General features: G+C 46.1%; 1 protein-coding gene and 2 long non-coding RNA genes across 8 annotated transcripts; 2 read left to right on the forward strand and 1 right to left on the reverse strand.

Annotated features, from left to right (window-relative positions):
• Positions 1 to 10,994: 10,994 nt before the first annotated feature.
• Positions 10,995 to 241,079, reverse strand: SLC35F3 (solute carrier family 35 member F3). Of its 5 annotated transcripts, none has more exons than XM_072970946.1 (8): positions 240,958 to 241,079; positions 240,399 to 240,628; positions 78,559 to 78,883; positions 24,807 to 25,026; positions 18,475 to 18,600; positions 16,289 to 16,481; positions 15,371 to 15,460; positions 10,995 to 12,478 (listed from the first exon to the last, which is right to left on the reverse strand). In XM_072970946.1, the coding sequence occupies exons 1-8, from the start codon at positions 241,008 to 241,010 to the stop codon at positions 12,243 to 12,245; spliced, it is 1,473 nt and encodes a 490-aa protein (XP_072827047.1). In that variant the 5' UTR covers positions 241,011 to 241,079; the 3' UTR covers positions 10,995 to 12,242. The 5 variants fall into 5 exon arrangements, 4 of the variants coding, with proteins under 4 accessions (XP_072827047.1, XP_072827046.1, XP_072827049.1 ...); XM_072970945.1 differs by lacking the exon at positions 24,807 to 25,026 and adding an exon at positions 77,759 to 78,095; XR_012077239.1 differs by lacking the exon at positions 10,995 to 12,478 and adding an exon at positions 77,759 to 78,095.
• LOC140699227 (uncharacterized) lies at positions 95,525 to 97,543 on the forward strand. The gene is made up of 3 exons (XR_012077242.1): positions 95,525 to 95,630; positions 95,726 to 95,797; positions 97,480 to 97,543. It is a non-coding gene; the product is annotated as an uncharacterized lncRNA (long non-coding RNA).
• On the forward strand, positions 181,420 to 194,201 carry LOC140699226 (uncharacterized). Of its 2 annotated transcripts, none has more exons than XR_012077241.1 (2): positions 181,420 to 181,621; positions 193,757 to 194,201. It is a non-coding gene; the product is annotated as an uncharacterized lncRNA (long non-coding RNA). The 2 variants fall into 2 exon arrangements; XR_012077240.1 differs by having other exon boundaries at positions 181,420 to 181,618.
• Positions 241,080 to 288,358: the final 47,279 nt, after the last annotated feature.

Consider the following 288,358-nt stretch of genomic DNA (forward strand, 5'->3'; position numbering starts at 1 on the left):
TCACATTAGGACTTGGCCTGTATCCTGGCTTAATCTCCTGCCACTCCCCGTACAGATGCCCATCTAATCGTCTGAGCTGTTTGCTGTTCCCAGATCTTGCCCCTAACATTCTGCCTGTCTTCCTGCTTTTCCATTCATCTGAACTGCCTTGTAATCCACCTGTTTCTGAAAATCTGATTCATCCTATTAGGTCCAAAACTCACAAAGTTTTTTCCTTCATGACGCAGTTTCCAATCCCTCCAGGTCAAAACAGCACAAAGTCTGCCCCTGAGAGGCAGGTATCTCACACTGCGTTGTATTAGAGGTCTCGGTGACCTTGACCAGTCCTATTATTAATTTCTAAGTTTCTCAAAGCCGGGAGCTGGTTCAGTTATATAGATTCCATTTTTTAAGTATTTATGGAGCAAACAAATGAATGATGTGTGAAATCCTGTTTGTGTCCAAAACAAAACAATTTCAGGAGAATAGGATGGAATGAACACCTAAATCTTGAAGTCTGGTTGATGTTAAGTAAAGTGAGTACAAATACTGTAGGCACTAAAAGCTAACATAAACATAGTAGGCTACCCTATACCGATGAGAGAACTATTGTGTTACCAGATGTGAGGCAATTACCATCCTCTGTGGGCTCTGATTATTGAATGCTTAAAAGAACTGCTACAAAGTGTGCTTATGGTGGGAGGGGGCTTCACCTGCAGGATGGTGAATTATCACTTACCTTGCCAACAACAGCATACTCCTCACCCTGGAACTTGATTATATCTCTCCACATCTCAGACCTCCAGGGACTAATAAGCTTGAAGTCTCTGCTTATGACTGGAAGAGGGACACACTGGCCAAAAAAAGGAATGAGTTCATCTTATGGTGGGAAATAAAAATGTTGGCGACCCTAAGGGACAGGCTGAGAACCATGAATTAGGATGGGAGGGTAAGAAGGGTGACTACTGTGGGAGTTAGGCTGAAAAGCTGGGGTCAAGCCAAGAGGGAGGTGACCCCTGGAGGATGGGGAAGAGCAACCTGAAGCCTGCAGAAAGCAGCAGCCCCATCACTGAAGGACCAGGGAGGCAACTGGGAGAGTCATCTATGTCTGGAAAAATCAGTGTTTCTGTAATCATTTCTGCTTTGCTTCACCTCATTATTTCTTAACTTTTTTTTTAAGTAAGGAAAGCCCTTCTGGTTTCCAGTTTTACACATAAGGACCTTAGAATTTGCCACTCCATCCTAACAAGTAGAAAGCTGAACAGACTGAAACATCAACTCTTCTAGGATTTGTAAGAGAGCTAAGGACACAGGGTAGACCACTGCCCTCAAGACGGGAGAGACAGACAAATATACAGGAAACTTAACCAGAGCAGTGGCAAACACGGGCACTAGTGCCGCCACGGGAAAGCCAGAACTACAGTTCACAAGTGCTGGAGGCTTGGTGTGAACAACTCTGAGAGTTAAAAACTCGGGGGGAACCCATTCACAGGGGGCCTCCACAATATTGTGAGTTTTACCTCCAGGAGCTCAACCAGTTCCCACGGGAGACATCGGAGAAAAATCTTCTGTGCTCCCAGCAGTGGAAGGGGAAAAGGAACCCTTTTGAAAAATACCAGATCTCTCTGTTCTTCTTAATGAAGCTGCCCTCCGGAGAAACTAGTTAATCCGAGCATAACCTGCTGGGGCGTTATCAGAACCTAACTGACCTGGGGAAGGGGAAACCCAGCTCCAGTCAGTGATAGCCTTTCATGTGGAAAAAGGCAATAGTCAACACTAGCCCACTGCAGCCATCCTCTCCCACCTAAGAGAGGAGGGAAAAAAATAGACGCATCTGAGAATTCAGTCTAGAGCTCAGACTCGCTCAAAGACAAAGACCTAATCATAGGACTATGGAGTGGTTCCCCTTCCCTCATAACTCATTACTAAAGTCCTACTTACATTGGTTCCTTTTACCTGGCACATTATATCTGGCTATCAAGAAAAAAATGTACAAGGCATATCAAAAGACAACATAATTTGGAGAGACAGAGCAAGCATCAGAACCAGATACGGCAGGGATGTTGTAATTTTGAGACCAGGAATTTACTGCAATGATGATGAATATGCCAAGAGCTCTAATTGATAAAGTAGACAGCAGGCAGGAACAGATGACAATGTAAGCAGAGGTGGAAATCCTTGAGAAAGAACCAAAAAGAAATGCTAGAGATAAAAAACACTGTAATAGAAATGAAGAATGCCTTTAATGGGCTTCTTAGTAGACTGGATATAGTTGAGGAAAGAATCTCTGAGCTGGAAGATATATCAAAAGAAACCTCCAAAACTGAAGAGTAAAGGGAACAAAGACTGAAAAAACGGAACAGAATATGCAAGGACTGTGGGACAACTACAAAAGGTGCAACACACCAGAGGAGAAGAAAGAAAAGAACAGAAGAAGTCTTTGAAACAATAATGGCTGATAATTTCCACCAAACCAATGCCAGACATCAAACCACAGCTCCAGGATGCTCAGAGAACACGAAGCAGGATACACGCAAAACCAAAATGAATTGATCTAATGGATAACAGTTTACTAAAATAATAATAGCAACAAGGTACTCGATTATGTATGCATATGTACCTTATATTTATATTTGTGTATATATATGCTTATGTATGTTTGTGTGTGAATAAAATGAATGACAGAAATGGCAACAAGTTATGGAGGAAATTAGGATTATTTTGTTATTATAAGGTACTTACACTACACACGACATGGTACAATGTTATTTGAAAGTGGTTGGATTAGTTGTAAATGTATATTGCAAACTCTAGGGCAATCACTAACAATAGTAAAAAAAAAAAAGTAAGTATAACTGACATGCTAAGAAAGGAGACCAAATGGAATCATATAAAATGCTCAATACTGAAACCACAAAAGGCAGAAAAAGAGTGGAAGAGAAAAAATAAGAACAAAGTGCAAGAGCAACTATACAGTGAAAGAGACCCGAGCATCCCCTATAGCTGAGCCCCGTGCCAGCCTGGCGCCCTGCCCAGATAGACCCTCACCTGCTCAGCTGAGCTGGACCTGACAGCCACAGTGCTGTCACCTACACGCCCATGAGCCTGGGCACACACCTGCTTGTTTAAGCCACTGAGAGCAAGGTGGACTTTTAATGCTGCGATGTCGTGGCGATATCTGACTCAGAAAAAAGTGCCTCGCAGCCCTGTGCCCTATTCTCTCAGGGGCATATTGGGTGACTTTTTACTGGCCAGTCACTGAAGCACAATCTGATTAAGTAAATTAATAGGATCCATGAGCTGAGTGGGTGGCTCTTTCCAGATTCTGACTTTGAATTTCAAAAAGGCCTTTCTGGAGATGATGTGCTTTGCCTCATAAGAGTGACTTCAGTGTTTTCCAGTGACCAAGGTAGTGAGCTGATAGCTGTAGGCATGGACCTAAAGCAGATCTAAAGAATCTTTTCTGCTCTCCCACTCAAGGGGGTGCTCAGAGGCTTGGTGTAGACTGGACTGAAGCTGCAAGCCGTTGAATATAGCGACTGCTGCTTATTCTTGTCTCTGTAAAGCTAGAACTGTATCGAATATTGAATTTAATTAATAGAACCTCAAAAGTAGTGCATTATAGCAAAACATAGATGATGAAACAATCACTTTAGTGTCTAATTTTAGTATCAAATCCTTAGAACAACTCCCAGATTCATATATGAGAGTGACAGAGTGAATATGCTCTTTCACATACACGTAATGTTTAGAATTGATTTCTCAGTCATAAATGGAGTATAAAATGAACTGGCACAGCCTAGAAGAGCCTTAGGATTCCCTATGGTTGAGTTGTTTGGAAATATGTAGTGTTTCCTGCAAACATCTATTATTAATTCTGATGTTAATAAAATCAACCATGTAGTATACAGTTCTGAGTTCACATAAAAGTTAAAAGAGTTTCTATTTTTAGCTGACTTTTCTGCTTGCTGACTTTTCATCAGAAATCCACACGAAACCCTCTCTGCCAGACCTTGGCTGGGGAACTGAAGTGCCCTCCTTATTGATTCTTTGCTGTTTGTATTGTTGCATGATTGATCTGGTCACATCTCTGTGCTGAAAGCAGCCACTCTCAATTCCATTAGCTCATTTTATGAGCATGGCGCCCAAGGACAGTCCCAGGTGGGATTCTGGGACCAGCCTGCTTCCAGCTGATCTGACTGTGAGCAGTCGCCCCTGGCTCTGCCCTTTATAAATACTTAGACAGATGTCTGCTGCCTGCTCCCTCCTAGAGTTCCATCCTGGTGCCTTGTGAAGAAGGGATACATCCCCACTGGTATTTTTGGCATTATTTCTTTTTAGTCACAGTCAGTTTATGTATCAGTCAGGAAAAGGTGGATATTTGAAAGAATATTCATGATTTGTGTCCTACGTATCTCTCTAGCACTGTCTTCTGCCATAAGTATTGCTCTTTCCTCTGTTTTTAGTACTTCTCTTCCACTTTGTTTAACTTAAAAAATGCCCACTTGAGGAGTATCTCCTCATAAAGTCTTCCTGGGCTCTTTCTGTTCTAGGCCATCAGTCAGTTTTAGTCCCACCCCCTTCATCCTTGTATGTATGACTGTTTTAGTACTTATCATATCCTACTTTAATTTTTCTGTATGGTATAAGGTAGGGTTTGAACGTCATTCTTTTGCATATGAAGATGTATTTTCCCCAGCACGATTTATTAAAGAGACTAATCTTTCCTACAGCATCCTTGTCAAAAAGCAATTCACCATAGACACGTGGGTTTATTTATGGATCTCATTTCTATTCCATTGGTCTATATGTCAGTCCTCATGCCAGTGCCACACTGTTTTAATTACTATAGCTTTGAAATAAGTTATGAAATCAGGAGATGTGAGCCCTCTGTCTTTGTTCTTTTCCAAGATTGTTTTGGCTATTTGGGTCTATTGAGATTCCATAAGAATTTGAAGATCAGTTTTTCCAGTTCCACAGAAAAAGTTTGTTGGAATTTTGATAAGGATTGGGTTGAATCTATAGATAAATCGCTTTGAATAGTACTGATATCTTAAACAATGTTAAGTCTTCCAATCCATGAACATAGGATGTCTTTCCATTTATTTAGATCACTTTAATTTTTTGGGCAGGGGGCAATGTTTGTAGTTTTCAGTTTCACCTCCTTGGTTAAATTTATCCCTAGGTATTGTATTCTTTTTGGTGTTATTTTAAATGAAATTGCTGTCTAAATTTCTCTTTTGGATTTTTTGTTGCAGATATACAGAACACAATTGATTTTTGTGTGTTGATCTTGTACCCTGAAAATTTGTTGAATTAGTTTACTGGCTCTAGTAACTTTTCTGTGAACTCTTTAGAATTTTCTGTATATAGGATCATGTCATCTGAAAACAGAGGTAGTTTAAATTTTTCCTTTCCAATTTGGATGACTTTTCTTTTTCTTGTCTGATTGCTTTGGCTTGAGATGCCATTACAGTGCTGAAGAACAGCGGTAAATGCAGGTATCCCCGTCTTATTCCTAACCTTAGGAAGAAAGCTTTCAGTCTTTCACCATTGGGTATGATGTTAGCCATGAGTTTTTCATAAGTGCCCTTTACTATGTTCAGGAAGTGCCCTTCTATTCCTAGTTTTCTTATTGCTTTTTCATGAAAAGGTGTTTGATTTTGTGAAATTCTCTTTCTGCATCAATTGGGATGATCACATGGGTTTTTCTCCTTTGTTCTATTAATGTAGTATATTACATTGATTGTTTTTCATATGCTGACATACCATTGTATTCCAGGGATCAATCCCACTTGGTCATGGTGTGCAGTCCTTTTAGTATGTTGTTGGATTTGCCTCACTAGCATTTTGTGAGGATTTTTGTTCATAGGGGATATTCTGTAATTTTCGGTTTTTGTGATATCTTTATCTGGCTTAGGTATCAAATTAATGCTGGCTTCATAGAAAAAGTTAAGACATGTTCTTATCTTGTCTATTTTTAGGAAGAGTTTGAGAAGGATTGGCATTCTTCAAATGTTTGGTGGAATTCAACAGTGCAGCCATCTGGTCCTGGACTTTTCTTTGTTGGGAGGTTTTTGATTACTGATTCAATCTCTTTACTTCTTATAAATCATTGAAATTTTGTTTCTTTTTGAGTCAGTGTAGGTAATTGCATGTTTCTAGGAATTTGTCTTTTCTTCTAAGAGCGTTAAGGTTTTTCTCTTATATAGGTTTCTAATCCATTTTGAGCTAATATTTGTATGTGGTGTAAGGTAGGGTTTGAACTTCATTCTTTTGCTTGTGGTTGGGTATCTAAATTTATTAGTGCACAACTGTTCATAGTGTTTTCTTATAATGCTTTTTATTTCTGTAAGATCAGTAGTAATGTTCCCCCTGTCATTTCTGATTTTAGTTATTTGGGTATTCTCTTTCTTTCTCTTTTTTTCTTTGTCAGTCTAGCTAAAGATTTGTCAATATTATTAATCTTTTAAAAAAAACAACTTTTTGTTCTGTTGATTCTATTCTCTGTTTTATTTATTTCCACTCTAATCTTTATTATTCCTTCTGTTAGCTTTGGATTTAGTTTGCTTTCTTTCTGTTGTTCCCCAGGTGTAAAGTTGGGTTATTGATTTGAGATCTTTTCTTTTTCAAGTACGCATGAAAAGCTATAAATTTCCCTCGGAGCATTGCCTTTGCTGCTTCCCATAAGTTTTGGTATGGTATGTTTTGTTTTAATTTGTCTGTAAGTATTTGCTAATTTCCTTTGTGATTTCTTCTTTGACTTGCTGGTTGTTTGAAAATGTGGTATTCCACAAATTTGTGAGTTTCTGTTTCCTTCTGTTACTGATTTCTAGTTTCATTCCACTGTGGTTGGAAAGGATAATCTGTATAATTTCAATCTTTTAAATTTATGGAGGCTTGTTTTGTGGCCTAGCATATGGCCTATGCTAGAGAATGGCCCATGTGCATTGGAGAAGAACTTCTATTCTTCTGTTGTTAAGTAGAGTGACTGTATTTGGAGATAGGATAAAAAACCTACCAGTGACTTCAATTAGAAAGCAATACCAGAAAGGAACTTACGGGCAAAATGGTATTTGTAGAAAACTGCCAGCCTACAGAGCTTTCATGCTAATTGAGATCTTTCAAAATCCCAGGAGACCTTTCTTCCAGAAGGGTCCTAACAAAATCACGCAGCAGAGAAGCTTGTCCTAAGAGCCTTTCCCTTTGTGCAGTCTCACCACAAACAGGGCCCGGGGGAAGGGGCCGACTTCTCGGCCTCTCCCAGCCACATGGCCTTGGGCAAATCCCTTGGTAATTACTTAATAGAGCCACAGAACATTCTGCAGATTGTAAGTTGCTTTCACAGACATATCCTTGACAACCCTGGGGACCAGGTTTCATTACATTTTCTGTATTTTGAATGGTTTTAGCAGTTGACATTTAAGAAGCACATGTCCCTCTTTTTGTCTCTGGCCTCAAAGTCTTTTCATTCATTTTGTGCTCAGAAGTCTTGATCAGATGTTTTTTAAGTGACCTCTTGGCATCTGAAATTCTAATAGCATTTGCCCTGCATGGGAAAAGATGGCAGAACCTGGGTTATTTTCTTAATTTCCTAGAAACACTAAGCAAAATACTCTGCAACAGATAAAACCTAGAATTTACCAGAATTTCATCTTACTAATGGTCATTAGTAAGAGGGAGCAAAAGATCTGAGAATTTAGAAAGGTAGTTGAGATCACTAAATAATAACTTGACACCTCTCTGATAAAAAAAATAGACAGGAAATTAAATGCTGTCAGAAAATACAAGAAAATATAGACAAAGTAACATATAAAAGCTTTTGATGCAATAATGCAGCTAAATGTCCAAACATGCTTTGGTCTTTAAATTGGTACTAATGATAAGATTTGACTTTTTAAAAAATTAAGCTTTGGAGAAAAACATCAGGGCCACCCTAAATGGTGATTGGATACAATAAGGGGTTAAAGAAAGTCAACAGGTGGTAGTTGAGTAAGTATATGTCTAACTCTAAATGGTATCATTAAAAAAGTTAGTGATTATTATGCAGTGATTAGTTTGCATGAATTATTTACTTAAACAAAATTTAAAAAAATAGAAATAACCTAATTGGTTGGAAAGATGTGCTCATCAAAAGCCTAGAGTAAATGTGGCAAAGGCATGCGCGTGCGTGCACGCACACACACGCGGGTCCTTGAGGAAATCCAGCATCTGGTGCAGCACTGTTTAGCAGGGCTACCCACTAAGTACAGATACTTACAAAATCCTGGAAAAGTGCTAGGCTACCAGCATCCCCACAAGGCTGCCTGCTCTACACACTCCAGATTATAAAGGCAGGTGTGTCATAAAATGCAGTTTCTCACTGTGGGGGTGAAACCAGGTAACAGGGAGAGTGAGGGAACACTGGGTGAATAAGCGCATCTACTTGGTGTAATTGAACTTACAGTTTCCGCAAATGGAGGTGCCACGAGAGGGTGGTCAGGGGCATAAAGAAACTCAGACTCTAATCCCTGATACACAGGTGTACGTTGAAAAAGAACACCATAATGATATGCCAATAGCTTTTATTTATACCCCAACTTCCCCTTTCTTGGTGTATAGACACTGGCCTGGAGGTTCATCAAATAGATCCATTTCCTGAGCTGTGAGCAGAAGGGCGGTGAGCTACCCCTAAAACAACAAAGACACATAGAACAAATGTCCTTTCTGCTTGTGAGATTTTGGTGAAGGAATTTTAAATCATTTTATGAGGCAGCAATTTATTTATCCATCAAACCACCTGATTGAGATATACTTCACATACCATAAAATTCACCCATTTGAAGTGTACAACTGATCAGATTTTAGCATATTTGGAGAATTGTGCAACCACCGCTACATTCTAATTTTAGAACAAATCATTTATTTTCAACATTGAAGGTAAAGAGCTCCATGTTACACATCCTTGGCTAGATTTGGAAACACCCTTGCTCTACAGGGAGGTAGGTCTAGACTCTGTCTATCCTTGACAGCCCAAGTGAGGAAGAGCTCAGGGTCTGCACAGCGGGGGGGGGGGGTTGGGTTCCTAAAGACGGCTCTGACTCATCGTGGTAAGGGGCCGGCTGACCACTTTGAACCTTCTGGCCCCAGAAGTCCACATTCTGAAGGGGCGGCCTGGAGCAGAAGGGCCCCATATTCTCTTTGTATCCCTCTTAGTTTTACTTTTACTCCTTAAAGGAGCAAAAGTAGAAAGATCATTCCATTGCGTTCCAGACAGGCCTCTAGAGGGAGCCTGTTTCCCAAAGCCACCCCAGGGTTCCGTCAGGAGGAACCCCTGTCTGAGATTTTCTAAACTCACGGATCCCTTCCTGGTTTGGCACAGCTCACCCCAGTTCTTGAAATCTGCATGGCGGGGGTGGAGGGGCTGGGGGGACTTGTGGTTTGTATTCTTTCGGACAGAAATCTCTCAAATCCCCCTACCCTCAGTCCAACTCATGTTTATAATGCCCTGAAGGGAGCATTAACCTCTCCTGAAAGTTTCATCCTTTTTATTTCACATGTCTTACCCTTCATAGTCTTTTTGGAAACATTGGAGTAAAATATACAGAAGACAAAACTTACCGTTTGGACCATTTCTAAGCTCAGTGGTATTAAGTACAGTCTCATTACTGTGCAGCCATCACCGCCATCAACCGCCAGAACTTTTTTATCTTACAAAACTGAAACTCTGTACCCACTGAACAGTAACTCCTCATTCCCAGCCCCCAGTAGCCACCATTCTACTCTCTGTCTCTGTGAATTTGAATCCTCTAGGGACAGCATACAAGTGGAATCAAATAATATTTATCCTCTGTGACCAGCTTATTTCACACAGGATAATGTCTTCAAGGTTCCTCTATGTTGTAGCCTGTGTCAGAATTTCATTCCTTTTTCAGGTTGAGTAATACCCCATTGCATGTATGTACCACATGTTGTTTATCCACTCATCCTCTGAAGGACACCTGGGTTGCTTCCCGCCTTGGCTGCTGTAAATAATTCTATGATCATAGGTATACATGTATTTCTTTGAATCCCTACTCTCAATTCTTGTGGGTCTTCACAGTCTTTTATGGCCATGGAGAATAAGGCAAATCTGCTCTAGTGTAGGGTTTCCCAAGTTTTCATGTTAGCATTACAAAGGAAATATTTGTTTGGCTCCTGGGGAAACTGGAAGAGTTGGGAGCCCAGACGGAGTCATGGAGGTGCCTGGCTCCGGCTCCACTGTGGGGCTGAGGGGTCCCCCCTTCACAGCACGCACCAGGATGTGCGCAGGGAGCTCTGTGATCTGGACAGCTGCTCGTGTCCTCCAGAATCTGACCCCCTGGAGCAAGTGGTGCCTGGTGTGTAGACGTTCTACATGTGGGTGGCAGGACGAGGTGTCCTGAGAGGCTGTCGTCTGCTCCCTGTTCACGTGCCCTCTTAGAGAACATGACCCTTTGTGGACATAGGATGAGACATCGGACCTCACAGTCCCTGGCTGCAGCTGCCTGGAACAGTGGTGAACATGTTCAATCAAATTCTCTCTAGAGCCAGAACAAGTTAGGGCACCCAAAGCAGAAGTCAGGGGTGGGAGCTGAGCTGGAAGACGTCACTTTAGGGACTAAGGCTGCCACTTTGAGGCACCAGCATAAGGGAGCTGAGGAGCCAGTCTGCACCGGAAAGGGAGCCAGAAGCATCACCAGAGCTGCACTGAGGGCAGGCACTGGGGAGATAGGGAGAGAATGGGGAGACGACCGGGAGAGGAGAGCGGGAGGGAAACGCTGCCTCAACACGTCTTTCCTTTGAGGCCGGCTCTTTGTCCTGCGTTTGGCTTTTGTGAAAGTCAACTCTGCCTGCAATAAGAATTTTCTTCCCTTGAGGTAGTTGCGTGGCTCTGTGTGCCTTGAAGGAGCAGGAGGGTGGGGCTTGCTGGGAGAACTGTGTAAGGTGAGGAAGCCAGAGTCTGGACCAACATAGCAGGAAAGTAACAAAGTCGCCGCCAAGACAGCACTAAATGCTTCTTTTTTAAATAGTTTATTAATCTGTTTGGCCAAACAGGTAATGGAAACTGAGAATAATAATTTGCTAAAAAGTTCAGGTCGTGAATGCCCCTTTCCCCTATGAAACTGAAAGATTCCATGGGTACAGAGTGCACCATTGGGTTATGACAACATTTCAAAATAAGGTTTCCGTTTCGTATGTAACAATGTAAACTTCAAAAATAGTAAACTCTACCCCCTTGTCCCTCCTTACAGATCTATCACAGATAGAATTTTCTGGCCGACCTAAATTATGGAAGTAAACAGCCTGGTGCTTAAAAGTTTCATAAAAAGGTTTGCAGATTCGGTAAATAATTTTTCGGTCTTAGTCAGGAAGTAAAAGCAACCAGCAATTCATCTTCTGCAGAGTCTACCTCAGATGCACACCATGCCCCGTGTTCCACTATACGAGGCATCAGCTTTGCCATTTTTGTACACACACACACACATATATAGTGTTTTATTTGTTTCTAAAGATTTATACATCTAAATGATAAGACGGCGCCAGTGACTTACAATGTCACCTCGCTTCACATAGTTAAAGACGGAAATTCTGTAGAAGGCACTGTAATTTCTCCTCCATGATTTTACATAGACACGTGAGGGCAAGCCAGGTGGGGCTTGGACTTCACTTTCCCTTTCTGCTCCCTGGCTCCTCCTCCAATTGCCAGCCCCAGAAATTAGCCAGAGTTGATGGTTTTTGATGTCCAATATCCTTTTCTGCTCCACCTCTTCACACCCCATCTACCCATCCATCCAGCTATCTATTTATCCAAAATTAGAATTATCTTTTGGTTCATTGAAATCCCTTATAATTAAGAGGACAGCTGTGGTATAAAAGAAAATATGACCTACCATAGCTGAAAAGTAATCACAGTGTGCAATGTAATTTTCAGTTGCTAAGATTCAAAACACTTGCCCTGCCTTGTCAGGAACATCTGCCATTCAGAACAGCCTAGGCAAGGGTAGTCTGAACCTGCTTTACATTCACTTAAAAAGAGCGGAGAGGTTCTTCTTTTCTCTTTCACACTGAATCGGTACCCTTAAGTGAGAGGTCTGATGTGAAAAAAGTGCAAGCAAGTCGGACATGCCAATAAATACCATATAATTTACCGCAGATTACCAAGACTGTACAGGTATGTACACCTGACCAACCCGAGGTCCCCCGTCAGGAGCAGGCGTCCGAGCCGGCAGCCTGAGGGTCCCCGCAGAGATCGGAGCGGGCCGTCAGCGGGCGAAGGAGGGGCGGGCGCGTCTGCTCTTGCTCTGCGGTCCCAAGCCCAGGTCTGCGCCGCCCTCCGCCGCCTCCTCCTTCCTCCTCACTCTGAGGCGAGTGAGCAGCTTGATCAACCAGACGTCCCACTCCTCGGGCAGGAGCAGGAGCAGGAAGCCCAGGCCGATGATGATGATGGCGATGACCCGGACCTCGTTGAAGACGATCTTACTGGTGTAGTGATCGACCACTGCAGGGGACGAGAGGAGAACTGGGTCACTGGGGGAGGCAGGCCGGCAGGCACGGCAGAGATCCTGTGCGCCCCTTCCTGGGGGCAGCTGTCCTCTCTTGGCCAGGCCGGCAGGGGCTGCCTCCAGTAAATCTCCCTGAACTTTGTAACTCTTGTCTGGTGTGAGCTTTGCTGTACTTCACTTTCCCCAACTGACCTGGCACCTTAGTTTCCACGTAGATTTGGGTGAGAGACAAAATGAGACATGAGGGACGGCTGGAGATGTGTGTGTACGTGTCCAAGTTCACTGTGGCCCCCTCTGGAGCGGCAAAATCCATCATGGAGACAGTAAAGGACAACAACAACAACAAAAAAGGTGGCAAATTAAAAAGCAAGAGCAAAGGCAATTTTTCCATGATGAAAAAATATGCTGTTGCTTTCTCTATATTCTTGGTACTGTTCATATTTTATACAGTGACATGTTTTATTTTTATAATTTAAAAGCATCATTTTATTTGTATATAAACATAAATAAATACACACACACATATATATATATTGGAGTCTTTTTAAATATTGAAATATAGTTGATTTACAGAGTTGTGTTAGTTTCAGGTGTACAGCAGAGTGATTCAGTTACACACACACACACACACACACACACACACACACGTAAAACCTATCAGGGAAAAGAATCTGAAAATGAATGGAGATATATGTATGTTTTGAAAATCAAACCTGACCTGGTTCTTTGAAGATGATCAATACAAATTTTTGTTCCATCCCGGTTTATTATTAGTGTGAGGCTCTGAAGCCATCCACATCATCACCGACTGGTTAAGTTTATTAAAGGCCCAAGGGCTCATCCCTGACTCCCATCAGGTGAGGGAACAGAATGAGAACAGGATTCGTGTCAGTTAGTAAAAATCCAGATCATCATTCTCTTCAAGCTAAAGACCAAAAGCATTTCAAATGTTGGTTTTCTTTTCTTTTCTTTTTCGCTGTCTTTCTTTCTTTTCTTAACTAGACTAGACAAAGCAAATTTGGAGCCTGCTTCCCCGCAGGAGAGAACCCGATTGCTTTTGTTTTATGTCATTTTGTGAAAGAGGGTCTTCTGACTCAAGTGTGCAGCTTTTGAAAGCTGACGTGCTGGACAGCTCCCCCAGCTCCCCGAGTTGGGGAGGGGGCTGCTCCTCCACCCAGTCTGTAGCTTGGCCCTGTCACCCCGCCTCCTGTTCCTCCACTTCCTCCTGCCCCTCTTCTTCCCTCCCAGCCTGCCTCTCACCTCGGTCTTCAGGGTGGCCAGAGAGGGACAAGTTAGACCTGAAATAAAAGCACTTTGTTTTGGTAGCCTTTTTGTGGAATTAAAGTGCCTCTTTTATCTCACCGTAATTCAGAAATACTTTAATTTTTAATATTGGCAGGACAGTCTGTTAATTCACAGATGGGACAGTCAATTAGCAAATCACGTGAACTCCACTAGGGACGGGCGTCAGGGAAAGTCAGAGAGGGAGCAACGGCTCTGTTCTGACAGGTCCGGTCACAGCCGACCCCCCAGCTTCTCTCCTGTGCAGAACTGAATGCAGTTCCTTCCTTTGCTGCATTAGCGAATCTCTTACATGGCAGAGAAGTAGGAAGAAGGGACGCTGAGTAATCTCTCACACACTGTCACACCATAGGGTCAGAGTGGCTTCTGCACAGGGGCCCCCGGAGTAGGCCTCCCTGAAGCAAGAACCCTGTGCGGCGTAAAGACGCACTGAGACGTCGTTGGGGCAAGTGGGTGAGTTATTTTCAGAAGCGGGTGGTGTGTGGACCACTTTTTACGAGCTGTCCTGGAGCGAGGGGCTCTGTGTGTTTTGAAGTGCTGCCTCGGATCATTTCACATCAACCAAGGTGATGACACACGGATGCTCTCATGCTCTCACTTCCGGGGGACAGGGAAGGCCCAGAGAAGCCCTGAGTGGGGACCGCCGTCCTCCAGCGGGCAGAGCTGGTGCTGGACCCCAAGCGTCTGGGCCAAGGTGAGGCATATATACAGAACGTGTGGGATGAAACAGAGAAGCCAAGTCCCAGGAAGGGGTTTAGGAAGTTGAGAGCTGCTTAGCCAACGCTTCTGGGCATAATAACAGCAGACTGAACAGGATGAGGGCCTGCCGTTCCCTGGGGTGAGCTAGGCCTCTGGTGGCCCGGAGGTGGGTGGGTTGGGAGGCGGCTTTGGAGGGAGCTGTGCCAGGGCCACGGAGAGGTGCGTTCTGGGGAGAACTGATTTACACACAGATTCCACAGGGAGGTCAGGGGTGGGGTGGGGGGCGATTCTGGGAAGAAAATCCAAAACTCACATCCGAGGGAGCCAGGAAAGGGGCAGGTGAGAGACGGAGGTGACGACCAGCTTTGGAAGAGCTGCCCACCGCATGTGTTGGAGAGTCGCCAGGGAAAAACAAAGCACAGCCTCGCGCAGCTGAGAAAGGGCTCTCTTCTGGGAGGCGGGGGACACGCCTGCGCTTCTGCAGCTTGTGGACACGCCTCTGTGTCATGTCCACCGCACTTGCTCATCTGGAAAGTCACTCACGAAAAGTGCAGTTTTTCTTCTGCTACATATTTGTCCATACTTACCAATAATATGAATGACACTTATCTCTGACCCTCACACCAGATCAGATCAAGATGGCTTTAGACTTTCTGTATCTTGGTGTGGGAAGTGAAAACCAGTCCACTCTGGAGAAAACACTGCAGGTGTAACAGACATCAGTATTTTGCCTAAGTGCTTTCTTTCTATACGGAAGGTTAGACATGCACAGCGAGAACACAGGCATGTGTACACATGTGCGTGTCTGTGAGTGTGGGTTTGTGTGTGTATGTGTGCCTGTCTGTGTGTGTGTTTACAAGCAGATACAGAAAGCCACGTAGGCTTACCTGCATTCACAGGTACACTGAGGACGATTCCAAGAGACATCAGAGTGGGATATGTAACAGCAATTCCAAAATTTAATACAATATTGAATGCTGAAATAAAGAATAAAGAAGTAGGAGTTACTCACGACTGGCGCCGGACTTCCCATCCTACCTGGTCTGTCTGACCCCAGCTTCCCTGACAAGGCTGGAGTCATAAGCATCTTGCCCTTCGCTCTCAATCAGTGAACTTGGGGTTCCTGGAAGGGCTCTGGGACTGGGCGATTAGGGACAAATGTCCTGACTACTCAGATCTCCTCTCTTCCCTGAGCTTGAACAAGGGAAGAGAAATCTGACAAAGGTAGCCAGTGAGAAGGCACCGGGAAAGAGGACTGGCGCGTCCTACTACCTGTGCCCTTCCCTGTTGCTGGCAGCAATTCTGAGATGACTACGAACAGGAGCTTTGGGATACGCATTTTTAAACGGAAATGGGGTGAGGCACTTCCTTGGTTGCTCTTCTGGTGATGATGGTGACAATGACCAAGTAATGATGATAACAGTGACAACTGATAATATTTGCTGAACATCGGCATTTATCAGGCAATGTTCTAAGAGCACTGCCTGTATTAGTTCGCCAGCTTCTTACCAGCCCTATAAGGAATGTACTATTGTCAGCAGAAAACACACAGCTCACTGGGCTACGGGGCAGCAATGACCACGGCTCCTGCTGCAGTGACTGTGGTCCTGGAATTAAACCCAATGTCGTCATCACCAAGGCTTGCCTTTGCAGGACCAGTGACCTTGAAAACCACCAGGAACTGAAGGATAACGTGGACTGTTTTTCCTCCTTCAGGGCACGGGTTTCCAAAGACTCTCCTGAGCTGCACAGATCCTGCTCCATCATCACTTTCTGGGAATCCCAACAGGGTGCTCACCACTTACTCAATAAGAGGACTGAAAATCCGCAAAGGTTTCCCCATGGAATGGCGTCGAAAGAGCTCCAGTATTCCACTTTGGTAAAGTAGAGGATGACAGGAATACAGGTGATGAAGAGGACGTTAAATACCCCCAGCACAGACAGAAATAAGGCGGCTTCTCCAAACTTGGCACTGCCCAGGAGGAGCTTGAACAGGACCTGCGGGGGAGAGCGGAGGACGAGGTGTCATGCCTCCAGCTTGCCTCCTGGAGCGAGCGCCCTGAAGGCTGCAGCTGGACCACAGGACAGACAACCACGTGACAGGTAAACTCTACTTTGCGTGGCTTTCCGTGAAGGGCGGTGGGATTTAACCTAATCTCAGTAACATCATGCTGGAGGGTTACTCTGAGTACAGAAAGCATCTTCAGGAATCCTGGGTTTTCACACTAGATGTGATTCTCTGTGCTGTATTTATGACACTGTATCCCAGCTTCAGAGCACCGAAGATGAGGAAGCCACATAAATTAGAAGTAACTGCCATGATCACACACTCCTCTCAGGGACCCCTACAAGTGACTTCTGACCTTGAACAACACAGTTTGAAAACCAGTGCCCCCAAGAGAAAGGGCTTTGGCTGCAAAGACGTTGCCTCAAAGGAGGCAGGATTATAGCACTCAGCTCATCCCCGCTCCATCCCCCCACCCCCATTCCAGAAGGGACACGGGTTTGGAGGGAACACACCCAACTTGGATTTCTCACCCCTGTTCTTGTTTATACATATTTCAGATGTATGAGAAGTGGGAGAGGGACATGTGTGCCTGGAGTGGCTGGGAAGCTGACTTCGCAGAGGCAGAGGCCCCAGCCCAGCCCACGTGTTTACTGAACTGGTCACGGTTAGGGAACTGAGGATCCAACCTGCGTCTCTGCAATGTGGTCCCTCCTACTCTCCTCCTTCTTCCTTTTCCAGCCTCTCACATCTCTCTCGGGTATTTCCGGGCATATGTGCAGGAAGCATGGAAAGGGAAATACGGTAAATTGCTTTCAGTCTTCCGGCCTCTCTGGATAAAGGTCAGGCAGGGGAGGAGATGGAAATGGGGGTCTAAGTCGGATATTTGTGTTCATCAGGACTGCGTTTCTACACTCTCCGCTTCCTGTGAGCACGCAGTTAACCGAGGACAGCAGAGTGCAGCTTTTTAATATTCTCTGTATTTGGACAGTGGCTTTGAAGTCCCAGAATGGTGCTAGACTCTCACATCCTCAGGGAGATGTGTTCCAGAGAAGGAAGATGATCTATGTGTCTCGGTGGGGGGGTGGTCAGTGAGGGCCAGGAGCTGACACAGGGGAAGAAGGCACAGATATGTCACTTTCCAGAAGCATCCAGTGTGTCCTCACAGTGCTGGAAAAAATTCCTTTTCTTAGAACTTCCTACAGTCTTTGATTTTCTCTGTCCTACTGTTTGGATCCACAAAGAGCCAATATGTCTCAAAGCTAAAATCTCATTTCTCATTGAATCCTTCAGCTCAATTTCCCAACCTGGAGACCAGAAAATATTTGCATTCTTTACTATGGATCCAATGAGGTGGGGAATGAGGGGAGAGGGGCCAGGAAGCAGGATGGGGCTGGGAAGACAGTGAGGGATAGGGGTCAGATAAACATGGTTTCATCTAGACCTACCATTGGCACATGCCTTCCAACAGTCTCCAACATTTTGTCAAAGATATTTTATAATTTCCACATTATAACAGTTATGCTTTTATTTATCCAGCCTATGGGCAAGGCTTGAAATGCATATAGATTCATGCTGGGTCCTGGTGGCTGCAAATACCACGTGATAAAAGATTTCAGTGACAGAGCTGTAGCAGGTTTTCAAATTTTCAGGTGGGAAATTATCTGACCAGACACTGAGCCTGCCAGTTAGGGCCCCTGATCCTTCTCCAGTCTTTGCTGAACCACGGAGTCACCAATCCGACTCGGCCGATCCACTGTTCACCTGTTTTATCTCAAATGCCGCAAATGTGCGGCCACCAATGGAAAGATCCAAAGGGCAAGAGCCCAGAGCTGCTGCGTGTCTCAGCACCGCGGCTCGGTGTGCCCAGCACACCTTGAAAACGACTGCTTGTCTTAACGCACAGGCACCATCAGAGACCCCTGGGGCAACGGGCTGGCCGTGCCGAGGCCTGCGGCCACCCCCCCGGAGGGCCTGGGGGCCTACCTTGTACAGGGCAGACATGGATGCGGAGCCCACCACCAGGGCTATGCCGATGACGGAGTGGCTGTGGAAGCCGTCCGCGTAGGTCATCATCACGATGCCAGCGATGGCAAGGATGGCGGCCACGATCTGGAGGAAGGAAGACATGGTGGTCAGGGCAGCGGCGGGAATCGGAGGGACCCTGAGGGCTGACGAGAGGGCCCTAATGGGAGCAGGCGGAGGTGCTCCTTTTCAGCCCTTCTTTGGAGACCAAGCAAAGGCTGCTCTCCCATCTAACATCTGCTTGAAGGGGGCCCTCAGCACAGCCCGGAATGGCCAAAGACCCTGAAACGGCTGGCAGCAAGGGTGTGCCCAGCCAGCCACCGTGAGTCCTGGGAGCTTGAGAGGCGATGCTCAGAATCCCAACGACAGGCGATTTGGTCGTGACAGGGCCTCATGGTCAATACCTGGAAACCACCTCTTAGTTCCTTCCCAGCCTTCCGAATGCTCACGTGGCCTCCTTCTATGTACTTCACATCTCAACAGAGAGGGCGTGGTGACGACCACCGATCTTGGCCTCCGTTTTACAGTAGAAGATGCGGCAGGAGCATCTTCTGGGAGAGCGTGTGTCACCCCAGCCGGGGCTCCAGTGTCCCAACCCTGGATGGAGGGGCAGATCCTTTTCTTGGCCGCCGCCAGGCCCAACCCCCACGGCCCCCCTTAATCCTGTTCCCGTCCACATGCAGACTTCTCAGGCGGCACGGACACTCCGGAGAGATGCACACCTTCCCCTGCATAAAGTCAACTGTCGGAGTGCACGAGGGATAAACTAACTTCGGATAACATTTCCCAAAGGAGAAATGCATCAGTAGCAAGAATAAGCCCCAGTTCTAACCTGAGCTGGTCGTGGTGCTACGTGAACGTCGCTGGGTGGGCGAGAGCAGAGGCTGCCGCAGCCAGAACACGGGGAGGAAGGAACAAACATGTGCGACACAAGTTTCGGCCACTGGATTTACTGGGAGTTTTAGTCCTCTCAGTGGATTATTCAGAATTGACCTCCACCATCTCTAACAATATCAAGTAGCTGGCGTTTACTGAGCGGTCATGGGATAAGGGTTTGCTGTGTATTTTCTCATTTAATCATCAAAACAGGTAGATAGATAGCATCATTCATTTCATTTTATAGACATGCAAACAGGATCAGAGAGGCCCAAACTCACAGAGCCGGGGTGTGGCAGAGCAGGGACACACATTTCAGGTCTGTCCACTTGCAAAGTCCATGTTCATGTACACAAATGGGAAAGTACAATTCACAAAGTAAGCCACCTGCAACCTACTCTGAGATCTGAGTTCCCTGCCCAGTCAAGACACACCACGTTTAGGTTAGTGAAGGTGATTCGGTTGCATCTCGGCAGTTCGAGTTGCAGTGTCCGCATATAACGACCTGTCTCCCTACCCCAGAGGCCCCGAGAGAGCAGGTGACCACCACTCCCCAGAGAAGCGCCAGGCCCAGCTCCGTCCAGCTGCCTCATTCTGCATCACACAAAGCACATACTTCATACCCGCAGCTACGTACACTGCGTACCACTCATTAAGAGAAAGAAACGGAGGTAGCAAGGCAGGAAGCAACTTTCGCCTCCGGGAGAGCAAAAGGCAGGTGAAAAGGCAGGCGGAAAGGGGTGTGGTTTCTGCTCCAGAGGACGCACCATGCAAAGATGCCGCGTGGAACAGTTCTGCCCGGCTTGGCAGCCCGGTAAAGAGGACTGATGAGAAAAAGAAGGGAGGGGAGGGAGAGGGGAAGAAACAGCTACGAATCGGACGACGTGTCGCATCTCCAAAGATACGTGAGTCTTTCCAACCTGGAAGATGATGTTTGGGGAAGTGAAGGAGAACAGGGTGGTTATTTTTTCCTGAAGGTTTTATAAGGCAGATTTCTGACCTCTTCTCCTCTCTTCTCTATTGATTAAATAATAAAACAGCTAAAAGCTTCCACCTGAGCGGTGCTGTGCAGGAGAGCTGAGGGAAAGGGCGAGAAACAGAGTGTGTGGGTGGTCGCCGGCCTTCCGGCCAACATTTGAGAAGCCCAGGCAAGTGGGTTCATTCTGACAGGTGGCACTGGGGGACAGTGACACCCACCCCCGTTCATGCGTCCAGGTCTTGTCCTCTTGGGGCTCCCAGCCACAGGTCACAGGATTGAGAGCCCGGGCTATGGGGCACACTCTCCGGGCATCAGTGGCCCAGCTGGGACCCCCAGCCCTGAGCCTGGGGCCTGACCAGCATGCTGGAGAGGAAGCTGGTGGCTCACCCCATTTCTGACACCCCTACCAGCAATCAGGGTGGAAACATTCCCTACAGGTCTAGGGAGCAGAGCTCAGAGCCCTTCCCCGAGCCTGAAATGCCTTTGAAGATGCCAGTCCTCTCTTTAAAAAGCAGGTGCGCATTTCCATTTTACAGCGTGCCGTGTCTGGCTTTCTTGGTTTACATTTGGAAATGTCTCCCTGCCTGTTTCCTGCACTAAGATGAACCGTCCAAGAAGACAGACCGGAGCTGCGGCCTCCCGTGGCCCTCATCTCCATCTGGGCTTCCCCCGGGAAGAACGCCGCGTCCCAGATGGAATCAGGACAAGTGACCGTCCCTACCTCCCCGCGGCCCTCCCTCCTTTCTCACACATTCCTGTCTATGCACCACCCCCCAAGCTTATCCCACTGAACGAGGACTTGAGCACCCAGTCACAGGGGCCTGAGACCAAGAGGGATGAGAGCCGCCTCTCTACTCTGGCTGGGGAAAATCAGCCGAAGAGAGAGGAACAAGAGCATGGGCGCTGGGGCACCAAGGCACACTGCTCCCATCAGACGTCAGGCCGGGAGGGAAGGGGCACCAGGGAAGGAGGCAGGCGGACGCAGCCCTCAGTGACGTCTGACCAGCACCGTCCTGCTCCTGCTCCAGTGTGTGACGGCTGCCCGTCCTCTGCTCAGCAGAGCCCCACTTGCGAGGCAGTTGAGATTTGTGCAATTTGGGGCAGTTTAAGAAAGGGAAAGAACAGGCTAACGTTTTGACATCCTTCTCCCAACACGTTCCCTCTCGACTCCTGGACGGCTCTCTTCAACACTAAGAGTCTGGAGGTATTTTGAGATCTTCTTGTTCATCCCTCTGATTTCCGAGGCTGGAAAGGGGGCTGGGCTGTGAGCGCCCTTGCCCTCCCGCACCCCACCCCATGCTCTGTGCCCGCCCCAGGGGCAAGGGGACGGCCTCCCGAACAGAAGTTGGAGTCACGGTTCAATGGTCAGGTGACCACCACTCCCTAGAGAAGCGCCAGGCCCTGCTTGGGCCTGGTCAGGGATGGCCCCCTCTGAAAGGCTGCAAGCGTGCAGTGACTGAAAACGCCAGCTGGAATCCAGCTGAGGTGGGCACTGCTCTCAGAAAAAGTTCGGGCTCCCCAGGCACATGCTGCTGGGGTTTGAGGACAACTAGGATGCTCTCCCAGCTCTGCCTTCTCGCTCCCTCGCCCGTCCCTCTAGGTTGGAGCGTCCTAGTTGTAGCGGGTGGTTCTGACCAGCTGAGAAGCCTGTCCTCCGTCTTGTCTCCTCTGGGACGTGGGCTGGGGGTGGCGTGGCCAGCCAGTCCTTTCTTTATCCACTGCTGACCCCAACTGGGCGGGCTTTGGCTTAGGAAGGGCCATCCCTCCCCCACCTCAAATTTGGCTTGCTCTCAGTCTACTGCTGCTTCTGCTGCACAGAACGGCCTCCCTAAACATCTGTCAGCTGCTGACACTGTCAACAGATTTGGGCTGATCCACCAAACCCCTCGAATTGAGAAAGAATATGAAATTAATGACACCAAGAAAAGAGAACATTTATGGGGTTTTATGTGCCAGGCAGGCATCACCTTATTTTATTCTCACAACTGTTCAATAAGATGAATACCAACATTCTGTTTTAAAATGAGATAATTAAGGCTCAGAGATGTTAAGGAACTTGCTCAAGGGCCAACAGCTTATGAGAGTGGATCCAAATCTTTGTCACTTGACTCTAGGCTAGAGCACCTCCCTGTTGCTTTATAATCCCTGAGCCCGGAGATCCAGGAAACATATAAAAAGCACATCTAAGCTCGGCGTCAAAGGGTGACACGGGGGCCAGCCTGAGCGCCTCTCAAACAGCTGCCTCTGATGCCCTAAGTGGCCGTGATCTCTCCGGCACATTCGAAGGTAAACATTTGCTTCTTTCTGGTCTGTCCACATGACGTGGACCCATTGGTGTTTCCCAGGAACCACAGTCCTTGTGATTGGAGTCACTGCCTTAATGACATGGGGGCCTCAGTGTCATCTGTTTCACAAACGTAGTGCTGAGCCTCCATCACGTTCTCTGTGTCTGTGTGACTCGCAGGCTGGTCTGCTCAGCCCTCCGGGATGCAGAACAGTTGTCAAGCCCTTTCAGTTTCCGGAAACTACCCTGTGGAAGGTGCTCGCTAACCCAGGAGTCTGAGAGATGCCTGAGAGAACCCGTGTGCTAGTTAGATCTTATCTTGGGCTCAAATCTCCATCTGTTTACCAAGGGGGACCTTTCAGTCACTCTGGCCAGATGCTGGCGCCTTACAGGCATTGCTAGCTCTGTGAACTCTTGCAGATGAGAAGCAGGTGCTCCTCCTTGACTTGGAGTGGGACCGTCTTAGATGACAGGTCACTTACTTCTAAGAGAAGCGATGATTATCAGAAGGACCCACAGCTGCGCGAGGCTTACACGTTACGAAATTCCACCACCAACACCGGCTCCTTGGACCTTCGTTTCCATGCTGGTCTAGCGCTGAAGGCTTCAACAAGACACTCGGTTCAGTCTAGAATGGTTAGCGCAGACCACGCTGGTCAGGTAGCCAGGATGGCTAGACTGAATCACGGCTCAGGGATGTTAGGAGGAGACCCTCTTACCCACGAATAGCGACAAGGAAAAGCTCTGGGAGAGCTGCGCTGTTCTCTGTGAGTCTGAGAGGCCTCAGTATTGTCACACCTTTTCTTATCCTCAACAACTTCATTTGCTTCTGCTTAGATGCAGAATTAACCTCGAAGCGTCTCTTCCCATTTGGAAGACAGGGTGTGATTAGGAATTTGCTTTGGACATCAGAATCATGCCCCCAAAGCACCATGAATTCTCCTGGCTCTCTGCATCAAAATGAAGCCACCAGGGGCCCCGGAACATGCAAGTCTTCAGCGTCCAGGCAGGCAGGCTGCTGGGCAGATAGCTGCTGGACGCAGCTCATTTCTTGCGGGGATATATTAGACGGGTTATTTGCTCAAAGCTTTTCTGGGTGGTAGGACAGTGAGCTGAGATCTTATTCCAAAATTAACACTAAGCTTCAAAACAAATTTTCCCCCTACTGCAAGCTAAAAATACGCTTCGGCGGTTGACTCATGTCCCCACTGCTGTTTGAGTAACCAGGTGGGTGCGAAGCCACCATTAAGGGGATGGCATTGTTCCCAGGCCAGTGAGCAAAGGACACAGTAGAGGGCCTGGAGTCTGCACCTTGCTGGATGCCAGCACGGTTCCCTCTAATGAGGCTGCCCATCAGAGGGACTCAGCTTCGCGGCCGGCCTCCGTGGTCTGAGGGTGCAGCGATGGGGCAGTAGCAGCTCCTGGCCACCAGAGGGCGACAAGCAGGAGCCGCCAGGACCCTCAAGGCTGAACGTCACCTGTTCCTTTCACTCAGGGTGAAATCTGACAGTGCATTTATCGTGTTTCATACAACTGTTATGAAACTTGACTAGCTAAATTTGACTTGGTTTTCATGGAACTGACCCGGACTCCGATGGAATAACCAGAGGGATTTCAAGGGATATCACTTCATTCTCCCTTCGTCTGGGGTGTGAAGGGGGTGAAACGGTCCCTCCAGTTTGAACTCAGCCCGAGTGGGTCTGGCCCGCCTTGGCATTGTACACACGGTCCAGACAAAGGTCCCCCCAGGGCTGCACGTTCGTGTGGATGCGGAACGACCTTTGGCTTTCAGATACAGCCTACGCGGAGAGCTCAGGCGGCAGGGCTCCGCTCGCTGCCTGGAGAGACGGGGTGAGCCCGTCACTCCTGTCACATGGGTCCCCGACCGGCACACGCTTTAGAGAATGCTTGCTGAAAATGCTTGAAATGAAAGGCGCTTTAATGAAGGCTTGTCTAGGATGGTTTGCAAGCAAGAAGGTTGCAAGGCACACGGAGCACCCGGCCCTCCAACTGGCTCCTTTCCTGCTGCGAATCGGAAGGAAAGTGGCCAGCAGCTTAGGCTTACGGTCCAGCACATGGAGCTAAGCAAGCCGATGGGCAGGTTTTGGGTGGCACGACCGAGTGAGGGAGGAAGACAGAGAAGAAGGAACTTACCCTCACGCCCATGAACCTGTCCCTGAGAACAATCCATGAGAGCAAGAACACAAAAGCTCTGTTGCAGCAGAACAACACGGAGGCGTCCGTGGTGTTTATTGTCTTTATTGCATGTAAGTACAGGTAGTTGGTGAGTGTCCAAAGAACACCAAAGGGTGCTGCCTTGGTAACAAACACCTTCAAAGTCAAGCCATTGTCTCCAAACAATCGACAGCATTCCCTAAAACAAGGAAAGAGAGGCAGTGTTATTATATTCTCGGGCTGAGACAGACCATGTATATTTTTCCCCCTATACCCAGTTTATTTATTTACTTTTTAGCAGATAGAGGGAGGGGTGGAGAGCCTTTTTATTTCTTCTTATTTTTAATAAACATCTTTCTATTCAAGCTTCTCAATCGACTGCTTTAGTCCATTGAACCAAGGGTTGCCCAAGGATCTGCTGCCACGGGTTCTTCCTTCTGTTCTGTTGGGGCTGGAATTGATGGTTCTAGTGGGACTGTCTGACGGAAGGAGGCCCAGTCCCATGACTAAGGGTTAGAAAGAGAAGGGACTCATCAGACCTTTTCTTCTCAGGAGACTGAATACTTGAAGAGGAATCACTGAAATATGTTTTTTTTAAAATTTGCCCCCAAGTGGAATTGTCTGTGTGGTCAGACAGCGCCAGTCATTTCCTGGCTACATGGAATACGTTTGGGCTATGATGTACGTGGTGTTAGCGATCTACACATTTCCTCCATGAGGCCACTTTAGAGTTGGCCATTTCACCGTGTGGCAGGTCCTGCCTCCAGGCTGTCTGAGGCGCCAGCACAGGAGGAGTGAGCAGATCCAAGAGCTTAGCATCTTAAGAGAGAAGGCGATGAGGAGACACCTGCAGAAGAACGTTTCCCAACGCCTCTGTTCTAGATTCTAGGGGAAGGAGCATTGCTATTTGACAGACTACTTAAGAAAAATAAAGGCAGGTTTCCCCAGGCAGAAGAAGATGGGAGAGGAGGCTGTGGGACAGAGAAGGCAGAGAGAGCATGGAGAGGGGTTGGCTCCACACACAGCTGCAGCGGCCCCAGGGAGCGGTGAGCAGAGAGCATCGTTCTGCTGCGCCCCAAGAGCCAGGCCAAGGAGCTGGACTGGTGAGCACACGCTGCCCCCACAGCCATCACCGTGCAGCCTCACGGCAGGGCCTGGTGTGGCCAATGTACCAGCGTGTGAGGACGGAGTCAGAGAGAAAAAAATGGAACTAGACTGAGCCAAACACACTAGCGTGGGGAGCAGCTGCAGCCTATGCCTCATAGCATTAAAATGCAGCAGCAAAGGGGAAAATGGAGAACAGGAGTCAAAGGGGATTTGACATGATTTGATTTTACTTTATTGGGGGTAATTAGGTTTATTTATGCATTTACTTTTGTATTTGTTTATTTATTTAATGGCGGTACTGGGGATTGAACCCAGGACCTCATGCACACGCTCTACCACTAAGCTCTACCCACTCCCCAACGATGTGATTTTAAATTTAATTTTGTTTGTTCTTTCCATCAATTTAAAATGAACTCTGCCTTTGTTCATTACCCAACTGTGGGTTACCCATAGAAGAACACTCATCGCCTTTCACTGAACTCAGTGTCTTAATGTTGCTTCTAAACTAGCAACAGGTGAAGCATTCAAATCACTAACTTTACCATGACACCAATTCAACTGGATTGATTCCATTTTGACTTTACATGCACGGAGCTTTCTTCTGACTGCAGGTTGATATTTCTGTTTGCAATGCAATTTTCACACAGTACTTCGGCTGCGTTTTCCATGGGGTTTTCTCAAGCCCCGATTCAGAGAACAGTCTTCTTTCCCTTGGGGACGGTGGCCAGGGGCGTCTTCATTCATGGCTGTGACTGTGGTGCCTACAAAGTGATGCCAGTTGCCTGAGTACGATCAACAGGAAATATAAACATTCTTTCCTGTCGTTAATGTCAATCTATTTTAACTAAACTTAGAGGTTATCCTTTTTATGGAAACGTAACACAGGGAGGACTTCCAAGTTCCCTCTATTATAAAAAAATGATTCATGTTGTGACAGGGGCCACACAAAGTCAGCTGGACCCCTCACTTCCTCTTTGAGAATCTATATTTGATTCATCCAAAGTGTGCTGGTTGTTGAAGTGGTGGGGAACAGGAGGTGTGCAGATGTGGCTGTGTGGTGACGGCCCAAACTGCTGACTTAAGTGGGAGGTGAGTGGGGATCCATCTCTGGGACCCTTTGAGGACCTAGGGTCAGAGAATTACAGACCAGGTGGGTAGATTTTGGATCTAATGAGACCAAGATGATTGGCCCCAGTGCCAGTGAGCCTAGTGTGGTTTTAAGACCAAAGACTGTGTGCTAATCCACATCAGCTGGCTTGGGTACCTGGCCTGCGCATGCCCTTGATGACAAGGGCACGTGAGAGGCATGATGAGCACAAATCCATTTCTGCCAAAGACTTCTTCTTGGTACACCAGGAACAGAGCATGGTAGATATCTCTTGACTGAATTCCACTTGGCTGACTTGACAGTCCAGTGCCCTTCACTCCTGGCGGAGTAAAGGTCTGAGGCCGGCAGGTTGCTGTTCAACACGCCCCCGCCCTACTGACTGAATCACGTGTTGGCCAAGATTTCAATGTGTCTGCTTCCAATCCTGCTTATGTCAATTGCTCTTGGTTGTTTTAAGAGTGTAATTCAATTAAATATTTCCTAAACCAATGAAATATAAGTGAGAAAAGAAAGTTGCGCTTTGCCTATGAAATCTAAGTTGAGAGTTTCAAGGAAGACTTAATGAAAGCAAGTCACTGAACTACTGCTGCTGAATTAGGTGCAAATGAAACACTGTGCAAGGGAGGGAGAACTATCAAACCTTCCAAGTTCTACACTCATATTATTTATCAAATACCTATGATTTTGATGCCTTTAAATAAACTGACTGGGGTGAGCCTGGCTTGGTGGGATTAGGATGGCTTGTCATTTATTTAAAATCAACAAGAACCTACTTACCACTTGTTACAGTCACAATTCTAGACAAGGCACTGGAGCAGATACAGACCAAGTAAACAGTCCCTCCTCTTGAAGAGATTATGGTACAGCTGGGGAGACAGGATGATTCCTCACTAGGAAGCAATGCAGGTTTCAATGAAGTTACCTATTAGATGGTGTGGAATGTAATAATGCTATGGAATTCTAATCTAGTGGAGAGAGCCAGACCGATTGGAGAAGGTCTCATAATAGGATTTTGAGTTGGACCTTGAAGGCTAGGTAGGGTTCACCCAGTTGGGGTTGTGGGAGAGATAACAGCCTTAGAGAGAAAAGAGAAGAAATTGCATCCACGACACAAGGATGAATGGCTATAAAGATGGAAATAATCTTGCAAATTAAATAGAGAATAGCCAAATTAAAAGAATTAATAGAAGAATTAGAAGATAAAGTCAAGACAATCTCGAGGTGGAAAGAGTGAGAGCAAGAGAGAGAGAGAAGGAAAGAAAAGATAAAATGAGGTCAAGCCAGAAGGTCCAATATATATTTTTAATATAAAGAGAGAGTTCTTTATTTTTTCACTCTTCCTTTTTTATTGAAGAACACGTAAGGTCCAATATTAACCTAAAAGAAACAACAGAAAGAGAACGCTGGGAAACATGAAGTGGAGTATATTCTAAAATAAATGATTCAAGAGAGTTTTTAGAATTACGGAATTTAGAATCACAGGATGAGTCTTCACAACGCAAGGGCCCATCAAGTACCAAGGAAAATGAAATAAAGAACCACGAGTAAAAGGATAAAGATAGGACTTACAGGCTCCAGAGAGAAACGAAACAGAATTGGTCAAAGGACAGGGCATCACAGTAGCATCAGCGCTCTCAACAACAAAAATGGAAGCCAGACAATAACGGCTTCTACTAAAGTTTGCAAGGAAAAATTTTTTCAAGCCAGAATTCTAAAACCAGCCAACCATCAATGGGATATGAGGGCAAAATAAAGATACCCTCAGTCAGGCAGAACTGGAGACATTGTCTCCAAGCCCCTGGAGGATCGGCTGCACAGAAACCAGGGCGGAAACCGAGGAAGAGGAAACCACAACAGCAGGGCACAGGGCTCCACCACAGGCGAGGATGCAGAGCATCCCGGGATGGGACAGTGACCAGGGAGCCACGGAGGGCTGGGGGAGGAGTCTCGTGACTGAGCAAGCACAGGGAAAGTGCTGACAGGTTTTTGAGACGGTGGAACATTTCAGGAAAAGCTGCAATCACGAATGGAAATCAAGGTAAATGAGACAAAAGAGGCGAATGCTGCTGGCAGGGGAAACGCAGGCTGTCCTCAACAGGGGAGAGCAAGTAAGTGGTGACATCTGCATGCTTATAATAAACACGATCAACCAGAAACGGGTGGCTTTAGGTTGGAGGGAACAGAGTCAAGCCAAGTGAGGATGGGTGGAGCAGAAACCAATGTATGTTTACATTTATGAAACACGGTGATGAGAGGTTAATTTAGGTAAATGGGCAGAAACACCAAAGGAAATAAATACCCACAAGAACTGGGAGTGGTCGAGAGTGAGCAGGTGTAGAGCAGGAGTTACTGTTTTTTTAAATGCTAATTCTTTTACTACCATGTGGCTTTTCCAAGGTATGTACATGCATTAAATGGCGAAAATAAAAATTGTTTAAAAACAATTGTTTAAAAAAAAAACACATGGGAGGTCAAGTTGCTGTGGTTGAAGCTGAAACATGAGTGCGCTGAGACAGCTTCAAGGGGTGCAGTTTGAAAACCACAGACACAGAGAAACCCTACCACTTACAGGTAAGGATGCTGTAGTCCAGATTAGGCGGCGCACTCAAGTTCAAGTTCAACCAGACAGTGGTGGAGCCAGACCCGCAGCCTGTGCTCACTCCTCAGTGAACACTCCCAATGACCACCCCACCCCTTTCTTCTGGGTTCTTTCCATCACCATTTAAATACGTCTAAGCCTCACCAACCTTAAAATACCTCCCAAAGCAAGAGCAAGCATGTCGGCAGCCCCTTTTCCTCTCTCTTTCAGAGCCAAGCTTTTAGAACAGTCATCTGCATTCATGCCCCTCCCCCATGACCACCTTTCTCTCTCTTCAGCTCACTCTAATCCAACGTCTCCTCCCATTACTCACCCAAACCCCTAGATCAATTGCCCATGATCTTCCAGTTGCTGAATCTAATAGGCACTTTCTGGTCTTCATCTTACTCTTGGGAGCCTCGGGCATGGTTGACTATTCCTCCACGGTTGACACCCTTCTTGGCTTCCAACTCAGCACACTCCAGCTGGTTTCCTCCCATCTCTCCACACCCTTTCAAGGCTTCCTCCACCAGGCTTCACTGGCATTTTCCCAGAGATCTCTTCTGATGGCTCCTCTTTTCACCCTGCAAACAGTCACTGAGCAATCTCATCTACTGTTATGGTTTCAAAGCCCACCGGTGACTTTCTAGTCCAGACACATCTCCTACCTGGTACCATCTGCCTCCTGGACACCCCAGACACCACAAATTCAGCCTTCCCTAGTGCAGGCAACATCTCCCAGCTCAGTCCTCAGTCAGGACAGGTACCACTATGCACATTTCTACTGGCCAGGTCCTTGGGAATCATTCTTAGCATCTCTCTTTTCTTCTTCCCATCTGATTCATCACCAAGGTCTGTAGAGTATTTCTTCTAAATATCCTACTGCAGTGACCGCTACCTGCCCCCTGCCTCTGTCCCCTCCCACTTGGACCATGGACAGAGGAACCTGAACTTCCCTCCACGGTCCAACTCAACCCGTCCCATGATGCGTGCTACAGTCAGAGAGGGCCTCCTCTTCCCTCACTTTCCCTTCGGAGGACGGCCAGGCTCCCCATAGGCTTAGCAGGTCCCTCCTGACCTGGCCCTCGCCCGTGCAGTAGTTTCATCCATCGCCATTTCTCCACCCCGACTCTGAATTTACGCCACCTTGAACTCATTTCCGTCACTTGAATCCAGTGCTCTTTCCTGCTCTGCTCTGGGCCTCAATGGATTCTCTGCTACGCAGAAACACTCTTCCTCCTTTAATTGGTTTCTTTCCATCCATTGAGAATCATTTCATAGACCCGCTTCAGTGAAGTGCCCTGGCATGTCCCCAAATGCCCTGTATGCCCTGTCATATGTGTAGGACCCTTTATTGTAACTGAATAGTTTTTTTGATTGTGGTATAGTCAGTCACAACGTGTTAGTTTCTGGTGAACAGCACAATGTCCCAGTCATGCATATATATATATATACATATATACATATATTTGTTTTCATATTCTTTTTCATTAAAGGCTATTACAAGATACTGAATAAAGTTCCCTGTGCTATATAGAAGAAATTTGTTTTTTCATCTATTTATATACATAGTGGTTAACCTTTGCAAATCTCAAACTCCCAAATTTATCCCTTCCTACCCCCTTTCCCCTGGTAACCATAAAATTGTTTAGTGTGTCTGCAAGTCTGTTTCTGTTTTGTAGATGAGTTCATTAGTGTCCTCTTTTTTCTTTTTCTTTTCTTTCTTTTTTTTAGATTCCACATATGAATGATATCGTATGGTATTTTCCCTTCTCTTTCTGGCTTCCTTCACTTAGAATGATGATCTCCAGGTGCATCCAGGAACTGCTTATTTAATCATCTGAACTCTTCACTAGAACGTAAGCTCCCACATGGTCACTATATTTTTATTTTATCTTATATCCCCAGAACTTAGCCCATAATATGTGTTAATTAATTTTTTTTACAGAATGAATGTGCTTATTCCTTTATGAAGGACCACTGGTTTTTAAACAATGATGCATAGACCACCAGTCTTAGAAATTCCAGGGGGCTTTTAAAAATACGAATTGCTCGGATTCAACTCTAGACACAGCCAATCATACAGTCCTGTGAAGGGCCTAGGATTCTGTACAGAATGGTGCAGTTTATATGAGGGTCACATTTTTGGCAACATTCCATAATTCAAAATTTACAAATCTTGATTTGTTTTCCCACAGCAACACTGTATTTCTGTTTGTCAGCTAATGTTAACACTGCCACCTGGCTTTATCGTTCTCTTGGCCTCCCAGAGTTGACACTGTGATTCTTGTTTAACTTTTAAAATCTCAAGGGAGTCACATTATTTGAAACTTTGTGCATAAATGGAACATTAGTCATAATATTTTGTGACTACAAATTTGCATTAAAATGTGACTGTGCTGTATTTAAATTTTTTTTTCCAAATGATTCTCAGGTGCAACTAAGTTTGGATCCAAAAGTTCATGCTCTCTCTTCTCACTTTATTTTTTCTAAAGAAATTCTTAAAATGTGGCAAAATCCATACAACATGTCTCCATGATGTTAGTGGTGATGACCTTTTTGGAAAGAGGGCCGAGAGACATGAAGGCATCCACAGCTCACAAAGAATCTTGTTCCCTGAGACTCCCCCCCAGGAATGGTCAAGTCCTAACCACGTCTTGGTGAGGGACCACTTAAGAAGCACAGATTGCACACGTGTCCCACTAACTAGGAATTTCACAGCCTCCTCCAGAGGAACGTGGTCCTTGTTTGGGGCTCAGCTGGTTTTGCAGGCACAACCAAACAGCAAAATTGTCTGCAAAAAGCAGCGGGAGTGCTTGCTCCTGGCTAACCTGATGGTTACAGTCAACCAGTTCTGTGTTCCATCCAGTGGTAAAGACTGAAGCAGCAAAGACAGAAAGGACCAAGAGCTTCTATTACGTATGGAGACTAGAATGCCAGCTGAAGCAGTTTGGCCGCTTAGGAAAGAGGGGGCCCCAGAATCGCTGTGCAGTTCCTCCCAATCTGAAACAACCTCTCAATGTCAGAAACCACTCCACTTGCGCTAGGGAGTTCATTCAAATATCTGCCACACAGAATAAAGCTGCTCGGAGAATCTTTGCTTACAGTAATGCACTTAACCCAGTGAGACTGGACACAAAGGTTTCCGTAGCAGGAAGACACCACAGGACCATCTGTTGCGAGATGGGAGTCCTCTCCTGTGCAGGGAGGAGGCAGACAGGCTGAAGACGGGCTCTAATGAGAACCGTCCGTGCTGAGATGGGACCAGTGGTTCAGGAAGAGACCACCTCTTGCTGCAATGAGGCACATCCCGCTGTGAAGCAGAGGGACACCGCACCCAGCACTCGGTCAACAGGTCCCAGAAAACAACAACGCTGGGCTTTTTCTATTTTGCTGCCTTTTTTGCTACTTCCACTTCAGTAAGGACTCATTCTGAGCTTCACTAAGCTGTCCAGAGTTGAACCAGGAATACATTTTTTTTTTAATGGAGGGACTGGGGATTGAACCCAGGGCCTTGTGCATGCTAAGCATGTGCTCTACCGCTGAGGTAGCTCCTCTCCCGACCAGGAATACATTTTTACAACACACGAGCCAACAGCATTTGTTTCACAGTAGAGAAAGCATGGATGATCTGGGGACCTTCTAAAAGAAGTTGAAGCTCAGACTCTGTAAGAATGGTGGGGTGATGTGGGACCCAGTGGTGCCCACCGGAGTCCTAGAACTGAGCCCCACAGCTGCATGCACCTGCTGGCCGGACGCACTTACTTCCCAGTGGGTGGTTATTTGCCTGGGGCTTTGGCGTGGGAGAAAGAGACACATTTAGCTCACATTGCCAATAACTGTTCAACAAGAGAAGAGCCTTGTTCAACAGTTGAGCCCACTTTTGCTCTCCCACCTGTGATTCTATCCATGCAGGAGAGACGACGGGCAGACATTCCAAAAATCTGACCGAATTTCCTGAAGACCTTGGGTGAGCAGCCCTCCTCTCTGTCCCGGCCCGTCTCCCAACTTTGCAATAGTAAGTCCAGGGCTCGAGACTGAGGCCTGGGACCATGACCAGGGTGGTCCCTGCTTCTGTCACAGTGAAAGGCAGAGGCATTTGGTCATTGGGCAGAATGGCAATGTTCAAAGCCCAAGCTTTGAAGGGAGTAATGCAGTGTACAGTGAGCTGTTTCATACAGCGGCCTCACAGATCCCTCCACAGACACACAACAACAGTATATGGGATAGTTGAGTTACACAATGGGGATTCCAAATGTCCTTTAGTCTAACTTTAGTCCCTTTGTCACTTATGTTAGATCTGCTGTCCAGGGCCTTTCTCAGAGGAGTGAGAGCAATAGTTTGTCCTAATGCTCTGTCTTCTAAAGTTGGCTGCAGGAATTCAGAGCTCCCATCACGGGGTCCAGCTAGGACAGTGGAGCACAGAGGCGAGGTCCCGCCTCATTAGGGATCAAGGCATTTCTCTGCACTGGGCTGAACTTGGTTCTCCTGGGCTTCAGAAGTTCAGAGACACCCCTCCACTGCTGGCCCCTTCACAGGACCACCGGCATCTCCTCCTCCAGGGCTTCCCCTTCGACCTCCAGCTCTGCAACCTGCAAACCTGTCCCCACAGTGCTCTGTGTCCAGCTCCCTCACGTCTCCCCGGAGTTTCGTAGCAGCCGTCTGCATCAGTGTCTCTTCCTGGAAGAAGCAGCCTGTGCCCCAGTCACATTTGTGCCCGTCAGGACCTAGGACAGCGCCTGACCCCAAAGTTTCTGGGGAATAGACGAGCACAACTCAGCTCCTGACATTCAGGCATGTTTGGCAGCATCAGCATGTTTATACTGCTAGGAAGTTTAGCAGGTGGATATCGTAAAACCGGACTACCCACGCTGGCGGGGATGTTAGAGACCCTTGTTCAGACGTGGGGAAGCTCGAGCCCAGAGGTGACTGAGTTCTGCCCAGGGTTGTGGAGTGAGTTAGGAGCAGGACTGGGTCTAGAGTTAGGTGCTTCCAATTCACTCCCCTACTCTCTGCACTTATGTTAGTGAATGCTTCGTGGTGGCTGATGTGCCAGGTAAAGTGGATTACCTTTACCACGGAGAGAGCAGGTACTCAGCCATGCGGCCAGCTGGACAGAGCGAGGAAACCACGCGGACCCTGCTGCGATGGTTCCTTGGCCACTTCCTGCTCAGTGATTGTGGAAGGAGCCTGTGTGGGGTGCTGAGCATAAGGGACCTGTTTCCCTGGATTTTGCAGGACTGTGTATGCGGATTTAGGGTATATTCCCTGCAACTAATTATGCAGAAGTGTGGGCAATGCTCTCTGCTGTATTCAGGAGCTGTGCCCGAACTATTTAAAACCACGGGCATAATTTGTCTTCAGAAAGAAAAATTCAGGGAAGTTATCCTAAAAGCTTCCCCTCTGGCTTTATCAATGGGTTTTTACTTTAAAAAAAACCAGCTTCCTTCAAACTGAAGAGATGTAAAGATTCGTGTAATTGAACGTCAGATGAACAGGCTACGTTTTCCTGATCTTGAACGCGGAGAAAAAGAAATGCCACAAACTCAGCAGGGGCTGAAAAATCAGGGTTTTACTAAGGAGAACAATTTTGCAAAAGTTGAAATGAAAGTTTGTTGTGTCTCAAAGACAGAAATGTTTATGGATACAGTCAATTCCATAGTGCGCCGTTTCGGAAGGAACTGATTTATATTAATGATGAAGTTTTCCAAGGTTGGCATCAGAAGACTGGTGTGTGGATGTGTGTCTGCTGATTTTTGAAGGCGGTTTTCCTTTCTGTGCCTCTCTCTCTCCCTCACACAAACAGCCAGAACTGCCTCCATCCAAATGAACATCATCAAATTCTTCAGAGTTGGACGGATTTCGTTGGCATACACCAACAGCTCTTCTAAAGATAAATTAGACTGGCCCCTAGGAACAGTCTAGATTCATACTGCTTGGCCCTGACTATTGACTGGAGACACGCACTGGGTACCCTGGAAGAAGACTCTGGTGGTTCTCTGAGATTCAAGGGTGTTCCTAGCTTAGCAAAAGCTGCAGGGGGCACCTGAGTTCCTGCTCTCATTCCCTCCCATCCTATACCCAGGCCTGCACCCCAGGAGCTGTGTTCTCAGGCACTTCCTGATGGGCCTTCCTGCTCTACCAAATTCTGGGCTGTATTCAATCATCTCAATTTCCTAACACTGCGAGTTTCACCATGCTCCTTGAGGTCGCAGGTGCGGTGCTCTGTCCTCGAACATCTGGGTAACAAAAGACTTGCCCTACACCGACGTCAGCACGGAGGCAACTGTCTTACAACCCAAAGTCAATGCAAAGGAAGGAACTGGAATTTAAGCTGGAAGTAAAAGTAAAATGATCCTCCTCAGATACTAAGCTCTCACATCCTTGGGCAGAAGTCCTGACTACACTCCAGCAGCCTTTCACTAATGCTGGGAATGCAGAGAAGCAGCAAAAAAATGTGGGCTCTTGGGCCAGACTGCCCGAATGCAAGCACTGGGTAGGAGAGTTCCCTGGGCCAGTTACCCAGCCTGTCTGTGCCTTGACTTTCATATGGAAAATGGGTATAATGGCTGTGAAATGAACTGCTTTGTGTAAGATGCTGAGATGAGTGCCTGTACAAAGTAAGCAGTCAATAAACACTAGCTCTTATTACTGTCATTTTTATATTACTACTAGCGATCTGAGGTGCAGAGAGCCCTCCTTAAGAAGGCTCCCTAGGCAACATGCCCGAGGAGAGCATGGATTTGGGTACTGGGCAGACCTGGAGCTGAAACTTCATTCTTCTGCCATTCACTGTGTGCCTTGTGTATGTGACTGAACCTCTGCGAACCTGTCTCCTCATATAAAACATGGGTGGAAGGCATAACTTTCAGGATTATTGTGCAGGTTAAGTAAGAGCACGTGAGAAACTGCAGTGTCTGGTTGGTGCTTCAGAAATATTAGTCGTCTTTCTATTAATGCAAAACTCCCTATTTTTGTGGAAGTCTAGAGCTCTTTGGAGAGCTCTGAGCGAAAACTCTTTTTATCCTGATTTATGACCTAGATTCACATACACATACATCGATGGTGGTCCTAATTCTCCTTCTTAAAACCAATTTCACACCTTTTCTATTTAGATAGACAGTCAAATATCTGGAGGTCCCTTTTCTCCAGACTAACAAGGTAACAATCTAACAAGTTTCTATCACGTCTTAGGGAACTTGATTTGGGGTCTTCTTGCAGCCATGGCTGCCACTCATCCTTGCGTCTCTTAAAACACGGCCCCACAAGACATCACCAGTAGAATCTGATCACTGCAGGAAAGGACAAAGCTGTCAACTTCTAAATTCAAATTATTGTATGCTATTACATAACTTGGATTAAATACAAATTTTCGATAGCTTCATCGTGCAAATTACCCATGCCACAATTATCACCGGTGGAAGTCCTTTTCACACACGTGGCTGGCAGGCTGCACCATCCCCTCCATCCAGCCTGCTCCTGTAATTTGCGAGTCCACGTGGGCATGTTACACTTATTCCTGTTACATTTCTTGCTGTATCTCACCCTGCTTTCTAGCCAGACAGATCTTTTTGGACCCTGGTTTTACCACACAAAACATCATTATCCCGCCTAGAGTTTGGGTCATTTACAATTTTGGCAAATGTAAACTTCCATGATTTTATCAAAGTCACTGATAAAGCTATCCAGCAGACCGAGCCCAGCGAGAGGGCCTGAGAAATCTCCCTTGGGGGTTGTCAGAGCTATTCGACATACATCTTTGGGGGCTGTTATTCTAACCCTTACGTGTCTTGCTCTCAATCCTTGTTTCTCCACTCAAGCTTCTTATAAGACGAGGTCGGGTGAAGTCCGGCTATACAGTGTCTACTCTATACTCCTGAGCTACGACTGAGGAATTCTCACCCAAAAAAGGAAAGTGGTGCTAGGTGACTCGACACATCCTTGGAGAACGTGAGCTCCTCCTAGCGGTCACCTCTGGGGTTCATGTAAAGGCGCACAAGCCACCCCTATGGTCGTCAGCCTAGCACTTGGCCTGCGGTCCGATCTTGCCCGCAAGCTGGAATCTGCGGAGTCTTTCCTTCTTGCTCGTCTCTGTCTTCTGCCCTCCTTCCTCCCAGAGCTCCTCAAAGACCACCAGCCGTAAGCCAGTGTTCTCACCTGCTACTTCTGTGGATGAGAATGTCACCACTTGGAATCAGTGATCTGGACACTTTGAGGAGCCAGGCCCACTCTCCCCCATCCTCCTCACTCTGGACCTTCACTGTCCTCTACTTTTTCCTCCTATGCTTCTGAATTCCTTAACACAGGAGACAGAAAGACAGTGAAAGACTTTCTGCCTTCCCCTCTACATTTTCCCACACTCCTCGAGCCACTCGAACAGAGCCAGGCACGCAGAAGGCACTTGAGTAACATTTGTTAAGTGTATGAATTCTATTTGAAAACTGAACCAGGGTTCCAGTTACAACTCACAGGGGTGGGGTGGTGAGGAATATTTATGTGGAACACAGAAGGGAGCAGCGGGAGGAGTGGACAGGTGTCCTGTGCAAGAACTTAGAAGTCAGACACACTGGATATGAATTCTGCCCTGATCACTTCCTAGCTGTGTGATCTTGGGAAAGTTCACTTCCCTCTCTGAGCCTCAAATCTGCCATCCATAAAAAGGGGGGTAATAATATCTATCTAAAAAAGCTACGATCAATATTTTATTAGATATTGTGTCTAAAGCTTCCTGACATGGAGTAAAATGCTCCAAAAGCTGTATCTGCTGCTGCTACTGCTCTTGATTATAATGGCCACCATCATAAGAGTGACGAGCGTGTTCTTCATAGTTCCCGGTTCTGAGGGTGACTGTTCTGTTGCTGCAGTGCCGGGGCACCACGCTTTCTGCCACCCACCAGCGTCTCTGCCGCAGAATGCCCGCACATCCTTGCTGGGGAAGAGACGTGAGGATTGAGCCTCCAGGCCCCAATTCCCTGGTAGGCTGGATTCTCCTTCCTTCAGAGATTTCTGCCCTGTCCAGCACTGCAGAATTTGGCCGTCTTCCGGTGGTGAGCCACACGATGGAATCCATTCACTCTCACGTTGTTAGGATCTGCCTCAGGAACACGTGACCCAACCAGTTTTCTCGGGCCCGCAGTGCTGTTCTGCACTCCCCTCCAGGGACGCTTCAAGTAGACCTAAGCTCACGGCTACTAATTAGCTGTGAATTGTGCAGTTGTTTGCTATTTGTGGAGAAAACAACAGCAATTAGCAGAAAATATCTGTCCTCTGAGTTTTAAGAATATTCGTTGGATAAAGCATAAGGAAAGGAGATAGTTTGTTAGAAATATTTCCTGCAAAATCAAGGCCTGGCTTCTGGTCATGTGCACTCTGGCGCGGGGCCAGCCTCCTCAATGGGAGATGGCCACGGAGTTCAGCCTCCGACAGGAGGGCCCCTGGGGAGGCTCCGTTCTAGACCGTGGGGAAGGGCTCTCCTCCAAAGTCAGATCCAGATCAAGAGCAAGGGTGGGAGAAACCAAACCTTAGGGACTGCGAATCATTGGGGTGGGTCGCCTGAACGTTTCTTTCCTCCAGAACCGAACGCAGTAGAAACTGGTGAAGGAGTCAGGGCTGTTTCTTTCCTCCGAGAGTGACGGGGAGGGGCCTTATTCTGCCCGGCCCCTCACCGCACAGGGCTGTGAGGCCAGGATCCCCTTCTGCACCCTGCACCAGGGCGAGGCATGCTTTGCGAAAGGCCAGGGAGCTTCAGCTCAGCGCAGCCGGCAGCCCCAGCCTGCCTCTCGCTCCCCGCTCCCCGGCAAGGCTGCAGTTCTGACAGTAATTTGACCCGATGCGCAACAGATGAGCGAGTGCCTGGCTGGGCCCGCACCATGCCCTGTAATCCCGAGGCCAGGTACACAGAAGTCTTCACGCCGGCTGGATGCGACTGATTCCCCGGGGCCGCCAACACAGGGCCTCGCCTCCCAAGTGCAAAGCTGAGCCATTTTGAAGGTCACCTTGGGGATGGGGGGCGGTTTGACTGCTCATCAAGGACCTGTTTCCAGTTCAAGATAAAAACCGAGCTGCCGACTTTGTTTACATACGCTTATTCTATGATGTGTGTCTAAAGATTTGATTTTAAACCACCGGTTATTTTTTTGGTGGTTGTTCTGAGGCTTTGAAAAAGTCTGCTTTAGCACCTCGTGAATTCCCTGTTTTTCCAGTGGAGGATCACAGTTGATGGCGGCTGACTTTATGTGCGTTCTCCTCTGCCAACCAGCGACAACGAGGAAGCAGAAGCCTCAGACCACGTGTACTAGCCTGCGAGGGCTGCCGTAACAAAGCCAGCTACGCGGCTGAGCCAGCAGACGCCTGTGTCCTCGCCGCTGCGGGGGCTGGAGGTCGCAGATCAAGGTGTCGGCAGGGCTGCGTCCTTCTGGGCCGGCAGACGGCCGTCTTCTCTCCTGGTCTTCACACGGTCCCCGCTTTGTGTGCGTCCGGGTCCTAATCTCCTCTCCTTATAAGACTGGATTAGGGCCCAGCCTCACGACTCAGTCACCTCTTCTAAAGGCCATGTCTCCAGAAAAACAGTCCGGTTCTGAGCTCCTGGAGGTTGGATTTCAGCACAGGAATTTCGGGGGCACACAACCCCCGTCGCACAAGTGTCCGAGAAGGCTGGCCCTTGCTTGCGGAGGTTGTGCAGATACTGGACAGAGTGGAGTCTAATTTCTTGAGTTCAAATCCTGCTCCGTTACTTCATAGACTTGGTTCCTGTAAACGTCGGCTGTGACGGTGAACATTACGTTGTTGCCACACGGGGCTCAGGAAGGGGAGAATGTCTCGGTCCTGGCGCTGTGTGATGGGGGATTGCCCTTCTCCCAGTTCCTGGAGGCACCTCTGAGCTTCTGGAACTCCAGCCATTGCTGCTGGAGGCGAAAGAGGGCAGGATGTGAGGCAGGTCACTCAGAGGACCTCTAGGAGGTGACTTAAGGCTAGAAGGATCTGAGAGCAGAGAGTAGCCATGGGTGGGGGCCTACCCCAGGGGACCTCTCCGAGGCTGGGAGCGGGTACCAGCAGAGAAGAGTCTGTGTGGAGAGGAGCAGAAACAGAGGAGCCACTCAGGGGTGCTGGCAAGGACGTCGGTGCCTCCAACAGAACTTCCAGGACTTTGTTGGGCAGATCTACAGACTGCACTAAGTCAAGGTCAGAAAGCTGTGCCTGAGTCATTTGGACTTGTAGTCCCAGGACTGAGGACCCAAAGAGAAAGCTGCCTGCTTTCCTGAGGACCCAGGGATTGAACAGGATGCCTCCTATGTGGTAGCACTTTTTAAAAAACAGTAAAAATGTGCCCCTCCTTGTGCATGACATGTCAAAAATGCTGAAGAGATAACCTTCTCCAGGCCCTTTCTCTTCAAGTTAAGCATTTTAAATTCTTCCTAAAGCTAGACTGTACAATATGGTGGGCTAGCCATATGTGGCTTTTAAAATATAAATTAATTTAAATGAAAGGAAATCAAACATTCAGTTTCTCAGTGGAACCAGCCATTTTTCAAGTGGGCAATTGTAACGGGTGCCAAGTGGGGGCCTTACTGGACGGCGTGGCTGGAACATCTCCATGGCAGGGAGATCTACCGGATCGTGCTGCTGTGAGGACCCCCAAGGGCCATATGTGAGTTGTTTGTTTATTTATTATTTATTTATTGAAGTGTAGTTGATTTACAATGTTGTGTTAGTTTCTGGTGTACAGCACAGTGATTCAGTTATACACATATATATATATATATATGTTCTTTCCCATTATAGGTTATTACAAGAAACTGAATATAGTTCCCTGTGCTGTACAGTAGGACCTTGTTGTTTATCTATTTTATATACAGTAGTGTGTATCTGCTAATCCCGAACTCCCAATTTATCCCTTCCCCCTCTTCCCCTTTGGTAACTTTAAGTTTGTTTTCTATGTCTGTGAGTCTGTGTCAGTTTTATAGTTAACTTATTATCACTTTTTACATTCTACATATAAGTGATGTCATTTTTTTTATCTTTCTCTTTCTGGCTTACATCACTTAGAATGACAATCTCCAGGTCCATCCATCTTGCTGCAAATGGCATTATTTCATTCTTTTTTATGGCCGAGTAATATTCCATTGCATATATATACCACATCTTTATCCAGTCATCTGTGGATGGACACTTAGCTTGCTTCCCTGACTTGGCTATTGCATACAGTGCTGCTGGTCCATATTCCAGATGCATCACCATCACGCTCATCCTCCTCTGTACATAATTTCAGGGGGTGGTGAGCGGACCTCTGGCCACACACAGATCTTGTCCCCCTAGTGCAGAATTCCAAGCAACTTGTTCTGGCTCTTGTTGTGAACACACTAGTGTCTGCCACACACATGCTGTGGCCACTCCCTGTGATTCACAGTGTAAGCCTCCTAGGGCCATGCCAGAGAGAATGAGCACGCCCTTCTAGGTCTGGGGCTTTTACTGGGGATCATATAATTTGGATCTGAAGACTGAACTGAGTTCCAGGGTGTAACACCTTAGACTGGGACTGGGGTGGCTGGGGGTGAACTATGACTCATTGCCAAATCCTGTCTGACACCTGGTTTGTAAATAAAGTTTGACACACAGCCATGCTCATTCGCTTCTGTATTCTCCAAGGCTGCACACGGCCTCCTCGGTGATAGAATTCAGTAATTGCCAAAGAAACCCAAAGTATTCACTACCTGATCCCTTTCAGAAGAACGTTTGCCAGCCCTGCCTTAGGTCCAAGAGCTCCGACTGCCTCGTTAGACTAATACACTATTACAGAGGGAATAGGGGGTGCACACAGCACACAGGAACTGAGGGTCCACTTCTGCCAAAGAAGCATGTCTGCCACTGTTAGGGCCTCTCCGGCGTTCTCACTCTTACCTGTATTCTCACAATCCAGTACCTTTTGGGTAACAATTTCTAATACGTTTAGTTGGGTTAATTATGGTGACTCAGTCAGACTGGGACATTCAATCGCTGAAGCCAAGGAGCCTACTTTGGAAATGGGTTGGTCAGGGAACATTTGCAAAGCGAGTGGGCCCCAAGAGCCTGATTTTAGCAAGCCTCTGTGGGCCCTGGGTTCTGCATCTTCACAGGCTCCCAAGTGGTTTGTTGCAGGTGGACCACTCATCAGATTTTGAGAAGCCCGTTTCCTTAACCAACCAGCTCCCCCAAGGTGTCCCCTTGGACAGCAGAGGTTCCCTTGGACTTTCCAGGAACATCTGTGCCCAAAGGGGCCTTTCTCTTGCAAATGAAAGCGGGGTTGTCACTTTCTCAGTTCCTTCTTTTTACCCGGGTCACCCCTGGAGCCCAGTGAGTTTGTCAGCCCTCCAGATCCTGTTGGGGAGGGATTCCTGGACCCATGTCCTTGGGAGGTGGGGAGGAAGATGTGACGGCTGCCGGCGGGAAAGGCAACGCCGTAGAACTCTCTGCAGCTTAACGCCCGCTTGGGGAGCCCGTCTGTGCTGTGATGCCCCAGTTCACCCCGTGGACGACGGACTGGTCCACGCTGGGTGAACAGCTCTGGGCAGCCGCAGAGTGGGCTCCAGAGCTGGGGAAGCTGGTGGCCGTAGGAATGGAGGGAACCGAGCCGGGCCGCTGGCTGAGGCGCATGGGGTCGGGGGTGGGAAGAACCAGCCAGTCGCTGCAGGACCAGAGGAGTCTGAATGGAAAGAGCCCCCCCGGGTGGGGAGTTTGGAGACTAGGTCCCAATTCTGGCTTGGGTGATCCCTTAAGCGACTTGGATTTTATTTCCTCATCATTAAAATCAGGGAACAGGATCGGATCTACGCCCTCTAAGCCACATCCAGTGGCAGTCTGGTAAGCGCAGACAGAGCTCTGCGAGTCCCCTCCCCAGTCTCCCGGCGGCGCCCCACGGCAGCTGGAATAAAACCGGAGCTTCTTCCCACAGCGTCCCCCACTCCCTGCGCTCCATCACTCGGCACTGCTCTGTCCTTCTAACTTTCAAGCTTCCTATCACCCCAGATTCTTTTTTAATAATTTTCTTCCAGTGGATCCACATCATGTGAGATGGCAGGAATGCGTCTACCATGTACGCACGCACACATCTTTATATACGTCATCTGTGTGTGCACGTACCTGAGTGTGTGTGCCCATGCACAAGTACGAATGTGTGCGCGTGTGTGTTTGGATGTGGCGCGTGTGCACGTGTGTGTTCAGTGCTGCCTCCACAAGGACACAAGCCCCACGAGAACAGTGGTCTTGGCTATGCTTTTACCAGCAACTGGAACAGGGCTTGGTACGTCTTAAATACGCAACACGTGTCTGTTGGAAGAACAGGTAAGTTATGTGTCAATTATATCTCAATAAAACTGTGGGCGAAAGGACGCATAAGTGGTTAAATACATCAGTGAATACAAAATATAGCAGAAAAGGTACACGGGAGCTGTAAAGAGCCTCTTCCCATTTTGCAGATGAGGCAGCTGGATGGAAGAAGGACAAAGTGATTTGCTCAAGATCCCATAAAAGCCAGCAACCACCAGGGCAAAGAAAAACCCCAACCCAGGGTGGTCCGCTGTTCCTTCCGCTCCAACCGTGCCGGGCGGGTGCTTTGACCAAGCTCGCGGTCCCAGGGGTGGTGCAAGGCGCACTGTGTGGAATACGTTCCTGCACTGAACGGGGCGTTTTTTTTTTTTTTTGCTGATAATGAATTTATTCAATATTTAAAACATGCATTCTCACAGAGAAAGAAATGTGACAATGAATGTATGTATGTTCATGTATAACTGAAAAATGGTGCTCTACACTGGAATTTGACACAACATTGTAAAATGATTATAACTCAAAAAAAGTTAAAAAAATGCATTCAATATGCATACAATATTGGCCACAGTGGAAAAATCTGGGAGTCATGGTTTGTTTTATGGATGTAGACCTTAAAACTGCCTGAAGGGGGCATTTTATGAAGAGGGGTCACTTCAGATTCATGCTCAGTTACCTCCTCGTCCCAGAGCAGATACTGATGGGGTCCCCAACATCCATGCATGCCGCAGTTACGCCCCCTTACGTGGACCCTCCTAGCCACAGTCCTGGCAGCTGGATTTACTGGACTGTGTTTGGTGATGGATTTTGTAAAGATCTCCCTCACTCCTCCCAGACAGGCTCCGCCTACTCCTGGTGATGTCAGAGACGGTGGCCGCGTCCCTCTAAGTAAGGTTCTGGTCTTTCTCCTTTTCCTCTTAAGCAACTGCTATTTTAAGTCACCGATGTTCAGAGCCCGGTATGGGGGAGGACAGGTGGGAAAGTTCTGCGTGGGCCCCTTTCCCACCTGCCTTCACCGTTGATGTTGGTGGCAGGTGGTCAGATGTTGGCCTCTGTGGGCACCAACTGCCATTCATTACAGGCCCCTCGCTGGAGTCCACTAACATCCAAAGCAAGATTTGACCTCATTTTTCATGTAAGTCGAGTAGAATTCCTACCTATTACTCTGCGCGAAGCTTTTCTCTTCTCCGTGGCCTTCCTCCAGGCCTGCAAGCCGATATAAAACAAAGACACGGAAACTGACCCGCCTCAGGAATGAATCTTCTAAAAGGAGAGCTGTCAAGATGTGTCTGGGGGCAAGTCCTGCTTGGGCCTCCGTGTCCACCCCGGCCTGTTCGTATTTAATGATCTCCTGTCTCAGATGCTCATGGTATATATATATATACAGACCAATCAATGGGAAAGGGGTCCTGTCTTCATGGAGCTGACCACTGAGTTGGTTAGAAAGAACATTTGATAAACTGTAATGTCAGGCTCTTTGCATAACGTGCCTCAGGCAAAGTGGAGACAAAGGCCCACAGAGACGCTGGGAGGGCTCCCGGCCGCCCCCAGGGCACCACGGTGGGCTGTCTCCTCCACCTGGGGTCTCTGCTCTGAGCCCCTGCACATTCTGATGGGCACGTCTCACTGCGGACCAGGAAGGCCAGACAGGCCTGGAGGGCTTAGCTCTGGTCCACGGCCAGGTCGGGCCTGAGGACCGGGAATATGCGCTGTGTTTCAGTGTTTCTGGAATAGAAGAGACTTAGACCATTTGTATGACACCTGTTCCTGGCTTCTGCTGTATAGAAGTGCTCCCCTTAATCGACTGTAAAGACAGAGCAACAAAATGCCAAATCAGGGACTACGACCGGTCTCACGGAGCCACCTGCCGCAGGAGTTTTGAACACTCGTCTGTCTCTGCAATACTGAAAAAAGAATCTGTGCCCCCTTAACTGGGAGGGACATAACATGAGAAATTTCGGGACATGAAATTGGAATCTTACTGAACTAATGAGATGTGAAGTGCAGAATTCTCCGTCTTCCGTCTGCAGCATTGAAGGTTAACGTTGGCGAGGAGAAGACAGACGCCGACTAGAGGCAAAGCCGCCAGCCAGGGGGTTCTTCCTCCTCTGTGGACGCTGCCTGCACACCTGCTGGGCTCTGCCGGCCCCTCCCTTTGGGTCTGGAGATGGGCCGGGTCACCGACAGTCACACCTGCCTGGGCTCGTTCACGCACTTGCTCCCTCTCCTGAAATGACTGCATGTTTATCTCACTTGGAGACTGATTACGTGCTGTGTGTCTCCTGTGAAGTTTCTCGGGGTTCTTTTTCTGTATCTATATGTATTTGTTTTATGTTATCTATATGTAGTTGTTTTCCTAAATGGAGCCAGATTTCCCCGGGAACACCAGATCACATCTTTTTTGCGTCTACTCCCATTTTTCCTGATTCCTACACTAGTGCCTCTATGTGTCACGGTTCATATTAAGCCTTTATTAAGACTTCTAACAGCCCAGAGACTCCAACAGGACACCTTTAATTAGAGACAATATTTCCCCTAGAACTCTCAAAATTTTACTGCCAACAAGTCTAGGAGCTGAGCTATATCATAAGTTACTTGTTTCATCTCTGCTTTTTCTTTTTTTTTAATGGGCTTCAATGTATACGGATACACCTTATTTATTCATTTTGCTTTTTTAGGGGGGAGAGGGAGGTAACTAGGTTTATTAATTTATTTTTAGAGGAGGTACTGGGGATCGAACCCAGAACTTCCTGCATGCTAAGCGTGCGCTCTGCCACTTGAGCTATACCCTCTCCCACTGAATACATTTTAAATCAAAATGCTATGTCCTAGAGTATGGCTTATTTTGTACACAAATGTTTCTAAACGCAATGAGAGAGGCTCAAGATCTCTCTACGGGTCAGTCTGACCTCCTCCTGGACTTGGACGCCTCCTGGAGCCGTTTCCTGGCACCCCAGGGGTACGAGGCTTCCCAGTACTTCCTCCCACATCTCCAGCTGCTCTGGATGTCATTTCATGAATTTGCCATCCTTCACCAAGGCCCTGTGTGTGCCTTCAAATATCTCCCGACCCATTCCTACCTGATTCCAGACCCTCACCACTTTGTGCATGAATTGCCGCAGCAACCCTTCTGAAAGCGCTCCCAGCCCCTCCAGCCTTCACTGTGCCCTGTCCCGAAGCCCTGTACCATTTATAATCTGTGTCACAGCTGACGACTCACTCACACCTGTGTTGGCATCACTGATAAAGGGTGAGTCGAACAAATCTATCGCCAACACTCTGAAGTCTCATAGGCAACCGCCCACACGAAGGGAAGGAAAAATAAGTAAAGACACAGGGGAAGTCAGATGTCTGGCTTTGGGAATGAGTCAAATAAAAATCAATGCATTGAAGGAGGGAGGTTCATCTACAGAAAAACAGGCAAGGACAGCCAGCGGGAGCCGATACTGGTAAATGCCTAGGATGCAGGAGGTATCAGGCGAGAACGTAAGGGTCACATGATGAAACAGTGGGCCGAGGAACAGGAGGAGGCTGCGGGGAAAGCCAGAGAGGCCCTGGGACGTGCTGACCCCGCAGGCATCTCTAGACTCAGCCCCTTCTTGTTAACGAATCCCAGGGTGGCGCGCATCCTATGAGGACTTTAAAGTCCTTCTGATACTTCTGGGGCTGTGCTGACTCCCGTGGCTCACCAGGGGCAGCGTCCCTGTTGCCCATGCCGGCAGAGAGAGGCAGCCACCAGGCCAGAGAAACCACAAACGGGCAGGCACTCAGGTCCCACCACGACAGCACACGGAACCAGGCAACGTTTCATTTTGGAAAGCAAATACACCCAGGAGCGATCACCGCTGTAACAGGGGAGGAGGGTGGGAAAACACATGGGGTTTAAGAAAGATCCGACACTGCCTTCATACGTCTTCAGAAAGAGCGGTAAGGCTCCGATGAAGTCTCAGGACACAGACTCTTGGGTGGAGGAGACCCTAAGGGCGCCAAGGCCAGCCCCACACGCGTCTCCTGACCGCCTTCGCAGTCCATCTGATGGTGGCTGGAGGTGCCAACGCTCGCACCCCACCCTCACCCTACCCTCCAGCCCACTCTGTCTCAGGAAAGCTTCCAGGGCCGGGGAGGACCACAAATAGAGAGGTCGCAGGTGGAACAGTGCTCCGACAACTATGTGTGCAAAAGCAGTGCTGGCGGCATCCTTGATGTGCTGCTCCTTAACCTTTCTGATCTGGCAGACTGCGGCTGGGGTGAGCTGCTCTGCCTCTGGAATCCCTTTATGTTCTATTTTCCATCTTTGAAAAGTTTCGTTGACAGTGATCCACCGCTCTCTCATCATCCTCCTTCCCACACTCTGGCAAGCACACACAGTTTTAGAATATTCCAATTGGGATGGGGGAGGGTAGAGCTCAGTGGTAGAGTGCGTGCCTAGCATGCCCCAAGGTCCCCCCAGTCCCTCCATTAAATAAATAATAAATAAATAAATAAACCCAGTTGTCTCCCCCTACAAATAGTGTTAAAAATTAAAAAAAAGAGAATATTCCAATTGGATGGCCAGCCAACGATCCACAGATACAATGGCTTTACCACTCTCTGCTTGAGGTCCTCACTCATTGACTGAGTAGAGCTCAACCACTGAATTAGTCAATGGCCAAGGTATTACCAGTAGTCACTGGGACATTGACATCGGATTGATTCATTGGTGACTTTTAAGTTTTCTTTGCAAGCAAAGTCTAATAATGCTATGATGGAGCTTGAGACTCGAATCTCTGATGAATGAGATTTTTGCTTCAGGCCTGATTTTTATTTTAAATAACACCCTGTACATTTTATAGCATTTTTTATGGGTCTCAAAGGACCTCACAAGCACCTGTAAAATAAAAGAGTAAAGAAGGAGGCATTATTTCTGTTTTGCAAAAGGAAGGAGCTCTGAACCAGAGAAGGTGAGACATTTACTAATAACCCCAGGGACGAGTGCCTTAATCAGTAACACCAGACGCTAGACATTTCAGTTTCACAAGATTTCAGTGCCCAGTATTTCAATAACTTTTTTTTTACTATCAGGTAAGAATAATGAGTAACTCATCACCCTGTTGGTGCTCTGTACATGGTACTACATAGCCGCTCCTCTTCTCAGCCCTGTGTCTGTCCGGGACCCCTTCCCAACAGCAGAGAGAAACCTGGACAGAAAATCCATCTCAGCGGTAAGTGCAGGAGTCACTCGGTGGGCGGCGCCCACTCATGTTTCCCCACGTCTTCAAATTTACAGCTCTTCTCCTAATATTCCAGGAAGCCTATGATCTGAATTTCGCAATGGAATTCCAGTGGTATAAAGAATCCAGGAAGGACACGCACAGGCTACTGCTTACAGCAAACTGTCCTGCTGTCCGAGCTGTGCTGCTGGAGAGAAGGTCGCTTCTTCCCTAAAAAGGGGACACATTTCCCCATTTCACAACCTGCGTGGAGCTGGCATAGCTAAACGCTAACCCTCCCATAAGCAGGATGATAGCATTTCTGAGCGATTTATCCAGACCCCCTCCCCTGGACTGCCATGACACCTGCCTCCCACGGTCACATGACCCTGAACCAGGCAGGCCTCATCCCCATTTGGCCTTGATAGTTGTTACACAGAACATCCTTCAAGAGTGAGACCAAAACCAGACTTTTCACTCCCAGGGAGCCTCTCTTCTGGCCGCAGCCTGGGGGGACCTTCTGTCATGATTACGAACGCCGGGCCAGCACGCACCTCCAGAATACACGGCCGCTGTGCAAAAGAGAAGGATGGTTCCTCTAAAAATTAAAAGTAGAATCATCATATGATCCAGCAATCCCACTTCTGGGTATATATACTCAAAAGACTCGAAATCAGGGTCTCAAAGGAGTATGTGAACAACCATATTCATAGCAGCATTATTCCCAATAGCCAAGAGGCGGAAGCAACCCAAGTGCCCATTGATGGACGAGTGGGTACACAAAACGTGATACGTACACACAGCGGAATATTATTCAGTCTTAGAAAAGGAAGGCAGTTCTGACATACGACACAACATGATGAACCTTGAGGACTAACGTTGATCCTGCACAGTGCTGCGTGGCGTCACAAGTCACACAAGAGGCATGATGCTAAGTGAAACAAGTCAGTCACAGAAAGACAGGTGCTGTATGAAGCATCTGGAATAATCAGACACAGAGAAGCAGACAGCAGAATGGTGCTTTCCAGGGGCTTGTGGGAGGTGTGGGGTGGGATGCTGTTGCTTTAATGGGGCAAGAGTTCCGGTTGGGGAGGATGAAAAAGTCCTGGAGGCAGACGGTGGTGATGGTTACACAACAGTGTGAAGTACTTAAATGCCTTCGAACTGTACAGCGAGAAATGGTTAAGAGGTCAACTTGACATCACACGTACTTTACTACTGTTGAAAAAAAAAATCAAGTGTCTATTCTCTGCCAGGCAGCATTCTAGGTTCTGGGATGTGGCAGTGAGCACAGCGAAGGCCCCTCCGTCACACATCCCAGAAGAGAGAGCACACACCATAACTCAAGGCTGTACCAGATGCTCCCAAGTTCTTTAGGCATGAATAGATATGCTGGCTGCTGGGGTTCATTTCAGAATAACACAGGAACAAGTAGGGGTAGGGAAACAGGAGACATGACTGGCCATGAGTTCATAATTGTTGAAGTTGGATAAAGGAGTCCACGGAGAGGTCCCTGGACTATTCTGCAGTCTTTGTAAATGTTTGAAGTGGTTCAGAATAAAGTGTTTAAAAATTTCCTCTGAACAAAAATACCTGGCCTTTGGCCACAGGCATCAGGAAGGAGTGAATCTGTATGTAAATAATTGGTGTAAATAACTGGAAGTTCGGAGCTACATGAAAGGAGCTTGGGTGCTGAGAGCTACGGTATGAGCAGGGCTCCTGGCGATGATGGAGCAGGTGGGGGCATCTACCCTCAGGACCCCTTAACAGCAGCGGGAGCCGGATTGGCCAAATGCAGCTCCATTACTGGGCTCTTTCCACACATTGTGAAAGAAACTGGCTTTCAAACCATTATGATATCTTATTTAGAAACTGTATACCAACATCCTGCAGGCATTCAAACGATTACTATGAAGACTGTAGCACCACCAAAAAAAAAAAAATACTGTTCAAAGAAAAAAATCAGGATGCAAAATTTGACCTCTCATCTCTGCTATATTAACATATGCAAATGAAGACATGTCAGGAAACCCATCAAAGTGATAGTAATGGCTGTGCTTGAATTACATTTGATTTTTTTTCTTTTATTCCAGTCTGTTATTATTTTGGAATGAAACAGGCTTTTATAATTCAAAACACACATCTATTATTTTTTTTTAACACAAAGCCAGGTCTTACGGAGTCTGCCCAAGAGAGCCTGGTTCTCTGTGTGGAGTGAATTTTTTGACCTGGTTCCCCATAAACGGCTGGGAGTCTGGCTGTGCCCTCCAGCAACACCTGCCTAAGGCTTGGTGACATCCATCCCCTATATTCGGGGTTGAAATTTCTAACTTTATCTGGAGACTTTGTTTTCCCTGACACTAGATCAGGACACAAGGAAATCACCTGGAGGGCTGCCCGGTCCTCCCCACAAAGCTCCTGGTTTAATTGGTGCGGGGTGGACTCATCAAAGCCCCTGTGGTGATTCTGAGGCCAGCCGGGGTGCAGCATCGCCGTCCCTGCCCGCTGAGTGGTACCGGGGCATTACAGGTGTTGGTGATCGCTACGTGCTGCCTCCGTCAGACACCAGCGCTTCTCAAACTTTACTCTGCATCACGACCAACCAGACAGTGTGGGAAAACATCCACTGCTGGGCCCCAAACCCGGAGGTTCAGATTCAGGAGGTCTGGGGTGGGGCCTGAGCATGTGCATTTCTACAAAGCTCCCCAGTGGTGCAGACGCCGCTGCTTCGGGGACCACGCAACCCTACACTATGGCTCAGAACACTGCCGGCTCCCCTCCCCGCGACGGAGTCCGGAACACGGAGGGAGCGGGACACATTCTGCTTAAGGGAGGTCGGAGAGATGGGCTTACTTTGCACACCGAACACTGTTGTTATAAGAATCCAAATTCTCATTAGAAATGTCTGTTTTCCTTTAAAATCCTCCCAAGCTCTCTTGAACCTTCTTCTTTTAAAATTCTTCTCTCGTCTAAGCACTCCTGCTTCTGGCTCCCCAAACCACCAAATCTTCCCTGCCTCCTCGTCCCCAGCTCCCAGATCCTCCCTCTGTGCCTCTCTATGTGTATCCCTTTCTTGCACAGAGCTTCCCTGGTCTCGCCCGACACCCCTCTGTGAGGTGAGCAGGTGTAACAGGTTCCTTCGTTTGAGTTCCTGTACATAGCAGCTCTCTGCTTTTATCAGCAATCGTGTGTGTGTGTGTGTGTGTGTGTGTGTGTGTGTGTGTGCGCGCGCACGCGCGGGCGCGCGTTTGATTCCACTGGCAAGGTAACCAAACACAGAGCCCCGTGACCAGGGCCACACCTGCTCCAAATACGAACCCTAACCCAGAACTGTGACAACCTGGACACGCACGCAGGCTGCTCCTGTCCCAAGGTCACATAGCTGTCAGGCCAACAAAAACTCAGCTCCCTCTGGCTAACCGAATGTGAGAACACAAACAGTCCTGTTTCCCTAAAGCAGACCGAGTTCCAGCAACCCCCACCCGGGGTGCAAGGGGAGACAGCGGGGACCGGAGCCCTGTGCCTCGGCACCTGCCCTGAGGCCAAAACCAGAACCCCATTCCGGGCCCAGCTGTGTGTCATTCTGAAGCCGTCACGTGTCACGGTTTACCCACAGGGAATGCCTGTGGGATGGGCACGAGAGAGGCTCCAATCTGGCACGTCCAGTCCTGATTCTGCCACAATCAGATGCCAGGGGACTCCCCAGGACCAGGAAGCGGGGCAATGAGGCTAGCTCTCCTGAAAGGAAGGGGGGCTGTTTCCTTCTCCTGAAGAAGAGCCAGACCTGAAAGCTGCCACCACGGTCCCACCACCATTTCTCAAGTGCCAAGCCCACGCCAGGCGCTGGGCTAGGGTGTTCACGTGCACTTGTTAGAGCACTGATTCTCAAATTATTTCGTATAGTCATGGCAAACCACCCTGTCAGGTCAGTCTTATCAACCCCATCTCCCAGGTGAGAAAACTAAGGCTCAGAAGAGTAAATGCCTTGCCCAGATATCCCCCCAGTCAGTGCCACAGCAGGTCCGCCCCTTTGCCAGCCACTAGAGGGTGCCTGGAGAGTTCAGGTTATGTCTTAGTCATCATTGTACCTTCTGGCTCTCAACACCGAGCTTGGCACATAGCAAGTTCTAAGTAAATACCTGTTGAACACCAAGAGCCTCCTCTTTACCTAGCCAGTGATAGTCCTGGGGGAGAATGTAGAGGGCGGAGATGTCAATCTCATGAGGACATAAAGGCATAGGATTTCTTGCCCACACACCCAGATTTGAGTCTTTGACCTGCTGGCCCTCTGACACCAGTTAAATCCTTTCATTTTTCTCAGTTTCCTTATCCATGTATCTCCTTCAGGGGAGGTACAACGGTGTCCCCAAACAATACCATCTCATTCCCAGCAGGAGGGTGACCTCCAGGATTCTAGGTCGGCCACAGCCTCCTCCTGCCCAGAAGAGGGTGTGGGAGGCAGCCTGGCCCATCTGCCAGCAGCAAGCCCTTGTCGCCACTGTGTTTGCCCAAACTTTACTTAATAAAATTATTTTCATTTTTAAGAGAAAAACAATTTCAGTCCATAAAGCTTTGTTTTTCTGGTTTGGTCTCATGTGGAAAAAAAAAAGAAAAAAGAAAAAAGAAAAGGTGTCTCTATTGATATTTTGATTTGTAACTTCATCCCTCTAATGGGCCCCTTGTTGTGTGTACCTGGGGCTAAAACGAGGGAGCAGGGAGGTCCAGCCAAGCACCTTCCTGCTGCTCCTGGATAATGCCGGTGGGGGGAGTGGAGGAGGGGGGAGGGACTGACGTTGTTTGCTGGCTTCTCCCGTGAGCTACATGCTCACCCGCGGAATGACTCATCTTGGCTAATCCTCATGTTAGCCTCACTGTGTTACGATGATGTGTTTTCCCATCTCAGTAGGTGAAAAAGGGACTCCAGAGGTTCTTCCAGTGACCCCTGGTACTCAGACATTTGAATTCCGTATCCCAAGCCCCGACGCCAGAGTTTCATTCCAAATAGCTAGCCTAGCCTAGACAGGCTTCATTCACCACTCTCAACCCAAAAAGAAGGATGCTGGAATCCAACAGCGAAGCCTCCCTCCAGGGGGCTGTCGGGGACCCCGAGCAGACTGACAGAGCGCTCGCCTCAGACTCCCCGAGTGACTTTGACCTTAATTGCAGATGGTTATCACTGCATTCATTTCTGAATTACAGAGCAAAATCTCACTCCGTTGGTCTCAAGTGGTAGATTTGTTTTTTTTCCTCTTTAAGTGAGAATATATTGAAGCAGATCAGAGGGGCATGTTTTCACTTCTGAATCCACACAGCATCCTCTCAGAAACTGTGGACTCACCTGGGGCGCGTCTTATAAATTACGAGCCCCGGATCCACTCCTGGTTGAGAGAATAAGACCAAGAAGACAAGAAGCCTCAGAATCAGCATTTTAACCAGCTCCCTGGGTGACTGTCCAACACTGAACTCTGAGAATTGCTGAGCAACAGTAACCGGTATTAAAGAGCATGATGTTGCTGTAGTTTAATTAACACAGACGAGAATGATGTTAGCTCCTTGTAGAGCTGTCTAATCCTACTGGCTTGCCTGATCTGGACAAGACCTAAAACTAAGACTTGTTCTGTAAGCACCAGTGCGACAAGCCACTGGTAAATCTACGCTCAACGTTTGAAATTAGCCTCTTAACTTAAATGGGAAACGTGTGTTAAACCTCCCCTTGCTGGTTTAGGCTGATCCTTCCCATTTTGTCAATATCTTTCCAAATCCTGATAGAGCAATTCACTGTTTTACCCATTCATTCAGCTTGGTTTCATCTACATTATTTGATTTTAAAAAATGCATCCAGTTTCTCCAAGGCATTCTCATACCTTTATTATTGCAGTCTGCGGTTACAAAGTCATAAAGGAAAGCAAAAAATCATCTTAATGTGAAAGTCTTCCCTAGCGAACCAAGTCTAACGCAATGTAAAAGTACTTCCTACTCAAACATCTTTCCTCAGTCAACACTACCATCTATGCTTATCCTTTGATTGAACATCCTTGTCCATCTTCTTTGGCCGAGTTGCAAAGCGTACAGCAAATTTTGTGCCAAAAAACCCCCAAAGCAAAACAAACCAGTAGTCCACGACACTGATTTTGGACAACAGATCAAGTCACACACAGAACCATGGACCAAGGGAGGGCAGCAGATTTAGAAGACTTAGCAACTAAAGAAGAGACATTTAACAAGGATGATGACTTCAAAAAGGGTTTAAAAGAGAATGGTCTAAATATTAAAGTGTTTAAAGGAGACTTGGAAAAAAAACTGACGAAGCTCTTGTGAAAATAATTCTCTTTAGAATCATGCAGTAAAAGTCAAGTACAAAGTGAAGGATCATGTTTTGTGATTTCACACAATTTTGGCATAAAAATGACATCCCCAGGTCACTCACCTCACTTAGAAAAAATTCTTCATTAAGGTATAATTTACATACAATACAATGGATGAATTTTAAGGCATAAAAATCCATGAGTTTTGATTCATTTATACAACCGTGGTACTATTACTTACTCTCAAGACATAGAACATTACATCACCCGAAAAAGTTACTTGATGCACTTTTTATTCTTTCTAAGAATTCACAGTTGTATTTATAAACTAAAATTTGGTAATTAGGTTTATTTATTTAGTTCTTTTTATAATGGAGGTGCTGGGGATTGAACCCAGAACCTCATGCATGCGAAGCATGCACTCTACCTCTTGCGCTACGCTCTCCCCCTATAAACTAAATTTTAAAAGGGCCTATTTTCTTAATTCTCAGTTTTATTTTCAGAAAAGCTCCCAGTCAAATACTTTTTCTACTTTTAATTTTGACATTTATAAAATAAACTGACCTTATTTTTTTTTTAGAGCAGTTTTAGGTTTACAGAGAAATTGAGCAGAAAGTCCGGAGAGCGCCCATACATTCTACTCCCTCTTGCATTGGAAGTATACCTGTTACAGCTGGTGAACAAGTACTGATACATTATTATTACCTAAAGTCTATAGTTTAAGCTAGGGTTCACTCTTTGTGTTGTGCAGATCTTTCTGTTTTTGTTTCTGGTTGCTACAAATGCATAATGTCATGTATCCATCATCACAGCATCACACAAAACAGTTTCGCTGCTCTAACTGCCCCTCCCCCGGACTTGTCCGTCCCCCCCCATCGCTGATCTGGTTTTTACTGTATCTACAGTTTTGCCTTTTCTAGAATGTCCTATAGTTGGAATCATGGTATACAGCCTTTCAGATGGGCTTCTTTCACTTAGCAGTGTGCATTCAAGGTTCCTTCCTGCCTTTCCAAGACATCTCGGTTGCTTCCACATTTTGGCGATTGTGAATGAAACTGTTATAAACATCTCTGTGGAGGCTGTTGTGTGGACGTGAGTTTTCATCTTATGAGTAAACACCAAAGAGTGCAACTGCTGAATCATACTGTGGGCGTATGTTTGGTTTCATAAGAAACCACCAAACTGCCTTCCAAAGTGGCTGTACTATTTTGCATTTTCACCCACAGTGAATGAGAGTTCCTGTACCTCCACGTCCTCATCAGCATTTGGCGATGTCGGTGTTTTGAATCTTAGCCACTCTAATAGGTGTGAAGTGGTATCTTACTGTTGTTTTAATTTGCAATTCCACGATGATATGATGTGGAGCACTTTTTCATATACTTATCTGACATATGTGTATCTTCTTTAGTGAGATGTCTGTTTGTGTATTTTGCCCATTTTTAAATTGTGTTTTCTCATTGTTTTTTCCTGCTTCTTCAAGTTGTTTTTTATTGTGGTAATAAAATATCCATGGCATAAAATTTGACATCTTAACTGTTTTTAAGTGAACAGTTCAGCCATTCATCTTTATAGCTCTTTCATCTTGTAAAACTAAAATTCTGTATCCATGAAATAGTTAACTCCTCATTTCCCCTTTCCCCTAACCAACATTCTACCCTCTGTCTCCATGATTTTGACTACTCAAAGCACCTAATATAAGTGGAATCACACTGTCTTTGTCATTTGTGATTGGCTTATTTCACTTAGAATAATGTCCTCAAAGTTCATCCATGTTGTAAAATATGTCAGAATTTCTTTCCTTTTAAGGCTGAATAACATTCCATTGTATATATAAACCACATTTTCCTTATCCATTCATTCATCAAGAGACATGTGAAATGCTTCCACCTCTTGGCTACTGTGAATAACACTGCGTGAAAATGAGTATTCATATTTCTTTGAGATCTTGTTTTTAATTCTTTTGGGTATATGCCCAAAAGGAGAATTGATGGGTGATACAGTAATTTTATTTTTAGGGTACCATCATACCATTTTCCATAGTGACTGTACCATTTACACTCCCACTAACAGCGAACAAGGGTTCCATTTGCTCACATCCTTGTCAACACTTGTTATTTTCTGGGTTTTTGAGAGCAGTCGTCCTAATAGGTGTGAGGTGGTCCTATAGCTGAGTTGTAGAAGTTTTACATTTTGGATACCAGTTCTTTGTCAGATGTTTGGCAGATATTTCCTCCCAGTCTGTGGCTTAGTCTTTTCATTCTCTTACCAGTGTCTTTCACAAAGTAGAAGTTTTAATTAGTTATGATTTTTTAAAATGCATTATGTGAAACAGCATAATAATGGGATAACATAGCCCTTGACTACCTCTGCACATCTTAGTTACTGACAAAAGTGTTGACTAGGACAGTTCAAAGGTGTTGAACATTGACTATCTCCCTCCAGGTTGAAAATGGTCAACTGAAACAAGCCGACAAAGATTTCACAGCTAATCTGGCGTATTTTTAACAAATCATCCTGGCTTCTAGTTACGCATTTCTTTATTCAGTGCTCACACCCTGTTTAATAACTCATTCACAAGGTTTACTGGGAGTCCATGTTGTGCCTACTTGGTGGAGCATATATTTTCCCACCATTTGAAAAACGGAGAAACTATTCTCCACAATCCTTGCTTTTCTTTCACAGTCGTGTTTGCAAGCATTTCTGTTCCCCTGGGATAGAATTAATCTGGACTTGAAGACTTGACACTATTCAGTGGCCAAGTGTACTTCTTCAACCTCGTCTCCTTTCATAGATGTTAACTGCTTCTTGGTAAAGTTTGTCTTTTATTTTCCTTACTCTATTTGAAGATTATCATTCTTGGACTGGAGAAGATAGTGACGCATGTCTCCAACGGTTTGGTACCCAAAGAGTGAAGCCCACATCCGCACTGCTAGTGCCAAGGCCTGGTGGGAGCATTCTTGGCTGATTTAGCAGGTCTAGTGCAGCCGGCTGCAGGCTACAGTGAGTTCCAGAATGAGTTCTGAGACTAGAGGGGAGTGTAAACGCTACTTAAGGACACTCAGAGTTAGAGCACATTCTGAAGGAGCCAAGAGCAGGCGTAAAGGGGACAGCCAGGAACATGGTCTAGCCAAGCATGGTCTACCCAGGTCATAACCAAAAAAAAAAAAAAAAAAAAAAAAAGCACAAAGCAAAAAACTCCAAAATAACCCCCAAACAACCAGGGCCAACTTTGTCAGAAGACAAGGAACCCAGAAGCAAATAACCTGAGTGCCTAGTGAACTCGGCAGGATTGCAACAAGTCATAACAGACTTTCCCTGGTTTGGAAATGAGGCAAGCTCAGAGGGTCAAAGGGTCATAACCAGGGAGCAACTCTATTTGCTGTCTGTTGCCAAGGAGCAGTCTGCCATCTTCTCCTGAGAGGGGTGGCGCTAGCCTTTCTTGTTACTTTTTCACTGCAAACAACCAAAAATGTCCTTGCTCCGGGCATCTTTCACATGGCCAGCTCATCCTGGGGGTTATTCCTGCCTTTACTAGGCATCCAGCCTTGGTTACGTGCCTCTCTTATTATCTGTATGTACTTTTTTTTTTAAGAGAAGTTTTTATTTGTCTTTTTTTTTTAAATTGAAATATAGTCAGTTACAATGTGTCAATCTCTGGTGCGCAGCACAATGTCCCAGTCATGCATATACATACATATATTTGTCTTCATATTCTTTTTCATTAAAGGTTTTTACAAGATATTGAATATAGTTCCCTATGCTGTACAGAAGAAACTTTTAAAAAATCTATTTTTATACATAGAAGCTAATGTTTGCAAATCTCAAATAAAACCCCCTGAGCTCATCAGAGAAGAACCTGGGTAGTCATACTGAAGTTCTGGGTGCCCCTCACTTTTTGAACTTGTTTAATTAAAAAAATTCTGTATTTCTTTTTGATTACATCATGCAGTCAACCATTTTCTCTGTTCCAATCCCACTGTTAGGTAACTAGTTTTTAGTTTATTGCTCATCCTTCCAGAGATTTCTAAACGCATTTTAATGAAGTACAAATAACTATTCTTTTGTCTTTCTTCTTTTTATTATTTTTTAAAATACAAATAGTAGTACACTTTTCTTTTTCATTGAACAATATTTCTTGGAGATCTTCCTTTGTCATTGCATATGCTACTGCTGTTCATTTATTCACTTGCTAAAGCTTTGAGTTTATTTATATCGATGAAGTTTCACACGGAATTGTATGCAAAATGTCAAAAGCACATCTTTCTGGTGATGAAGTACAAGACATAAAAATTTCAGGTAAAATATAGGACAATCAAGTGCTATTTGAAAAGCATTGGAAGATTCTTGTAACTTAAATTTCTTCATATTATTCTATTATAACAAATAACACACAAGAAACTAATAGCCAACTTCAACCATAGTAATGATATTTCTTGGTGCAATAGAAATGTATGACACAGAGTCTTGATAATGGGGCTTTAAAAAGTCATTCCCTGAGCCTGGGATGGTGGGAACATACATCTATATTAACCACAAACTGCTTTTCCCTCTTTGTATTGGATAGCTATTGCTGCATAACAAATCACACCCCCCCAAACTTGGCAGCTTAAACAAAAATGCATTTATCATTTTACAATTTCTGAGAGTCAGGAATTTGTGTTTCAGTGGGTGTTTCTGGTTCAGAGTCTCTCACGTAGTAGCTGTTAAGATGTCAGCAGGGGCTGGCAGGAGGCCTCAAACCCTCACTAGGAGTTTTCTCTACAGACTACCTGACTGTTCCCACCAAAGGGCAGCAGAACTCCCCCGGAGCACACACTCCAAGAGAAAGCAAGGAAGATGCCACAGTGTCTCCGATGACCTAGTCACCCACCATCACCCCCACCATATACTATTCATCAGAAGAGTCACTACGTCCAACCTATACTGAAGGGGAGAAAATCAAGGTCCATGTCTTGAGGGAAGACCATCAAAGAATTTGAGGGTATATTTTAAAACAACCATATACTACATGCTTTCCTGTCTCTACTAGCCTTTTGCTTTTTAGCTCAGATAATTTTACTTTAGTAAATTTCCAGATAATTTTACTTTATTTATTTATTTTTTTTTTTTACTTTAGTAAATTTCTCATGAGGGATCTCCTGGCTGTCACCACGAGAGGGGTTTAACACTCTGGGCATTCTCTTGTCACCACTGGGAAACTAATGTTCTAGACTAAACGCATCAGGACCTGTCTTCTGACTGCCATCCAATATTGACCCAAAAGTCCGGAGCCAAGCTATAAACCAACTGGTGAGCATCCTTATACACACAGATGTCCACAGGTGTCCTAGAAGTGGAATGGGTGGATTCATGGGCATTTAAAACTTTAATAGGCATTGTCAAATGGACCTCCGAAGTGTCATGTTCATTCAGCATCTGCGATGGCATTTTACTGGTGTTTACGAGTAGAGGGTGGGAAGTGAGGTCAGAAAGGTGGGAGATGGGTCAAAATGAGATGGGAAACAGTTTTAGCTGACACTGGCTGAATGCACCTAATCTTTATTTACGGCTAAATAGCATTCGCTGAAAGCCTGGACCATACTCTCATTAGGAAGTCTCCCACTGATGAATATTTGGGGCTGTTTCTAATCTTCAGCTAACGGCAGACAACGCTGCAGTGCTCCCTGGTTTATACTCCATGATCTGTGCTTTCTTGTAGATCCTGTGATGTAGATTTCTAGACGTCAAGTCCTAGGCCAAAGTGGATACTTTGATTTGTGGTTTTGCTCAGTACTATTATACCAATTGCCCTATACATGGTTTACTAATTTACACCTTACCAGCAATGCACTAAAGCACTTGCTTCTCAAAGTTTGCCAACACAGCATATTATCAAAACTTCATTTTGTTTATTTTTTGTTACTATCACGGGGTAAAAAAAAATTACAAGTTTTAATTTGTATCTCTCTCATTAATGGGTGAGATTAAGCATTTTTTCCTGTTTATTTATAAGCTATTTTCATTTCCTTTCCTGTGAACCACTTGTCACATCCTTTGCACATTTTTCTATTGAGTTGTTGGTCATTTTTATATTGATTTGTAGGAGCTCTTTATTTATTAGAGAGCTTAGCTCTTTGTCTGTTATATGAATTGGAAATATTTTTCCCAGTTTGTCAGTTTTTTTTTCACTTAGCTTATTATGGTGATCATTATTTTTTTGACAAGTGGTAGTCTTTAAATTTTTTTAAAATGTAGTTTAATTAATAATTTATTAATCTTTTTTGATGATTTCTAGACTTTGAATACAGTGAGAAAGGTAATGAAAGAAAAGCAATAAGCGGATTATCTCATTTTATCTAACACTCATAAAATTTTAGGTCTTACAATTAAATTCCATTTGGAATTTATCTAGACTTATAGTAGCCAAATTTATTTTTTCCTAGATTGCTTACCAGTTGCCCCCAAATCACTTACTAAACAGTTCATCTTTCCTTCGCTTATGTGAGACATCACATTTATCAAAAACTAAAGTTCTTTATGTATTTAGGTCGACCTGTGGACGTTCTGTTATGTCTGATCCATCTTCCGTCTAAATGTGTGCCACATCATTTTCATTCCTGAGGCCTCCCACCACATTTCCCCTCTAGAACAGCTAGTTCCCCTCACTGCTCTTGTTTTTTCAGGGTTTTCTTGTCCAATTCGGTATTTTAATTGGGATGCCATTATCCTCATAAATGAATGTAGGGAGGATGGACATTTTTACGTTGTTGCGTCTCAAGTGTTTTGAAGTTTTCTCCATAGAGGTCCCATAAAATCTTGTTCTGTTTATTACTAGGGATTTAAAGTTGTCTTGGGTGCGCCCGTAATGGGCTCTTTTCATCCTTACACTTTCTATCTGGTTGTTTGTCCCATTACTCATCTACAGGGCCAAAGGGCCAAACTCAAATGATCTCTTAATTGATCGTCTCTCCACGCCCACAGATGTGTGCTTCTCTGACACAAGCCTTAGGATGACGTGGTCACTTTCTCTTGTGTCCCTGTAACCTTCACCACTAAGCTGTTTCTCCTTATTGGTCCAATAACCTCAGTCCTCACTATTTCCTTCACCTCTTCGGCAATGAAACTGCTCTAAAGAAGGTCAAAGATTTCACAGGGGACCGAAGTTTAGCTTCAAGAGGCAGCCAGCGGTAGTCAAGAATATCCCATGGCTCTTGTGTGTTCCCTCTGGCGTTTGCTGGCACTGTCATCTCTACAAAGCAGGATTCATCTCTGGCCTCGCTCTGCTGGGAACCCAGCTACCCTCCTCCCCGCCTCTGCTTCAGCCTCAACCTAATGCTCTTTTTTCTACCCGCCAGGCTCACCAACTGCCACATATTACATCTCTTTTCACATTGGGGTTCCATCCACTTCTTCTTCTTCTATTTGGAACAATTACTTAAATATCACCTCCAAAAGCATGCTTCTTCAGATGCTAGAATGTGTTACATTCAGCAGGAAAAGGGCCCGATAATCAGCTATGCTGGGAGACAGCCCATGTTATGTGCCACTTGTAAGGTCCCAGTGTGTGCTAGCACTTTCAAGACTGAGAAGTTCTGGAGTAAAGCATGATGCAATTCACCAATGGATCTGACCACAGAAGCCCATTTAACACCCCGCACTACTCGCATTCTGTGGATCACATTTTGCGGGAAGCAGGCTCAAGACAATAAGCACCCAAGCCTGCCTGAGCCACTCTGCTGGGGACCCCTGTGTTAACAGTTAGCTACCTGTGCCTTTAGCCTTTATGTCAAGTATGGACTATGACCTGGGAGAGAGCGTTTAAATTAAAACTTGCTTATTTACCCTGAGGACAACCTCATAATTTGCAGGGCCTAGTTTCATTCCCAGTGAAAAAAAAAGAAAAAAAAAAAAGAGACCCTGCCTTGGGGCAGGGCAGTCAGTCCCTCTTTCCCAAAGGCGTGCTGCCCCAACCCACAGCAGACAGGTGACTCCAAGGGGTTGCAACCTCCATGCCACAGTGCACACCCAGCTGGTACCTGGATAAGGGTGAGCAAGGGGCCCCCAGTGGAGACACCCACCAAATGTGCCACCAGAGGTGAGAACCAGAGGGATCTGCTCAGACACACAAGGCAAGGGGGAGGCACTGCTCCCTCCTGCAGGGTCCCCAGTGATCTGAGGTGCACATGCCGGCTGGCCTCCCTGCTGGGGAGAAGGAAAAGGACAGGAGAGGTTCCTCTTCCTCATTAGAGGGATGGAAGCTTCTATGTGGGAAAGAGGAAAAAGCTAGGAAAGAAGCTAGAACTACATAAGGAGGCAGAGGGTACCAACTGGAGAAATGCGAGCCTTCCTGCCCGGAGCTGTGACAGGCATGGGGCTGTCCCTGCAAGTGAAGGTGAACCTGTTCGGAGGAGCAGCCACCAGAGCCGGCAGACAGAGGACCCCGCAGCCCTAGTGTGTGCGTGCGACAGGATGCCCCCCACCCCCGCGCCGGCTCCGCCTCGGCCACGCCCACGAGGATCGCACCCAGGAGGACACAGCGCACCCTGGCGGTCAGCGGCTCCCCGCGGGTAACGCGGGACTTGTGACTTAACCCACCAGCTTGCTTCCCGGGACAAGTTCCCTAAGCCTCACCCAAAGAACTAGCAACTCTCCCCTCCTCCTGATATAAGTGCAAACAAGAGACCCCATCAGAAGAGACCTGGAACACACCTCCCGTGTATGCGGAAGTCCCCACTGTGGCTGCACAGGGGAGGTTTGCCCTTGCACCTGACCTTCACTCTGAGTGGGGGGTCCCTGCCTCCGGAAGGGCAGCGGGTGGGGGAAGACATCGTGTTCACCTAAGCTGCAGCAAAGAACAGAGTTTGGTTTCTGGGCTGTGATGTGATGCTTCTGGCGGGAACAGACCAGCATGGCAGGCCTCAGCATCTGATCAGGAACAGAAGCACGTGGGACAACCATCAGTGTCTTCTGAAGACAGAGTTCCTCGTGAATCTCGTTTTCTGTGTGGCACTTCCCCTGTGGTTTTTTGTTTTAACTAGAAGAAAGTATTTCTCTGCTAAACACCCCCAAACCAAAAACTAACCAGCCAACCAACCAACCAACTAACCAACCAACCAATAGACAAAGCAACTCATCAGACAGCCAAGGTTAAAACTCTTGCTATATTTCTCTCCCTCTCCGTCCGTCTCTTTCTCTTTTTTGTTTCCAGCAGGTCGCACCCACTATGCCAGCACACTCAGCCTTGGATCTGCTTAGTGCCTGCACTCCACCCATATGGTTCCACACCTTGGTTTCCAGCCCCATGGACTCTGCCAAGTCTTGGACTTAGATGTGGTTTTCCATCCTTCGAGGCCGTCACATCCTGCCATGGTCTGTCACTTCTCCTGTGCCTCTCCACCCCCAGCTCCTCAGACAGTGCACCATCTCCCTTGCCCCTCACCTCTACCACCTGCCTTGACCACACCTGGCACCCAACAAAGGCTCCCGGTCCCCAGAGCCACCAAAACATTCTGTCCTGCTGTCCTTGCCGCTTCTGAGTGATTTCCTATTCACACTGTAACCCATCCTATTGGCTGTTTTTGTCCTATGTGTGGTTTTTGTTAATGCTGGGTCTCCCGGCAGCTCAGTGCATAAAAGGACCTGAGTTGAGTTATAAATGACTGCGCTGTCAGCGGCCCGTAACACCACAGTCCTGGAATATTATTTGCATAAAAGGAATTCATGTACTTAGAAGGGGAAAAGTCAGTACGGACCAAGGTACCAGGGAGATACCTGGGTGGGAAATACATTCCGCATCTGCTCTTGGAGTCTGGCAGCTCCAGGCAGTTTTCCACTTTCTGAATCAGTCACTGTTGCCTTCATTAGCCTTCTCTATCTGGGCTGATATGATTTTTCTCCTGTAGTGAGAAAAGTCCTGATTCTCAAAGGAGGGAGATGGTGGAGGCAGCGGTGGAAGTCTGGGGAGGGGCTGGAGCGGACGCTGACCGAGACCCCGCAGGTGTCCTGGTGGGCTGGAAGGCTGGTCAGGCGCACGTCCTTCAGGAGAAAGTCAGGGTTCTGACACCTCCCCAGGCCAGGACAGACAGAGGCTCCTTGAGGACCTGCTGCTTCTCTGGTAGAATCCCCTTCCAGGAGCCAGTCCTCCTCTGCCTCCTAACCCCAAGCCTCCTGCCTGCCTTTTGCAGCCCAGAAACCCCTCCTTCTGACAGAGGTGAGCTTGCCGCCCCCCCCACTCCCACACCACATTTGCTCTGGATGTTGTGTATTTTCCGAAGGTGGTGACAACAAAACCTCCCATCCCACGAGCTCTTCCCCCAACTGAGAGATGGGGTCCCTGTTCTCCCTGAAACTGGGCAGGCTGGTGACTGTCTTGATGGAAGAAGTCCAGCGAAAATGTCACTGGAGGCTTCAGAGGTGAGGTCCTGAAAGGAACGAGGCCTCTCTCCATGGGGACACTCGCCACTGGGGCACTGAGCCGTCAGGAAAGCAGTCTGCCTCCCTCGGGCCACCGTGCTGTGAGGACGCCTCACCACCCGAGGAGGCCACAGCAGGTGACAGCCAGCGTCAACCACCAGACACGGTAGGGAGACCCCCCAATATGACTGTAGCCCCAGCTGTCGAGTTACCCCACCCAGCATATCTTCCCAGCGGAGGCTCCGGGCGTGGCAGAGCAGGGAGAGCGCATCCCTGATGCCCCGTCGGAATCCCCACCCCCCACCCAGAGTCCCAGAGGACAACGACGTGGGTGTTGACGCCGTTAGGTGTGGGGGTGGCCTGTTAAATGGTAACGTATCGGGAACAGACGTAAAATCTCAAACCCCACAGCAGGTTAAAATGTCCACAAGTCAGTTAAGACCCTAAATGCACGAGTCCTCTAAACGCCTTTCTTCTGGGGTGCAGTGAGCAGGTAGTTTTAAAATAATGCAAAATTCTACCAATGAAAAGGCCGAACTGGCCTTTCATGAGGATGGGCTTTTACTCTGGCTTCAACCAGACGCGCAAAGGGGCCTCCGTGGAACTGGAGTCAGCTCATTTCAGAACTAACGGCCAAAAAAAAGTCTGGAAGTCCAACACTTATTTTTTTTCTAAAACTTTTCATAATGTAAGAGGTCTTTGTGAATTGAGTCTGTTTATCCTTCCGGCTGGGAGGGGAACCGCCTGCTGTGAGGATGGACTGTCTTTCCCAGGGCCGGCCCCTTGAAGGACGCCTTCTGCAGGCTGGTCTCAGCATCCCGCTCGGGCAGTGAGCGCGAGGATGGCAATACCAACGCCGCCCCCGTGATAGCTTCTCCCCAGCCCGCCTGCCCGCCTCCTACCAGCACCGTCCTGCGCCAGGCCCTGGGCTGGCTGCTGGGGATGTGCAGGTGAGACCCCGTCCGTGTGTTTAGAAGTTGGCATTATCTGTCCAGGCTCACTGTCACAATTCTCCTTCTGTTCAGAATTAAAAGCAAAAAAGCCACATGGGAGCTTTTGGGTAGTGGGATGCCCAAGCGCTCGTGGTGGAGAGCGTAGGTTTTCAGAGGGGCTCCCGCCCTGTGGGTTGGGGTGGGGATGGGGTCTGCACTAAGTGGCGTATTAGCTGAGCGTCAGAGTCCTGATTCAGATGCTCAGCACAACAGAAGTTCAGTCTGATTCGCGTTGTTGGAAGACACGTAGTGGTCACCCACTTGGCGACTCTCCTTCTGTTTGTGGTTCCGCTACTTTGGGAACCTGGGGGCCCTGTGTGGGCAGTCGGGGGAGCAGGAAAGAGGAGGGTGGGGAGTGCCCGTCTGGTCCTTATCTGCCTTGGCCGACACATACCACTTAGAGGGGGAAGTCACCTGGCCCAACTTAGACGCCAAGGACGGCTGGGAGATGTAGTCGGTGACTGGACTGTCTGTCCCGGCAGCAGCCCCGCACTGCGGTAGGAGGAGCGGGGACCTCTGTCCTGGATCTCCCCATCTCTGCTGCAGGAGGTTCCCAAGTCCTCCATGGTGCCAGCCTGCCATGGGATGCCAGGGTCTGGGCCCCCCACCCCCACCCAAGAGCTGGAGGTTTGGCCAAGAAGCTCACACAGCTCCACCCCTCCTCTCCAGGGAAGATCCATGAAGCCTCACAAGTGGCCCCAGAAAGGATCCTGTAAAATGCATGTCTCTCAGTCCAGGCTGTCAGTTCCCTCTGCTCCTGACATGGGAGGAAACATCTTCAGCAAGAAACAAGGGCTCCCTCCTAGCTGGGCTTAAACACACCGACCTCATCTACCTTTCATAAAACCGAACACTTGAAAAATAACCAAGAGCATTTAAAAGACCCAATCCTCCCAACTCTCATCATAATAAAATATTCACAAGCTGTCTGTGCTCTGTCGGTGGAGCACACGACGTCTATTACTGAAAACACTGACTTCCATTTCCTCCTCCTCCAGAGAAACACACAGCAAAATACTCCATATAATGGTTCTAACGAGATGTTCCTGTAATGAAGGTACTTTAGTTTCCAGGGCTTTTAATTTATTTTAAGTTATAAATTAATAACGCAGGTACGATCGTGAGTAACTCATTCAATGTAAGTGTCAGAAAGTCGGGCACTTCGACAAGAGAAGAGTGTCAGGACCGTGATGTGCTCCTAGAAGTTCCATTAAGTGCGTAAACCCCTTTGCTTTCTCCCTTCTTAAAGGAGAAAACAGCTGAAGAGGTAAATGTAATAACTCTAATTTTATTTTTTTCACTTTAAAAAAATTGAAGTATAGTCAGTTTACAATGTGTCCATTTCTGGTGCACAAACACAGTGTTTCAGTTGTCCACAGACATACATATATTTGTCTTCATATTCTTTTTCTTTTAAAAACTTTTTTTTTCATGGAGGGGAGGTCATTTTAGGCTTATTTACTTGTTTATTTCCTTCATGTTCTTTTTCATTATAGGCCGTTATAAGGCATTGAACACAGTTCCCTGTGCTGTACAGTAGGTCCTTGTCGTTCATCTCTTTTATATACAGTAGTGTGTATCTGCTAATCTTCCTCTAATTCTTTTCTGAAAGTCCAGGAAGCATGAGAAGAGGATTTGTACAAACATCCAAAAAGGCAATCAGACTTGTCATCTTTTGTGATGAACTCAACAAGCTGATGTGGGATGTGGCCATCAAACCAATGTGTACTTGCGGTGACTGAGAGCCGGCCAGGACCAGGCACACTGGCTTTACGGCCTGGGGAGCCCACTACTGCCGGGGTCTCTCTTAGAATGTGATGGCCCAGTCTGGGAAACGCATCTGTAGTTTCCCAGGGCCCCTCAGCTGGAGACCTCCCCACGCCTCTCAGGCCCAGCCCTGGGTGGTGGGCAGAGGGGATGGGTGATGGGGGGAGGGGATGGGTGGTGGGCAGAGGGGATGGGTGATGGGGGAGGGGAGGGTTGGCCTGAGGGGCCTGGTCAGCTCTGGCTTCTGCTTAAAGTAGATAAAATGTGTTTCAGTGAAAGGAGGACTGACTCTCTGAAACGCTCAGCATAGACACCGGCTATATAAGAGAATTTGGTTTGGTTTTGCTTTAAAGCAGGTATAATGACTGCTTTCCCCACAGGCTCCCGGTCCCTCAGCTGAGGAAGGCCCATGTGCAACGTGATACAATGAAATAACGTAGCAGAGAATCTAAGTGCCAAAAGGTGCCTTACTCTGTGGCTCAGCTAGAAGTGAAGTAGCTCAGAGAAATACGGTACGTGCGGCAAGGCTGTATTCAGGCAGAGACTGTAAATGAACAGCTTCCACCACAGGAATCACTGTTCCAGCAGCAGGGGGAGCGGTGACCACTGTTAACGCAGCAGGGACTAATGGCCAAGTTCAGACAAGCACCCCAAACCCTGCAGCCTGTCTGCGGAAACAGGCACTATCGGCCCTATTAAATATGAGATCACCGAAGCGAAAGGAGTGCTTGCTTATAAATAACTTGCCCAAAGTCACACACAGATGGTAAGTGGTTGATCTAGAACCTGAAGCAGCCTGACTCCAATGCCTGGGGTCCCTTCCCTCCGCCACGTGGCCTCGCTCCTCTCTGCATCCTGGGTGCCTGGTGCAGGCAGGACCCTGGCACGTGGGCAGATGCTGCAGGGACAGGAGGTGTGGTCAGGGCTGTGGAATCCAGGATAATGGCCGCTCCCGTGGACGGGGTGGCCACTCCAGCTCAGCTACGAGTCGTACGCAATCTATGGTGGTGCCAGCGGAAGAAAAATAACTCAACAAGGTGCGTCTGCCTCAGTGTTCTGCATGGCACTAGCATTTCCACCCCCATTCTCTTTTCTAGCCTTCAAAAACCCAAAACGAACATCAAGAGCCTGATGGGACATTGCTTTCTAGGCAAGTGGATCACCCTGCATCTCTGCCTCGCTCTCAGAATGACATGACAGTGGCACATACCACATGAGTTGTCTGCCCTTTTCCTGTCAAACTTGTCTCAAAGCTCACCTCTGCGAAGAAATGCTCCCTTCCCAACAGCCCAAAATAATGACAAGGTGTGAAGCTGCCCTCTTTGCTGTGGGCTCCACATCAGCTACCTAACTTACCCGAAGCTTCATGAGGAGAAAGACTCAGTCATGTGTGGTTGCAATGTTCTCCATCACTATCACCACCATCATCACCATCACCATCAGTACAATTCTCATCACTATCATCACCATAATCACCACCACCACAATGACCACCACCATCATCATCACCATCATCTTACCCTCTTCACCATAACTATCGTCACCACCACCATCGGTACCATCCTCATCACTATCACCACCATCACCATCATTATCATCACCATTCTCATCACTTTCACCATCATCACCATCCTTATCACCATCACCACCACCATCATCATTGCCATCATCACCATGACCATCAGATTCATCACCACCTTCATCTTATGATTTGCAGAGAGCAGGAACCAGGGTTTGCATCAGTTTTGGGATTCATGTTTGGAGTTAACCAAAGATAGGAAATCTCTGGGCCAAGGGGCTTTGTATACACTGTCACATTTAATTCTGTTCTGTTCAAACACAAGATCTCTGCAGGGACTGAGAGGGCCTGGAAGAAGGGAAATGTCAATTGCAACCGTCAGAGGTAGGTATTAGGGTCCCTATTTTATAGATAAGGAGTGAGGCTTAGAGCTTTTGGTGACTAACCTATGGCAATATAGCCAAGTAAGGGTAAGCCTGCGTTCTTATCATTTCACCACAGTGCCCCAAGCATGGGCTAGTCGCGTTCCCCTAAGTCCACCCCACCTGGGCACTGCCTCCGTGCTCCTCCTTGTGAGGAAAGAGTGTTGATCATTTCTTCCCGCCTAGCGCTTCTGGAGAGGTCTGGGACTGAAGTGAACAAAGGTCTCCTGCCTCTTTTCTGCGGCCTCTATGATAGTGTGGTTGATTTGGATTAGAGAAATGTTGATTTTTTTTCCATTTTTGAGATTTCTAGGCATCTTGATTTCTATTCATCCTGCTAGTCTTGATTCTCTGATTAGGAAGCACACAGAGAGTAAGAACTGGCTGGACACTAGCTGGTGGGAGGGCTGGGGTCTGGGCCTCCTGGTCACATCAGCAGTGTGCGCTCTTCCTACACCTGCCTCTCTGCGCCTTCCTGCACACGGAGCACAGGAGCCCTGCTTCCCCGCCTGACCTGTGCGATGTGCACTGCCCCTCAAGACCCACCGGCCGAAGCATCCCCCTCTGGGATCTGGGGACCTTCTATGCCACTGTGACCCCGATCTTGCAAATGTTCACAGGGATCCTGCTGCTTCGTGCTAAAACAGTTACTAAATCTCTTGTTAATAAGCCCAGCCTAGGGTTCCTTGACCCTCAAAGAGCCATAATCACACTGACATGGCAATTAGTTAAACAGCTGGCATTCTCAAAGACCAAAATCATGAGCATTGGAATGGACGTTTGGCAAAATTTCAGTGAAACTGCCCGGGGAAACAATTTTGCTGCAGCTGAATTAGACATGCTCTGAAATGATAAAGGTAAGTAGCATAGCTTCCTTAAACTGCCGGACTTCAAAGATACCTGTTCAAGGGTTAACAGAGACCTCAGATACTGGGGGATGAACGGTGGCTGAAGCACATGAGAAACAGAAGAGGTCGGCAGCTAATACAACATGTCCTATTTGCCTGTGTGAAAGCTGAAAAATCACTTGTGGAATGTTCTGGACTCGTCTCTGCGGGTGCCTGGCTGCCACTGAATTTCCCTGGGATGAGGTGCCCCGCAGTTGTTTACCTGGGACGTGGGGGTGCGGTGGCGGTGATATCCGAGGGGAACAAATGAGCCAAACTACGAACGCCATGACGACAGGACAGAGCAGTGGGGATCTGGCGTGCGTGTGTGAGGTGCGTGTGTCTGGGGCATGGGGGTGATGTGTTGCGGGAGACTGAGGTATCCTTGAGTATTTCAAATGCTGTCTTTAAACAGGCAGAGACCATCTAAACCTCTGTCAGCCACCCCCCTCTCACTTCTCCCTTTGCTGATTCTGGGACTCGTTGTGTCTTCCTCCTTGGATTCAGAGCACTGACTACGTGCTATCCTGTGGCTGTACCATCTGTTCTGCTGCTCAGACGGCTATGTGCGTGTGTGTGTGTGTGTGTGTGTGCGCGTGTGTGCGTACAGGGGAAAGTACTTTGTCTCAGCAGCAGGCCTGACCAAAATCTCCTCGTGTAAAGATGTTCATACGTCACTGCTGTTATTTACCCCCAGGCAGGAGACATGGGCCCAATTAGAAACTGCAGTTTCCAAATATTTTGCCCATTTCACCTAAACCAGCTACAAAAAACAACAACAACAACACCTTCAAGTGCAAGGGCTCCAGATGTTGCTTTTTGAGGTTGATGAGTCTCAGAATTAAGACTGGAAACAAGATGGCTACACATTAGGAGGCAGGGGGAGGGCAAAGGGACTGCTGAGTGCGGGACATTCTGCCCCTTCCTCCGCCGCTGGGCCTCGAGCTCGCGGCCAGGCAGGGCTCTTGGGCCCCACAGAGCCATGCTGGTCAGACTGCCCGGCTGCTGGACTCCTGTGTCCTAGACTGCAAGGGTGGCTGAACCCCGGGGTGCTGGATATCCCAAGGGCAGGAATGTGCTCAGAACCTCCCCTCCCCAGCACCCAGCCATGCGTGGTCAGAGCAGACAGTCACGAGTGAACATCGCTGTAGGAATGGGTAAGAAAGGAGTGAGCCAGTGAGCAACCTGGGCCAACCAGCCGTTTGAGGCCGCACAGGTCCCTCCAGACAGTCAGGGCCCCTGCTGGACATCAGTGCCTCCCGCCCAGCATGCCACCCTGCAGCCTTGTGCCATCTTGCTCCACAGCCCCCAGCACCATCTGACGTGGTGTATTTTACTTCTTTGTTTCCCCACTGAAAGCTAAGCTCCTTGAAGACAGGGATTTTTCCTTGTTTTGGTCACTGCTGTGTCCCCAGCACCTAGAACAGCGCCCGACACACAGAGAACCGTTGGCAGACTTTGTGGAATGAGTGAAGGGCTGTCTCTATCTCTCTAGGATGGAGGCCCCCTGTGGCCTTGCTTCCTGAGCGCCCTCACCCTCCGAAGCACTGCTGATGGCAGCAACGGGCCAGAGCACGTGCAGGGCTCAGGGATGAAAGGGAAAGCTTGCATCAGGTAGGAGGCCTGACAGCGCCAGGATGGCAGGGATGTGCCAGGGCATCCTTAATTAGGGCGACCTTGGCGATGCCCCTGCATTTACACTGGGCCTGAAAAACATGTACCAGCCTTTCCCGGAATGGAGACTCCCCCTTACTTCCCAAATGCCTGAGTTTGGTGTTAAAATGACCAATGAAATGCTCTTCACCAGCACGAGTCTGCTTTCAGCTGAAGAAGAAGCTGACGATTCCAGTCAAGAGACCCGGCCTTGTAACACTTCAAGGTTTACACTCAAACCAAAGAAACAAACAGAAAATCAAAATGCTGAGTCATTCTACCTCCAGTGTGAAGCAGGCCCGTGTTCTGTAACCTGTTATGTAATTCACACTCTGACTCCTCGTTTTGAAAGCAGCTCTGCTCACATCAGTCCTCGGTTCAACAAGTTTTAGAGTTTACTCCCCTGGCCTGGGGAATAAAGCTCCGGCCCCTTGACCCAGCATGCAGAGGCCTTTCCATCCCGGCCTCTGAATACTGAGTCCTGATACCTACTTGGCCCTGACCTTGCACCCCAGCTGCAGCCCAGCCCGTCTGCCCCTCTCTCCTGCTGCCTCCCCACACCCCACTCTGGTTTTCATAATGGTCTCTCTCCCACTTGGATGCTGGGGACAACATCAGTGTCACCACACCGGCCCACATGCCGGACACCTAGACATCGAGCTTGTTCGACTGGCCTGGCCTCCACTGGCGCTCCATCCTGTCCTCGACCAAGAGCCATAGTGGTATTTCTAAAGATCCAGTCTGATGGCTTCTCTGCCCTCCCACAACAGTCACACAAGAACCCACACCTCTCAGCACGGTGTGGGAGGGCCACAGGGTCCATTTCTGCCCACCACCAGGAGGACCAGCAGTTTGTCTTCAAAGAGGCTGCTCCTTGGTCATTTCCTCCAAGAACCTTTCCACCTGCCCCAGGACCTGCACACCTGGGCTTCTCCCCAGGCCCCCTGCACACACACTCCCCCCACTGGACTATCTGACTCCCTTGCTGGGATGCAGGCTCCTTAAGGATGGGGACCATTTATGACTGTATCCCTGTGGAGATGTGCAATAACCATTTCCAGAAAGAACAACCCTCCAGAGTGTGACTGCTCTGCTCCTCGGTTAGACCTTGAATGTTACAGGTGCAGGACCCCGTCCAGAGCCTGCCTGTCTGGGCCTTGTAGGACGGCAGACGGAAGGCACCAAAGCCGCCCTTTCCCCTGTCTCGGCTCAGAACGTCTGTTGGCGTTTCTGAGGCAGAATCAACGGGCTAGCTTCCAGGAGCCAGGGACTACAATAGGCAGAGGAAAACATCCGTCACCACTGCCTCGTTCGCTTTTTTGGCAGCCGCGTGAGAGCAGAAGGTCCCAGTGTTTGCTCACGAAAAGAGGTCACTACTAACAGGAATTCCTGACAGAACTTCCGACAAGGCGGCAAGTGCCCCAGATCCACTCTGGCTGCTTGTGCTGGTCCGGGCAGGCCCCTGGGATCCGAAGAGCCGTCCTCCTCCTGAGACCAGAGGCGCTGGGAGGCTGTGTGCCGTCCCTCCAGGGCCACGGACCCGATACGGCCTCCTCTGTGCGCCTCCTCCAGGTGCCCGGCTTGGCAGGAGGCTCCTGGGAGCTGAACCCCCTTTCAGGTCACACCTGCGGCTTCCACAGCCCCCACACGCACCTCCGTGGCCAGAGCCCTCCCCGAGTCCTGCGTGCGGCTGCCTCCCCAGGGGCATCCCTGCGGCCAGCTGTCTGCGAGAAACAGGGAAGGTCAGGGTGGGGTGTCGACTGTCTGGGGAGAGAGGGGTGCTCACTTTATTTCCAGACATTTGGGGTTGCTCACGAGGGACTGAGGCTGAAACCCAGGACAGCTGGGCTGGCAGGTTTTCACATCCACACTCTGGTTCCTGACAACAGTACCCGATCCCAGGAAGCCCTGATCACTCCAGGATGCCTCGTACAGCCGGCACGCCTGCGGGGTGATTTCTCCCGCACAGAACACCTGCGCGGCACTGCGGGGGGCTGGCACTCCCTGCAAGACCCGCTCCTGCAGTTTAAACAGGCCACCAGCAGGTGGCCGATGAACTAAGCACGGGCTACCTCATAGCCCACAGAGGAGATCACGCTCCGGGGGTGGTTCCTGGCATTCCTCTGGCATCTCACAGCTTTTAGGACACCTGCACGTACGGTATTTCATCTGATTACACAACCATCTTTTGTGCAAGCCAGGGCGTGTGTCATCACCTTCCGTTTACAAACAAGCACGTGAGGCTCTCAGAGGTGAAAAGACTTGCCCACAGAGCCTCCCCTCCCCCGCAGGTGGCAGAGGACCAGGGCTCCAACATCCTTGGGGCCCAAAGTGAGTCAGTCCCTCGTCAGCTGCACATGGGAGGATGGGTCCCGGTTTCTCCATTGGGTCAGATCAGCAACATTTTAAGATGTGGAGCTGAGACTCGGCAACTCCAGGGCAGGTACAGTCCAAGAGCAGCCCGTGGGCCAGCAGTGCCAGCATCTCCTGGAAGCTCATTAGGAAAGCAGAATCTCAGGTCAACTCAGACCTACGGAGTCAGTGTCAGCCCTTTGACAAGATCCTGGAGACTCGGAGAGTTTGAGAAGCCCTGTGTCCCCGCCTCTGCGGTGGCTGACTTTTCCAGCTCCAAGTGGAGGAAGCAGCCTCAGTGGGGAGGGCTCAGAGAAAAGAACCTTCCACCCGATTGCTTCCTGATAACCGCAGGAAATGTGGGCTTATCTGTCCAGCTTCCTTCTCTGAAAACGGCCCCAACCCCTCTCCCTTCATCCCCAGCTCCCTGCGGAAACACTCTTAACCTAGAGACACACCTTCTCAGTTGACTAAAGGTCTTTTCCTCTCCGGCATTCACTTCAATAAAAGCACAAACATGGAAGATGTGATTTTAGTTTGCCTCGATGTCTGGGCATCCTAAAGTCTGTTTTACAGGACTCCCAATTCGGTAGGGGATTAAGAGGTACCAACTATTAGGTATGAAAAAAGCTACAAGATACAACATGGGGAATAGCGCCAATGCTTTACAATAACTATAAATGGAGCATAAACCCTTTAAAAGTTGTGGACCACTATACCGCACACCTGTAACTTACATAATATTGTACAACAACAACTATATTTCAATTAAAAAAAAAGCCTCTTCCAAAAAAAGAAAAAAGAATTCCCAATTTGAGTTGTGACAAGGAGTTGTAACTTCCTACATAAAGTCTGTGATGTGAACACTGGCCTCTCCCTTTTTTGAGAAAGCAAGTCCCTTCAACCCTCCAATGGTGTGCAGGGCTGAAACGACACACCCAGTTACGGCTCTGTGTAGCCACAGGGAGCACACAGTTTACAATCGGATTTCTTTAGGGAGTAAGCTAAGCTTTATTATAGAAATTGGGCGAGGTTTTAACTGGCTTCTCTAATCAAGCCGTGCTGATCCCCACTACGCCCCACCGTTCTCCATCTGATGCAGCCGTCACCAGATTCCTCTCATGATTCTTCCCAGAGACTTCTCACAGGAAGACAATGAGCTGGAATCAAGGTGTGATGTCTTTCGTGTTTAATCTGCTTCCTTGACTTTGCATTTTTTTCCTCCCTTGACCTTTTAACTACCACCGAGCTCGGCTCCTCTGGTGGTGTTCTCGGCACGCTTGGTTAACGGTGCCGGGCCTGCCCTAAGTGGCCAGCGGGGCCTGTCTGGCCCCAGGGTGGGCGTCGTCATGCTGAGGACACACGTTCAGGGCAGCAGCCCGGGAGGCCCTCTCTCAGGCTGCACGGTTGGCAGATGCAAGGATAGAACATTTCGTCTTCCCTCCAGTAAATCTCCCATTGAGAAAGGGCGCTCACTTCTGTTAGCCCCTTTTTAGAGGCAGAGGCATAATATTCTACTCAGTTCAAAGAAAGGCAAACTCGTAATTACAAAATGAATACACTCAGGGCTACTTTACTGTTAAATACATCATTACTGAATACTTGCTTTTCCGTATGACTAAAAGCAGGCCATTATTCCTCTCTTGCTTTGGGACAACCCACGGCCCTCTCAAAGTTTCTAAACTTATTTGTTTGCGTTGCGACAGAGTCATAACTCAGTCTGCTTTCAGGTGCTGTTCAGAAGAGGCACGGTAAGTGGTTTCTAGTGATTTCCGGCTGGTCCACGAAGCCATGGGTTTAAGGCAACACTGAGAACTGCCCAGGCCTGGGTTCCAGGTCTGGGCTCCAGGCTCCCACATGCTGTGCTTCCAGAATCTGCTCTGAGTCCTTTCCGCTGAGACATGTGACGCTGACCTTGTGACTCAACCCAAGCTGCATCAGTGCCCCTTCCTCTAGAACCAGTCCCCCAAGTTACAACCTCGTCCTTTAAAGGAGCCAGTCCAAATTCCCTCTGAACATCAGACCAGTTTGGACCCTCACACCTCCAACGGTAACTTCACAGCAACGTAATGGCAGAATCTCAGAAAATTCTGATCGGACTGTAAAACTCCATTCCCAAACCTCCTTGCCCCTTGGACCTGATGGTGTCAGTTATCCTGCAACTTCTAAGGGCAACTCCAGAACAGGACTGAGGTTTGAAGGAGACAGTAAATGGGACATAGTCACTGTATGAGGAGGGTGCATGTCTGGTGGGGTTGGGGTGAGGTGGGGAACAGGGCAGTGGAGATGGAGTAAATAGCCCTAGACTTTAACATTTTTTCCACCTCTGGGACTGGTAAGAGATAAATTCCCAGGGCCCTACCTGGTCACCTTGGCCAGCATTCTTCACTGAGTTTTTTTCTGGATAGATCTGATTTGGGCCAGCAGCAGCAGGTCTGTACACAGTTACGGAGAGCCTCGGCTCTGGGTGACCATGAGACCCAAGGATTGACACAGATGAGGTCCCAGGGCCAACATGGACCATCTGGCTCCTAAGGGGGCCGGGGGACCCCTGCTGTACATTGTGGTAGATGGCTGAGATCAGGGTTTCCGGCTTCTTTTTGAAAGGGAGGTCATGCCAATGAGAAGATACAGTCCACAAAGCTGACACAGTGCCTTGATTTTGATGGCCACGCTGCCGGATATTCAGACCCAAGCAACTATAAAACCAAAGGAGGGAAGGTCTTGGATTGGAGAGGGAATGAGTAATCAAGTCTTTGCAATGAACATCGCCCTGCGGGGGGAGGTAAGCTACAGAAAGCAACCAGTTACCCAGCTACATGGACCTGTCCTCAGCCCTGACTCGGGAGGGATAATGGACCTACAGAGTTTTCCCACTTCCACCCTTTCTGGGGACTTAGCACAGGCCATCTCTGGAAGGCGCTGCCCTCTCTCATCTCATATAAAGGAGTTCCTGCGGCTGCCGGGTGAGAGGCGGAGGATAGGTGTTCACCACTCCGAGGGGAGAGAGTTCCGCTCCCGGCCCCACCAAGACAGTGGGTGACCCTGGGGCTTCTCGGCACTGTGTCCCTGGCCCGGCCCAGCGCCCGCCACCGGGGCGGCCCAGCGCCGGCAGCTCCGGAGAGCAGCCCCAGGGCCGGCCGGCATCCCGGAGGCGCCTACCTGTATCTCTGCTTCACCGACTGCTTCTCCGCCGACTTGCAGACGTGGCCCGCGTAGTAGAGCGGGAAGAATAAACAGTTCCAGTTGGTGGCAAACCACGTGAGCGTGAAGGGGGCATCGAACTTGCCGAAGGTCAGCTTGGCGAGCTGCGTGGCGCCCGCCCAGGAGGAGCACACGCACAGCACCACCGCCACGCCCCAGAAGGTCTTCCGCAGCCGCGCGCGGGAGCATCGCCAGCAGCGGCGGCCCGCTCTCCCGCCGGCCTCCGCCCCCGCCGGCGCCGGGGCCTCCGCCGGGCCCGGGGGGTCCCGGGGGCGCTCCTCCCCTGGGGGAAGAGAAGGGGCGGTTAACGGGGGCCTCCACACCTTCCCGGAGGGCGGCCAGGACCCAGGGGTGAGCAGGAGCGGGAGGGCAGCCACCCCACTGCCATTGTCATAGCCGGCCACCCTGGGGAGGGGAGGGGAGGGGGCGGTGGGGGATGGGGGGCGCGGAGGCAGCTTCCCCAAACAGAACTTCAAAAACATTGGAAAAAAATACAAAGGAGCTTATTTACAAAACAGAAATAGACTCACAGACAAAGAAAACAAACTTATGGTTATAGGGGGTGGTGAGTGGGAAGCGATAAACTGGGAGTCTGGGATTTGCAGATGCTAATTAATATATATAAAATAGATAAACAAGTTTCTACTGTACAGCACAGGGAATCATATTCAATATCTTGTAGTAACTTCTGGCGAAGAATATGAGAACGAATGTTATGTATGTTCCCATGTGACTGAAGTATTGGGCTGTACACCAGAAACTGACACAACATTGTAAACTGTACTTCAATAAAAACATGCTTTAAAAAAAAGATGCTAAGAAAGTAATCTTAAAAATTCTCATCACAGGAAAAACAATTTTGTAACTATGTATGGTGACAGATGTTGACTAGACCACCATGCATACACATATTGAATCAGTATGTTGTACACCTGAAACTAACATAATGTTATCTGTTGATTATACCTCAATATAAATCAGCTTGAACAAAGAAAAAAAGACGTTTTCTGTGGTTTTCTTCTCCTCTAGAATTGATCTTCCAAACATGGATCATGGTAACCTTAGTTTGTTTTCTATGTCTGTGAATGTTTCTGTTTTGTAAATAAGTTCATGTGTATTATTATTGTTTAGATTCAAAGGGAAGGGGGGAGGGATAAATTAGGAGTACAGGATTAAGGGAGACCCACTACTGTATATAAAACAGATAAACAACAAGCATTTACTGCACAGCACAGGGAACTGTATTCACTATCTTCAATATCTTGAAATAACTTATAATGAAAAAGAATCTGATATATATCTGCATCGCCTTGCTGCACACCTGAAACTAACACAATATTGCAAATCAACTATACTTCAATTAAAACGAAAAAGTATGGTTCATGGGCTGGCGACATCAGTGCCACCCCCAGCTTGCTGGAAATGCAGAATCCCCAGGTCCCTAGAATCAGACTCTGTAGTTCAACAGGTGATCTCTGTGCACATCTGGAGACTTGAGGAAGACTTCTCCAGAACACACAGGGTGGCTGAAATATTTCCCACGTGTCAGCTCACCCGGACTGATGTGCTCCTGGGTGCTGGGCACTGCTGGGGGCGGGGGTTCCCACCTGACGAGGTCATGGATCTTAACCTTTAAAAGCTCCCCAGACATTGACAGACGTTCCTCCCTGCCTGTTTCTTAGGGGCGTGGATGCCGAGAGTTTCATCTTATTTTGCACTTCGTGTCCCTCTTATTTATTTGCTCTTACTGACTTCCTGCTGATGGCTGTCAGTCTCGCTTTGAAGTGCTACTTAAAAACCACAGCCGCTGGCAGCCGGTGCTATGAAAGGCCTCAGACACTCCATTCTAGAACCGTGTGACTTCTGGAAACGCTGGAAAACGTTGTTCCCAGAGACCATGAGAAGGTGGAAAAGGCCTTCTCTTCCACTGTTTGGTTTTCATTCATGATTGTGTGCATGCCAGTCAGCTGGAAGTTTAAGCAGCGCTGCGGCTTGCGTAAGGTGTGGCTATGGATGGATGCAGGTTTCCAGGAGACAGAGCCTACTTGCCTTTTATAAGTTCAGCCAGGCACTCAGCTGAATGGGGACACTTGCCACTAAAGGGGTACAGAGGATGGGTACAAAAGGTATTGGGGGGCAAACATACTCTGTGTATTTTGTTTAAACTTAATAGTAATTTAAATAGCTCTAGTACAATTAGACCAAGCTTTGTATATCATACTTCCTGAAATATAATAATTCTATGAGGCGAAATCCTGATTCAAGGTAGCCGATTACACAGGTGTTAGCCAACCCAGTCATTCATCGCCAGCCCTGGTGGTATCTCTCAGCCAAAGGTCATCCTAGGCCTTTGTGGCTAGTCAAGGAGCAACCATGTCCTTTACTGGCCAGAATCCTTCTTGACGCCATCTGACTGTGCTTCCTTTACCTGCTCTGTGAGTACTTCACCTCCCTCCTTCTCCTTCTTTTCACGTGTGTATATATCCTAGTCAGAAGCCCCTGGGGACCCAAATGCTCTGAGCTTCTAACAAGCTGTCTGTTTCTGGCAGGGGCTGCAGGGCCGGGAGAAGTGGAGGGGGCAGAGGAAGGCACATTCCTCTCTTTTTACTCAATGCCCTCCCACCAGGATGTCCTGACTATGCTCTCAGGGAATCCCCACAACTTCTGGCCAGTGCAGTTTCAGACAGAAGCACACACGTTTCAGTCGACACACTGATTACCCAGCATTTGGGGTGAGCCCTGAAACCTCTCATCAGGGGGATAATTTTCAAGCAGTGTTGGGGGCTGGGAGGTTTCTGAACGACCAGCATCTACTGTCAAAAACTCATACTGAAAAGATAATTACAGAGGTGAAAGAAAGGTCCACAAAGAAATGAACTGTGGTCTCACGGTACTCACTTGCTATCTAAGAATGGACGCTGGATTCGTGGGTATATGCCCAGGCGTGGGGCTGCTGGGCCACATGGTGGTTCTGTTTTGGGGTTTTTGAGAAACCTCCATACTAATTTCCACAGTATCTGCACCAATCTACATTCCTACCAACAGTGCACAAGGGTTCCCTTTTCCCCACATCCTTGCCAACACTGGTTATTTGTGTTCTTTTTGATGATGGCCATTCTGACAGGTGTGAGGTGGTGTCTCACCGTGATTTTGATCTGCATTTCCCTGATATTGGTGATGTTGATAAACTTCTCATGTTTCTGTGGGCCACCTGCTTTTTTCTCTTTTGGAAAAACGTCTGTTCACCTCTTCTACCCATATTTTAAATGGATTGTTTGTTTGTTTGCTTTTTAATTGAAGTATGGTTTATTTAAAATGTTGTATTAAAAAAAAAAGAATGGACACTGGAAGAGGTTGAACAAATTCAGGCTCACGGCATGTTTTTTTCACCTAGTTTTTCATTATGGAAAACGAACAGTGAGAAGATGGTGAGATCTGAAACCCATCACCGCCTTACCCTACTGTGACACCCAATAAAGATGCCCCATCTTGCTTTGGTCAGAGTCACAGTGGAAGAAACGGCCAGGTTGGCGGAAGGGACTGCCACAAATACGGATATTTACCCTCCTTTCTTTAGGAGGTAAATATACACTACCCATGCCCCAGCGTCCATGACAAACAGAGCAAATGAGTTAAAGAATAAATGTAGAGTGGCATGATGAACTTGGTCAGCAGATACATTTATTCTCCGCAAATACATCCTGTAGCAAATACACATGGTTCCCTGGGTCATTGTCAACGAGCCGTCCAGTGTATGCTCAGAGGGAAGGAATTACACTGAGGGGAGCAGTATCCTGTCTCAAAAGCCTCTTAACGCTTCCAGCGCAGGAAGCGTCTGTTGATTTTCCCTCCCGTCCTAAATTGTAAGTCAAGCCATTCCTTTGTGTTTGGTTTCACCCCGGTATCACAGCCCAAAGAGGCAGTGCCAAATGCCACCAAGAAATCGGCGCTGAATTAGCCTCACACCGTCTCCTGTCCCAGCTCCTCTGACCATTATTAACACAACTAGAAATAGTACTTATGTCATCCTCGCTCTCCGACACCCCCTCCCCACTAACATTCCCCAAACTTATGATCTTGAAACTTCCATCCTAACCTCGCACTTTAGCCAAGAGTTCTGGGAGCAACGCGAGGCAGATGGCAGACCCTGGCCCAGTGGCTGTGCCGACAGACGCTGTGATTGTGGACCACGCATCTCCCTTTGACTGGGTTGCCTCTAAACGCTCTGTTTATGTCACTTAACTCACTCAGAAGCCCGAGGAGACAGGCGGGCTCTTCCTAGTTCTGTTACTGGAGTTGCTTTCATTGAGCATTTTGGAGAAAGCTGCAGTGTGTGCGTGTGCGTAGGGGGAGTGCCCTCTTGTACACACGGCATGCTGAGATACAACCACACTGTCCGTGAACTTCCATCCTGAGCTCTGTCTCCGAGCCGGGCAGTTTACTGAAACTACGCATCAGCCATGCCTCCTGCAAAGTCACACTAGATGCCCGTCTCCTAGCAGGGATTTATCAGACATTCACACTCTTATGGTCGAGAAGAAGCAGTTCCTAGAGGAAATGTCTGCCCAGCAGAAGGAAACTCTAGGTCATAAGGGGTGAGTTGAAGGTCTGGTTTAGCTGCTAATGCATCCTGGGACAAGGCAAGTCCTCTTCTCATGAGCTGCCCACAGCTTTCCCCTGAGGAAATGATGAATTGCGTGCTTTTATGTTTATTTAGTAAAAGTCATTTCTACAATAAGAAAGCAAGAAACATTGGAAAATAACTCTCTCAACTTAAAGTTCTCATAAAATGGCTCATCCAAACTTCCAAGAGGACAAAAATTTTTTTTCTGAGTTCCCCTGAGAATAAGTGGGCCCTTATTGACTTTATGAAAAAGTGTCCAGGAAGTTTTGCACTGAGAAGGTGCCAGAGTCATGTCTTAGGGATGACAGACCCTGGGCTGGGATCAGAGACCACCTATGGGCTGGCGGGGTCCCCGCCTCTGGAAAGCAGAGGAGATGTCACATGAACAGAAGAGAAGGTGCCTCTCAGTGACATCTCCATCAAGAAGATCCGTACAGTTAATTTCTTAAAGCTTTTTCGAGGCATAATTTTCATAAGCATAAAATTCACTTATTTCAGGAGGACAATTCACGATTCTCAAGACATTCACAGAGTTGTGAAATTGTCACCACCATGCAATCTGAGGACATTTCCCCGCCTCGGTGAGTCCACACACCCATCTGTAGTCACTCCCCACACCCACCCCCAACCCCAGGCAACCACAAATCTGCTTTCTGTATCTACGGATTTGCCTACTCTGGGTATTGCCTATAAATCTATAAACTTTTGGATCTGACTCCTTTCACTTAGCAGAATGTATTTGGGGTTCCTCCATGTTCTAAGACGTGTCTGTAGTTCATTCTCTCAGTGGCTGGGTCACATTCCATGGGGGTCTTCCATATTATGTTTATCCATTCATGAGCTGATGGACGTGTGTGTAATTTCCAGCTTTTTGGCTACAGTAATAATTCTATCCTGAACACTCCCATGAGTCTTTCTGTGGATGTTTCTGTTTCTCTTGGGTGGACTAGTTAACATTTTTAAGCCACTCATCCAGCAAACACTTATCGACACCTACTGTGGGGCGTAAAGCAGACACACTCTCCCCTAGTAGAACTTGCTTAGTCCAAGTGGCAGTGCTTAGAGTGACCATGTCATGGAGGGTTCAGTGTCTCCAACTCTGACCAAATAGGACACAGCTAAGAGCTGCTCTGGGAACAGAGCCCCCTCCCTTTTCTGTTTCTGGAGTGCCCAGGAGGAGAGAGCCTGATGAATAAGTTCCCATTTATTGATCACTGATGCATATACAAGTTCAGGGCCTGGCCACCCAAACTAAATAGCTTTTATAAAACGAGGAGCTTGGAAGAAAGCTTCTATTTCCGGCCATTTGCAAGTGTAAGTCACTTCCCAAAAATGCAGTTGGGGTGTTGCTTATCTCATCTACTCATTAAATACTTGCTCAGTGAATTTATGTGTGATTTTTTTTTTTAAAGCAGTGCTTCGGAGGAAAGGAAGACACAAGTATCAGGCCACCAGAGGCCCCAGGTGTCCCCAAAGCAATCTTCATGTCACATTTTCTGACCACGATGCCCACCTGCACTTGCCAGACCACCTGTTTGGGTTCCTGGACTTTGGGTCAGAAAAATTGCCACTGTTCCTACACACGAAGGCCTCAGCCACGCTCCTGAGTGGTACTGGTCCCTGGGAAAAAATGGAACCCACAGATAATTATAGCTGACCCCCAGTAAGGGAGAAGAAGGCACAGGGAAGTAAAGGGAACAGCGACAGTTAAACACCCAGTTTACATGTCCTGCTCTTGCCGGGAGATAACATACCTTTTTTAACCTGTTTTAATGTTGGTGGAGGGTGACTAGTCTTTTTTTTTTAATTTTTGAAATTTTATTTATTTTTATTTAATTTTATTTACTTTTTAAATTTTGTTGGGGGGAGGTAGTTAGGTTTATTTATTTATTTTTTAATGGAGGCGCTGGGGATTGAACCCAGGACCTTGTGCATGCTAAGCACGTGCTCTACCACTGAGCCACCCGCTCCCTCGGAGGGTGACTATTCTCGCTTTGCCAGTGGAGCAGCTGAGGGTCGACAGTTGCTCTCCCACGATCACAGGGTAGTGACGGGCAGAGGTGCGGTACAAGCACCTGTCTGACTCCAGAGCATTGACAGGGATGGAGAGCACCCTCATTCACCCCTGGGAAGGTGATTCGGGCCACGGTGCTGACCACCCCAGTCAGAACTGCCCATCACTAAGGCGGGCCCTCAAGTGCCCAACAAGACAGCCTCCACTGTTAAATTTGGAACAGCCTGAGTCTGTATGGAACTCTGGGCTGGGACCCGCCACTACAGAATGAGGGCTCTTGTGGACTGTTTGTGTGCTCCGCAATTTATATGTTAAAATTGTAACCTCTGGGATGGCTGTGCTTGCAGATGGAGACTCTAGGGATGTAATTAAGGTTAAATGAAGTCATAAGGGTGAGGCCCTGGTCCGATAGGGTTGGTGGCCTTGTAAGGAGGGATGAGGGAACCCTCATTCCCTCACTCTGCTCTCTCTGTGAGCACGCAGAGGGAAGGCCATGTGAGGACACAGCCAGGAGGTGGCCGTCTACAAGCCGGGAAGAGTCCCCACCAGAAACTCAACTTACTAACAGCTGGTTCTTGGACTCCTGGCCTGTAGAACTAGGAGAAAGCAAAGATCTGTTAAGTTATCCAGGCTGCGGTACTTTGCTATGGCAGCAAGCCACTGACCCGAGGGCGTGACACAGGAGAGCGCTGTGCACATGAGGGTGTGAGGCACAGGCCCGGAGCTGCCACCGCACAGAATCGGATGCAGTGACAAGCGGTGGCTGAGTATTTATTTTTATATCTCTTAGGAGAAGAAATAACTGCCCTGGATTCCTAGCTGGGAACCATCAGATGCTGCCCCTTACTTATTTGCCGCGCGCCCCACTCCAGCAAAGTCGTCTTTAAAAACCAAAGTTCTTTCCCTGGTGCGGATACAGAACTGGGAGGTGAGTGAGGGCTGCTTTTGCAGGGGTGGAGTGGGGCGGCAGGAGGTTCTTCCCAGATTCCCCTGAATTCTACCGGACAGTCGGGCCCAGATCTGCTCACCCTCTGGCCGTCACCACCACCTCAGTAAACAGACGCCTGTACTGGCCTTCTGTCCCCACTCCTCACCTCCTTAGAGGTCCCCGAATAACACCAGTGTCTGAATCACATGTCTCCTGCAGAGCATTTCAGACAATCCTGGAATTTACACAGCCCGAGGCCAGCGTGACTTAACTAGAAGAGGGGTAAGCTTTGATGATGCCCCTGGCGCCTGGGGGAAGGAAGGGCCATGCGGCCCTGGGAGGGGAGCAAGGGCCCTGTTTTGAGATGTGGTCTGAAGGCACCTGGGCTGGAGGGGATCTGTTTTAATCTGCCTGCCTGCTAGTCATGATCTGTGCGCCTCCCAGAATCTCACCGTTTTCACCGCTGGGCACATCACACCTCCCTGTACACAGCAGGCGCTCACACAAGCACTGCCTTAGAAGCACTGTCTTCTAAGACACACCACTAGTTCTTAGCAGAGTCTTGTATCCTACGTACATCTCTAAGGCAAGACTGAACGTGCTCAGTTAAGGACCCAGGTGGGGTAGGCCTTAAGGTACCCATGAGTCCTCCTTGGCTTTATCTCCTCCCTGAAGGCGAGCCTCCTGTACCGGGTGATGTGGCTGAGCTCATCCCAGGCAGAGAGGTTTTGCTGTGGAAACACCCGGGCTAGCCACCAGCAAAATTAGGAAGTCACACCGCTCCCCTTTGGGGTCTTTCTAGACCTCTTTGGTACCACCCATCATGGGGGCCTATCTGGAGTCTGGTGCCTTCCTGCTGCTGAAGATTCCTGGGGCAAGTTGTGCTCACATAGCTGGTTTTTCCTTCCCTGCTCAAATGCCAGGTCCCACCCTGGAAAGTGTGTGCATTTGCATGAACACACAACACACACACACACGCACGCACGCACACACAAACAGGCCAAATTTCTTGCATGTTCTGGGCCTCATCCCCCTAGAGCTCTGCTCTCCGACTCGAGCTAGAGAAGGATTTTAATCAACTAAACCAATCTGCTACTTAATAGACTCGTGGAACGTTACTGCTAAAAGGGCCAATGGAAAATCTAGTCTTTTTTTTCCTGGAAGATCTATTCTAAACCCCTTTCTTTTCAGAAGAGAGGCCCAGGCCCCAGGTGGTGAGGAGACAGGTTGGAGACATTCATGAGCCAGTGGAGGAGCAGGACCCCGCGGACGGTCAGCATCCTGCCCCTCACACTGGTCATTCCCTGAATACGCTTTCCCTGAGTCACATGATGTCTTAACCAGTGAGAACAATAACTAGCCAAGAAGGCTTTTAAGAATTACATCTCCTCTTGGCTCTCCAATATGGCTCCTCTGAACCCTCCCCCACCTCGGCCAGCCTTCAGTCCTCACCCATCATTTCCAGCAGAGGCTGCTGCTTCCTACACTAGGAAGAGATCAAAGACACCTGCTCAGGTCCCTGGCCTCCCTGCCCCGCAGCCGCCTGTCCTTCCATGTGTCTTTGCCCTCATCTCTTCCCTTCCCCTTGGCCGGGCGACCCGGCCCTCCTCTGGGAGGGGGGCTCTCCTCCCATGCTCTCTGCCTCCCCAGGACACCGCTGCCTCAATCACATCCTCCTGGGGCAACTCAGAACGTACTGGAATGGGCCTCCTTCCTCGGTTTACCCACACCGGGCTCTCCGAATCTCTCCCCTTCCTCCTAAAGGGAGCGTGCCTTCCTCACTATCTCACTGCCCAGCGCCTTCACCAAATCCCCTGCCCTGCCTCTCTGCTCCCTCCTCCCTCCCCAAGCTCCCAGCCTGCAATCTGATCTGCCAGCAGACCAGCACCTGCTTCAGACTGTTTCTGTAGAGCGGAGGCCTTTGGCTGTGCCTGATACCACCACACCTCCTCTTTCCTGGTCTTCTTCCTGTGGTTTCTGTGATGCCGTATGACCTCAGTTCGGACGTCCCCTCTGCCTCCCCATCTGCCAAACATCTGTGGCCAGCAGGCTTCTGTGCCGGCCCGTCCATCCGCACAGAGCCACCTCTCTCACCTGACCTGTCCCTCAGCCGTCACCACCTCTCCTCGCAGGCCCTTGCCTGCTCCGCTGCACACCTGCACGTGAAGTTCCTGCCCGGCCTCAGACTCCACTGTCTCGGCTGGACACCCCACGTCTCCCCGCAGACCTGCCTCCTCTCCCCTCTTGCTGTCACTGTCAATGGCCTCTTCATCTTCGGCGCCCTCTTGGATGACTCCCTGGCTGCCTTCCTACTTAAACTTGGTGTGGGGGACACTTCGGTATATTTTTTATTCTGTTCTTAATTCCCTTAGTTAAAAATATTTATTGTGATCGATGAAATCACCTTCCTGGCTCATTCTGAACATTGCAGCCGGGCATCTCAGATCCAGACGGTGTCTTCCTCCTCTTCCAGGCCCTTCCTTCTTGTGTGGGTCCCCTCTCCTGAGCCCAGCATTCAGGAGGCCTCCAAGTTTGCCCGTGGTCAGCCTGGCCCCTGGCCCCTTCCTCCCCTCACTTCTTTTGATAACCACCCACAGGTCTCTGCCAAGTGCCATCCTTTCCTGACTCTGCGTCTTGGTCTGTGGAGCTGCCTCTGCCAGGAACACTGTGTTCTGACCTCTTACCGATGACAGCAGAGGACAGAGGGACAGCCTCTACCAGGGCGCCCCGCTCATGCTCCCAAAAGACCAATCGCAATGACGATGTAGTCATCACCTGGAGTCTGGCGATAAGGCTTCTGAGGCCACATCCAGGCTCGGCAGGAAAGAGCTTCCTGTTAGATTAAGTCATTCTGGCAAAGCAGCGGGAAAAGGTGACGAGCCCACTGCGTGGTGGCCACCTGCGTCCCAGCCAGCAGTGAGCTCGCCCTCTGCTGAAACTCACCATTTCTTTCACGGTCCTTTCATGGAATGAAAAAAAATTAATCTCCACATGCAATCATTATTTGCATGCGTTTGGGACAGCTCTCCCTTGCTGAGGTCAAGGTTTATACCTGGCTCCTCTTAGCATCCCCAGGAACTTCCGGTTCATTCTCTTACATATTTTAGGTAACATATTTGATCCATATGTGGATGGTTTCCTGTCACTGAGGTTTCAGGCCCTGCAGAATCCAACCTGGGAAACACTTTGGGCGTGGGAACCCTCTGGCAGGATACTTCTCAAGATGAGACATCTCTCAGGTTGGCCCCCAGCGCTGTGTTCCCAGCATATGTAACAACTGAGCATCCCAGGATGACAGTCCTATCCCTTTAATAGAAACAAAGGAGCCAGACCTTGGGGGCAGCTGAGACAGGCTGACTGCCCTGCACGGGGCACTAAGAACGTCAGCAGCCGGGGGAAAAATAAAAAGAAAAGATGGGTATGAATAGCTGTGGGCCCTCTGGACCCCAGCAGTCCCCAGACCTCCAAGTCACACTGCGGAGGGAGTTTCAGGAGCCAATGTTTGCTGAGCACTTACAAAGCACCTGGCAGACACGGATGTGAAACCTGGCCCCCTCGCTCTCTAATTGCATACCCCTGTGTGAATGATTTCTCTGAGCCTCAGTTTCCGCGTCTGTAAATGGTAGTAACAGTGCTTACCCTTCCTTTGGGAGGCGGAGAGACAATATAACCATCTCTCCTAGCACAGTGCCTGTGACAGTTGTAGGCTCATTAGCAAAAGCTGTTATTCTCATGATTAAGAGGCAGACGTTGTCATCATCATTTCCATGTGAAAGAACTCATCCCCAGAGAGCTTTCATCATTCTGCCGAAGTTCACCGGTTCAGCATGAGAGGCGGGCCCTAACCCAGTCCTTCTAACTCCAAAGCCCTCATTCTTTCCACCAGACTGCATGCTGCCTGCCTCTTGGGGGAATTTACGGCACTGTTCTCAGCCATTAATCCTCCCGAATGTAATTTTACTGAACATGAATTAGCGGGTTGTGAATAGAGGTGATCCAAGTAAGTATCACTCTACTAAAGGAGTGTTACTGATCAATATTCAGTGTCTGAGTCCGGTGGAAAAGCCAGGGAAAAATGGGAAGCCAAGATACACTGTCAGATAAAACAGACGCCAGCAACCTGCCTGGAAGACGCTTTTCGAGCCTCAGCTCCTGTCTGAGGCCCAGCTGCTTGCTCCCTCCTTCTCGTGCGTTCTGGCCAGGCCTGTGCGCACACCATCCCTCTGCCTGAAGCAGCCTCCCCTCCCCGGTGTGCTTGAAAAGTTACCTCAACTCAGGTGCGATGCCTCTCCCCACGATGCCCTCCTCTGAAAGTTCTTCTCAGATTACCCAGTTCTAAGTGTCCCTGCCATACTCTGTTCTCAGCTCTGGACCAGAACTTACTATGTTGACCTGGATGGCTTATTCATCTCTGGGTCCTGAAACCCCTTAAAAGAACGAAGCTAGGATTGCCAATTTCTGCATATCCAGAGTTTTGCTAAGTAAACCCAGGACACAGTGCAAGGTCGGATGAGGTGTCTGTTGAGCCAATGAAGTCAGCCTGTCCACCTCCTGTGTCTGAGTTCACCCGAGCATCGTATTTTCTATTTTGGTTTTATATGCACCACATGCTGGTGCCTTCTTGCCTCCCCTTAGAAGACACACTGCACGAGCTAATAAATATTCCTCACTGGCTGCGTTCCGCCACTGTGGCTGGGTCTGCCACCCACACAGAAACAGCCACAGTATGGGGACCACCTTATCTTGTGCATCCAAGGCAAAACAGAATGATTCAACACTTCTAAAACAAGCACCCAAGATGCAAATGGTTTCAAAAAATAGACCGAAAGCCAAACTGAACACAAATACCAAGGGAAAAAAAACCAGGCCGAGAGAAAGAGCCACAAGGAGGGCCAGGCATGCCAAGGGCAGGTTCCACCAGGCCCTGCCCTGCAGACGTGCTGACGTACACAGAGGGAGCCTGTACAGAAAGGGGACTGGAAGCCTTCTTGCGTCACTGCAACTCTGCAGATGCTTCCAGACGCTGTCCCCACACATGCCCTCTTTGAGAGCAGCGAGAAGGTTCGCTGAAGGTGTGAGACAGTCTGGGACGGGAGGATTTCCAGACATTTATTAAGTGTCTACTGTGCACCAGGCGCGTGCTGGGGACCGTCACTCAGCTACCTTGCTGCACTCCCCCCAAGTCTGCTGAGCTCGATTCTTCTGTTCTAGAGCCCAGGAAACGGGGGCTCAGCGTTTATGATTATACACATCAAACTGCACAGCAGGGAGAGCGCGGTCCTGATCCCCCATCTGTCTGATTCTCAGTTTAACACACTTTCCATTATCCACAGACATTTACCTGCAAAGGATGGTTAAGAAGCCAAGCCCACGGTTTGCTATGGCTGTCCATGTGAACAAGAGGTGCGCAGCTCACCTGGCAGTGGCCCTGAGGGAAGTGGCAGAGGGGTTCCTCATCTTCACACCCTGAAGGCAAAGCCCAGGCCTGGCTGGAGAGGGGCATCCGCGCTGAGCACGTCACCCCCTACCTCCTGCGGCACATCCAAGGTCCAGCGTCCAGCCTTGGAAGTCTCACCATTCACACCCAGCCTGACGCCAAGGACCCCTCAGACGCTTCCTGCCCAAGGGAGTTACCCTGCCACTGGACAGCAGAGTCACCCTGCCCGACTTACACAGTGATGGCAGGCCATCTTCCCATGAAGACCCCATGAATGAGCAGACCCTTCCAGCTTCCCCATGGGAAACAGATATCCGATCCTCCCCACCTTGCACCTTGCAGGGACATCGGGGCAAAGCCCCAGAGCAGCAGGCTTGGAAATGTGACCTCCCTGGGAGAGGTAACACATGCACTAAATTCAGGTAGAGGTGACTAATACCAAGTCTTTCCCAAGATTGGGACAGGGAAGGGGAGGAAACAGACACAAGAAGGAAAAGAAATGACTTCCTAAACGTAGAATATGATGAGAAATAGGTAAGCAGCTGTAGGTTAGTGCGAAGCAATGTTCTGCAAAGCCTGGTTTTTGGATCAGACAGCCTAGGAGTCCCTTCCTGCTTCGCCACCTCCTAGCTGTAGGTCTTGGACCAGTGCTTCCACCTTTCCCGGCCCCACAGTCCTCATCTGTGGTGGTGGTGGGGGGGTCATGGTACAAGGGTGGCTACTGGTTGACCTCTCCTGGTCTTCCTCTCCTGGTTCTCAGTCTCATTGTGACAAACAATTGCTCGAGAGGGAATACAGGGTCCTCAGAAGCCATCATATGGAGGCTCCGAGCCCCTTGGACTCCTGCTTGCACTAGGCTGGTCAATTCAGGAGAAGCGAGGGCCTGGAACTGAGGGGTCGGCTTTCCTCTCCCCGTTGACTGTCCCTTCACAGCCCCGACTTGGCCAACGTGGCCAGCTCTCCGGAACCTCCCTCACGGCACCTTTGCCTCCTGGGAGGAGGAGTTGGGAACTGAGCCTCCCTCCCTCTGCCCCCCCCCCCCCAACCATGGGAAAGCCAGGTCCTCTAGTCCAGCAGGAGGCCGGCTGGGTCTGAGTGAGGCACAGCTCTCCAGGGCCGCTGGGGGGCTCCTCCGTCCCCCAGTGTCTGCCTCCAGTCTCTGGAGGAGGAGGTGAAAGAACGCGTTTCCAGGCTGCTGGTGGCTTGGCGCTCACCTGCTCGCCCTGCACGTTCCCGCGGAGCGGGGCATCACTTGGCTGCCGGTCTGGGGAAAGCTCAGAGCCCGGGGAGGTGGGGATCTCAGCCTGCGGCAGCCAGCTAACCCTCTCCCGCCTCCAGGAGCTGGGCGACACCTCCGCTCTTCTGCCTGCGGGCGGGGGCGGGGGGATGCTCCAAAGCCAGGGGACTCAGGACAGGCCTGGGAGGCGCCGAGGCGCTGCCGCTCCGCCAGCTGCGCGGGGGCCGCCCGGGAAGGAGGCAGCCGGGTGGGCAGCCCGCAGCCCCCGCAGCCGCTCCGGGCCGACGCCACCCCCGCAGGAGGCAGGAGCGCGGCACCGCAGGCGGCGCAGCCCAGGGGCACAGGTAAGGTGATGCGGGACCCCCGCCAGGCCCCTCCGCCCCGGGCCGTTACCTTCCACTTTGGTGAGGGTCAGGACCGGACTGTTGCAGGCGCTGAGCGGGGCCACCCGGGCCGAGTGCTTCTTCATGATGAGCCGTCCGCCTGCAGGAGCGCCGCCGCCGATCGCCTACATCGTGGGGCCGGCTGGAGCGCGCCTCTCGGGCCCGGGGGGCCTCCTCCGGGGAGGAGCGCGAGCGGCTGGCCGCCCCGGCCCTGCCTCCCGGGCTCGCGGCCGGGCTCCGGTCGCCGCGCCGCTCACTGCGGCGGCCGCCCCGCCGAGCGCATGGTCCCGGCCGCGCAGCCACTCCGCACCCGCGCGCACGGCCTCCCGCTCCGAGGTTGCTGCCAACTCCAACGTCACGTCCAAGTGCGCTCCCCGCTCCCACCCCGCGGGCTCACCTGCTCCGCCCCCGCCCTGGGACGCCCAGCCCCGCAGCCCGGCTTCCCCGCTCAGGGCCCGGTCCCCGGTGCCGCCCCGGGTCGGGGCAGCGGGCGGATCCGCACCTCCCCGGCAGCCCCAGCCCTTGAATGAGGCCAGCCAGGAAGAGAGGGGAGGGCTGAGAACCTGGATGGCCTCAGCGTCGCACAAGTTTAAACAGGGAGGTGTTTGGCCTGAGCGTTGCTTCCTCCCTGCGCAAAATCCCAAATTGCTGGTTTACAGGAAGTCAGAAAAAAGCAAAGCTTCCAACGGCTTGCCTTAACTTCTTGGAAAGAATCTAGGGGTACAATATTCTGTCTGACCCCGGTGGATGGCTCTTTTTTGAGAAGATGCCAAGTCCAGAGAAGCAGAGCAGCCAGGAGAAGGCAAAGGCTTGAGAATCCTGTCCCTGCCCCAGTGCCCAGGCCGAGAGGCCAGGCTTCCCGGGAGCCGAGAGAGCTTCATCTCTGCCCAGCTCCTGGGTTCTTGCTGCAGCACCTGATATGGCATCTGCCTCTGCAGGCACTGGTCTCCCTGCTCCCACTCGGACCCACCTGTAAGCTACTGGCCAATGATGCTTGTGATGAAGCAATGACATACCTATTGCTTCACTGGCTGAGTGATTCCTGAGTGACTTCCCGGTCCTCAGGGCATTTATCCCGGGACAGCGCATGATCAAAGGTGCCCTGCCCTCATCCCTGCAGGTAGGATGCACAGGACTTGTGTGACCCCAGAACTCCACGGGCTTTATGGGCGTCTCATTCACGCATGCCTGAGCATCACTTCCCGGTTTTGGTCTCAGTCTCCCCTGGGAATCGGAAGGTTCAGTGGTGGTGCAAGGCGGGTTTTGTTGTTATTGTTAAGTCCTCACCCAGAGTTTCAGAACCTTCCACTATGCCTGGTTTCCTGTCTCAGAGTTGACATTCTGCTCTATGATGTCATTCTCATCCCTCATAAGGGTAACTCAGTGGTGGGGATAGAGGCAGAGAGCGACCTTAGAGCTATAGGATTTCCCTAGCCTGGCATCTACCAGTTGTCTCTGGTGATATCCACCTGCACACCCCCAGATCTCTGGTATAAGTGGTTCCTACAAGTTGCTCTTGCAGGGTTCATGTTAAGACTTGTACTCTTGAACAGTGGTGATGAATAGAATGTATGGCTCCTGGGTTTTTCCAGGGCGTCCCAGGGTCTCTTCCTCATCTCTGGAGCCAAAGAAAGGTTTTTAGGGGCTCCTCAGAGCCCTCTAGTGGTAGCTTCCACACTATATGCCTCTCATAGGGAGCTTGTCCCAAGATTCCGAGATGACACCACAGGAAGTCACTAAGCCATTTCCTTCTTCGTAAAAATTAAGCACAAATAGTTTTTCTAAGTAAAAAAAAAACACCTCATCTATAATAGTCCCATGTGTTGTTGCATCAAGTTCATTGATCAACACTTATAAACACAATACTAAGCACCATATCCTAACAGTGCTCATTTTTTGGGCACTATGTATCGAGTACTGTGTTAATTAAGTTTTACATAAATCATTTCATTCTCTGCTCATATAAAGCTCTGTAAGATCATCATTATCTCGTTTTACACATGGGGAAGCGGAGGCTAAGAGAGGTTAAATAAAATGTCCCAGGTCAGAGTAACTGACTTAAGCAGGGATTTAAATCTACGTATGAACAAATCAAAAGCCTCCCCTACCAATTGCTATGCTATTCTCTTAACATTATAAGTGGAAAATGCGAAAATTCCACAGAAGTATTCCAATTTGGGTGGGAGACCCAAGTCAAGTCGTCTGTAATCCATTTCCTTGCTTGCGACTGCGTGCGGTTTTGAAAGATTCCGTCATGCTCCTGGAGGACCTGACTGTGCTTGTCTGGGTCTCCCCAGGTCTTCCCGCTGGCCTGTCCACACTCATTCCTCTGCCAGGTCACAATGAAAGTGTCTAATAAGTAGTCATCTGAGTAGTTTTTGGATATCTACTTTCTGTGTATCACAATGTACATAAGTACAAATCAAGGAGGTTTTTTTGTTACAGACCCCATTAATTTCACTCATTAATTAATTGTTACCTTGCTCTTTTTGTCCCCTGCAGGATACCCCAGGACCTTCTGATACCTGAGAACTCATCACTTCCCCATCACTGTCAATTTCTGCTTATCCAAGAGTAGGTACCAATGAGCATCTCAACTTCCTCCCCTTAATGTTAAGTACTGAGTAGTTTCTTTTTCTTTTTTCTCTATTCAACTCTATCAGCCTTGTGTGTTCCCTCACCTGGTGTTTCAACCAAAAAAAAACTTACCCTCCCTCCATCCCCCAAAAAACACAAACTTCCTATACTCCTTTTTAAATCAGGAGTCCCTGATGCTTTTCATATGAGCACTGACACTTCCAGCTCACATCCTTCTGGGGAGTAGGTGTGGTGGGGGTGCATATTTAAAACTCACATAAATAAAATTATTATAGAAAGTTAACTGTGAACTGGTGTATGAGCACACACTAGTATGCTGAGAATTCCAACAATTTAAAACTCTAATTTATACAATGGACTACTACTCAGCCATAAAAAGGAATAAAATAATGCCATTTGCAGCAACATGGATGGACCTAGAGATTGTCATTCTAAGTGAAGTAAGGCAGAAAGAGAAAGAAAAATACCAAATGAGATCACTCATATGTGGAATCTTAAAAAAAAGAAAGGAAAAGAAAAAAGAAGACACAAATGAATTCACCTACAAAACAGAAACAGACTCACAGACATAGTAAACAATCTTATGGTTGCCAGGAGAGAGGGTGTGGGAAGGGATAAATTTGGGAGTTTGAGATTTGCAAATGTCAACCACTATATATAAAAATAGATAAAAAACAAATTTCTTCTATATAGCACAGGGAACTATATTCAATAGCTTGTAATAACCTTTAATGAAAAAGATTATGAAAACAAATACATGTATATACATGCATGACTGGGACGTTGTGCTGTACAGTAGAAACTGACACATTGTAACTGACTGTACTTCAATAAAAAAAATTAAAAAACAAAACAGAAAAAACCTCTCATGCTGGAGTTAGGCTATCCCTATCTAACTCGGATACCTAGAAAATCACCAAATTCCCCACTTAACACTCACATCTCCAATGACCTCAAAAAAGGTGCTAATTGTTCTTTCAACAAAGGAAGGACACGATTCCCTTGAATACCAATGGAAACAACACTGCATAAATAAGATCCAGGCAAAAGGATGGGTCCCTTGACCTCTGACCTCTGGTCCTCTTTGGGGGGTATTAGTGTGAGCTAGGAACTGAGGGATGTCATTAAAGTTAGCAATACAGGGATTTATCTGAAAGGTGATCTGGGGTGACAGTTTTCAGGCCGTATTCATTACTAGATCTTCCTCGTCATCTTCTAAAAATGTATGGTATAATGGTTTGCTGGCCCAAGCCAAGCGAAAGTTTCCTCAGCTCTACACGCCATGGCATCTGTGGTGACACAAGCCTGTTCTTTGTCACCAACCCCACCGTCCTGTTCTTTTTCCATCAATGTGGTTGAGGAGGCGCGATATTCAAATGGCAGTTTGTGGCCACCCAGTACCGCAGGCTTGTAGAGAAGAGATGGCTTTTGGGTCCTTCCCTGAACAGCCCTAACACTGAAGGAAGTTCCCCGGAGAGATACGAGGGTAGCCAGCCTTTGATGTAGAACTTACCCACCATGAACCTGGGTTTTGCATTCCTTGTCCTGCCAGTTTAGAGTTTCTAGAATTGTTGGCTCCACCCTCCTCCCGGACTGTGCCTTTTGCCCCGGCCAGTAACAGGAGTGACCACTGTACTGGCTGTTTCTCTTCTGCCCAGGCTCTCTGCCCTCACTGGCTTCATCTCAGACAGAGGAAGTGCTCTGGGGACTAGGACACGGGACTCAAGGTGAGGAGAGGGATCCGATGCCATTTAGTTCAGAAATAGCTGCCTGCCCTGTTCCGGATGATTCATCGACCACAGCTGGCTTCCTGTCTCATCCCTTCGCTCTTCCTGCTCTGGGGGGTGGGAACCAGGATGCTGAGCAACATAGGAGCCCTGTCAATGCCACGGGCAGACCCCCTTAGCTGGTGTCTGTTTCCAGGGGTGAATCGAGGGGACTTGCCTTCAGACTTGGCGTGAAACAAGGGCAGACTATGGGTTTGAAGAGAAGCCACCACCCTCTTTAAAAGCTCCTAAGTGCAGGGCAGGCTGGGACCTGCAGGCAAGGGTCACATTCACTGAGGACCCAGGAGACTCCCATTTGGGCAGACAGTGGTTCAAAAGTTCTTATCTCTGAAGGAGACTCACGGACACAGACAACAAACTATGGTTACCAGGGGAGGGGTGGGGAGGGGACAGATTAGGAGTTTCGGACTAATAGATACAATGGTCCCAAGATGTGAGTCTATATATATATATATATAAAAGAGAGAAACTACAAGTACCTACTGTAAAGCACAGGGAACTATATTCAATTTTCTGCAATGATGGGGGGCGGAGCTTGAAAGATGACAGAACAGAGACCCACAAACTTACCAAGAATTACATCTACAAACCCGTCGTATCACACAGAACACCTACTGAACTCTGGCAGAGTTTCTCGTTTTGAAATACAGGAGGATTCTTCACAAAATCCAGTAAACAACAAGTTCATACAGTACAGTGCAGGGAACTGTATTCAATATCTTGTAGTAACTTACGGTTGAAAAGAATATGAAAACGAATATATGTAAGCTCCCATGTGACTGAAGTGTTGTGCTGTACACCAGAAACTGACACAACATTGTAAACTGACTATCCTTCAATAAAATATATAGTTAAAAAAACTTCCTGTAATGAGCTGCAATGGGAAAGAATCTGAAAGAATGTATATACGTATGTATATGTAAAACGAATCGCTTTGCTGTACACCTGAAACTAATATTGTAAATCGACTACCACTTCAGTAAGAAATAAGAATTAAAAAAATAAGTTCTGGTCCCTGGGCCCAGGGCCTGCTGCCTCAGAGAGCCCTTTGCACTTGGCAGTGACCCTGCTGCCTTGCCCTGCAGGGATCTGTGGACTCGGTTCAGCCCCGGGCGGGGCTGTGAACACCAGGAGGCAGGGCCCTCACCCAGGAACAGGGCCTCAATAAGCATCATCAAAGGAAGGAGTGAAAAATCACTGGGGCAGAAGGAAGCTGGAACTTGCCGGTGGTTTAGGTGGACAGGAAGCTGTCTCCAGGGCAGTGGACCCAGCGGGATGGCAGAGGCAGGTCCTGTCGGGATGGGCTTCCTGAACCAGCCCCGGAAATGGCCCCTTCAGGAAACAGGAGTCCTGCCCGTTCGTCAGAGCAGCTCCGGGCAGTACACACCCTGGGGCACTCATCCCTCACCCCGCTGGCCTGGCTCTCCTGCCTGATTCCTCACCTAGGCCGGTGGGTGCAGGAAATAGCTCAGCCCTCCTGAAGCCTGGCCGAGCTCCGCCCCTCCAGACACCCTACCACCACCAAAGCCTCCAAGGATCCTGGGGTCTGCAGGGGTGGGGCAGCGGGTCACTGAGCGTCACACACAGGTGCCTGGAAGCCACCTGGCCCACCTCCTGCCTCCCAGCATCTTCCCAGGCCCCTCACCCACAGGGCGCCCTCCCCGCTCCTCCCTGCACCCCCATCCAGGCCCCTGTCCTCCTTACCAAGCGGGGCCTCCCGGAAGTGCCTTCTGCTGACCTGACCCCGGAATTCCCATGACGAGCATCCCCTCTCCTCGCTAGCCTTGCTTCTCTGAAGTCCTGGTCTGGCTCTTTCTTCCCCGAGGAGGAACTTTCTCCTCTGCCTACTGCGCCCTCTGCTCCCACCTGAACAACAGACCCCTCGCTCACAGCGCTGGGTTTTGCCCTTGGACGACGAGCTGCTCTCTCCAGAAGCCCTCCAGCCCTGCCCCGGCCTCAGGCTGGCTTCAGGGAAAGGCGGGGCCGTGGTGGAGGCCAGCACAGCCCATTCTCGGTGTGGGAGGGACCAGAGCATTGGGCTCTCTGGGACTCACTCTTACCAGCCATCTCCCTGAAAGCCCTTGATGAAGCGCTTATTCTGTTCCCCAGGGGGTGTGATTCCTGCTGTTGACAATGAAGGTGAAGTCTCACCAGTGACACTCTGTGCATGACACGCTGAGGCCATCGCCTCTGAGCCCAGTGGACCAAGCCCAGTGGAACATTCTGCGAAAACGGTGACCGTCAGAGACTACCAAATGACCCTGTTGGCCAAGAAGGATCGAGGGCTCCAAAAAAATACTTGTGTCCTCCCCAAATAAGAACTGAGAACTGCCACTTTTCCCTCTCGCTCTGCACGAGACATCTGTTGACCTACGCCGGGCTCACGGAGGCATGGCTGCAGGAGTCACCACAAGAGCGGGTGCAGGACAAAGGGGGAGAAATGTTCCACCATTTCAGCAGATGTGAGGGACGCATCTCAGTTTCTGCAAAAGCAAACAAACCAAAATCTCGCTTAAGGCAAAGTCTGTTCTTGGCTTTGGGGCTGAAGGAGAAGGACCCCTAAATTCTGGACAAAACAGGAAGAGGCCAGAGGTCTAGAGGTACATCCTGCTCCTCACTGAGGTGGTTAGTGCTGCCCTGCTCCCTGAAAGACTGGCCCTTGCAGAGCGGGGACCAGCCCCTAGAATTCCCCAAGGCCCCAGCAGGGTTTTGAGGGTTAAATGCTTGCATGGTTTGTTCCTAGACTGATCTCACTGATATTAGCGTATTTTTGTTGTGGATTCCAAAACTACCTTCCAACAAGTGACTCCTTGTCACTTTGACAAAGGTGAGCTTCTCAGGGCTTCAGGGACAGCTCTGAGGCCACGTGTTAGTGACCAGCCCAGAGCACTTGGTTTGCCATCCACACAATTATAATTTTCTAGCTCAAATGGGAACCTTTTGATGTGATCTAGTCAAAATTTGTTCTTGGATTTTTGTCAACCCCCATTTGGGTTTTAAGATGATTATCTTTGAAAGTTTCACGTACTGCTGATGGGAGCAAAAACGTACCCTTTCCAAAAGTTGGCAGTAAAAATATAGAGATACTTACAAAACAAAAACATCATGGTCCATTATTTACTATTTCCATGTTTAGGAATTTTCCCCAAGAAATAATCTGATGTGAATATAGACCTATTATAAAGATCTTCATGCAAGTTTTCTTCTTAAAAAGTAAAAAAAATTGGAAACAATCTAAATGGTCAAGAACAAGGAAATGGGAAATAAAGTATGTTGATAAAATGTTCAATAACACGGAAAGTTCTAGGAAAAAACAAAACACACATTTTATCCAACATAATCTTTACGTACACAACACATTCCCTTCATTTGTACAACATACCATTCATATATATAATACACGTATATATTATATATCCAGAAAAAAACTAAATAGACTACCTCTTTTTTTTCCTAACAGCCAGAAATTAAAAAAAAAAAAATAGTGATTCATTCACTTTCTCCTTGAGACTTCTTTAAAGGGGAAAGTTGTCTACTTTTAGAACTTCGGTTCAGCAGAGGATATGGTTGAGCCCAATTTTGATACTTAAGAATAGTTTAAAGGGTCTAAAAATGTGATTCTTGTAAACAGATACAATGCTAATAAATGCAGGAAAAATCTTCACGTACAGGAGTGCATAAAATAATGGTGTGGCTATTTTTGCTTTTAAAATATTTAGACAATTTCTATTCTTTTTATAGCAAAGTCTTTTGGGTCCGTGCTTCTAAAGCCATTGTTCCTCTGTCTCTGGAGAAGTGTCTATGCTAACTTCAAAAGTAAATATACAGTTCCGTTTTCCGTATTTTAAATATTTTGCTTTCTCACATCCTTTTTATACCCTTGCTGTGTAAATCTGCAGGACACGCTAGTAATGAACACAGAGAAGGGAGGATGAGAAAGGTGCTTTAATAACAGCGTTGACTTCTCTTTTTTTAATTGAAGTCTAGTCAATTTACAATGTCGTGTCAGTTTCGGTGTACAGCGTGGTGATTCAGTTATGTATGTGTATATATATATTCCCTTTCATATTCTTTTCCATTATAGGCTATTACAAGGCATTGAATATAGTTCCCTGTGCTGTACAGTAGGACCTTGTTGTTTATCTATTTTATATACAGTAGTGTGTACGAACAAGGATGGGAACGCATCTCTCAAGGCTCTTGAGTCGGCGAGAAGCACTGGTCCCCCTTCTACCTGGACGGAGCTCCCCTGGACTCAGCAGCGGCCAGTCGCCTGGCCTTCTGACTGCTTCCGTCTTTGCTCCAATCTCAGTGAAATCGTCCCCACCCTCTCTCTCTCTCATCTGTTCGTTCCTGCTTAGATGTAGCTTCAGTTTTGCCCTTGTGTGTACATGAGTGAAGAGTCTGTTGTCTCAGCACCTGTCTTAGGAGGGGGACAGCCACCTCCTCGCATCCCGGCATCCTGGCTGGGCTCCTTGCTGTCCCAGCACCTCACCTCCGGCTTGATGGTGGGAAACCGGCAGAGCAGCCCGTAGCGTGTGGATTTCACCTCTCTGCACAGCGACCACGGTGCTCAGCTTCAGGGCGCAGCGTGGGAGGCATTACCAGGCCTAGTTTTTGTTAGTGGATTCATGTACACCCACCACCTATTGTTTATTAGTATAAATACTTCTTGTTGTTGTTTGTTTGTTTGTTTTTCTTGGTAGGGGGTATTTCGGTTTATTCATTGACTTATTCTTAGAAGGAGGTACTGGGGATTGAACCCAGGACCTCATGCATGCTAAGCGTGTGCTCTACCACCTGAGCTATACCCTCCCCCCTATATTATAAACACTTCTTAGCATGGATGTATTTGGTCTGATGCATTCTCTCTGCTTCCTGAGAGCGCAAATGAACAAAGCGGGACGCAGTCTCCGGCATCCGGCCCCATTCTCTCAAGCTATCTTTCCTTCCTTGATATCACCTAAGACACGCCCCTTTCCACCTACACCTTAGCCATCCTTCAAGCCCACCCTTCTTGGAAAACTACCAAAATGGAAACCAAAAAACAGAGCATCAAAAAAATAATCACGCACACAAACATTCAAATCTTGAGATCCGTGCTCAGGACAGGGAGGACCAACTCCGGTTGCAGCGCTGCGTGGGGCCCGGCTTATGGGAAACGTGCAGGAGAGAAGCTCATCGATTTTTGTTTTAACCTTGACCACTTATTTAACGTGAGCTGGCATCAAATGCTCCATTGCTTGCAGAGTTCTAATTTGGGACTTAGTAGCAATCTAAAACACCTAAGACTGTCGCTTGGAAATCTGTCCCCGGCAGTGACGGTCTCATAATTTAAGGCACACTTCCCCTGTGGCCTCTGATGCATTATTTGAGTCATTCACGGGATGGGAAAAATAAAACACAAAGGGTTCAACTCAACCGTCCTTGGAGCGAATCGAAGATAACAAATATGGCAACTTAAGGTGTTAGCATAAACTGGAATGAAAATGTCACTGTCACTGCAAAGTATTTATCTACAACCCTGCCCAAGAAATGATGTTGGTAAACATAATTTGTCTTCACCCAGATGTATCTGTAGGAAACTTCTCCATAACTTTGAACCGCAGTGATGAAATCACCCTGGGATTCGGAGCACCTGAGCCTGATCCAATTCACCACTGGGGCCTCCGTCTGCATTTTGGTGACAGTTCACTCCTGCTTGGACTTTGGGTCTGGCTCAGAGATGACACGCTGTGGCCATGCCAAGGAGGGCCCGGACAGTGTCTGAGAGCACAGACCCTCCGAGGTGGAAAGGGTTTTGGAATGTCACCTAGCACAGCACCCTTAGTTTGGGCCAGGAAGGAGTAAAACTTTAGAGAAATGCAGAGAAACAAAAGACGATGGCTATTCTGGGAACACTAAATAGAAGTGACCTAAATATACCTCCAGGAGAGCGCGGTGGCTGAAACGAGGAGGTCCGCCTCACAGCTGCCGCCGCTGAGAAACCAGCAATATTTTAGATCGATGGAACCTGCCTGCATGTCAGATACTCTTCTAGATGTAAGATAAAGTGGCCATGCATTCTTGGACTTCAGTTGTAAACTTTTGGACAAGACTCAGAAAAAATACAATGCCTTTAAATGAACACATTTTTAGGGAAAGAAGTTGTGCCCCTAGGGAAAAAAAAATCTCCATCTTAAGAGAAAAAAGACAAAAGACAATGTGTTTCCTAGCTCCACTTGGACATCTTCTAGGAGGTGGGGGTGTCACGAGGGGAGATGTAAGATGAATTTGGGCACCTGGCAAGGTGTTCTGTCAGAAAGGTAGACTTAGGAAACACAGCAAACTATCTGCTTCTCAGCATCAAGAAAGTGAAAAGATAAGAGAAGAGGGGAAAATAGTTCCAGACCACGTATCTGATTAGAGACTTGTATCCAAAATATATAAAGAACTCTGGTGATTCAATAATGAAAAGACAAACTGATTAAAAATATGACTGGACAAATATGACTTAAAAATAAAATAAAAGGTGATTTTTTTTTAATGTCCAAAGACCTAACAGATACCTGACCAACGAAGATGGTCATAAGCATATGGAAAGATGTTCCACGTTGTATGTCATCAGGGATATGCAAATGAAAGCAACAACACACTCATCAGAATGGCCAAAATCTGGAACACTGACAACATGAAGTTCCGGCGAAGACGTGGAGCCATGGGAACTCTCCTGTATTGTTGGTGGGAATGCAAAATGGTGCACCACTTTGGAAGACCATTTGGCAGTTTCCTTCAAAACCAGATGTACTCTTACAATGGCAATTCAGATACTAGCGCGTAATTCTTCCCTGCCCCATCCAGCTGTCATTCGTGTTTTCCCCTCCCATCCATCACAGTTTCCCGAGAAGAGTTTCACCTTTCAAAAGAATCCATAATCCAGGCAATCAACAGGAAAATGAGCAAAACACCTCCATTCAGGAACTAATATCTTACCTGAGCAGAAGGTGCTGGTCACTCCATCAGAACACCTACTGATGGCTGTTCTACACATTCCCTTTCTTTTTCCTCCGAAATCACTCAGCTGCCAGAGTTGATACTCACTAGGTCAACAATGGACTAAAAATCTCTCCAGTACCTCTGGGGTGCAAGCGGGTATCCAATATGTCAACACGTCCTCCTGTGTGTATGTTTACAGTATATTCCAGGTGAGGGGAAGTCCTGGCAGGGATCCCTAACAGCTCAATGTCAGTGACGACCCTCGTCTGTATAGTATCTCAGAAGAGTCGATCCGTTTGATCTCATTAAGAAGATAAAATGTGTGGGTTGCTCAGCTGCCCCTGTTTTTCTGGTTGGTCTTTCAACACAACAGATGTGTTATTGCTGCAAACACGCTCACATTACAACCCGATGCTGGTTCTTTGGAAACTTCAGTTTCCTCACATCAGTGACACTGAGTCAAGGTCAATGGAGATTCTGAAGCATCTCGGCAATGTTGGCAAACACTTGTGGACAGGACCGCAGGGCTCTAGGGGGTGGTGACAGCGGGCACGTGGCCGGATTTCCCAGCCCGGGGTCTGCTGGGCTGTCCTGTCCCCCTCCACGCTGGGATTCTCCATACATGAGAGAACGCCCTCCATTTCTCTGCACCCACCCACCTACAGGCTCTTCCTCACTCATTCACTTGTTTACTGATTCCATAGATGCTTACTGAGCACCTACTTCAGACCAGGCCCTGTGCTGGTGGTGGGGGACTGACAGGCTCTCTCCTTGACCAAACTCTATCCAAGCTCTTCTGAGCCACTTCTTAACTGAGCTTAGAAAGACTGAAACAAACACTAACATACTTTCTAACAGCTCAAGGCACACCCTGGGGCTGACCCTAGCTTCCCTTAAAAAGCCCGCCTGACAGCTTATTGAATGGGAGAAAATATTTGCAAATGATGCAACTGACAAGGGCTTAATTTCCAGAATATACAAACAGCTCATACAACTCAGTAAGAAAAAGCAAACAACCCAATCCAAAAATGGACAGAAGACCTAAATAGACATTTCTCCAAAGAAGTCATACAGATGGCCAACAGGCACATGAAAAGATGCTGAACATCACTAATCATCAGAGAAATACAAGTCAAACTACAATGAGGTATCACCTCACACAGGTTAGAATGGCCATCATTAAAAAGTCCACAAATGATAAACACTGGAGGGGGTGTGGAGAAAAGGGAACTCTCCTACACTGCTTCTAGGAATGTAAATTGGTGCAGCCACTATGGAAAACAGTATGGCGATTCCTTAAAGAACTAAAAACAGAGTTACCGTATGATCTGGCAATCCTACTCCTGGGCATATATCTGGATAAAACTCTAATCTGAAAAGACACATGCATCTCAATGTTCATAGCATCACTATTTACAACAGTGAAGAAATGGAAGTAACCTAAATGTCCATTCACAGATGACTGGATAGAGAAGTTGTGGTATATCTATATAATGGAATACTACTCAGCCATAAAAAATGAAATAATGCCATTTGCAGCAACATGGATGGACCTAGAGATGATCATACTAAGTGAAGTAAGTCAGACAGAGAAAGACAGATTCCATGTGATGTCACTTATATGTGGAATCTAAAAAAATGGCACAAGTGAACTTATTAACAAAACAGAAGCAGACTCACAGACATAGAAAACAAACTTATGGTTACCAGAGGGGAGGGGGTGGAGGTGGAGGGATAAAGTAGGAGTTTGGGATTAGCAGACACAAATACTATGTGCAGAATAGATAAACAACAAGGTCCTTGTTATAGCACAGGGAACAATATTCAGTATCTTATGATAACCTATAATGAAAAAGAATATATACGTGTAACGGAATCACTATGCTCTACACCAGAAACACCAGAAACTAACACAACATTTAAATCGACCATGCTTCAAAAAAAAAAGATAGACAGAAAGAAAGAAAAAAGAAAGCAAGAGAAAGGAAGAAAAGAAAGAAAGAAAGAAGGGAGGAAAGGAAAAAAGAAAGAAAAAGCATGCACGCGCACACACACACACACACACACATCACCGGAACTGGGACATTCTGGGACCAGGATGCGCTGGACAAACAGGCCAGTCACCATCTTCTATCACAGACAGAGTCCAGAGACGCCCAGTCTCTCCCGCCAGTGCTCACGTCTGTTCCTAAGCCCTTGTGGGGTCTCGCTGACCCTCCGTGCATCCAGAAGCTGCTCATCCTCACCTCCTGCGTCTGGGACCCTCTCTCTTCCCACTTGAACCACTTCCTGACAACCCTGTGCTTCAATGGGTGAGCCTGGCTGGTTTTCTGTTTACCCAGGAGGTGGCAAACTTTAGGTACAACATCTGATTTAAAAACCTTCTTCCACCCAGGGGTGGGTAGGCAGAGGTAGCCAGTAACTGGGGCCCCTGCAGAGGTGCTGACAGAAAGGGACAACAGGGACATTGGCCCCAGAATCAAGAACCCTCAATTTTCCCCTCCTGGTAGTGGGTTGCTGTGCAAGGGCAATTTCCCCAGAGCCCAGAGCCCGGAGGGCTGGTCACATGGCGGGGCAGGAAAGCTGGGGTAGCTGTGATGAGGGAAGAGGAAGGACAGAGAGGAGACAAGGAAAAGGGAGGAGGATCCGGAGCCCCGAGCGTTGCTCAGGGGCCAGGCTCATCCCTGGGCCTCTCGCCAGGGTGCCCATCCTGGGGACAATAACAGAGATTGTGACCTGCGAGGGTGCCAGGAGGACAAGGGGAGACACACTCAGCTGCAGTCCTCAGACTCCTGTTTTTGTGGTTAGGATGGACCACACTTCACTCCCCGCTAAAAAATGACGTTTTTTTTCCTGCGGCGCGTATGCACATTCCACTGTTCAATACAGTTGTTGCAAATGCTTGAAACATTTCATTTAGGTAAATTGCCTAAGATATTTTTACACTAGTTTACTGAAAACTAACGTCTGGAAAGGTTTACTAGTTAATACAATGAAACAATTTACTAAAGGAGCAATAATCCAAAGACTATTAAAATTCTGATTTCGGATTATGGTATTAAGCAGTATGTTACATGGTTAATTGTCTTGGTGAGGAACGCTCACCAAGCGCCCGGCCCTTTGCACATAGTGACTCATTATTTCCATGGTTGTTGAAAACAAGTGCTAAAATGGCAGATGGACGACTGGATGCGAGTTGTGTCAACAGAATGGAATATTTGAGATCAGGGCCGTGGGGACGAATCATGATCATCGCTAGTGATCCCGCTGGCCTGTCTACCCTCTCCACCTGCCCTTTGACCCTGCACATCTCAGGACACATGCCTCAGTCCAAACAGGGTGCCCCGTTGGCCCCTGGAAAGAATCCGGAAAGACTGGGAGGAGAGGGTGCGGCCAGGAGAGGGTGCCCTGGAGCAGGGGGGTGTCCACCTCAGCTCTCTGCCCCCAGGTTACTGAGCGTCCGCAGGGACTTGGCACCCGTCCTTACACTGGCTCTCCGCTTGCTGGCCACGTCGTCAAAAGAAACGCCAGTCAGTGCAAAGTCGCTTGGTCATGACAGCCAATCCCAGGACTTGGTCAGTACCATAGGACGACTCCAGCATAGGCGGCTGTCGCATGCTTGAAGGACGCTTTAGAGCAAGTCAGGAACACGGACACAATGCACCTGCCTAGCCCACCTGCGCCCTGCGGGGCGGACCACACACTGGAAGCCTGCAGGTGAGAACGGTAGCCCACAGCCTTCCCTGCAGCTGAGCGGATGGTGCGACCCGGCCCTGGGCCTCTTTTCCACTCTGTCCATGGGGACTTCCTGGAAAATGCTGCCCCCAGACAAAGCGTCATGCAGCACCCAGCCTAGTTACTCAAGATGCAAAAAAAGTCCTCTTTTCCCAGACAGTGGAAATAAAACCAGCAGAACACTGTGAGTGGCTTCAAAACTCAAGAGAAGGATAAAACAATTAGTGCCAGGGTTAAAAGGGGGCGATCTCATGTTAATACAGTTGTCACAGAGTAAACATATCATGAAACCAATGCGACCTGAAATTAGCAGGTACCAAAACGCCAGTGTGATTAACGGCACCTAAACCTTGGAAAACCTTAGAATCAACCCCACAGGTGCACCCCTGAGGATTCCTTAAATAGCTCCTCCCAAGCCCCTGCCACGACCCCTGGGTGTTCTTCTACAAAGCAGGTGGGCTTTGCGCGGTGGCCCTGGGGGAGGTGCACTCAGTCCCCGGGACAGAAGTCACTCCAGCCCCTCGCTCGGGGTGGCAGCTCCCCTGGACGGGCCCCAAGCACCTGCCAAGCCAGACAGGTTCTAGCCAAGAGTCCTCAGGCCTCAGGTACAACATAAGCTCCTAATGGAAAAATACACAGAGGCTTTCGAATGGCCTTGTATCAAGCTATGCTGTGAAATACATCTGCGAGTTCGCTAAACTTTCACTTCTCTTCAGGCTGCCTCTGCCTATTCTTTGAAGCCGAGCTGAGCCGAGCCGGGGAGGCATCTGGGCTCCCTTCCCACCCCCGTCCCATGATGGTTTTGCCTCCTGAACTCTCCGCCCCCTCCCATCTGCTCAAATCCTACCAAGTCTCCAGAATCAGCTTAACCTCCTCAGAATGCCTTTCCTGATTCCTGTACCCCGGGCAGCTCCTCCTTCCTCCGCACTCACTCGTCAGCGGATCAGGCCTGTGTCTTGTACTATGATTTAGATGATCCCGTAGCCTGCGTCCTGTTGTAGGACGCTTTTCTGGTTCTCGGAGGCCCAGACTGTGTCATCCTCATCCTGATGCCCTAGAGAATGCTTCTCAGATTTCATGTGTAACACAGACACCCAGAGGTCTTGTTCAAATGCAGACTGATTCAGTAGGTCTCCCTGGGGAGGGCCCAGAGATTCTGCATTTCTAACAAGCTCTCAGGAGATTTCAAAGCTGTATGTCCAAAGACCACCCTCTGAGAAGTGCGGGACTATCTGGTATTTAAGGCAGTGCCGTGTGCATGGTAGACTCTGAAAAGATCGTTATTTGTCCCATGGTGCGGTCCTTCTCCGCCTGGCTTGTGGCGCTGCATCCCTGGTCCCCCTGGAGGAACAGATGAGCTAAGGCCCAGGCTTGGGATCATCCCGGGACCACGATGGGCCTCGGGGTCCTCTGGTCCCACCTGCTCCAGCCTGGTGGCGGCACTAATTCCCTCTCTGTGACAACAGGCACTCTGGGATGTGCTGATGAAGAAGAGACAGAATGCTGTTCATCTCAATAGATGAAAACACCCTGCCATTCAAGGTTCATTTCTGTTTTCTCCATGGGGGCTAAAAACCAACGTCATAGGTTTGAGAGCTCAGGTAGGCTCAGGGCACGCCTCTGACAGAAGCCACCAGGTTTTGTAGACTTTACAAAGCATGCGTAACAGTTTGGACACTTAGAACATCAATCTTATGCAGAAGAAGAGTATTTTGCTATGAGACTGAATATTTCTTTCCTAAGGCCCTGTTTCTCATGGAAAGTAGAAAATATCACTAAGTTGTATGACTCAGTGGTATTTTCAACAAGAATGACCACTGCGGTTCATCAGTGACCTAATTACTGATGATAAATCACAGTGATACGTGCATTTAGTGTTTGAAAGTGTGTTCCGTGATGGCAGAGAACGAACTATCAAATCCGCTGCCCTTACCAACAACTAGATGTGTTTTCATAGCACTGAACATCTCGGCTAGAAATGAAGCAACATAGATCTGACCTGAACACCCTTTTTGTCGTTATTGTCGCTGCTAGCTCTCGTAATAGCTCAAGGAGCGTAGATCAGATCGTAATATCTCCAGGCTGACAGAAAAATTAGAAGAACAGATCGTGAACAGCTTGGCCCAGGCCCAGCACACAGTAGGTGTTCCACAAAGAAATGCAGCTAAACAACGAGTGAGCGGATGGAGGGACAGACACCCGGGCAAGCCGCTCTCCCCGCTTTGTAAATGAGCCCACAGGCGGCGCTTTGCACTGAAATCAGAAGTTTCATGAATATGAGACAAAAATGTTCACATGGCTCCAACATCAGTATTAAGTAATGGGTCCCACATTGTGTGGCTAGTCCTTACCCGACCAAAGAGAAACTCTGGGTCCAGGCATCGCTAGTGTCAAGACAGGAGTCCTAGTGACCCAGCCGCCGGCCCCACAGACAGTTCTATGTTCATACAAATGAGTCAAATTTGCCATGTGTTTATGAACAAGTCACCAAAGCCTCAGACCATGTCATGTCCTGGGTGCCTAAGATTTTCACAATGACAGTAAAATGAAAAGAATCCCATTTAAAAAACCAAAATACCTCACTCTGATATGTTCACATATATTTTAAAAAAATTACGCATTTTCTTAAGATAATTGTTTCCCTCAAAATCTGGACAAAATCAGGGAAAAGGCTGATACATGTGATTATATAAAAATAAAAACGTTTACATTGTTTCATGAATACCTTCAGTGACATAGAAAGACAAATAAACTGGGAACATATTGTGAATTATAGCTCAAAGGGTTAATACCACTCATATAAAAGAGGTTCTAAAAATAGAGAAACAAAAGTAACAATCTGGTAGACAATGGGCTAGAGATGGGATGACAGTTCAGAGATAAAGAAATGAATATAAGATAAGTGAGTCCCAGGGATGTAAGATACATGGTGACTAGAGTTAACAATACTATACCATATATTTGAAAGCTGCTAAGAGAATAGATCTTAAAAGTTCTCATCACAAGGAAAAAATCTTGTCACTATGTGCTAACCTTGTTGTGGTGATCATTTTGCAATACATACATCCATCAAATTGTTACGGTGTACACCTTAAACTTACATAACGTTTTATGTCAGTTACAACTCAGTAAAACTGGGGCAAAATGCAAATGGCACTTAACTGCAAGCTCCATCTCATAAGAGAAATGCAAGTTACACCTGCAGTATTTCTCATTTATCAAACCGACAAAAATCCAGAAGTTTGACAAGAGACTGTTGGCAAGGCTGTCGGGAAACAGGCACCATCACTCATGCTGGTGGGGATGTAAAATGGTACAGCTGTTCCGAAGGGGAGCTCGGTATCATCCAGTAAAATGATGTACACGTTGACCTTCTGCTCCAATAATCCCTCTGCTAGCGAGCAATCTCAAGAGACGTACCTAAAGACGTCTGCACAGGGTACCGGTTGCAGCTCTCTCGGTGATAGCAAAGTCCGGAAAGAACACAAATGCTCACCAATAGGGGATGGAGAGTGACCCAGGGCGTGGTCACTTAAGCAGCTAAAGAAAGCAGCCAGCTCTCCCAGCGCCTTGACTGTGGTCTCTGGGTACCACTTCCCACCAAAGGATATGGGGCTCCATAGGAAAATGTGCGAGATAATCCTGGAACGTACTGTCATACTAGAAAGAGAAAAAGCTATCAGAGTCAGGTTAAAAGGACACAAGAGACCTCTGGCCAAAGATGGGACAGTTGGACTACTGACAAGGTTAGTAACTGTAACGGATTCAAAGACACCAAATATGTCTGAATCCGTGCGTTTATAACAACACTTGGGCGGAAAGTATGGGTTACCTTTGAAGGATGGAAACCAACTCCTTACTTTTTCAACTGGTAAAAGAAAGTTCAAATTAAAAAAAGGAAAAATTAATTGATCTCATCATTCGTATGTGAACTGTGCTTCAGGGTAATCAAACAGCTGACGAAGGGAAATTTCTTTTTACAGAGGTTGTACAGCTGAGTAAAATGAAGAGAAAAATCAGACTATCACTAATTTTGTGGTCTCTGGTGAATGAATGGATTTAGGCAATTCATTCATGGTCACTAATACACAGATAATCAGACAACGTGTGTCTTGTGATGAAAATACACAGCACCACATATGAGTTATTCTGGCAAAATGAAAACAAAACACCAGAATTAAACCAGAAAACAACCCATCTTTTATCTAACTGCATCTAATTATCAATTTGCAGGAAATACAGAAGACCGAGTAATAGGTTAAATGACACCAGAGAGACGCAACCAGCAGAATCCAGACTGTGGAACCCTCTCCAGATGAGAAACAGAAAACAAAACCAAAAATAACCACTTTTTTTAACAAATAAATTACAAGTGTCAAAAAATTTTTTTTACAGTAAGTTTTTAATGGAAGGAACACCTACAGATTAAAGGACACCGAGGAGACATTACCTAATTGCAATACATGCTTCTTACTTAGATCCTGACTCAACAAACTGCCAAAGGGATTTACCAAATGATTCGGGAAACCTGAACACTGGATAATTTATACTAATGGTACTGTAAGGTTTCTTTTTTTTAAAGGAAGTGCTTATTTGTATTTTCAGAAATACATACATTTTGAAAGACTTCAAAATAAATGATACGATGTCTGGAATCTTCTTCAAAGCAACCTGATGGAAGGAGAGAATGGATGGGCGAGTGGCTGAAAGGAGACTGGCCCTGAGATGCTAACTGCTGATGCCTCGTAACAGAGACACGGTGGTTCACAGAACTATCCTTTCTCCCTGTAAATGTTGCGTTTTCCACAATAAAAAGATAAATACATAATGTAGAAAATTTAGCAAGAACATTAGTCCCCTGTGTCCGCCCTTCTTCCTTGCCTTGGTGGGTGATGGTTTTTATTTCTAAAACACTTGACTCCAAGGACTCTGGGACCTTCACGGAGCTTAAATCAGCCCTCAGGTGCTCCTGCGGTAGAAGGGAGCAGATACGGGAACTAAGGGAGAGAAGTGAATGAAATCCCCAGGATGGACTTTAAACACACAGCGATCTGATGACTCTAAGTTCGGTCCCCAGGAGCTCCCCTAACTGGGCATCGGGAGTGGAGTGGGGGAGGCGTGTGTGCACAGGTGTGTGCACACGTGAGTGGTGTATGCGTGCACGTGTGTGCATCTGCATGTGCTTGTGTGTGTTCTAGAGTCCTGGTGGGACATGGGCACCCTCCTTGAGCCACTAATGAGGAGGTGCCCTCAGCCAGCACTCTGCTGCACTCACCATGCATGTCTTTTATCCCCCTGGTCCCCTCCTTCTTCGGGGATGACTTTCAGAAAACCTGAAGGTCAAGGTGGCCTTCCCTCTGTCCCTATTGTATTAAGCTCTGAAGTTGTGCCCAAGGAAAGGCCACACTGGCCCCTAAACCAGGCAGGCACCTTTGAGAAGATCTAGAGTGAAGAATTAGGCACCTCCTTTTATTTTATTTTATACATTTTTATTGAAGTATAGTTGATTTACAGTGTTGTGTTAATTTCTGGTGTGCAGCACAGTGGCTCAGTTATACACATATTTTTTCAGACTCTTTTCCATTATAGGCTATTACAAGACGTTGAATATAATTCCCTGTGCTACACAGTAGGTCCTTGTTGTTTATCTCCAATGGGAGGAAGACAGAGAAAGACCCGTAGAGGTGCAGTGACCATCCGAGGTCGTGTGCAGAATCAACAGGATGGAATGAACTGCAGAACCACATGGTCTCCTTACTCACCCTCATTTGCTAGAGGTTGACTGGATTGTAAAGTCTTATGCAGAAACCAAGTCCAAACAATTCTAGGATAGAGTTGCATGTGTACTACTTCTGAACTCCTGAAATTTCCTTCCGCAGTGAGTCTAAGTGACAATCCAAGGTCACGGAGCTTAGGAAGAGGAGAGACTCGGGGAAGAAAGTTTTTGTCTTCTGCAAGTCATTCTCAGGAAGCATTCCTGAACTTCACTGCTGAAGTCGGAGGCTCTTGCAATCAGTCTCACATCACTGGCAGAATTCATGCCCCTCCACTCTCTCTCCTGCCTTCTTTAATTGAACCTGAATTGTGAAGTTATTCTTAACATAATTGGTAAAAATTAAAGAGTGTTAATGCCCTGTCCCTGGGCTCATAAGAAACTTACTTCCCTTTGGATGTGCTTCAGTTCATTGCTGGTAAGAAAGCTGGGTATTAGTGAAGGAATTTTTGAACATTTAAGTTAAGGCTGTTGTCCCAAGAATTAGGATTTGATGTTTCAAACAATTTTTTTTTTTGCCTTAACCTTAAGAAGCTTTCAAACTCCCATCAGTCAGCTTCACTGAGATGGGAACAAGAATACAGACCTTTAGCTTAATTAGAACATTCTCTAAAAGTTTTCTACTCACTGAAACCATCGCCTGATTCCTAGCCTGAGACCATCACAGCTGAGGCAATTCACAGGCAGTGGTCCGGTGGAGGGAGGGGGGACCAGAAGTCCCAAGACCCATTTCTGACCATGTCACTCTGAGCCACCACACACCTCTCTGGGAGTCAGTTTCCATGTCCATTCAAAGGAGATGGAAGTCCAGGTGTATGCCATTCTGGAAAAGGCGAAATTAAGGAGCAGTAAAAAGATCAGTGGTTGCCTTGGTGAGCGGGAGGGAGGATGAACAGGTGGAGGACAGGGGAGTCTCAGGGCAGTGAAAGTACTGTCTGATACGAAGATGGTGGATACAGGTCATTGTACATTTGTCCAAATGTCTAAATAGTATGCAAGACACCAAGAGTGAACCCTAATGTAAACTCTGGACTTTGGGTGATTGTAATGTGTCAGTGTAGATTCACGGAGTGTAACAAATGCCCAGTCTAATGGAGGATGCTGATGGTGGGAGAGGCTATACATGCATCAGGGAGGGAGTATATGGGAACCCTGTGCTCTCTGCTCAATTCTGCTGTAAGCCTTAAACTGCTCTCTTAAAAAAGGTCTATTTTGAAAAGGGAGGTGGCAGAAGCTGCCTGACCTGTTGTAAAGAATTGCTGTGAAGTTCAATGAGGGAAACAAGTAAATGCTGCTTGAAAACAAGTGAGGTGTGGTTATGAGTAAACTGTCAGAATAAGAGGTCCTGTTCCCACCGACTGCGGGCGCCAGAGGGGGGCGCTCGGGAGCAGGTGCAGGCTCCTGCTGCCTCTCCCGCCAGTGCCTTGCTACTTTGAGAAGCTGGAGGGACCAAGTGCGGGGCAGGACTACCATTTATACTGGCTGGAAAAACACACCCAAACGACCACTGTCCTTCAGAGTCTTGGGGAATGGTGCTCTTATTTTCAAATGCAATCACTCCTCAAACTCTCTTGTAATTCCTCCTTGGGAACAAGCTCCCAGTATCCTAGGTTAGGTGTCTCTGCATATGGACTTCGTTTCTGGAAAGGGTTAAATTGGATGAATCAAGTATGCCCTGAATGAGGAGAGGCAATAAAGTAACCATGAACTGTTTTCTCATCTGGTTGCAAGAAATGACAGAGAAACCATAACTTGCATAACTATGATTTGCACAACAGGAAGTCTGTCCCAAACCATGACCTGTCACAGAAACCATGGAAGCGGATCTGTCCTTAGGACCTGGCCTGAAAATGCTTCCCCCGAAAGAGCATTTCGGTTCCAGCCTGAAGCGTAGCAGATCAAAACTCAAACCAACACTCTGAGACCCCCAAGAGTAATTCTCCAAAGACAGCAGCCCGGCTGTGGAGCTATCCTGGTGTGGCGAAGAGCTTCCTCGGAGCTTGGGGAACAGTAGTTCGTCAGAGTTTAGAGATCTGAGCGCAACAGGAGCCTGGAGGGCGCTTTTCTAAGCAGGTTCTCGGTCTCCACTTGCAGGAGTTTCTAATTCAGCACATCCGGCCGCGGGGGTCGGGGAGCCCAGAAGTTTGCATCTTTCACAGCTGCTGGGCTGGACCCTGAGCTGGGTCCTCTCCCAGTGGGCTGTCAGAGTGCACGAGAGGATGTGCAGACTGTCTGGATGGACTTTCCAGTACGTTCCAAGGGGTTGCTGTTCTTTCACAGACGGTGGAAATTGGGGGTGCTTGAGAACCAGCTCCTTCCGCACATTTCCAGCCGGTGGCGGTGCGGGGGTGCTGCCGGGTCCTCACAGTTTCCCAAATGGAACCCAGGTTTCCTGGGGCTGATTCTCCCCACAATATCCCCCGAGAGATCTCAAAGACTTTCTTCTTCCCTCCTTGGAAATGGTTTTTTCCATAGAAGGGAGAGAATCCAGGCACTTTCAGAAGAGATGAACCAGCATCCTCTTCTCAAAAGTGAACTACCTTCCGACACTTAAAATTTCTGACAATCAGTCTCCAGTGTGAAATTCTTCCCTCTTGGCCGAGACTGCAAACCTACCAAATGAAGCAGAAGTGTATGTCAAATCTGCAGAGCCACTTAAGGGGACGGGTGTCACGGAGAACGCCAGCACATCTCACAGAGGACATTCATCGACATCCCAGGAAAAGGTCACACTCTGCCTCCTGACCCCTCCAATCTCTCTGGCTAAAGGGGCTTGTGGGTGGCGGTTGGGGGGTGGTGAGTGCTGGGCACTTGCTGCTGGGAAGCACTTCAAAGGGGAGGGATGGGCTCGGAGCTGCGCTTGGGTTTGGCAGGGGCTGGAGGGAGGAAGAGACTTACAACAGGGAAGAGGCACGTGCAACAGTCCAGAGAGAGGTGTCGAACACAGACTGTGTCCTAGGAGTGAACAGAGGGTGTGGCATGTGTCTGGGTCTGATCCCGTGTTCCTGGATTCCTGAGCTGTCTTCCCTTCATGCTGACCTGGCTGTGCTGTTGGGGACCTGCTGGCTCTGCTGGTATCTCTGGTCTCAGACCTGCCACCCACCTACCCATCAGTTCTCCACATACAACTGAGCTCCTTCCTGGCCACGGCCCCTTTGAACAGCATTCTGACCACTAGCTTGTCCAGACTTCTCTTCCAGCCAGGTGAGGAAGAGCCACCATTTTTTCCAAGACACAGCATGACTTAAACAAGTGTGCAGAGTGGCTCTAATCAACCCCTTCCTCTTGCTCCTATCTCTTTTCCTTTACCAAAGGGTGAAGACCTGTTTCCACTTGCCTCTCATGCACAAGAGGAAGTTAAGATGGTACTTAAGAGCAAAAAATAATGAACTGTTCCACTATTTCTAAACAGGGTGAGAGGAAAAAAATAGTTAATAAAGATTGTTCTTTTTGATCAAAACGAAGAGGATTTTCCCAGAGGAGATACTGCTGGAGATTTGAATAAAATCATACATTGATGTGAGAGGCATAGAAATGAAAAACGTGATTGGATGGGGTAACTACAATGACATCTCCACTTGAGATCCAGAAACTGTGGGCCTGTCTCTGAGCCTAAGAAAATTCTGAAATTCACAGATCTCAAAAAAAATTAAAATCCACCTCCACGTCTGCTGGTCTCTCAGATGTAAGATCTTTCGGTCTCCCCTGGACTGAAGTCCTTGTTGGACGAGGGTTTCAGCCTTCTCTCCCCACTTCCCTGCCTAATGTTCCCTGACAGCGAAAGCTTTTCCCGGGCAGCTCAGGTGAGAATCTTGCTCTTGGTGGTCGGGTCCTGGGGGCGTTCCTTGAATCAGGGAGACAGGTATGTCACAGAGGACATTTCATACAAACATTTCCCAAGCCTGCCCATTCATAAAGAGGCCCTTACACCTCCTGGTCGTGTATATTTGGGATTTTCTCCAGTGATGGGGTTTTGGGGGATTTCTGGCGGGGAGGGGTGAGTTTCTGCATATACACGCACACAGTGGAGTGGAATCTGCTTCAGCCCCTGGTACCTGGTCTCAGACAGGTCATTGATTCTCTGAATCTCAGGTTCCTCGTGCACAAAATGGGGATCAAAACCACCTCTCTCATAGACTCACTGGAGCAATTAAATAAGATGGTGTCTGTATCCCATCACACAATGTCTGGCACACAGTAGGTGTTCAGTAAACAGCAGTTATTACAATCATGATATATCCAAAGTGGCTGAAACTACAGGTTTTTCATCAACTCGTGCAAGGTCCAGTTGTCATAAACTAACGGGAGAAGGCAGGGGTGGGGGACACAACCTCCACTGGGACTTGTTAGAGGTCTTGCTTGCTTGTCCTTGGCGTGAGCACAGGGTTAGCAGGGTCCCCAGGTGCCTCCCTTTATCTACCTCACATCCTTGTCACAGACGCGCAGTGAAGGGGCAGAGCCAGTGGCCACTCGGGGGCCCCCAGCACAGGGACAAGCCAGCCTCCTGTGGCACCATGGCAACGGTGCCCAGGACCCCTACGCGGAGTCACCCAGGCTGTGCCTGTGCCAGGCGAGGACGTGAGGGGGCTGGGCTCCATCTCAAAGAGGCGTCTCATTCTAACTCCCCATGGGGCCCTTTGCTACTTGGCGTGGAGGCTCCAGATGCCAGCAGCAGCTGTGAGAATGGAAGGGGAGACCCCCCCCCACGTCCAGGGTCCAGGGGAGAAAATCGCTCCCAAGGCCAACTTCTCGCACTTAAACCTGACGGATCTGTCGGGGAGAAGAGGAAGCGCGTGCTGTGTGCACGTGCTTGGATGGTGACGCCGACTCTGCCACGGAAGGAGTCCCAGTGCCCTAGCGGGGAACAGGGCAGCTTCTAAGGGCAGGGGCTGTGGTCAGATGGGCCTACGGTCAAGGCAAAAGGTCTTCAAAGTCCCACCTCTTATCCTAGAAGTTCCCAGGGAGTCTGCATTCTAATCCTCGTGATGACTGCTTCTGTGGTCACATGACACAGTCCACCCTCCTCAGATGTGGGGCTGCGGCTGGCAGAGCTTCTGACTCTGTGACCCCAGAGGTCGTGTGTCTCTGTGGTTAGGACATGTGCGTTTAATGTTTTCACGGAGCAGAAGTGCAGAGAGCTGGAGGCTGCCTGGCTCAGTGCCGGCTCCCCTCCTTGCTGCTCTGTGACCCCTGGTAAGTCACTTAACCTCTCTGTGCCTCTGGTTGCTCATTTATGATCCTGGGATGATGACAGGGCTTCTGTAAGGGCTGTAAGTTCATCTACATAAAGTACTGAGAACGGTGCCTGTCAGGTAGTGATGTCATGAAAGCGTGTGATGTTTTCTCGATTCTCCCATGAGCTGTCACACCAGAAGTAGAAGATCGCAGCTTCCATCCAGCCCCTCCACTAGCTCTTGATGTGATTTTGGACAAGGAACCTCACTCCTCGGTAAGTCAGACACCAGAACCCTGAGTTAATGGGATATAAGCATTACAAAAGCACACAAAAATGACTGGGCAGGGAAATCTGAATCAGGTCTCTAACCTAGTTAACAGTTTTGTACCGAAGACTTAACTACAAGCAGGTATTTTTTAATTTAAACTTTGATTTCATCATTGACCCATTGGTGTTTCAGTAGCATGTTGTTTAATCTCCATGATTTCCTCTTTTTCTCCTTTGTTTCTCTGTAGTTGATTTCTAGTTTCAAGGCATTGTGGTCAGAAAAGATACTCGAGATAATTTCTATCTTCTTAAAATTGTTGAGGTTTCTTTTGTGCCCAAGTACATGATTAATCCTAGAAAATGTTCCATGTGCACTTGAAAAGAATGTATATCCTATCTTTGGTGGGTGTAACACTTTGAAAATATCCACCAAGTCTAATTTTTCTATTGTACCACTTAATTTCTCTGTTGCCTTATTTATTTTCTGTCTGGAAGATCTGTCTAGTGATGTTAATGCGGTGTTAAAATCTCCGACAATGATTGTACTCCCATCAGTTTGTCCCTTTATCTCTGCTAGTAGTTGTTTTATGTACTTAGGTGCTCCTATATTGGGCGCATACGTATTATTGAGTGTAATATCCTCATCTTGTATCACTCCTTTAATCATTATAAAATGTCCTTCTTTATCTTGCTTTATGGCCCTTGTTTCAAAGTCTATTTTGTCTGAAATCAGTACTGCAACACCTGCCTTTTTTGGCTTTTCCATTTGCATGGAATATCCTTTTCCATCCTTTCACTCTCACTCTATATGTGTCCTCCCTGAAGTGGGTCTCTTGTATGCAGCATATTGAAGGTTCTTGCTTTATTATCCAGTCTGCCACCCTATGTCTTTTGACTGGAGCATTTAGTCCATTAACATTTACAGTAATTAATGATAGATGTATGTTTATTGCCATTCTGAACTTATCTTTGCAGCTGATTTGGTATTTCCTCTTTGTCCCTTTCTTCTTCCTTTTGTGGTTTGGTAATTTTCCTTTGTATTATCTTGGATTTTATTTAGTTTTTGTGACTCAATTGTATGTTTTTGGCTTGTGGTTACCTTTTTTTGTAAGTCTATTAATCCATTACTATAATTGTTCGTATTAGACAGATAGTAATATAAGCTCAAACCCATCCTACTGAGAACAAAAAAATAAAAAAAAAACACTATCTTTTCTTCCTTCCCTCTCCCACTCTTAATGACTCAGATGTCTTCTTTCACAATTTCATGTTTAGGCAGGTAAGACGTTACCAGTGGGACAGCTGGATGGAGGGCACGTGGTACCTCTTCATACTATTTTCACAACATCCTATGAGTCTAAATGACTTCAAAATAGATAGTTTAAGAAGTGATGGGTTGGGAGTGGAGGTGTAGCTTACTGGTAGATCGTGTGCTTAGCATGTGCGAGGTCCTGGGCTCAATCCCCAGTACTGCGATAAAAAAATTTAAAAATTAAAAAAATTTAAATGATGAGTGTGTTCTTGGGGCTGTGACAGTGACCACACCACAAGGCATCTTGAGATTTCAGCTCAGGAACTAGCCAGAAGGGCAGGTGGGCATCGGGAAGTAGACGGGGGCTCATGGCCAGTAGGGAGGCTGGAGGCTGGGAAAGGTCAGGACACAGAAATTCACGCAGACAACTGTCAGATGCAAACTTGTGCTAAGGCGGGGATGGCTGGACAATCTTGATGGCCCTCCTCACGGGCCAGTGCTGGTGATAGTGGTTTCAGCTCTGCCCTCAGCTCTGCAAGGAATGGCGTTTGGTGTCCTCTCATCCAGAGGGACTGAAGTGAGGAACAGGAGTGGCCTGGGTTTGTCTGAGACAAGCCAGACCAGTCTGTGTCATTTCGCTCAACTGCCTGGCAGGACTGTCTGCTCTGCAGACATGAGGAAGGGGCCAAGAGATCTCACAGAGAGCAAATAGGGTGTAAGGGAAGGCAGAGGAGTGGGGGCAGGGAGGGCCCAGCGGCCCCCAGGCCACACCTGCTCCTCCGTGGCCCCAGCCCTGGGTGGGGAGTTGGGATGCCTTACTCTTCCTCTGGGGGCTTCGGACTCCCCACACCCTCCTCTCCCACCTCCCCATCCCTCCTCCGCCTCAACATTTGGAATTCCCTCCAGCCTGGGCCATGGTGGGGCTTGAATTATGTCCCCCCCTCCCCATCCAAAAAGTTGAAGTCCTAATGCTCAGCACCTCAAAATGGGACTTGACTTAGAAACAGGGACACTGCAGATACACTTAGTGAAGAGGAGGTCCTGCTGGAGTCAGGAGGCCCCTAATCCAACATGGCCGGCGTCTTCAGAAGATAAGAGACACAGACACACGGGAGGAAGAGGCCAGGTGAGGACAACACAGAGACGGGGGTTCCGCAGCCACAAGTCGGCCAACGCTGGGGCCCCAGCAGCCGGGAGGGGCCTGGGAGGATGCTCCCCTGGAGACCCTGATGCTAGCAGGGGCCTGACCACACCCTGATTTCTGACTTCTGGCCTCCAGATGGGTAAGAGAATACATTTCTGTTGTTTGAAGCCACTGAGTGTGCAGAATTTGTTACACTGGCCTCAGGAATGAACGTGTCCGTGTTCTGTCGTGTACGAGAGACACTGGGCATCTGGGCCGCAGGCCCCAGTGCTTCTCGCATGGAGCTTCGCAGACCATCGGCGTCAAAATCACGTGAGATTGTATCCTGAGTCCAGATTCCTGGGACCTGACCTGCTGCACAGAGTCAGAACCCCTGAGGGTCCAGCCCGGGAACAGACGGGCGTCACAGGCTGTCTAGGGGATGCTTACACACCTCGGCGTCTGAGAACAGTGGCTGCGCCCAGGTGCCCCCAGACCAGGCGAGCAGGACCTCTGAGTCCGGGGCCAGAGCGTCACCACCCTTCAGAGCTCCCTACCGCCCCCGCTGGTGATTCCAGGCACTGCTACGTTTGGGAGGCGCCTCTCAGAGCCCCCTGGAGGGCTCGCTGCAACCCAGACCCCTGCGCCCAGCCCCAGCCCCAGCTTTCTGACACAGGATGTCTGCAGTCAGGCCTGGGAGTGGGCGTTTCTCACAAGCTCCTGGGAGACGCTGATGTGGCTGGTGCGAGGGCCACATTGTGAGAACCACTGAGCAGAACCAGGAGGCTCACAGCTGGGAGATCCTTACCTATTTCTATTATTCCAGGATGTACGGAAACTTCTCTGAAGTGAGCTAAGCATGAGTTTGCAAATTAAATTTCTTAATTGTACTTTTGGCGTCACCCAAGCAGGCCGGTCCCGCTTGCCAAGGTCCTGAGAGGGCGACTGTCCCCACAGCAGGGCCACGTCAGAGTGACTTGGGAAGGAAGGAAATGAGGTGGTTTTGCCGCTGGGCCTACTTGCTGTAAACGCACTTCTTTGAACACCCCCTGAATCCATGACCAGGCAACCTTGTCTCCTCGCTGCTGCTTCGGGGCCAAACACTGTTTTCGGCTCCAGGCCTCGGCCTCTTTGGTCTGTAGGTCCTGTGGACGCTGCAGCCGTAAAGCTGGATTCTGGAGCTCGAGGGCTCCTACGGGCCAGGACACACGCAGGGCTGCAGTGAGAGGAGGGAGGACGCCGGGGGTCGGAGCTTTCGCCTCTATCCCCAGGGAGGGGTGGTCACTGGGGGGGTCCACTGTCCACTTGGAGCTGGCCTTGGGTTGCAGTGGGTGCTCTAAGCCCTGGGATCTGCCTGCCGGTCAGTGGCTTAACCACCACCCAGCCCGCGAGGACCACCAGCCATGGTACCTGAGCTGCAGGGGCGGAGTCCTCCAACCTGTGTGCTGGCCCCTGGGTTTCAGCTCCTACCCAGAAAGCGGCGGGGGAGGGAGAAACAGCCCTGTTTGGGGCATCAGTTAGACTGAGCTGAAGCATAAGCAACTTCCCTTCCCAGCACGTGCTCGTGGAGCCTCAGCGTCCACTCTGCCAGGGGAGTAGGCCGCTGGCCTCGTGAGGCTCCGGTGAGAACAAAATGGAACAGGGATGCTGTGAAGTCTCGCACAGGGCTGGACACCCAGAGCCCAGTGCACAGCAGCACTATATACAACAGCCAAGCATGGAAACAACCTCAAGTCCATCCACAGGTGACTGGATAAAGGAGCTGTGGTATATTTACACAATGGAATACTATTCAGCCATAAACAATAATAAAACAATGCCATTTGCAGCAACATCGATGGACCCGAGGAATGTCATTCTAAGTGAAGTAAACCAGAAAGAGAAAGAAAAATACCATAAGAGATCACTTATATGTGGAATCTAAAAAAAAGGACACAAATGAACTTATTTACAAACCAGAAACAGACTCACAGACACACAAAACAAATGTATGGTTACCAAGGGGGAAAGGCAATAGCGAGGGATAAATTGGGAGTTCAGGATTTGCAGATACTAACTACTATGTAAAAAAATGATAAACAAGACCCTACTGTACAGCACAGGGAACTATATTCAATATCATGTAATGATCTATAATGAAAAAGACTGTAAAAGTTATATATATATAACTGAATCACAATGCTGCATATCAGAAACTAACACAGCCCTGTAAATTGACTATATTTCAATTTAAAAAAAAGGCAACCTGGAGGTAGAATCTGCACTTTCTTGGAGAAAGTCAATTTTTTTCATTAAGACCTTCAATTAATTTGATGGGTTCCCCCACATTACAGAGGGGAATCTGCTTTTTCCCAAATGTACTGATTTAAATGTTAATCTCATCTACAAAGGAGATTCACAGCAACATCTAGACTGGTGTTTGCCCAAACAGCCAGGCACCATACCCAGCCCAGTGCACACATAAAATTAACCATCACAGAGGCAGAGCGAGGGCAGGGCTGGAGGAGACACATGAAGGCTTATGACGTCCACTCCGGGAGACTGCGCTTCTCCTCCGTTACCGGGCACCTGGGGCTCTGCGTCCGTCTGCTGGACCAGAGGCTGGCAGCCTCCCCCTGGAGGGGGTGGGGGGGGGTGGCTGCCTCCTGTAGTGGGTCTGGGCCCTGTGGTTAACAAGGCTTCTGGGAGCAGGAAGGATGGAAGGATGCCAGGGGCCAGGGCTTCACTCTCAGTCAGTCACAGCCACGAGCTCTCAGGGACCCGATGAAGCTTCCAGGCGGAGGCCAGTGCCCCTTGGCCGCCCACTGCTACAGAATCACAGAAAGTCAGAGCCGAGGCCCTGACGGGAAAACTGAGGCCCAGTGCGGGGGTGGGGGCGCAGGACAGCTTTTCCGAGGTCACATGGCTATCTGGCTACAGAGCTGGGTGAGACCCCTAGACTCGGGCTCCTACATGAAGAGACCTTGTGAGAAGCCCCCCAGGGACAGCCATGCCTCCTTGGGGGGGGGGACTCCCTTGGGGGCCTGTCTCCATCAGCGTCCACACCAACCCTAGCTGGTGATCCAGGACCCTGACCAAAGCCAGGCCAATCTACCTCCCTATCCGGGAAACTGGAGCCTGGCGGAGACACAGAGGCTGGGAGTCTTGGGGCTGAGCCCCGAGAAGGCAGCCGTGCCATGCCTTCCTGCTGCAGCTGTCCTGTCCTCATCTCCCTAGACTGGCCGACCCACAGGTCTGTGGCCTCGGGAAATACCTCGGGTCCTCTCACAGAATTTCCTTTATGCTTAAGGCAGCTGGAAGCCCAGCCCCAGGCCCCGATGCTGCGTGTGCGGATGTGGTACCCACAGCCCTTTCCCCCGAGCCGCTGCAGGCAGGTGGGCAGACGTGCCTCTCCTCTGTGTGCACCACCCCCCGAGTCCATAGCAGGCAGGGGTGGGTGGTGAGTCTGTGTGTCTGCTTCCACCCAGAGTCAGCTGGTTGGAGGGGGTCCCCGCTGGGGGGGGGGTCAGGTTCTCGAGACCCCAGAGGCTCCCTCAGCAGCTGTCCCAGCCCCACCACCCAGCAGGCACGGTAGATCGCAGCCTGAGCTCTCACCCAGCCCTTCCTGGCAGGCGGTCAGCAGCGGCATCACACACACTGTGCTCCACATGCCAAGGGCCATTAGCAGCCACCGCCATAAATAACGGCAACTCTCTGGCCTGCTGTCTGGTCCTGTCCCCTTGGAACGCCGTTCAGAGGCTCGGGGCTGCGTGACGGCCAGAATGCGACACTTCCAGGACGCTCTGAGCCACAGCCTGGCACCGCTGCCTCATTAATCACGGGAAATGAGGACGCAGGGCTCTGGAGGTTACCGGAGAGGCGACCGCAGCCTGGCTGGGCTGTGTGGGGTGGCCTGCGGGTCAGCAGGGATCTGGAGGGACCCCTGAGGGGGAGGGAGGGAAAAGCCGCAGCAAATCTTTAGATCATCTGAAAGTCATATTCCAGCCCTAAGGTGCAGGGCCCTGCACACGGAAAGATGCTAAATATCACTAATTATCAGAGATGCAAACCAAAGCCACAACAAGGTATCAGCTCACACCAGTCAGAATGGTCATCATTTAAAAGTCCACAAAGGACAAACACTGGAGAGGGTGTGGAGAACAGGGAGCCCTCCTACACTGCTGGTGCGAATGTCATCTGGCGCAACTACTATGGAAAACAGTATGGAGATTCCTCAAAACACTAAAAATAGACTTACCATATGATCCAGCAGTCCCACTCCTGAGCTATATCTGGAGAAAACTCTAATTCAAAAAGACACCTGCACTTTAGTGTTCACAGCAGCACTATTTACCACAGTCAAGATGTGGAAGCAACCTAAATGTCTATCGACAGATGACTGGATAAGGAAGTTGTGGTTTATCTATACAAAGGAATACTACTTAGCCATAAAAAGAATGAAATAATGCCACTTGTAGCAACATGGATGGACCTGGAGATCATCATACTAAGTGAAGTAAGTCAGAAACAGAAAGACAAACATCATATGATATCACTTCTATGTGGAATCTAAAAAAATGACACAAATGGACTTACTTACAAACCAGAAGTAGACTCATAGACACAGAAAACAAACTATGGTTACCAAAGGAGAAAGATCAGGGGGAGGGATAAATTAAGAGTTTGGGATTAGCAGATACAAACTACTATACATAAAACAGATAAACAAGATAAACAACAAGGTCCTACTGTACAGCACAGGGAACTATATTCAATAGCTTGTAATAATCTATAATGAAAAAGAATGTATGTGTGTATAACTGAATCACTATACTGTACACCAGAAACTAACACAACATTATAAATCAACTATATTTCAATTATATGAAAAAGATTGGACTGTTCTGGGCAGTTATAATAGATTGTGCACAACAAAATACAAAGTATTTACTTATTTACACTGGAAATATTTCTCTCTTTATTGAAATGACTTCCTATTTGGGAAATTCAAAATCATACATATTCGCACACACAAAGGCTGCTCCTGATTCCACTGATTGGGGGCAGCGATAGGAACCTTTCGAAACAGCAGGGGAGTTTTCAAGGGAAGGAAGAAAAGAGCCTATGAAATGGATGTCCTGGAATTCACAGGATCAGGGATGCCTTTTTTTGGTTTTCGGAGGAAGTCATCAGGAACAAGCGGGTGGATGGGATGTAGGGCTGTCAGGGAATTCTCGGAATTAAACTACCATGTGGAAGCCGTTCATCTAAGTGTCACAGTTACAGTATCACAGCCACTTGGAACAGCTCCCCACAATCGGTCAGCACAGGACCACGCTCCCAAACCATCACTAAGTCTTTAACGATGCACAACAGCTAAAATGCCAATACTGGAGAGAAAGATTAAGCCTTCAGATTGGACTTTGGGGACAAAGACTCCTAGGAGCTTAAGATGAGAAAATCACTTTGTCCAACTTCCGCCCTCATGTGGGAATCTTGTCAACAGCGCCCTCAACAGGCAGTTAACCAGCTCTGCTCCAAAATTCACCAAGGTGGATGTTGCCCCAAGATTAGGTTCCAGGCCTCTTTCCCACCTACACAACCATACGGGGTATGATGACCTTGGTGACCAGAGTCCAAAACATGGTAAATATTCTGGTGCCTGACTTAGTGGAGAAAGGACCACACTGCAAATGCTGGACCACACTGTATTTGCAAGACTTCCCACCACGGGTCCCACATCCCGAAGCCTCTCTTTTCTCTTCTCTTCTCTTCTCTTCCCTTCTCTTCCCTTCCCTTCCCTTCCCTTCCCTTCTTTTCCTTTCTCGTCTCTTCTCTTCTCTCTCCTCCTTTCCTTTTTTCTTCCTTTCTTTACTTTTCTCTTTTTTCTTCTCTTTTTGTTTTTTTCCACTTTCTTTTCTTTTTCCTTTCCTTTCATTTCCTTTTTTCTGCTTTTTCCCCCCTTTTCTCTTTCTTTTCCTTTTCTCCTTTCTCTTCTCTTTTCTTCTCTGGCACAAAAATTTCATCAAAGGCACAGGAGCCTGGGCTCACTTCCTAAGACCAAACTGTCCCTCACCACATGCCCTTGGGCAGGAAACATTCCCGCTGGACTGAAAACGGACTCCCATCCTAGGACAAGAGCCATGCTGATTCCAGCTGTCTGCCCCTGGACCCAGAAATCTTCAGCATCCCTCCACACCAGTCCTCAGACAGACCGTCTGTTGACTCTGCTGCCCTAGGCGCTCAGTCCTGTGGGGTGAACTCCCTCCTGGTTTCCGGCAGCATCTCACCAGCGCCTCTGGGACCAGGAGGCAAGCTTTGGTGCAAAGGCAAGGTTCTGCTGACTAGCTCCCACCACCAAACGCGCCTTCTTTTTTTTAAGCTCTGCTTTTCATTCTCTCCCAGCCAGCACTTCACACCCCCAGTGAAGCCTGGAAGAACAGCACTGGGAAGAGCCACGTCAATTTTGACACCCCCAAGCCACTTTCAGGCACTCAGAACCACGTAACAGATCGTCCTCATTCCTGCAGTCAGCCTCCTAGTAGCATGAGCTTAGTCTTACGATGATCCACCTTCATTCCGTAAGTACTTCCTGAGGCTCCGGGGGAGGCAGTGAGGGACAGGGCGGTGAAGAAGACAGATTTGGTCTTTGACGTGGTCTGATGGGAGCAAAGATCACTACAATGCAGTGAAGCAAGTCAGCGGGTAGGGAGGGGCCTGTGGGGCCTCCCAGTGGGGACGGGGGCCCCCAGGAAGAGAGGATATTGAATACACGTCTGAAGGATGAATAGGGGCTATTGAGGCAAAACAGCCAGGGCTGACAGCATGGAGGGGAGACAGACAGAAGTGCTTCAGGCAAAGGCTTACAAGCAACAGTCTGGGGAGTCACAGGATGAGCAAGGCTTCGATGGGTGGGACTTCAATGCAGAGGAGGGTTTCTTCAAAGAAGAGCTGGAGGGGTGAGCCCTGCCAGGCAGGAAGGCCCTGGTGAACTGGTGTGGGATTTATCTGAAAGGACGGTGGGGGACAAACAGAGGTGAGGTGAGCCGTGTGTCACATGCACATGGTGAGGGGCAGTCCTGGCCCAGGCCTGGGTCTCCCTGGCACGAGATGGAACAAGACATATATCGAACATCAAAAAAGGCTTTAGAAAGGATGTCACTCATCAGCTGATAACATTTTGTGATTCTTTCACATTTTACTTTTTTCATTTATTATAAGCCTTCATTTGGTAATAAATATATTCTCCAGGAAGAGTGTCAGTGAGGACCCATCGGCAGAGCAAACAAGAAAACTGCCTCTCCTTCCCTGGGTCCGTCCCTCAGGGGCTGCCCTGAGAAACGGTCTCCGTGCCCCCACACAGAAGCCCCGTAACTGAATTGCTGCCCTGTGCAAAATGCCCAGTGATGGATGCAATCTAGTCCAATCAAGAGCTGCACATCCCTTGTCATCTTTCTCTCTTTGGAGCTTCAAGTCCACCCAGCAAGGATTCTAAACAGGTTATGGTGCCGTAAATTGTTTTGTTGGACCCAGAACAGCGCCAGGCTTGAATCAAATCGCCTTTGGGCAAAACGTCTCCCTGTGAGATAGACAAGGTCAACCTTACTGTTCTTTTCTTGCAGATAAAGCCAGGAGGCTCAGAAAAATGTTCTCTGACCCTGAAGGAGAGACAAAGGAGGAACGACGAAGCCAAATCATCCATCAGACTTTTTCCCCTGCTGAATTTTTATTATGAACATCTTACAGAGAGCTCATCTGTCACTTTTGAACTTCTGTGTGATTTACTGAAAGCCTCAATTCTAGCAAGGCTGGAGATGAGCTGATCAGTGAGAGTAAGACAGCAGTTTCATGAGAACTTACAAGTCTTTCTGAGGGCAGGGTCTCACGACTCTGCATTCACTGAAACCAGGACGGATTGATACAAAAGATGATTTTAAAAAAAGCTGTACGTCATATTACACGTGCCTTATATGATATTTCCATAGAATACTGCAGACTGAGTTTACTTGGAAGGTATTTTTTTTTCTTTTTTTAATGTCATGTACCTGTCTTTTGGGAATACACTGCACTGTTTCAGGAAGAAGAGTTTGTTACGGAAACGACAGGCCAGTCAAGAAACAAGCACCACTCGGAGGGTTGGAGTACTCAGATGTATTACGCCGGCGGGCTCAGAGGGGCTTCTGCTCCGAAGCTCTGAGCACCTCCAAGACGTGTGCATGAGGTTTTATAGGGTAAAGTACAAGCTTGGGGTATTCGGCCAATAGGCATGGAACAGCTTCAGCAGCATTATCATCACAAAAGTGGAGGCGGGGAGGCAGCAAACCAACATTCCAAAGCCAGATAAGTATCTTTGAAAACCCAGCTGGCTAGCAAAAAACATGACAGCAAACCAACACTAATTAACCCAGATTTACAAGTTAGTCCAGCAGAACTCAGATCAGTATTCCAATACTTAGATTTGTGAGTTATCTTGTTAGCCCAGCCCAGCCTCTCCTTCACATTCCTAGACTTGTGAGTTATCTTGTTAGAACAGCCCGGTTTTTCCTTCACAAGTTAAGTACAATTTGCTGTCTTTTTGAGCCTCCTACATCTTGTACAAGAACCTGAACTGGATCCTGAACTTGAAGAGGTATTAGAGGTTGCATAACACATGTTCCCAAAATTGTCCTAATATCTTGTGAATGATAAATACTGCAAACCATATAAGTAAACAAAGAATGCTGAAGCCATCAAATCAGCAGTGGCTGCTGCCACCCCGCAGTGAAGAGAAGCCTGCAGCCCAGCCTCTGCAACCACTCACAATGGTGGACCCTGAGGGGACTCAGAATAAGAAAGGACAGGATACTACCCCTGGATAGCTAGGTGCTTGTCAAAGGAATGAATTCAATGAGCCCACATGTTTGCTTCCTCCCATACATAGAAAAGCACTACATTCTTTAACTTGAGATGCCTGGTTTTCTTTAGATAACAAGCAATCTTCTATAGTTCCAACTCCCTGGTCTTTGTTGTAAAGCTCCTGTATATCCTAGCTCCTCCCCTGCCTCTTCAGAGCAGTCCCTCAGAGCCATCCTGGCTCCGCTCGAGTCCTCCCGCCAAATAAAACATAACTCAACTTCTAGGCGATGCATTTATTTCAGTCGACAATCTCAATGAAGGAAAAATCTGGAACTACATCTTGTGAAACTTTTAAGTGACTTACAAGAAATGGCCACTTTGGGAATTACAAAAAGGTTGTTCTAGGAACGCAGAGAGGCTGTCTGGCCCCGGGCACGTGGCACGGTGGGGAGAAAGGGTTAACACAGCAGGACTGGGTCTGCTCCTCTTTGGAAAGGCCCCTGGTGGGCGTTGGGCCTCAGATTTCAGATAAACCACAAACACATGGTTGATACTGAACGCCTGCTTTCCTTCCAGGAGTCTGGACTCTTGGTACATGTGAGGCGAGGGTGCCTACAGGTCCAGCCCCTGAGAAAGACCCCGGGCACCGCATCTCAGGATGCATTTACACACGGCATGTTACACATTGCCACAAACTGTTCCTCCAGGTCTTAAGAACATCCTGTGCGACTCCAGGGAGGAAAGACTCTTGGAAGCCTGCACCCAGTTTCCCCGAGACTGTGCATCCGGTTCCCTTTCCCTTTGTGGGTTTTGTTTTGTATCCTTTTGCTGTAATAAACCTCGGTCCTGCGTGCAACCGCATGGCGAGTCCTCTGAGTAAATCGTGAAAACTCGGGGTGGGCTCGGTGACCCCCGACATAAGGTGCCCTGTTAATTTAATCCTCTCCAGACAAGCTTCGCTGACACCATCCCATATACTGAGGCCATCAGTTCATCACTCATTCATTCATTCTTTCTTTCACTATTGCATGCCCACTCAGAGCTAGATGTCGGGCAGGGTGCTGGCAATACAGCTTTTCCAGATGTCTGCCTGGTCTCTGCTCACATGGAGAGGCCCTTCCCACCAGGCCACCTAAAAGGCACCGCCCTCATCCTCTGACCTGGTGGTCCTCACGCTGGCTGCACATTAGGAAATATGACCAGCCAGGCCCGTCCTGAAGTTTCACCTTGTCCTCAGGCAGGGGCCTGAGCATCACTGGTTCCCAAAGCTCTCTGGAAGACTTCAGTGCGCAGGCAGGCTTGAGGCTGAGGACCACGGCTTTATCACTTTATCCCATTTTCTCTTCCTTCGACATACTTAGTGCCACCTGATAAGTTCTATTTATTAATAAAAAAAATACTTTCTGCTTGTGTTTCCCTCTAGAAAATACTTTTTGTAAGAGTAGGAGTTTGGTCTGTGTGGTTTTTTTTTTTTTTCACTTTTTTCACTGCTACATCCTTGGTGCCTAGAATGGTGCCTGCCATGTGGACGAGCAATAAACATCACAGACACATAATAACACAAAATCTCATGCCATGATAAAATGGGCAAAAGATTTAAAAAGGTAATTCATTGATGAAAAACTATAGTCAAAACATGTCAGTTTCCCAAAAAACATAAATACTGAAATCACAACATATGATATTTCTTCTATCAAATCAGATTGCAAAGACCAGATGAGATGTTAATATGCCCAGTAATACAATGGGCGTGCTCACGTATGGCTGGTGGGAATTATAACCTTCAGATGCCAACTTGGCCATATATTTCCCCAAATTAAAAATAGCATATTCTTAGATTCAACAAATCCACCTCCAGGAAAGTAATTAGGGGCATACAGAATGGATACTCACCACAGCACTGCTTAGAGCAATGAACTCTTTGAAATTACCTAAATATAGATTAAAAGGATATAATTTAAATTAGCCATTTATGAAGTAATAGTTCCCAATGATTTTTGAAGCAGGATATGCTTCAATGTGAGAAAATGCTCAAAACAAATTTTTCAGGGAGGAAAGCAATGGAAAGGCAGGCTGCACAACAGCAACCTTTTCCTTCAAAATCAAATGCAAACAGAAACCCTGGAAAAACAAACAGCAGCTACCTCTGAGCAATTAGGTGGCAGGTGCATTCTTTCTTTTTGTTTGTCTTACTTAAATGTTCTCCACTGGGCATGCATTAATTTTGTGGTAAGCAAAAAGTAACCACACACACACACATACACACACACACCCTTAGAGAGAGAGAGAGAGACAGAGAGATAGAGACAGACAGAGACAGAGACAGAGGAACAGACAGGAAGGTAGCAGGACTCTGTTCCTCTCTGTCATCCACCTTATTAGATGAAGTAAGCTCATGGTCTCCACGCCCTACAACTTCCTCCTTCTATCTTCCTCCTGTCCACTGAAATAAATGTGCAGCCTAAAAGTCGAGAGTTATGTTTCATTTGGCGGGAGGACTCCAGACGGGATGACAGCCCCTCAGACTGCTCTGAGGTACTGTTCCAAAGAGACAGAGGAGGAGCTAGGATATACAGGAGCTTTACAACAAAGACCAGGGAGTTGGAACAATAAAAGATTACTTGTTATCTAAAGAAAGCCAGGCATCTCAAGTTAAAGAATGTAGTGCTTTTCTATGTATGGGAGGAAGCAAACATGTGGGCTCGTTGAATTCATTCCTTTGACAAGCACCTAGCTATCTAGGGCCAGTACCCTGTCCTTTATTATTCTGAGTCCCCTCAGAGTGCAGCATTGTGTGTGGCTGTAGGCTTGTCTTCATTGGGGGGTGGTGGCAGCTGATGACTTGATGGCTTCAGCATTCTTTGTTTACTTATATGGTGTCCAGTACTTTTCGTTCACACTCCTGACCTTTGTGTTTACCAATGTTTGTGATGTTCTCCGTCTCAGCTGCCTCAAGGGAAAAATCTACCCAGCCTTCCCTCTGCCCCGCTCCCCTCAGTTTACACACTGCATAGAACAAACAAAACCTTTATTTTCACAAGAGAACCTCGTTATTACTACTTATTATTTGCTGAGCATCAACAGTTCTTTATAAAAAGAGACACGCGATCTGTTCTAAATTAGGCTAACTAGTAAGTGCCTGGCTCCCAGGAACACAGCCACTTGCCAAATACTTTCTAGTTTTCAGGTCTATTAAAAGCAAGTCCCCTCCAGGCTCCTCTGTCTTGTCAGGAGGGAGACCCTAGGTGGAGGGCATGGTTGATTTTGTTACGGGTCCTAGTTTGTAACTGACAGGCCCGCCCACAAGGATGCTGACAGATGTTGGACTTGGACCCCTTTGGTCCATGACCGCGAGCTTGCACAGACATGATGTAAGACAGAGTCTTCAAGCCTAGTTCCATCCCTGGTTTACTTCTGACCTTGGATTAAGTCACTGCGTCACACAGTGTGCAGAAATACTCCATGAGGATGTTAGGCAAGGGAAGAGCTGCTGCTGAGACAGGGTGGGGGAGCAGAGGGTGCTGGGAGGGGGAGGGTGGCTCACCTGCTTGGAGCCAGAAGGATGGGAGGGGTAGGGGTGGCTGCAAACAGCCTTTCCGACCTTCCACTTACAGCTCCAGGGCAAAGCTTCCTCTCACAGATCAAAACCAGAAATATAGGCAGAGTCATTAGGTAGTATAAACTGATTTTAATACGATTTTAATCTGAGAGCAATAATGCTGAAGAACTTTTCACATGTTTATTGTGCCTTTAGGTAGTTCATTTTGTAAATGCCTTTTGTCCATTTTTAAAGATCAGGTTGTTTGAATTCTTATCATTAAATTGAAAGTATTATTTCGTACCTGGTAAGTTCTTGTTCAGATGCACACATCACAAATCTGTTTTGCAGCTGGTGGTTTGTTTTGTTTGCTTAGTGGGTTTCAAGTTTTTATATTTGGAGACATTAATTTATCACTTTTTTTCTTTCACTGCTAGTGCTTTTTTTCTGCCCTTTCTAAGAAATATTAGCTCAAGGTAATAAAGATATCTTCCTGTGTATTCTTCGAGAGGTTTTATAGTTTTAGCTTTTACGTTTAGGTCTATGATTCGTCTAGAATTAATTTTTGTTTGTGGTGAGAGGTACAGGCTGAAGTTCATTTCTCCCCATATGGATATTAGCCTGTTTCAGTGTCATTTATTGAAAAGGCTCTGCTTTCAATATGATCGCGTCATCGGCATCTTCGTGAAAAACCAAGCGGCTTTGGGAGTCGCTGTGTTTACGAACCCCGTGTTCTCTTCTATTATCTTCTTCATTTACCCTAACGCCAATTCTATGTTCTCTCACTCAGTGTAGTGTCATAATTTTCAGAATCTGGTGGTCTAGGTTTCTAAATCTGTTCTTTGTTAGTCTAGGGTTTTTGTTATAAATTTTAGAATCTGCCTGTCAATTTCTTTAAAAACAAAGTTCTCAAGGATTTTGATTGAGATTTCATTGGTTTTATGGAGCAATTTGGGGGAACTGGCATCTCAATATCGATGCCATAACATAAACGTGGTGTATCTTTCCACTTATTTAGGGCTTTTCTAGTGTTTCTCAGCAATGTCTTACAGTTTTCGTCAAAAAAGTCTAGCACATCTGTTATTTGTTGTATTTATGCCTAGGTGTTTGGTGGTTTGGGGGGTCTACTGTATATTACTTTATTTTAAATGATGACCATTCTGATGAAGATATGAGTAGATCATCTTGGTTTCAACTTGCACTTCCCCGAGGACCAACGACATTGGGCATCTTTCGCTGGGTACTCACCCACGGGGCACCTCTTGCGTAAAGTACTGCTGACATTCTTAGGTCATGTCAACAGAAACGGTCTGCCTTTTCCTTCTTGACTTGAAGGGATTCCTTACAGGTTCTCAACGACAAGCCATTTTTAGGATGTATGTGTTGTCCATATCTTCTGCTCTGCTGTTTACCTCTTTACTCTCCTAACGAGCATCAGTGCAAACCCACCCCTTCACCCTGTGTTCAGCTGCAGGAACATCGACCTTTTCCAACGATGGAGAGAAACGTGTTCGTGTTGTATTCACTGCAAGGCAGGATGTCTATTCGCTGCATTCGATGGACAACCTCAGAGACTTCTCAAGAGCAACTCTGACATCTAATTTCCCCCTTGCACACTGCCTTTAGAGCCCACCCCCTAAGTTACAAGTCTACCGAGGGGTTCTAGACATTATGACAAAGTGAATAAAGTGTGATGTTCTGCTTTTGCTCTGCAGACACTCAAAATTTAGGTAAGGAAACAGACCCCTCCCCATTATAGAATCCATGAACTATTATGATTCCCTGAACATAGCATGCCTTTTCAGAAACTGTCCTGTCTGTCTAGAATGCCCTTTCCATTTGATCCCTATTTATCTTTCAAAATGAACCTCAAGGTCACTTCCTCTTCATATGCGACCCTCACTGAAGCAGGTTCTCTGCGTTGTCTCCCACCCTGCTCTTGTTCAATTCCAGCTTTTCTCCAGCACTCTGCGAGGTCCACCCTGATTCGCATCCCACCATCCAAGGTGCTGACTTTCGGAGCAGGCACCTTCCAACCCAGGGAACCTGGGCATGTCCCTCTCCCCCGACAAGCCTCATCCCAAAGCACTCATTGCACAGTAACGGTGGATTTCAGGGCTAGCCCCTCCCGATCTTCTAAGCCAGATGAAGGGGGACGGTGACCGGTACACATGCATCAAACATTTGCAAATGAAATCAAGACAACCCCAGACACACCAGCTCCCCGAAGACTGAGTGCCTTGGACCTTCTCTCTGCCTTCCTGACTCCTCCCGTGTTTCTGAATACACTTCCTTCCTGACCTTTCTAGATTTGACTCTACTTTACGGTCTTGACAACAATTCGTTTTCTCCAGTTTTGCTCTTGCAACTTTGAAGACACAGGGGGCCAGCCCTTGCCCTCTGGCTTTTCTGAGCACTGATAACCACGTGCCCTGGTCCTCTGCATGGAGCTGTGGACAGGGGAGTCTTGAGTGCATGATGGGAATCACCAGATGTGGCTGATTCAAGCCACGTCAGGATCTCAGCCATAAGTGTATATGTGTGTGCACTTACATACAGGTGATCTTTAAGCAATGTTTATTTTGTTACTTCCATGCATTATTAGACAACATATAATCCTTTTTAGATTTATGCAAAAAAGGAACCCTGCCATGCTTACAAACCTCTTCTGCTGTAAACCTGTGTTCAAGTTACTCCCTTCAAGGAAAATCTAGGGCATCGTGTTTTAATACTCGGCTTTTGGTACAGTAATCCTTGTGCACTGAAACACCCAAGCTATCGTCCCCCAAAGGAAGCTTTTAAGTCAGAGTATTTATGACATTACCTTACTTTTAACAAAGCCCCACATTCTACAATATTTCTTTTACGCAGAGCCAGGAACACCTGCCCTTTCAGCTGCACTAAAATGACAGGATGATACAGCCTGCTCGAATCATGCCCTGAAGACAGCTTCATCTACAAAATAGGTCTGAAAGGATGTCACCTTTCAGCAGTCCCTGGGGGCCCCCTGTGCAAGGGGTGGTGCCCTGGAGGTTCCCCAAGCCAGGGGAGAGGGCACAGCCACCTGCAAAGTGGTGGCTATGCGTTCATACTATCACTCTTTGATGGGAAAAACCAAAATGAAACAAAACCCACCAAAAAAAATGTCAACCAGTGATTTCAGAAGAGTCAGGGTATTTCATGTTTTAGCACATCCTGGCAGAGTTTAAAGGTAGATTAGAGCTCTCTCTGCTGAACTCATAGTTTTCTGTGGATTCTTGTCTATCAAACTGAGGTGATACGGGCACAAAACTCTTCCAACCAGAGCTGTCTGCAATCAACATCTGAATTTAACCTGCAGAGCTGAAAATCATGCCCAGCATCCCGGAAGCAAAGGTGAGCCAACGAAAGACTTCATCTCTGTATTTTGAGGAACCTAGAAATTCTAGAGCTCGGAAAACAGAGATGGAGCCAGGGAAAAATGTCCATGAACCTCCTCTTACTAAATTTGTGACAAGACTAAGGATAGATGATTTTAAAAAGCCATCTACCCTGAGATAATTCCAGTAGTTTCTAGATCTCTGTTACTAAGGACCACCCTCCACAAAATGAGTCAGGGCTCCTTGGAGAAACAGCTGATTGCAGGGCTGAGGCTGAGAAAGTACGAAGTAAGCCTGGAACTTCTTGTTGCCAAAGAAAGTAAATAATTGATCAAAGAGTGATCGGAACATGTCAAAAGGACACAACAGCCAGGTTCAGTGTAAACCCCACTGACCAAACTGGGATGGTGTGAGCATTAGAAGAAATTATAATAGAGACAGGCTGACGTCCATATAATGAAGTAAGAATACATGAACCCTTATTATAAATAGATCAAATATTTACAAACAAATAAACAAATGGAGGGGAAGGGAGAGCTTTTCCTTAAAGCTGAAAACCAGTCAATGAGTGCAGAAGGAACGGTGGAATCACTGTTTGGCAAAGACCACAGTAATACCAGTTTCAGACATGAATCATCAAAGGTTGCTAAGACTAGGGGAAAGACTAACGACAAACGGGAGACTAATCTAGTCTCCATGTATCTTCCCATAACATAGCTATTAATTGTGTTAATTGCAAAGCTAATAAGAAGTAAGTTGATACTGGAGAGACCCGCGGACATCACCTTACCCAAGGGACCGACATTAACGCCAGCAGCAGTGACATCACATACCTCCTGATATGACGCCCTGAGAAGGACACAGCATCACTTCCGCTGTATTTCTGACAAAAATGCAGAGCCTGCATCTAGGGAAGAGGAAACATCAGTCCAAACAAACCAAGAGACATCCTACAAACACAAATGGGCTCTTCAAAAACGTCAAAGCCGTGGCAAACAAAGAGAGAAACTGTTCCAAGTTAGAGATTAAAGAGACACAGCAACCAAAGCACTCTGTGGTCTGAGATTCTACTCTGGACCAGACAAAACATTCTTCCCATGAAGGACACTAGTAGGATGGCTGGTGAAATTTGATACGTAGATAGATTAGAGAATATATTCCCTGGTGTTGACAAAAGTATTATGATTATGGAAGAGCATCTCCTTATTTTTGGGGAAATACACTTGAGGTATTCAGAGGTAAAGGAAAAGGATCACTGTATTCATACTGCATTCTCAAATGGTTCAGAAAAGAGGGGAAAGAATAAAGCAACTGTGGTAAGTTATTCATAGTTGGAGAATCTGAGTAAATATGGAAATTATTTTACTATGTAACTTTTTTCTGAGTCTCAAATTATTTCAAAATAATTTGTCAGGCCAAGTAGGGGTTAGTGACGAGCTCTTAGGTTTCCCTTGTTCTCCATTATTTGGACTTCAGAAATGGGCCATAATTTAAGGCAACAAATTGGGGTCCTAAGCCCTGAGACAAAGCCGAAAGAGAAGTGGAGGGTGAACACGGGAGCAGAACAGAGGAATGTTTTGGGTTGGCAACCAGAAGGCAGCCAGGAGCAGCCCTGTAAGTAAGGGGCCAGAGGACAAGGAGTGACACAAATGAAAACCACCCCTTCCCCAAGCACAGGTGGAGACATCTACGTAAACAGAGACACAGGCAGCAGTGGGCAACCGGGGCCGAGATACGAACGAGAAAAGATGGGGTGGGTGGTCAGACTATGAAGCCCCACCAGAGGCAGAGAGCAATCCTGCACATCAAGGTTCTTCCTGGAGATTCCGACACACTTCCTTCCTGGAGCAGAAACCAACCTGAGCACTGAGTCAACCACAAGCAAGAGCAGGCAAGATGAATGTGCTTCTTTGGAGGGAAGGCCGGTCAGGGTGACAGAAGCAGAGCCCATGACCCCCTCACCTTGATCTGTTCATTGTACAGACCTTGTGAATTCTTTTCTACCAATTTCAATTTAAAAAATTTAAATTAAAAAAATTTTTTTTAATTTAAAAACTTGAATTTAAAACATTTTTATTGTATTTTTAATTTTAAAACTGTTTATTTTTACATGTTATTTGTTTTTAATCTGTCACATTTTTCTATTCACTCAATACCTATCTCCCCTTTAAAGATCTTTAAAAACAAAAACAAATACCAACATCTAGATCACATCTTAAAATTACTCATTTCTAAAGTGTTTTAAAAGGAACCCTGCTTAAAAAATACTCCTTTAGCACCATCTTGTGTCTGCACATTTACATGATGAAAAATTCCTCTTCCCAACTCTCCCCCAAAATGGCCAAGAAAGGACATCCCTTCTTAAGCCAATCTAAAATTTTGCTGAGTGTTTAAATCTCTTGTTCTGAGGCTAACTTTTTTCAAAACAACATTGAAAACAATCAGATCTATATTCTCGGCAAACAAGGACAGCATTTCCAATGCTAAGTGTCCGTAAACCCAAGGAGAGATGTATGGTTCTGTCCAAAGTAGAATGACAAAACTGAAGCACTCATGACTCATAAATATTTCAAATATCAGATAGTATTTGGCAATTCTCCCCTTAAACTAACAGTCCTCCACGAAAATGCAGCCTCTCATACATAAGTCATATGTATGTCTCATATATATGTCAGTTTATAATGAAAGGTAAATCAGTCATATTGAATTTGTAGTTTTATCCACTTTCCTTTCTTCACATTTAAAGAAACAAATAAGCAATGTTTAAAAAAAAATTATAAGCCTTGCACAGAAATCCTAGAGCATGATTTTCAAATTTTTTCCCAAACTTAAGCAAAAACGCAGCATCTTCCCATCAGCAATGACTACACATGCTACAACCTTCCAGAATAACAACGGAATCTACGAACGGCGTGCAGCGACGTGCTCAAGCTAACGCCTGCTCGTAAGACCACGAGGAACATCTTTCCCACTGGTCGATGTCACGCTGGCAGCTGGAGGTCAGCTATGGTAGCAGCATTTACACTATGCAAATCGGCCATCGCTACCAACCAGGCCCCCTACCCTCCCGGAGAGCAGGTTGTGAAACATTTCCCAGCACAGCCCTGCGTAACGGGGGTAAAATAACACCTGCACCAGCATTCACGAGTCGTGAGAAGTCTCTTACACGGCATCGTGTGTCATGACTAAAGCCATGGAAGAATCACTTCATTTCAGGGTGCACTGTAATTAAACAGGTAACTGTCTTTCACCCCAATTATACATCCCACACCGTATCTACATATAACAGGTCCTTCCTTTCCTATAGTCCTTTCTTAAAATTTGGTGATTTTATCCGCAATTGGACCGAGAGGATGCATGTAGGAATCATCAGACGCTTAAAAGACGTCTTGGCTTCCCTGAGAAACTTGAAGCACGGGAGATATTGTTGCTCCTGGAATCAGCCATTAAGGAGGCAACTTGCAAACTTCTCTGAAAGACTGGGTAGAACCCCCAAATGGTATTACACAAAAGAACGGTTGTTGGAGATTTCTTTTGGAAATGATGAAGATGACAAATTCTGGTATGTGATTTTTTTTCTGAGAGAAAAGGGGGAGTGGGGTGTTCTGAGCATCGCTTTCACAATAGGAACACATTTCTCCATGCCGAAGATTTAACCAGCCAGCTGTGGCCAGGATGCAGGGAGGCCTGGTGGTACAGAATGCCTGCACTGCACTCCAAGGGTGAGCTACTCCCATGCACTTGACCCCTACCCCCCTGAATCCTGACGGGGATTCCACGGGACATGGTCAACCTCTACCAGTCGCTGAGTATGAGGTTAGCTCTGGGCTGGCCATATACGGCCTTTATTGTGTCAACGTATGTTCCTTCCATACTCAGTTTGTTAAGAGTTTTTATCATGAAAGGATGTATTTTATCAAATGTTTTTCTGCATCATTTGAGAGTATCATATGATTTTATCTTTCATTCTATTAATCCTATTAATGATCTGTCAATGGGGTGTATCACATTTATTGAATTGTCTATGCTGAACCATCCTTGCATCCCGTGGATGAAGCCCACTTGGTCATGATACATGATCCTTTAAAAGCGCTGTTGAATTCAGTTTGGTCATATTCTGTTGAGAATTTTTGCATCTCTATTCATCAGGATTAGTGATCTGTGGTTTTCTTTCTTTGTCTTTGATTTCTGACAGTTTTATTAGAACGTGCCTTGGAAAAGACTTTCGGTTTGAACTCATGGGATGATCTACTGGCTTCATGAACTTGGATGCCCAGATCTCTCCCTAGTTTTGAGAAGCACTCAGACATTATTTCTTTGAAGAAGGTTTCGGCCCCCTTGCCCCTCTCTTCTCCTCCAGGGACTCCAATGATTTAAGTGTTGGTTTTCTCAAAACTGTCCCACAGATCATGTAGGCTTTTTTTCCCTCCTCAGTCTTTTTTCTCCTCAAATAGGATTATTTCAAAGCTCTTATCTCTACCTCCCTGACTGTTTTTTTTTCCATTTAATCTACTGTAATGTTAATTCTTTCTACTACATTTTTCACTTCATTCACTGAATTCTTCAGCTCCAGAATTTGTTTGGTTCTCTTTTTATGATTTCTATCTGTTGTAAACTTCTCATTGTGATTATGTATTGTTTTCCTGATTTCACTGAACTGTCTTCCTGGGTTTTCTCGTAGCTCACTGAGTTTCCTTACAAGAGCTCTTTTGAATTCTTTATTGGGTAAATTGTAGGTCTCCATGTCTTTGGGGTCAGTTACTGGAAGATGACTGTGACCTTGTGGTGATGTCACATTTCCTTGACTTTTCATGGTCCTTGGAGCTGTGTTGTTGTTTTCATATCTGAAGTAGCAGTCACCTCCTCTCACCTTCACTCGCTGCCTTCAGGGCAGAAACACCCTTTGTCAGCCTTGCTGCAGACTCTGAGGCTTTCTCAGACCCCGTGTGGATAACACCTGCTCTAAGCTTCCAGCTCCCTCTCGTGACAGAATTCACAAACTTGAAGGTGTTAACTCCTTCCTACAATGCACCAGGTTGGCCGCTGGTAGCCTTTCTTTGGTTTTCCTGCAGGTGGCACTTCAACTCAAGTCTGGTTTCTCCGCCCCCCCCCCTGCAGGTGGCGGCCAGCGTTCCGCACAAGCTCCTTGTTACCAGAGCTCACCCTGCCGCCGCCCGGAGGAGCTCCCGCTGGGAGCAAGCCCCCGAGTGTGGGAGGTGTGGGTTTAGACGTGGTGTGCTGCGGCGGGGGGGGGGGGCATTGGGGGATTTACTAGGGATCATCTTGAAGAATTCAGGTGCTTTAACCAAAGGCATCACAGCCACATCACTGATGCGGGTCCAGCACGAGGCTGACTTGATTGGCTGTCGTCACGTGAAAGGCCTGCTCAGTGTGGCCTTTTACCTTGTGCCTCATTCACTGTGTGAGTCCCCAGGCTTCTGGGTGGATGACAGCTCTACTCCCTTTCCACCCGGTTTGCAGACAGAGTCGTTCTTCCTCTCCCCACAGTTTCTTTCCTGTGAAATAATGAAATCTGGCTACAGCCTGTTCTCCCACCTTTTTGCCTAAAGCCACAGACATATTAGGGACATTATCTGACTTTCAGGTTATTTCACGTGAGAATTTTACCTAATTTTTCACCACTGCTTGACCATAGCTTTGTCATCCTTCCAGCCTTTCCTAGTTCCTTCTTTGTCCACTTTCCAGAACCAAAGCCGCTGCTGCACACGTCCAGTGCCGATCATACGGGAGACGGGCAAGGCTGCAGCCAAATTTCAGTGGCTAAAAACCCCCACGGCTGCGTATCTGTGGTGGGTCAGCTGTGACCTGGCTCCATGATGACTTCAGTCTGTGACCTCGGCTGATGGGGCGTCTCCACCTGGAACGCTGCTCATCCTGCGGCTGAGGGAGAGGGACAGGGTGGACCACAGGCAGGCTGTCATCGCCTCTGCTCAGAGGCGGCACACATCACCTCCACTCACGTTTCATTGGCCAAGCTGACGTCACTGAGTGGGGAAGTGTCATGCTCTCCCAAGGAGGGACAACGCATATCTGGAAACCGTTGTGCAGCCCAGCTTGGTGTTTCTGTTAACCAACTGGGCAGAGCTGTTGTAGGACAAACAGAATCTGCCCCAGCGAGGAAGGTCTTGCCTAGAGAGAGAACTGAACTCAGGATTTCAGCTGGATTTGAGTAACTCTCAGAGCTCTTACTCTAACCTCCCAAAGTGTCAAGTCTGCACCTGTGGCACTGCACATCCCGTGCTGAACCTACATACCTATGGCCATGTCCCCGCCTGATGACACCTAGGACACTGTCCCAGAGGCCCAGCACTCAGAAGACAGGGTCCTGGAGAACTTCCGCCCGTGCTCAGCCCTGAAGACCAGGCCACCTCTCCCTCACCCGCGTGCTCTAAGATCCCTGGCCTCCGAGCTTGGAGGCCAGATGTAGCTGTGATCAGAGGCAGATGCTCAGAGGCAGTGCATTTCTCTTATGAATAATAATGAAATGGAACTGCCCGGGTAGCATCAGGGAAGCATTGAGAAGGGGTGGGGGTGGGGAGTCATCAAGGCCGACAAACACACACCCTTTTCTTACCCTCCATTCCACAGATAGGCAGGCTGAACCTTAGCTCACTGCTGTCTCTCTCATGTGTCACCCAGAAGGCTGTGATCCCAGACATGGAAACAGACTTACGGCTATGAAAGGGAGTGGAGGGGTAAATTAGGAGTTCAAGATTTGCACATGCATTCTACTATACACAAAACAGATAAACAACAAGGTCCTACTGTAGAGCACAGGGAATTACATTCACTATCTTGTAATAATCTACAATGAAAAAGAACATGAAAAAGAATATATATATGCATAACTGAATCACTTTGCTGTACACCAGAAACTAACGACATTGTTAATCAACCATACTTCAATAAAAAAAAAAGTTAAAAAAGAAGGCTATGTTCCAAATTTTGCCCAGAAAACTACTTTTTTGCCTTCTCCACCAACTTCCATCTATTAATAGCAAGTCAAATCTTACAGGTAGATTTTCTGTTTTTTTTTTTTTACCCCAGGGCACTCGCCTGGGTGTGCAGACGGACCCGTGACAGCATAATGTGGATTTAGGCAGATAACGCTGCTGTCAGTGAGTTTCCCGGGCTCTGCCCTCTTCACTCTTACTTCTCTCCCACGTGTCTGGCTTCTGCTTCAGTTACTAGCAGATAAGTGAGCTTGTGGGGGCATCTGCGTGTGTTTGCTGCCAAACACTTTTTCAGCAGTTCAGATTTCAGCTGCTGTGGTCTGGAATCCTCGCGTGGAAAGCTGACAGTGGCCTGGACCGCTCGGCTCTTGTGCGGGCTCAGCGGGGCTTGTAACCGCAGAAGGAACGAGAGGGGAGATGGACACAGCTCAGGTCGTGCTGTCCCAGGCAGCACTCACAGCGTGGGCATTATTTTGGGTTTCGGTGCTTTTCACTCCAGTTTGACTCTCACCTCCTGGGCACTGTCAGAACCCAGGCTCTCACTCTGTCATCCTTCATCCACCACTGGGAGGAAGCAATGTTCCTGATTTCCAGACTAGCAAAGCACGAGTGCTGAAAGGTTGGCCCGTGCACGAGGCTGGGCTCTTCTGGAAAAGGTCTCGTCTCGCCTTCCTTGCTCAGATGGTCCAGGACACACCCCTCACTTGCTTTTCTTCGGTCTTTTCCAAAACACGGAATCAAGATAAGAAGCAAACTAAAACAACAAAAATTCTCTCAAACAAAAGTGATCCAGATATAGATCTGGTCTGAGACCCTGCTCTCAAGTTTCCAAAAGCATCGTGGCAGATCCGGCTTTAAATCTCAAGCTTTTACTCGACAGACAGAGCATCTCTTTTCTGAAGAGGTCTCAGGAAGTGGAAGCTATGAGATTCCTCTTTTTCTCCCACGTGGAGAGGGGAAGAATAAATTCATTCTACGTAACCACTGGGACTGATGCTTTCTGAAGGGCTGACAGCAGAATCCAGAAACTTCCACAGCAGTCACGTGCGGCGTGGCAGCCCCGAACGCTCCCAGTGGAAAGCCGTGTGGGAGGACGAGGCATTCTCTCCACAGAGCAGAATGGGTCTCCTCCAATCTATGCTCTAAGGTTTTCAACCTGAGGCAGAAAATGCATCTGGCCTATTTTAAGTTTATTTAGATGCTGCTACAACAAACGTCAGGTGCTTTGCCCACAGTTAATCAATTCTTTAAAAAAAATGTTTTTAATGGAGGTACTGGGGATAGAACCCAGGACCTCATGCATTGCACCCCCTGCAATGGATTCTTAAGGAGGGAGACTATCTGCCATTATCTGACCTCTGAACCTCCCAACACATTTATGTCCTAATGATGTGGAAAGAGAAATGGCCCTGTTTGCTAAATTTTATCACAGAGCTTCCACCCACAACCATCCTGCCTGAGAATTCTGAGGTGCAAAACGATCTGGAGGTGTGCTATAATGCATCTTCCGAAGCTCAGGAAAACCACCGACATTTATTGAGTACTTACTGTGTGCCAAGAAGCATTCTAAGAGCTCATCTCCTGACTTAACCTTCACAGCAACCCATATAAACTCCAAATAATTTTGCAAAGAACAGATCATGTCGGCTAACTTCCCCAATTAACTTTAACGTGCAGAGACTAATGACAGCCCTACTAGGGGAGACAGTGGCAGGACAGTGACATCCGCCAGGTGAGGTCCTATTACAGCTTTCCTTCCATCCAGGTCTCAGATCCATGGAGGTCAAGACCATGACGCCATGTTTCTTATAGACATGCAATCCACACGAAGCACTCGTTGAATGAGAGTATTTAGTGAGTGGGAAAGGGAGGCTCTCTGTCCGCATGGAGCCCAGAGTGTGCAAAGCAAGGCAGACAACTACCCAATGAATGACCATGTCAGTAAGTGTGGGAAGCACGGGGGCTGAGATCATCCCAAAGGGGACCTGACCTGCTGCAGTGATCAGGGATGGGTGCCTTCTCTGAGACCTGCAGGGTGAGGAGGAGGCAGCTCATTTGGCATGGAAAGGATAGATTGAAAAGCATTCTCTGCAGAGGGAGAGGTAGGGGCGGAGACCACCTGGTGAGAAGTCACTCATGCTCCAGGGACTGAAAGACGACCCGGGGGATGAAGTGTAGTTGGTGAATGAAGAGGGATGAGAGAGGAGGTGGATGCAATCGGTCACCACCAAAGAGCAGCTCTAGAAAACGCTCTGAGGATACGTAACAGAGGGCACGGATGACAAGGTGACTCAGCTCACATTCCTGGCAGAAGTTCCACGTTCCAGAGAAAGCAATGCATGCGTAAGCCAGTCCCTGCACGAGGCACCCAGTTTTGGTTCCGTGGGGAGACCGTGTTTGAGTTTATCATGTTTGCAGAGACAGAAGGAACCCCTCCTTCCCGCTTCCTTCTCGTCTTTTTCGCACAGAGCAGAAACGTGCATGTGTGGATCCACACTGCAACTCGATGTATTTCCAAGTTGTTCCAGGGCTGTTTGGATTCATTGTAACACAAACAGATTTAGGGAAGATTCTGCACACTTCCTTGCAAAGCGCATAAAGGAACTGACCAAAATCTGCCAGAGATTCTTAAGGCCAATACTCACTGACCCTCTTTGATGATCAGTCTATAAGGCGACACCAGCTTCCCTTCCACTGCTCATGGTGAGCTTCACACAAAAATACCTCTTGAGGAACAAGATACAGAAAATGACAGGGTGATAACGGTGTGAATACATAATAATACCCATTACAACTGTTATTAGAGATGGTGCAGCAGAGGCCAAGGGGCTGTTCTGGAGGACGAATTCCAGTATCTGAGAAGGTCTGGTTCTTCTCACAAAGGTTTTGGTCAAAATCTTGACCCAAAGGTAACTGTCGTTTAGGGAAAGTGAGTGTGTGATGGTGATGACAACGGTATTCACTTGTTCTCATTTTGTTTCCTTCTCTTCTTTGGAGTGTTATTTGCCTGCCATGTGTTATGAACACAAGACCTAGTTTATAATTACCTGATGAAGAAATAAAGTTCGCTCACTTAATCATTAGGAATAGACTGTGTCTTAATGTCCTATCACTGCTCTGTATTACAGAAAGCAATTGTTATTCAAAGTTCATCGACACTCTAAGAATTTTTCTTTCTTTTTAATGGAAGTATAGTTGATTTACAATGTTGTGTTAGTTTCTGGTGTTCAGCATAGTGATTCAGTTATACGTACACATACATATATTCTTTTTCATATTCTTTTTCATTATAGGTTACTGAAAGATATTGAATATAGTTCCCTGTGCTGTACAGTAGGACCTTGTTGTTTATCTCTTTTATATACAGTAATGTGTATCTTCTAATCCCAAACTCCTAACTTATCCCTCTCCCCCTTCCCCCTTGGTAATCATAAGTTTGTTTTCTATGTCTATGAGCCTCTTTCTGTTTTGTATATAAGTTTATTTGTATCATTTTTTATAAGTGATATCATATGGTATTTGTCTTTTTCTGTCTGACTTACTTCACTTAGTATGATGATCTCCAGGTCCATACATGTTGCTGCAGATGGCATTATTTCATTCTTTTTTATGACTGAGTAGTATTCCATTGCACGCACGCACCCCCCCCCACGTCTTCTTTATCCAGTCATCTGGAAGAACTTTCTATTAACTCTGTTAATAGAGTTGTAGGGTGCTCTGAGCTGCACACTTAGTGAATATTTCCAAATCAGGCTGTGATAACAAACTCAAAGGTGCAGAATGTTTCCTTTTTCCCTTCCGCTCCTACGCTTCCCCACTAGCTCCTTTGATCATCCAATGGTGACTGAACCTCAGCTTTGTCCCATACACTATGCAGGGTGCCTCCCACCTGGAGAAGAGACTATTTGTGGAAGTAGGTGTGTTGGAGAAGAATGCAACTCAGTGCTCTCATTTTATTGCTCTTTGAGTCAAGATGCAATGAGTGCATCTTGGTAAATTCTGCTTCAAAGCATAATTAAGCTTTTTTTAGATGTCTCAAAGTTTGTCTCAAGAAGTGCCAAATCGTATCATCCAAATATTAATACCTCTGTTCCTTGTTGCTTCCCAGAAACCACAACTAAGTATGCTCCAGTGGCTGCAGTTTTAGCTCACCATTAATATAGACTCAGCTCTCAATCACTGTGGCATGATGTGATTTCTGCCTTCTCTGGACATCTGTTTTCCCTCTCAACCAGAAAAGGTAGAAGGTATAAAAGGATTATGATGAGAACAATGTGTCTCCACTCCTGTTGTTGTTTCTATGCAGCTGCTACTTTCATCACCACCACTACCACTACCATCATCACCATCACCTCCATCACCTCCACCATCACCTCCATCACCTCCACCATCACCATCAACACCACCATCCACATCACCAGCTTTATAACATCACCCCTACCATCTCCACCACTAACACCACCACTACCATTACCCCCGCCATCACCCTCACCACCATCTCCACAACAGTCTTCACTTCTTCCTCTACCACTACTTCCACCATCACCACCACCACCTCCATCACCACCCTTATAACATCACTCACACCACCACCACCACCACACCACCTCTATTTGGCAAGTGCCTTGAATGTGCAGTCACTGACACGCCTCTTCGTCTCTTGCATGTATGCAAAATGATCATTTCCACCAAACCTGCATCTTCTGTTTGTAAATCGTATCACTGCTCACCAGTCAGACAAACCCAAACCCTAGGAGTCATCCTGGATTCCTTCCTCCCCTTCACTTTTTCCTCCTCAAATCCAATCACCGAGTCCGATGAGTTCTACCTCCTCCTGTCAATTTCCACAGCCACTGACTTAGTTCACGTCCCATAACTTACCCTGCAGATGGGGGAAGCTATTTCTGGTAGGCAGCATGCCATGTGGGGGAAAAGAGGAAAGGGCTTTGGCTCAAATCTTAGTCTGACACAGTGCTGCCTCTTCACTTCTCTGAGCCCAGTTCACACCTTCCTCTCCATGTACCACTCCCTTGGTGAGAATGCCCATCATAAAGTACAGAACCAAGTCATTTTACGCCCCCACATAAAATGCTCCAGTGATGCCTGTATCCCTGGACTTAGGACCCGCCGCCCGCCGACCTCTCCAGGCTTTACATCCCGCCACGGCCCCTGGGGCCCTTTGTTCCAGCCACGCAGAGCAATCTGGAGTTCTGCAAACACCCCGCAAATAAAGAGGTTCTGGCCATGGAGAGATTCAAACCTATCCAGATACATACGGGGCTATAGTCTTCGTAACCCCACATGCAATAAAGAGCCGGCTGAGTGAGGATGGACCAGGAAAGGAACAGAGAGGACTTTTCATGACTGCGGCTTTCTGCTGGAGCACCTCTCCAGGTGAATCTTAACAGCCGGTTCTGCATCCGCAGTGAACCTGAGGCAGGGACTGGCGCAGTGAACCTGAGGCAGGGACTGGCCGCTTTCCCGAGGAAGCTGGGGAGGGGGTGAGGTGCAAGGATGCTGGTGGGAAAGAGAAGCAAGCGTTTTGCTAAAAGGTTTTCTGATGCCAGAAAAGAACCTGCAGATACTAACAGCTCTGGAGGGAACATTGAGAAGGGGAAAAGAAATATTTACGGAACACCTGGAGCGTCAGACAAAATATTAGAAAGAGAAGAAAGTGCCAAAGGCCTGCTTTCATCGACAGAAGCTTCGTGCCGTGCAGACCACCAGCCTGGTTTGGGCTCGAAACTGCTTTTTTGCTTAGACAGACATAGCACAAAACAAAGAGGAAACTACGAGAATCTCCCACCTATGTCAGATGGAATTAGGTCGAAACTGGCCCCCATTACATGATACAAAAATATTCTCCGATTACAAGAAAAATAGCCAATACTTCATGAGTATTCATGGCGTGCCAAGCCCATATTTTCACGCTTTAACTCCTTCGGCCTCACCACCTCCCTGAGGGAGACACTACTACCATTCCCATTTTACAGGTGAGAAGACTGAGGTGCAGAGAGGCTGAACCACCTGCCAAATTCCCCCAGTGAGTACGTGGCAGAGCTGACACTGGACCCCAGGCAGCTGGGCCCCAGGGAAGCCCTCATCAGCCTTTACGCCGACCTGCGGCCCTTCTGGATACCGATTCCCCGTTCTTACAAATCCCATCATCTCTCATTTAAATGAAGTTTTCCTAAGAAACTCATATAGTCTCCCAGTCACTAGGACGAACTTATACGGAGAGCAGTTCAATTGCACTTTAACATCAGTCAAGTCACAGCACTTTTCCTGACCCCGCGTCCATCTATACCTAATTCACCCCGTTTCCCTTCATGCGGCCCTTCCCTCCTGATCCAGGACCACATGGCCGGTCACCATACATTTTTGCAGGCACTTCTGAGTCGCCCCAGATTGCCAGCACTCTGATTAAAAGCAACTTTCCTTTCTACCCACAACTGCCTCTCTTGAGCATTGATTGTTTGATCGGCGAGCAGCCGGACTTGAGTTCAGTAACAGAAACTCTGCTGCGCCGCCCGGGGGGGTCTGCGGCTTGGACACAGCCAGCAGACAGCAAGCGCTGGCCTTGGCCAGCACGTCTGCATCTGGCAGAAACATCCTGCAGCTGTGCCCCTCCAACAGCGTTCGGGTCTTCCCCGCCCTCCTCATGCCATTGTGACCATTTTGAAATGGTAACAGACTTGTCCTGCTCCTGCCCAGAGCACATTTAAGATGCTGCCATTTCTTTCTTCCTCAGCGGGGCTGGTTCTGTCTTGAGCGGGGCGGACGGCGGGCTGGCAGGAGCAGACTCCCGCCCTCGTCCCAGAGATGCGAGCACCTCCTCCAGGGGTCCTCCTTTCAGGGGCCGATCCCATGAAGGAGCTGGTGGGGGACTCAGGGCTGCTCGCTGCATGTGTAAGTAGTTTGAGGGCAGAAACAACAGGAAGAAGAGGCTTGGCCTTTGTCCAGGAGATGACTAATAACAAGAACAGAGAAACCCTGGGGAACAATCACCTCCAGGTGGGAGGAGGATGCTGGCGAGCTGGTGGGAGAGGAAGCAAGGACCAGGTGAGGTCGCCATTGCACTTCTCCATCTGCAGTGTTTTTATATGTGCAAGACGTCATCAGGATGGGTTGGGAATGTATGTCAGGGAAGTTACCTCGGAGCAGCTGAGGTCATAACTGGGTGAGATAAAGCCTTCTGCTCACAAATGCATGCGCTGGCAGAGGGGTGGGGCCAGGACGCACGTTGTTCAAATGGAGCAGGACCTTCTGGGACTTTCCCAGAACAGAGTCCCCACCTCCACCCACTCCTTCCACCCATGTCCTCCGCCTGCCTCTTGTCTGTAGAAACACTTTTGTCAAAGAATAAGTTTAATCAGAGAAATGAAACAAAGGGAAACAGTCAAGGAAAACAAAATAATAAGAGTTTAGCCATTAAACAAAGTCAAGGACCTTCAGTTCCTCCTCAAGGGCTGCAGACAATGTTCTGAGCTTTAGCCTCCGTCAGTTTTGTGTACTGAACCCCTCAGCAGGTGGAAGAGGTTAACTCCGTGTTGCCCGGACTGTAGCTGTGACAGAAGCTGCCACAGTTCTGAAAATGAGAACAAACTGACCCTGAAACTGAAGATTAACTGTACTTAGAACAATCAGACGATGCTGATCAGACCACTGCATGATTACCTTTATCACGGCTGTCAGAGCTGACTGCGCTTTCTGCATGGACTCCCCTCCCTCTGCCTACACACCCTGAGACTCTCCTTTAAAACTCTTGCCCACTGATCAGCAGGGCGGAACTGGCCTTTGGACACAAGTCTGCCTTCTCCCCCAGCTGCCAGCCTCCAGAATAAGGCAAACTTTCCTTTCTACCAATACTTGCCTCTCGAATATTGGCTTGCAAGCGGCGAGCAGGCAGATCTGAGCTTCGGTAACACTGTGGAGAATTGCACACAATTGTCCCTGACGTCGGCTTGGGCTCGTCTTTACACTTTACAAGGGCTGACATACACATTATCTCATGCCGACTTCACATAAAAGCCTGAGAAACATTTCACAAGTTAGGAAGCTGATGCCCAAAGATGTGAAGTGAGTTTCCCACAGTCCAAAGACTCTACACGGCCAGGCCAAGCCAGGACTCCTGATTTTATCTCCAGGGAAGGGAGCTCAGTGCCGGTAGGGAAGAGACCATGAGCATAAACGGTCCACAGAGGACAGGGAACACGTGGTCCTCAGTGACAAACATTCAGTTTTATTTGCAGCACTTTGCATTGCAAACAAAACCAGTCTGCAGCCCAGAGGTCAGGGTGAGTCTTCCCAGTACCATGCTGGTTCCGACACCGTGTTCTGGGACAACACAGTCCTCTCAGGCCTTCAGAAGTGGCAGGAAACCCTGGGTGTGTGTTGAGGGGTGTGTGTGGAGACTAAGGGGGGTGGTCTGGTCTAAGAGAGCGCAGGGGGTGGGGATGGAAGAGAGAAGGGAAACTCCCAGAATAACATTCAACTCTCTCTCAACCCTTGACTTCACTGGTTTCATGAAATGCTACTGATGCTTCTGCACAGGGACCTGCAGAGAAAGCAAGGCAGAGGTAAGTGGGCAGAAAGGAAATCCTATAACCTAAGAGAATATCCTCAGAGTTTAAGTGTCCAGAAGGAGCTCCCCTCTGGGTGTGCCCCGTCTGTTCACCACGAGGCACTGAGCTCTCTAGTCACCAGGCTTGGCTGCCTTCGCGCTCCTGGAAGTGGGATTTAAAAACAGAATGGCTGAGCCTTTCCCTGGTGTGGCACCGGGGTAAGAAATCACAGTTCACGCTCGGCACTCCTTCATGGGATAGGAGCCTCGACTCTCATAATCAAAGAAAGGCCAGTAAGCCCACCTGCGGGGCCAGCTCAGTGCAGGCAGCCTGGGGGGCCGGATGGAGGGTAACGCTGCTCGGAGAAACCGACTGGCCAGCGCTAAGTGAGGTCGTCTATTAAACACGGCCCAGGCATCCCACGGGATGCTAACACACCAGCTTCAGGTGGACATAGAGGGCCATGGAAACCTAAGACAGGGGAAGTGAGAAAAGCAAGGTGTCAAGTCATGCATAAGAGAGAATCCGTGCAAATATAAACACACATCCCTGCCAAGAAATCTGGAAATACACGAGTGACGGACACGTGCAGAAAGCGGGCCGGAAGATCACAAACCAAGTGATTAACGGTGGCTGTTTCTGGAAGGAGCAGAGGTTTGGTTAGTGGGAATGATGAGAGAAACGTGTGCTTTTTACTCCGTATATTTTTGTACTGAGCCTGTTACAATGCAAACATGTTTGCGTATTAATTCAAAAGCAAAACCAACCAACCATCGAGGCTAACGGGAAGTCATTACCGCACAGGGAGCTTTCTGGTGTCTGAACAACCGTGATGTGTCAGGAAGCCTTGGAGGAAAACCTCCCCTTGGCCCCGTCGTGCATCCTTTCACCCGATCCAGCCGCACCTGCAGCACACAGCACCCAGGACCGGGGACCGGGATGCTGGGGGCATTCACGCACAGCAAGAAGGGACGCTGACCCTTAGTCAGGACTGAGAGCAAAGGGCAGCCAGCTCTGTGATTGACAGCACCTTGCCAAACCGTCAGGCCAGAGCCTTGTTTACTAGTTAGTAGGCTCCTTCGTGTCTAGGCCCCTCAGACAAGATTTCATGCACTCTACCTTTCTGCTATGGATGAAAAATATCGCCTGCCACATCAGCAAACAAAGGATGCTGCAGCCATCAAGCCCTCAGCCACTGCAGCCGCCTCCACCAGGCACCCTGAGGGAGCTCAGGATGTGCCACAAACAGGACACGGGCCCTAGCCAGCTAAGGGGCACATCAAAGGGATGGCTCCAGCGAGCCCAGACTCTTGCAGCTCTCCGTACACAGAAAAGTGCTCAATTCCTTAACTTGAGATGTCTGGTTTTCTTTAATTAACAATAAGCTTTTGATGTTCTGACTGGCCTTGGCTGAGAAAACGCCTTGTATACCCTGGCCCCTCCCCAACCTCTTCGGAGCAGTCCCTCCGAGCGATCTGAGAGGCTGCCTCCCGAGCCTGAAGTCCTCAGAGAGCCCGCCTAACAAGATTCTCAACTTGCAGGCTGTGCAAATTTTTAAGTCGTCACCGTGTAGTTAAAATGGAGATATTGTTTCAAAAGGACTTCTCCCAGTTTCCAAGGCCGGCACGTGTGGAGTTACTGTTAACACACCTCCCTTTCCGTCTTTCATGCTTTCACATCTAAAAATTCCGTGTCTCCTCTCTCTCCTTTTATTGCCAGACTCCACACTGCTCTGTCCCAACTCTTTTCTTCATTCCAACTTCTTTGATCTACGGAGAAAACCAGCAGGTTAGGCAAGGTATTGTGTGATCAAAAGATGCAGAAAGCATGGGGCACCTGACTGAAAAGTTACATTAGTTACAAGGTAGCTTTGCTAAAGCAACAAAGCAAAGGCGGTTTCCTGCCAGGGTGGTTTCCTGCAAAGAGCTGTTTCAGCCAGAGAACGAGTGAGTGAATCTGGCCTCTGTTTGAATGGCTCATGTCTAACTCCGGCTCTGGCTGCACTCCTACACGCTGCATCCATCTCCTTAAAATCAGAAGACGAACCTTTATCATACCTGACCTGCATCCCACAAATGACAAGCCATCCTGTTTAGCTCAAGCATATAGCGTGTGCTGATGGATGGGAGGAGTGAGTCTGGAACCGAACGCTGGGGTGAGGAGATGCCATGCTCAGAAGTTTGGACCTTACTCTCTAGCCAACTGGGAGTTCTCTTCAGGTTTTGAAGTAGAAGAGTTAGATGAACATATCTGTATTTTTAAAAGAAAACTGTGTTCTTAATTTGTTGGACAAAATGCTAATATTGAAAAGAGAGGTGGGCAGGGAGGCTTCAAGATAGTGGGACAGAAGGATGCGGAACTCACCCTCTCCCACGAATACATCAAATATACATCCACATGGGGAGCATTTCTCACAGAATACCTACCGAACTTGGACAGGAGATCTTGTACAACTGCAACTACAAGGAAAATTTTCACAAAGCCGGATAAATAGCAAGGTCCTACTATATATAGCACAGGGAACTATATTCAGTACCCTGTAATAGCCTATAATGGAAAAGTATGAAAAGGAATATACACACGTGTATAACTGAATCACTATACTGTGCACCTGAAACTAACACAATACGGTAAACCAACTATACGCCAAAAAAAAACTTTTTTAAAGAAAATGTTAAAATTTAAAAAAAGAAAAGAGAGGTGCATGGTGTATTTACCTGTAAGAAAAGGATGATTTATGTGCATTCAATCCCCCCAAATCTTTCACATAACACAGTAAAAGCTTGATTGCACATGATTAATAATTGCGGGTTGCCTGAGCGCTGGGTTTTCTTGGCCGAGACGTGTTTGCAGATATAAAACAAGTTACACATTGCCCATATCTGAAGAGCGATCACTGTTGCTGTTAAATGTCATGACAATGACGATGGGGACGGATGGTGATGTTTTAGGAGAGACCATGAGGACAACATTGTTACAACATTTCGAGATGCACACTCCAGTCCCAGCTCTGCGCACCCAGCTGCTTTCTCCTCTCAGGAGGTGGCTCTGACCTGCTGTCACAGCATTGCCAAAATGTGAGACAGACGCCTGGCAGGATTATCAACAGATCACCCTGGGTGTGATAAGTTGCCCCTCCCTCCTATCACTTCATTCCACATACTGAGTCCTTTGGGAACTTTCTGAGCCTGGCCTGTAAGCCTGGCGTGACCTGTCTGAACTCCTGGGCAGGGCAGGCACCACCTTTTTGGCCACCGACCTCTCCTTCCTGGTGGTTTGCTCCAAGCCTTTGGGTGTTCATCTGAGGAGAGGGGCCCCTTTCTTACTAAATAAGGATTTCTTGCTCACCTTTAGAGCTTCCAGAAGTCTACCATGCCACATGCTGGCCCAGCTGTCTGTGACAATGAATGAGAAACGTCTAGAAAGAAATCCAATCCTTCGAGAGCCCTGATTGGAAATCGGAGGGAAGCCCTGCCTCACAATTTCAGTAAAGAAAGTGATGAGGTCAGAGGAGGCCCATGGACAGACAGGAGAGAATCAGTCATTTCTGAGGCCCGCGTGTGTGTATCACCCCGTGTTAGAGTCTGTGTGGGAGGCAGGAGGCAGGTGGGCGCAGGAGGATGGGAAGGTCCAACAGAAAACAGGCCAGGGCAAATGCCAGTGACCAACATACCAACACCTGCCAACTAACAGACAGAAGATGTTCAGACATACAACGCAGACCAGGTGGCAGGAAACCAGGATAAGAGCGGGAGCCAGAAATCAGCCCCACCAGGACCCTCGACCACCAAGCAGTCCGTCAAGCCACTTAACGTTGCTTTGCTTTTCTCCACAGTATTAAACACAACCTAACACAGTACACGTTCAACCTGATAGTGGCTCGGTGTCTCCCTCCCTCCACCCACCAGAGCAGGCACCCTGCGCTGTTCACTGCGTAATTCCATCAGTGTCTGATGGTGCTCAGAAAATAGCTGTTGAATGAATTAAGAGCTCAAAACGACTAGTGGAGCCAACTGTCACTAACAAATCCTATGTCTGCATCTGAAAAAAAAAAAAGACGGAAGCGTATGGCCACGCAAGTGCCTTTTATTAACTGCAAGCTTCTTTGGAGAGAAATACATGGAACCAGAGCCCAGCTATTTAGACACGACTGGGAAAAATAAATAAATAAAACTGGCACTATTAAGAGTATCCTGTGAGTCTAAAAGCACATCAAACAGCCCAGCTGCCCCCGACACCCCCTGCTGCGGAATTAATTTCAGTAGTTGCTTACATAAATCTGACTCTAAAAACAATTATTTCCACCCAGCTACGTTGTCGTAAGTTGTCTCTTTCACAGTGTGAACACCTGTGCACGCTCATTAGCCTCCTGATTCGATTTTCTAATCACGGCCATAAAATCGTGCCCTTTCAAGATAATACAGTGTCATCAGCTAGAGATGGTGGAGTTTTTCAGTTCCCGTAACTCAGACAACCAGTTGACAACACGAGGTGCTCCACGGCCATTCATTACATCCTCGTGAGAAATACCTGCAGGAGGTACAGAGTCTGAAAGGAAACCAGGTTCAGATATTCCATTGCTCTTACTAGTATCTTTGACTCAGAAGCTGTAACTCTTTTAAAGCATCCTGCTTTTCCCCTCTCGAGGCTGTACCCATTCAATGAGAAACTGCATACTCAAGGTTCTGCAGAATATGTGACATTTCTATTAGATATTCCCCCCAAAAAGTTATTTACAGCAATTGTCACAGTGGAGTCACGGACCCAGACCTATGACACTGACTGTTGCTCTTTGTCCCATTAATGCTCCAGCCTGGCCAGAGGTGAGAGAAATGGTAAAGATTTGGAAACAGATGAGTTTGGTAAAGTTAAGGACCGTTCATCCTCCGCCCCGCATACTCACAGGCTCTCCGCCGGGACTCTGCAGAGAGACACAGACGTGGTCTCTGCCCTCGCAGAGCCCTGATGGGACAACCTTTCTGAAGACGGTTCTAAAATAAGCACCACGATGGTAGAAATTTTCAACGGTATTGTTTTACAGAGTAGCCCCAGCACCCTGAGCAGTGCCTGACACGTAGGTTCTCGATGAATATTTGTGGGGGGAGTGAGAAAGTATCTGACCAGCAGCGGGCCCCCAGGAGTGCCTACGCGAAATTGTGGGCCCTGCCGTGCTGCTCTGGAGCGCCCCCACACACAGGGCAGGGGCATGACACACCTCTGAAGGGAAGTCCTGAAGGGACGATCTATTCCCCAGGTGGGTAACAAGACAGACGCCAGCAGAGTCCTGAGGGGTCAGCTACCTGGAGGCAGGGCCTCACGGGGGACAGGCGACCTCTCTGTATCTCTTTCCCAATCTCCCAAAACAAAAGCTAACAGTGATCACTGGTGCTTCCCATGGTAGCTCTACGTGCAGAACTAGAAGGTTAAGAGGAGCAGTAATGGCTCTTTTTAAGTAGCCATCACACAACATTGCTACAGTGAACTCGCTGGTCACGCAATAACAGAAAAAAGATGTCAATTATAACATTATTTTTTAAAAAAAGACAGAAAACAAGTTCTTTACATATGGAAAAACAGGAACAGATGTTAACTAATGTGGAAAAATCAGAGCAAACCTATGGGCCTGATTAGGTAAAAATACACATGGAAACTATGATGTTAATATAAAAGGAAGCTGGGAACACCCTCAACACTCCATTATATTTGTCTGCGGGAGAGGACAGGCCCAAGAGGGTATCCTGACCATCCGTGTTTTCCAAGCCAGGGATAAGTCAACATGATCTGAAACCAGGACACGATATTTGGAATATGGACTTTAAAAAAAAAAAACTGGACTCTACGATTGACATGCATGTGGCTAAATTCCTCGGTATATAGAAGAAATAAAAAATGTCAAAGGCTGCTGGAAAATCAGGCAGAAAGGGTCTATTTCCTACTTTAGTGTGCTATGCTGGGCTTTCGTGGCAGCAGAGTGTTGGAGCAGGGGAGCCTGGGGGGCTCACCAGCCTTTACCCACTAGCCTGCTGGGGGCCTATTTGCATGAGGTCAGAGCTTCTGGGAAATGCATAAGAATTCATCTTATACACGAGGATGCTGACGTCTGTGCGCGGGTCCAAGGAGGACAGCAGTATGGCAGGAGGAGAGGGCAGTGTGGACAGTGGGGTGGGCGGCTCCGATGGGTCCCAGGCTCTACCTTTCTAGGGAGGAGAAAGAAAAAAGGGGAACGTTTTCCCCAGAGCTGAAGTATATAGCTCTTCGGATAAACAGGCTCACTCGATTCCTAATAAAAAGAACTGAAAGAAATAAACAAAATTCAAAAGACAAAACCTGTAAATCAACATAACCTCGTAAACGTCAGGATAAAGATCCTAAAAAGCTACAAAGCTTCCACAGAGGGAAAAACAAGTCACTTTGGAAGAAGAAATACCATCTTGGAATCTACAGCACTGGATGACAGAAGAAAAATGGACCAATCCCTTCAAAGTTCGAAGAAAAATTATTTTCTAACCTCAATTCTATATCCAAACATCTGCTAAGATAGATCAGAAAAAAAAGATTTTTATATAAAATAGCTAAACAGCAAGGACCTACTGTACAGCACAGGGAACTGTAGTCAATATTTTGTAACAACCTTTAACAAAAAATGTGAAAACAAACTTATGTGTATATACATATATGCATGACTGGGACATTATGCTGTATACCAGAAACTGACACATTGTAACTGACTGTACTTCAATAAAAATTAAAATTAAATAGAATAGAATAGTTCAGAATAAAAGAAATAAAGTCATAAGCATATTATTTAGAGCGATGGAAGTAATTACCAGAAATACTACTAACCAAAATAGTTCAGAAGTTTCCAGTAGGGCTTGAAACTAGAGGTGGGCGGGCGAGGGTGGAAGATGCCTGCTCTTCATGGAGAGTTCTTTTGTCCTTTTCATCTGTTACTATGTACATCCACCACACTTTCTTAAGAACAGAATCCTCCCCAAAAAGTAAATAGATAAAAAGGAAAAAAATTGTGAACTTTGTAAAACTTACAGATGAGAATAAAACCTAGAAGGAAGTGATGTAAAATTGAAAAGCAATTATGCTAGGGTGGTGGGATTATGGCTCAGTTTTCTTTTCTTTCATTTTCATACATCTGTAATGTGGTTGTGTTTTGAATACCTGTTGGATTTTTTTAAACCATTTTTGGGGGAAGAGGGAGAGGCATTAGGTTTATTTATTCATTTATCTTAACAGAGGTACTGGGGATTGAATCCAAGACCTCACGCATGCTAAACATGTGCTCTATCACAGAGCTATACCCTCCCTCTAGGATTATTTTTAAATTAGCAATGTATCAAAAAAGACATGTAATTATTTTTTTCTCCTGGGGAAGAACTTGATTATGGTTGTCACACGGGTTCTTTTTATTCCTTTGGTTCTTTTTTACATTACAGGAGTTGCCAACCTTTCATACCATCAAGACTATGATCATAGACAGATTCTTTTTTTATATTGTAACTACAAGGAGTCTCTCTTTAGAGGCGCAATTAAGTTCATGGAATAATACAAAATCAGTACTATGTCATGGGTGTGTGTTAACCGCCACACCATCTCTTACCACCATGTTCTCTTACCACCGTGTTCTCTTACCACCATGCTCAATCAAGTTATCATTCTGATATAACTGGCTTGATTACGATTCTCACTGGAGGTCCAAACGGACTATTTATTGTGCCCTTCATTTCGTACCATTTCCACTGACTCTGTCAGGGACAGCTGTTTGCTGGATAAAGGTAGGATCCCTGGAGTCTGGCGATGGGAGAGGGGTTCACTGGCAGCCAGCCCAGCTCTATACTCACGGGCCAGGCTGAAGCAGCCGGGGTGGACGTGCAGGCAGATAAAGATGACGCCTTGAGCTCAGAGGGCACTGACCAGGACCCCTTCCCCTGTATCATGAGAAGCACAGGGACCAAGGAAGGGTCTTTAATGTGGAGCATCTGCAGAACGACTTCCAAGGTACAAAAGAAACTAAGGGAAGGGAGTTTCCTGGAAGCCATTGAAAAAGGCGGGTGCAGAGGTTCTATTTGGGCAAAACTTGAAAGGACCACTCCTATGCTGTGGCCAGGTTAGACTGAAAAAAATAAAGAAAAGAATTTCCACATATGGGATCATAAGTAAAGGCTTTTTGAGAAACAAAAGGAACTTTCAGTGCAAGATCAAGTGGACTAATGTCCTAGGATTGTCAAGACAAATGACCACAAACTAGGTCGCTTAAAACAACAGAAATTTATTCTCTCACAGTTTAAGACATGAAAAGTCCAAAATCCAGGTGTAAGCAAGGTCAAGTCCTCCTGGAGGCTCGCAGGGAGAATCAGTCCCACGCCCCTCCTTGCTTCTGTCACCGGCCATTCTCGGCATCCTCGGCTTCTAACTGCATCACTCCAATCTCTGTCCCCTTTGTCACGTGACTTTCTTCTCTGTGACCTCTCCTCTTCCTGTAAGGACACTAATCATCGGATATAGGTGCCCATAAAATCCAGGATGATTTCATCTCAAAATCCTTAATTAACTATACCTACAGAGACCGCGTTTCCAAATAAGGTCACATTCTGAGATTCCCAGTGGACATGAGTTTGGGGGGTACACTATTCAATCCACTCTAAGGGGCCAAGCAATTACAGTGTTACAGGCACATGTCCACTGAATCCTATTCTTGTTGTAAGTAAAGGGGAACTGATTATAGAAGGTCTTTGAAGCTCCAGGGAATTGATGGAAAGTTGTGCCAGTGGAAAGATCTCTATATTAACAACACTGAACACAAAGAAGTCATTTTACTTCTTCTTCTACTTACTTCTTCTTCTTCTTCCCCAAAACAACAGCAAAAGTGATTTCTCATTTGTTCAGTCCACTACTCTTCATCCACCCATCCAAGGATCTAACTCATCAATATGATTACTGAATACCTATACATTTTTGTACTGTGAGGGGTACTATGTACTTCTCCCGGAAACTGAGGCTTCACGGGAATCATTAGCTGTGACAGAATATAATCTCATTCACCTTCAAATAAGCTGTCATGCCACTTTGCTTCCCAAACAAAGTCATTGCTATAAAATTGGCACAGGACTGGAAAAGCATTGATAAGGACAACTGTAAAATGTGCTACGGTTTTGCTATTGTCATTTGGATCTGCTGTGTGTGTGTCTATATATGCGTAGGCAGATGGATGGATGGATAGATAGATAGACAGACAGACAGACAGATGGATAGACAGACAGATAGACAGACTGACTAGATGGATAGTTGAATACATGCTCTCAAACTCCACTTTCTCTTCCTGGACAAGCAGAAAGAGCTCTCTGCTCCAAAAAACAAAAACAAAAACTAAAAAACAAAACAAAAAAACCACAATGAAACACAATGTAGAGTGAGGACGATGGTCCTCTGAACACAGCAGGTTTTGAAAGAGTACTTGCTGTAGAAGACAGGGATGGGATCCTGTGGAAAAAGCGATCCGCACCAAGAGGGTGGGCTTGTAGAAAGATCATCTGGAATAAGAGAGGGTTCCAGCACAAGAGTCCCTCTGCCTGTGAGTTTCTCGGGGGGCAGACGGTATAAATTCCTAGCAAATTCCTGCATACACTGTGGCTATTCCTCTCTCATCCCGCCTCTGTGGACACAAATGATGGTAAATGGCTGGGAAAGCAACACACTGACACAATCTATCCCCCCTTCAGCCTGGCTCAACCTGGCAGAGCACCAAGATTTAGTGTGACTTATTCCCCGTAAGAACTCAGAACCCAAAACAGCACAGCCTTCAAAAGCAATATCTCTTAGGAGAGCAACTGCTGGCATCTACCTTTCCTCTAGGTCTCCCCCCAGCTTTCCCTTTTAAAGTGCAAAAAGTCTATGGCTTGACACAAGGTGCTGTGGGTGCTGGAATTACACAGCACCACGTCATGTTTATCTGGCAGATGAACTACGGGAAATTGCCACTTTTGCCACAAACATCGGCAGTGTCATGTTCTACAACTTAATAAACTCATCTGATCCTCATGCCAGTCCTCAGAACTAGAGTTAGGTATATTAATCCATTTTACAGATGAAGAATAAGCCTCAGGGAGTTCATGCTTTGTAACTGTGCTTTCCTAAGGGAATGTAAAATTATCAACTGGCCTTAAAGGGAAAGTTAGAGATATTTAGAGCTGATCCAGCAGCAGTGAGCTCTTCCAGTCCATGGCCCTGCGGTCTGTGTTTAGACCCAATGTCAGGGCAGTTCTGTGTGCTGGCAGTGCTGTGGGGACTGGTAGGCACTTTCTTCTTCTCAGCTGCTACCTGATGATGCTTGCTACTCAACACATTTGCTATCACCATCTGAAATTATCTTCCTTTTATGTTACTTTATTCTTTTTTTTAATTGAAGTATACTCATTTATAATGTGTCCATTTCTGGTGTACCGTATAATGTTTCAGTTATCCATATGCATACATATATTCATTTTCATATTCTTTTCATCACAGGTTACTACAGGATATTGAGTATAGTTCCCTGTGCTATACAGAAGAAATTTATTTTTCTATCTATTTTTATATATACTAGTTAATATTTGCAAACCTTGAACTCTCAACTTATCCTTTCCCACCCTCTTTCCCCTTGGTACTGTAAGATTGTTTACTATGTCTGTGAGTCTGTTTCTGTTTTGTAGATGAGTTCATTAGTGTCTTCTTTTTTCTTTTTCTTTTTAGATTCCACATATAAGTGATAACATATGGTATTTTTCTTTCTCTTTCTGGCTTACTTCACTTAGAAGGACAATCTCCAGGTCCAATCATGTTGCTGCAAATGGCATTATTTTAATCTTTTTTATGGCTGAGTAGTATTCCATTGTATAGATCTATCACAGCCTATTTTTTTATTTTTTGTCTCCCCTCCTTTGAATGCAAAGCTTTGAGTGTGGAAACATTATCTTTTTTCATTTCCTGCTAAATACCCAGTGCTAAAACATAGAAGTTTCCCAGTAAATTTTTGTTAAATGAATGAATACATGAACAAACAAAATTTCCTTCTCTTCATCCAAAGCACCAGTCACCAAGTTTCATCAATTGTTATTTCTTTAATATCTCTCACATATGTTCCTTTCTCTCTATCATCTGTGACAGCTTTAGCTCAGGTCCTCCTTTTTTTCTTGTGTAGGTGAGGAAACAGCCTTCTGGTCTACTGACGGCCAAATACCCCCACCCTCTATTCTTTATAGCACGGTGAGACTGACTGAAACATAAACCTAATCATGTCACTGCTCTGCGTAGAGCCTTCCCACGACTCCCCATTGTCTATACCAGGCAAAATCTGATGCCCTGAACATGGTGTAAGAGGGCCAGTTCTTGTTCTCAGCATCCTTCTGCATTGCTTCTCACCTCACTCTCTCTGCTCTAGTGAAATCAAACTATCCGCAGTTACCCTCATGCCCCAGGCTTTTTGAAAAGTAAACTGTTTGTTTCAGAATAGTTTCAATTTACAGAAAAGTTGACAAGGTAGCAGAGAGACACCTGCATAAGCCCCTCTATCCTTCATGCACTGTTTCCAGTTATTAACATCTCACCTTACTTTAATACATTTGTCACAAGTAATGGGTCGATATTGATATATTATTAACTAACAGCCATCCGTTATTCAGGTCTCCTTAGTTTTATTTGGAATTCTCCTCCAAGGAAGATTGGTCTTCTCCCCCGTGTATTAATTTATTCAATTATTTATTTATCTGTATCAGTAGGAACTCATGCAATGCATTTTATACTTTGTATTGTGATCAAATACTGCTTTGTTCATTTTGTTGTTCAAATTGTTCCAACTTTGTCCACTGGAAGCTCTTTCAAGTTGGCTCCTGTGTCCCTATGCCACACCCCCATCATTTTTTTTTTAGCACGCCCTTATTTCTTGGCATGACAAGACATTCCAGGCTCATCTGCATATTTCTGTCCCAGCCCTTAAATCAGCATGTCTCCAAGAAGCCCCGGTTCCTCTTATTGGAGAAGACTATTAGAAATCAAGAAGCAGGTGCCGAGTGTACCCTGTGGTCTTTGACCTCTGTGCTTCCTCCATCCCTCTCCTTCTCTATCCCTCTTTCCTGCTGAAATAACTCTTCACTGTCTTCAAAACTCAGTAGAGGTACCTCCTTTCTCAGGGAAACCTCTCTGACTTCCCTCCAAGGTGGGGTGTCCAGTCCTGCTCTGTGGTCCCACAGCCCCTTTTTGCACTACCTCGTACTAATAAGGTGTTTACTTGTTTGACTCCCCCACTGGCTGGGCTGCCTTTGGGCAGGGACTATGTTTTAAGCTTCTAAGAAAGAGCCAGAATCAGAGTGGCCTGCCACTAGATACTTCTTCTGGCAAATGCATCAATAAATGCTTAACCGAGGATCTTCTGTGCAAAATATTTTGATGATCTCCGTTGACCTATTTGAGAACAGTGAACAATATCATGCCTAGAAGGACTTTTCAGAAATGTCTGACTAGGAACTCAGGAATGTGCTTAATACAAGAATCAAAGCCTGTACCCACCAGGGTGCTGTCTTATGGGTGGGAAGTTGGGTACTAAATGCACTCTTAGGACAGTATAAACTTGAGGCTAGTCACACTACATGTTACCAGCAACATCTTCTCTTCTCTTTCTCTTTCTTCTTCTAGATAAAAGCTTGAGAAAATGAGCATTACAGGTGTCCCTGGGATGGAAGACACTTAACCAAGAATAAAAGCCTGAAAGGTGTGTGAAAGCACAAGGCCAGTGGTGACCAATGGATGGTTTGACACCTGACAGATTCCCCAAAACAGCATGAGAATCCTCAAGCTTTAACAGCCTGACAGACACAGTAGCCTAGTTACAACATCAAGCGCCTGCATCTGGCTGGGTTATATCACTCTGTGTGTCAGACCTGGTTATCATGCTGGTCAATAGTTGTTAATACACAGTTATGTATAGCCTTGATGAATGAACAATAGGTGGTGAATAATCACTCAATAAATCCAGTTGGTAGATTAATATATTTCAAAATATAGAAAGCCCTTGGGGAAGCTCTCCTACATTTTCATTTCAAAGAAGGGGTAACATGTGGGATTAAAGGCCTTGCATTAGTGATGGTGGGTGAGCCTGTCCAGAGGACAATGAGTCTATTTTAGAACCCAACAGCAGAATCCCTTCCTTCACCCTTGCTGTCTGCTTCCTTCCATTACAGCCCATCACCAGAACACATCTTATCAGAGCACCAACCTGGGGTGATTTGTCAGCCTCAGAGGTGACCTTAATGTTCAAAGTCTAAGGATACTATGGACGGGGAACTATCTTGTAGGGTCACAAGCTCTGTCCTTGCATCAGAAGACATGTGTGCAAGACCCGTTCTGCCTTGCAGGTCAGATGTCCTGGTGCATCCCAGGGGCAACCAGAACCTCAACTTCCTCACTGCAAAAGGAGAGGCTCGACAGACGGTCTTTCCAAAATCTAAAATCCCCATAGCTCATAACTACTCCTTTATGAGGCTTTCTGAGAACCAGCTGCTCATTTACCACGTCAGTCTTGCATTTCTAGGATCCTGAAGTAGCAACTAAATACTCGGGGGCCATTTGTTAAATGGTACCTTTAAAGAGTGAACCATGAAATGTTTTTATTTAGCAGGACAAGCCTAGAACAGTGTGGTGAATGTTCGGGTTGGGGGAGGAGTGGCTGTTGGAGACCCATGCTCAGCTTTTGAAGCCATTTCCCAGCCTACAATCTTGGGCTCTTCTTCTAATTCAGAAGAAAGAAAATAACTCAAAATAATAACAATAACAATAACAACAACAACAATAATAATACCTCTGTAGCACTGAAATAATTACTGCTAACTGGAATCTTCTACAACCTAATATTCCTAGGAATTACTGAAAGAGGAAGAATGAACTTCTAAAGAGTAATCTGAATTCAAGCAAAATTTGCCAGCTAATCCTCCTACTGCCAATGCAGAACACAGATAAAGCACCATCTAAAAGGGAAGAGGGAGGGAGAGACAGGGGAAAAGGAAAGGAAAAGATAGCCTGCTGCCTGAATATTTGATTTCTAACTTCAGGAAGGGCAAGGACTTCAATAATAACAGCCTGCTTGTGCCTCTGGTTTTGGCTAGATTTCTAAGTATAAAGAGCATTTTGTTATGATGGAAATGAAAATATATCAAGAATTCATCCAAGGGTAAATAAATAACTTCAGGGGAACATGAAATCCTTGAAAGCCAATAAATAATGAATAGGAACCAAAACCATTAAAAAAAAATAGGTCAGAACGACTAACACTACAACACAATGAAATCCCCTGAGATAACAATGAAGTAAATACTTCCTCAAAACTCAGACCTCAAACTTCTTTGGCAGGAGATAGAATGGCGTGCACGAGCCTACCCACGTGGCCTCAACAATCCATAAGACCACACAGAATCTAATCTTCAGTCTTCTTGTCTAACTCGGTATCACCAAGCTAAACGTTCATGTTCATGAGCTTCCTGGAGCAACAGGGATGAGGCCACACTGCATCTCAACTTGTCCTTGAACAGACCATCACAATGTGTCAACTGATTAGCCCCTGGTTCTTGGCATTTATGGATCTCACAGTTGCGTTTTCAGCCAGTCAATCCAGCAGGAGATCCTAAATGCTTAAGAGAGTGGCACTGTGTTTTTCTTCTGAGACTTGAATTTTAATCACATGTGCTGCTGACTATGGGTGTTGGGTCTGAAGACATTCAGTGAGGGAGGGAGAGAAGCGGTTGGTTAAGGGTTCAGTCAGCTAGGCTATGGTACCCAGTTGTTTAGCTAGTCTAGATGTTGCTGGGAAGTATATTTCAGATGTGATTGACATTGACATCTGCTGACTGAGTAAAGCAGATTGCCTTCCATAATCTGGGTAGGTCTCATCCAACTTGCTGAATGCTTTAATAGAAAAAAAGACTGACCTCTCCTGAGAAAGAAGGAATTCTGCCAGCAGGTGGCCTTTGAACCTGAACTACAACTCCTTCCCTGGGTCTCCAGCCTGCCAGACTGTCCTGCAGATTTTGCATTTGCCAGTCCCTACAATCTCACGAGTTAACTTGTTAAACTGAATCTCTCTCTCTCTCTGTCTCTGTCTCCCTCTCTCTCTAACACACACACACACTAACACGTAAACATACATATCCACACACATGCATATCCTGTTGGTTCTGTTTCTCTGGAGAACCCTGACGAATGCCATGAGCAACCACACCTCACCTCCTCGATTTTGTAGTTAAACAATTAGGGAAATACATTCATCTTGATATATGACCATTTTGACCTCTGCCTGGCAACGCTAGTAACAGAGAGGTCACCACTCCGTGAAGGCTGGAGGAACTGTCAAGAAAGTTTCCTCCTAGAGAGTTGGCTGAAATATGCCTCTCTGTTACTGAGTCTCAGTTTCAGGTCTGGCAGACATGTGCCGGGCGGTTCCTCTGGGTCAACTTGAAGCCTGCTCCCACCTGGTCAGGCTGGGACAGGTACCAGATGGAAGCTGACTTTGATTTTCTTCCATCTTCAAATATCTAGCTGCTCTTCCTTGAATTATCAATGGAATTGACACATGCAACTGATTCCTCTCCAGAAAGACAGCATGTAATCACTGCAGACAATCAACGAGGAAAGTATATTAGAGAAAAAAATAGGAAAAAAGTTGAAGTTTAAATACATTTATAGAAAAAATTTAAATTTCCCAAATAACAGACCCTGGACCACAGTGCCAAGATAAGTTCTGTGCCAAGGAAAGATAAATCAAAATGAATTTTTGGCAGAGGTGCTTGACTCATGGCTCTGACGACTCCCCAAATACAGGCAAGGCAGGTTGGTGGGATGGATCTAGACATCTCTGACCAGACTCAGCAATGTTTCTGCACTGGTACCATGGCTCCTGGTGTTTTTCTATGTTCCCATACCTGGCGCAGTCATTCCTTGGGGGAAGGGGCAATGTCTTAGGGTCTTTGCACTCACTAGCCCACTAAGCTGACCATTGCACATGGTAAGAAGTGCTGTGGAAGGAAAGAAAGAGGAAGGAGAGAAAGAACAATGGGTAGGAGAAATTACATCAAATTCAGTCGATCCTCATTATTCAGATTCTGTATCTGCAAGTCTTCTCGCTTGATAACATTCTTCTGTAACTCACGACTCCAGGCTCCAAGTGCCGTCACGGTCACTGTTGGACACGCGCAGAAGCGTGAACTCTTTGAGCCCCCAGATGCCCGCGTTCCCAGCCAAGGTCACACAAGGGCAACCTTTGACCCTCCCGTTCCAGCTCTCAGACTATAAAGAAATACCTTTCCTGTGTGTTCTTCAGACCACATTTTTTGCGCTTTTTGTTGGTGATCTTGCTGTTTAAAATGACCCTCAAGCACAGTGCTGAAGTGCTGTCTACTGTTCCTACACACAGGAAGGCTGTGGGGTCCCTGACGCGCGTGAGCTGAGCTTCATCAGGCCTGAGTCCAAGCACTGCTGGCCGTGAGTTCAGTGCCAATGGATCAGCAATATGCATTAAGTCAGGCGTCTTCACACAGAAACTCACATATAACAAGGTTATCCCGGCATGTCTCTTGGAAGTGATGCTTCAGCATTCTCCAAAGCAGATGACTTCACAGAACATACCTATTGCAAATAATGAGACCTGACTATTATTACCATTAATTTTTGATTCCTGAGCTTTTTGCCACCTTCATCCTGGCCCCAGAGCGGGAGGCCAATGGGGCAAGAGTTCAGTCTCCATTAATTCAGTGTCCGTAGTAACCAGGGAGCTTACCTACCGGAAATAAAGAGAAGTGCCCGTATTTTACACTTAGGATTTTACATCATCCTTACTGGTAACTCTGTAAGGTACAAACTCTCATCACTAAGACTTCTGGGTTGAGAAACTGAGGTTTGGATGACCTGCCCAAAGTAATCACAGAGCCAGTGGTTGTAGGGACCAGGATTCAAACCCAGACAGTCTGACTCCAGAGGTATCCTCTGGGCTAACCCGCCAGCCCTCCGCCTTTACCTCCCTCCTGGGGCAGAGGCCGGTGAGTGGGAGACACCACACCAGACCTTCCTCACTTCTTGGGCGACAGGCTCCTCTGGCAGACGGGTAAAGCCTATCAGCTCCTTTCCAGGATAAGGCGTTTAACCTCTTAAAATAAAGCATCTAGGATTACAAAAGAAATCAATTTTATTGACATACACTGATCAAATCACTAGAAAGTCCTACGGCGTAATGTGCATGTACTTATTAATGCATTCAACAACAAGATCTTTCAGAGGTCCCCATAAGTATTCTAATTTTGGAATGTTAATTAGTATAAAAAATATCTTCAACTAATATAATGCAACGTGAGAAAGTTCTATCTATGAGTGACATCCCAGCAGCTGTGTCTTCCACTGTAGTGTCTGCAAACACCCAAAATGAAAGAGATGCTAAATTTCGGTCAGAACTTGGCAAAAGAGACCCTGTCTTCCATTCCCTGCCCAACGCAGGTTCCATTTTCCCATGAATTCTTTCTGGATGCCTTGGTTGAGGTCTCTTGCACGAGCCAAAGTCAGATATGACTGAGGAAGCTGGCTAAAAGCCTGCGGTGGAAGTTCTTTGACTTAGAAACAATTGTTTCTTTCTTTCCTAGCCCACTGGGGAATCGAATAGTTTGGGTCCAGCACCCTTTCATTCTTCTGCTTCTTAATTCACATCACAGGGTGTGAAAGAACAGAACGGACTGACTGAATGAGCTGGAAGGGATTCCTTACACGTCTGACTTGCAGGATCTGCGAAGGATTTCTGGAATAGCTTCAGGTGTGTAGTGGAAAAGAGGCCAGAGGTCGCTAAACCCTTCTTCCCTGGATCTAGGGGAGAAAAGCACCCCACACTAGGTACACACGATTCCCAGGGCTGACAGTCTCCGTAAGCAAACACGTAAACAAACGTCTCTGCCAGTGCTCTCGGCTCACTATGGGAACTCAAGTTTCCAACCCATATCTCACGAGGAAGACTCATTTTCTTGAAGGGCAACTGTTTCTGTGGACTGTTACAAATATGAAATTAACATAAATCCCCCAGAGTAACATGGAAACTCCGTGCATCTGAACCCCTAAAAGCGAGGACTCCTCAGTAAACAGCACAATTATTCTGGTGCTCAGCTGTGCGCGATCACTCAGCAAAGCCGGAGAAGGCAGCGGGGAGGTACACTACCCTCCCTGGAGGCAGACCTCCGCTGTGCTAATTTATTTGCCCTGATCAAAACGGCAGAAAGCAATTTTAGGCTGGGATAAGCAAATTAAAAGAAAATTCTGGTTTAGAGGAGCCCGGGATGATTGTGTGCTCTCCTGCCAGCCAGAGTGGGAACAGTCACACACTTAATGGAATTATGAGCACTGCACTGGAATCAACTTGAACGTGAAATAAATTGATAACAAGTATCTAAGAAAATTAAATTCCACAAGCATCTGCAAACACAGAATTGCCAGTGGCATCTAGCTTGGAAGGCTGGAGTGCTTTGCAAAACATATCTGAAAAATAGAGGCGAGAAAGCCTATTCAAATGCCTCCCTTTCCTTCAAAAATTAAATCGAATAGTTCTAGTGTGCTTCTATGCAACAGACAGGAATTTGGGGAGTCATATAGAAACAGAGACATGTTTCAGTGAATTTTAGTAGCACACAAAACAATAGTTAAAACAAAAAACAAAAAATACTGTTTAGAATAATTACTTTATGTAAATAGTGTAGGCAAGTGATAGGATATTAAAAAATAAACATTTACCCTTTACCTTCATTAAAAAGGGAAGGAGAAAAGCAAGAATCAGTCTGAGAACTAAATAAAGGTTTTGCTCTTATCCCTTCCTCTCCTTCTCCATCAGAAACTGGGAAGACCAACGTTCATAGCAGCGTAATTTCCAATAGCCGAGCCTTGGAAGCAACCTAAGTGTCCACTGACAGATGACTGGATAAAGAAGCCGTGATAGATATATACAAAATGGAATACTACTCAGCCATAAAAAAGAATGAAATGATGCCATTTGCAGCAGCATGGATGGAACCAGAGATGATCATACTAAGTGAAGTAAGTCAGTCAGACATAAATACTATATGATATCACTTACATGTGGAATCTAAAATATGACACAAATGAACTTATTTACAAACCAGAAACTTGCATAGAAAACAAACTTATGGTTACCAAGGGGGAAAGGGGGGAGGGATAAATTAGGACTTGGGGATTAGTAGATACACACTATTATGTATAAAACAACAAAGTCCTACTGCAGAGCACAGGGAACTATATTCAATATCTTGTAATAGCACGTAATGAAAAAATGTATATGTAACTGAATCACTTATGCGGTACACCAGAAACTAACATAACATGGTAAATCAACCAAACTTCAACTGAAAAAAAACCAAAAAACTCCCAGCTCAACAGTCAGGCTAGGAGGCCTCCTCCTGCTCACCGAGATTGAAGCATTGGGCAACAGCTTACTACTATGCATGCAAATACACAGATGCCTCTAGACAAACATTCTCACCACCAAGTAGTCACAAAGGGAATTTTTAAAAACTCCTATCTGTTCCACATGTCACCACTGCCACCATCATCACCATCATCATCACATCATCACCGTGTCAGCAGCAGCAGCTGCAGCAGCCATGGGTTTATTTCACTGCGCGTGATGAATGAGTAAGGATGATCTGCGGGGAGCAGGGAACCATCCTACAAGGGCATGATGGTCTGTAAATAAGGAACCTCAGGTCATAATGTGACTCTGCAACTGAGGACTGTGCCCAGTCCCTCGACCTCCGTGCGCCTCAGGGGTTGGTACGGAGCCCTCTTCAGGGTCCTTCAAATCCCTACAAGTCTAGGAAACACACCATAGAAGGCGGGACTCAAGAAAACGGTTTCACCGTGAGATTTAGACTAGAATCAAGGAAAAACCTGCTTCTGTATTATTAGTCCTGTTTTGTCTCAGAACCTGCTGATGGCCTGTCTTCATTCCAGGATCTGTAGACCCTCAAGTACGCTTTGGGTATAGTTTTCACAGGAGCATGAAGTGGCCGAGTTCGAATCCCTACTCCAGGTCTGGAGGAAGCAACGGGTAATACAGATTTGTCTTTAAACTTTTTTTGTGAAAGATCTCAAGGACTTTCACTTTTCCTATTTGAATTAAGACTAAAAAATTCTTTAATTTCCTGCAAAGGATTCCTTCCTTAGAGTCATCTTAAATAAATTCCTTTTATCTAAAGATTATTGCTTCTATGAGTAATGAATTTCCAACTTAATGCGTACTGAACACGTTGTAAATATGCAAGCTGAGAAGATAACTCAAGAATTATAGAAAAGCCACTTGAAAACAAGGAAGAAAAAAGTCATAGTGACTCATATACTCTGGGCATGAGACAGGTGTATTTATCAGAAAATCATCTGATTCCTAATCAAGGAAGCTATTTTCTTTCTGGCGATGAATGGAAGCTCTTGGAACTTTGGCAAATATGGTCAGAAAAAACACATTTCCATTTATTAACAGCTAAAATTTGTTTTTTTCTTTTTCTGTCATTTCTTCCTATAAAATTTTTCCTTTTCAAAATTAATTTTTAATTCCACCATTAATAGGGAAATCCATTTTCCTTAATCAAAATTAGACTATCGCAATATATGTTGCCCCACACTCCCACTCCTCTCCATCATATGATGTGATAACCAATATTATATTGAGTGTTATTACCCACCTTCATAAAATACTTTTACATCCATATAGGTAAACATCTACAAAGTATACTGCATTCTTCTGTGCATCTCATTACATTTATAGTTCCTATTATGTTTCATTCTGCAACTTGTTTTTTCTTAATGAGAAATGTTTTTGAGATATATCCCATCTTGAAAAGCAGATAGAAAATAGATGAGAAGATAGATTTCGGTTATTCCTTCTTTTTTTTAATGGAAGTGCTAAGGATTGAACCCAGGACCTCATGCATGCTAAGCACGTGCTCTCCCACTGAGCTGTTCCCTCCCCTCCTCAGTCATTCCTTTTGGATGCTATTTACTTTTCCACTGTAAACATCTTCATCGTCTACTGATGGATATTAGGTTGTTTCTAACTTTTTGCTTTGATAATGATATGGAAGGCATTCTTATTCATCGTATCGATGTGACTCTATGTTCGCGTTTTTCTAGGACAGATATTTATAAGCTAAGTTTTTAGGCCGAAGGGGGAGCACAGTTACAGTGTTACTAGTTTTTATTGAACTGCCCTCCCCAGTAGCTGAAGCTATTGATTCTCCCATCGGAAGTGAATAGCTATCGTTTCCCCTAATCTTGTGAGCTCTTCACATTCTGACACGGCCAAGTCCTCTGATGATCGGATGGATGTGAAGTCACACTCTATTTCACGTTTTCATCTGCAGCCCCTAATTATTAGTGAGCTTGAGCAACACGTCATTTATTGTTCATTCTCATTTTCCTCTGTTGTGAACTGAATGCGTACATTTCTCCTTTTGCATTTCTTGATTTATCTTTTTATTACCAAAGAGTAGAAGTTCCATACATATCCTTCCCTTATACCTTCTCCCAGGCGTTAACATGTATTTTGCGACACAGAAGTTTTCAATGCTGATGCGGTCATATCTGACAATATTTGCCCTTTTTAGGTTTTGCCCTTTTATTTGTGTTCTGTTTGAGAAGTTTCCCCTCCTCTAAGACGGTGCAGATATCCTTCCACATTGTTTTCTAATAAGCTGAAAGTTTCTTTTTCTATGTTTGGGTCTCTAATTAACTGGAATATGTATCCGGGTTGTGGACAAATTCTACTTTGTTTTGTATGGCTCACCTTTTGGAAAATCCCATTTATTGATTTATCTGTTCTTTCCCAACTGTTGGAAAAGCCATCGATCACATACTATATTTTCTCCCATAGTTAAAAAAAAAGAAAAAAAATGAAGAGGAAGAAGTCCTTCGTTCTCCCACTGACTGTGGGGACCACCTGTAAGAGCAACATAATCCCTCCCAGCTCGGGTTCTAACATGAAGAACAGCGCGACTGAGGCAAACATTCTCCATGGTGCCTCAGAGCTTAAACAGACTGCATAGGAAAATGTCATAATATTTAATATGCTGTATTTTTCATTCCCTATTAAATATTTTATTAAAAATGGAGATTCACCCTCGTTTCTAATACTATTCTCCAATAAAAGGAAGTAGGACTCCTTGGAGAAATGACTGAGTCGAGGACCAGGGCAGGAGACATACAGAATATGCCTGGAACATCCTGTAGTACCAGGGAGTAGGGAAATGCTCAGAGCAGAACAACAGCTGGGAGGGTGAGTGCAGCTCAGCGGTAGAGCGCATGCTTAGCATGCATGAGGTCCTGGGTTCAATCCCCAGTTCCTCCATTCAAAGAAATAATTTAATTAAAACAAAACAAAACAGAATAATAACAACAAAAGATCCCCCATCCAAGACAGGTGAGACAGAGTGACGTGGAGGTTAACTGAAGGAACTCCCAATGGACATAGTGGAATAATTTGAGCTGGATTGTAACCCAAAGTATAAAATAAATATCCGAATCCATGTTGGCATAAATAAATGATTAAATAAATAAACAGGGGAGGAGAGACAATTCTCCCTTGCAGAAGAAATCCAAATAATTTATGGAAACACTCCACCTTCAAGGAGGTTGAGCACAACTCCCCGTTCCTTACGTCAGGGCTGCCCGTGGTGATGTCCTTCCAAAGAGGACAGTACAGAAGTGGGGGCGGGGTAACTCTGTAGGGGGGAAGCCTGACCAGCACCACCTCGGCCAGGTGACCCAGGCCGGTGTCCACCATGCAAGGTGACGGTGGCAGTCCCTCTTGACATGACATGATGAAAATGCCCTGTACGCTCTTCTTCTCCAAACCCATAACCCGGGTCTAATCATGAGAACAACACTGGACAGATCCCAATGAGGGGCGGTCCACAGAATCCCTGTCCCCACACCCCTCGGAGCTGTCTGGGTCGTCGGAGACAGTCTGAGAAACTGTCACAGCCAAGGTGAGTCTAAGGAGACGTGACAATGAAAGGTAATGTGGTGTCCTGGATGGGATCCCGGAACAGACACAGGACATTAGAGTAGAATCGAGGAAACACAAGTAAAATATAGACTTACATTAATCACAATGTATCATTACCAGCTCATCAGTTGTGGCTAACGAACTGTGTACTGACACACAATGTTAAGAATCAGGGAGCTGAGTGTTGGGTCTATGGGAACACTGTACACTATACAATTTTTCTGTAAAACTAGTCCAAACTAAAAAGCTTACGTAAGTAAAATGGAGAAGTAAAATTTCACGCAGTGACATCACCGCTGGGCTGAAAACCCTACAGCCAGGAGCACGACTCGCCCCCAGGCAGAGGCTGGCCCTCCTACAGGAAGAGTCAATGCCTGCTTCTCAGCGCTTGGAGCGAACACACTTCTTTAAACTGGTTTGCCACCCTTCCATGGCTCTTACCCAGCCTTGAGAAACTGAGGACCACGTGAAGATGAGGGCTGGCAGGGCAGATGTTGGATACTCCAAAGTGACAATCATCAGTGCCTATTTTCCCCAAGATGGTGGATCAGAGGACTCACTGAGGAGATCTCAGTCCACACAGCAGGATGCAGAGTGGAATCCATCCGTGGTTCTGCCATCTTCCTTCCTAAACTCTTTTTTTCCCCACTGAATGGGAAAAATATTTTCTTAAACTTCAGGACCTAGAAAGCATTGATTACCACCAGTCATAAGATCTCCACTGCATCAGTCATATTCTCATATTCATCAATTCTCTTCAGTGTAATGTGGGACTGGCACCCCGCCCCCCCCCCCCGCAATTACCTGCCAGCGTTATTGGGAGGAAACAGAAGGACTATTGGGGTAAAAACACCTAGAGTCCAGGAAAGTATATTCAATATCTTGTAGTAACTAATGGTGAAAAAGAATATGAAAACCAATATACGTGTGTTCCTGTATGACTGAAGCATCATGCTGTATGCCAGAAACTGACACAACATTGTAAACTGACTATACTTCAATAAGTATATATATATTAAATTTTTTTTTAAATCTGGAGTCTTACAAAGCACAAAACAAATGAGAACTTCCAATGGCAAAAATTACAACAGCCATTCACTCCATATTGAAAATCCAATTTCCACTATCTGGGGCGTGATGAATGAACAGGAGGCAGTAATGCCTTACCCACAGTTTCCGGAGGTTATCCAGTAAGTACTGCTCGTTGACCAAGTGGTGAGTAAGGAAAGGGATCCCACCTGCATGACTGGTTCCCCGTTACGTTAAGAAAAATGTTCTGGAACTAAGTTGAGGTCTTGCTGTGTCACCAAGCAGGCTTCAGTTTCTGCAAGTACAAACGCCCCGAGGTTGGCGGACTTTTGCCTGGCTGTTATCTTGATCCAGTAGGCTAACCCCAGGCATCACCCTCCAAAGAAAATGGTTTTATCCAGGGTGGTGACCTGTGGCTGCGCACTTTGGGGTCCAACTCCCCGGTCTGGGTTTTATTTTTCCAGAAGCCAGCCTCTGCCAGGGTCAGATTCTCTGTACTCCTGCCTCTGGGCTTAAGACTTGCACCTTCTCTTTGTCTTGCCCTAAATTAAAGTATTAGCCCCAAGGGGAACGTCACTGTCACTGTCAAACAGTAGCAGCCATCCTCCCCTAATGTCAATTACAGCAACAATCGTCCAAGGAGGCAGAGCTTACCCTGAACAAAGAGACCAGCTTCCCCGACAACTCCTCACCCTCCTGGCCTGCCCCCGACAGGCTCTGGCAAAGGGCACCGACCAGCTTCATTTACAAGCTCGATGATGTGATGATTCACTGCTCCACTATACAAATTAGAAACAGCTGGAGTTTTAAATTTCCATTTGCAGTGAATTCAGACCTGTCTGAGCCTCTATTCCGTTACTGTTTTCGGTCACAGAGGGGCACCCAATAGCTGCTTTTGTCCTCTAATTCAGAATTCAGTAGCATTCCTTAGACACAGCATAAAACCATCTCCTGTCGGACGCGATGGGCGTTCCCACGTCTCTCTTAACAATCCTTTCTGGCACCTAGGACCGGGCCACACACATCAGGATGAATCATGAATACATTGCCCATGTCAGATAGCCTTGCTAACCAGCAAGATGTCCCCGGCCACTGCCTAAAATTGGGAACGAAAGTAGGCTATTTTCACATTAATGACAACACCAAGCCTAAATCTAAATCTAAGTCAAAGCAACGAGAAAGACTTCAATTCTATCTTTCACGTCTCAGTTAGAATGCAGCCCTGGTTAACTATATACACGCTCATCACAAAGAAAAGAAAGCAGCCTGCGTGTTCTACCAAATGCACGCGCGAATTCCTCGCGGGGTCAGAACCCTTGTCATTCACTGTCAGTGTTCACAGTCACTTTAGAAATCCTTAAATATCTCTGCTACATAGAAATTACCATTCTTGTGATGAAGAAAATGTATTTTGTGATTTTTATAAACAAAAGCCTTCCCTAGCAAAAAGCTCCTATTGTGAGTGAGTGCAGGGAGTTATTTCCACGATAAAAGATCTCCATCACATCCAACAGGAGATGGAAACAATTCAAGGGGCCAGGATGCTCAGCACAGGAGCAAATAAATGCCCGTGGCGGCACACGCAGAAAGGGAACACTGAGATCACCAGTGTGAGCCCAGGACTCCCCTATCCTCCGGAGGGCCTCTCCCAGTTCACCCCTTCTCAGCTGAACTGTCCTTCCAAATTCACACTTGATGAACTGAGTATCAGAAGTGTGTGTGTGTGTGTGTGTGTATGTGTGTGCGCGCGCGCGCGCATGTGTGTATCACTGATGAAATGTTCCAGCTACTCAAATATGAGCATAAAATGCCCACAGGTGAGGACAGTTCGGAGAGCACGCGAGCAACGACGTGCCCAGCTGCTTGCTGTCACGCGCGCACTCGGCACCAGGGCCACTTCAGGGAACCTTTATGCTGCTGGTACCGAGATTTGTCTAAGAAAAGCCTCCATTCTCAGGGCAGCAGAAAGTGTTTAAAAATAACTTGGATGAAGACTGCCTGGCTGACTCTATCACAGATCAAAGCAGCTTCCCCATCAAAGATCAGCAATCAGTCTTCACAAAAGTGGAGGGTCCAGGCATAGCCGAACCATCATCTCGAATAAATGGTTCTCATTTATCAATGATGTATGCAGGCTCCAGCCAGGCATGGCTTCATCCTCCGCATCAGGGGATCCCAGGCTCCCCGCCTGATTCCCACAGCCTTCAGTCGCCCTGCTCCTCACTGCCTGACTCCCCCTCCATCTCCTCACCGAATCATTCTCCACGCTCACTCAGAAACACCAGCTGCAAATCCTTACGTCTTGAGCCTCTGTATCTCTGTACCTGGCTCTATCCTACAGGAAAAAAAAGTGTATATAGGAATGTTTTTGATGTATTTCTGGTATTGAGTTCTCAACTACTTTTTATCCCGCATCATCTATTAATAATGATGATCATGTTGATGATAATGACAATGCTTACAATTTACTGGGCATTGACTGTGTGGCTGGTTCTGTGTTTCGCATTTTACACACAGTAGCTTATGTGATCCTCCCAACGACTCTATGAGGTAGGCCATTCTGTTTTTACAAATGCGACATCTGAGGTTTGGAGAGATTAAGGAATCTGCACAAGAGCACACAACTAGAAGGCGAAAGCGCACGGACGTAAATCCAGGTGAGCTTTCTCCAAAGCCTGCATTCTTCCCATTCGTTTTTGTTTGCTTGTTTGTTATTGAAGTATAGTTGATTTACAATGTTGTGTTAGTTTCAGGTGTACAGCATAGTGACTCAGTTAAACACATACATACACATAGATTCTTTTTCATCACAGGTTATCACCAGCTATTGACTATAGCTCCCTGAGCTATACAGTAGGACCTTATAATTTATCTATTTTATATATATTAGTGTGTATCTGCTAATCTCAACTCCTAATTTATCCTTCCCCCATGGGAACCCCTTTCCTACCCCTTTCCCCTGTGGTAACCATAAGTTTGTTTTCTATGTCTATGAGTCTGTCTCTGTTTTGTAAATAAGTTCATCTGTGTCATTTTTTAGATTCCACATATAAGTAGTATCATATGATACTTGTCTTTCTCTGTCTAACTTACTTAGTATGATCATCTCCAGGTCCATCTGAGTTGCTGCAAATGGCATCATTTCATTCCTTTTTGTGGCTGAGTAGTATTCCACTCCATTCATTTTGATGTACTTTTATATTTGAAGGCTTTATCTTTTTAAGAGCTAGAAGAACCTTCAAAACTACCTCTTAGAAATTCTTGCATTTTAGAGACAAGGAAATTGAAGCCCAGGGAACTGCCTTTTCCAAAGTCCCACGGAGGTCAGTGGTTGAGCCTGGCCTATAGCCCAGTCATGGAATTCCCATGAAGACTTTAAAATTTATACCAGGAAGCCTCTTGAGCCAAAACACTCCACTGCATCATGGGAAGGGGAGAGCGGAGGCAATGAGCAGGCTCTTCAAATGAGAGCCAAGAAGGAATAAGGCCCATTGCTTCTGCTCTGGGTCACAACTGAACCAATGTCCAGTGGTCTCAGGAAATGGGCCAGGTGGACTGGGCCACGAGGATTAGCTAAGACACACCACATTCTGCTATGTGCACAAGAAAGGCTCAACAGTACTGAAGGTAAGAGTTTGCACCCTGGAGTTAAAGCAAACTGGGTATAAGTTCCTACCTCATCTCTCAGGAGACCTGCCACCTTGAAACCTTCCTCGTCCTCTGTTTTCTCTTCTGTAAGCTGGGGGTAGTAAGAATACATGCCTCAAAATATTCTTACTATAAAGTTTCAAAGATCACACATAGCATCAGGCCTGGTCCATTGTGAGAGCTCATGAAAGTTCATCATCCATTATTAGTACTAATCGTGTTACTACTACCTTCTCCACTGGCCTGTCTCTCACTTGAACAGTCCTGTCTAAGTGGCCCACCTCTGCCAGGCGCCATGGAGAGGTGCTGATTCCGTGGCAAGACAAACCCACCGAAAGTAGTAAATGTTTCTCATCTGTCAGGGCTGTAGCCTTTGACTCCACTTCTCAGACTTCCTGGTGACAATTAAATACCCTTCCCCCATGGCCCTGGAGAAGCACAATTACATTCTATTTGTCACTCTGGTAACCAGGCAACTGACAGTCTTTTCACACAATACAAAAGCTCCCAGTGCTTCACTCTGATTCATTCCAGCAGGCAGCAGGTTGGGAAGCTGAGTCATCCGTGCCTCCTGAGAGGTACAATTAGGGACCCCAGTTTTCAGCAGAAGCACTAGTCACTCCAGGGAGCAGGCTGAGCTGAGAACAGAGGCAGAATCCCCAGTGCAGACGGACTCCACGCGGACTCCAGGAGAAGGGCTCTTCAGGAGGTGGTGTGTTTTTTGAGAATAAACACTGGACCAGACTTCAAAAGACTGGCTCTGGTCTTGGCTCCGGCCCTCACGGAGCCATGTGAGCCTAGACAAGTCATTTAATGCCCTGGGTCTCCGTTTCCTTACCTGTGAAATGAGGGTATTAGAGCAGAGAACTTCTCAAAGGGCCTCTTAGCCCTAAACCTCTATGATGAAGTAAGAATGGCTACTTGCATGGGAAAAATTCATTACCTTACGAAAGACACCTTTCAGACTTAAAATATATATTTTTTTCAATTGAAGTATAGTTGATTTACAATGTTGTGTTAGTTTCAAGTGTACAACAAAGTGACTCAGTTGTAATATACATATATATATATTCTTTTTCAGATTCTTTTCTATTATAGGTGATTATAAGATATAGAATATAGTTCCCTGTGCTATTAAAAAAGATCTTTGATCAATCGATTACAAAACCCATGACTTTGAGCTACTGGGTTGAGGCTTCAAAGCAAATTTCTCAGGATGTTAAAGATGGGAGATCTTGTTGGAGACCAGCGTTCTGGACCGCCATGGACTACTGCTTCCCACTCAGTTCTACAGCCCAGCATTGGAAGTCCAATCCATGTTTTACTGCACGTAAGTGATACCAAAGGGATAAGGAGGGTAGAACTCCACAAGGACAGAGAGAACTGGAGAGAAACCCAGAACACTCAAAGGACAGTCATATCACGTCAAAGCAGAAAAGCAGATGAATAAATGGCGTCTGACCTAGGTGACCAAACAGCGCTGGATGCCAGGCTGTGGCAGAGGATGGAGACCTTGTGTAGGAAGAGGAATAAGCCAGGAAGTAAGTATGTTTGAGTGACAGGACCCCTGAAGAGCTCGGTTTTCACTAGCACCAGGAACTCCTGAAGGCAAGGGCACAGGGGATCTGGCAGGAAGTCTGTGTAAGAAGCAGTTAGACTCTAGACAACTGTGCAGCCAGGCAACATCTCTGGGTACCATGTACAGCTTGCTCAACTGGAAGTGAGGAATTAAGTTCAAGTTTACTTATCCAACGGTAACACCCTGCTCAGCCTCCCTTCCCCACTAATTTCCTTAAAAAGTAGCAGCTAGATCTGTATTTTTCAGGCAAAAAAACTGGACAACTGCTTTCTGGAGAAACTGATGTGATCAAGAGATAAGATATACAGGTACTAAGAAGTTGGAGTCCTTCGATGACACCACTTCATCCCTTGATGGTAATGAAACTTACCGTTTGACAAATACTACCCTTGCACTTGGAGCCCCCACACAGCCTTTCTGTGCCTCTGTCTTAAATACGAATGAACAAAGGAATCATCAGTCATTAGAGGAAAAATTCTGACATAAAAGACAGAAATCAAATCAAACCAACAAAGAAAGGACTCTGGAAGGAACAGGATCAACGCAGGAAGCAGAAGAAAGCTTAAACACTATTTCTATAATTGGAAACCGTCAAGAGAGACAGGAAGAAACTGAAACAACAAAATAAAAGAGCTCTTTAAAATTAAAATATGATGTCGGGAGGGAAGAAATGAATACAAGAGTTAAAAGATAAATTTGGAGAAATCTCCCTAAAAGAGTTGGAAGATAAAATAAAACATTAAAAAATGAGATTATAAAATAATCCAGGAGGTCCAACATCTGAGTAACAGGTGGCCCCAAAGGAGAAAAGAGGGAAAGTTAAAGGGGGAGAAATTCTCATACTGTTAAGATACTTCCCAAATCTCAAACAATGTAAGTTTCTAGATTGAAAGATTCCAGCCAGTGGCCAACAAAAATAAATTTTGAAAATCTTACAGCCAAGGCATATTATCGTAAAGTGTCAAAGTATCAGAGGTAAAAGTAATATCCTAAAAGCTTCTGGAGAGAAAGGCAGAACAAAATCAAAGGATGGGGACAGGAGGCGGGTCCGAATAGCTTCAGACCTCCCATTATCAACAATGCAGTCCATCTAGGACACAATGCAGAATGCCTTCAAAATACAGAGAGAAAATGGTTTGCTACCTAGAATCTCAAACTGAGCAAGTCTTTCATCAAGAAGAGGTTCAAAGAAAGACATTTTCATACTTACAAGTTCACAAAAATTGTACCAATCTTACACAATTTCTCAAGAAGCTACTAAAGGACCTGGTTCAACAAAATAAGGAAGAGAACAAAGAAAGGGGGAAATGAGATCAGGGAACAGGGGATCTGATACAGAAGGGAGGTACAGGGAATTTCCAGGAAGATGATAATGAGGGAATAGTCCAGAAGTCAGAGAGTAATCAGTCCAAGGCTGGAGCAGAGCACAGGCTCTGGAAGGGATGTCTCCATGAAGAAAAGTAAAATAAATCAAACGGATGCTCTGGATATTTGATCCCATCAAGGGGAGATTTTCATCTCTGTTGGAGGCTATGAACTCAGAGATACACGCAAACAAAAAAATGGCACCATTAAAAAATTATTTGGTTACAAATTTCAGGAGAAAAAGAAAATATATCGAAACAGCACAAGATGACTCGGACAAGGTATGTAACAGCCACCCAACACAAAAGCTAATCCAAATACTGACTTAAGATCTAAAGGATGCAGAGAATTTGAGGGCTAAATCCTCATTTTCTATATCTGGAAATTAAACCACATTTTAAAAACTGGAAAAATACTCAGAATGGAAATTACGAACAAGAAAGACGAGAGTTGACAGTGGCCACCGCTCATAGGTGGGACACTGGGTAGAGAGGAGGTGGGTGAAACATAAACATCAAAGAATTCGTGGATTTTTTTAAGGTACATGTATTATTATCTTGATAAAAACAGAAATTAAATCAAAAGGAAAGCAAAAAGACTGTTAAGGGCTGAATGAAAGAATAACAGCTACCATCAACTGTACACATATTGTATCTGAAGCACTTTTCATATATTTACTCATTTTTTTAGCCCCCACAACTCAATGAGATAAGAGCTATTACTATGCTACCCATTTTTATTTGTTTTATTTTTTAAATTGAAGTATAATGATTTACAATGTTGTGTTAGTATCTGATATACAGCATAGTGATTCAGTTATACCTATATATTTTCCTTCATACTCTTTTTCATTATAGGTTATTACAACAAAATTTTTTTATTGAGGTATAGTCAGTTTACAGTGTCATGTCAGTTTCTGGTGTACAGCACAACATCATACGTGGGTATACATATATTCATTTTCTTATTCTTTTTCACATAAGCTATAAGATATTGAATTTACTTCCCTGTGCTATATAGTACAAACTTGTTTATATATTTTATACATATTGGTCAGTATCTTCAAATTTCGAACTCCCAGTTTTTTGCTTCTTACCCTCCTCCCCTCTGGCAACCACAAGTCTGTATTCTATGTCTGTGAGCCTGCTTCTGTTACATATATAAGTTCATTTATCTTTTTTTTTTAAATTCCACATATAAGTGATATTATATGGTATTTTTCTTTCTCTTTCTGGCTTACTTCACTTAGAATGACATTCTCCAGGGCCATCCATGTTGCTGTAAATGGCATTATTCTATTCTTTTTTATGGCTAAGTAGTATTCCATTGTATAAATATACCACTTCTTCTTTATCCAGTCATCTGTCGATGAACATTAAGGTTGTTTCTATGTCTTGGCTATTGTAAATAGTGCTGCTATGAACATTGGGGTGCAGGTGTCATCCTGAAGTAGGGTTCCTTCTGGCTATATGCCCAAGAGTGGGATTCTTGGGTCATATGGTAAGTCTATTCCTAGTCTTTTGAGGAATCTCCATACTGTTTTCCACAGTGGCTGCACTAAACTGCATTCCCACCAGCAGTGTAGGAGGGTTTCCTTTTCTCCACAGCCTCTCCAGCATTTGTCATTGGTGGATTTTTGAATGATGGCCATTCTGTCTGGTGTGAGGTGATACCTCATTGTAGCTTTGACTTACATTTCTCTGACAATTAGTGATATTGAGCATTTTTTCATGTGCCTATTGGTCATTCATATGTCTTCACTGGAGAATTGCTTGTTTAGGTCTTTTGCTCATTTTTGGATTCAGTTGTTTTTTCCTTATTAAGTCATATGAGCTGTTTATATATTCTGCAAATCAAGACCTTGTCAGTCTCATCTTTTGCAAATATTTTCTCCCATTCCATGGGCTGTCATTTTGTTTGGTTATTACAAGACATTGAATGCCGTTCCCTGTGCTATACAGTAGTACCTTGTTGTTCACATCTTTATATATAGTAGTGTGTATCTGCTAATCCCAGACTCCCAATTTATCCCTCCCCTCTCTTTCCCCTTTGGTAACCATAAGTTTGTTTTCTCTGTCTGTGTGTCTGTTTCTGGTTTTAAAACAAGTTCATTTGTATCATTTTTTTAGATTCCACATGTAAGTGATTTCATATGATATTTGTCTTTGACTTATTTCACGTGGTATGATCATCTCTAGGTCCATCCATGTTGCTGCAAATGGCATTATTTCATTCTTTTTTACAGCTGAGTAGCAAGCTACCCATTTTTAGACCAGGATACTAAGGCTTATAGATCCTAAGTAACTTGCCCAAGATTGCCCAGTTAGGGAGCAGTAAAAGCAGAATTTTAACCCACACAGCAGGGCTCTAGTGCCTGCATTTTTAACCACTCTGCTCTACTGAAAAGAAAGATATTTAAAAGCAGATTGAGAACATTTGTCTGATGAAAAGTCCATCCACCTCTGCGAGGAGTATCCACAGGCAGGAGTTTTCTCAGAGAACGGTTCTGGGTCTGTGCCCACACACAGATTGGTGAGCAGCTCGGGTTCCAACAGTCTCTGCCCTAAACTTTCATGCATGATTTTAGTTTAGAGCATTAGCCAACGTGGCCATTTAAAAAGTCTTAATAAAGCACCCCCAGAACGTCTACAGAAAGGCGTACTGCTGCTGCAGGGCTGTGCTAAATATGCACCCTCATTAATTTACACGATGTACCAGTGACTGTAATAATAAAGAGGAGGAGGAGGAACTGCGTGGGTCTCAAGAGGGTCCAAGAAGCAAAGCGGAGTTTTTGTTTTTTCTTAATGGTCACAAAAGCACTGCATGCCTACATGAAATATTAAGAAAAATAAAGGCTTAAATCAATTTTCCATGTGTCTAAGTTGGAAAGCAACTGTTAAGAGTCTTTCTACATAGATTCAATCACCGTGGGACGATTAGAGAAAAGTGAAAGTGATTACAAGATTTTATTTTATTTTTTGATGGAGCTACCCGGGATTGAACCAGGACCTCGTACATGCTAAGTACGTGCTCTACCACTGAGCTATGCCCTCCCCCAACTTTCTAAAGCTTTTTGTTTTTAAAATTTTTTAATTTTAAAACATTTATTATTTTTTATTTGCAGGGAGGTAATTAGGTCAGTTTGCATGTTTATTTATTTTAATGGAGGTACTGGGGATTGAACCCAGGACCTTGTGCATGCTAGACACATGCTCTACCACTGAGCTATACCCCATCTTCCCCCAAAATGATTGCGGGGTCTTACTGATTTGTGAGGACAGGGAGCCGGATGAATTCACGGGATCTCTGCCCATCCTTCAGGTGCCACTGCGGGGGCCTCACACCAGGAGCACCAGCATCGCGAAGTGTCTTCACGTGGCATTTCACACTTGCAAACACATTTCAAAGTATGTGTTGTTCTTCCTGAGTTTTTTGCCCAATTCTACAGAGCGGCATAGGAATATGACCCCAGCGTATCCGCTCGGGAGCATAAGAGAGAAGAGTCGTACAGCTTTGTGAGCCCTCAACCATGGGGAAAAGAGCACTGCGTCTCTGCCACCAAGCATCTTGCACCTGCTGTGGCCTAACTTCTCTTGATGCTGGCACAGAGGGGAAAGGAGCAGAGGCAGCGGAGCGACGACGCAGGGTGTGTCTGAGCAACCGGGACCGGAAAGTCAACTGCCGTGAGTACGGGCACCCCATTTCCAGAACTTTCCATCACACTCATGACTATACAGATGCACCTCATTTTATTGCCCTTCGATTTACTGTATTTTACAGATAATCTGTTTTATACAAATTGAAGGTTTGCAGCAACCCTGAATCGTCAACTGATGGGTAGCATTTCTTTAGCAATAAAGTATGTTTTAATTAGGGTACATACGTTGGTTTTTAGACATAATGCTATTGCACACTTCACAGGCTACAGTATAGCGTAAACATAACTTTTACATGCACTGGGCAACCAAAAATTCATGTGACTTGCTTTACTGCAACATTCACCTTATGGCTGTGGTCTGGGGCCCAACCCGCAGCATCTCCAAGGTGCTGCCTGTATTGTGTCCTGGTGTCAGGCCACATGGTCGGATTTCAGTTCAGGAAGCACTGTTCCCAAATCGGAAGGAAACCCACACATGCTTAATTACTCCACCTCTGGGACTCTCTTATTTGCTTCTGAAATTTTGATTGAGGGAAATGGGCCCCATATACTGCTTTTATGACAATGACGAAACCAGTGGGGGTTTTCGCTTTAATTTGAAACTGTGTATATTGGACCCAGGCTCTCTGAAATTCTGTTGATGAAGTGGTTTCTAAAGGAGCTAGTTGGTGAGGACTGGTATCAAGGGAAGTATAAAGTCAGCAACCTTGGATGTTGTATATAGATTAAGAGGGAGATAAGAGAGAACACACTGGGACTCATCCCATCTGTACAAGAAGGGGTAAGTTAAGAAACAGTGCATCACAGTCAACATTCTTACAATTTTATCCTCTCCAAGCTTGCTACGCTTCGGTGGAGGAACTGAACAAGCAGAATTAGATTTGAGCTGTTTGGTGAAATTACTCAATTTTCCAACATTAAATTTGCATGAGGGATATCATTTATGAGTCCAATTCCGTTCTAAATGAAGTGATCACTTTACCCCTGCGCTAGGGCCCTTATTCCCAAGTTCAATCGAGGATCAGGTAATAAAAGGAACACAAAGTTCTTTTGGCTTGATTGTGCTGCTGTCAAATTTTTTCTTAATATAACGAGTTTCCTGATGGCAAACAATGTGAAATGTACATTCTGATTGCTGGGCAATACAGACGGAGAGTGGGGAGGGAGATCTGATCTCAGGGGTGAGGGAACGCACAGTTCTGTGGTTCCTTTTTCTTAAGGAATGATACGGTTTGCTTGTTTGTTTGTTTATTTACTGGAGGTACTGGGGATTGAACCCAGGACCTCGTGCATGCTAAGCAGGCACCCTACCTCTGAGCTATACCCTCCCTGCCAGTTCAGTGGTTTCTTTACTGTTCTTTATGCACTTCCTCATCCTCAGCTCCCAGCCCAGAGCAGGGCTCCCCCTGCGTCTTCGTGCACAGCCACGTGGAGGGCTGCGGGACCCCCAACCCCCACCTGCCTCTCTCACTCCCATTCCTATTCCTCCTCTTTCAGATCTTGGTTCAGCTCCTGGACCCTCTGACCTTCAGCAGGTGAAGTCCATCTCACCACTACCTGCTTTCTCATGGCCCTTCATGACCACAAGTAAAACTCTCTAACAGCGTACACAGTTGTTAATGTCTCCCCCTGCCATCAGTGTCTAAGCTCATTGTGGGCAGGGACAGAGCCATTTGCTCACTGCTGAATCCCCAGCTCCTGGGTCAGTGCCTCACACACAGTCAGCGCTCAGTCAAAATGAATGTGGGTACCTGACAAAGGACTCATTTAGAATATGTAAAGAGCTCTCAAACTGACCAGTAAAAAAGAAAAGAAAAGACTCTAACTAGAAAATGGAGGAAAGAGATGAACACATACTTCATCAAAGAGGATATTTCAATGGCAAATAAGCACAGGAAGATGCTCAACATCTTCAGTCATCAGGAAAATGCAAAGTCAAACTGTGATAGTGCTACCCCATACCTATCAGAACATCTTACAGCAAAAGGTGACAACACCAAAGGTTGATGAGGATGCAAAGAAACGGGATCCCTCATATGCTGCTGGGACTATAAGAGGAATGGGACTGACACTCTGGAAAATGGTTTGGTGGCCTCTTCAGAACTAAACACACATTTACCACAGAACCCAACTGCATTTCTGAGTATTATCCCAGAGAAAAGGAAGTATCTGTCCACACAAAAACCTGTACATGACATTCACAGCAGCTTTATTCATAGCAGCCCCAAAATGAAAATGACTCAAATGTTCTTGAGTAGGTGGAAGGTCAAATAACTGTGATACACAAATGATAAATGCTGAAGAGATTGTGGAGAAAAGCGAATCCTCCTACAGTGTTGGTGGGAATGTCATTTGGTGCAGCCACAATGGAAAATAGTATGGCGATTCTTTAACTAACAGTAAAGTTACTATATGATTCAGCAATCCCTCTCCTGGGCATATATCTGGAATAAACTCTAATTTGAAAAGATGCATGCACCTCAATGTTCCTAGCAGCACTATTTACAACAGCCAAGACATGGAAGCAACCTAAGTGTCCATCGACAGATGACTGGATAAAGAAGTTGTGGTATACACACACACACACACACACACACACACACACACACACACACACACAATGGAATACTACTCAGCCATAAAAAAGAATGAAATAATGCCATCTGTAGCAATACTGACCTAGAGATTATTATATTATGTGAAGCAAGTCAGACATAGAAAGACAAATATATCACTTACATATGGAATCTAAAAAAATGATACAGATTCTATTTACAAAACAAAAAAACAGACTCACAGACATAGAAAACAAACCATGGTTACCAAAGGGGAAAGGGCGGGGAGGGATAAATTATGGGTTGGGGATTAACAGACACACATTACTATATAAAATAGATAAACAACAAGGTCCTGGTGTATAACACAGGGAACTATATTCAATTTCCTGTAATAACCTATAATGGAAAAGAATCTGAAAAGAAAAAATATGTATGCATATGTATAACTGAATCACTTTGCTCTGTACCTGAAACTAACACTATAAGTCAACTGCACTTCAGTAATTTTTTTTTTTTATAAAAAGGCTGCAGTGTGCCTTATGGAGAAAACACATGTGAGGTGCTTTGTTCAGGTGTGACTTTTAGAACCTGCTGTCTGCAAGTTCAGTGTTAATGATAAACAATATATGTTAAATAAGACGTCTTTAAACAGAAACACACACAAAGCAAGGTTATGTACTGATGGACTGATGAAAATGTTGTGACCAGAGGTTCTTAGGAGCTGAACCCTGTATTTCCCCTGGGAGCACAGTCAACATCCATAGGGACTTTATAGAACATAACTGCTGTGAGTAACAGGAACTGACGGTATTGTTTATTTTGATTACGGAGTTTTTTTGGTCTGTAGTGAGTGCAAAAGAAATGTTGGCTGACTTGAGGCTTTGTGATGCTTCCCACACTCCTTCCAACTGGCGAAGTCCTCCCCATCCTTTAAAGGCAAATCACACATTCCTATGAGGCTGCCATGAGGATGAAATGAGATGTGTGTGAAGGCGAAGCTGGCACGGAGCAGGAACTTACACACACACACACACACACACACGCACACAGGAGCCCTCCCCACCTGTGCCGGGAAGCCCAGTTACATGGTCCAAGGCACAGCTGGTGAGGACAGGTGGGGAGGTGACGGTGCCGCGTGCTCCATGAGCCCACCTCTGCCACATCCGGTCAGCTGAGGTTGACGGGCACAGGATAGCCACTGTGGCCACTCAAACATCAGAATCAGACACTGTCCACGAGGTTCCTTCCACCTTCGCATCATCCTTCAGTGTCAGGTGACGCAGCCTGTGCAGAACCCACGACCGCCCACCTACAGGAGCAGGTGGTCCAGGTGTACCGACCCCAGCAGCAAAGCACCTCAGTCAGCATCACAGAGCATCTCGCCAGGTGGCTCCTCGCTGCCACGTCCCCTCGCCCCAGCTCACCAGTGACAAGACGGCGTTCTTGCTGTTTAACATCTGTCTACCTTGGTGAGGTCTCCGTAAGATGAAGGAGCCTGCTGAGGTCGCTGGAGAAGTGAGCAAGGGCAAAACGTCCTTTCTCTTCAAATCACGTGCCTGACAGCCTTGGGTTCTGTGCGGCCTGAATAATTCACCAGATGCCTGCTGTTGTTATTCCCGTGGCTTTTCTACTCAAATTGTTTTTTCCAATCACTTAGGGGAGTTAAGAATCTCCCAACGTGCAGCAGACTTGACGTCCATGTGGAATCACTTCTTTTGCTTTACAGATGAGAACACCGAGGCTGGGAGGGTAGGATCCTCCTGGCACACAGGGCGGACCAGGTGAGATCAGACTCAAAGCCGTTCTTCCGAGACCACTCCCTGGGATCTTGGCCCCACATGACACCATTCACTTCATTTATTTCTTAATAACTACACCACACACACCGGCCCTCTTCCCGCCGCTTCTTGCAGGAAGTAAACAGAGGAGACATTCCATAAACATCACAGACACCACAATGGATCACGGACAGGACCAGGAGGCAGGACCTCCGGAGCTGAGCGGTGATATAAAGTAATTTGTAAGCCCACGCGCAGGAGCACCGGGTCCCCCGCGGGGCCCTGACCCCCGAGCAGCTGCCGTCCCCACGTCACTGAGGTTTTGTCCAGGAAGACGAGCTATTTACAGAGTCATTATGTGTCTCACTGACTTGCACTAAGGGATGGCTGAAGGTAGTCACTGGGTCCTTTAGAAGACTAACTGATTATCCGTAATCTAAGCAACCAGCCTTGAGGACCACCAACCTTGCCCCCCCTCTTACATGTGCTTTCAGGAATGCTTCTCTGCAACATTAAGAAGGTTGCATAAACTGACTATAACTCAGTAAAAAAAAAAAGTAAAAAAAATAAATAAATAAAAATACAAAAAAAACCAGGTTGCAGTTTCTGCAATGACGAATGAAGCAATGGTTCCAAATACAAAAGCCACCTCCAATCTCTGTGGGTGGGGGCGGGGGACTGCCAGCGGCCAACAGAGGGCGAGGTGCGCCGGGCACCTCCGACCAGCCACCACATCCCTCGTTTCTTTGCTTTGTCCGGCCCCCTTCCTGCCCACCTCCTTCCTTCCCCAGAGGACTGTCTTGTTGGGTGGCAGATGCCTGCTAGCCTCCAGCCACTGTGCTCAACTTGCCTGAAGTCTAGCACATCTCAGCCACCTGCAGACACGCTGACGGGACCCATGAATGTCCAGTGGGACACCCGACTTACAGCGGAGGAGGGGCCCAAGGGCGGCCGTCACTTCTCCTCTGCGAGCCTGTGTACATGCACGCGCAGCCCCTTCTTGCCAATGGAGGTCAGCAGAGCCCCTTCTCATTTTTCAAAAATGTATTTTTACATCCCTTCTCATTTTCGCTGTCAAAGGGACAGCATTCACTGACCCAGCCCAACATCAGGCTTGACAAGGGCGCATTCTGCCTACTGTCAGAAGACTTGTACCAGCACCCAGAGCTCCGAGCAGTGCCTGCAAACCCGGGGCACTCGGTAACTGAGGAAGCAGACTGCTACCGAGGGCTCAAGGCACAGGGCATGCCTGGTGCTCTCACTTACGCAAGCCACTGGCCAAAAATGCTCCATGAATGACGATGCTGTTAGTGTTCATAAGCACATAGCAACGGTGCCTGAAATTACAGTACAGAGCAGCCCTCAGTAACTAGAGTGAATGCAGGCAGGTCATTACTGAAGCAAAAAACAAACCCACCAGCAGGGACCCCACTGTGCAGTGTAGCTCCCACGCACTCCCATCAGGTGACAACAGGACCAGGTCCTCCGTGGGGAAGTGAGAGAGCTAAAGAAACCTGGGCGCCTTCAATCTGAGACCTGTGGCTGCAAAGGTCTGCCTTCACTGCGAATTTTCTCCTCTAAAGCCAAAGCTGCAACTTTACAATCCCACAGGCATATGCAGGTGGATGCTTTGCTCAACCCTCCAATAAGTTACTTGCAAGGAGCAGTTATTGTGGGAAGAGAAAAAAATCTTTGCAACAACTTCAGGCCCGAGCCCTAGCTCCAAAACACAAGCCCGGAGGGAAGTGCGCACAAGGATGCTGGGTGGAAGGGGCAGAAGCCCAGGTCTCAGACCTGCAGGGAGGCAGGTGGGCGGGTCACAGCTGGGCCAACCACGGGGCATGCGCAGGGCAGGGGCCCACCTGCCGAGTGACGTCGAATCTTACCACCTTTGTTTTGCCTTTAGCAGGGATTCTTCAAGAAAGGTCTCAGGAAGCTGGCTCCTGGATTTGCTGTAAACCCACCGTGAAATCAACTGTCACAACAAGACCAGGATCACGTCTGGATGATAAAGTCTTTTTAAAATGTAATGCCAATGATACCGTGAAATAATGCACGACCTTACACATTAGGTTAAAAAAATAATTTTTAATGACACGGGAGTGAAAATAAACTCACAGTACGATATTAACTGAGAAAACAAAGTACATATTGACATATAACCTGAAGCTTAAAAAGCTGCCAGGGCACAGCAGAACACCACTAATTGCTTCGTGTCTGATACATGAGAAGTCACAACCCTGATATTTCTGCATTGTCTGAAACTTTCTATAATAAAAAATTAAAATGAAAAAAATGGAAAAAGTTGTTAAATGCAATAAAACGTTAAATGTCTTTCATACTGGGCAGCAGAATTAGTGATGGTTTCTATTTTGTCTTGTTTGTACACAATTTCAAATTTTTCTACAAAACTATGACATTTATAATAAGAAGCCAGGCTACTTTATGAAGTTGTGCTGTAAAAATAGACTTTGAGGGACTAGGAATAGACTTACCATATGACCCAGGAATCCCACTCCTGGGCACATATCCAGAAGGAACTCTACTTCAAAAAGACACCTGCACCCCAATGTTCATAGCAGCACTATGTACAATATCCAAGACATGGAAACAGCCTATATGTCCATCAACAGATGACTGGATAAAGAAGATGTGGTAATATTTATACAATGGAATACTATTCAGCCATAAAAATGACAACATAATGCCATTTGCAGCAACATGGATGTCCCTGGAGAATGTCATTCTAAGTGAAGTAAGCCAGAAGGAGAAAGAAAAATACCATATGAGATCACTTATGTGTGGAATCTGAAAAACAAATGAACATAAATACAAAACAGAAACAGACTCATAGACATAGAATACAAACTTGTGGTTGCCAAGGGGGAGGGGTGTGGGAAGGGACAGACTGGGAGTTCGAAATCTGTAGATACTGACAGACATATGCAGAATAGATAAACAAGATTACACTGTACAGCACAGGGAAATATATACAAGATCTTGTGGTAGCTCACAGTGGAAAAAATGTGACAATGAATATACGTATGTTCATGTATAACTGAAAAATTATGCTCTACACTGGAATTTGACACAACATTGTAAAATGACTATTAACTCAATACAAAAAACGTTAAAAAAATAGATTTAGGAATTGTTCTGTTTTTCCTTCCTCCCTCATCCCCTCCCTACTTCTCTTCATCTTTGTCTTTTTTTTTTTTTTTTGATATGAAAAAGTACACAACCAAGATGTTTTCTTCTTTGCTCTGGCTCATTTACCATAATGAACTGCCTTATTTCCTCCCCCCTCTCGACTGACACTCCATCACACACAGACAAAAAAACATTCAACATGCACATGACACATTTACCCACGCACACCCCAAGGCATTTTTGGAAAGATATCATATATGAGGTAGAAGCTGGGATACCCAGGTGTAAAGGATGCCACAGTCATCCTCCCTGCCAGCAACCTGTACCTCCAACTGAACACGTGAGCTTGTCAGTGAGGACCCCCAGTCAATCCTTCATGCGTCTACTTGAGTTTCTGGTTCATGCTGCTACCCTCAGCAGTGGTGCCTGAGTACATCCTTGATGGATGGATTGTGGCTCACCTTCCAACCATCACCCCAACCCCTCATCATGGCAGCTCTGAAGGAAGAGCCTGGGACCCTTCTGCGGCTGAACTCTTTCTGGGCCCCATTACAGACACCTAGTCCATCATGAGTGGACAGTAACCACGGCCCTTTCTGGTGCTGCCATTTCCCTGTTTGTCAAATGGGAGAGAGAGAAACTTCAGTCTTCATTCCCTGACAGCACACCATTCTCCAAGCTCATGGGACGGTGACCTGCAAAGGTTAGTCCGGCTTCTCATAGGCAGGCATTGCACATACATCATAAGATGGTTTTCACAAGATCCCAGCTCACACAGCCCGGGGGGTTCCATCAGCAAGTCCCTTCCCCCGTGAAGCAGGCAGAGGCCGCCAGCAACTGCCCGGGAGCTTTGACTTTCAAGCAGAGTGCTTTGCTCTTAACATCAAAGTCCCTTCCTTTGTCGTCTTCATTTACAGAAACTCTTTTAACTACGTTTTAAGGCAGTATTTCTCAACATACGGTTTATAGACCACTTCTATCAGAAGGGTGTGGGGCAGGTGTTAAAAAGCAGATTCTGAGGTCCTGGCTCTGACCTCCTGCATCCAAATATCCAGGAACGGGACCCAGAAATTATCATCTCAGCTTCGCTAGAGATAATGCTCATCACATGCTGTGCTCTGCAGCCTGGTGTGCCTCCCACGCCTCTGCGCTCCGTCCGCAGCGACTCCAGCCCATCCTGGTGTCCCTCCTCCTCTCTCAGCTTTCCGGTGTTTGCACCTTGTGAGCACAGATTCGGATCTAATGACACGACTTTCTCTAACACTAGCCATCTGATGCGGGATGTCTCCTCAAGCATCACACTCTCAAAATAATTAAGGTCTCCGTTCTTGCGCACAGCAAATGCACTGATCTGTGTTATCACGTAGATCTGAGACACAGAATGAACTAAACTGTGGCTTCAGAGGAAACTCAGGAGCCTTGGCTGGATGTTCAATCTGCTACAGTCACTGGCGCGTGGGTGGAGAACGCGAAGTCAGGGCTCAAAAAGCTGCGGAAATTAATTCCAACAGGCGGGAGCCAAGCAACAGGAAACAGCAAGTGCACACAGACTTTTACCAGAGGGAACTGAGCACTGAGGGAAGGGAGAGGGTAGACTGAACCTGAGGACTGAACCGGGGCCCCTCAGGGCGCCCTGATTTTGTGGAAGGAGGAAGAACCCAACCTGGTTTATAGGATCACTGCTCAAATGAGCTTTATTAGAAACCAAGTGGAAATATACCCTGCAAAGTTACAATCACCTGCCTTTAGAATGGGTTTAGTTTCTCCCTGAAAAACTTTTTTCTTTAATTGAAGTATAATTGATTTACAATGTTGAGTTAGTTTCTGGTATACAGCATAGTGATTCAGATTATATATATATATATATAACATATATGTATTCTTTTTTATTTTTTATTATAGCTTATTAGAAGATATTGAATGTACCTGTGCTTTACAGTAGGACCTTGTTGTTTATCTCTTTTATATACAGTAGTGTGTATCTTCTAATCCCAAACTCCTACTTTATCCCTCCCCACCCACTTTCCTCCCTGGTAACTGTAAGTTTGATTTCTATGTCTGTGAGTCTGCTTCTGTTTTGTGAATAAGTTCATTTGTGTCATATTTTAGATTCCACATGTAAGTGATATTACATATTTGTCTTTCTCTGTCTGACTTACTTCACTTAGTATGATCATCTCTAGGTCCATCCATGTTGCTGCAAATGGTATCGTTTCATTCCTTTTTATGACTAAGTAATATTCCATGTGTGTGTGTGTGTGTGTGTGTGTGTGTGTGTGTGTGTATACTATATACACACACATATATATATACTACATCTCCTTTATTCAGTCATCTGTTGATGGACATTTACATTTAGGTTGCTTCCATGTCTTGGCTATTGTAAATAGTGTTGCTATGAACACTGGGGAGCAGGTATCTTTTAGAATTTCTCTGGATATATGCCCAGGAGTAGGATTGTTGGATCATACCATAACTCTATGTTTCATTTTTGAAGGAATCTCCATACTGCTGAAAAACTAACTTTTTAAGGGAACACTGCCATCAGAGAAAGTCTCTATAAAGAGCCAACACACCAAGTCATCAGCAAGGATTTAAGTTCAGCCAGAGGCTTGGGGAAAAAATTAAAAATCAGTATGAAGGTGTTAAGAGGGATTAAAATGTTTCAGCAGAGTAGACTGTCTGGCCAAGTCTATAATCAGACTTCTGAAACATTTTGCACCAGCCATGTAGTAAAAGGACTGTCTGCATTGGTTTAAAAAAAAAGGATGAAAACAAAAACTGCCCTAGCTCTACCACCAAGCAGCATGCCCACGTGCACTGGAACCCACCCTCAAGGCCTGCCCTGCTTCCCCAGCCACGTGGCCACAGCGGCCTGTGTTCCATCCCTCTGAGCTCCCCTGTCTGCACCACAACCATCTCTTTCGTCCTCAGTCTCCCTTCTATCTCATAAGCTTCCTGGCAACAGAAACCACACATGCCAATCAGGAATTTGAATCCCCAGTTCCTCCCGAGAGCCTGGGCTGTAACAGAAGAACTGTGAGTATTTCTGAAGGTCCGTCTGTGATCAGAGTCAATGCTGGTTGGCCTGATCTGCAGTGTCAGGCTGGACCCCACGATGTGGAAGCTGGCAGAACTGGTCATCCACCTCACATGCACATAGGCCCCCAGACCACTGCTCAGGGGACACAGAGCATCGGTGCCCCTCCTGGTAACAGTTTACTTCCCCATGGCATCCTTCCCGCAGTGACAGATGCCCCAACTGTGACCTCAAGCCCCATGCTCTGCTTCCCAACCTGGGACTCTCGCAGACTGTCCGTTTCAGCACCAAAAGAGGATGCTGTTCTAGACTCCACAGGAGACATCAGTCACATGTCTCTGATGACGGATGGGCCTCCAGATATGGGCCCTGAGCCACATAACTGCATCATTACAACAGTGACAATGTCTTCAGGCCCTAAGGTCCATCCATTCATTGCCAGGGACAGGATGGTGAGGTTTGGACGTGGAGACATGATGAGTCTGGGGTCTGTCTTGCAGTCCCGGTGGAGACCAAGGTGTCGGGGCAGCTCAGGGAGAGGCGGTGCTCCCCTCATTGCCCCTTGATTAACCATCATAGTGGAGACGTTCTGATCTAAAGATTAGAGCAATCAATCACTAGCTGCGGCCAGGGACAAGTACGTAGGCATTTGCTGATTAGGAAGGTCCATTGTGTGAGTAGGTATGGGTGAAGCAGGGACCGTTCTGCAGGGGACATACAGAGAGCAAGAAAACTGCCATCTTGGGGGGCCTGACCATACAAGCGTCCAGGCCAGTCCTGAAGCCAGGCCTCCTGATGGAAGCCACACCAGCTCTCTGCGGGCAGTGCCACTTTCTGAACGCACACTTGGCTGCCACGAGGGACTAGTGTAGGAGGAGCGGCTCACTACAAACCAGCCCCTCTACGGCTCCTCTGAATCAACAGTGCTCACGGAAGGGCGGACAGTCCATGGCAAGTCTACCAAAACAGGCACAGCGGAGCTATACACACAGCCGTCCCAAAACCTAAGGCGAGAACTGCAAAAAGGAGGGAAAGCCGGACACGGTTTTGTAAGTCTTCTTTGGTTGCAACACACACACTCTACGTCACGGGTTGTACTGTGTCCCCAGGAAAGATATATTGAGGTTCCAACCCCCAGGACCTCAGAATGTGACCGTGCTTGGAAACAGGGTCACTTTGCAGATGTCATTATTTCAGATGAGGTCATCCTGGAGTCCAGTGGGCCCCTCATCAAATCGACCTCGTGTCCTTATGCGACGACAGCCATGTGGAGATGCGGTGACGCAGGGAGGACTCCACGTGAAGATGGGGCAGGAGTGGTGACACCTACAAGCCGAGGACACCAAGGACCGCCTGGAAGCAGGAGGGAGGCCGGCACAGACTCTCCTCACGGTTTCCAAAAAGGCTCGACCCTACTGACACCTTGATCTCATCCTCCAGCCTCCAGAAGACAGAGACGATGGATTTCTGCTATTTTAAGCCACTTTGTTTGTTGAACTTTGTTATAACAGCCCTAAGGGGAAAAATCCTATATTCCAAAAACTTTCCATTCGGTGGTGAAATTGTAGTTTCAGCTTAGAGGCAAAGTATTCTTTATTTTTCTCTTTCTTTTTAAGTCAAAAGGCACAATTTAAAATGAAAACCTCAAAGAACTTAGTTTTCTCAACAGTAATTAAACCCATCTCAGGCTTCAGTATAAATAAAAGCCTTTCAATACTCCAGAGTGGATAAACAACAAGTTCATACTGTACAGCACAGGGAACTATACTCAGTATCTTGTAGTAACTCACGGTGATAAAGAATATGAAAATGAATATATGTATGTTCATGTATGACTGAAGCACTGTGCTGCACACCAGAAACTGACACAACATTGTAAACTGACTACACTTCAATAAAAATACTCCACAGTGGAAAAACTGGCTGAGGGATGGACTGTAGTTTTTCAGACTCACTTAAATCTGCTTTGAAAACATTCTTTAAATGAAAAGTCACCCTATCTGTAGTTTCTAGTATAAAATTTCTTATGACTGTGTTCCATGTTGGTCTCAATTCATAAAACGCTATTACATTAACTCATCAGCACAAACACGATCATTAAAATAAGGTTACCACATTGTACAGAATGCAGCAATACACACAGTGAAGTTCAACATCCTATCTTACATTTCCTTCTTATGCAAACAAAGACTGAGGAACAGGTACTGTGAGATTTCCACCTGTTTACACTCATGATACTCCATCAGTCAGATAACCTATCAAAAATAATTCTTACCTAATAAAATAAAATTAAAACTACATATGGATGCATAGAACTCTTTACTGATGATCTTGTTTTCTTCATTTTATTTTTTTTATTAAAGTACAGTTGATTTCCGATGCTGTGTTAATTTCTGATGTACAGCATAGTGATTCAGTTATACACATATATATATTCTTTTTCATTATAGGTTATTATAAGATATTGAATGTAGTTCCATATGCTATACAGTAGGATCTTGTTGTGTGTCTATTTTATATGGAATAGTTTCCGTTTTCTTCTCGAAAGCCCTTGAAATAGAATCGTGTTCCTAAAAGACTGTTTAAAACATACGTCTGGGGCAGGGCTCTAATTTTCAAAAGAGATGCCTCTATCATTGAATTGTCACATAAAATACAGAATGCTCAATAAGATTTGAATTTCAGATCAACAATAGATTTTTTTCAGAGTAAGTATGTCCCACGCAACGTCCGATGCATAATTACACTAAGACATGATTTGCTGTTGATCTGAAATTCAAATATTAACTGGGTGTCTTACACTTTTATGCCCTAATTCTAGCAACCTTACCGTGACAGTAGAGCTGGACAGCTGAGTCGCTCTCCTAAGTACACTCCACAGATGTAAAGGAGCTTTTGATCCAGGACAAGGCGTATTAACACCAGAATTATGTCCCACAGAGCCTGAGGTCCGCTGATACTGGTTCACTCAAGGCCGGCATTGATGCCTTCTCTCCAAAGAAAACAAAGCAACTTAAGTTCAAGCACGAGTTTCCTTTGCTTTTCTATCAAATTCCTAGAACCAGCCCCATAAATCTGCAGTTGACCCTTAGCGTGTGAGAGGAGCAACGCTTTCTCTGACTTAGGAAATACTGGTCATTCTTTGAATGGATGACTTCGGGGTCTCTTCTAAGAGTACCTGAAGCTGTTTCTCTACTTTAATTAATTTTTTCAAAGAATCCTTATAAATTTCTGAAGTGGGTGTTCTTGAGGCTCTGTAGCTGGCCGAGAAGAGGTTGTAAGTGGGCACCCCCATCCAGATTAGGTCTGACAGAGTCCAGACCCATTTCCACTTATTGTAAACTTCCCTCTCTTGTCCTGCTTACTGTATAACGTACGACCACAAATTGAAAGGTTCAGACATTCACTGCCACAGTTCTATGGGTCAGAAACCTGGGAGCAGCTGAGTGGGATTGTCTGTTGCAATCAAGCTGGGGGTCCGGGGCTGTGTTCCCATTTGGAGACTCGACCAGGGAAGAATCCACCCCCAGGCCCACTCAGGTCACCGGCAGACTTTATTTCCTTGGGGTCGTAAGTATGAGGGCCCTGGCTGGCTCCTGGCTGGAGGCTGTCCTAGGCTCCTGGAAGCCCCCTTTAATTCCTTGTCACAGGGGCTTCTTCCACATGGTCACTTATTTCATCTCATCAGCAAGGAGAGACTCTGGAGTGCCTGCCAGCAAAACAGAGTCTAATAAAATGTAACATAATCACAGAGCAGAGAGCCCATCACGTCTGTCGTACTGTACTGGTTAGAAGCAAGGCGCAGCTCTTACCCAGACTCAGGGGAGGGGACCAGACAAAGCGGGGAGAACCAGGAGGAGGATTAAAACGCTCAGCCCTCAAGCTGTAAGTCTGAAGAGCTGCTAAAACTTCTTATTGTGGGCAGGAGGTGGGAGCAGAGCACATGCTTAGCATGCACCAGGTCTAGTCTCTCCATTAAAAAACCATCTTATTTTGGATTCCAAGTACAAGTAACAATACTAAAGAATATGTGTATTATCTTTGGTGTTTTCTACTGTCCTTGTAAAATTACCAACCCTTAGAGAACTTCTTTAGTTGCATATTTTCAGAAGGACCACAGGCCCCAGAGTCTGACATAGGAATTTAAAAGGGACCAGGCTATAGATAAAGATTTCACCAAAAAAAAACCAGTTCCAGTCCCAAGACTGCATTTCCTCAGGTGCCTCCTCCCCCACGCTGGTGTTCAGAATCCAACAGCAACATCAACCTGGTGGCCCCAGTGAGGACGGGGGCTGGGCACAATTTTGCTGATAAAAATCTTGGCAGCAGGTTGACTTCCTCTCACTTCTGCAGGAGGTGCACTCTGATCTCCTCTGACTTTCGTGTGGTCCTCGGGACTCTCCATCACAGTGATGGGCATCAGGTCCTCAGTGGGGAAGACATCATAGTGGAGGCAAAGAAGGGACAAGAGGTGAAGGCAGCCACGGCTAGGAGGAGCTCAGAAGGACGGCAGCAGTCTCTCCTGCACCGCTCCCCGTCCCCGGGTTGGCCCCTCTGTCTGGAACTTGTCCTCTGCCCCTTGGCGTCCCTGGCGTCTCCCAACTTCTAGGGCTCTGCTTGAACGGCAGCTCCTCAGAGACGCTGCCTTGAACACGTGGGCCAGAGCAGCCCTCCAGCACCGCAGGTTAGCCTCGTCACTCGGATCTACCTCCTTCCCAGCACTTACCTTGGTCCTGGAAGCAAACTCATTCCTCTTTTATGTTGTTATCTGTCACTGGACTCACTCCACATTACCTCATGCACAGTGGGGTCCCCAACAGCACTTAGGAGCCTCCGGTGAGTATTTCTGGATGAATGAACACATGGAACAGAGCCTTCATCCAAAACCTGGCTGATGGCGGCTTCAGAAAGGATGGCTGGTGGCAGCTTCTAAGTGCCAATGCATCTGTTTCAAGTCACGTCCCACATCTGCCTCCTGACTAGCGGTCTTCTCCTCTGGGAGGGTAGAAATGTGACTGTAACCCTTTTACAAAATGAAACAGTTCAAAGTGGCCCAAATGCGGTCCAAGGCAAAGCTCTTAGCTCTTTACTGGATGTGAAAGGAGGCAGTGGTCAGAGTGTTCCAAGGTTTCAGTGACACGGATGTGTCCAGGAGCACGCGGAAGAGTTTTAACTGCCCTGCTTACACAGAGAGTGGCAATGGTTTGTGCTGAACTCTTCAGAAATGATGGTAATTCCTTCAACCTGCTCTAAGCGGGGGAAGCCCTCCTCCCTCAGGGCAGGGAAGCGCAGACCAGCCGGATATCAGCCAACCTGATCCCAGAAGAAATGAGGCTCCAAACCCAGAGTGTCTCCAGCTGCCAGGAGAGTCAACTCTAAGTGCACATGTGTGGCAGTAACCGGCTGACAGTAAAGGACTGACTTCCTGCTTTGCAGTAAGATGCTCTGACACGTTCTAGATTAGTCACCAGCGGGAAGCAGCATAAGGCCTTCACCTCCCAAATCTCCAAGGCCAGTTAGCCTCCAGGTGCCTGTGTGAGCCTGTGAAACTGCGCTTTCTCCAGCAACTTCCCCTTAGAGGGGCGGACACGCACTCGACGGTGCCCGAGCAGCTGGCCGGGGCCCCCACCTTCCCCAGAGGCTCTGCGCGCTGGGGAGAGACAGAGCGGGTGCTTGCAAGAGCACACGCAGAGATGGCCAGGGAGAGCTGGAAGGAGCCACCGGTTACTGTCTGCCTCTGTGGTCCAGGAGGCTCCGCAGCTGAGGATTTAGGGCAACATCCCCACTGCTGCTGACGACAGTTAGGCACAAACTTCACTGCCGCTCTTACACAGTGCTAAGCTATTTCGCTGTGGAAGTCACAGCTTTCCTTGTTTACGAGGCCAGCGCAGGGAGTGGGGATTAACTCATCACGGCCACGTCCCCAGGTGCAATATCCCTATTCCAGTGCCTTCTTAGCCTCGAGACTCGAGTCTGAAAGGGATGCACTGCAGAGGTTTGAGAACGTCTTGAAAATGTAATGTTTAGGTTCTGTCTGAGGCGGTCACTACTGTCTGCTTAAAGACGAATTGTCATCAGTGTCCCTTACTTTAGTAATCGAGGTTGTGTCACCGGTGACATGTCAGAAGACACAACCCCACAAGAAGAAAATACGCAACAAAGACACAGGGGAAACTGCTAACACACAGCTCTGATCCTCTGTAGAAACCACCGAAGAGCCTGGCTCATTTTACTACGAACTCTGAACACGAGCCCCTGTGAAGACCGAGATTCCATTTGGCACCACGTTGCCTGCCTAGCAGCTTCAGGCACAGTAGGAACTCAGTAAACGTGATGTGTGTGCCCAAAATTCATGGACATGAATGTTCAACACAATGCTGCTTATATAGGAAAAGAACTGGAAAGAAAAATCACTAAATTTCTAGCAATAAGGATTTGGATCAGCAATCACAATACAGTCCTTCAAAATCACACTCTTAGAGAACTGTTAAGGATAAACAGAAACTGCTCTGAATATCACAGTAAAATTAAACAAACATACAAACCCATATTATATAAATGGCAGGCTTTTCATAGAAAATTGTCTCTAAGGAGATGCACTCCAATAAAATGGTAAGAGTGGTTTTCTGTGTGGTAGAAATATAGACGGTTTCAATGTTCTGATGTATATACTTCTGTATTTAACAAGATTGCTACAAGATTACTCTTGCAATGAATGAATGAATGCATGAATGAATGAATGGCCTCATGAGGATTTCAATAACCCCATCTGTGGCCTCAGCCCTATGCATTTTGATTGGAACATGCCAGAAGATTCTTCTGTCTCCCGTACCCGCCTGCTTCCCTGTCACCTGTGAGCATCACTGCTCTGGGTTAAGACACCACCTCCATCCCAGTTAAAAAGCACCTAAGCTTCACAGAAGGGTAGCACATTGGTCTAAGAAGCCCAAGAACTGTTACTAAATAGAACACAGTTCCCAAAGGAAACGGAGTTGAGGACACATAAATTCAGGTTCGGGAGGCGAAAGGGCCAGCGCCGTGAAAGATCTCTGGCACGGCACTTCTCAAAGTATAAATGAGAAGATCTGAATTCGGTAGGTCCCAGATCCTGTCTTTCTGACAAGCTTCCGGGTGCGGTCCAGGCTGCCAGTCTGCTCACCCTCCGCTGGGTGACAAGTGAGCTCAGGAAACCTCAGCCAGCTGGGGTGACATGAGACACAGGGCCCCCGGAATGGTGGGAATGGGTTGTGAAAGAGGGATGGGGGTGTGTGTGTCAGAAACAGCAGCAAAAATGGTGGTGGGAGGTAGAAAAGGGGAAAAATAGGGTTTTAGAGGTCAAATTCCCCCAGTTTTTCTAGATCCACGCACACATCCAAGCATCACAGTCCTCATAGCAAGCACACCTCCGTGTGGCTGTTCTGGTCCAGGCGAGGACAGTGATGAGATGGCGCAGGCGCTGAGAGGCACAGGGCTCACGCTAACAACCCAGAGACCTGGCCCTGGGTCAAGATGCAGCTGTTTCTCCCAGGTGGATGGAGAAAATGAGTTACCCCAGGTCAAGGTCGCAGGAACTTACAGCTTGTCAATCACCCACTGGAGACATGCCTCGTGTACCAGTCCCTCCGAGGGGATGCCAGCAGTGGGTCTCTGTCCTGGCCACTCTTCTCAACCTGTCCTCCCCCAGGAAGCACAGACGGAACTAGGACCTTGTGTGGAACTGGAAACGTGGAGCATCTGCTGGGGTGATGTGAGAAGAGATCTCACCTAAGAAGAAACGCTTATAACTAGCATCGCCCAACAGCTGAACGGGCCGGGGTGGGAGGAAGGGCTCCTTCCACTGCGGGCATCCACGTCCGAGCTGCAGAGCCATCTGCCAGGCACGCAGGGAAAGGATGTCTGCCCGGCGAGACACTGGTGATCTCTGAAGTCCTTTCCAACTAGAAATTCTGGGTTTTAAAGAGACACAGGGTTACCTGCCTGAGGAGAAAAGTGGTCCTCTGTCTTGGAGCATAAAGAAAAAAGGGACAGGTGTTCAAGTGCCTCACTTGAAGGTCAAAGAGGAGCTTTCTTACTTTGTCATCTCCCGGCAAAGTGACAGGTGTGAGGAAAGCAGTCACAAGGTCCGGCTGTTCAGACAGGAGAGGAGGGAGAGTCAGAGGGTGCATTAAGGGCAAAGCTCCAGGTGCCAGCGAGCATGTCACAATATACAGCCTGATAGGAAGGAGCAGGGCCCCCCAGCCCAGGAAGACGGGCCATGATCTAGATTTTGACCATCCTGTTCAGGCCCGAGACCCAGAGAAGAGTCCGTAAGAGGCAAGAAATGGGATATGGAAACATACGTACGTGTGAGGCAAGGAAACATATCCTGCCACCCACAGAATCTCGCACAAAACAGGCAATGCCAGGAAAATCAACTGCAAAGGAGGCTGGGCAATGCACGCCCCAGTGTGCAGGTCACCCCTGAACAGTTAGTCAGAATGTCTGGGGTGGACCCGGGCATCGAGACTGTTGAAAATCCCAGGTGACTGCAAGGTGCAGGGACAGGTGAGAAGCATGGATCCAGCCGTGCCCCGAACTAAACAACCCTAAACAAGTCACTGAACGTGAGAAAGATCTGGCATTCAGAAGGGCCTCCTCTAGGAACAGAAGTTCCACGAAAGTTTTAAAGTTTGTACTTATTTTTAACACAGATGGACCTAGAGATGATCATACGAAGTGAAGTAAGTCAGACAGAGAAAGGGAAATACCATTATCACTTACATGTGGAATCTAAAAAAAATTTTTTTCTAAAGAAAGAGAAATTTCTATCTCTTCCTCTTTTTTTTTCCTTTTTTTTGGGGGGAGGATTTTTTTTGCTTTTTTAATTCTTAGGGGGAAGTAATTAGGTTTATTTATTTATTTATTTTTAATGGAGGGACTGGGGATTGAACCCAGGATGCTCTGTGTATGCTAAGCATGCACTCTTCCACTGAGCTGTACCCTCCACCCCTCTCCATACAAATTTTCTTTACAAACCAAAAACGGACTCATGGACACAGAAAACAAACTATAGTTACCAAGGGGAAAGGGTTGGGGAGGGATAAATTAGGAGTTTGGGATTAGCAGATACAAACTACTATGCATAAAATGAACAACAAGGACCTACTGTACCACACAAGGAACTATAATTAATTTCTTGTAATAACATGTAATGGAAAAGAATCTGAAAAGAAAAAAAAATATATGTATGTATATGTATAACTGAGTCACTTTGCTGTACACCTGAAACTTCCATTGTTAATCAACTACACTTCAATAAAAAATGAAATTAAAAGAGAAAGGACTCTGATGACAAAAAAAGGGCTTGTATTTATTTCTACTCATTTAGTCTTAAAACCTGACTGACATTTACAGTACTCAGGGATCAAACCATGGACTTCCATGAGTTTCCCAGGGTGACCTGCTACTGGAAAAAAAATTGTATCTCTTCTCCCTTTTTAATACTGTTTGCTGCGAACTCTCCCTAGTGAAAAGCTTTCCCCTGGGCCGAGAGGAAATGAAAAGGCCATTGGGGAGATATTTCCATCATGTGCACTTACTGCTTTTTTTTTTTTCTTTTCCCCAGCAGCTGCAGGCAGAAAGCCCTTAAGCATTTTGAAATATCTGGCTGTTAAACTATTCAAGGCTGGAACTGCAGATAAGACTAAGCTGCCTTCTTTGAAAGAACAAAGACTTCAATCATTGGTCAGTAACTTTAATACGTAACTACTTCATATTCGGTGACTCGAAAATCAGAATAAGCTTTAGTGTTAGTCACACACGCAAACGCCCTTAAAAACCACTCAATAAGCTGTTCAAAGGTGTATCATTTTAAAATAGCCTCTAGGGATGTCTGGCAAATGGAAAAGTAAACCATGCTCCCTCAGGAAACAAGGACTTCTTTTTTTATTTTTTATTTTTGTTCATTTTGGAGGTACCCGATCATATCCACAGTTCAAAACCTTAAAAATAATATAAACAGTTTGAAATGTTTTTCCATTTTCTACCAGGGGAAAAAGGCTAAGGGTTAGGGCGGCAGCTCACATGTCTGTTTTGTCCTCAAAGGTCAAGTGAAACGTGAGTGAGTTTGAAAGAACTTGCCTGTATTTTCTTCCTTTCTTTCTTTTATATCCTGTAACTTGGAACTAATCCCTAACTCTCTCCCCTCCAAAAGTTCTGGGGTAACCTTGATTTAAGTCCTGTGGTAAAGCTCTAAATGGGTATATGGAAGTTGATAATCGAAGAACATTTTTGCTTCTATACTTTATAATTTTAAGAATACTTCCTCCTGCCTTATCATGTCATATATGGTCTCACTCTTCCCTTGAAACTATCTCTTGACCGAGACTTATAAAATCTTTAAGCTGGAAAGGACTTCAAATGTCACTTGGTCGAACCTGCAGGAATATGTTCTATAAAAATTCTTACGATGGTCACATTGAGACAGGAGGGAGTGGGGAGGACACAACCTATAAAAGAATGACACAGCCTCTGAGGGTACAACAAAAACTGGTTAGAACCAACTTGGCCCAAGATGGCAGAAGAGTCAACTCCCAGTAGACCTTGAGCCTCATTACAGACTCACTGTAATACATTAGCTGCTAAATGACACACCCACAGACTCCATGACAGTTCCCAGGCTGACCATAGAACACCAAAAAGTGGGCAGTGGCCCAATTCCTGGAAATCCCTACCCCTTCCCCAAAATAGTTGGAACAGTCCTCCCACTTGTCAACATATGAAATCAGCCAGCCCATAAAGACCAACCACCTCCAGCACCCCAGGGCCACTCTCACTTTCCTAGACGACCCCATGCCCTGGGGCCACTCTTCCTTGAGATGGACCAAATTCTGTCTATGGAACGTGTATCTCTCTAAATCAACTTGCTTTCACTTTACTGTGGCTCACTCTTGAATCCTTTCCAGCAAGAAGCCAAGGACCCTCACTTGGAGAGGTGCATCCCAGGGACTTGACCAAGACCTGAGACACAATCATCCTCTTGTGCCTAATTTTTCTGCAACAATATGGCCCCTACTGGAATAAGACTCACAGGTACAAATGGATGCATTCACTCATTCATTCAACAAACACTTAATCACATGCCTATGATGTGTCCATCAGCTAGCACTAATGAAAACAGAGTGAGGAAGTCAGGACCATCTGAGAGATGATAGTCTAATTAGGGAGACTAATTACCAAAACCCCAAATCTATGTTCAGGGCACAGAGAGGCTATCAGACCTGAGTTGAGTTGATACATGCTATTCAGAGAAGATTTAGGGACCAGGTAGGATGTACCCATCAGAAGGATCATTATAAGCCAAAATTCAGAAACAAAATAGTAGAGGGTCCTTAGTGTGAGGAATTCAGCAGCAGTAACACTGCCCATCCTGAGCTACTGTCTAAGAGGCAGCTTCTGTTTGCTCCCTGTGGGATGCTGGAGTAACCACATGAAGAAGCTACATGAAGAGGCCACGTGGAGTGAGAGGTCCTGAAGTAAGAGACCTCGGTACCTGGTTGAGCTTCCAGATGTGTTCAGTTCCAGAAACTGCCTGATCACAACCACATGAGACTCAAGAACTTCCAGCAGAAGAACTGCCCGGCGGAGCCCAGGCAACCTGGAAGCTACAATGATCAAATGGTGGTTGTTTTCATGACACAGTTTTTTTTCTTTTTTTCTTCATTGAAGTACAGTTGATTTGCAATGTTTCAGGTGTACAGCAAAGTGATTCAGATATATATATATATGTATATATATATATTCAGATATATATATCTGATATATATACACATATCTGATATATATACATATACACACACACATACATAAAACATACTCATATATACTTAAATATATATAAATCTATTCTTTTTCAAGTTCTTTTCATTATAGATTATTATAAAATATTGAATATAGTTCCCACTTGTTACGCAGCAATAGATAACTGAAACGTTCAGAAAATTTCACATGATTTAGTAAGATTAGACTATAGGGTGTCCAGAGAGAAGAGAAAGGCACGAGGCTACAGAGGTGACAGACACCAGTTCCAGCAGGACTGAGCACATCAGTGAGTGGAATGAACATGCCGTGGTTTCACATCTGTGTACACTTCATCATCCTTTACGGTTCAGCCTCCTTCATTTATTGAACCAGTCCAGCTTAAAATTTCAATTTCATATCTGATACAAAACAATCTCTACCCACTGAGGAAGCCACACTATGGACTGCAAGTCTTGGAGCAGGGATGGGGGCTCTTTTACGCTCCTCCCGCCTGACTCTCTGAGGGTCTTGGTCCTTCAAGGCAAGGACAGGACAGCAGGACAGGAGAACAGGCAAGAGCATCTTCATTTAACTGGGGCAGCTGTCATCCACTCCTGCTGAGTCGCCGTGACTAACAGACATGGTTGATGTCCTCCACACACTCCCTCTGCTGTGGGGCACCTGTGTGGGGTCCCCAGGGGGCCCTGCCAGCTTCCTCACAACATAGATTCCTGCTGCGGAAGTCTAGGGTTCTTCTCCACCTCTTCCACCGTCCATCCCCCAGGCATTTCATCCCCAGCTGCTGGTCGCTGGAGTCCTTTCATGGGCGAGTGGCCACCTTGGTGGGATACTGGCAAGACATCTCTAGTCTAGTCCCCTTCCATGGAAAACTCACACGTCGTCACCAGTGGTGCCTGCGGGCTGCTCCCTGCCGCATCTTTCCAATTCTCTTCTTCCTGCTCAGATGGGCCCAGTGCCTAAGCAGATGTCCACCCGACTCTTCTGCTGGTGCTTCTCTCCCCTCCTTTGTGGGGAAAGAGGAAGAACCGAAGAAGGGGACGGAAGTCTCAGCACAAACACTGCCCTTCCCCAGCCCAATGATGGCTGCGTCCACTGCTGCTCCACGAGGCACAGGCTGGTCCCCTCCCTCTATAGCTGGAGCGGGGGGGGGGGATGGTAACAGAGCCACTCATGTTGCTTCCTTAGTGACCCCTGCTTGGTTGCATGTGGGTGAGTGGGGTGTTCTGGCCCCAATGTTTCCTGACTCTTCAGACTCTGTTGTCAAATTCCAGGGCAACAGGACAGGGCACACTCAACTTTTAACTTTTAAACAAACAACAGTTTGGGCAGTGAAGACACATTTTGTTGGATTTCTAAGCAGAGAAGTAACAGGAAGAGCTGTGCACTTTAGAAAGTTCCTTATGATTAAGGTGGAGGATTAGAGGCTGGGGGACCAGTGAGAAGGGCCTTGTAGTCATACAAAGTCCAGGTAAGAGCCTGGACCAAGACAGCAAGAAGGGGGACGAAGGGATGACATGAAAAATAGTATCACGGACTTCATACGTGTCACCAGCATGGCTATACTTTCCATCACAACCCCACAAATGTCACAGAGGTAGGATCAACCCAACCCAAGCTGTCCACCAGTTAGACTGCAGGTGGTAGGACGAATCAGAGCTGACTCCTAGTGTCTGGCCTGGATGACCAGACAGCTGGTGGGGGACATTCATCAACTGGGGGCCCAAGGTGGGAGCTGCAGAGAGGAAGAGCCGTTTCTGAGAAAAAGATTGAGGAAGCCCAATCAATAGAAAGACCTTCTTGATTGAATTTAAATCTTTCTTCTTGCAGCTCAGAATAACATAGTTGTCTCAGTTAAAAATGAATTCAGTTGAAAATAACAGAAAGGCAGCTCACACTGGCTGAAACAGTTATGGCCGATTTTTCTCATGGAGAAAGAAGACTGGAGGGACAGGGCCCCAGGCTGGTGTGGCTGTTTATGGAAGTCAGCCAAGACACAGATGGCTTCCGCCTCCCCAGTCTGCATCCTCTTTGGGGAGCTTTCATCCTCGTGGTCACAAGAGGGCTACTGCACTACGTCCAGATCTCAGCAGGGCGGAGGTGGGAGGGCAACGGACAGAGCACTGTCTCCTTTCCATTCAATAAAGGACGCCTTTACCTGGCACTCCCATGTATATTTCATCACCTCCATAGCACAGGTGGAAAGGAGACAGGTCAGCCACAAAGGCCCATCGGGTTTCTGACGCTCCTTGTAACAACCCTTTTTGATACTCTTTTCCCTGGCCTAACTTCTGCCTGATGCAGGGGCAGGGCTTCCCATCTGGTTCCTGCCCCCATCCCTTTCTGGCACACCCTATTTTGTCAGAATTTCAGTGCCTCTCTTTAAAAAAGGTTCCGGTTTTGGAGCTGTGTTCAGATGAAACCTAGCACTGAAGAAATACAATGAATGGGCTTATAACCCATCACGACCGCCTGGAGGTGCTGTCTTCAGTAACGCACCTGGAGCCCGCCTACGCTCTCAGCACGATGTATCTTAACGGCTGGCTCACGTTGTCTGCACTTTTATTTTTCCTTTTTGATGCTGCACCTTTCTGATACTGTTCCTGCCTCACTGACTTGGTTCGGATCCAGGTCCCCTTCCTCCTGCCATTCTGTAAATATCATGGCTCCTAAAGTAGTCACTGATTTTTCTCTCTCATCCTAGCCTGTGCAACTTCCTGGATTACTCGTCACCCGCATTTGTGCAGGAGTCACCTCTCTCCTGCATCGCATTCCTGCTGGGACAGATGCCATCAGCCACGGCAGCGGCGGGGCGTCAACCTCCTCCACGGGGACGGCTATGCCAACAGAGCCGTGATGGATGGTCTACCAAGACTCTGCTCCTCCGGGAGGGGGTGGAAGGACATCTGTGTCTCTCCGATCTGACGTTTTAAGGTAACTGTACAGCTCCACTGCGATTACTTTTGTGTTGACTTTTAAGCTCACTCTCAGAGGGCAATCTTACTTCCTTCGCACAAAAGTGCTAAACCTCAGTGAGATCCCACTATCATCCCAGAGTCTCATGCATTCTATTTCTCAGTTTCAAACTTGAAATCATTCTTAAGTCCTCTTTCCCCATCAAATCTAATACACTTCCAAGGACTATTGATGTTTCCTTCTCACTATTCCTTTTTGTTAATTGAAGTGAAGTTGATTTAAATGTTGTGTTAGTTTCTGGTGTACAGCATAGTGATTCAGTTACACATATATATATTCTTTGCCATATTCTTTTTGATTATAGGTTATTACAAGCTGTTCAATATAGTTCCCTGTGCTCTACACTAGGACTTTGTTGTTTATCTAATTTATATATAGTAGTTAGTATCTGCAAACCCCAAACTCCTAATTTATCCCTACACCCTCCCCATTTCCCCCCGGGTAAACATAAGTTCTATGTCTGCGAGTCTGTCTCTGTTTAGTAAGTAAGTACATTTGTCTCATTTTTATAGATTCTACATATAAGTGATATCATATGATATTTGTCTTTCTCTGTCTGACTTACTTCACTTAGTATGATGATCTCCAGATCCATCCATGTTGCTGCAAATGGCATTGTTTTATTCTTTTTTTATGGCTGAGTAGTATTTCATTGTATAAATATACCACAACTTTGATGGACATTTAGGTTGCTTCCATGTCTTGACTATTGTAAATAGTGCTGCTGTGAACATTTAAATGCATATATCTTTTTTAATTGGAGTTTTCTTTGTATATATGCCCAGGAGTAGGGTTGATGGATCCTATGGTAAGTCTAAGAAAAAAATTTTAAAGGACAACAATAATTGTTTCACATCAATGGTTTGCAGCTGCACATGAACACATCTGGCTCCAGGAGAGACATCTGGAACCATATTTATCTGTATATTCTCTTCATTTTTATTCATATGATGATATTAGGAAGTCCAAACAAAATTTCAGGCCATTTTGAATGTCAGAAAGAGGAGGTTCACTCTGTCCAATAGCTCTGGATATTCAAAGTGAAGGTGGATCCTGAGTTTTATGGAGAGATGTCTCACTGAAGAAATCTTTGTTTTGAAAGATGTTACAGCAACAGCAGAAGTCTGAGAGCTATGGTACAGACTCCTACACCACTTTTCCCTGAACCAGAGCCAAGTGGCTCTGTCAAGTATTTCTTGTTGGTCTCCTGCAGCCTTTGTGCAGTCATAAATGTCTTACTCCAACAAGTAAAGAAAACCAGTGACTGCTAGGAAAAAGTCAAACATTGAGTGATCAGGCTGTAGGTACCACAGTTAGGTACCTTAAAAAGTTCTGAAAACCCATCTTCAATATGAAAAGCTACCATACATTGGCTCTAACGTGGTACATTCAGGCTCTTCAATGTGTTGACTGTCTCCCTGAGTCATGCAACCTGAGCAGAGGAACCTTTCCCCAGGCTCTATATGTCATGATGAAGAATTTTACATCAAAAGCCAAACTCAGGAAAACGGAGAGTAAGTGTTGGTTGCCAGGGGCACGGTCGTGGGGGGGCTGTCAGTCAAAGGGCACAAACTTCCAGGTATTAGATGAATAAGTTCAAGGGATCTATATTCAGCTTGCTGACTGCAGCCAACAGTACTGAATTCTATACGTGAAAGTCGCTACGAGAGCAGATCTTAAATGCTCTCACCACACACAAAAATGCTAAAAAGTTACAATTATGTGAGTTTTTGGATGTGCCAACTCACCTAACTGTGGCAATATTTCACACCATACACGTGTATCAGATCTGCACACTGTACACCTGAAACTCATGCAATGGGACACATAAATTTTATCTCAATAAAGCTGGGAAGAAATAAAGCACATCAAAAAGTAAAAGGGAAAAAATCTTTCCTCCAATAGTCAGAGACAATACTGTGGAACAGTTTTGTGTCCACTGCCTGTTTCTTTTTAAACATCCTCCAAACAGAAGCACATGGACTGTCCATGATGTAAGTGAGTTGGCAATTTTCACTATTTCCTTCTCGCTGCATCATCCCATTCCAGAGGCCTTCTGTGGACCATGGTCTGTGCTCTGGAAATAAGGCTGCATGCAACCTGGCCACCGGGGTAGGGGGGGGCACTGGCTTTTATTTAAAGAGCTTGCCCATTTCAGTGGTGCCACGTCACTACTGACCCCGAATTTTTCTGGTCCGCATCAGAGTTCACAACAGAATCATTAAGCAAATGGAAACCCTCTTCTCCTTGTAGAGCTTTTCAATTACTAACAGAACAAGCCACTCCCACCAAGCCCTTGCCCCTCCCAGATGGGTGCACACGCACTAATTCATACTCTGCACATCGGGGGTCTCGCCCATGAAAGCAAAATCCCCCCTCCCCCCGGAGATGCGCCTCTGACAGCAGCTGTTCCTCCAATTACATGCGACTGATCTCACACAAGTTCCAACGGCGTCCTTTAACTAAGGAGCGTTGTCGTAGTCCCTTCTGTTCTCTCCACAGTCATAAAAGCATAACTTGTCACTACCTTTGAGGCTTGTCGGCAGCGGTACCCCTTGTACTGGTTTCTGCAGTGAGGAGGGTGCTAATGATGGATGCTTCCTTCCACAGCTTTGCTCTCTTCTCTGCCATCAGCCACAAAATTCAACTCTCTGAGCTGGAGAAATGTCTCCTGCTCGTCTCTGGAAGCAGCTGGTTTACGGCAGGTCAGTGTACTTTGTGACTGACCAACATCAGACTCTGGACGCCTGCCCCAGACCACGGGCGTAAACAGAGTCAACCCTGAGGGCTGGAACCCCTTCCTGCTCTTCTGGGGACACGATGTTCAACTTGTCACACTTCCTGCTCGATGTGGAAGCCCTGATCCAGAAACTAAAGTGACAACTGGAAACCACGATGGAAATAAGAATACTTTACAACTGAACGCCAATATAAGCACCACATACAGGGAATGGAATCAGACTGGTACTTAGACATTTATGTACATATTTAAAAGCAGAATAGAGTTTAAAAATAGAGGAAGCAAGTGTTCAACCCAACAAGCTGGAAAAAAAAAGCCTCAAAAAACAAAAAAACTATTGAAGAAACTTCCTTCCCAAATTAAGGAAAAAAAGTAAAATCGATATTAAATTAAAATATATATATATATGTATCTCAGTATTTGTAAAGCATGACACACTTGTGCCTAGAGGCAAATGGATTCGTTATCCAATAAATTTCAATTTTTAGCTATTGATCAAGGTTCATCTTTTTATACGTTTCCTTTCATTTGCTTATGCAAACTGATCACAGTAACAGATATACACGGCCCAGCCCACACAGATTTGTTCTATATTTGCACCAGAGTCTCCCGCATTCTTGACATTCAACCAATTATCCTAAACCGCAATGTTTACGCTACTCTTTTATCCGTGCTCCTACACTTTGATGAACCAGGGTTGCATCGCTTATCCATTGCTGTATGTGAGGGATGTAAGACTACACAACTGAGACACTGAAAATTACAAACTTAGTAGAAATAATAACTGGAAAGTGACACATGAACATATTAGCTAAATCTACTTCCATTTTGTTAACTAAACATGATTTCTGTCATTGGCTAACTGAGTTTAAAGAAGAAAATAATGAAGAATGTAATGAGACTGGAAAAATCGAATGCAATCTTAGTCTTCAAATTGGGAAAATATCTGTGAAAAAGATGATTTTACCACTTTTCACTCAGAAAACTACCAAATTCTCCTTGGACTACTGATCATTGGAGTCTACAGAGATTTACAGACGCCAAATGAAATGAACTGTCTTCTTGCTTTTTGAAAGGTTTGTTTGAAATGTCAAGGGCATTGTCCACAATGGTCTCTCATATTCATCACCAGAATTACCTCAGAACGATGTTTGGATATTTTGTAAAACAAAACTTAGCCTCCATTCACCTGTCAATGGACATATGGGCTGTTTCCATACGTTGGTTACTGGGAATAAGAGGAAATTCTGCCAGTTACAATGGCATGGGTGAGCCTGAGGACATTATACTATGCAAAATAAGCCAGTCACCAAAGGACAAATACTACACAATTCCACTTACGTGGAGCACCTAACACAGCCACACAGAAGCAGAGAACAGAACGGGGGTTGCCAGGAGTGGCAGGGGAGAGAAATCAGAAGTTGTTCACTGCGTATAAAGTTTCAGCGACACAAGATGAGAAAGTTCTAGAGATCTGCACAAATGTGGTCCCTGCAGACAACAACACAATACGGTGCGCTGAAACATTTGTTCAGAGAGTAGCTGTCATGTTAAGTGTTCTGACCCCCAGACAAAGAGGCACAAGGAAACTTCGAGCAAGGGGTAGGGGCGATGGCTAGCACATTGATTATGCCGACGGTATTATGGTTACATACGTGTCCAAACTCATCAAATAGTACAGGTTTTTGTATATCAACTATATAGCTCAATACAGCTGTAAAAAAAATCGAGCCTCAAAGGTTAAGGATTTGCCACCCTGAGGATAATCAAAAGAAAAGTATCCTTTTGATGCAATTTATAAAGGAAGTTCCCTTCAAAAGCTTCTAAAAACAGTCTGAGCCCTGGTGTAATTAGGGATGGCTCTCAACTGGACCACCACGTAGCTATGATAATCGTTTGGGTGCCCGAGTTATAGCGTAACTGGTTTTTTAAAACCCGCAAAGCTTTAATGGGATTGATTCATTCACTCCACAAATAGTCTGTGAGCCCAGACCACGTGTCCAGCACCGTTCCAGATGCCCGGGGACAAAAGCGCACAGCAAGACGATCTGTCCCTGCCCTTCTGGGGTTCCTCGAGTGGGCTTGGTCTAATGGGAGAGACTCCCATTAAGGAAACAATTACTTAGCAACTGTTGTTCCCTGGTGGCTTTAAAGACACCTCTCTCACCTCTTGCCAGTTACAAGATTTTAAATGGGTGCTTATTCCCATAAGAAAGTTACAATGCAGGACCACAACAGCTCCGATTAAACGGTTTTCTAGAAAAAGGCCCCGATGTGCTGTGAAGGATAACGGGGAATGTCAGCAGAACCTCCAAGGGGCAGACACACCATAGTTACAAAAACGAAAGGCAGGCTCACAGGGACTCGGCACCTTAGCTCCTGCCACGTAAGGTGCCCAGAAAGTGAACAGCTCGTTCCCCTAAACCATTCCAACCACCTACGCTAAACGTGGGCACAAGGAGGCAGCCAGTCAAGGGGTTCTTCGTGGTGGCAAGTGGAGGAAAAAGAAAGAAGTGGAACCTATGGCCTATCTGGCACCTGAGAAAACAGGCATCCTCAGGGCCGGCTGGTGCAAGCGCTGTCAGCCAGTACGCGCTTTCTGGAGGGCATCTCGTAGCGACAGGATCTTCTGGGTCATATTAACATGAGTTCCCTCTGACCTGGTCACTGCATTTCTAAGTGCCTGTCTCATGAACTCCAAAGGCAAATCCACAAGCTAAGTGGGCAACGATGGAATGACCGCAGAAATTTTAAGAATAGTAAAAAAAACAAATACTCTCTTTGCCCCTCAACAGAAAGAGACTGAAATAAATGCCAGTACCATGCAAACAGGAAAACCAGGGCAACACACGGCAAATTAAGTATTAAAAAAAATCCAAAAAACAGTTTGGCCCCAAGGGAGCCTAAGTGAATCATCCTTCTAAATGGGATTCACGCTGATTTCTTTAAGACGTTCCCCTCCAAGTGCACCCGTAAGCGTCAGGAGCAGGGACCGAGCAGTGACTGTGACGAGGGCGCTCTGACACCTCCCAGCGGCGGCAATGTTGCTCCTCGCCTCCCTGTGACACATGCGCCTCATTATTCATGCTAAGAAGGCATTTCCAGCACAAGCTGTGACCTTACCTCTTCTTTGCAAGAGGGATTCACAATGTTCCCAACCACACTTCAATCACACAATTATCTAAGCCAATGTATTTCTGTATTTAGCTTAGTGTTCTAAGCACTAGGTACCACTTTTAGATCCCAGAAACTTGAAAGAAGCTGAAGCATCATGAGACACATCAGGAAGAATAGATATGCCTGCCATTCCAAATTCTGCAGTCAGAAATGACGCGTGGGTGCTCTGAGAGCCACTAACCCACTAATAGGCCAAATGGACGTTTTTTATTCCTCATCATCCTGAACCCCTACTTCGTATTTAATGTTATTAACCAGTCTTCTTTCTTATCACTTTTTCCTTTCCTTGCTTCCATGACCCTATATTCTTTTACTTGTTCTCTTTTTGTCTTTCTGACTCATCATCTGCCTACATGAGTCCCTTTACATCCATACGTCGGTACATCCATCCGTCCAACCACGCATCCATCCATTCATCCATCCATTTATCCAAAACTAACCATCCATCCATCCATCCATCCAACCATCCATCCATGTTTTAGTCTTTTTTTTCCCCCATTGGCCACACCTTCCTTAATTACAATAACCCTTTTGTTGTTTTCCAGAATCCGTCCCCTCTATTATTACCCCAGAATCCACCTGGGGGGAAATTCTCCCTGCATATCATCTTGACAGAAGGCAATATTCTGAGCTTGCCACTCACTGCAGCTTCCACCCACCTAAGCCAGGGGCACAAGCTTCTTCAACACTCCACCTGCTGGGATAGCCAGAGGAAGATCCCCAGGCCAGATTCAGCCCATTAGTTGCCTATAAATGTTGAGCAACGGAAGCAAAGACAGAGGGACCAACTGGCAATGAGATTTATCAGTGGCAGGCTTTCTTCTTAGGTAAAGAGTCTGCTGTGGTCTCTGCTTCCTAGTCTGGAGTCCCAGCATCACGCCCTTTTATCAGGCCTGGTCACTTGATCGTCCCTGGTTTATATGAGTCTTCAGTGCTCTTCCAGAAAGTACCTTTTTGTGTATGGTTAACAGACTGGGCATCTTGCTTGTGACCAAGAACACCACTTAATGCACAGGAGCAATGGCACTGATCGTAACTTCATTTATCTCTACTCACCTACAGTGTGATCACTGTAATCAACCCGAAACTCCCTTCTGAATTCTGGAAACTACTTCCAGCTAATCAATGGATGTCACTACCTGAAGGTCACCCTGAGTCACCAAGTCTCCCACCAGCCTCCCCTTGTCCTTCTGGCCACGTGCTCTCAGTCTCTAAGCCCCTCACCCCCGCCCCCGGGCACCCTCGCTTCCATCCTACCGTTGACCTTGCCTTAGCTGTGCTGTCCATTTACTCTTGCCTAAATTATAGCCTGTAGCTTCCTAACCAGGCAATGCTGTCCCTCCGGTCTCCACTCTGTGTCAGAGAGGACTTTCTAAGACGAAAATGTGATCTTAGCAAGTTTTCCAAACACTTCAAACGCTCTCCTTTGCCTACAGGAGAAAATCTCAAACTTGTTCTTTCCAAACCGTAGACAACTCCAACAGGGCACGTCAGTCCCAATATAAAATAATCGATGGCCTCAAAGCCACAGAGAACCCGACTTCCCATCATACCGGGCAAGCATCAGACAGGGAGCTCACCAGATGGGCTGGGGTTATCTCTCTGTGGGCAGAGAGCTGCAGACGGATGGCCTTGGGCAATTGTTCTCCTTACCGGTTTTTTTTTTAATCAAATAGGCAGATCACATCTTGGATTTTTAACAGAGTGGATGTCCTAAACATCCTTTATCCACTTGGTACGCAGTCAGTCCTTTGTATCCCGGATAAAGCCTTTATCACAGACAGCATCACCTGTCGTCTCCTTCTCCAAGGCTAGGTCCTTCCACGCAAGGCATCCTACTTCACCAGAAGGCTTTTTCCTGCCTCCTACTGTATGAAGCTGCGGCTCTTTATCTTTCCCCCTTTCTATGAAACTTGGGGGAGGGTTTCATTTTGATGTGGGGGAGGCATTTGGCGCCCACTGTTGTGAACTGCTGGATTCACGGGGGCAGCTGGGAGCAGACCCAGAGGTCACCAAGTGCTAAGTGGCTGGTCTGGCATCACAAAGTGCCAGAGTCTGTAACACGACTCCGGATGAGACTCAAGAAGAGAAGCACCCCGACTCCCTTCCTGTCCTGTTCTGAGATGTGGGTTTTCATAAAGACAAGCATGGACTACGTAACATGGAGCAAAAATGTTACAATACAGATGAGACAGAAACGCTACGAAAACTTACGGAACCAGGAAACGCTGACTCCCTTGACCTGAGCTGGCCTGTCACTTGTTCTGCTGCCCTTTTACAAATCAAAAAGGTCAGTAACGTTTCCTAAGACAGGTGTGTCTGTCTTCACTAGGGAGACCACAGCAACTAGGAGGAAGGATTCATTACGTAGTGACACTTAGCACCTCTTACCTCTCGGGAAGCTGGTGATATTTACCAACACCAAAGACAAATACATAATTAATATTCACTTAAAACTTAGAACCAAGTTCTACTTCTCCTTAAAACATACACTCGAAAGACTATTACTCCACCCAAACAACAGAAAGAGCTGGATAATATATAAATTACAATATTTATCGAGTCCAGCAGAGAGCAGAGGTATCAAAGCAAACAAGTAAACTGAATTGCAAAGGGTGACAAGTGCCTGCGGCTGAAAACACTACCGGTTTCACCTTTAGCAGAGTGCGGAAGGGAGAGGAGGCTTCCGTTCCAGCGGGTAAGAAGAAACCAGCTCAACTTTTAATGAATTCCTACAGAGGCAGACTAGCTTATCAATTTGGAAGAGTCGGGAGCCTCAGACACATGGGAGTTTGTCCCCTGAGCCTCCACCAAGGAGCTCTCTAGAAGGATGAGGGGCCGGCAGCAGACAGAGAACCTTTCAGGGTGGGAGGTGATCAGGGGCTGTTGGGAGACAGGCAGGAAGCCTGTCCACTTGCCCAGCCCCTCTCTCACACAAAGCAAAAGTCCTCAGCCGCTGGGCAGCAAACTCTCTTGCTCCAGGGCCAAGAAAAAAATAGTTAACTGCTTCTAGGGTAGGAGCAGGTGCAAAGTCAGCTCACTCTGGGGGTGAAGCAGGAATTCCTTTTGCCCCGAGGACACAAGCAAAGATCCACTTGTGCAGGGGGAGGGGAGGTTTAAAATGGGTATGACCCTCTAAAACCCAATCAATTCTCAGCTAGAATGACTCAACTCCCCACACTAACGGCCTGATACAGGATGTGTCCATTTCTGGGCATCAGTATATAACCTAGTCTCTTCTGTTCTTATACATACGGGATACAGTATTCAACTGAATATTGTGCGATACACAAAAAAGCAAGGGAAAAACAACCCACTGCCAGGGAATAAAGCAATCAACAGAACCAGATACAAAGACTACCAGACCTTGGTTCCGTCAGACAGGAACCCTGTTTAAGTAACTATGATTAAAATATTATGGCATCTAATGGAACAGGCGGACAAAGATGCAGGAACAGATGGGAATCTCAGCACAGAGACCTGCCGGGAAGACAGCTCTTCCAAAGGGGCATGAACATTTTAAAGTAAACCTAAAGCTTCCAAGAAGCATGAGGATCCCATTTTTCACATGACGCACATAATAGAATAAATGAAAGACACTTTGATCGTTACAACAAATACCAGTGCTAGATATAGCTTCTTTATAAAGGACAGGACACAGCTAGGTTTTCACTGAAACATCTTTCACCTCCGTGGGACGCTACCTTTGCAACAGAATGAAAGCTGTTGGCCTTTTGATCACTTTAGAATTAAGTAAGGAGAGCTCCCATGCAGGTGTCAAAAATAAAGAGCTTACACGCCTGTCATGTTTTGTTCCTTGATCCGGATTCAGGAAGCATGAGTATATTTGCTTCATAAAAATTCGTTCATCAAGCTGAACACTTCAAACTTACATTCATCTGATTATAGCTATTTCACTCCAGTGAGAATGTATTTTTAAAAATAGCTCATTAAAATAGTTCCAGTAAAATTTTCATTTTTTTCTTGTCTAATGGTAGTTTTTTTAAAGCAAGTTGAACGCATATGAGTTACATAACTCAATAATATAACCCATTTAGCTGACTAGCTATTATCATGGAAATTACAAGGATGCATGAGTGAATTCGTGAAGACTTCTTTTAAGAATAAGGAACTCAAGGGCACAGTAAAGATCCAGTAGCACATGTGATGGAAACACAAGCAGCAAAAATGTCTTGGAAAAGGAGGAACTTGTCAGGGGTCCCTCGGTGCTTATTTCACTTTTCTCTAAAACCTCCTCAGGGAAGTTCATCTGGATAGAGACCACTTGTAACTTGCAGGAAAAAATATGCAACCATATTACAGCCTGGCCGCATCTGAAGCTAAGGACATACTCTAAACTCCTTAGATGAGTAAGCGATACCCTATACCATCCTTCTTAGCACATAAAGAATGGTGGAAATTTACATAATAGTGTTTCAAATGGATTAACACACTTCATACCAAACTCAAGACTATTCGTGCTATTAGAGTAGGAAAAAAAGGAAGGAGTGAAGAGTATCAACACCACAGATGATCTTATGTACTTTGTCAGAACCGCCCCCACCACCACCATCCCTGGGACACCGTTCTCTTCAATCCGATCCCTTCAGCTCCTCACTTCTATCTTACTTCCAACCCTGATCTGTGCTCCTCCAGTCTCAAAATCCTCAGATGAGAATCCTCACAGTCTGCATGTACAGAAAGCAAGTCCCTGCCCATTATATGAAAGTACGTTTCTAAGTACTGCATATACTTTGCACTTAAAAAAAAATCACAGGCTGATAGATTATATTTTTGCAAACACACTTCCACTTTGCACCTGCAATTTTCTGAAGACCAAAACCACAAGGAGAATGATATCCAAAATTATAGCTAATAAGAAGTCGGTTGGAATCAACTAAAGTATGGAAATTTACATAAAGAGAACCCCTCCAACCTTAGTGTTAGCTGCTTCTTCCATAACAACTTGCAATTAACATGGATAAAGCTTTTCAGTGAAGCAACCTGTGCTTCCTCATTCTTGCCTCCTTCATCACCTTCGAGGGGAAACAATGAGCAGGCAAGTCACGGCAAGGAATGGGATGGAGGGTCAGACACAAAGCCCTGATTATTTTTACTATGGCCCTGGTGTCCTTGTCATCACTTGAAGAGCCGAACCCTGCCGACTTCTTGAAGCACACACCTCTTCAGAACTTCCACTGCACCAAAGCGGTATCTAACTCTGTGGGTTTACTTTGCAAAAAGAGAAGAAATGTGGCATTCCTTTACAAAGGGAAAATGAGATCTGCTTGTATTTACAAACGTCTAGCCGTCCCAAACTAGTGGGACTATGTGTAAGAGTTATCTTGCTACTCGGGACTTCAGTGGGACGATGACAATGACGGCAGAGGAAACAGAGATCTAATTATAAGTTCTGATTCCCATAGGTCCTTGATGGTCCCCACCCTTCATCAACAACCTGACCCATCCCGGGACCAGCATCTCTAGACAGAGTAGTCCCCTTGCCCCAGAGGCCACCTTCTTTAAAGAGATTTTTAAGTTGTTATAACATGTACAGCAAAGCACTCGATACATTTTTACACGCATACACTCTTTTACACACATACACTCTTTTACACACCAATACCTGCTACCCCGATTACCACTTGGAGTCTTTCCACCACACCTCCCCTGTCCACAAATCCAAAGTGAAACCACTCCTCTGAACTTTTATCACCACAGAGTGGCTTTGCCAACTTTTGAACTATAGATGGAATCGTACAGTATGTTGTGATAATTCTCTTCTGCAAAGCTCACCAATTCCAAAGGGACTCGGAGAACCATTTGAAAATCAAGGTTCTATGAATGGATAGTTCAACAGTCCTCCTTGTCCCAGCCTTCTGATGTCCCTAGCTGGCCAGGTGGGGAATGATAACACCTCTCTGCAGTGGGAAAAAAAATTGGCGAGGAGTAGAGGGTATATAGCTCAGTGGTAGAGTGCATGCTTAGCATGCACGAGGTCCTGGTTTCAATCCCCAGTAACTATGTTAAAAAAAAAAAAAAGACCAACCATAGCTCACTTTCCTGCAAGAAATCAAAGGGAACTCCTGCTTCACTAGCGGAGAAGGACGAAGACCAAGAAGAGCCGAGCGCTGCCCTGTCTGGCACTTGCTAAGCTGCTCCTGGGAAACTCTGTCCGGGAGGGTCCGCAGTGGTGGAACACAGCGCTCTCTGCCCGGGCTGCAGGAGGCCCCCTCATCACGTGCTCTCGAAGGGGCAACTCCCCAAAGCTAGTCCTCGCTGCAACATCTCAATGTTTCTCCATTTCCATCAGCTCCCTTACCTCCAAGAACAGCTCCCTGCCAGATTTATTCTATTGGCACCATCTCTGCAGAGCCACTCCCCTCAAAGGCCCACTGAGCCATCAATTTCAGGTGGCTGCTGGGAACTTACTCCAAGTCCTGTGACTACCTTACAGAAATCACACGGTGAAAACCACGTTATGTTTCCTGGTCCCCCTTTCAGCTCTCTGAAAGGTGTAACCCCGGCAACCAGAGGATCCCATGGACCAAGAGAAGTCCTCAGTTTTCTTTAAGAGTTGCCTTAGAAACCGGAATGGTTATTTCTCTTATTTCCCAAGCTTTGAAATGCAAACCCTGCATCTGCCATGTTTTAGTGTTTCACATAATTAATCAAAGAAGTTTCAGTCGATACATTTTTGGTTCATATACCAAAAGAAATAAGAGAAAAAGTCATTGAATAAAAAGGAACTTTTATCCATGTATTTCCCGTTCCAGTGGTTTAGTAGAGGGGGGGTCAAGTTGTATACACATAAGTGATTCAGATCGACCTGATTTTCTAGATCAGACACAGATTTCTCTAGCCTCCTAATTTTCTTTTTTTTACTTCTCAACTTTCATTTACAGAATAGATGATTTCCTAAGATAGTGTAGACAAATCCTGGACTGGTTAAAATTCAGTGCTGGCAGAGATTCAGGAGGTAATCTTGCCAAATCTCTTCTTTGAACACAAAAGGTCAGGGATGGCCAGACTGGGTAAGGGAACTGGTCAACTGGCAGAGCCAAGCCCAGGCTTCAGGGACGCCCTGATGCCTGGCTCATTCCTTTACCCTTCTGGAACCACCCTGTCATCTTCTTCACCACCCTCCGAACACAGGGCTGAAAGCAAAATGTCAGCCCGGGCTGGTTCTCATCTAAAGGCTCCCCTGCGGAAGCAATGGCTCTTCCACTCCTATGACCGTTCGGCTGCCTCCAGCCCCGGGTGGTTGCAGGGCTGAGAGCTTCGGTTTCTGCTGGCCAGAGACTGCCCTCAAGAACTAAAGGCCACCTGCAGTTCTTTGTCACACGGGCCTCCCAGCACGGCCAATTGTTTCATCCAGGCTGGCAAGGGAGAGAGAAGATCTGAAGCGAGTTTTCTGGCAAGATGGAATCTCATGTAACACAACGTAATCCCAGAAGGGATAGCCCATCACCTGCCATATCCTACTGCTCAGAATCAACTCACAAGTCCCACCCGCACTCAAAAACAGGGAATTACTCAAGGGCTGAATATCAGAATGAGCATCACTGGGAATCGCCTTTGAGTTTGTCCACCATGATACTCCAACCCTGAAATTCCCCTCCTGGATGTGTAGCCAACAGAAATGGTGCTACCAGTCACCCAAAACAACTACCAAAATGTTCACAGCAGCTCTGTAAGGTGCTGGTCACCTCTCCTCCCTCCAGTTTAGCACCTTCCCCCATGTCTCTGCTCATAAAAACTGAAATCCAAACCCCGCTCTTGCCTTCCACTCAATACTCTTTCTCCAACCTTGGCATACTTTTCTGCTAAAATCAATTGTTCCCGCTCCCAGCTCAACGAATACACCCTTTAATACACTGGAGCATTTCTGTGTACTCTATTCCATCACGGATTCCAAAAGATCTCCCTTTTTGTTATTCTTAAGATCTCTTTTTTAACACGGCAACTCCCATAACTTAAAAGAATGTCTCCAATGCTCATGCATTCATCTGGAGGCAGAACTTACTATTATCCCTGTATGGTCTCTTCACGACTCTGTGCCTTTGTTTCTCTACCCACAAACTGCAATGATAATAATGTCTTCCCAGGGATCCTATCAGGTGAATTCTGCTAAGGGTTCTGAGCCGCTAAAGGCAAATGGAGATTCTTAACACTGTGTGGCCACATGCAGAACAAGGGGGAAGACCTGGAAGACTCTTTCTCTCCTGCCACCAGTGCACCCATCTCCAAGTAGCAGTTGATGGAACAATTTCCCTGAGAGCATCCCTCAAAGGAAGTGGCCTTCCTTCTAGTGGCCTCACCTGAGTCCTTGGGAGGGTGTGACAGGAGACGAGATGCCAACATTCTGGAGACTTGGCATGAAATGTGATCTGCACCACAGACCAGAGAATCTTTTAAAAACAGCCTCTTTTGCAGCCAAGAGGTGATGCTAACTGTTTACTTTCAGGTAAGGCAAACAGTGCCCAAATTCAAGCACATTTATATTTTTGAGGGTACAAAGTTAAGTCATTTAGAGGAATGAACTAGAAATCTGAATCTCTGAAAAAAGCAGGCTTCCCTCTTCCAAAGAAACTGGAGCCTGAGACTTGTTCCCATGAGGCAAAGAAGGTATCTTCTCTTTTTTTTCAATTAAAACCCACTTTGTTGAGGTGTGATTAACATACAAAAAGCTGTACATTTTTTTAGTTGAAGTACAGTTGATTTACAACATTGGGTTTGTTTCTGGTGCATAGCACAGTGACTCACCCATATATATATATCTGTATGTTCCTTTTCATACTATTTTTCATTATAGGCTACTACATGCTATTGAATATAGTCCCCTGTGCTATAGAGTAGGACTTTGTTGTTTATCTGTTTTCTACATAGTAGGGTGCATGTGTTAATCCCAAACTCCCAATTTATCCCTCCCCCAAAACCTCCTTCCTCTTTGGTAACCACAGTTTGTTTTCTATGCCTGTGAGTCTATTTCTGGTTTGTAAATAAGTTCATTTGTGTCATTTTTTTTTGGATTCCACATGTACGTGATATCATGATATTTATCTTTGTCTGACTTGCTTCACCTAGTATGACAATCTCCAGGTCCATCCATGTTGCTGCAAATGACATTATTTCATTCTTTTTTATGGCTGAGTAGTATTCCACTGTGTATATATACATCTTCTTTATCCAGTCATCTGTCGATGGACGTTTAGGTTGCTTCCATGTCTTGGCTATTATAAATAGTGCTGCTGTGAATATTGGGGTGCAGATGTCTTTCTGAAGTAGAGTTTTTGTCTTCTCAGGATACATGCCCAGGAGTGGGACTGCTGGATCATATGGTGGCTCTATTTTTAGCTTTTAAGGAATCTCCATACTGTTCTCCATAGTGGCTGCACACATCTAATGTGTACAAACTGATAAGTTTGGAGATAGGTATACACCCACGACACTATCATCACAATTTATGCCATAAACACATCCAGCAGCCAGGGTGGGGGAGGGGAACCAAGGCAGATGCCTCCTGGGTGTCTTGGTCAGTTTGGGCAGCTTAAACACACACCAGAGACTGAGCGGCTCATAAACAACACAAATTCATTTCCCACAGCTCTGTAGGCTGGAAGTCTGAGTTCCAGTGAGGGCTCTCTTCCTGGCTGCAGAAGGCCACCTTCTTGCTGTGTCCTCACCTGGTACAAAGACAGTGAGCGAGCTCTCTGGACTTTTCCTAGGAAGGCACTAATCCCATTCATGAGGGCTCCACCTTATGACCTAGTCCCCTCCCAGAGGTCCACCTCCTTAGACCAGCACACTGGGGGTTAGGGTTTCAACATGCAAATTTCAGGAGGACACAAACACTCAGCTCAGTTCCACCTGGAAGATGGCGCTGGAAGCTGGTGGAACCACTGCCAACGCCACCCTTGAAGAGAAGACCCTCCATCATCCCTGAGGCAACTCATCAGAGTTCACACAATTCTCCCTGCTTTTCCGATAAATTCTGAGGTAACAACTCTAAGCCAGGTGACACTATTTCCCTTTCGGGCCTGCTACGCTACGTCACTGGCTGCAACAATGACAAAAATGTTCATATTTACAGAAAGGCTGAGATAACAGTGCAATAAACACATGCCTACGCATTATTTAGATTCACCAAAAATTACAATTTCACCACATTCTGTTTGTCTATCATTCAATATCTCTCTCTATACTTGTTTCTGTTGAACTACTTGAAATACATTATAAACATAATGACACTTTATCCCCTAACCCTTTAGTATCTCTTAGGAATAAGGACATTCTCCCATGTAACCGGGCTAACATTGCTAAGCCCAAGAAAATTAATAATACTTCATAAAATAATAGTGAACAGTAGACTTTCCAATTTCCCCCAATCGCCTCCCAAATGTCTTTCACCCCTACGTGTGATATTGTGACTTACAATAAGGAATATGTATTTGGTTGTCTTCCCCATTTCTGGCACAGATCTCCTAAATTCCTTGGAAAGTTCTAAGCGGTAAGAGTGTAAAGGTGAAATGGATGTCGTTTGTTACACACAACCTGCCTCTTTCAACCACACCTGAGTTCCTGTCAACGCGGTGATTTTTGGAAAGCCCCTAAGGATGGGGGCTTGTTGCCAGGGGAACCAACTGATTAGAAGGCTTGAATTTTCAGTTCCATCTACTCCCACCTCTGGGAAGGAAGATGGGCTGGAGGTTGAATAAACCCCCAGCTGCCACTGATTTAATCGATTATGCCCAGATAATGGGGAGTCCATAAAAACCCTAGAGGAGGGAGTCTGGAAGCTTCCGGATTGATGGACACAACGTACAGAGGAGTTGGGAGGGTGGTGCACCCAGAGGGGGCAGGGAGCTCTGTGCCCCTCCCCCACACCCTCCCCTAGGCATCTTTCAACTGACGGTTCTCAAACTATATCTTTTGGTGATAAACTGATACTCTAGTAACTAAACTGTTCTCCCGAGTTCTGTGAGCGACTTAGCAAATTAACTGAACCCAAGGAGGGCACTGCTGTGGGAACCTCCAATTTCAGGCCAGTGGGCCCAAAGCACAGGTAACAATCTATTCAGAGAGCATTGCCGGTAATGTAAAGGAAAACAACAGTGTGTTTTTTCTCTATTCTGTTTCCCCCAAAGCAAAAGACGCCTCTCCATAGAAAATGAGGCAGTCCAGTGCTCAGCAGTGCACTCGGGGCAAGAGAGGGAAGCACCAGAAGATACCTATTATCTTGCCCCCTTCTGGCCTCTTATCAGGCACAAGGTGGCCAAGGGACCCTGGCCGCCTCAGCCACCTCCCTCCTCTGCACATCAGCCAGAAACCGGCAGAGAAGTCCAGGTCCCTGGTGCTGATCTGAGTGGCTCTGGGCCACCTGCTGACCGCTGGGCAGCATCAGCTCCAAAGACGCACAGCCTCCTCCCCACACTCCGCGCAAACACAAGGCGGGGACCGAGGGAGGAAGCAAGTAATGCAGGAAGGGAGGAGGGAGCAAGACGGTATCCCCCAGCAACCCAAACTCATCGTACATTTCAGCCCAACCCCATCCCTGGGTCTCAGATTCACCCACACGTGGTAAAGCGGCTCAGGATCAACTAACCCAAGTCACTTCTGTCCACACCCCTAGACTCACCATCCTCAAGGCTCTGTAAGGTCAGTCACATAAATCAGGACGTTTTGACTTTCAATCACATATGAAAGTCGAGATGCCCCTTGGAAACATCCCCCTCATTCCCATCTATAGGAATTGGACAGTGTTCTGACTCTTAAGCTGAACAGCCAAGGGAAGAGCCTGAGAAGAGGCTATTTCATCTGAAAGGAACCAGAAAAACCACCCGAGCAGAATACGCAGCAGCCCAGGGAAGAACAGATGGGGCTGGAAGTAAATCTCAGCTCCTCTGAATTCCAGTCCACTGCTATTTCCTCAGGCTCCTAGTGAGAGCAAGAAAACTGTCCCAGGTCTCAGGCTAGCTGCCTTCAGAGCTGGAAAGAAACAGAATGCCTGCAGCGCAAAACATCAGGGAAGAACTGTGCTGGCTTCGCAGCTTACGCTCATCAAGCCAGTCTGGAAATCTCTGCTGTTGCATGAATACGTGAAAAAGAAGAGAAAGATGGTTCAGGTCAGGGCTACACCAAATGAGCAAATTAGAACTCTCATCACAGCAGGAGAACTCAAGTCTCGAGAGAAAGACAAAAAGTGCCTGAGGCTCAGGCCCTATCCTGTTGCTAAGAACCTATTTATGGTGCCTACAATAAAATACCACACAGTATTATGTACACAGTATAGAGTTTAGTGTAAGGCTGACCCACATTGACCCAAAACACCCCAAGATATTTAGTTAGGGAAGCACCAAAAGGAAACACGTGATCCCAGCCATGAGATGGCCCCAAACAAGGAAAGTGTGGGACCTCATGGAAGACAATGAGTCTGTCTTGCCTCCTTGCTCTGTAATTTTCTAGGAAATGGTAACTAGGAGATATACCATATATTTAGTGTATGTTTATCTCAGAGGTGAATATATTTTCTGCCCATTAGAAGCAGTGAACTATTTGATGTCTGAATGAATGAATGAGTGAGTGATTGGACGAATGGATGGATAGATTAATGGATAAATGAAAGTGCATTCATAGGAGGTTCCATCGTTTGATCTGTTTCTAAATCAGTGACACACGAACGTGTATGAGTCGTGTATAAAACTTCATGCAGTGATTTTCTGAAGCCCTTGCCTGGCCCACAGGCTTCTCAAGATGCAGCATGGTGGCCATGGGGTCAAGTCTGAAGTGTTCCTTCCTCCACCTTCCAGACACCACATCAAAACTCCCCCACGTATTCTGAAAGAACCACAGGACATATGTAACTTACAGACAGAACAAACACAACACACACACACCAGTACTAAGTTTTCCTAGTGTTTTTAGAATAAACACTAATGATGTAATTTTCATTTCCATGTAACTTTCAAAACATACTGACAGCATAAAATCAGATAAACCTATAAGAGATTTTTATGTTAAACATTTAATAAAACAAAATGCTGACTTAAAGGCGAGAGTTTGAACAAACCCTTGAAATCTCTTGTTCTTGTTTATGGCAATTAAATGCTCTTCAAATGATTTCACTCTTTATTTTAAGGAAGTGTTTAGAGGCGAGGAATTCAAGTCCCTCCGGGGTGTCGGTCACCAGCATGATGCACTTCTCTGTGAAGACTGTTTCTTAAACCCCCACACATGCACGGCGGGAGAGCCCTGCACAAACCCCAACTGTTTCACACCTATGATCATAATTACATTTCTTTTTTGGAGACTAGGACATCTTAAAATACTCACTGCTCATTGAAAATAAGCAAACTCAATTTCTAAACAGAAAAATCAGGAAGCAAAGCCAGCATTAGTTGAGAAGCATCCTTCTCCTGACCCCTTTGGATAAAACTCTGAGGACATGGCCAAATCCTTATAACACTACAGGGTTACAAAGTCGACGATGAAAAACGATAAAAAATAATTCTAATAGATTCTTATCTAGTCAAGCCCCATGGATGACGCATTATGGACAGACAGGGAACAAATCTGAATGTCATGGAAAACATCTGTCAACACTAGAAAACTGTTCTGGGAAGTTACGCTGAATAATCTCTGGGTCTCAGGAGTCCACACCCGCCTCTGGCCTTCCGTGCTGCCGATCACCTGAGAGAAGCAATTTCTTTCCTACCATCCGGAATGCTGTCAGAAATTAAGGCTACCTCCAGCTGCATGAAGGAAAAATGTGTCCACATCCTAGGCAATTGTCCAAGGGCCTGTCACCATCATTAACCAAAAGAATTTACCAGGTTCCTAATTGTCCAAGTCCCTTTCTAGGATTTGCAACAAGATATGAAAACAAAACTGGTCTATTACTCTACTGATCATTGCACACTTACCATGGAATTGAACCATAAGACACCAAGCAAAAAAAAAAAAATCTCTTTCATCCCCCTGACATGGGGTAAGGAAATAATCGGTCCAGCTAGGGTTGCTGGGGGTCCACCTGTTTCTGAAGCTCTTCAGGGATGGAGGTTCCATGACCTTCTTATCTCAGCCATCAGGAAGTGATTTCTCATTTTCAATGAAGAATTCTTGGGTAGGTATATCCTTGTTTCGTCCCCCGTGGGCCTGAGCAGAAGTGGCTGAGAAATCGTATTCAGCTCGGAGTCTGCAGCTGCAGGGAACAAAACCTCCCTGAGCTGGAAGGGGGTGTGGCGTTGCAACAGTGGTGTCTCTGGGAGCTTGGAGGAGGAGGAGCTACAACAAGACCTTGACCCAGGATGGAAATGAGACCCAACATGGAGTCCAGGAAGTCACCGAGGCTCTCCCTGGGTTGCTTACAACCTGCCTTACCCTTCCCTCTTTGGAGACCAGCTTTCTCTGCCGCTCCATCCACATGAAGACCAGAACAGCTCCCTCACAGAATCTCCTCTATCAAAGACCATGCCTGACTTGACCACAGTCTCCTGGTTTCAACCTCAAATTCCAAGAGGGAGATATGGATTGAGTTACTGTGGGTGAGGAGTCCACATCAATCTAATCTATGACGTCCGGGAGGAAGATGGTGCAAGGCTGGTTGCTAAGGGCCCCTGAGGACCTGGTGCAGGGCAGGGAAGGGGGTCATGGTGGGCTGGGAAGACCTCCGCAAAAGTGCCCGCTCCAGCTGTTCTCCTAAAGACGTGCCACATGCCTGTGTCACCTCTCCCTCGCCCAATACCAAAATCCTGCCTGTAGGACACGTTTTCAAATCCCACTGATCCATTTTCTCTTCTTCCCTGTTCATTTCTTCCAAATCATTTTTAAAGTGAGTTTATGCAAACTAGACAAAATGCTCTGAGGTGGGACTGGCTCACGTAAGCTCTAGGAGGGAGGGTGCTTGTCAGTGTTTTTAGGAGGTGAAGCCATGGGTGTCCCATTTGTTGACTGAGAAAGGCAATCAGAAGTGTTCTATGCAGGATAATTCTGGAAGATCCCACAGAAATGTAGATTCTCAGGAACTATTTCTTTATGTGTGTGTGTGTGTGTGTGTGTGTGTGTGTCTGTGTGTGGCCTTTCGTTAGTACATTTAACAGGTGTTTTTTGATTTCATGCCAGAGACACTCTGTGATCTGCGGACAGAATAGTCACATTTCTATGTGCCAAAAGCCACACTGAGGGCTGGGGATACAGTAATAAGCATTGCCTTTACAGATGTTCCATCTCTAAGTTTCAGCCACGTGATTAAACTAGCCATGACAACAGGGATGGGAAGTCACAGCACTGAGGGAGCCTGGGGCAAAGACACCACACCAGATCCAACATGGTTAGGGAGGCTGCCTGGAAGAGGTGACACTAAGACTGGGACCTGGATGAGTAAGGGGGCATACGTGCATCCATGGCCCTCCTGAGGACACACAACAGAGGACGAGAGCATAATGTCCTAGAGTCAGTTTCTGTTCAGTCCAACGTCATCTGCTACATTTCCATGATGCCCTGTTCCAGTTAAGCTGAATTACCTTCCAGTAACAGCTCATGTACATTTCTGGGCATACATTGTTGCTTTGCCTGAAACCCAGACCTCCCCTCCACCCACTCCCTGCGATTTATCACCTCTCTGGCTTCTGACCTGAACTCACTCCTCTGAGAAAGGGCTCCCTAAATGCTCTAAAGGCAACTTTTCATCACACTCTACTGTTTCCCTTTCTCTCCCTCCAGGCTGTGAGATCTGAAGGCAAGAACTACATCTTCCATCACTTACCTTATTATCTGGTACCTAGTAAATGCCCCGAAGAGTTTGCTAAATGAATAAATGAAAACAAAGGAGCATTGAGAGATGTTGGGCAAAGGGCTAAATGCTATGTTTATATTATTTCATCGAATCCTCATGCCCATCCTGAAAAGGAGTTATATGTGTCCCCATTTTTCAGGTAAGAAAACAGAAGCTCAAAGAGGTGAGTAAGTTGCCAGCAATGACAGGGTTGGGAAGGGAGGAGGCTGGGATGAGAACGCAGCTCCCTGTTAGCAAAATTCCCCTCCCTCCACTTCTCCTGACAACAGAGAAGAAACTGCAGTCAGCCTCTCCTTCCTGCAGGGCTATGATTCAAATGAGCATCCTTATCAACGCTCAGTGAAACACTTAACTCAATGGCTCGTGCACAATGGATTAATTTTTTAATGCAACTAACCTGAACTCTTCCAGCTGCTTAGGGAAAGGACAAACACTTGCCACTGGAGTGTTTTATTTTAGACCCAGCACTTTGTAGAGACTCAGGAGACTTGTGAAGCACAGTGAGAAATCTCCTTGCCCAAGCATCTTTTAAAGCCAGGAAGAATTTCTTTCCTGGAGGTGCAAACAGACCTTTTGCAAAGGGTTTATAACCCCTAGTCAGTGATTTGAGTGTACTGCGGAGAACTGTCCTGCCTTAAAAAATAACAGCTCTGCATTTTAATCCTTTCGTATCTCAGAAAACCGTTCACTAAGTTGTTAACATGGGTTCAGATTCAGGAATAAAATGCACTCTCTGAGCCGTCAGAAAATGTTGATCTATGTCCTCCCTACCCCGCGCCCGCCGCCCCCGCAACTTTTTTCTCTTTAAAATCTTTTCAGTCTAGTGTTTCACATGCCAAGCTCCATTCCACGATAAAATTTTTACAACCAAATTGTAAATCTCTTACAAGTGGGTCATTATCGAATTGCTGCTCTGAACTTTACTATTTTGGGACGATCACACAGAAGTTGCTCACCATGATTATACTATGAGCCCCTGTCTCAGTTATTATTACGAATAAGGCCGTCAGCAACCTACACCCCTGGCCTGGTCTGAAAGGGAGGAGAGAGTAGAAGGAACTGTCTTTCTCCATAAATCTCTCCCCTCACCTCTCACAAACCCCTTCTAACCTTTGAAACCTGCAGGAGCCTGAAACACGCAATTTTCTCACCCCTAGGTGAACTCAGTGCCCTCCGTTTCTCAGCATGGACTACAAAAGCTCCTCTCCTGTAAACTGGGTTTTGCTCAGGTATCTGTATGCTCTGAGCCTCAATGCAAGTCGCCAAGGGCATGCTGGGATGGGCCAGGGATGAGGTGGTCATTTGGGACTAGCCTACCCTCTACAAATGACTTAAAACTAAACCCCTCAGCATTAAAAAAAAAAAAAAGAAGAATCATTTGTATCTGTATGTACCAGCACATGCAGCATTAATCAATCCATTTGGAAGATAGGAATACCTCCTTTTAAGCCATTAACATGACTCCCTTCAAAAGCTATTCCTAGAAGGTTTCGGGACTAGAAAACTCTGTGAGCTCATTACTTGACAATATCCCTCAGGGAAACCTTCTGCCAAGTAAAACATCCCTGCTAAATGTAAACAATGTGTCTATTTTCTTGATGCACGGATCTGCGGATCTCTGTCCCTTGACAGGACACACCTGTGCTGTGAACCTGGTCTCCCATCACTTGTCTGTGTATTCCAGCATATAGTAAACACTCTCCAAAATGCTTCAAAATGAATAAATGAAAATAAAGGAGTATTTACAGATGTTCTTTCATCCTGCATAAGAACTTCCTCTTGGTGACTGAATAAAGAAGTTGTGAGATATACATATATATAAATATATAATGGAATACTACTCAGCCATAAAAAAGAATGAAATAATGCCATCTGCAGCAACATGGGTGGACCTAGAGACGCTCACACTAAGTGAAATAAGTCAAGCAGAGACAGACAAGTATCATTTGATATCACTTATATGTGGAATCTAAAAAAATGAGGCAAATGAGCTCATTTACAAAATAGAAACTGACTCACAGACACAGAAAACAAACTAACGGCTACTAAAGGGGAGGGGGGGAGGGATAAATTAGGAGTTTGGGATTAACAGATACACACCACTAGATATAAAACAGAAAAACAACAAGGTCCGACTGTACAGCACATGGAAGTATATTCAATAGCTTGTAATAACCTATAATGAAAAAGAATATGAAAAAGAATATATGTATGTGTACGTATAACTGAATCACTTTGCTGTACACCAGAAACTAACACAAGGTTGTAAATCAACTATACTTCAACAAAAATTTTAAAAAAAGAACCTCCATCTGAGATCTCTAAGATACACTACTTCAGTCGTCTCTGTGCCAAAATGCAGCCAGGCCCCCACTGCGTCTGGTGCCTGGGCCTCGCTGTCCACTATCGAGGAGGTCTGCTCCTGGTCTCTGTCCCTCCACCTCCCTTCCACAGCCACCTGGTCTCAGTGCCAGAGAAATGAGAAAAGCAGGGAGAGGGAGAAGATATTGCAGCCAGTCATCCCTCTTCTGCTGGGGTGCAGGTGGGAGGGGAAGTCAGTCACCATGAGAAACTATCCAAACTGTTCTGAATTTTCACTAAGGCACTTTCTACATAGAGCATCAATTTATGGTGAGTGGGTGTGGCATCCTGTTAGCTGCAGAAGTAACAGGCTCTTTCTGGAAGCTGTTTGTTCTAGTCTGGCCCATCACGGGAACCTAAGAAGTGGTCCAGGAAGAAGAGGAGAGCAGGCCTGCTGGCTCAGCACCACGGCTCAACAGAAGACAGTTCACTTGCAGCAGAAAGGTAGGGTCTGGCTAAAGGAGGGCTTGTCAACAAAGGCACACTCCCCTGGGACATGTGGCACTGTCTGGAAACACTTTTGGTTGTCACACCTTGCGGAGGGAGGATTTGCCCGAGGCCAGGAATGCTGCTAAACACCCTATAAGGCACAGGACACGTGCCCCTCAGAAAGGATTATTCAGGGCGAAGTGTCAGCGGTGCTGAGCATGAGAAACTCTGGGTTAAGCCAAAGCTAGCCAGCAAGGACTCTGGTCCAGTCTATGGTTTAGAAAGCCAAGGATGGCGTGTATCATGGAAGGACAAGGCAGGAGAGCAATTCCAACCTAATGTAAGTTGGCAGAAAGAATTAAATAATGCAAATCACTACATTCAAAGGTACTCTCTCCCAGAGGTCAGTATTTCAGGCAGCAGCCATTTACTTATGCAACAAATATTTACTGAGCAACTACTGTGGCCCACGTGCTTTATGGGCTCTGGATACACCACAGCTCGGGATCCAAGGAATCCCTAAGAATCCTGCCTAGTGGGATGGGTCAGAAACAAGAAAACAGGCAGCTCTGAGGCCTCTGGTCCCTGAGAAGAGGAACTCAACCTCCCACATGCTGATTTAGTTTCATTCTCAGTTCTGTGTTACACACAAACCATCCCTCTCAGACCCAAGGCCTTTAGGATTTAAAAAAAAAACAAAACTATCCTTCACAAAAAGTTCCTTGTCTAGCATGAAACCTGCTAATCTCACCGACTGGGCTGGAAGTCCTGGGCAAAGACCATTTCTGCACCCTTCACAATTACCTCATTTATCTTAACTGCCCAAAGCAAGTTAAGGAGGTGAAAATGAATACTCAGTCAAATAATTTCTTCTGCTACAAAGGCAGCTCACTTATACTCTCAAACAGATAAGACACTCTCATTTCAGTGGGGACATGTCTGTGGGGACAAGCCACTTGGAAGGTAACATACCATGTCCATAATGAGGCTTGGAACATCCCATAACTTGCTCTGGAGACCAGGATAAGAGTATTTATTTTGTAATCATCACCTCTCATCTCTGCCAGTTTGTTAAGTGTGATTATTCACCAACAAACAAAGTAACTCACTGATATCAATGTAGATAAGCCTCTTTATTATTTTTTTTCTCTACTTGGGGAGAAATGGCAAACAGCCAAAGTGCTGCCCTAAAACATCTCTGGCTGTATTAATAAAACATGAGCTTTTCTAAATTTAAACTTAAAATCCAATTAATTCATCAAAATGTCAGCTGTCACCTAAAGCCTTTTAGTAAAAAGGAGTATCCTGAAATAAGGAAGCATCTTCACAGGAACCGAGGGTGAAGGAAGTTGATTTTATTCGTATCACAATGATCACTGCAGCTTCGTCTGCTGATATTTATGCCTTCAATGAAGCTTCGGAGGGACAGTGATTTAAGAACACCACTGGGACAAGGGACTCATTTTCCATATGGCCTTTCCCCGTCTTAATGACAAAGTGTGTTCGTACCAGTCAATCACTGCTGTGAGCTGCCAGCCAGCCCCCAAAGTCACAAACCTTGGTGGCAATTTCTACAAAGCACATGGGGCCAGTCTCAAACTGAATTACAATGATATACCTTATTATGACTTTAGGGGCTAAACAGACGACTTTTCAAAGGCGGGAATTAGCACTAGTGTCTTGAGTTAGTAAGAAAGCTAAGAATAGAAATAAGAAATAGAAAATTTCTAATAGAAATTTGGAAAGCAGAAATAGAAAACTGAGCATCTGATCTTTAAGAGAAACGGTTTCCAATGGGTTTTCATTCTTTCACTGGATGCTCGGTGTTTTTCAGCTGAAAAGAAAACTTGGTCCCTTGTCTCCTTTCTGTGATTCAAAGCCAATTTATCAGCTACAAATTCAGCAGCAGAAGCAGAAGATTGGAGGAGACACAGATAACCATTTTAAGGTTCCTTCAGAGTTAAATGCAATCACCACAGTCCTTTAAAAACAAATAATGGCATGAAACAAAACATTAAAATCCTACTTTTCTTCCTGCAAAATAACTTACGAGTAACTGGCTAACTGCTAGCATACTGCCAGCTTTTGGCTTGGAATCAAGGGTTTTAGGAAAAGGCTAAATATAGACATATTTTAAGAAGTGAATATGATTCATTTGCAAAAGCCTGACTTGTTTTCCCAAGGACCAATAAAATAGATTTCAATTTCAAGCAATGAAGGGTAAAAACATATCTCAACATCATTAAGCTGTTAGTCTTTATTACAAATGGAATGAAGCAATACTCATTCCTTACACTGACTGAGATGGTCAGTGGCTCTCTTTCTTCTTGTCAAAAGAGAGCGATGAAACCCCCTCATTATGGTTCACAGTTACAGGTTCTGGAGTTTGTCGGAGTCCACTTCTCCCTTCCAAAACGAGAGAAGGAAACGGCCACCAGATTAATCTGGTCACGCAGGTAACATCTGTATAAGTGGTCACAGAACTGCCAAAGCCTCACCAGGCCCCCTGGCAGACAGCAGTTTCAGCTGCTCCACCTGGCACCGACCGTTCAGCTCTTTGGGACCAAATGCCAATCGCTAGAATGATCCATCCAGAACCTCTACACTGAGGACAGATAAAGACCTGGGGCAAAGGGAGTGAGTGAGATCTGAAATGAAAGCCCTGAGAATTGTCCTCCATCATCAGGGCCTTCGAGGCGCAGGTAAGAGTTAAAACCCAGGCGTGCTAAGTCTGCAGTCTCTAGTTGAGCCAGCTGAGCCCCGACCCTGGGCGACTAACACTCAGATCCACAGAGAAGCCACACACGGCAGGACACACTTCCTTTCCAATCTGTCTCCTGTGCTGTGGCACCTCAGAGCCAGGGGGTAAGTACGGAAAGATGGATGCGGGAAGGAGAGGGGTCAGAATGGATCAGAAATTCCCGAAGGTCCCGGAGAACTCAGTCTCCAGGCCTCTTCCTAAAAGTTGCAAACCTGGGTCTCCGCGGGGGAGCAGGGCAGCAGGGGGGCGGCTGGCGCGTCGCTGCGCTTGCTCCCCGCTCCCCGAAACTGCCGCGGCAGATGAGGGAAAGGGAGCGAGGGGGCCTTACTTTTGTAGCTCGCTGCCCAGGGCTGGTAGCCATAGTAGCCGGTGATGCGCAGGATCCGCTCCTCGATGGACGTGAGCCCCACCGGCCCGCTGGTGAGGTCCTCCACTGAGCGCGACCATTTCAGATCCTCCTTGATCGCCTCGTCCACCACCAAGTATTTGAGCTGCCGGAGCTGGGGGCTGATGTCGGACAGTCTCCGGGGGCTGACGTCCGGTGACCTCCTCATGCCACTGAGGACGCGGGCAGGTGGGCGGGGAGGGAAGAAGGGGGGGTTGGGGTGAGGGGCAGAAAGGAGGGCCAGCAGGGCGCAGGTGCGGCCGCAGGGCCGGCGCTCCCCCGCCCCGCCGCCCACCCAGTTCCCTCAGCAGCCCCGGCGTCGGGTCCGACTCCCGCGCCCGGCCCTGGGCGCCTCGGGGCAGAGCACGCTGGGGCGAGTGGCGAGGGAGAGGATGCCTTAAACTTCCTGAGCAGCTCCTCCGCGCGCGCTGCCCTCTCCCGAGCCACGGACACCCGGCGTCCCGGCCCGCGCACCCGCACCCGCACCCGGGGCGCTACTCACATGGCGATGCTTTTGCCCCTGGGTGCGCCGCCGGGAAACTCTCGGATCCCCATAGGCAAGGGCAGGTCGGGGCCGGCAGCTCCCAGACTGGAGGCGGAGGGGCCGCGGGTCCGAGCTGCCCGCGGCCGCGGCCAGGCGGTTGGTGGGCGCAACGCCCGCCGAGGGTCCCCGCGCGGCCCGTGCGCGCCCGCGCCGACGTCCCCGAGCGCCTCCGCGGCGTGCGGCGCGACGCGAGCGCGGCGGCTCAGCCCGGCTCCAGCCGGTCCGCGGCGCTCGCTGCAGCCGGCCGGCAGCAGAGCGGTGCGGGCGCCGCGCCCCTCGCCTGTCGCCTGTCGCCGCCGCCCCGACACGGCGCGGGCGCGGGAGCCTCCGACCCCGGGAGAGCGCCGGCGGCGGTGTGCGCTCTCGAGGCACCTGGCCCGGGAAGGCGGGAGCCAGGCGGGGGCGCTGCTGCCCCTTCCCGCCGCCCGCGTGTGCGCTGGGCTCCGGAGCCCGACCGGCCCCGCGCTCCGCCTGCAACCTTGGGGCGGGGGGCGCGCCCCTCCTCCCTCTCTCAGGACTTCTCCATCCTCCTGCTCCTGGTTCAGTAGGTAGTGCAGTTCAGTCTCAATCTCTCTCTCCTCATTTTAAAACAATGAGCAAAACTACTTGGAAAGACAGACACCTGATTCCATACCCACAAAAACCAGGCTCAGGATGCCAGATACATAAACGGCATTTCACAGGCAAAGCTGAGACTCAGGGTGAGCTGCTGTATTGGGGCACAGGGCTCCTTCAGTCAGGCCTGGCCCGCAGAGAGCTTCCCTTCTCATTCTCGTGGATGACGGGGTTACCAAATCTGTTCTCTTCTTAGAGTTCCATTTTATTTAGCCTCTGTTTTTTCGGTCTGCAAGTCATTCTTTATAGAACACCTAATCGTTTCTCTTAATGTAAATTTTTTTTGTTATAAGAAAACAGATACAGGTTCCTTGGGAAGAATTTAGAAAATACGTGCATATGTAAGGGAAAATACCTCTTCTCCAGCCAAAAATGACTGAGTGAAATTAAGCATTTTCCCTCCCACCCTTTTCCCCCTGACGTAAAATACATTTTTCACAAAATCAAAATCAAATTGTACACACTACTTTGGGTACTTTTTATGTTAAAATTATATTGCATCTCAGCAAACTAGAAATAGAGGAGAGTTCCTCAAATTAATGAAGGGCATCTGCAGAAACCTACAGTTAACATTGCACTGTTTGGAAAGTAGACACTTCCTTGCTAACATCTGGAGTAAGGGAAGGACATCTCGCTCACCACGCCCTTTCAGTGTTGGACTGCAAGTCCGAGCTGATGAAATTTGATAAGGAAAGGAAATTAAAAAGGTGTATCTAATGAGAAGACAGAAATAAAACTGTATTTGTCCACATGTGATATGATCATCTATGTAGAAAACCACAAAGAATTGACCAAAAATCAACCTGGAAGAGAGATCCGTTATAGCAAGCTTGCAGGACACAAAGTTCATGTGCAAAAGTCAATCAGCTTCCCGTATACCAGCAATGAGCATTTGTAATTTGAAATTGAAAAGTAATGCCACCTAGGTTAGCATACAAAAATGAAATACTCCGGTAGAAATAGAACATAATAGGTGTAAGACCTCTAGGAGGAAAACTCTGATGAAAGAAATAAGACCAACTAAATAAATGGGGAGATATTCCATGTTCATTGGTAGGAAGACTCACTATTGTAAGGAAATCAGTTTTTTCCAACTTGATGTATGGATTCAATGTAATGCCAATCAAAACCTCAGCAAGTTACTTTGTGGCTGATTCTGAAGTTTATATGGAGAGGCAAAAGACCCAGAAAAGACAACAAAATACCGAAGGAGAATATGTAAGATCGATTACCAGCAAGGACGTACTGTATAGCACAGGGAACTATATTCAATATCTTGAATCTATCTATATTCAATAACCTATAATGGAAAAGAAAAGATTTATATATATGTATAACTGAGTCACTTTCCTATGCACATGAAACTAACACAACATTGTAAGTCAGTGTTATACTTCAATTAAAAAAGAAAGTTTCCTGAGCACCTAAAAAAATAAAATAAAAGACTTACTCGAGCTACAGTCAACAATACGGCATGGTGTTGGGGAAAGAATAGACAAACAGATTGGTGGAACAGAATAGAAAGCCCAGAGATAGTCACACAAATATAGTCAAGTGATCTTTGACGAAAGAGCAAAGTCAAGTCAATGAAGACAGGATAGTGTTTTTAATAAATGGTGCTAGAACAACTGGACATCCAATTGCAAAAAAAAAAAGATCGTATACCAAAATATAAAACACAAAATGATACAAATCTTGAAGAAAATATAGGAGAAAATCAAGATGACTTTGGATTTGGCAATGTCTTTTTAGATACAAAACCAAAAGTATGATCCATGATAGAAAAAATTGGCAAGTTAGACTTCATTAAAAGTGAAACTTCTGTTCTGCATGGGACACTGTCAAGAGCATGAGGTGACAAGTCAGACTGACAGGAAATACGATCAAAAGACATGTCTGATAAAGGCCTGTTATCCCAAATAAGAACTCTTGAACTCAACAATAAGAAAATGAACAATCCAGTTTAAAAAGTGGCAAAATATCTGCACAGATATTTCACCAAGGATGATACACAGTTGGCCGATAAGCATATGAAATGATGCTCAACATCGTATGTCATGAGAGGATTACAAATTAAAACAGTGAGTAAGGTACCACTACACACCGGCTAGAATAGATTCAATCCAAAATATGGACAACATCAAATGCTGACAGGAATGGGAAGCAACAGGAACTTGTACTCATTGCTGGTGGAAATGCAAAATGGTACAGCCACTTTGGAAGACGGTTCTCTTGTTTCTTACCCAACCGAATAGATTCTTACCATATGATCCAGCAATTGTACTGCTCAGTATTTACCTAAATTGAGTTGAAGAATTCAGTCCACACAAAAACCTTCCCACAAATATTTACAACAATTTTATCGATAATTGCCAAAAATTGGAAGCAACCAAGATGTCCTTCAGTAGGTGAATGGATAACGAAACTGTAGTACATCTACACAATGCTATATTATTCAGTGATAAAAACCAATAAACTCTCCAGTCATGAAATGACATAAAGGAGCCTTGAATGTATATTGCCAAGTGAAAGAAGCCAATCTTAAAGGCAGCATAGTATATGATTCTAATTATATGGTACTGGAGACAGTAAAATGTTCCGTGGTTACCAGGGATTCCAGGAATAAGTGCCAGGGAGCGTGGGGTGAATGAGTGAGCACAGAGGATTTTCAGGGTAATGAAACTATTCTGTATAATACTATAATGGTGGATACATGCCATTGTACATTAGTCAAAAATCCATAGGTTGTCCAACAGCAAGATTGAACCCTAATGTAAATGATGGACTTCAGTTGAGAAAGCTATGTCAGTGTCGGTTCCCTGACTGTAACAAACATACCACACTAATGCAGGATGTTGATGGTGGGGAGGCTGTGTATCTACGTGGGCATGAGAGGTATTTGGGAATTCTCTGTACTTTCCCCACAATTTTGTGTAAATCTAAAAAATAAAGCTGCCTTAGAGACCTACCCAGTCAGGAAGCTCCCTTTTGGATGTTTCACGAGCAAAAAGCAAAACTTTTATTGTATCAAAATAAGAATGAACATAAGATTTTTATGGGCACTAATGCACTGACCTTTCAGCATGGAAGCATTGTCCTGGCTTGCTTGCCTTGGCGAGTACAGCGCACCAGCACAAATTCAATAGCTCTCCTCTCAGCTTTTACTTGGCACTGTATTTCCTCTTAGCTGTAGAGTTCCTGCATTTGGCATCTATGTTTAATTGCAGAAAGTGAAAAAGAAAAAAGATTCGTCTCAGGAGAAACATAACCCACTTGTATCTTCTCAAGGTTTTTAGGCACTCTGAATGATGTAAAGCTGAAAGCTGTGCCCTCAAGGAATTGCAAGGCAGTAGAAGACAAGACACGTGTACAAATGACTCAAATAAAAGGTAAAAGCACAAGGTGCTTAAGTTACTAAGAGTTTAGAGGAGGAAGTGTTACTTACTGTGCTGCAAATTAAATGCAAATAAACCTATGGCCCTAATTTTTAAAAACTTACGGCTGTGCTTCTCCGTTCTAATAGCTTATTTGTCACCTGGACGTGCACTTTATCTGCTTCGTCAAATATCCACTTCAGATTTTAAATTCTTGGCTGATTCCTGCCTGTCGTCCCAGCATATATCAGAGTTGTCAACTCTTGTCAGTGTATATGGGCTCTGGGAATTCAACCAATTCAAGTTTTAACCAAAACAGATATTGGTAGGTGCAGAAAACTGATTACAGAAACAAAGCCCAGGGTGAGGGAGGGTAGACCTCAAGGGGCGGAGCATGTGCTTAGCATGCATGAGGTCCTGGGTTCAAGTCCCAGTACCTCCATTAAAAAACTAAATAAATAAATAAACTTAATTATCTCCCCCACCAAAAAAATTAGGAAAAAAAGCCCACAATCAAATAAAAATTCTTCAAGTATTATCTACTTTGAGATTTTGCCCTCTATATGCACAGGTAGTCATCAAGTTTCCTAACAACTAAATAAATTGTAGTTTTCCAGAAAGACTCGACTAATGAGCTACTTCTGCTGCTTTTTCAGTGAGAACTCTCTTCCCTGGCATGTAAGAGGAGAAATTTAGTCTCTGCTTAAATGCCCCCAGTGTCTGGGATCCATGGCTTCCAAAGAAGCCTTTTCTGCTAATGGATAACTCAAAACCTAGCTCCATTTTATCAATTTAAGCAGATAAACCACTTTCATTCTGAACTCTATTCAACTCTTGTTTTATTTCTAATAATTTTTCACTGATTCATTGAGGAAGGTTTGTTTTATGCAGTTGAGAGAAAAAAAAATCCCTACGTAGGAAAAAAGGAATAAGAGAAGCTACAGATATATGTCCAATGCCCCTCTGCTCAAGGACAGAGGTGCCAGGCCCTCGTGCCTCCTGCTCTTGGTCCTGTTGGTGATTTATGATCCAGTAGGTCGTAGGGAGTTACATCCACTCCATCATGATCACTCAGAACCATTTCCTTCTCTTCACTGATGCTGAAGCTTCTGTTTGGAGCATTTCTGGTCTCTGCTCAGGTGTCCCTCCGGAGCTCCAGAGAGGTCAAGAGTTCAGGGGGAATGAGTGATAAACACACTCAACACAGTACAGTCTTTCCTCTGTTACTCGGGTCCTTTAACCTCTTTGAGATTCTGCTGCCGAAACCTGAAATTTCTCCCTTGAGGGTCTGGGAGGATGTGTTTGGGGGCACAAACACAGACACATACAATTTTGAGTATCATTTCAAGAAGTTCACAGACCTTGCTTCTGAGGATGACTTACGAACCTCAATTTAGGAATCTAAGCCTTAGAGCCAAAACTAGCTGATTCCTTTCATTCAGTTCAAATTCCCAAGAGTTTACTGAGCACTGGCTCTGGTCAGACACAGCCTTGGTCACTAGTCAGGCATGAAAGAAGCACCATCTCGAGACACAAGGACAAACCATTTAGAGGGGAATAGACACAATTATTTAATAGACCATTCTCTCTCTTTTTTTGTATTTATATATATTTGCATTGAACTATCGTCAGTTTACCATGTTGTGTCAATTTCTGGTGTGCAGCATAATATTTCAGTCATACAGGAACACACATATATTCACTTTCATATTCTTTTTCACCATAAGTTACTACAAGATATTATGTGTAGTTCCCAATAGAGCATTTTCATTTGTTAATTACAGTATAGTTGATTTATAATATTATGTTAGTTTCAAGTGTACCACAGAGTGATTCAGTTATATGTTTTTCAGATTCTTTTCAATTTCAGGTTATTACAAGGTATTGAATATAGCTCCCTGTGCTAGACAGTAAATCCTTGTTGCTTATCTATTTTATGTATAGTAGTTTGTTAATCCCAAACTGCTAATTTATCCCTCACCTGCTTTCGTAGCTTTAAGATTGTTTTTCTGTGTCTATGAGTCTGTTTCTGTTTTGTGTTTAGATTCTTTCATATTATTTTTGATTCCACATATAAGTGATATCATATAATGCTTATCTTTCTCTGTCTGACTTACTTCACTTAGTATGATCATCTCTAGATCCATCCATGTTGCTGCAAATGACATTATTTCATTCTTTTTTTATAGCTGAGTAGTATTCCATTGTATATATATATATATAGCACAGCTTCTTTATCCTGTTATCTGTTGATGGACACTTAGGTTGAGTCCATGTCTTGGCTGTTGTAAATAGCGCTGCTGTGAACACTGTGGTGCATGTGCCTTTTCAAAGTAGTTTTTGTCTTTTCTGGATATATACCCAGGAGTGGGATGGCTGGATCATGTGGAAGTAACAGAGCGGTCTCTGATGTGTAATCATTGCTAAACGTGCTTCTAGTGAGACAAGCTGGATTACAGCTAAGCAGACTTAGTCTTGACCATCAAGGACCATGTAACAAAGTCCCACAGCAGTGAGTCTGTGGCATTCGATCTTTCATTATCACATGCCTTCCACCTTGTACAAGATGAAGTTAATGAGATGATACATGATCAGTGTGGAACTGTTGGTGATAAATAGCTACATAATCTCAGGTGGAAATTCCATTAACTTCCAAACTGCCTCAGTGTCCTCTAAAACAAACAAACAAACAAACAAACAAAAGAGCACTATAGCAGAGGACTTTAAGACCTAGTCCAGTTTTCTTTTTATGATTCTCTGCCAAGTTATTTGTATTTTATGAGTGTTTTCTACATGATTATTCAAGGTTTCTGGCTAGTTAGGAGTCTGGCAAGAAGTGTTTTTCACTGGAGATAGTTTGTCACTGCAGGAGTTGGTGGGCACTTGACTCTAGGATTTTGGTTCATCCTACCAGTGGTAAGAAGGGCGGGCAGGCTGGTCCAGCTGGCAGGGCGTGGGGAGAACATGCTTATTCTTGCACACAGGTGCATGTGTAGGAAAGCAAAGTCATGCCCCAGAGAGGAAAGCGTCTGAGGGTCAGAGAAGAGGGTCTTCGAGGCTGGAGTGCAGAGCCGTGAGGTCAGAGATGCAAATGTCAGGCTGTTCACAGAGGAAAACAAGAGGACGTCTGGGCAAATAACAGGAATCATAAGCATTGCTAGGATGGAGTTTTCCTGTGTCCCAGCAGCTGGTTCTCGGTGGGGCCCGATCCACTTAAATCCAGGGGTGGGATCAGCTCAGCTACACCTGTTTCTCCCCATCGGCTGCCATGCCCTTGCTACCATGATTGGTGAGTCAGCTTCCAGGCTCCCAAGGATCTATTTTCATAGCGATTTGTTTAAAACAGGCATTACAGCCAACCCTCAGTGATCCAGAGGAGAGAAAGAGACAATGGGATTCTCACATTTTTCAAAACTGCGTTGAAACCAACCATTTTAATTAATATCTCATCAAACTGTTCAACAGAACTGCCAGTAAATAACCAAGCTGACTGGCTTAAATCTCATCTCTTTTCCTCTTCTCTCATCTGTCTGAAAGACACTTGACGTCGTACAGATTACCCTTTGATAACCTGAGCCAGTGTGTTTTGCATTCCTCTGTCTGTAAATAACTGTTTTCAGGCAGCCATGTTGCTGGAGCTCTGGGGTGCGGACCAGGGCTGATGTCACCTCAGGAAGGAGGAGGAGCGTGTGCTGTCGGGGAAGGCTTGCCTGAATAGAAACAAGAGGGAGCCTCCCGTCTGGGTGGTGGGCGATGAGAGACCGAAGTCGAACCAAGACATTGAAAGTCAGGGTTGCCATCTGTCCCAGATTTGAGGCTCCATCTCCAAGAGTGAGGTCAAGGTGCTGTAGAAACTTCCTGGGGAGTCTTGGGGGGTCACCAAGAACATCTCGTGGCATGTTTCCCTGGACTTTAGAAAGAAAAGCTGTGAATTTCTAACAGAGGAGGAGGCGTGACTTTGGTACTTCTGGTAGCCAATGAGAAGGTAGGTAGAAGTTATTATGTGTGCTACTTCCAGACTTGGAAGCTACCTCCAGTTAAAGGAGCCAGAGGGAGAAAGAAAGAGTGCATTAACCCCTTCCTTCCCAGTGCTGGTCACATCCCCAATGCTGAGAAGACCATGGGGATGGCAGAGTCTTAAGGTCTGCAAGAGGAGGCCACTGTGGAGCGGACTCTCAGTGGTCAGTGGCCATGAATGTCATCACACACAGGCCAGAGGGGCCAGTTATATCTCAGAAGGTACTGGTCCCAGCCCACCCAAATATTCTACAACAGAGACCAGAAGAGATCCAGAGAACCTTGATCCATCCTGGATCCTCTCAACTAACTGTCAGCACTGTCTAAGATACTTCCTTGGGGGAGGGGAGGGTACAGAATTATGAAAGCAATTGTTTTAACACAAAAGGAGACAGTTTGAACTGGAAAAGACAGATATATTGTTAGTGGGCTGGTTGAAGTTTCCCCACTACCCAGTGAGTTGGAAATGAGGAGAGATCCTTACAAAAGCCAATTTTCTTTGTACAACTGAGGGAAGAATGGAAAATTTGTGACCTCCTCTCATCATGAGGGTAAAGACTGCCAGCGATAGTCAGCCAAGAGGAAGAATAACCAAGACATCACAGAGGCAGAATAATTAGCTTTTGAATAATTGAGATCTCTTGATAAATAGAACAACCCATGATCCTTAGAGAGAAAGAGACATTTCTGAAGAGTAAACACCTTGGCAGAGAGGCGATCACACCTTAACAGCAGAGCTAGAGGGGGAGTTCACAGATATCTAGCTCAATTTTTCTTCTCATTAAACATCCTCACACACATTCACTGATTTTTAGGTAATGTGTCCTTAGGTTCACGGTCTGCATGGAAAGGCTCTGAGGATCCAGTAATCAATTGATGTGAAGGATGTGACTTGGCCCTGGTCAGCAGGTGGGGGAGCTCAGTAATGGGTCTGCATTTCCCTCTGGCTCGTGCAGCCCCTCCACTCTCTGGAACCAGCACTCAATGGTATTTCTCCGAGTAGCTTTCTTCTAACAGTGACATGGCATTCGGGTGACTCTTTGGTCACAGAGCTAACACGTGAGCAGATCTCATTTTCAGAGTTGATAAGAGGTTGAGGCACCTTGGTTAAGCTGCTGGGAGTTGCCCAGAATTGGCAAAAGTAAAGACTCATCCTTGCCCAGGGGCAGGTCTAGAGAAAGTTCTGCACATCACACTCTTAGTAGGCAGATACAGAGAGGTGGAGGAGAGGGTCAGGTTCTGCAAAGAAAGATAATGAACCTTGAGAAGGATTTCCAATTAGAACTGTCCTGGAGAAGTTTCTGAAAGTTGCTTCGCAAGCTGGAGCATCACCCCGGGTAGCATCTGCTCAAGACCAGAGAGGTCCTGTAGAGGTCTGAAGAAGAAATAGATACAAGAGAGTTTCAAAGAAGGCAACTTAGTCAACATGTCTGGATCCCACTGACTGTAGCCGCTGACAGTCTTGAGGTCCCGGCTGGAGGATGGAACCTGCAGTGCAGCCACGGTCCTCTTCATGTGCTCAGACACTTCGCCACAAGGGGCGCTGTCCTTTCAGCCGCCTCCATCCTCCTGCTGCCGCCTCCCTGAGCCCACCTGGACTTGACATGGCTAATGATAGCAAGAGGGGTTCTTGTTATTCTAGACCTTATAAAGGCAAGGAAAAGAAAGATAACTTGAGACTGGCATAACGGAACAGTTAATTTAAGGATGTAAATACTCATCAATATATATTTTCATCTGTACCACAAATTAAAATATAACTTATAACTGTGTGCTGTGTTCCCAGGCACTGATGGAACCCTCGACCAAGAGCATCCAGGGCAATGATCCCCCCAGGCCTCCCCCTCTTTGCACATGATTCCAGAATCCTTTTCTGAACCCCACTCCAGTCTGTGTTGCTCGCCAGTCCCCACAAGTCCACCTCCATCTGGTCACTCATTTGTCAGTGCCAATAGGCTAATTAATTGCAGAGATGTTGGAGAGGTTTTGTGCAATGACTGAGCACTTAGACTTTCAAGTACTGAGTCTGTGGTTAATTTCATCGTGAGATCCTCATCTATTTCTGTTCCTGGTCTGACCCAGTTTTCTGCAAACAAGGCTCTTGCCTTCTCTCTATGGTAAGCAGTCAAGACGTCCCGTGGCTGCTTGTGGAAGCAGAAGAGTGTGTAACTTGGGTGCACCTGAAATACTTACCCCGTTACTTAAAAGCCTCATTGCAAGATTAAATGTCCCATCCCTAGGCACTGGGACACTGGGGCTAAGTTTCACATTCTGCCTCCCTGGGGTTTGGCTGTTTCATTTTGCTGTTTCATGCCCACCAGGGTGAATGCCGTACAAACACACTGTCTTCATTATTGCTACCCATTGCTCTAGAGCCTCAAGTCTGATTTCACTACAGAACACCATGACATGAATGCCTAAGTGGCTTCAGGTCATATAGAGAGAGAGAGAGGTTATATGTGTACCACCTTCATGTTCCTCACATACAGACCCAATTAAGGGCTATTGTCTTCAGTGTCAGCCAGGAGGGAGTTACTCCTTCAATTCTACCCTACTTCTATTGTTCAAAACATTTTCAGAACGCTGCTTTTAAAATGACTTTTAGGATCTACAGCACAAAGTCTTCAGTATCTTCTGGGTGTTGATCGTTACTCACGTAAGGTGGCTTTGGGTTTGGAAAACTGCCAAAAGTCATTTGGAGCAAACTCTGGCTAAAATGTGCTTGATTAAGCTGAAGTAAAATCAATTTAAGGTTTTTGTTTTTGTTTGTGGTTTGTTTTTTTTTTTTTTTGCCCAATATTCACTCATTTTGGGTATCGTCAGGAGACAGAAACAAATCAGTGGGCTATAGCACAGTCTTTTTCTTTTGCATGGACTCTCTCAGATGCTTCTGATGTTACATAATAATTCTTCTGGACTATTTGATGGTAGAGAGTAAAATCTACATCAACAATGTGTTATGTCAAAGAAACAAATTAACATTTAAACATTCTAGAGTTTTGCCACATGTATTTTCTGGACTCTCCAAGACATTGTCACTTCCCTATTGTTAATTTAATATTAGCTTTCAGATCATATTCAAAATAATAAAATAAATCCTTTGCTTCACCCGTTTGGGTCCCCATCACTCACACCAGATGCACTTCCTTCCCTCTTGCCTGGCTTCCTCCTCTAGCTCCTCTGCCCTTCGCCCCCTGCCAGCTTTTATCTCCACTGCTTAGTCAAACTTCTCACTTCCATCATCAGATTAGCCCCCAATGAAAGTCAGCAAAAATCACTTTCTTTTATTTGAAGAAACATCAAGATTAAGTTGGAAACAGCTGAAAATAAGATTAGAGATGGGAGAGAAAACCACCAAATGGCTTTTAAACTGCAGACCACTTTAATAATTGCTGTAATACATCACTCCTAAAAACTTAAGTTTGCTGTTACAAAAACATTTTTATAAAAAGAAAAGGGAAGACAAGGAGCTGCCTCTCATGATGTCAGTCAAACATTCTTAGAGTTTTGGCTTTCTGCTTTAGCGACAGTGAAAGGAACCACTATTTTTTTTAATGGAAGTGCAATTGATTTACAATGTTTTGTTAATTTCTGGTGTACAGCATAGGCGTTTAGTTATATATATGTATTCCTTTTCATATTCTTTTTCATTATAGCTTATTGCAGGCTGTTGAATAGAGTTCCCTGTGCACTACAGTAGGACCTTGTTTATCTATTTTGTATACTGTAGTGTGTATCTTTGACAGTATGACATGCGGACAGAAGAAAATGTAACCCAAGTCTTACGGTGCTCGGGATTTCAATTTAGATGGGTCAGCTTTTAAAAATGTCAGCATAGATCTCCACGAACTCCTACATGTCCCCACCCCCCTTAGCAATGATCGATCGGCCCTAGGGCAGATTTCTAGTATAAAGTGGCCCCGTCCTCCTGGCCGCAGTGGGGCACCTAGTGCCCAGAGGCCAAGCAGGGGGCTCCTCTGAAGAGGCTTGCGCTTGAGATAGAAGTCAGTTTCTCTGCAGGGGACTGGATTTGCTTGGAAACGGTAGGTTGGACAATGGTCCCCACTGTGAGGCTGTGAAACAGGAGGAATCGGGCCACAGGGACAGGGCAGCAGAAGGCAGAGGTGAGAGGTGGAGAGGGAGTTCCTAGACTCGCTCTCTCCATTCCTGGGAGACGCGCCTGCGGTTTTACCCCTAGTTTCAGTGCCATCTCCCCATGTCTGTGGTGAAATCCCCTTTCCCGTGTAAATTGGCTCTAGTTATGTTTGTCACTTTGAAACAAAATTCCTGGTGAGTAGAGTGAGTGCATGACTCCTTTCCCCGACGCCACTGTAAAACCTCAACAACAAGAAACATGTCATTTTCATTCATTCATTCATTCAACCAACACTTAATAAGCATCTATTATGTACCAAAGTTGATGGAGGGGCCTAGAACACAATAGTGGGCATGACATGCTATTCTAGACAGGATGGTCAGGGAAGGCCTGTCTGAGGAGATACTTGAGCAGAAACCTGGCGGAGGTTAGGAGTAGACATCGATGTTGAAGGGAAAAGAAACCATAAATGCAAAGATTCTGAGGCTGGTCACATGTTTGGCATCTGAGGAATGGCAGCCCGAGTGGCTGGGGTGGAGTGAGCTGGGAAAGGTGAGGTGGGAGTCGGGCTGGTGAGGGGGCCTGGTGCCTAGTTGCGTAGTGGCCTTGGATTTGGATTGTGGCACAATGGGAAGCCTCTGGAGGCTTCGAGAAGGATGGGGCCTTTGTCTGACAGATGTTTCTAAGTGACCCTTCTATTTGGGGTGGAGAGAACTGACTGGGGTAGGAGTGGGCAGAGGGCAAGCAAGATGGGAAACAAGAGACCCAGGGGGCTGCTCTTGCAGAATGAAAGGAGCTCTCGGTAGGATGCTAGTGGAAGAAGTGAGAAGTGGGCAGATTCGGGATGGGTTCCAAAGACAGAGCTCGCAGGATCCGCCATGGCTTAGGTGTGTTATTTGAGAGAAAAGGAGGATTTGAGAATGACTCCAAGAATTCTGGCTTCAGTAACTGACAGAAGAAAGCAATTGCCATTTCCTGAGAAAGGAGAGACAAAGTTGGGTAAGAAAACAAAAAATTCTGTTTTTCTCATGCCAGTATTAAATTCAGTATCCAAGTGGGGGTGTCAAGGAGGCTGTTGGATACACAAATTGGAGCTCAGAGGAGGGTGGCTGAAGGGTTATCAGCACATAGGTGGTTTTTATGAATATTGGACTGATTGAGGTCACCTGGCAAGAGGGTTTAGCTAGGGAAGAGGTGTGAGGCGTGAGTTCCAGGTAGTCCAGCGCATAGAATGTGGGAAGGGGAACAGCACCCAAGAAAGCGAACTGAGGAGCACATGTGAAGTGGGCAGAGAACCAGAGAAGTGCTCATCTTGGGTTTGGTTTTTATTTTTGTTTCTTATTGAAGTATAGTCAGTTTACAATGTTGTATCCGTTTCTGGTGTACAGCATAATAGTTCAGCCATCCATCTGCATACATATATTCTTTTTCATATTCTTTTTCATTACAGGTTACTACAAGATATTGATATGGTTCCCTGTGCTGTATGGCATAAACTTGTTGTTTATCTATTTTATATGTAGTAGTTAGTATCTGCAAATCTCAAACTCCCAATTTACCCCTTCACACCCCCTTCCCCCAATAACCATAAGTTTGTTTTCTATGTCTGAATCTGTTTCGGTTTTATAAGTAAGTTCATTTGTGTCATTTTTTCAGATTTCATGTATGAATGATATAATATGTTATTTGTCTTTCTCTTTCTGGCTTACTTCACTTAGAATGATGATCTCCAAGTCCATCCATGTTGCTGCAAATGGCATTATTTTACTATTTTTTATGGCTGAGTAGTAGTCCATTGTAGAAATATACCACATCTTCTGTATCCAATCATCTGTCTATGGACATTTAGTTTGCTTCCATGTCTTGGCTATTGTAAATAGTGCTGCTGTGAACATTGGGGTTCATGTATCTTTTCGAATTAAAGTTCCCTGTGGATAGATGACCAGGAGTGGGATTGCTGGATCATAGGGTAAGTCTATTTTCAGTAGGGAAATCAAGGGTGTCCCCTGGGGCTGACAGTAAAAGACCAAAGTGTTAGTCCTGGATTTGGCAGGTCGGTGATTGGAATGAAAGCCTGACTAGAGGAAGATAAAGGAAAGTTTAGATAAAACGCAGAAACAGGCCAAATGAAACATTGCTGAAGAACACAGTTGCCGCAAAATTATTATGGGAAACAATGCTGAGTACAAAGTTCTGCAGAGTGTTTGCCTGGGATGGGGAAGCAGGTGGAATCAGGGGTCCTGGAGGGGAGTCACACACTGGCATTGTTGTGTTCCTTACTTAGTGAGCGTCAATGTTCACCTTCTTGTTACTCTTTTTATCTTTTTACGTGGCACAGATTTTATAGATAATCTTTTGGACCTATTTAACTTCTTTAAAAATATTTAAAAGATAAAGAATGAATGGGAAGCCAACGTGCGGTCATAATATCATCTTAAATTTGGCGGCAGAATCATGTGTATCTGTTTTATTTCGAGGCTTCATATATTACACCTCTGTTGCATCTGTTCTTTTATTGGCATGAAATACGTCCGAACAAAAATGAAGACAGACACTGGAAGGTAAAGATGTGTAAACTCCAGTTCAGAGGCCTCTTGCTCTTGGATCTAAGAGACAGCACGGAACTTGGGCAGTGACTGACGGTGGACGTTGGGTCAAGAGAGATGATTGAGGGATGGGGTCTGGTTTCAGCATGCTCACTAGTAGATGGAGCAGTCACTGGGAGAGAAGACGTGATGACGTAAGAGAGGGAGAGATAACTTGACATCAGTGGAGGGAGAGGATGGACCCACTGCACACGGTTGCAACTGGCCTTCACGCTGAACAAAGACCGCTCTCCTCCCTCTCAGGAGGGAAGGGCGAGGGGAGGGCACCACTTGGGCACATGGAGCAGTTGGCACTTCCTCTTCAGCACCCAGGATAGATCTGCACACGTCGTAGGTGGCTCTCTGCAGTGACTGCACATTAGAAGAAAATGGAAGCTTTAAAAAAGTACCTATGCCTGGACCTCAACTGATTCCAGTCAAATCACAACCCCTAGGAACGAGGCTTTGGCATCAGTATCGTTCCAGACCTACCCAGGAAATTGGAAAGTGGATCCAAGGATGAGAAACACATTTCTAGCTCCTGAAAACACACTGGGTAAAAGACACAAGAAAGTAAATTTCAGGAGTGGAGGAGCCACATTGTGTTGTAGCAAAGCGTTCAATAACTTGGACCCAGAGATGCTGTTTGGAAAAATGTCTGGCTCTAGCTAAGCTCTGCCCTGGGGTGTCTGCAAATTCTCTCCTCTCTGTTCAGCCTCTGCCCTTGAATCTGCTATCCATAAAACTTCATTAGCATTCCCAGAGCACTTGTTTTTTGCAGAATATTTCACTGTGTGGAAAGGAAACACATCCTGATATACCCACAAGAGGAAAATGAAGCTCACGGAAAAGAGGAGCAAGTAAGTTTTCGTGGGCAGAATTTGATGATCAACGTCAGCATGTGCTTGATTTTTCTCAGACCGTTGAGCCTCACTCTTACCTTTTCTCTGCAATGTCCCTTGGATTCCTGGAACACTGAGAACTGGGAGAAACCTTGGGAATGTCTGCACTGATGTTTTATGACCTTTTGTTTTCAAATTTAAGCCCCCACACCCTCTGTTCAAGGAGTATCTAAGTGAACAGGGGGCTTGGATGTGCCGCTGTTCAGGTTGGAGCAGAGGAAGGACCAGGTCTCCGTGCTCACCCCCTCTCTCCGGGGGATCCAGAGAGCTTGATGTGAAAACCTAAACGGTACAAACCCCTAGTTTGTAGGTGGAGGAATGGGACTGGGAGAGCTGATGTGTCTTGTCCAAGGGCAACCACGCAGTGGATGGCCCGAGTCTGCAGAGGATGCCGGGTCCGAGCCCCAGTGCCTTCCACGTCCCCGAGCTGCCTTCCTCCTTTGTGAAAACACTCACGCTGCACCGGCTAGGACAAAACAGTTTAACAGCTATGCTGAAGAGACCAATCTAGTCCAGTCAGTAGCTTAACAAATACGGGGTTAGGTTTCCAGAGATAGCAAATAAAAATACAGAACACCAAGTTAAAGGTAAATTACAAATAAGAAATAAATATTTTTGAGTATAAGTATGTGCCTTGCAGGGACACTTGTCCAGATTTAACTGGGCATCCTGTGTATTACCTGGCAATCCTGCTTAGAGCTGATCTGGAAAACACTGCGAACCCTGCCGATTTAACTGAGTGGTGGCCAAAATCATTTTAACACCCTTTTAGTTTTCTTTAGTAAGAGAATTATGAAGAAGGGAATTAAATACACACTAGTCTAGAAAAACATACACCATACCAAACAGTGGTAGGTAACGTATTGCCATGGCTGCAAAACAGAGTTCTCGCTCCTGAAAATGTATTGAACAAATAAAACGAGAGAGATTTCGGTAGTGAATGAGTCTGTCATATTTCGGCATAGCAAAGCATTCAGTCATTCCACTGACTCTGAAATCCTAAGGTTTATATACCTTCTGAAGGAGGAAAACTAAATTTTAAAACTTGTGACTTTTTTCCAAGACACGATTCATTCAGCTCTTCTTACTTCTCAGTGGAAGCCTGACTCCTCCTTAGATGGTGACTTGCCGTCAGCCTCGGGTTAATCTAGCGGCTATGGGGGCTTCTTGTTTTATCCTGGTAATCCATCACCCCGTGACAATGGCCAGACTGAGACAGCAGAGAGGAATTTTGGGTCACAGATGGGAGAAAGTGAGTCCTTTTTGTTTGGCACTTTTGGAGATTCAGAATGTCTTTAGAATCTTGATAGTGTCATCAAGAATTCAGCTCTTGTTCAGCCTTGTTGAGAGCTAAGAAGACTCAAAAAAAAAAAATCCCATGTTGGCTGTCCAGAATTCACTGCATTCACCATAATTGCCTATCGACACACAAACATCCCTCTCTGGGAGTAAACTCCAGCCTGGAATTATCAAGAGAGTCTCACAGAAAGAGTCTAGAAAGACATGTCTCTAAGGAGAAAAGAGATGGTGAGAAATTAACCACCTGCTTTAGAGGATAAGGGAGGTCATGCTGTTTATAATCCACAGATAACCTCAAACATGATCATTAGTAGCTTTAACTTGTCCCTTCCCCCTTTTGTTTTAAAGCCAAACATACCAACAGGTCATACACTGAACCCACGGTTGCTTTTTCCCTCTTGCCCTTTTCTGTCTGGTGTATCCACAGCCAACAACGAGGCAGATCACCTGCCTGGGGAGGAGGGGAGAGGGTGACCGAGCAGGGGGCCTTGATAACTCACATCCTTCATGTTTATTTCTTGAAAAATTAGAGTTGACTGTATGCCTTTGGGGAGGGCAAAGGAGCAAGGAAGATAGGCAGTGTGTGGAGGAAATTACAGAGAAGGAACAGAACATCTCTTCAAGTTGTACCTTCATTTAAAATGCTTAACAGGCAGCGTGGGTGTGTACAGAAGAACTGGCAGAATATTTCAATGCCAGCGAGCAAGAATGCAGTCTAGTCCCTCATTTCAACCTGGGAGACTCTGACTGTGGGTCAGGCTGGGAGCTGAATGTAGCAAGATAAGCCTCTGGGAGCACCTGTTTAGAACATGCCTGATGGAAGACAGATATTGACAGTCCCTGGTATCTGGCTTCCCGCTGGGAGGCTGCTGGGGATCAGGCAGTCCCTGAGTTGACTTTGCACGGAGTCTCCCCAGGCTTCCTTCCATCAGAACTGGGTGAAACCAGCCACAGCACAGCAGAACTAGTTTCCAGTGCCTCCTTCAAGGTGATGGAGTTAAGGACACAGGTACCCAGGATGCAGGACCTGGCCCAGCAATACACAACTCCAAGCTGTGCTCTAGAGCATCATATTATAGCCACTTAACCCTGAACCACTATCTCAGCAGGCACTTACTGGAGGGATTCTGCTGGTAAATGACATGCTTGTTTCAGAGAACTACCAAGCCCATTGTGGAGGGAGGTGTGTCCTGTGATCATGTTACTTTGCACTGATTCTTTTCTATGTGTTTTCATTGTCTGGATGATTCTTTGTTGTGCGTCTTCCGTTAGACTATCAGCTGGTCAAAACCGGGGACCTTGATGTCTGGTGTATGATGAATGCTCAGTGAATGGGTACGCTCTGTGACCCCTTCTTTAAAATGACACCTTCCACAGGGTGGTAGAGATTTCAAATGTCAATGTAGACCCTGTTGACATAACTTTCTGCACATACCAGGACATAAAGATGACCCCACTTTGTAGAAGTACTGGGAAGAAAGCAATGTCAAGAGATGGGAAACATTTTTTAGCCTCCAAAAACTTGTAAGAGATTCATGTCTGGCATGTCTAAGAAACTCATGAAAATAAACAGGAAAAATCAGGAAACCCTTTAGAACATTGGTAAAGGATATAGCACAGGGAACTATATTCAATATCTTATAGTAACTTAATGGTGAAAAAGAATATGAAAACAAATATATGTATGTTCATGTATGACTGAAGCACTGTGCTGCACACCAGAAATGGACACATTGTAAACTGACAGTACTTCAGTTAAAAAATATATATGTATATATATAAAAGAATACTGGTAAAGGGTATGAGTGAGCAATTCATAGAGATAGAAAGCTGAATAGATAACAAGTATTTAAAGATGGGCTCATATTCATTAGAAATTAAAGATGCAGAAATTTGAAACAATACCAGCATACTCATTTTTAAAGGTAGATAATACCAAGTTCTAAGGATGATCAGAGAACACAGGAATCCTCATGTGCTGATGGAGAGAATAAAAATGGATCTGTCCTTAAGAGAGAATAATTATGAGCACTTAATGAAAGGAGGCAAGTATGCCATTCTGTCTAGCAACTCCATCCTGGTATGTACTTCAGAAAAAGTAGCGCTCACCTTCATAAAGATATAATAGGACATTCCTAACTACACTGGTGATGGTGGTGGCAGCAAAGAGCAGGTGACCTTTGCATCTGTGCTTAGACGAGTGTGGATGAGTAAAATCTTACACGCGTGCAGTGGGACAATTTGTAGCTATCAGAAGAAATGAAAGCATCATGGATGGTTTGGGGAAAAACAAATTAGAAGGAAGAAAAGCTGGAAACAAAGGTATATATTTTCCAATGTTAATAATATAAGTTAAAGACATTTAAGTCAGCGTTATGTATTTTTGAGGCTATACAGAAGGGTAATATTTAAAATTGTTAAAAATCGATGTGGCATGGGCACCGCCCCACCAGAATTAGCTCCTCCTGAAGGGCTGTGCCTGTGCGTACCAGCTGTGTGTCAGTCCAGATGCACATACCAGTAAACACCTAGAAGTGTAATATGAGGACAGATGTGCCATTGCATGGGTCTGGCTGGGGAGGGAATGAGAGCTAGACAGATAGTAAAGAAGGAAGTCAGGGCATTGCAGGGAGTAAGAGGTTTGGTATACACAACTCAGTTCTGTAAGGTACAGTCATGAAAAGGAAACAATGAAACACAAAGTAACATTGTTGAGTGATACACACACTACCTCACTTCACAACCCAATCACTAAACCAAGAATAGAGTAGTCATCAAAAGGGACTGTGTTGTCAATAAATTCATTTTAGATCCCATGTATAAGTGACATCATATGGTATTTGTCTTTTTCTGTATGACTTAACTTCACTTAGTATGATCATCTCTAGGTCCATCCATATTGCTATAAATGGCATTATTTCATTCTTTTTCATGGCTGAATAGTATTCCATTGTATAAATATACCACATCTTCTTTATCCAGTCATCCGTCAGTGGACATTTAGATTGCTTCCTTGGCTTTTGTAAATAATGCTGCTATGAACATTGGGGTGCATGTATCTTTTGAAGTTAGAGTTTTCTCCAGATATATGCCCAGGAGTGGGATTGCTGGATCATATGTTAAGTCTGTTTTTAGTTTTTTAAGAAACTTCTGTACTATTATCCAAATTAAATTCCTGCCAGCAGTGTAGGAGGGTTCCCTTTTCTCTTCACCCTCTCCAACATTTATCATTTGTAGACTTTTTAATGATGGCCATTCTGACTGGTGTGAGATGATACCTCATGTGGTTTTGATTTGCATTTCTCTAACAATTAGCGATATTGAGCATTGTTTCACGTGCCTGTTGGCAATCTGTGTGTCTTATTTAGAAAAATGTCTATTTAGGTCTTCTGCCCATTTTTTTTTTTTGATTGGGTTGTTTGGTTTTTTTTCATATTAAGCTGATGAGCTGTTTGTAGATTTTGAAAGTTAATCCCTGGCTGGTCCCATCATGTATGTATAACTGAATAACCTTGCTGTACACCTGAAACTAACACAACAACATTGTAAAGCAACTGTACTTTAATCCAAAAAACTTTTAAAAGAGGAATTGTGTCGCTCTTCTGATGCAGAGGTTGAAGATCTCAATGATTTCACCTCTCTAATCATCACTTGTTCCTCAACTCAAAACTCCATTCATTCATTTCATTCAACAGACATTTACTGTTACATGGTAACAGGCAGTTACCATGGACCAGAAGCTGTTCCAGGAACAGGAGATACAGTAGAGAAACCAAGACACAACCCCCTGCTGTTGTCACGGAGCTGATGCCCTGTCTGGCATGGGATTGGAGGGAACACCAGGGCTGTCACCAGGGGGCCTTCACCTTGTAGTTAGGGCCTCCTGACAGTCTCCCCTCCTCATTCCTGGTGAACTCAAATCCCCCTGCACCCAGTCCAACAGTAGGCTAAGTACACCTGGTCCTCGCCCTCTGCCAGCCTCCTATCAGCCCAGGTTCCTTTTCCATGAATATCTGCTGCTCTGACATTTCCAAGAGGTCCAACTGCTTTAGGGCTTCAGTGGTCCCTGAACCCGCTCGCCATCTCCCCCACCCCTGGGGCTTCCATTGCCCTTGACATAGCAGACATCTCACTTCGTAAGCAGCCCCTCCGAGACAAGGTGACTAAGGACTCCTGGTCATCCAGTGACCTCTTCGCTCCCAGGCTCTGGTGGCCCGTGGAGACAACATCACCCTGCTTATTCACGAGAGCCTGCAGACCTGGGTAAGGAGACCCCCTCCAATAACTGGCCTTCCCAGTGGCCTCCCCTTGCTGCCACTGTGATGTGCGTGACACAGAAGCATCTTGAGGGGGCCGAGTCAGTCTTCTGCCGGGCTCTGGGGGCACGGTGGCCTCGGTCCCCCTTTCAGCCTCTCTGTCGTACCATCACTTCGTCCATCACATGGTGCCGTCTGGAACTCACAGGCAGGAGGACCATCAGCACACCCTTCCCTCCTCCTCACAGCATCCTGCAGACAGGTATGTCTGCACAGGTCACAGCTGGTGTGCTATAGGTGTTCCAGCAGAGAGCCCTCGTCCCCGCTGATCTCCTTTGTATCAGGTAGAAACGAGAGTAATCTTGCACAGGAGAATAAAAACATCTGAGCTTGGGTACCTGCGCTTTAGGTGAGGACTAGAAAACGTCTAGTGGGCTGGGTCTAGCTCAGTGGTAGAGCGCATACTTAGCATACACGAGGTCCTAGGTTCAATCCCCAGTGTCTCCAGTAAAAATTAAAACAAACAAAAGAAAACCTAATTACCTCCTCCCCCACAAAAAGTATTTAGAAAAAGTCTGCTGCTCTGCACTTCAAGACCTTGGGATCCGTGGGCCCCGGAAGAGGGGAGTTCATGGGTAGCCCCTCCACCTGGGAGAAGGAGTAGCTTCTGGTCCCAGCTGGTTTGTTGCCAGGCAGTGAAGAGGGAGCTCACGTAGCCGGTCACCGGGCAGTTCTGCTGGACTCCACTGCGGGACAGGCAGTAAAGAAAGCAGACAAGAAGGCATATAGTGTGCTAGAAGGTGATCAGACTGGGGAGAGAAGTCCGCCTGGGCAGGAGGTATAGGTTGTGCCAGAATCTAGGAGAGGCGGCGGAGCTGGGTTCCGTCTCATCCGTCCTCTGAAATGGTTCTCGCCTTGGTAACTAGCAGTCTTCCGATCCCCGGCGGTGACCTGGACTCCTGGCCACATTCAGCCCCATGGCACTCTCCCTCCATTACATTCCCATGGCTGTCTCACATTCAGTACCTTTTCCTCACTGCTTCTGTCCCTCCTCTCCTCTTTCTACTTGTTTATGTCATCCCTATCCAGTTAGGCTGCCAAACCAGAAACCCGGGAGTCACGCCAGACACTTCCCTCATTTGTTTCCCACAAGGGTTTCCCGAGTGCCGGCTATGCCAGGCACTCAGCTCTGCTCCGGGTACACGCTTGTCAGTAGACACCTGGTGCCTCGTATCGCAGACTTCACAGAGCCTCAAGTTTGTGATGAGCAGCATGGGAACTCCTGGGCGGAGAGCCTATAAAAATAAATATTGTCTTTCCTTAAATTTTATTTATTTTTTTATTATTAAAGTCTAGTCAGTTTACAGTGTTCCGTCAATTTCTGGTGTCCAGCATTGTGTGCCCAGTCGTAAGAGAATGAATGTTTTCGTGAACATTGTAATTATTTTCTGTGATGCTACATCTCGCTCTGCGATTTAGTCAGTGACCACTTACCTGAGGGGCCTCATGGCATATGTTGCTGACACATATATATATTCAAAGTGTACACATTTAGATATTTTTAGTTATGCTCTTCATCATAGTGGTTGTCGATGAGGGAGCTTGGGGGTCAGAATTACACGGTGATCTTTGCTCAGTACCACACTTACACGTACGTGTGCAAACACACGGATTTGTTCAAAGCCATGTTGAAGGATACAGATTTGGGGAAAATTCTGAAGCATCTGGAAGCCCATCCCACATTTACTCTTTCCTTATTTATAATTGATCACGTTTCTGAAAAAAGTGAATACTAACTCTAAAACTGCCCCTGTTTTATGATCCAAAGCATTATCAATCAATCATGAAATAAAGAGCATTCTAACTGGGAGGGTGATGAAAAGGGTTTTTGGTATTTAGTTTGTAACAAGTTAGTGAGAGGCTCTATGCTTTTTCCATACGCTTTTCCTGCTCTGAGTTTCAGGCAGAACTTGAAGCACTACCTATAAAAAGCTCGTGACCCTAGGGGACAAACATTCTTTCCTGCCAGATACACAACTTATCAATATTTCAATGTCTTTTTTTTTTTTTCCCCAGTAGCTATCTGCAAAGTCACAAAGGGAGACGGAGCAGAAGCCATTCCTTCCTGAGACTAACTTATCTGTAATGAGCATATTTTTTAGTGAACACAATCTGGGCAGTAAAATAATGACAGAGTAAAGCAAAGTGCAGCTGCGACCAAAGATAGAGAAGGACCAGGAAGAGCAATCTTGGTTGGTAGGTGAGATCACTTTTGCCCAGTGTTTGAATTCCAGATACAATTTCTCTGCCATTATGGGCTTAAATACAAGCAATTTGAACAAGGTTTTGAACTGGGAAGGAAAGAAGTAAGCTAAATCATTTTATTTGAGTCAGTGCAAGGTCAAGCGTAGGTAGTAAAGTGTTCAAGCAGATAAGAATATTGCCTTTGACATCTTTATAAATGACCATAATATGATAGAAGAATGAAGACTTCCTTTGATAGTCTTATTTTTAATTGAAATATAGTTGATTTATAATATTGTGTTAGTTTCTGGTGTGCAGAAAAGTCCTTCAGTTATACATATACATATCTATTCTTTTTCACATTCTTTTCCATTATGGTTTATTACAGGATATTGAATCTAGTTCCCTGTGCTGTACAGTAGGACTTTGTTGTTTATCTATTTTATACATAGCAGCGTGTGTATGTTAATTGCACCTCCTAATTTATCCCTCCCCTATCCCCTTTCCTCCTTTGGTAACCATAAGTTTCTTTTCTATGTCTCGAGTCTGTTTCTGTTTTGTAAATAAGTCCATTTATGTCATATTTTAGATTCCACATGTAAGTGATATCATATGGCATTTGTCTTTTTCTTTCTCACTTATTTCATTTAGCATGACAATCTCTAGGTCCATCCATGTTGCTGCAAATGGCATTGTTTCATTCTTTTTTGTGAGTGAGTAGTATTCCATTGTGTGTGTGTGTGTTTGTCTTCTTTATCCAGTCATCTGTTGAGTGAGTAGTATTCCATTGTGTGTGTGTGTGTTTGTCTTCTTTATCCAGTCATCTGTTGATGAATATTTAGGTTGCTTCAATGTCTTGGTTATTCTAAATAGTGCTGCTATGAACATTGGGGTGCATGTATCTTTTTCAATTAGAATTTTCTCCAGATACATGCCCAGGAGTGGGATTTCTGGATCCCATAATAACTCTATTTTTAGTTTTTTAAGGAACCTCCTTACTGTCCTCCGTAGTGGCTGCACCAATTTATATTCTCACCAACAGTGCAGGAGGGTTCCCTTTTCTCCACATCGCCTCCAGCATTTGTTATTTGTAGACTTTTTAATGATAGCTATTCTGACTGGTGTGAGGTGGTACCTTGTTGTAGTTTTGACTTGCATTTCTCTGATAATTAGTGATGTTGAGCATTATTTCATCTGCCTGTTGGCCATCTGTATGTCTTCATTGGAGAAATGTCTATTTAGGTCTTCTGCCGATTTTTTGATTGGGTTGTTTGGGTTTTTTTGTTGTTGTCATTATTGAGTTATATGTGTTGTTTGTATATTTTGAAAATTAATCCCTTGTTGGTCACATCATTTGCAAGTATTTTCTCACAGTCCATAGGTTGTCTTTTTTGGAAAAGCAAGACTTTTAAAATCCATATCCCAAGGAATCATTTAATGACTACTTAAATTAGTTGAACCCAGGAACAGCTGGGTTTATTTTCATGTCCAAAGGACTAATGTCAGAAGAAGAGAGATGTCCAGCTTTGAGTCTCTTAACCTATATATAAAATGCATATATCATTTAAATTGCTAGACGTGTACAAACCATGGGATGCAAAACATTACTTAAGATATGAAGACACAATTTCAAGGCTGGTTTTCTAACTCGGGATTTGGGATGGGGTATCTGGATTTGTAAAGATTTTTGACTTTTAAAAGTCATTTTGAAAGTCATTCAAATTCTTTCAAATTCTTACTAAAAATACCATTTATTTCACTCCTCCTAATCTTATGCCTGTATTTCAAAGGGAATTTTTCTAGGACCTAAGAAATTTGGGCCGAACTTTGCTGGAGCAGACCATACGTATTTTAATAAAATGTTTATTTTGAAATCATTGTTGATTCATGTGCCATTGTAAAAAAAATAATGCATGTACCCTTTACCCCGTTTCCCCTAATGATAACGTCTTACAGAACTTTGATACATTATCACACCAAGATATTGACATTGGTCGTCAAAAGACAGAACATTTCCGTCAACACAGGGATCCTTCATTTATAAGCACATGCCCTTCCTGAGCAACATTTCCCCAGCAGTTCTTAATTTGGTCTCTATTCTATCATTTTGTCATTTCCTAAGTGTGGTGTAGATGGAATCATATAGTACATGATCTTTGGGGATTGACTTGGTTCTTTTGTTTGTTTTTTTTTCACTCAGCATAATTCTCTGGATATTAATCCAGGTTGTTCTGTATACTAATAGTTCATTACTTTTTATTGCTGTTGGGTGTATGCGTATACCTACAGTTCACTTAACCATTTACTCCTTGAAGGATATCTGGGTTGTTTCCAGTTATTGGCTATTACAAAAAAGCCAGCTGCCATGCACGCTTGAGTGATGGTTATTATGTGAATGTGTCTTCATGTCTGGGGGATGAATTCCCAGGAGAGCGATTACCAGATTGCACACAGTTGCATGTTTTATATGAAACCTGCCCAATTTTTTTCCAGAACAGCTGCACTATTTTATATTCCCATCAACAGTGAATGAGTTCTCCAGTTTCTCTACGTCCATGTGAAGTGTTGGTATGTAACTATTTTAATTTTACCCATTTAATAGGCATTTTACCCATTAAATAAGTATCTCATTTGGCTTTAACCACATTTAATGCTAAGGGCTAATAATGTTGAGCATCTTTTCATGTACATGTTTGCCAGCTCTTCAGTGAAAAAAATATCTTTTTGAGACTTTTCCCCATTTTTTAATTGGATTCTTTGGATTATTTGACTTTTGAGAGTTCTTTATATATTCTAGAAGTAGTCCTTTGTTGGACATATGGCTTGTAAATCTTTTCTTCTAGTCTATAGCCTTGCATGCTGCTTACAAAGGCTCTTGAAAAGAATGCACATTCAGCTGTTGCCAGGCAAGTCCTCTAAATGGCAGTGAGCTCGCCGTGGTCGAGTGCGTCATTGAGTCCTTACGTTTCCCTGCTGACTCTCTTCTAGCCGTTCTGCCAAGTTTTGGGAGAAGGGTACTGATGTCTCCACGCCCAGTTCTGGGTTTGTCTCTTTCTCCCTGCGGTTTCTACCAGTTTTCACCTCTCGTTTTGCAGCTTCGTGGTTTGATGCGTACGCGTGTAGTTAGAATTGTCACGTTACATTTTCACGGTGGATTGACCTTTTGCCATTATGTAACATACCTCCATCTCTGGTCACTTTCTTTGCTCTGAAGTCCTCTTTATTTGGTACTAAAACAGCCTCTCCTGCTTTGCCTTGGTTCTGTTTCTGTGATGAATCATTTTCTATCGTTCCGCTTTCCACCTGCCTGTACTGACATATTGGAAGTGAGTTCCTTATAGACAGTATATAATGGGGTTACGTTTTCAAAATCCACTGTACCGATCTCTGTCTTCTGAATTGGTGTCTTTTCTCATTCAGTTTGATCTTACAGGCTGTTGGCACGATAAGAGATTTTCTTTTGAAACCTGGGCGTTTTCATATTATGCTCTGTGACTCTGAATCTTACTTGAACCTCTGTTTTAGCTGTTTTTTCTGACACCACTCCAGTAGGGAAAAGGGGAGGTGCCGCCTTATTACTGCTCACACGGGACCTGTGAAAACAGCACGTGTGGGTGAGGGGCGGGGGCTGGCCTTCTCATTGTACATAGAAGCTACATAGTTCACAGTTTATTGGTGATGATTTTGATACTGGCCAGGGCAAGAGAGTTTTGCCTCTTCATCATCTAGGATTATGGGACAGACTTAGAGATGATATCCAGCGCGGGCCCTGAAATCACGGGATGTGACATTTTACATTTGCACATGGGATTTCAAAATCAAATCAGTTTACTCACTGTTTTTCTTCTTTATGAAGCAGAAAACTGTCATTTTGATTAAAAGCATGGCATAAGTGGTGGGGGGCGGTTATAGCCCAGTGGTAGAGCACGTGCTTGGAGTGCACAAGGTCCTGGGTTCAATCCCCAGTACCTCGAGTAAAAGGAGAGGAAAAGAAAAAAAAAAGTATGGCATAATGATAATAATGGTTAAGCATTGAAACTATAGCTTATAATACATATAGAAAAATGTTTTAGAAGTGCAAGAACAGATTAGAAAGAGACACATGCAGAATTGTGAGCAAACCACCCAGCATCCTCCTCTGAGCAGCTCCACGCCTGCCTTTCACTACCTGGACCCTGTCTGCCCTGGCCCCTCCCGTCGTAGGGTGAAGAGATGACCAGACCAAAGGGGCATGCCCACCTGGAGCCAAGACCTAGATCCACTCTGGGCTCTTAGGACCCAGGAATTCCCTGCTTAACTGGCCCCAAGCATTTTTTTGGGACTGTCTGCCAGCATGTGCACCCCAGGACTGAGGGGCAGTCAAGGGGAAGCTGCCTTGGTCGGGGGTTGTGAAAGATGTTTAGACATGTGGAGGGGGTTTTGATAAGCCTGTGTGCTTGCAAAGTTCTTGTGGTGTCAGACAGAGTCACAGTTGGGAAGGGATGGGGGACAGAGCTTCTAATATGGCCAGATACCAGTGTGAACCTCTGAGTTCTACCTGGCCTTTCAAGTAATGAGAAAGATATATCTGTAAATGCGGAAGCGTAAAACATATTTGACAGTGGTTTATCTGATTTGTGACATAGGAGGGTCTGAGTCCTGGACTGGTCTTGCCTTTGAGCAGTGTATAAGCTTGCATGTAATTTCGTCCCAGCTTAAAAAATTTTAGGGCAGGCATTACCTTGATCAGTCTTTGATGACTCTAGTTCAGGAAGTGAATGGGAAAATAGAGGATTTGAAATAATTAATAATATTAATATTTTAATAATAGAGAATTATTAATATTTAATAATAATAGAGAATATATTTCTCTAGATTAACTTTTTTTTCATTGAAGTATAGGCAGTTTGCAGTGTTGTGTCAATGTCTGGTGTCCAGCATAATATTTCAGTCATACATACACATACAAATATTTGTTTTCATAGTCTTTTTCATTGTAGGTTACTATGAATATTGAACATAATTCCTTGTGCTATACAGTAGAACCTTGTCTATTTTATATATAGTAGTTAGTATCTGCAAATCTCAAGCTCCCAATTTGCCGTCTTCTCCCCTGGTAACCAGAGTCTTGTTTTCTATGTCTGAGAGTCTGTTTCTGTTTTGTAAATAAGTTCATTTATGTCTTATTATAGATTCCACATATAAGTGATACCATATGATATTTGTCTTTCTCTGTCTGACGTACTTCACTTAGTATGACAATCTCCAGGTCCATCCATGTTGCTGCAAATGGCATTATTTCATTCTTTTTTTTTTATAGCTGAGTAGTACCCTGTTGTATGTGTGCACACGCATGTATGTATATATACACGCACATGCGTGTGCACACGCGTGCACACACATCTTCTGGATGGACATTTAGGTTGCTTCCATGCCTTCTTGGCTGTTGTAAATAGTGCTGCTGTGAATATTGCGGTGCAGATGTCTTTTCAAATTAGAGTTTCCTCCAGATATATGGCCAGGAGTGAGATTGCTGGGTTATAGAGTAATCTTTATGAAACTGTTTAATAAATCTTCCCTTTTATTAATTTATTACACAGCCTCCCTCTATTGGTTGCCTTTCAATGTCTTAAATGAGGAAGGCAAGAAGAAGCTGGTTTTCAGCTTCTTCATAACATGAAAAATGTCCCAAACTTCTGCCTGTCCAGTCCCTCCCCCATCAATGGGAGGGTGGCTGCATTCTCTGTCCTGTGGGGCCCAAGCACCCCTCCACTCTGATGTGTGGAGCAGCAGAAGCCGTAAATCAATTCTCAGGCAGGAAAGAGCAGTAAATCAGAGAGGATGTGAGAGCAAAAGCTGCATCGGGAGGTGGACTGCAAGGCCGAGTCCAGGATGGTCTCAGCAAATGGGAACGGGACAGTGAGAATGTCCTTGTCAGGACACAAGACATAGCTGTGGCCAAGACTGCATTTTGGGTCTCCTTGATCCTCTGTGTGCGATCTGGATTTGCTGTTGTTCTTGTTGTGGGGAGAGGTAATTAGTTTGTTTGTTTATTTATTTATTTTAAATGGTGGGACTGGGGATTGAACCCAGGACCTGGTGCATGCTAAGCTCATGCTCTACCACGGAGCTATACCCTCACCCCCAGATCTATTTTTGAGAGTCCAGGAAGGAGTGGGGAATGCATAGACTCTCACCCCTGCAATTTTGTGTGAATGCTGTGAAGTTAGTACAGTGCCTAATTCAGCTCTCTCTGTTCAGTTCTGGAGTATGTACAGTAACTTAGACCCTTAATAAGATAGCTAACGTTTGTTGTTTTCACACGTACCAGGCGTAGTTCTAAGCACTTACAGGTTGCTCCGAAGAAGGTATATGGCATTCAGTCCTCACACAACTCTATGACGTTGCAATTATTGGCTCTATGAAGTTATAATTACTATTATTAGCATCCCCACTTTTTAATTGAAATATAATTGATTTACAATGTTGTGTTAGTCTCTGGTGTACAGCATGGTGATTCAGTTATATTCACACACTTATATATATTCTTTTGCATATTCTTTTTCATTATAGGTTATTACAAGCTTATTGAATATAGTTCCCTGTGCTGTACAGTAGGACCTTGTTATTTATCTCTTCTGTATACACTAGTTTGTATCCTCATTTGAATTTTTAAAAAATCATGAAGGCAAAGGGAAATTGAGTAACTTGTCCAAGATGGTACAGCTGATCAATAGAAGACTGAGATTAAGCCCAGGTAGGTCGACTTCAAAGTCTAACCCTTCTCCCACCGCACTAGGCTGCCTTCTCACAGGAACCTCATCCTACTCACATGCCTGACTTGAGCTACAGGAAAACTGGCTGGTACAATAAGCCTTCAGATTTGGGCTCATACCCCTCAAGGTGCCCTGAATCTTCTCTGAGAAAAGCTCTTCCAGTGTTTAAATGGCACTTTGTTCTGTGGTCATGTTGCTGGATAAGGTGAGGTCACGACAGTCACCATGAGACAAGATGACAAGACCCAGAGGGTGCGGGTCCCAGGCAGTGTAGGCTTTTGAATGGCCAGCTCGGAGCTCTACTATCAACCATCCTCCCTGCCACATCTTTCCCCCTGCCCGGCCAGCGCTCCAGGCACACTTACCTGCCTCTCTGGGTCTGGAGGGACTTCGTGAGGAAGTGGCCCCAAATGGCGTCCAGACTGCTGAGTGCTGACCACCCCAGTGGTTTCAAGCCATGGGGTCCCTGCATATCACTCGTACAGCATCAAGCCTGCTAGGAATTTATGGTGCTTCTGCCGCTCCCCTGCGAAGATGACAAACGCTCACCGCAGACTGCCCGCGACTGCTGGACCGTGACTTCCTCACCGCCACTGGTCTGATGCCTTAATTAAGCTGCGTGCTCTCTAGGTAATTGTGGGCCTTAGTCAAGGTTTCCTTAGAGAAAGGTTTTGTCTGCTTGACAGGCTGTGCCATGTAAAAGGATGCAGTTCCCTCACCCAGGCCCAGACTGTCTTCAGAGGGGCTGAATGGCGCCGGAGCTATTCCGGTGCAGCGCAAAGGGCTTCACCTACCCCGACCAGTTTCCTTCTCACCGCAGTGGGGTGTGGCCCCAGCCTCACCAGCTGCTGGGCCTGGGAAATGGGGATGAGGAGGGAGCAGGTGTGGGCAGCAGTCTGCTCCTTCTGTCATTCTGTCTCTGAGTGGTCGTTCACTCATTCCATCATGATCAATCTTGCTGTGTGATCAACACATTTAAGGCTATAAATGTGTCTGTGGGTACAGGCTCTGGCTGTATGGCAATAGCTTGAACATAAATCCTAAATTTCCCGGTGAATGAAAGTGCGCCCCACCCCTTTACAAGCATCTTAGTGTGTTTAGGAGAGACATTGCAGAGGGCTCACCAGTTTGATGCCATTCTAGAGTAAAAGCCTGCTGCATTCACAGTTGGCATTCCTGTTCTTTGAATGGCTTTCAAAATGGCAAGGACACCCTGCGATCGTCATCCCCCAGTGTTCTGTGCTCTTTGAGTGCAGCCTGGTGGAAGAAGTCCACATGAGAGGAATGTAAGAAGGCATTCCACCAGGACATTCAGTCTCGTGAAAAGTACCCACAACTGTGAATTTCGCCCATCTACCATGTTAAACAGCCACGAGCACTGTACTACTAAAATCTTGCTACATCTCAAGATATATTTATTTTATTTCTTACATAAAATGAAATCAATGTAGTCTTGCTGTTCTTGGCACTTAGGGAGCAGTGATAGTTAATTTTATATGTCAACTTGACTAGGCCATGGTGACCAGATTGTGGTCAAACATTATTCTGGGTGTTTCTGGGAGGGTGTTTTTGGATGAAATTAACATTTAGATCATGCTCAGTATCACTAATTATCAGAGAAATGCAAATCAAAACTATTAGGAGGTACCACCTCACACCAGTCAGAATGGCCATCGTTAAAAAGTCTACAAATAAGACATGCTGGAGAGGGTGTGGAGAAAAGGAAACCCTTCTGCATTGTTGTTGGGAATGTAGTTTGGTGCAGCCATTATGGAAAACAGTATGGAGATTTCTTAAAAAGCTGAAAATAGAGTTTCCAGATGATCCAACAATCCCACTCCTGGGCCTACATTTGAAGAAAACTTTAACTGGAAAAGATACATACACCCCAGTGTTCATAGGAGCACTATTTACAATAGCCAAAACATGGAAACAACCTAAATTTCCATCCACAGATGACCAGATAAAGAAAGCTGTGGTATATTTATATGATGGAATACTACTCAGCCATAAAAAAGAATAAAATAATGCCATTTGCAGCAACATGGATGGACTGGAGGTCATCATTCTGAGTGAAGTTAGCCAGAAAGAGAAAGAGAAATACCATGATATCACTTATATGTGGAATCTAAAAAGTGACACAAATGAACTTATTTACAAAACAAAGTTATTCACAGACATAGAAAACAAAATTGTGGTTATTAGAGGGGGAAGGAGATGGAAAGGGATAAATTGGGAGTTCAAGATTTGCAGATACTAACTACTATATATAAAATAGATAAACAAGTTTCTACTGTATTGCACAGGGAATTATTTTCAATATTCATAGTAACCTACAATGAAAAAGAATATGAAAACAAATATCTGTATGTACATGTATGACTGAAACATTATGCTGGACACCAGAAATTGACACAGCATTGTAAACTGAGTATACTTCAATTTAAAAAAAAAATTTAGATTGGTAGACTGAGTAAAACAGATTGCCCTCCATAATGTGGGTGGGCCTCATCTGATCAGTTGAAGGTTTGACTAGAAGAAAAGACCGACCTCCCTGAGCAAGAAGGAATTCTACCAGCAGACGGCCTTCAGACTTGAGCTGCAGCATCATCTCTTCTTTGGGTCTCCAGCCTGCTAGCCTCTGCTGCACACTTTGGACATACTAACCTCCACAATCCCATAAGCCAATTCCTTGAAATAAATGTCTGTCTGTCTATCTGTATGTCTGTCTGTCTGTCTATCTATCTATCTATCTATCTATCTATCTATCTATCTATCTATCTATCTATTTTTCTAATTTCCTGTTGGTTCTTGTTTTCTGGAGAACTCTGATGAATACAGTAATGAACAGTTAATCTCTTAAATCTGCAGAATTTCAGAGCTGAAAAGAACCTCAGAGATCATCTAGTTACAGAAGTAATCATCAAAGGATGCTAATAAAACACCCCTCAGTGCTTGACACTGTACGAAGCTCTACATAAATCACGTCACACGTATCCCGCTCTTGCTGCCAAGTGATTTCAGATGCAATGCAGGCAGCACTGAAGGACATAAACAACGCCCAGAAGACATGAAACAATCAGGACATTTTCAACACATGACTAATGTTTTTCACTTTGTGCTTTAAAAAACTTTTAAGTTGTGAGAGGTGGATATAGTTTAGTGGTAGAGTGCATGCTTAGCATACACAAGGTCCTGGGTTCAATCCCCAGTACCTTCATTAAAAAAATATTTAAATGGTACTCATTTGTTTACAGAAAATATTAAGTTCCTTAACTTGAATCTTAGGCCTCTAAGAAGTATGACCCCCATGTTGCTTGCCCTGACCCTTGGATCCCCGACCCTTCCCTCTGTGCACCTGTCTGCACTGTCCAGTGCTCTGCAAGTCTGTGGTCTTCCCCAGGTCCTTCCCTTTGTCCCAAACTCCCCTTAATTCTTTTTTTTTTCCTTGGAGGATTGGGAAGGTAATCAGGTTTATTTATTTGTCTTTTAACAGCGGTACTGAGGATTGAACCCAGGACCTCGTGCATGCTAGGCATGTGCTCTACCACTGAGCTGTACCCTCCTCCCAGCTATAAACTATCATCTATATTGCTCCATCAGCTGGCCTTTTGGAATAGTCCCCTGGCTTGGAAATGGAAGACATTCACTTCTTTCTCTTATGTGCAAAAACTAGCTATCTACACAAGTAATTCTTCATAAAGGTCAGAAGGTATCTCTGATCTTTTTGTTTGGGGGCAGTCACGATTCCAAGTCTTTTCCTTCACAATCTCCTGGCTTCTGACTCTGGCTCCTTCTACTCTTCTGGATGCTTCTCTGCACTCTTGGCTGGTTCCTTTTCTTGTCTCTCAGGGCACAGGGCTGGGCTGTCCACTCTCCTTCCTCTGCTGTTGTTCACTGCACCTAGACAGATACATACACTCTGAAATTTTGATGACCATTTCTCTGCTGACCCCCAAACTTGTATTTCCAACCTGAACCTTTCTCCTGAGCCCCACTTAGATGTCTGATAGGTACCTCCATTCATGTGTCCAAGGTTGTCCTTATCTCCCGCCCCTACTCACATAACCTGTGTTAGTGATCCCCACAGATGACATCACGATGGCTCAGCTAGAAACCCTCCCACCCGCCCGCCCCATCCAGCATCTCCTTGACGAACACTTCTTCATGTGGGAACCTCCCTGGGCACAGATTCTGTTTTCCCAAATCTACCGCATAGCTGTCTCCTGTGCTCAGATCTAACTGCCTCACAGGAATGAGATACTATTATGTCACTTGGGAACTCTTTACGAGCCATTCATGCACATTAGACCAAACATTTAAAAAGCATTTGGCTAATCCTTAAAGGAGAAGAAGGCAGGAGCAATGGTACCAGGGGCGCTCTGTTCCGTATTCCCACGTTGCCCACCGTTTTCTCATTGTGTCTTCATATTTGCTAATGTATCCATTCAGTCCATGTCCAACACGGGTCTGTGCAGGTCCAGGGATAGGTGCTGGGGATGCAGAGACACAGGTAGCTTACAGGGAACAGAAGGAGAGTGATGGGGACGTCACTGCATTTACTGGGCAAGTCCTTCCACACGAGGCACAGGAGCCTGGGGGCCTTGGAGTGCCATGACCCATGGCCAACTTCCTGCAGGAGTGCAGTCTAAGATGGGCTTTGGGGGGGGTTCAATTGGTGGGGGACAGGTGACTAGGTTTATTTCTTTGTTTTTATTGGAGGAACTGGGGGTTGAGCCCAGGACCTTGTGCATGTTAAGCACGCACTACCGCTGAGCTCTACCCTCCCCTACCCCCAAGGTGGACTTTTAACTCAGTTATTCATTCACTTAGTTTTTCATTCAGTCATTTACTACCTGAGTCTTTTAAATCAGTCCCTTCATGATTACTCCTTAACTCACCATCTGATCAGATTCTCAGTCTTTAGCACCAAGAGATCCTTCACTTGGATTATTTAAAACCTCGGCATTCCAGAGCTTGGCAGGGAAGGGAGAAGGTGTAGGGCAGGTCCAAATAAGGAATGAAGGAGGAAACCAGGTTTCCCAGCTCGCCGTCTTATTCTCAGTGAGCTGGGCGGCAAGGCCAACCTCACTCGGATGGAAATGAAGATGGGGAGGCACACTTTTCACACTTACAGTCTGCGGGTACTTTCCGATGCTTCTGCCTGGCACTGTGAGTCTATAGTGCCCTCTTTATGAATAAATGACAGAGCACTTACAGCCCAAGGGAGGGAGTGTTCCCTCCACCATGCTGAGCCCCACAGGGGAGCACGGCCCCCACGCAGCATCACCAGCAGCTGCGGGGGACAGGGGACTCTGTGGGAGGGTTTGAGCCCAGTACTCCAGCCTCAGTGCTGCTTTGGTTGCTGACACACAAAATGATGTAAATTGGTGAATAATCTGAGCTTCTGTGCCTTCAGAAATGTCAGCTTTCTCAGCTGCTGGCTTTAGAGCCAAGCTCTACCCCCAGCTTCTTGCAACACGGCTGAGAGACTCAGTGTACAAATGGACAACAGCCAGACCATGCGTGAAACATAAAACTCTGACCCACAACAAACTCTACAGCGACCTTCCCAGGAAACCAGCCCCTAGGCCCAGTAACCAGCCCAGAAGCCAGCCTGCTGCACGTCTGGCTCGTGGGGAGTCAGCTGCTGTCTTGAGTAACAGTCCGGGAGGCTAAACAGTAACTTCCTTAACAATTGGCCCCAAATGGCCAGGAGTTGATCCCAACAGCAGCTTCTCTAATTTTTGTCCCTGCTTCCAACTTAAAACTAACCACAGAAGGCAAGATATGCTCCCCTAGCCAATCACATAGGGAGTTCCAGGTACCCACCTCCAGCTTCTCCAGGCCAACAGCCACCAGCCACACCTGGAACCTGCCTGTTTCCCACCACCAAGCTTTCCCTCTCCTCTGCCTGCCCTTGAGTCTCTGCCAAAGCACAGGTGATGGTGGCCGACACCCTTGTTACAGCCAGCTCTGAAGAATGGCCTCTGCTTTTCCCATCTGGTAGGTTTCCATTTACTGCCACCATGCCATTCAGACCCATCAGCTTTAATCTGCAGCCTCAAGCTCTCGGCTCCAGGCTTTGTCTTCTTAGATCTCGTCTTGGCATGTTCCTGGGAATGAACAATAAAAAGCTAAACTATAGACACCAACAACTATATATAAAACAGATAACCAACGAGGTCCTACTGTACAGCACAGGGAACCACATTCAGTGTCTTGCAATAGCCTCTAATGAAAAAGAATATGAAAAGGAGTATATATATAATGTAAAACTGAATCACTGTGCTGTACACTGGAAACTAACACAACACTGTAAATCAACTAGGCTTCAATTTTTAAAAAAGCCAAATTTATTTCAAAGGGGTAAGGTAGGGCCAGATGATCAGCTTTGGATACTTTGTTTTAGAAATATGAGAAGACGAAGTAGCATTCTCATCTTTGGGAAAAAAAGTGTTTATTGTGAGGCACAGAGCAAGGATAGTAGAGATACAGGTATAGATATGTATTTATTCTCCATGTAGAGGGTGAGGTGAAGGAGAGAAATAGCACGTTGTGGGGAAAGGGTTTTATCCCCCGTTGCACAGTAAGTAAGGACATAGAAGGAAAGGGAAAACCAGGAACTGACGACTCTAATATTAGCAGTAAAATTCCTCCCTGAAAATTGGCCACACACCAGCTGACTTGTGTGTGCATTTAGAAACTACACACACAGAATCTATTTTATTTATTTATTTCCTTTTTTTTTTTAAATTGAAGTGTAGTCAATTTACAATGTTAGTTTCAGGTATACAGTAAAGTGACCCAGTCACACACATATATACATACACATAGATATTTTCAGTTTCTTTTCCATTACAGCTCACTACAAGAACCTGAATAAAGCTCCCCCTGCTGCACACTAGGTCCCTGTTGTTTATCTATTTTGTATACAGTCATGTGAATCACACGGAATCTCTTTTAACATTCAGCAGTGCATGCTTTCCTTTTCTTCTTCCTTACCTAGGCTATCCCATGATCCGTTACAGTTGCATCTGAAGTTATCATATGCAATGAAATGTAAAATGATCAATACCTTATCAATACCTGAAATATCCTAGATGTTGGAAACAAAGACTGACAGTTACCTAAACCAACACGCTCTTCTTATGCTCTTTAAAAAGTGGTAGTTGAACTCACACTGGCACCAACATCTAAATTCTAGGAGCCTGGAGGAAACTTGCAGGTAGCTTGTTGCAACACTGTTTCTAAGTGAGCCAGTCCAATGGTATTTCTTATTTAACTCTGCCCAGGCTGTACTCACCCAGTGCCACCACCCTGGGCCCTCTTCCTCTCACTTCCATCTCTGTTAGTTACATCTTATTCCTTTTAAACATTCTGGTCTGAAATCTAGAACATAAAGAACTCAGTGGTTACATGCTAGGGCCAGGAAGTGTCCACATCCCGCTCAGGTGAAATCAACAGGCACCATGTTTAATTTAGAGGCGTCCCGACATGGGAGTGGCCCCAGTGACAGTCATCAGAAGTCCCTCTCGCAGGGCTCTTCAGTTCTCTGTGTACAGGGTTGTTCTTGTTTCCCTCTTGTTCCCGTCAGCTCTGGGAGTCGGCGTCCCTGCCCGGAAAGCCAGGCGTCCTCTGAGGGACAAATCGTTTCCCTTACTGATGTGCGTCAGTCATTCTGTGGGGTGCGGAGCTTTCACACAGACTCCTCCTGCTGGGGCGATGCGTCTATCCTGGAAGCTCGCTTTCTACTCCTTTCTTTTAAAATGGCAACCTTGCTTTCTTTGCAATACTGATCAAAAACACACTTCCACAAAGATGTCCCAAACGAGTCCCACTGCGCCCTTATTAATGGTTTCCCTCCAACCTCCCGGCTGCACTCAGACTGAGGTATGAAACACTCCACTGTCTTACCTCGACACTGACTCAGCGACTAAACATTGTTCTCAACTCCCATGTGGTGTTACCAGTTCCGCTTCTTAGGAGCACTGTTCCTGACGCTTCCATGCCTGTTTACATCCCCACGGAAAGTAGAAAGGAGGGAGTTTTGAGAATCTGTCTCTCCACCAAAACACTGAATTTCATCCTTCATCTGCAGGAACTGCGGGAAGCAGAGAACGCACGGGGAGCTGCTCCGTGTATCCGTGTTTGAGCAGGTTTTTCTCATTCATTAGTCAGGGAAGGATGGTGTTTCTCACCAGCTAAACAGAGCAGACAGACTGAGCAACCCAGGAACAAAGAGTTTGGAGCATTTTGTAAACCCTCTCCTGGGCCTTCAAAACCCAGCTGGACTCAGGGTGACAGGGACAGAGATGCTGACTGTCTGGTGGCCTCACTCTCCCTCCCCCAACCAGTCTTTCAAAGCGGGGCCGGGCCCCCTGTTTCCCTGCTCCACCCGCTGGTGTTTGTTTTCCCTGAACAGTGTTAGGTATGAGGATAAAGGTCTGGAGAAAATGAGAAAGGCTGAACTGTCTGTGTGAGAAAGGTCATCGAGACAGATTCTTGGTGGTGGGGAGGGTCTGGCTCAGGGATAGAGCACTTGCTTAGCATGCACAAGAGCCTGGGTTCAATCCCCAGCACCTCCACTTAAAAAAAATTAAGGATAATTGAATAATTTTTTTTTCAAAAAGACAGATTATTGGAGCAAATAATAATACTAATAACAAGGGCAACTTGAAGGGTGTGGAGGCTGAGAGGAGTGGCCAGGCAGGATGGCAGTGAGAGAACAGTGACCTAACTTGGGACTGTTTGGAGGCAGAAGGTGTCAGGAGCCGGGGACAGCCCTGACGACAAGTGATGCTTTGGGGAGGAGAGATGTGCAGAGCAGGTTTTCCATAAGCCTCTCCGCGGGCTGTAGGATGTAGACTCCCACCACACCCTCACCCTCTCTGGACAGCCCCAAGAACCTTTTTTCAAAAAAGACCTTCATCGTTTAGCAATGCTCTTCCGGCGCTGGGTTTCACGTCTTCTGGAGGCTGCGCTATTCAAGGCAGGAGCAAAGGGGCTTCTTTGATCGTTTGGCTTGTTTGGTGGGCGGCCAACTGGGAATTGGGTTTAAATCCTAACGTAGGACTGGGTCAACAGAGTGATTTTGCTACAGCTGCCAAGGTCCCGGCCTTGGGCTGGGAGTGGTGAGGGGTGTAACATGCACCTGTGATGACACTTGGACTCAGAACAGAAGTTGGGGAGACCAATCTGAGTCGAAGCACTGAGTCTGCACATATCACATGGAGACCCAGCCTCTGTGCGGATCTCCCCCTCTTTGACTGGCAAAGCCTAAGAAGGTTTCTCACAAGTTTGCAGGCTGGAAATGAGTACTTGGCTCAGATACTGGGGAGGCACGACTCTGCAGGAAGGGGACAGGTGTTGGACTTCCCTTGGGATCATTGCCCGGTGCCTGGCTGAGACCACGGCTATGCTGCCCTGGAGGCTCTAGGACCCACGTGGCTGCATTTTGTCACTGTGGGAGCAATTTGTACCTGGGAGTTACTGAAAAAAACTCATCCTAAAGCCATATGAAGTCTAGAAATGGGCAAAAATAACCTGGGTGGAGATGGCAATGCCTGTGCTCAGAACACAAGACCGGATAACAACGCTGGGACCACAGTTGGCAGTGGAGACGTTGCAGGGGTGGGGGAGTGTCATGTGTGACTCAGTCTGCTGAGGGCAGATTTTTGACAAATGAGGATTCAGTGGGAGGTAATAAATGTGTTTCCCAGCCCTAATCAGTGCCGCCCCCTCCTCTCCCCTGACCCTTAGTCATCCGCTTTGGACCAGGCATGATCCTCCAGTTTGCTTCCCGGAGGTGAAGGTAAGGAATCCTACACACCACCTAGGACCTAAAGCAATGGATATATCCTTGCATTAGGCGTGGTTCTGGTGATGAGAGACACCTCGGGGCAGACTGTATCCACGAGGAGAGGACTTGAGAAAACCCCATCTTTCTCCTCTAGCAAAAGTCTCAAACCCTGGAACAAAGGAATGGCAGACACCAGGAACCTTCCAAGGTAATTTTTCCCCAAGACAGCTCTCCAGGGTTGGTATGTGAACTCATGTGAGTTCAGATTTGTTACGTGTGAAAGCTGCTTGGGTATCTTGGTTAGGGATGGAACACACCTGCCTTTGTGTTACTGAAATTTAGGATGAAGAAACCACGGGACAGCTTTCCATTTGCGTGGTAGGGTTTCTGAGAACAAGTGACTAATTTTAAGAGCAGGCTAGTTTCACCAAGGTTTCTTTCCAAAGAGGAATTTTTTAATAGCTATTTCTAATTTTCATTCTCGGTGTTCATCATAAAGTTTGAAATCGACCTTCATTGCAGAAATTCTTATAAGGAGTTAACTCAGTGTGGTCAAGGAATGGAACATTCTGGTGGTTTGCTTTAAATAGCGAAACCGCATGGAGAATTAGATAAATTTGTCATTAGCGTGTCCCTGGAATAAGCAGTATCTACACCTATCCATCTATCTGCCTACCTACCTACCTATTCTGCAAATGGGCCTTTTACAGTTGCTAGAAAAACAGTTAATTTCAGATTGAATAATAGCGTGAATTTTAATTTCTTAACTGTGGATTTAAATGAGTTAAAAAGAAAACCCTTTAGCAATCAGCTATTATTTAATTAGGAAAACATTAAGGGGAGAACACCAAGTAATATTCAAAAGAGGAATTTGGTACCCCTCGTTTGCTTTTTTTGTAAATTACTGTTTTATTTCAAAATAATTATAGATTCACAGTAAGTTTAAACAGAAGTACGAAGAGGTCCCATGTACCTTTCACCCCATTTCCCCCAATGGTGATGTCTTAATAACTGAAACAAAACCAGGAAATTGACATGGGTACCCTTAATTTGCTGATGCTGAAGCACGTGACCCTGTTGAGAGAGATATCCTGCACTGGGTGGCCCTCTGCCCGGCCCTGGACACAAGTGACTAGAAACTTGGGGCAAGACAACTGCTTCTGCAAGGATGAAGACATGGCAGAAGGGGGAGGGGTCAAAGTGGATTTCCTGGGTGTCTTGTTGGGCGACTCGCTACATAAACAGTCTCTTCACACCCCGTGAAGCATCGTGGGTGAGGATTGGTTCTCACGTCATCTTCTCAAGTCAGTTTTGTGTTCCCTCTGGGTCCTTCCCGAGGGGAGATCAGCCTCAAAGCTAGACCAGCTCTAAGCCACTTACATAGGGGGTAGGATAGCTGAGAAGGTCAGATCTGTGCATACAGGTGGAAAGATCTAGTAAGCTTTCTGTTTGTCACAGAGGTTTTTCTGGAGACAGCACTGGGATTCAGACATGACAGTGGCCAAGAGAAATCTGGGTTTTTTTTTTTTAATTTTTGGCATTAGAATTCTTGTCAAGATGAGGGTTGGATATGAGTTCCCACTGGCAGAGGTAAGGCCTGAGAGGAAACGTGTCTCTCCATGGTTGGCCTCGCCTTCTCCAGGAACTATTTCCTGTGCCCTGTGGAGAGAGGGGAGCTGCAGTCAAGGAGTCTTCACGGGGTGCTTGGTGAAACCAAGGAGCAAAGGCAGGGTGCTTCATACAGCATGGAGGTGAGCATGGCCTTGCCTGTACAGTGCAAAGGTTTGCTGCCGGTGGCCTCAGAGGACCGGCCCTGCAGGAGTGCAGCCTGTAGACTGTGTGGACTCTGCTGTGTGGACACCAGCAAGGGGCCTGACGGGAGAGGTGCCTTTAGAGACCTCAAGCCCAGCCTCATGGGACCTGGAGACGAGGAGAACAGTCCCCGGTGTGCGGGTGAGGCAGGAAGTAAAGTCAGTGAATAATTTACACCCGGGCGGGAATCCTGCAGCATCTAGGATGACTCAGACTCACGAGATACTACTTGACTGTTTAAATAAATAATACACCTGGTCTGCTTCCATAAAGAGGGGACTATTGATCTGCCATTAGGAGGGCGTTCAGTTGGCATTTTTGTTGTTGCTCTTGTGATTCGGTTTTTTGGTTATTGTCATTGTCTGTTGTGATGCCTTTTAGCAGTGATGACGGTGTCTCAAACAAAAGGTCCACAATCCTTTATGAATGATGGCTTGCGTATTGGACACGTGACCAAGGTTAGGCACATGACTAGGGATAGAGACGTGGTCTGTGATGGGGGATTAGAGGAAAGAGAACGGTCTGAAGAGGATAAAAATCTGCTAGGACCTGACAATAACTCACTCTACTTTCCTCATTCACTCAAGACTTGTAGTGAGGCTGTAATCACTCCGAGCTGGTGGGGCCAGAGAGGTGAACAGTTCACCATCTTTGCCTTTGATGGGGCAACCTGAACACAAATAATTTCAATGCAATATTAAAAGCACTGGGAACAGAGTTGCATTTGAGAATAGATGTGTGGAAAAAAATTCTTTGCCTCAAGATCTGGGAAGGTTTCACCAATAAAGTGATAGTTGAACTACACTTTGAAGGCTAGGTGAGAGATTTCCTTAAAGAGAATTAATAAAAAAAAAGAGGAACACTTTGTGCTGGGTACCAACTCTCTCACTGATCCATCTTCCCAGTTGCATTCTTCCTCTTGAAGCAGGTAATTAAGATTTGGCTTTAAGGGGAAGGGTATAGCTCAGTGGTAGAGTGCATACTTAGCATACATAAGGTCCTAGGTTCAATCCCCCAATGCCTCCATTAAAAATAAATGAATAAAATTTTTTAAACAAAAGACTTGGCTTTAAGACTGAAAAGGTAGTGTCAGTCAATCAAGAATTTGTCCACATGTGCTTCTGACAGGTGTTTTGGGAAGACACTAGAAGCACTGACAAGGTTCTCATTCAGCAAGGTGATCATGTCTTTTGATTATAAAACAGCATGTGTTAGGCCCCAAAGTCAGAGGGAACAGAAATAAGCACCACAAGACTTTAGAGAAAGAATCCTGTGAGCTCCACTCTACAAGCTATGTTTATTTGTTCCTGTGTAAATATTTCACTTTTCTCCGTGTTTCCTCTCTTATCCATTGCCCTTCAGTTATGACATTTTGAAGAGCAAGATTTTTCTCCATATTTCTCTTTGCTTTAATTGGAAAAAGAGTACATTTTTTTCCTCAAAAGTACACTTCCTAAGTGTTGCTGGCTGATCTCTTGCTTCACCGTTTTAGATACCAATTTCCTCCAATTTACATCCCCACGGTGGTGAGGAAGATCCCCAGTCTATTGTCTTGGGCTCTCAATGAAGAGAGGCAAGGACAAAAAATCAAAATGAAAACCAAAAACAAAATCTCATCTCTTGAAAGAGACGTTATAAAAACAATCCCAAACCCTCATCAGCTGTATGAGCAAGTCATTTCAGGAGTGATCTTTAGTAATGAATCTTCTGTGGGCAAAGGAGAAAAGGAAGTTAGGTGTTAATTTACTAATAAGGATTAGAAATCGACACGGACAGATGGAAAGGTGACATAGGCATTTATACAATAAGGCAGGAAGCAGTCGTTTTCTTGGGGGATAGACTTAAACAAATACAGGATTGTCTGTAAGCAAACCCCATTCAGACTCATGCTTAAGTCCCCAGAGCAGAGGGAATGATGACATTCATGTTTGTCACCTTAGCTAGAAGACCAGGAAGTTCAGAAACATTACCCTATATACTCATTGTCTCTCTTGGACACCTGAGAAGGAGACTTTGCATGATTACAAGAAAACACATCTGGTGGGAATTATGCAGGGGTTATTTCATGCCTAACGGAGCATAAGAAAATTATTCTGCTTCTTTATTCTATTCATTCTCTTGAAAATTCCATTAGAATCAGTAAAAAAAAAAAAAGCCACAGCAACATGATTTCAGAGGGGAGGGCTGTGTCTGTCTGTGGAAAAGATCAAAAAAGAAATAAAATTAAGTGTTCAAGGAGTCTATGAAAGCTGTAACCATATATGTAAGGGCTGGAAACCAAATCGCTCTTATTTTCCTAGACTTTAGTTTTTTGAGGCATTTCAGATTTTCAGACTAATTGAATGAAAAGTACGCAGAGCTCTCACATGCCACCTCTGCCTCCATCCAACTTTCTGCTATTACAGATATCTTGCATTAGAGTGGGACTTTTGTTTCAACTGAGGAATCGATATTAATACATTATTAATTAAAGTCCATAGTTTACATTAGGGCTCACTCTTAATGTTGTATATTCCATGGATCTTGATGAAAGTACAATGATATGCATCCATCCCTACAGTGTCATACAGAATATTGTCACTGCCCCAAAACCCTGTGTGTCACCAGTTCATTCCTTCTTCCTCCTACCCTGGAAACCCTCCTATGAGCCCCTGGAAACCCTTCATCTTTACTCTCTCCCTAGACTTGCCTCCTCTAAAATGTCATAGAGTTAAAATCTTACAGTATGTAGCCTTTTCCAGTTGGCTTCTTTCACTTAGTAACATGCATGTAAGGTTCCTCCGTGTTTGTTTGTGGCTTGATAACTCATTTCTTTCTATTGCTGAATAATATTCCATTGTACATGATGTATGTACTACAATGTATTCACCCACTTACCTACTGAAAGTCATCTTGTTTGCTTCCAAGTTTTGGCAGCTATGAATACAGCTGCTGTAAACATCTGTGTGCATATTTTTGTGTGGATCTAAGTTTTCAACTCTTTTGGGTAAATACCAAGGAGCCTAGTTGCTGGATTATAAGTTAACAGTTTGTTTAATTTTGTAATGGCCAAACTGTCTTCCGATATGAAGTCTTTTAACAAACTGTAAAGAAATTTTTAACTTTAACAAAGTCCAACCTAATGTTTTTTTTCATGGATTCTGCTTTTGGTATTGTGTCTAAAGAAATCATCACCAACAAGTCTATACTTATAGCACAGGGAACTCTATTCAGTAACGGAAATGAATATGAAAACGATACATGTATGTTCATGTATGACTGAAGCACTGTGCTGTACATCAGAAACTGACACAACATTGCAAACCAACTATACTTCAATTAAATGAATGAATGAATGAATGAATTAAATAAAATAAAACTGAAAAATAAAATTAAAAGTCATCACAAACCCATAGTAACTGAGATTTTTCTCCTATATTATCATCTGTGAGTTCTGTGGGTTTGTATTTTCCTGAAGTCTGTGATGCACTTTGAGATGATTTTGGTGGAAGGTCTATGTCTAGACTCCTTTTCGCTTGTGGATGGCCAGTTGTTCCAGCACCATCTCTTAAAAAGCCGTCCCTTCTCCACTGAAGTTCCTGTGCTCCTTTATCGAAGATCAGTTGGCTGTGTTTGTGACTGTTTCTGGGCTCACTGTTCTGTTCCACTCATCTGTCTCTTCTTTGATGGACACACACTGTCTTGATTAATACAGCTTTATGGTAAGCCTTGAAATCTAGTGTGTCTGTCCTCCAACTTTGCTCATCTTCTTCAATATTCTGTAGGCTCTCTACATTATTTGCCATTCCATATGAACCTTAGAAAGAGTATCTCCATATCGACAAAATAATTTGCTGAGATTTTTATTGGGATTGCATTGAGTCTATAGATCAAGTTAGAAAAAACTGACACCGCGATGATGTCAGAAGTCAGATGATTGAATCTTCCCATCCATGTACGTGGGATATCCCTCAATTTATTTAATTCTTCTTTGATTTCTTTCTTCAGAGTTTTGTAGTTGTCCTCATATAGCTCTTACTCATAGTTTGTTAGATTTATATCTAAGTATTTCAGTTTTTGGTACTAATGTAAGTGGTGAAATTAAGGTAAGCATCTTTGATTTCAAATTCTAGTTATTCACATATAAAAGAGAAATTGACTGTATATTATAATCTTGTATCCTAACCATTTCTATCATCACTTATTAGTTCCAGAAAACTTTGTGTTGATTCTTTGAGTTTTTTTTTTACGTAGACGTCATGTCATCTGTAAACAATGACAGTTTAATTTGTCCTTCTCAATCTATGTACCTTTTATTTCCTTCTCTTGCCTTATTGCATTGGCAAGGCCTTCCAGTATGATGTGGGAAAGGTGTGGTGAGAGGGACATCCTTGCCCTGTTCCTGATATTAGTGGGGAAGCACTTGATTTTGCATCATTAATGTGTTAGCCATATGGTTTTCTTTTCTCTCTCTCTCTCTTTTTTTTTTTTTTGGTAGATTTTCTTTATCACTTTTAGGAAAGTCATCTCTATTCCTAGTTTCCTGAGAGTTTTTTGATAGGTAGGTGTTGGATTTTGTGAAATGCTTTTTCTGCATCTTATTGATATGATGAATATGATTTTTCTTTTGTGGCCTATTAATGTGATTGGTAACAGAAACTACTTTTCAAGTGGTGAGCTAGCATGGCATCCCTGCACTAAGTCCCAGTTGGTCATGGGGTGCAATTCTTCTTATAAATCATTGGACTTGCTTTGCTAATAGTTTGTTGAGGATTTGAAGTCTATGCTCACGAGAGATATTGGTCAGTAGTTTTTCTTTCTTTTAGTATCTTTGTCTAATCTTGACAGCAGGGTAATGTTGGGCTCACAGAAAGAGTCGAAGCTTTCCTCTGCTTCTATTTTCTGGAATAGATTATAGCGAACTGGTATAATTTCTTCCCTAAGTATCTTATAAAATTAATCAGTGAATCCATCTGCGCTTGGTGCTTTCTGTTCTGGAAAGTTGTTAATTATTGATTCAATTTCTTTCATAGATACAGGGCTATTCAGCTTATCTGTTTATCCTTGGTTGAGTGTTGGTAGGTTGTGCCTTTCAAGGAATTGGTCCATTTCATCTAGGTTATCACATTTGTAGCACAGAGTTGTTCATAATGTTTCTTTATTATCCTTTTCACGTCCATGGGATCGGTAGATTTGGTCCATCTTTCATTTCTGAAGTTAGTGATTTCTGTCTTCTCTCTTAGTTTCTTAGATGAAACCTGGCTAGAAGTTTTTAAATTTTACTCATCTTTTCAAGCAACCTGCTTTTGAGTTTGTTGATTTTCTCTACTGATCTCCCATTTTCCATCCAAGTCTTTCTAAGTGGTCCTTAATTCTGATCTTCAACCAAAGAGGTGAAAAGGCAGTTTATTTAATTTATAATAAAGCCAATGTCACTACTTACCCTAACCCCATAGAATGTACAGTCATTTTAAGACACAGTAATTGATAATCTGAGGAATGGGGCAGTTGTAACTGTCAGAAGCAGAAACTCATCCCCCAGTGAGCAGGGATTGCATTCACTCATCCTTGGTGATCCTCACCTCATGCTTGGCCTGTCCCTGGATGACAGCAAGGCTGAGGT

This window comes from Vicugna pacos, chromosome 11 (assembly GCF_048564905.1).
Source record: "Vicugna pacos chromosome 11, VicPac4, whole genome shotgun sequence".
NCBI lineage: Eukaryota > Metazoa > Chordata > Mammalia > Artiodactyla > Camelidae > Vicugna > Vicugna pacos.

Excerpts from the sequence above, each read along its gene's own strand:
- SLC35F3 (XM_072970945.1), bottom strand. The coding sequence starts at position 241,010 with ATGGGGATCCGAGAGTTTCCCGGCGGCGCACCCAGGGGCAAAAGCATC. Across the intron at positions 78,884-240,398 it reads CTGGGCAGCGAGCTACAAAA|GGGAGGAGCGCCCCCGGGAC; the intron begins GTAAGGCCCCCT and ends CTCTTCCCCCAG. Across the intron at positions 78,096-78,558 it reads TCGGTGAAGCAGAGATACAG|TTGCTTGGGTCTGAATATCC; the intron begins GTAGGCGCCTCC and ends TTGGTTTTATAG.